Raw genomic sequence first — 288,358 nt, forward strand, 5'->3', positions numbered from 1 at the left:
GACTTAATCAACACACTCACCTGTCCAGGGTGCCCGCGATGTCGGCCGCCCGAGGCCGACCCGTCCCTCGGCTCTCGGGTCCCGGTGCTGCCATTCCTTGTAAGGGAAACAGGCAGTGGAGTCTTACGGCTTCACTGCCCGTTTCCTACTGCGCATGCGCGAGTCCCGCAGCTACTGCGCATGCGCGAGTCCCGCAGCGCTTTCTGAATGGGACGCGCTGTGTTCTGGAACACACAGTTCCCAGAACACAGCGCGACTCATTACCCAGAAGACGCCGCGACGAAGACAGAAGACAGAAGATCTCCGCGGAGGAGGAAGAGGAAGATTAGGAGAAAGTGCCTAGTAACAGGCATTTCTGGTAAGTAAAAAAAAAAAATTTTTTTTCATTTTTTTTTTTTTTATATTTTTTTGTAATTTTTTATATTTTTTTTGTTTTCAGGGTGGCCCTCCACTTTAAGGGCTGTGACAATTGTTATATATATCAGGCCTCCTGGATCTATAGGAAATCAATCGTTTTATTTAAAAACATTATTTAACCCAAGGGTTGCAAAGTCGAATTGTTGAACTGGTGTACTTGTATTGTTGGCTGCTTTATTAGGCAGATTTATGTCTCTGTAAAGCTATCCGGCTATGTTATGTGATTTTTGTTTGTTTGTAAAACCGAATAAACATTTAAAAAAAAAAAAAAAAAAAATACATTATTTAGTTTATGGGATCAGTGTAGCCATACTCTTAAATTAAAATAGATTCCTACAGTATGCATACTAAGAGAGCTATGCTATTTCCTGTAAAAAGACCTGCAACTTGAAATGTAAAGATACCATTTTGATTTACAAAGTTGGTAAGCAGGTGAAAGCTCACAAGGTTGCTGTTTAGCACAGACAACCTTGAATCCTAATGTTTTTTGCAGAAATAGACAAATGTACTATTTTAGACTATACCACTATAGTGTAGTAAATATGTTTAAAGCCCAAATCTGGGTTGAAAGAAAAAAACCTTTGCAGTGCACTTAAAGTGGTAATACACCATTTATTTTTACGTACAGGTAAGCCTTTTTAATAAAGCTTATCTGGGTCAAACACCTCCCTGTGTGTAAACACACAGATCCTGGCTCTTTCAGGGGAGAGGAGACAGATTGTGTGTTCATACTATGTATGAACACGGATCTCTCTCTCTCTCTCTCTCTCTCTCTCTCTCTCTCTCTCTCTCTCTCTCTCTCTCTCTCTCTCTCTCTCTCTCTCTCTCTCTCTCTCTCTCTCTCTCTTCCCACAGTTAGAAACACACATAGGGAACACATTTAACCCCTTGATCGCCCCCTAGTGTTAACCCCTTCCCTGCCAGTGACATTTACACAGTAATCAGTGCATTTTTAAAGCACTGATTGCTGTATATTTGTCAATGGTTTCAAAAATGTGTCAAAAGTATCCGATGTGTCCCCCATAATGTCACAGCCCCGATAAAAATTGCAGATCATTGCCATTACTAGTAAAAAAAAAAAATGCCATAAATCTATCCCCTATTTAGCAGACGCTATACCTTTTGCAAAAACCAATCAATATATGCTTATTGTGATTTTTTTATTTATTTTTTACCAAAAATATGTAGACAAATACATATCTGCCTAAACTGAGGGAAACATGAGTTTTTTTTATAACAAATGTGGGATATTTATTATAGCAAAAAGTAAAAGATATTGTGTCTTTTTCAAAAGTGTCGCTCTTCTTTTGTTTATAGAGCAAAAAATAAAAACCACATGCAATCAAATGCCACCAAAAGAAAGCTCTATTTGTGGGAAAAAAATGGACGTCAATTTTGTTTGGGTACAACGTCGAACAACCACACAATTGGCAGTTAAAGTGATGCAGTGCCAAATCACAAAAAATGGCCTGATCATTGAGCAACCAAATCTTCCGGGGCTGAAGCAGTTAATGATGCCTAACCACTTCAGCCTCGGAGGGCTTTACCCCCTTCATGACCAGGCCATTTTTTGCGATTCGCCACTGGGTTACTTTAATTGACAAATGTGTGGTCATGCGATGCTGTACCTAAATAAAATGCTGGTCCTTTTTTCCCACAAATAGAGCTTTCTTTTTGTGGTATTTTTTTTTTTTTAATTGAATTTCTTCATCAATTTAGGCCAATATGTATTCTGCTACATATTTTTGGTAAAATCCTAAGAAATGTAAACTGATTGGTTTGCGCAAAAAGTTATAGCGTCTACAAACTAGAGGCAATTCAGTTCGCATTGTGCGCTATACAAGTATTTCATTCATTCATTCAACTATGAGATATTTTTATGGAATATTTTAAAATTTGTTTTATTTACTAGTAATGGCGGCAATCAGCGATTTTTAGCAGGACTTCGGCGGACACATTGGACACCTAACTGACATTTGATACTTTTTTGGGGCCCAGTGACATTTTTACAATGATTGGTGTTAAAAATATGCACTGTTACTGTACTAATGACACCGGCAAGGAAAGGGTTAACATCAGGGGGCGATCAAAGAGTTAAGTGTGTCCCTAGCTGGTGCTTACTAACTGTGGGGATTGCTCTGACTGGGAGAACACAGAGATCCTTGTTCCTACAAGATCTCTATGTTCTTCCCTGTCAGAATGACGATCTGCCTTGTTTACATAGGCAGATTGCAATTCTGCCTCTCTGGGGAATGATTGCGGGTGGCTGGCGGACATCGCAATCACAAGTCCCCAGAGGCTATTGCAGGAAGCGACATACAGGTACATCGTTAAGCGCAGCTGGGCCACCTTGCCGCAGTAAAAGTGCGGAAGGCGTTCCGGAAGTAGTGAAACCTAAGGGGTCTGGTATGGATTTTGAGGGGGAACCCCATGCTGTTTTTCCCCTCCAATTTTTATTTTTTTGCCGGCAATTTCTTTTACAATCCTTACCATTACCTATTGACTGCAATAAGCGGGTGAACATCCTGCCAAGCCTACAGAAAATTTTAAGGTAAGTCTTTCATAATGTGCTTGTATGCGGTTCACAGATCACTCTCGAGATCCAAGCCCCGTGGCTCATCTGCACCCAGGCCAGGTCAATTGCTAAGAGAAGGAGGAGTGAGGAGGTGAAGAAAGACCATTTCACAGTTAGGGTAAAAGTCTGCTTTTAATTCAATAACTATTGCTACTGCCATTAGCTAACAACACTAAAGGTTTGCCATACATGTTTAAGTTCCTCACCTGTGACTAACTACCCAAACAGTGACTGGAGTCCATTTTTAAATCAAAGTTTGCTGAGCTGGGTGGTTCTGGTACTTTAATCACTTGACCACCGTAAGGTTTTACCTCCTTCATGATCAGGTAATTTTGTGATATTTAGCGGTAATCTATTTTACTGGTAATTGCTTGGTCATGCAACACTGTACCCAAATTAAATTTATATCATTTTTTTCCACACAAATAGAGCTTTCTTTTGGTGGTATTTGATCACCAGTGTTTTTTTTATTTTTTGCTATATAAACATAATACCAAAAAGTACATTTTTTTTTTTTTTTTACTTTGTCAAGTTGTATCCAATAAAAAATACATTTAAAAAATGTAATGTGTTCATAAATTTAAGCCAAAATGTATTCTGCTACTTGTCTGTTAAAAAAAATCCCAATACGTGTGTATTAATTGGTTTGTGTTAAAGGTATAGCGTCTACAAACTATGGTGTATATATACTGGAATTGTTATATATTTTTTTAATACTGGTTATGGCGGCGATCAATGACTTATAGTGCGACTCTGCGGTGGAAAATCTGACACTAACTGATGCTGGCTGGGAGGTACAATAGCCGACACTAAAATCACCAGTGACACTAACACAGTGATCAGTGATTATACTATACATTGTCACTGTATTAATGACACTGGCTGGGAAGAGGTTAAGTGTGTGCCTAACAACTGTTAATATGTGTAACTTGCTGCTTTTTACAAAATATCTGTTTGTTTATTCTCGCTGCAAAGCAGGAAGGAGGAGCAAACAGATTGTTCCCTCTGTACAGAGTCCTGGGCAGTGATTGGACACAGCCAATCATCAGGTCTCAGCCATGGTTCATTGCCTGAAACCTGTTGCCAAAACCCGCTGTGTCCAATTACAGCGATAGTTGGCCAGGGCGGGGTCGCCTGCATGCCCTGAACCCAGAAGACTTTGCTAATGTACGGGTATGTGACGGTGCTTGCATGAGCCAGTGACATTTTTTGACAGGTACCCTTCCTCACTTCCCGGAGACAGCGCCGCTCCTTAGAAGTTTTGGGTCCCCTCCTGCTTCCTCCTGTGCCGGGCCAGTTAGGAAGCACATCGCTTTTCGCCGATGAGAAGTAGGGAAACGGCTGTGAAGCCGCAAAAGCTTCACTGCCAGCCTCCCTTATGAGGAATGGCGACGGCATCTGAAAATCGGCTGGAGTGATGACATCGTGGGCTCCCTGGACAGGTAAGCCTCAATATATTCATAGTCAGCAGATGCAGTATTTGTAGCTGCTGACTTTTTTAATAGTTTTTTTCCCCAGACAGAACACCACTTTATAGTGGTACTTTGGCCAATTCAGTAGGAATTGGCCAAAATTTGAGCCGCGTTTGGCCAGCTTAAGCAACTGATTTTCTGAGGCTGACAATGGTGCTGCTAACCGAGTGTCCTAGTGTTGTTTGTTGTCAGCCTGCAACAGAAAGTGGCAGATCTCAAATAAGAAACTCTGCAATAGGTTCACAATAAACAGTATACAGTGAGGCATGATGCCAAACATACTAAAAACGGATGTAGGATTTGCATACACTGTAAGTTTAAAGTATAAATGACTTTACCAAACAATATTGTTATGATATCTTTACACTTTCAATGAGTAGGTAGGTTTATTCAATGTAGTTCTTATCAGACACAGCTTTAAAATGTGAATTTAGCAGTAGTAAATGATCAGTCAGAATACATATTTAAAGTTCTATAGATATTTTCTTTACACCAATCTGAGTCACTTCTTTCACTTTCTGCTTGGCATGTAGAAAATGAGCAGCCTGTAGACTCCACAATACCTGCGCTGGATGCACAAAGACGCGGCCTTTTTCAGAAGTGTACCATGCACGATTTGATTACAGAGAAACTTTTCTCTATTTTCTAAAGACCATTTATGCATAATCCCGGCCCTTCCTTCACGCTGCTCCTCATACCCAGAGACTAATTGATTTTTATTTTCATTGAATATAGATCTGGAGGTGTTTCCCCACTCAACTTCTGAGACTAAACGTTTCTCTTTTATTTAACCAAGTATAGAAAAAGCTCTCATTGAAATGTCTGCACAAAGCTTCTCTCTTGCAGGGAAAGTAACTGTTCTTTGAAGTCTGTCCCCCTGCCAGCCAAAGGTCAAAATAATAAATGTATACCCAAATTGAAGCCTTCATGGGGGACAATGGTTGCAAAACGTTACATTCTGGCAAACGGTGATTAACTCATTTGAAAAAGCTGAAGCAAAGACAGATCAGCATGGGTCCTGCTGGGAGAAAAGCGTATTCAGAGGAGCAGACCTAGCTGGCTTCTCTTAACCATTTCACCCCTTCCCCACCCCCTCTTCCATTCTTTTCTCTACTTCCCCCTCTTCATATCTGCTCCCCCCCCACCCCAAGTTTTACAGCTGCACTGACTCCACACTTACATTTGCAGAATAAGAGAAGATTCCATCAAATTATATTCTTATCAATATGATGGTTTGGTAGTGGAGAAAGGGGATGGTACAGAAGAAAAGGGGGACACAGAGGGCTTTTTTTTTTTTTTGCATTTGCAGCTGCTGCACGTCCTGGCCTTTTCCACTCTAATGTTGGTGTCATTAGTTATATGCTGTCCTGTAAGGTTTTGTTATTCCCCAGTCTCAGACCAGAGCTGCATTTAAATGCTTCTACATGAAGATTATTGTTCTCGGAAGGCTTGCGTTGTCCAAAGCAGATGTAACAATTCTGCTGCAACAACCTGGATCTTGAAAGATGCAAATAAATGTTTTTCATATATATATTAAATACTATGGAAGGGCAACAAAGCTAATAAAGGGTCTGGAGGATATAAGTTATGATGAAAAGCTGCGAGCACTGAACTTATTCTCTATGGAGAAGAGACGCTTGAGAAGGGGATATGATTTTAATTTACAAATGCCATACCGGTGACCCCACAATAGGGATAAAACTTTTTCGTGAAAGGGAGTTTAACAAGACTCATGGCCACCCATTAAAATTAGAAGAAAAGAGGTTTAACCTTAAACTATGTAGAGGGCTCCTTACTGTAAGAGCGGCATGGATGTGGAATTCCCTTCCACAGGCGGTGGTCTCAGCGAGCGCATCGATAGTTTCTAGAAACTATTAGATAAGCACCTGAACGACTGCAACATACAGGGATATACAATGTAATACTAACATATAATCACACACACACAGGTTGGAGTTTTGTGTCTTTTTTTCAAACTCACCTACTATGTAACAAGAGTGTGTGTATGTGTATATATATATATATATATATATATATATAATATAATATAATATAAAAATATTGTGTGTGTGTGTGTGTATATTTTGTCTTCTGCAGGATTTTCTACTTATCTTTTGGGCTTCTGGCGAACCTTGCTACAGCTTAATCTGGCTCATAGCATATTAAGATAATAAAGACTTGTATGTTTTTATTTCTGAAATTAAATTAAACTATGGGCAAAATAGAAAAATTACATATGTCATAATTTTATTACCTGTTGATTTTGCATGTAGATTTATTATTTGTTTACTTCTTTGAACAGACCAAGTTGTCAAGCAAAATTTTCAATTCAGTTGCAGTACCAGTGTTGCTATAACTGCTTAAAAACTGCTTAAAAGTGTTACGTGTAGTCTCCTACTTAAAGTACATTTAAAACTACAAGTACATCTAAAACTATGACAATGCTACTGTGGGATTTCACTGCAGAATAAACAGCATCTCCATTTTAGAGCAAGTGAAAATGTATGACTCTATTGGCAGGATCAACAGGTCATAAGACTATAATCACAAGGGGAATTTAGTAACAAACAAAAACATCTGTCTTAGGCTGGGTTCACATTGCAGCGATGCAGGAACGCCGCAAATCTGCGGCGGGTTCCCGCATCGCATACCTCCCGGCGGAAATGTTCACATTGCCCTATGCGAACTGCTGGGAGTGTCAGGGAAACGTTACTGACACCCCCAGATCAGTTCTCATATCGCAGTGCGATCTGCAAACTCGGACAGGAATCGGATCGCATGGTGTGAACACCCATGCGATCCGATTCTGCTGCGGACCAAAAAAAGGGTCCTGTGCGAGTTTGGGCCCTGTGCAATGCGAATTCAGCCATACTATCTGTATGGCTGAACTCGCATCGCACAGAGATCGGAAGTGATTTGCACTGCACATCCAGTTCTCGTAACCGCTGCAGTGTGAACCCAGCCTCAATGCTAGTGGCAAATCAGTATGATATGTGTATTTTTTTATTTTTGCCTATAGGTACATTTTTTCTTTTCACAGTTGCCCATCTGTCAAGTCTTCAGTTAGATATAACCGGAAATCCTATTTGTGGATTTCAGTCTAACATGAGAAATTATATGAAGTGGATATGTATACGTAAGGACATGAGTTTTAAAGAGAAGTAGAGCGAAAGCTTTTTTGGCCCTAATTCTTTTGTTGGTCACAGAAGTGCACTTATTTGTGCTCTATAGCCCAAAATCAGCCAAAGCCCACTGTCGGCTGATGCCACAAAGTTCTTCCAGGCTCTGGAAGGATCCCAACTATATTGTCAAGATCCCCCTAGATGCCTGATCGGCAACTTGCTTGGCCTCTTAGTGTGGAGCTGAGAGCATGAGCTAGCTGCTTCCACCCCCTCTCTAACCCAGCGCATCAGTTAGTGGTGGCAGGGCAGAACAGAGACTGAAAATCAGAGCGGACCAAGAACTGAGCGATCAGTGATTATGTGATCACCTAGTTCTCAGGCTTAGAGCCAGTGGGGGACAGCTTGCAGTATCAGACCAATGCTGCAGCATGGAGGTTAGTATAGATAAATATACGCTGCCCTGGAATGGCTATGCACTAAATAATCTGTATCATAATCTATAGTTATAGATCCACAAGAATATAATAGTGTGCATAAAATATTAAACATACAACTAGTGTAAAGTGCAAGTGGAAAATATAGCTAAACAAATAATGTGCACAAAATCTGTAAATGCACAACTAAATATAAAGTGCACAAGTGGCAATTGTGCCAAAAAACTCTGTGAGGTTATATTTGTGATAGCAAGCATGTATAAATAAATAAAACACATGTAAGAAAAAGTGCAAGTGCATAAACCATACAGTTGTCTCTATATTATGAAAAAGCAGTTCTTTGTGGCAGCCTGTCTTGGGCTGTCATAAAAAAAAAACATACAAAATGTTGATTGATGTGAGACTAGATGCAGGTGACGTGATCTCCAGTGATCATACTATTGACATGCTTGTTACATCCAACCGTGGCTCTGAATCACGCATAGGTGAAATCCGGGAACCCCTTATGGTAATAAGCTCACCTCAGAGCATGTGACCAGATTTTAAATTGAGTCAAAACACGCGTATGAACCACTATAAGGTTCTCAGCTGTTACACTCGATCTGTGTTATCCTCAATGCAATGATCTCAGAGGCGCATGGAAAAAGACTAATAGTGCAATACCGTTTTTCAAAATTTAATAGACAAGTTAAAAAACATTCCCCCGCCGGGGTACTCGCATGTAAAAGGTGCGTCAGTGCACCGTACTTCATAAGGCTCAATAAAATACTGTAATCAGTATAGATATGGTTTGTATCTCCTCTAGGTGTATCTCCTCTGATGATCACTGATAGGCAGAACTGATTGGTGGCACTGATGAGGCATTGATTGGCAGCCTTGGGGGTATTGATAGGTGGCACTGTTAGGCAAAGGTAGGTGGCACTCTGGGCACTAGTAGGTGGCACTGGTGGGTACTGATAGGTGGTACTGGTGGGCACAGATGAGGCAGCGGCTGCTCTCTGTGTGAGGGACCGATGTTCCTCTGACAGAAGCCTGTGGTCGGCTTTTTTTTTCCCCCACATTAAAAGTGTGAGAAAAAAAAAAAGATTACCGATCTTCTGTTTAAATAATGTGATCATCTGTCATTTGCTGACAGCTGATCATATGATAAGGGGCTGGGATCGGCCCCTTACTCTGATCTGTGATCAGCCGAGTCTCATAGACTCGGTGATCTCAGAGCGTGCCATGCGCTCCTCCTTATGCCCGGGAGGACGTCATGTGATGGCCTCCTGGCAATTAAAGCTTGTGCTGTAGCCGTTGGCTATAGCGCAGGAGGAGGTTAATCATTTATAAAATTATTAGGCCACTTTCACACTGGGGAGGAGGGCGTTAGTGGTAAAGTGCCGCAAATTTTAGTGGTGCTTTACTGCTGTAATAGCCTTTTGGTACTTTAAACCCCCGCTAACAGCCGAATAAAGGGTTAAAAGCCCCCTTCAAGCACCGCTGTTGAAGTGCCTTGCATGAGCTTTGGCAGTGGTGCCCATTGATTCCAATAGCAGGGGTAGTGGAGAAGCGATGAAGACACCGCTCCTGCACCACCTGAAAGATGCTGCTTGCAGAACTTTTTCTAACGTCCTGCTGGGGCTGCAGGGGAGGCGTTTTTCAGTGGCTTGAAATCTAGAGGATTTATTTATTATATTAGGGTTATAGAACCATTAATGTTCATTTTTTTATTTTTTTAATCAGATTGTTAATTGAGTGTTGGAAGTCCCTGCGTGACAGAGTACACAGGGATTTTACAGAGGAGGAAAAGGCTTCTCACAGTGGTGCATCAGCTCCTAAACCATATGTATTCAGTAGCCAGCTGGCATTTTTGAGACAATCGATCAACAACAGTAGAGAGTAAGTATTTTTTTTAACGTTATTTCACTTTTTGGATTGTGATTGTTTGTTTTTGTGTAATTTTTTCATTTTAAATTTGATTGACATTTCTAAATAGTTTTTTTCTTTACAAATGCAAAAATGTAAATAAATAATTTTAAGGTACATTTTTTAGTAACCATTAAAAATATTTTATTTTGTGCATTTTTACATTCATTGTTTATTTGTAAATTCATTTAAAATATCTTTTTTTTCATAATAGGATTTTTTCATCATATTTACCTGTAAAATCCTTTTCTTGGAGGACATCACGGGACACAGAGCAACCATAATAACTATATGGGTTGTACGCCACCTATGGATGGATGGACACTGGCAGGTAGTTAAACAGGAAGTCATCCCTTATATAACCCCTCCTACACAGGAAGGACCTCAGTTTTGTAGCAAAGCAATGAATATCCCAAAAAAGATGGGAGGGACCTCTGTGTCCCATGATGTACTCCAAGAAAAGGATTTTACAGTCAAGTATGTATTATTCATATATCACGGGATACAGAACAACCATAATAATGACTAAATGGAATGTCCTAAAGCAATGCCCTTGAGGGGAGGGAGACATAATCACAGAAACTGCAACCTGAAAAGTACTCCTTATGCTGCCCAAAACATACTGCGGCCAAAGCAGTATCCTCCGCGGCTTTGATATCTATCTGGTAAAATTCTGTGAATGTATGCCCAAAAGACCATGTAATGTTTCTACATCATGAGCCACTGACACTTGATGGCGGATGGCCCAAGATACCCCCACACACCTGGTAATGAGCGTTTTTACCCCAAAAAAAGGGGGGGGACCTTGCCCTTTAACGCTATAGGCGCAAATAATTAATTGGCAAATCCAATGAAAATAGTTAACTTGGATACCTCCCTACCATTCTGGACTCTACTGGAAGCACAAACTAAAATTCCTGACCTGTACCGACAAATCAAATAATTCTGACCGCCAGAACTACCTCCAGAGTATGCAGTGATCTAATTCCTGCCAACTGAGGATCAGAAAGAAGGCAAGACACTGTTTTGATTTCAGTGAAAACTAGACACCATTCTAGGCAAAAAATGGATGAGGACACAATATCACCTTATGATGTGAGACCAAGAACGGCTCCTTGCATGAGAGAGTCAGAAACTCCGACACTCCACTTAGTGAAGTGATAGCCAAAGAAGACACTTTCCGAGATAAAGGACCAACAGAATCTCCCGATTGGTTAAAAAAATGGCCTGTGCAAGGACAGTCAAGATCAAATTCAAATCCCCAAGGACACAAGAATGGCCTGACAGGCGGGACTGTCTGTTACACGCTGTATGAAGTATGAATCAAGGAGTGAGATGCAACAGCCTCTGGAACAAAATGTATAGGGACGAAACCTGACCCATAATGTTACTTAAGGCCAATCTCCTTTCCTGTACCGATTGGAGAAAGAAAAAGAAAATCTCCCCCTCACATATTTCTGTGGGTGCCACTTCCTGACTTCACCCCAGGCAAAAAAATATTTACAAGTCCTGTAATTGAAGTTCCCCAAAGCTGGCTTCCAGGGGCTCAACAGTGCTGAGATACAGGACTCAAGACAATTAGGTCCCGCTGGACTGGGAGTGTCCCAGGAGTGACCCCCACAAGACTCACTATATCAGTGTACCAAGCCCCCCTGGGCTAATTCGGCTAACATTAACAGTGTTCTTCCCAACATGTGCTTATGCCACATATATGTATGTATGTATGCAACATCTATGCAAAACATGTTTATTCAAGTTTGCAAGCATTTATACTATGCTGCACCTACCCAACTGCACTTCGCCCTATACTAGGTTTTACTACTTTAGCACATATGCATGTCATGCAGCCTTTTCCTGCTTCAGCCTAAATGTAAGCTCCTGCAGACCAAATGCACATTATTCTGAAGTATGCACCTGTTAAACTGCACCAGGCCTCATACTATTTTTGTGCCAAATGCACAGTATTCTGGCGACCCAACACTTTAAAGTGCACTGCTAGGGGTGTATCAACTTACAGTTGTACAGGACCCCTGGATTAAGCAGTATATAATCATGACTTGTCCAGCCACACAGATCTCCCATAGTAAGTACTCACAGTTCACTAGTATCCATGGGCTGGTGTTATGTCTCAAGATGCCCTGCTGAAGCTGTGGACCTCATGGCAACATGGCCGCCCTTCCACTTCTTGCCTATATAAAAATAGGCCATACTGAGCAAGCCTGCATGATTAAACAGCACACTCCCCCAGTGGCCACTAGGAGAACAGACAGATGTCTTTTTTTTTTTTTCTTTAAAACTGCAAAAATGCAGACTTACCATTCCTGCTGCAGGACTCTGAACATAACAGGAGTCCAATCTTCACCCATCATGGCGAGCTTTGTCATAAAAGACCTTCAGTGACTGGGTCCCCCTTAATGTAGGGACCACTCCCCTGGACCTGTATAGCACCCTGCAGTAAAGCACCTTGGTCAGAACTAGGGATGAGCTTCGTGTTCGAGTCGAACATACGTTCGACTCGAACATCGGCTGTTCGCCCGTTCGGCGAATTCCGAACGTTATGGGCCGTTCGCGCCAAATTCGTGTGGCGCTCACGGCCCACAATGCACTGCGATGGCGCAGTGCATTGCTGGCTCATGATTGGCCAAGCATGCACTGTGACCCTGCATGCTTGGCAATCACAGCGCTGGCAGCGAGGAGAGCCATGATTGGCCACAGGCAGGATCTATATAGACGATCTATATGGACATGTTAGTTCAACTTTTTTTTTTTTTCAGTAATTCGAGATGGAGACAGAGAGCAGCAGTATGTCTCCCAGAGGTCGTGGACAGGGCATGAACCAGCGTCAGAGGGGAGGAAGACTAAATGTGCAAACAGAGCAGGACATTTTGGCACTGCTGCATGAAGTACGGCAGGAGTGGCAGAGCATGGATCCGTTTTTAGATCCTAAAAATGCATGTTCCACCTATCTAAGGAACCTGTATCATGTTCTGGAGGGGACCTAGAAACCCAATGCATGGACAGCATGTATGCTGTGGCCATGATGTATCATGCAGCCAAGGTGGCAGACCAACACCGGCAATACCAAGCATTGCTTTTCCAGGTCAACCCATGTACCCAGGGTCCTCAGGTGCCAGATACTGTACCTTTTTACTACCCCCTCCTCCTCATCGCCTGCCCCCGCCTACCCATGTACAGGAATCATTGTGCCACCACCCACAACCTACATATAATCTACCCCCAGCTAGGCCAGACCCAACATCATATTCATATGAGTAGCCATCTTATGTTTACCCACCCACACATTCTTCTCAGGAGTTATCTGCTCCCTCATTACCCGGGCCCCAATCCTCTGTTTATGTGCCTCCTCCATGCCCACAAGCAGGCATGCGTACATAAGGAAAACTGTTGCTCCATCAAATTCAGTCTCCCCAAGCATCACAAGGGGAGAGTTCTTCTCTCCATCATCAGCAGTTGTAAGGGGAAAAAATATTTCTCTTATATTCACCGACACAGCTCCTCTCTTAGCCATTGGATTGTATACCTTACCTCTAGGAGAATTAGGAGAATACTAGGCAAAGTTGTAATACAACACTCAGAACTCTCAGTTCCGCCCATGGGGGCAGTCCCTTAGGTATCAACCCTCCTGCCTGCTAGCAGAACTCAGTTGTATTTTGCCTAGTGAAGGAGAAAGACCTAGGAACTCTGCGTGCCCATAGGTCCGTGTTTTTTTTTAGGCAGAAACTTGGCTTTTTGCGCAAGATGAATGATCCTGTGATCTTCTATCAACAGCCGGCTGGGTGACAGGCTGGTTCACTTATCCTTGTAGTCTCCCCAGTCCGGCCATCGAGCGTGTGCAGGTCGCAGCTACGGCTCGGCAGGCCACGACATACCTCAGCTCCAGAGGTGGTCGGTGAGCTTTTATGCTCCGGGGCATACATATGACCGGGCTACTGATGTCTGCATCACACTATGCCAAGGCCAGTAGCTACCCTGTACTGATCAGGAGTAGATCTACAATGGAATGTCTCCCAGCTCTTCAGGACTGGTAAGTACGGTTCTGACGGGGCTGAGCAGCTGGGCATTCCCTGGGAGGTCGATTCAGGGTTCCCCTCACCTCCCTATCTTCTCTCCCCTGTCCCGATCTTCCATCCCTCCCCCTTCGGGGGGGAATGCTGCATGTGGCTGCTGAGCGGTGTGTGTGCCTATATAGGGGCTCTCTGTGGGCTCTCGCCTGACATGGGGGGGGCTGGCTGAATGGTGGTGGTCCTGGGACCTGTATGGTATGCCCCTGGAAGGTGCCTGTGAGGGTCTGCTGGGAATGGTGCAGCGCTGTGGCTTTGCAGGTTTATTTATCTCTACCTCATTGCGATGTTTGTTGGCCATTTTAGGTGTGGGCAGAGCAGGCTGACTGTCTGGGCTTCAGCGGCCATTTTCTATGTGATTCCTATTCAAGGCACTGGCAGCCATTTTCTGGAAGCCTGAACATATTTCAGTGTTCCTTGACGGCAGTATGGCTCATGTGCTCTCAAAGCCTTTTTTCCCTGTGTTTCCCGTCTGTGTACTGGACGCTGAGCGGCCAATTTATGGAAGCCTGAGCATTTTTTCTGATCGGTTTAGCGATCGTTCCAGCGGTTATCACCAACTCTGTTTTTGATTTTGTCTGCACCTGGGCGCACTCGGGGATTACAGGCACCACTTGTGGACAGCGCAGAACTCCCCAGGGTGGTGAGTCTGGTGGGAATGAGCCCCTCAGTCAGCGGCAGCAGGGAGGGTGGGACTGTCACTGTCCGCTGACTGTCCGCAAGTCCCCTTCAGGTGGCAGACAGGATGGGGTCAGCATGGCTAAGAAACTAGTGTTTCTTCGCCCAAAGTCCAGGCAATGGCAACCGGGTCACCTGCAGACTGCGCAGTGCCCATGGAGAACCTGATGGCGGTCCTCAATACGTTCATTGCTAGATGGAGGCGGTGCGTGGGGAGATGGGTGCAATAAGGTGGCCCCTGTTCCCCCGTCCTCTGGGGAGAGCTCTGGCACAGACTCGGGCCCCGATGAGGCTGGTGACCCCTGCTCTGTCTTGTCAGATAACGCTGACCAGGACTGTTCGGACAGTAAGGATGAGTCCCCGTCCCGGTGCAAAAAATCGCTTGTTGGAGCACTTATCACAGCTGTGCGTGATACCCTGAAGATTCAGGAGCCAGCAGGTTCCCTTGCTGAGGTACCGGTCCCCTTTGGGTCCCGCAAGCCAGCATGTTCACCTATGGTGTTCCCATATCTGACTTATTTGACAAATTCACCTACAGGGAATAGGGTCGCACGCAACGGACCTTTTTGGTCCCCAGACACAGGGCGGTGTGTTACCCCTTTGAGGAATGCCTTACCACAAAGTGGTCGGCTCCTCCGGCTGTGGACACTCCAGTATCCAGGTTAAATAAGTAACCAGGATCCCAGTAGTGGGAACTCCTGCATTTGAGGATCCTGTGGACAGGAAGGCCGAGGCAGTGGTTCATTCCTTGTTTATGGTTGTGGGGTTCGCTGTGCGACCAGTACTGGCATTCGCACTGGTGTCGCAGACACGGTCTGAGTGAGAAAAACTTTTGCACCGTGAATTGGGAGAGCGTCAGGCTTTTCCTGTCTGCGTGAAACTGGCAGGCCAACTAGTGCAAGGCCTTATAGTACGTTTGTGCCGTGCCCCTGGATACCTCTCTCTGGTTCTAGGGCTTCAGTGTCAGCTGTGGTGCTGAGGCGCCTGATTGGCTGACATGCTGGTCTGTTGACCAGGCATCTAAAAAAGCCCTGACGGATTTTCCCTTCCTTGGCGAACAGCTCTTGGGAGCCTCTTTGGATGACATTAATAAGCATGCCACCGGTGGTAACAGTGTATTACTCCCACAGGCCAGGAAGGCTAAAGGGCCACGCTGTAGGTAAGGGCCCTCTTGTTTCTGTTCACTAACGGCTTTTCCGTCCGCCTGGAGCCTGCGAATATAAGGCTACTGCATTGAAGGTTTGTCCCCACCCATGTCTCGGGTGGGGAGTCTCCTTCTGGAGTTTGCAGCCCGGTGGTCCCCTCGGTTTTCGACCAATGTACCTGCTACCTGATTTCCTCAGGCTACAAGATAGAGTTGCTCTCTTGGCCGCCAAACAGATTCTTCCCTTCCAGCATACCCGGCTCGCCGGGAGGACCTCTTGGGGGCAGTAAGGGACCTGCTGAGTAGCAGGGTGGTTGTACCGGTTCCCAGAATCGGAAAGTTTCCAAGGATTCTACTCAAATATGTTTTTTAGTTTCCAAGAAGGAAGGGGCAAGTCCAATCTTGGACCCAAAAGCCCTCTATCACTTTGTTAAGGTGTAGAGGTTCAGAATGGAATCGGTCACCCAGTAGTTGCTGCACTCCATCAAGGGTACTCTCTGGCGCCCTTGGACATCCAGGATGCGTACTTGCACATACCCACATGTCTGTGGCAGCAGAAGTTTCTGCGATTTGCAGTCGGGAAAGCCTACCAGTTTGTGGTTCTCCCTTTGGTCTGACATCAGCCCCCGAGTCTTTACCAAGGTTTTGGCTCTGGTTTTGACGTGGCAGCGGCAACATGGGATCGCGATCGTGGGATATCTAGACAATCTCCTCCTGAGAGCATCTTCCGCCTCAGTTAGAGGAGGATGTAGCGATCACTATGCAAGAATTTGAGTGGCAGTTGAACCTAAAGAACTCAGTGATGGTACCGACTCAGAGTTTGGAGTACCTAGGCTTGCTGCTAGACTCCATGGAAGCGAGAGTTTTCTCCCTTCAGACAAGCTGCAGACTTTCAGATCTGTGGTACGACTGCTGATGTACCGCAGGTGGTCGTCGCTTCGCTTTTGCATGCGAGTCATGGGGCTCATGGTGGCCTCCTTTGAGGCTGTACAGTTTGCCCAGTTCTACACCAGAGTCCTGCAGTAGAACATCTTGTCTAAATGGGACAAATCTAAGTTGTCCCTGGATCGTCAGATTCAGGTGAGCCAATCAGTCAGAGAATCGCTGATCTGGTGGCTGAGGTCCCCGGTGATTCAGGCCGGAAAGTCGTTCCTACCTCTAAAGTGGACAGTGATCACAACGGACACCAGTCCTTTCGGCTGGGGTGGAATAATGGGGGTTAAGCCAGCTCAGGGCCTCTGATTGACGAAAGAATCTGAGTTGCCGATCAATCTGCTTGAACTGAGAGCGATCAGGCCATGCCTCTCCACATGGTCAATGAGACTGCAAGCACGTCCCTTCAGGGTCCAGTCAGATAACGCCACTGCAGTGGCATATGTCAATCACCAAGGGGGAACAAGAAGCTCAGCTGCGGCACGGGAGGTCGCTCACATACTTCGGTGGTTAGAGCGACATGTATCGGTTTTGTCGTTTACATTTTACATTTATATTCTCGGAGTGGAGAACTGGCGGACTATCTGAGTCGCCAGATGCTGGACCCAGGAGAATGGGCATTGCATCCGGAGGTATTCAGGTTACTGTGCCTGAGGTGGGGCACACCAGACGGGGATCTTCTGGCCTCCTGTCTCAATCAGAGGGGGCCAAGATTCGGGTACAGGACAAGGGATCCATGGACAGATGCGTCAGATTGTAGTACAAGCCTACGCCTTAAAGGGGCAGGTGCCCCTCTTTCTGGTTACGGCCCACTCCACAAGGGCAATCGGAATGTCTTGGGCATCTATCGCTCAGGTGTGTAGGGTGGCGACCTGGTCGTCTGTCTACATGTTTACCAAGTTCTACAAGGTAGACGTCAGTGCACTGGCTGATGCCTGTTTTTGGCCGCAAAGCTTGCTGGCGGCTGTATAGTTGCAATTGAATATGCAATATTTTACTTTTTTTTTTTTTTTGATTAAAAACACAGTACCTTTTAAGTTAATGCACTGTTGCATTACATTCCGCAGTTTTTTTGTGCGGTTGTGGCTAGTCACTCCTGTTGAGGGTACCCTGATTTTGTTGTAGATTTCTCCACGCACTGTTCTTTTTTGTGGGTAAAGTTTCACTTGTTCCCACTTGCCACGGTGGATGAAGTGTTTATGCTATTTTTCCCACCCCTCGTTTTGGCACTGCTTGGAGACGTCCCAATGGCTAAGAGAGGAGCTGTGTTGGTCGGTGAATATAAGAGAAAATAGGATTTTTTTGTACTCGCCGTAAAATCCTTTTCTCTGTAATTCACCGACCGACACAGCACCCGCCCCTCCTTTTTTTCTTTACGTTATACTGCTTGTTGATGTACTGAGTTCTGCTAGCAGGCAGGAGGGTTGATGCCTAAGGGACCACCCCCATGGGAAGAACTGAGAGTTCTGAGTGTTGTATTACAACTTTGCCTAGTATTCTCCTAAAGGTAAGGTATACAACCCAATGGCTAAGAGAGGAGCTGTGTCGGTCGGTGAATTAAAGAAAAAAGGATTTTACGGTGAGTACAAAAAATCCTATTCTTCATATTGTTGAACCTTTTTTTGAAATAAAAAGTGTACATACAATTATTTTTTTTTTTTTATCAATTAACTTTTTATTCTTTTAAACAGTGCATTACACTTCATGCTGTACTGCGTCACATTAGCTCAACAAGAAAGTAAATGAGCAGTCACTAGGGGCCTCCCGCCCATTGACCCACCACAGGGAGCCTCCTGGAGTAGGTACAGACCAGGCCAGGGAGGCTCCTCCGCGAACATCCGGGCCATCACTGGAGTTAGATATATAGCGCTGCCCATCATAGGGTCCAGTGAGGTAGCCCAATAAATAGGTATAAACATCTACAAATGATATTAACTGCTCACTCCAGTTGTTATCTTCAAAGCAGCATTCTAGAGGAGCAATGAAACACATGGAAACGAGAGCCAAAGAGAATAGAGAAAAGAGAAGAAAAAGGAAAAGAGAAACTGAGCGAAAAGGAGAAGAAAAAAGAGAGAGCAAAGGCGGGGAGGATAGGAGATAAGAGGGGTAAGAAAAGGGAGAGAGATCATAACGAAAAAGAAAAGGAGTGAGGGGGGGGGAGGAAGGGGAAGGGAAGAGGGGGTGATCACCGTGCGTGGTCCCCGCGCCTGGTCACATCCGGTCCTTCCCGGAGATTCCATGGGCTCCAGACCACATCATGAGCCTCAAGCCGGTCCTGTATCCTGGTGGTCATCTTCTCCATCAACTCCACGTTCCTGATTCTAGTATGGAGAGCACCGAGGGTGGGGGGCTGTACTTTTTTCCAATGTAGGGCTATCAGACACCTCGCCGCTGTTAAAATATGTCGTGACAATTTCTTACGGGACTTCGTCAACTTAGGGAAGGGGGTGCCCAACAAGAAGGTCTTGGGGTCCAGGACCACTCGCTGATTCAAGATATTAGTCAAGAGGTGCTGGACCTCTTCCCAAAAGGGAACTATAATGGGACACTGCCAAAAAATGTGGAGCAGCGTACCCCTGTGTTCCAAGCATCGCCAGCATCTGTCTGAGGTGGTGGGGTAGATGGCGTGAAGAACGTCCGGGGTCATGTACCAGAAAAATTAAATTTTATGCGCGTTCTCCCTGTAGAGCGTGCATAGGGAGCTTTTTGAGGCCTGGGACCATATCGTCTGCCACTGCTCCTCCGTAATCTCCTCACCCAACGCCTCCTCCCACTTGAGCATATAATTCTAATTGCCCGAGCTCCCGTTCCGTTCGCAGTTTAGTGGCCTCTGCGTCTTTCTTCAAAGCTGAAGATAGGACCATGCACTTACCGCGCATGACCGCTTTGTGGGCCTCCCACAATGTAGGCAGGGTAACGTCTGGGGTTGCATTTTCAGCAAAGTAATATTTCAAAGTTGAGACTAGTTCCGCCTGGAATGGGAGATGTTGCAGGAGAAAAGTGTTAAGCTTCCAATTATAGGGCCTAACTGCAGGGACACCTAGGTCCAGCGTTCGTAGGATGGGGGCATGATCTGACCACGAGATCGGTAGAATAAGGGCACTCCGGACCGCTCTGTGTAGTATTGGTGAAAAAATAGTCTATGCGGGAGTGCAGCTGGTGTGGGGCCGAGTAGTACGTATACTGCCGATCTACCGGGTGGAGGGCACACCAGGTATCAAAGAGAGCGTGTCTACGGGTCAGTTGGCGAAAAAGTTTAGAGTCCCTAATCGCTTTAGCTGAGGGCGGCTGGGGCGTCGCCGCCAGGCCGTCCGCCGTAGCTGAGTGGACCAGGTTAAAATCACCCCCCACCACTAAATAACCGTGGTCCGATTTAAACAAGCGCGACAAGAGTTTAGAGAGAAAGCTGTGCTGGCGGACATTCGGGGCGTATAGGGTACACAGGGTGATCGGCTGAGACCGCCACATGCCCTTGAGTATCAGGAAGCCTCCCCCGGGATCACTGTAATGATCGAGGTAGGTGAATGGGGCTCCGTGACGGATAAGGATGGCCACGCCTGCTCTCTTATGAGACCCCGAGGATAGGTAAGTGAGAGGAAAGTATCTAGAGGCAAAATGCGTCAAAATGCGTCTCCTGAACAAGGACAATGTCCGCTCCTGACTGCCTAAATTCCCTCAGCGCCAGATGCCGTTTCTTGTTGGAGTTTAATCCGTGGACATTTAGGGATAAAATTTTAGCCATCAGTCATGTCGGGGGGGGGAGAGTGTAAGCAAATTCTTACCCGGTTTCCACCTCTCAGGATGACCACCAGGAGCTTGCTTGTTCCGGTGGAGGGACCCGACAGGATGCTCCTCGATATCTACGGACCCCAACACGGTGGGATGGTAGGGAAGGGAGGGGGGGGGGGGACAGACAGAGAAAGAGAAAAGAGGATGTTAGAGCAGCAAACAAAAGAACTCATATCAAACAGGCAACTGTTGTATAACAAAACATATAACCACATGAGACCATGAACAGGCAAGTCGCTCAGGTCTGGACGGATTCCCAGGGGACCACCAGATCCCGAACCCGAGGGCCGGGCCTGGCGGCCGCATGGGAGTCCAGCTCCCCCTGTCGGACACTGCAAGTAGGGTGGGCGGTTATAGACGGGGGGGGGGGAGCTGAGGAAATGCAATTGCGATGATAGTCGCCAGACATTTCCTAGGGTCCTGGATACAACGCCAATGCATCCAGGAAGGAGGGAGGGGTAACACAAAAACAGGGGGAAACCCACTTTCTCGGATCTCCCACTTGTACCAGCCTAAAAACAAAATGTCAGTAAGAAGGCACTTAGAGGGGGAAGAGGGGGACTTGGGGGGCAGTATATGAGGGCAGGATCGTAATGTCCAGACAACGGTCCACCGGCCAACCAACAAACAAAACGGGCCGTGTTCCCTTTCGCCACAAGGACAAATGGAATAAGTAAAGGGAAAAAAGTATGCAAAAATAGCCATGATGCGATGTTTCAGCCATGTCCTTGTCGGGCCGATTTTTTTAGGTGCTTCCCGGTTTCAAAGGACGTTGTCGGGAGGGGACCTTCTGCCACAGTGTTGGAGTGGTAAGCTGGGTAGCCACGAGATCCCAATCCGGCAGCTGGGGAGGGTGAACGCCCAATTCTTCACAGAAGGCGCGTAGGTCTTCAGGATACCGTAAGGATGCTGTCGTGCCTTGATGCTTAGCTGTAAGGCTGAACGGAAATCCCCAGCGGTAAGGAATGTTAGCGTCCTGTAAGGTGCGGAGCAGCGGCTGAAGAAGTCTGCGTTTCTGCAGCGTAAACCAGGATAGATCTGGAAAGAGTTGCACTTGGGTGTTTCGAAAGGTCACCACCCGGGCCAGGCGGGCCTGTCTCATAATGTCCTCTTTGAAGTGGAACGAAGTAATTCTACAGATGACATCCCTGGGGTTCGAAGTTGCATTTTTGGGGAGCAAGGCCCTGTGCGCTCTGTCCATTTCAATAAACTTGGGGGGGGGGGGGGTTCCCGAAGAAGGTCATTAAATATTTCCTGTAGGATAATTTGAAGGTCTTCTGGCCCGTCCGCCTCTGGGATCCCCCTCACCCTTATGTTATGCCTACGCCCCCTGTTATCCAAGTCCTCCACATGGCGCTGCATATCCCTCAGAAGCATGCGATGATCGGCCCCTTGTGCTTGGGTCCTGTGGATCGCTATTTTGGTCTCCTGGATCTCCTCCTCGGCCATCTCCACCCGGTCCGCTAAGTGCTTTAGGCCGGAGTGTAACATTTGTATTTCTGATCTACATGTTGATTTAACATCTTCGATCAATTGCTTAAAGTCCTCTTTAGTGGGAATTGCTTGTAGGTATTGCTGCCACTGCGGGTGCAAGGGCGGTGGGGGGGGGGGGCCCTTCAGGGTCACCTCCAGCTGAGTGCAAGTGAAATGGCGGCGTAGGTCCGAAGCTCCCCCACCCGTTCGCCCGTGTAACTAGGGCAGGCTCGGGTACGTCCCACACCCCTTTCCAGGCAGGCGTAGGAGCCAGGGGGGTTTGACGGCTCTGTCTCTCCCCTCGTCGCGGGGTTAGTCCCGCCATAGATGCGGTGGGAGCTGGGGAGCCACTCCGGTGTCGTCGTGGGCTGGGAGCCCATGATGAGGCTAGCCTCTGGGTCTTGGGTGGAGGAGACCGGACCCCCGGGCTCAGTCGGGGGCCCCCCTCCCCCATGTCCCTGATGTGACCAGGACAGCGGTTCCCCTGGGGGGGGAGGGCAGGAAAGTCATTATCATCTAGGGAGGGGGGGACCCCAACGAACTGGCGGGGAGAAGGGGGTCCGACGCCGCTCAGGGCAGCCTGAGGAGTGCCAGCGTGCACTGTGTATCCGTTGGGGGGGGGGGGGGGAGGAGAGCTGCTCCTCAAGTACTCCGGGCGCCGGCCAGGCGCCATGCGGCCTCCAGCCTCCCCCCAGCCATCCCTTCTGCCAGGCTCCCACTCCACTTCGGTGCATGGGGGGGGGCTGCCGGCCCCACTGCTGTGGTCGCTGGCCCCAGGAGTCAGTGCTCTGCCCCGATGCCTGTGGGGGGCTAAGTTCACGGGTGTCAGGCACAGAGGGCATCATAGTAGGCCTCGGGCCTAAGTGGGCGGCCTGGTGCGGGGCCGGGAGCGGGGATTCACTCACCCCACCAGAGGTCCGAGCGGCTGTGCTGGAAGATGGAGGTGTCTCGTCCTCCTCGGAGCCCATGCGGCGGCTGTGCTGCAGACTGGAGACCGGGGATGAGGCCCGGGACGTCTCCTCAGCTGCGGCCGGCGCCATCTTGGGAGGCCCGTCGGCGAAAAAAAAGCACGGAGTCCGGTCACAGGTCCCGGGGGGACAGCGGAGGGTCCCTTGGTGGTAGCGGAGCGGGTGGCCCTCGATCTGCCCATTGGATGGCGGTGGATGGTCCCCCAAAGTGCTGCTGGAGCTTGGCTGGTGGGAGAGCGAGGCGTTTAGGCATCCATGCGACTCGACTTCCGGTCACGCCCCCATACAATTATTTTTATTGATATTTTGAAAAGAATTGCTTATAAAGTTTATAAGTGATGTTATTTTTTTTATTTAGTTAAGGTACTATATACACTACTGGCATTTTTATAATTTCCAGTGTGCATGAGGGCAAATAAGTTATTCATAAGCAACTAGTCTTTTTTGGATTTTCAATTATTTTTTTTTTAATTACACTTCAGCGCACTACAAATATGTTTTTCCTCTGTGTGGCCCAAACACATGCAGTACCTGAAGCTGACAGCATTTTTGTGGCCCCTGCAGAGGAAAAAGTAAAATGTTCCTATCTGTGTGTAGTTTAGCTATGTAGTTATCATGGGCAACTGCATATCTGTACCACCCACAGAAGGGCAGTCAAAATGTTTTCATCTGTGTGTGGCTCAGGTAAGCATTTAGCATGGCATGGTGAAACTGAGATATATATATATATATATATATATATATATATATATATATATATATATATATATATATATATATACTTACTGTAGAAGAGCAAAGTGACAAAAGTAATATTTGTAAATTTTTTTATTGAAGGAAAAAGGTTTGTTGTTTAATTCTGATGCAAAACAAAAAGATAACATCACACATACTGATCCTGCAATGGCAATTCACCGTCCGGTGAAACAAAAAAAATCTGCAAACTGGTTGCGAATGGTCATAACCCATCTACTAGATCTTAAGCCCATGAACTGTAGACACTGATTTGGATTAGCTGGAGCTGGTTCTCTCTCAGCAGGCATGTACCACTTTAGTCGATTGCCAACCGCTGCATGAACATTTACATCGGCAGAATGGAGTGGAGAGGCAAACGGACATACAGGTACGTCCCTTTACATTTTCTGCTGTGTGGTTGGCATGCGCGCTACCCTGCCGTGAGCTCTCCGTCAGTGTGATCGCGGTTCCCATGGACCCGATGTCCTCAGGGATACCCGCGATTGTCTCACGGAGAGGAAGAACGGGTAAATGCTGATGTAAACGAGTATTTCCCCATTCTGCCTAGTGACACTGACACTGATCACAGCTCCCTATGATCGGGAGCAGTGATCAGTGTCATGTCACACATAGCCCATCCCCCCCCCACAGTTAGAATCACTTCCTAGGACACACTTAACCCATGCAGCGCCCCCTATCGGTTAACCTCTAAATGGCAGTCACATTTAGACAGTAATCAGTGGATTTTTAATCTCACTGATCACTGTATAAATGTGAATGCTCCCAAAATAGCGCCAAAAGTGTCCGATGTGTCTGCCATGATAAAAACCGCAGATCGCCGCCATTACTTTTAAAAATATATATATAAAAATGCCATGAAAAATATCCCCTATTTTGTGGATGCTATAACTTTTGTGCAAACCAATCAATAAACTCTTATTGCGTTTTTTTTTTTTTTAACAAAAATATGTAGAAGAATACGTATCAGTCTAAACTGAGGAATAAAAATGTTTATATATTTTTTGGGGATATTATAGTAAAAAATAGTGTGTTTTTTTTCAAAATTGAAATTTATGCAAGGTGGAGGCCAATTGTCTGAAGATGCGTGCATCTCCTTGGCTCCCGTATGCATCAACATTTACACACACAAAGCATAGATTTGCATCAGCCAGTGTGAGAAGAACAACAGAAAAATATATCTTGTATTTAAAATACAAAGAGCCAAAATGCAGAGGCTTTTTTACCCTCACATGCATCCCATCGAAGGCTCCGATGTAATTTGGGAAGTCTGTCTTTTCCCAGAATTCATCTGCAATTTCCGCGCAAATGTCTTCATTTGGAACAGGCATCACGCCTTCATGCAGCTCCTCCCACATTGACAAACCGGTTTCCCAGATAACTTTAGCCACTGTAGAGACACCCATGAGAAAATAATGGTTCAGTGAAACAAACGTTTGTCCTGTTGCCGGAAACCTAGAATTAAATGTATAATGAACAAAACTTTATACTATTACAACATAAATACTCTAAAAATAGAAGGCAATGATATAAAAAAAATGTATAAAATATTTAAACATTCCATTTCCAAAAATATAATTTTGTTCTCTAGTTCCCTTGGGGTGCCCATTTTTGCACGCTCTGTGATAGCTGTATCCTTCGGACACAGCCAATCACAGATCATAACTGGTAATCCTAACGGTGTAATGCACACAGATAATCAGGGCACTGATTAGCAGTGCAGCCCTATCAGTAAGCACAGAGCTGCCCATCTGTGCCATCAATGCTGCCCATCAGTGCCCAACAGTGCTGCGCCATCAGTACAGCCTTGTTAGTGCCTATAGGTGCAGCCTCATCAGCACACATCAGTGAAGGAGAAAAATTACTTATTTGCAAAAATTTAGAACACAAAGAAAAAGCAATTTGTTTTCAAATGTTTCTGCCTTTTTTATTTTGTTTAGCAAAAAGTAAAAAACTCAGTGGTGATGAAATACCACCAAAAGAAAGCTCTGTTTATCAGGAACAAAAACTGATACAAATGTTATATGGAAAAAGGATGGGTCCAGAATCATCGTCGACAGCTGCTTCTCTCCTCCAGCTGTGTCTGTCTGCACACCATCCTTAATAGAATCAGTAGCCTGGCCTCATCAATTTTCTGCATCACAGGATTCATAACACAGCTAGAAAAATCAAAATAGCTCCTGAACAATGCAGTGCTTCCTCTCTCCTCTAGTACCCTATCTGCTCTCAAAATGGCCACTAAACAATACACAAAGGCTTTGCAGAGATGCATTGTGTGAGTTACTAATAGCAGAGAGGTGGTTTCTTGCAAAAAAAAATGCTAACGCTCAAAAAGGTCAAAAACGCCATTGCAATAACTCGCTCAAAAGCATTGAAAAACACACTGCAAAGCTACTGGCATTTTTATAACGTCCAGTGTGCATGAGACCATAATAATATGTATAGATTTGGGTTATTTTCACCAAAGAAATGCAGCAGAATACATTTTGACCTAAATTTCTGAAGAAAGGTTACTTATTTGCAAAATTTTATAACAGTAAGAAAAACATTTTTTTTCCAAAACTGCGTTTTTTTTTGGTTTATTATAGCAAAGAATAAAAAACACAGTGGAGTTTAACCACTTAAGCCCCAGACCAATTTGCAGCCAAAGGACCAGGCCCCTTTTTGCGATTTGGCACTGCGTCGCTTTAACTGACAATTGCGTGGTCGTGCGACATGGCTCCCAAACAAAATCGGCGTCCTTTTTTTCCCACAAATAGAGCTTTCTTTTGGTGGTATTTGATCACCTCTGCGGTTTTTATTTTTTGCGCTATAAACAAAAATAGAGTGACAATTTTGAAAACAATGCAATATTTTTTACTTTTTGCTATAATATCCCCAAAAAATTTATAAAAAAAACTTTTTTTTTCCTCAGTTTAGGCCGATACATATTCTTCTACATATTTTTGGTAAAAAAAATCGCAATTAGCAATTATTGATTGGTTTGCGCAAAAGTTATAGCGTTTACAAAATAGGGGATAGTTTTATGGCATTTTTATTAATATATATTTTTTTACTAGTAATGGCGGCCATCAGCTATTTTTATTGTGACTGCGACATTATGGTGGACACATCGGACATTTTTGACACATTTTTGGGACCATTGTCATTTTATACAGCAATTCGTGCTATTTAAATGCACTGATTCCTGTGTAAATGGCACTGGCAGTGAAGGAGTTAACCCCTCCCCACCCCCTAGTGGTTATGTGTGACGTTGTGTTTTATTTTTTTTATTGTAGGAGTGTGGCTTGGCATGTGACATCACTGATCATCTTTCCCTATGACAGGGAACAGACGATTGGTGACAGCCACAGTAGGAAGCATGGGGAGAGGTTTGTTTACACAGACCTCTCCTCATTCTTCAGCTCTGTGACCCGTTCGCGGGACACCAGTGGCGATCGGGTCCGCGGGTCCCACAGTCACAGAGCTCAGGACCAGGTCGCGAGCACGCCGGCAGCGGCACGCTCGTGACCCACGGCTGGGCACTTAAAGAGCAACATACCTGTATGTGCTTGTGCCCAGCCGTGCCATTCTGCCGACGTAAATGTGCAGGAGGCGTTCCTTAAGCGGTTAAATACCACCGAAAGAAAGCTCTATTTGTGTGAAAGAAATGATCATTTCTTATGGGTACAGTGTTACATACATATAGTTGGTGAGGCTGAAAAAAGACCTAAATCCATGAAGTCCACCTTTGTGTGTGCGCTTTTATGTCAATATTACATTGTATATCCCTGTATGTTATGATTGTTTAGGTGCCTATCTAATAGTTTTTTTAAAAAAAATTTATTATCTATGATCCTGCTGAAACCACTGCTTGTGGAAGAGAATTCCATATTCTTACCGTAAAGAACCCTTTACGTAGTGTCTGGTTAAAACACTTTTCTTCTAATTTTAGTGAATGGCCGCAAGTCTCTTTAAATGCCCTTTCGCTGAAAAGTTTTATCCCTATTGGGGACTCGCCAGTACAGTATTTGTACATTTAAATCATATCTCCTCTCAAATGTCTCTTCTCCAGAGGGTAAGTTCAGTGCTTGTAATCTTTCCTCATAACTTAGATTCTCCAGCCCCTTTCTTAGCTTTGTTCTTCTCTGGACACTCTCCAGTTCCAGCACATCCTTCCTGAGGACTGGAGCCCAGAACTGGATGGCATACTCCAGGTGCGGCCCGACCAAAGTCTTGTAGAGTGGGAAAATTATCGTTATTATCTCTGGAGTCAATTCCCTTTTTAATGCATGCCAATATTCTATTGACTTTGCTTGCAGCAACTTGGCATTGCATGCCGTTGCTAAGCCTATCACCTACTAGGACCCCCAGGTGCTTTTCCATCCTAGATTCTCCCAGAGGTTCTCCCCCTAGTGACTAGATTGCATTCATGTTTTTGCCACCTAAATCCATTATTTTTATATTTTTCTACACTAAACCTCACTTGCCATGTAATTGCCCATCCCATTAAATTGTTCAGATTTTCTTACAAGGTTTCCACATCCTGCAGTTAAGCTATTGCCCTGCTTAGCTTAGTATCATCTGCAAATACTGAGATTGAGCCGTTTATCCCATCTGCCAGATCATTTATGAATAAATTAAATAGGATTGGTCCCAGGACAGAACTCTGAGGGACACCACTTTCCACACTGGACCATTCAGACTACTCCTTATTTAACACTACACTCTGAAATGGCCCTTGTAGCCAGTTTTTAATCCAGGTACTCACCCTTTGGTCCATGCCGACAGACCTTAACTTGTAAAGTAAATGTTTGTGGGGAACTGTATCAAATGCCTTTGCAAAATATGGATACAAATTACGTCTATGGGCCTTCCTTCATCTTGATAACCGCTCATCTCCTCATAGAAGGTTAATAGATTTGTTTTGCAAGAACAATTTTTAACGAATCCATGCTGATTACTGCAAATTTTTATTTTTTATTTTATTATATCATTTACCATACAATCCATCTTTAAAACAATCTACTTTGTCACGCATCTCTTATTCATTTCCCAATATCCCCCCCCGCCCCGCCCCTCCCCAGCTCGCCCCCCTATGTTCTGTTGATCCACCTTATGATGTTTCCATTATTGCCTGTATGTAGGTTTCCGTCATTCTAAATAATCTATACTTTTTCCATGTTGCCCAATATCTGTTCAATCGATCTTTCTCCATATTGCTTAAATATTCCATGTTGTTACTATACTCTACTCTCTGTATCCATTCTCTAATAGAAGGTTTTTTAATCTCTAGCCATCTTTTAGGCCCCTTTCACACGGGCGGCTGTTCTGCCGCAGTTTATCATGTTTATTTTTTTCTGCAAAATTCAAGGCTCCAGGCACAGCGATCAGCTGCGTTTGCACAGTGCGCTTACGTGCGTTTTTATGCGGTTGCGTTTAACTGCAGTTTTTATTCCCATAGCAACCCTTTTATTTATTTATGTTTTTGTTCCCTGGAATGTACCCATGATGCATTGCGGTCCTCTGTATTTAAACCTGTTTCTTTGTTCTCTGGCTGAGTGTGTGTTGGAGTTTTGCAGGGAGAGGAGTGCTTAGTTTTGTGCCAGAGTTTTTTGAAAAAATGAATGCAAATATGGGTAGTTTGCTTGCAATGCTCATTTTGCTGATGATGAGGATGAAGACAAGAAGAGCGATCCAGAGTAGGCAACGTCCTCGTCGTCACTGGGTCCATCCCTTAACGTCCCAGCGCCTATCGATCGGCTACTTTGCCCTCATGTTCGGTGAGCTGAGGACTCATGGGGACAAGTTCCATAATTACACAAGGATGTCGGTGGCGTGCTTCGATGAGCTGTTGGTACTGGTTAGAGGACACCTGACCAGAACCACGACCAATATGCGAAGAAGCATTAGTCCAGAAGAACGGCTGTTACTTACTTTAAGGTAGGTTTTCCATATGTTGAACAAATGCTTAAATTCATGTACATGCAGGCTTAGGCAATATTGGCAATAGTGTGTATGTATGTATATATGTGTATATATATATATATATATATATATATATATATATATATATAATATATAGATGAATCTATGACCTAATCTATATCACAACAGCGGTTTTTCGCACATTACTACCATTACCATTATTTTTTATCCTTGAAAACTATCTATCGTGCCTTGCACAGTCAGTTTTATTTTTTGCAAATAGGAAACGTCATCAAATTTCAGTAGTTTCTCATTATGTAGGTGAGCTCTGAACACAAAGGCAGAATTTTGCATTAACAAGCAAGGTACCACCAAATAATATTTTGTACTAGACCAACCCACCACCAGGCTTCCTGTTTGGATGCCAGCACCTACTACCAGAGCCGAGGGATGTTTCATCTTTGGGCTGCAATGTGTTAAAAGTCATCAGCTTATATAGATGCTGATGTTTATTTGTTACCATGTAGAACTTCATATGTATATTGATTTTTTTTTTTTTTTAATTTTATTTATTTTTATTTTACTATATTTTATATTTTCTGAATTGTTATCAATTTTGTATTGCAGATACCTTGCCACTGGTGCCAGTTTCACCTCCCTCCATCATCAATTTCTGATGGGAATTTCCACCGTATCCACCATTGTGCACGATACCTGTCATATTATATGGGAAGAACTGAAAACATCAGTCATGCCGGAGCCAACATCCAGTCTGTGGGAGGAATTTTGGGAGAAGACCAACTTCCTAAACTGCATTGGGGCATTAGATGGGAAACACATCCGGCTCATCAAGCCTCCAAAAACCGGTTCCCGCTTTTTCAACTATAAGAAATACATTTCCATTGTGCTTCTGGGACTCAGCGATGCAAATATGAAGTTCATCGCTGTGGATGTTAGAGCGTATGGGAGTTCTGGAGATTCTAGAATTTTCAGAAATTCCGTAATGGGGCGGCGGTTTCAATATGGCGAATTTCAGGTGCCACAGTCAAGGCCTCTCCCTGGTACTACTGGACCCGATCTTCCATTTGTAGTGCTGGGAGATGAGGCATTTGCCTTATCTACTCACCTGCTAAGGCCCTATACCAGGCATGGTCTCACTGCCAGGAGGCGAATTTTTAACTATCGACTCAGCAGAGCTAGAAGAATGGTTGAGTGCGCATTTGGCATTTGCACTGCCAAATGGCGTGTTTTGATGACAGCCATGCATCTAGAAGTTGATCATGCCGTCAATGTGGTTCTAGCATGTTGTGTTCTCCACAATTTTTTGAGGGGTAAGGAGATCGTGGCCACCGAAACCCCTGTTTCTGAGGAACCCATAGGTCATGTTACTGGCACTCGTCCAAGTAATCAGGCCCTACAAGTCCGTGAACATTTCACTGATTACTTTTTGAGTGAAGATGGACAGCTGCCATGGCAATTGGACTATGTGTAAATTTTTAACCGGTGTTGCATGGACCTTACATGTCAAAGTTTTTTCATCACAGTTTTCAAGTTTTTGTGTCAGTTTTCACGTTTGCCTTAAATAAAGTAGTCGACAATTTTCAACAATTTAAATTGTTTTTATTTCTATCTTTTGCTATGCACAGGGTGTATAAAAAATAGACAAACCTTACAAAAACATTGAATGCTTGCAAGTATAGAAAACTGTTTTTTAATTCCTTTGGAATATATATATATATAAAATCTCCTTTTAGTTTCAAGTATTGAATTTCAAGTGCAACAGATAACGAGTCCACAAAATATCCCCCACTACACCCCCTAAAAAAAAAAAAAAAAAGGTTACAGTATTCCTGAAGTGCTGTAAGGCCCCTTTCACACAGGGCAGATCAGTAATGATCCGTCCCGTGATGATCCGCTCGGTCGGCAGGGATCGTTCCATTGTCCCCACTGAGCCGGTGGCAGACAGGGCTGTCCCGGCACACTGTGCAGGGACCACCCTGTGAGCTCTCTGTTCTCCTCTATGGGGATCGGAAGAGCACGGACCATCTGTCCATGTTCATCCAATCCGCTCTGCAGGCGGCTAGAAAAATTGGATTTCCCTCCGTCTACAGAATCGGACAATTGCGGTGGCGGACAATAGTGGGTGTCTACGGATGCACATCCGCAGACACCCGATATCGTCCGCCTCCGCAACAGTCCGATTCTGCAGACGGAGGAAAATCCTATTCTATCTGTCTGCAGAGCGGATCGGATGGACACAGACAGACGGTCCGTGCTCGTCCGATCCCCATAGAGGAGAGCGGAGAGCTGACAGGGCGGTCCCTGCACAGTGTGCGGAGACCGCCCTGTCCGCAGCTGGCTCAGCGGGGACAACGGAGCGATCCCCGCTGAGCGAGCGGATCATCACGGGGCAGATCATTATTGATCCGCCCCATGTGAAAGGGGCCAAAGATGGGCACTGAGTGCGGTAAACAGTTCTGAAATATTTGGCTAGATGGAGAAAGTGCAAAAGATGTCTCCATGTACACTCCACTGTGTAGATGGGGTAATCTCCCACTGGGCCAAGGCTCTCAACCTAAACAATGCTAGCACCAAATCAGAAAGTTAAGGTATTGTGAGAGCAAGTGGGGCCAAGTAGCAACATGTATAAGCTTGGGACAGTGGGAGATTCTTCTGTGCGTACAGTTCAGTGTACATGGAGGAATCTGGGGTTGGTTGTAAACATTAGTTCGTGTAGGTAAAACATTAAGTAGTGTAGGTAAAACATTACGTAACATTAACACAACAAGAAAAATAAAACTGTCATATCACTGCCATAGGAATAACAAAGGACAAAACTATAAGTTTTCCCCAATCGTCTTTCAGGACAGCCACCTTAGAGAGACACCGGCTCCTCCCCTCTGAGGAAACACCGCCTTCAATTTCATAATTTAAGCCTCCTCCTCCCTTCGTTCCTCAGTTATGGTGTTTCCTCCGGCGGGGAGACACCGCCAAGGAACCTTAAGGCTAAATTCGGTTGGTGAAACTGAAGCCATCCGAGCGGAGCCCTGGCCCCGTTCGGCTATCCGACCGTTCATCGGTCGGTCCAGGACAGTCCTATCAGCGGGGAGCTGAAGTGTTCGTACTGTCCATATACCCTAAACTCCGCTTGGGGAAAGCAGGAAGTTTATGGGGTCGTCCGTTCGTTCACCCGCGGGGGGTTTCAACGGAACAAACAGTCCAGTCGGCTGGGGAAGCTGAATACTCGACTGACCTTTACACGCACTCCAATCTTCGCTTGGGGAAAGCAGGAAGTCTTTGGAGAGGTTCATCCCTGCGTTTCGCCCAGTGGGGTGCTGAACGAAGGCGTCCAGGGCCCCCCTGTGTACGCAGCCGGCTGGGAGCTGGAAGCCGGACCGGTAGGCGGGCGACGTCAGTTCCGGTGGGGGCGGACCCCTTCGTTCGATCCGCGTCTTCCGGTTCCGGACGCGGCACGTGAAGGGGAACCTAGCGTTCGGCTGGTGCAGCCTCTCTTTTCACAGTTGCACAGGTAGCTGTTAGAGGCGCGTTCGTACCACGCTTCCTCAACGGGAGAATGTCCGAGGCAGAGGCTTCAAAAACTCCTGGAGATAACAGCACCAGCCACTCGAAGGTAAGAGGAAACCTGGGGAGGTGTTCCCTTACTTGTATCCAGTAGCTCCACTGGTGTTCCTCCTTGGTGGTCGGGGGGAAGGGTAGTGTGTCTGGGATCCTGGTGATGGTTGATCCTAGGGGGGGCACTCCCGGTGGTCCTCTATGTAGCGCTGGTGTTGCTGTTTTTTAGGCTCATGCTGCCCCTTCCTGTGTTTTGTGTCTTTCAGAAAGCCACGAGCAAGTCCCCCCATGGTTCTAAGAAGAAGTGCCCTTCATGTAGAACGTCTATGGGAGACTCTTGGTCTAAAGCTATTTGCAAACAATGTATTGAGGATTTACTTAAGGAACAGGCAGTAGAGCAGGGTGCAGATCTGGTAGCTTCTATGAAGGAACTCTCTGGTACCTTTCAGTCCTTCCAAAACTTTTTTTCCAGTTTTCAGTGGCCCCAGCCTCCGAGCACTCCTACACCAGCGCAGCAGAGTGTACCATCCAGCCCTGTGGATGTTCCTCCTGCAAGGGGAGAGAATTCAGAGGGTCCCAGGGAGGAAGCTGAGGAGGAAATTGACAGTGTCGTTTCAGACTCCCAGGGGGAGTCTGACGCCGAGGTGTTGGATGGGGAATCCAGCAGAATCTCGCGGTATAAGCTTTCCCTGGAGGATGTGGATGAGCTCTTGGGAGCGATTCATACCACTTTAGGCATTCAAGAAGAAACTAAGACATTGTCACTCCATGATCGGATGTACAAGGGCATGGGGGAACAAAAGAAGCGGGTGTTCCCAGTGCATAACGTCTTGATCGATACCATCAAGAAGGAATGGCGGGATCCCGAAAGGAAACCTTTCTTTTCTGGGGCATTAAGACGTAGGTTTCCTTTTTCGGAGGAAGAGACTCTCGTCTGGAATAAATCTCCCAGACTAGACGCTGCTTTTTCCCAGGTGTCCAGACACACTGATCTATCCTTTGAGGATATGGGGGTACTGTCTAACCCTATGGATCGAAGGATGGATTACCTTCTTAAGAAGGCCTGGGATTCATCACAGGGAAATCTTAAGCCAGCCATGGCAACCACGGTGGTGGCCCGCAACATGGAGTATTGGCTCACCCAGATTAGCGCACACATTGAAGCAGGGACAGCAAAGGAGACTATTCTATCCTCCTTTCCCATGCTTCTTAAAGGGATAGCCTACATAGCGGACGCTTCGGCGGAATCCGTGAGAATGTCGGCAAGGTCCTTGGCCCTGACCAACTCTGCCAGGAGAGCCTTATGGTTGAAGACCTGGCCTGGAGACAATGCATCCAAACTTAAACTTTGTGGAATCCCCTTTACAGGAGATCTACTGTTTGGACCAGGTCTTGAAACAGTGCTAGATCGCACAGCAGACAAAAGAAAGGCCTTTCCTGTTAAAAGGAAATTTGGTGAACAAGCCAAAAGAAAGACTCGTCCCCAGAAAAGGGTTGTACCACCCCGTACGGTTCAGCAGAAGAAAAGTTGGGGACTCAAAAGCAAGGGCCCCGGGGGAGCAATTTTTCGCCCTCCTGAACAGCCCAAAAAATCTCAGTGACAGGGTCACGGTGGGAGGAAGATTGGGGGCCTTCCTCCCACAGTGGGAAATGATTTCCTCCAATCAGTTTGTCTTGGGGATCGTCAGAGGAGGTTACCATTTGGAGTTTTCGGAACTCCCTCCTCTGAGGTTCCTTGTCACCGAGCTGCCAAAATGCGCAGAAAAATCATCTGCCCTTCTTTCCTCTCTTCAGGAGTTGGAAGAACAGGAGGTGGTAGTACGGGTTCCAGTAGGAGAGACAAGCAGAGGCTTCTACTCTCACGTCTTCGTGATTCGCAAGCCTTCGGGAAAGTTCAGGCTCATCCTGAACCTGAAGCCCCTGAATGTCTCAGTTACCTACAGAAGGTTTCGGATGGATTCGGTTTACTCAGTAAAAGCACTCCTACCTCCGAACTGCTTCATGGCATCAATAGATCTGAAAGATGCATACCTGCATATTCCAATCGCAGAGTCCCACCAGCGTTTTCTCAGACTGGCAGTGAGAACTCCAATGGAAGTACTACACCTTCAGTTCAGAGCGCTTCCTTTCGGACTATCCTCTTCCCCCCGAATCTTCACCAAAGTGATGGCAGAAGTTCTGGCATTTCTGCGTCTCAGGGGAATCTCGGTGATCGCATATCTCGACGATCTCCTTCTGTTTGCCCCTTCCCCAGCACAATTAATTCAGGATTTACAGGTCACAAGAAACCTGTCAGTAAGCCTGGGTTGGCTCCTGAACCTGGAGAAATCCAACTTAATCCCTTCCCAGAGGGTCACTTTCCTAGGGTACGAGTTGGACTCAACAGTACAAAGGGTCTTTCTTCCTTTGGAAAAAATTCAAAAGATAGACAGGGCTCTGTTGTTTCTTCAGGGCAACCACCAGATCTCCATAAGGAAGATCATGTCAGCGCTAGGGTTGCTGACATCCGCTCTTCCAGCGGTTCAGTGGGCAGGGTTACATTACCGCCCTCTACAATTATTTGTGCTGAAGGTTTGGGATCACAGCCAGGAATCTTTGGATTCTCTGGTTTCGATTCCAGATCAGGTAAAGAGGTCCCTCTGGTGGTGGAGGAAGGGAGCAAATTTGTCCCAAGGTCTAGAGTGGGTCATGCCAACCTCCAGGGTGGTCACGACCGATGCAAGCAGCTCAGGTTGGGGGGCACACCTAGACTCCCGATTAATACAGGGTATTTGGGAAAAGAGGGACTCGAGGAGATCCTCGAATTGGAGGGAGCTGAGGGCAGTAGATCTAGCTCTCAGAACCTTTCAGAAGGAGCTCCGGGGGAATCACGTAAGGGTAAGGTCGGACAACTCCTCGGTGGTAGCTTACATCAACAGACAGGGGGGCACCAGGAGCAAGTCCTTATGGGCCCTAGCGGAAGCCATCCTCAGATGGGCCGAAGCAAATATCCTGTCCCTTTCAGCAATCCACTTGAAGGGAGAACAAAATCAGGTGGCAGATTTTCTCAGCAGGAGAACTCTGAGAGAAGGCAATTGGGTTCTCAAGCAGGAAATATTCGAAATGATCACCCGGAGATGGGGGATTCCTGCAATAGATCTCTTTGCCGCAAGGGAAAACGCGAAGGTAGCAACGTTCTTCTCCATAAACAGGGGGGACGGGGCATTGGCGGTGGACGCACTAGCACAGAGTTGGGGTTTCTCCAGGTGCTATGCTTTCCCCCCTCCAGTGCTCATTCCAGCAGTATTAAGGAAATTTCAAGTGGAGAACACTACCCTCATTCTAATTGCACCTCACTGGCCCAGGAGGCCGTGGTTCTCGATCCTGAAGGGCCTGTCTGTAGAACCCCCCTGGATTCTCCCAGTGCAGGAGGATCTCCTGTCTCAAGGTCCGGTGTTCTGCCCTCAGGTAGGACGATGGAACCTGGCAGCGTGGCTTCTGAGGAAGAATTGCTGAAAGCCAAGGGCTTCTCAGACCGGTTGGTAGCCACTCTTCTAAACTGTAGGAAAAAGGAAACCCAGTCCATTTACTTAAAGGTATGGAAACGGTTTAACAGCTGGTGTTCAGAGGGTTCCTTCAACGTGCATAGCCCTGTAGCCGTTCTAGAGTTCCTACAGGCAGGGGCGGATAAGGGGTTAGCGCTTGGAACACTAAAAGCTCAGGTTTCCGCTTTGAGCGTGTTTTTAGAGAAACATCTAGCGTCAGATCCTTGGGTCGTAAGGTTCTTCAGGGCCCTAGGTAGGCAAAGACCGGCTTCAAGCTCCCCCTTCCCAGTTTGGGATCTTTCTTTAGTTTTACAGGTTCTCACAGGGGAACCTTTTGAGCCGTTAGAATCTTGCTCATTAAAGCTGATCACTCTCAAAACGGTGTTTTTGGTGGCGATCACTACAGCAAGAAGAGTAAGTGAACTCGAAGCCCTTTCTGTCAGGGCTCCCTTTTTTCAGGTTTTTCCGGATCGTCTGGTTTTGAAGATAGATCCGGCCTTTTTGCCTAAGGTAGCCTCTAGTTTCCACAGGATGCAGGAGATTGTGCTACCTACATTTTGTTCAAATCCAGTTAGAGAACAGGAACACATGTTTCACAGACTAGATGTTAGAAGATGTGTTCTTTATTATTTAGACTGCATAAGTCAGTTCAGAAAGACAGATTCACTTTTTGTTTTATTTTCAGGGGCCAGGAAGGGTTCCAAAGCCTCTAGACGTACCATAGCTAGATGGTTAAGGTTAGCCATTGGGCAGGCATACGTGGCAGGGGGATTAGATCCTCCAGCTGGCATTAGAGCACACTCAACCAGGGCCGTGGCAACTTCTCAGGCAGAGTGGGCTGGTGCATCTCCGGAACAGATCTGTAGAGCTGCAACGTGGTCCAGTTTTTCTACGTTTGTGAGACACTATAGACTGGATCTTCTGTCAGCCAAAGACCAAGCCTTTGGTCGTAAGGTGCTACAGGCAGTAGTCCCACCCTAAGGTAATATACTCGCTTATCCTCTCTAAGGTGGCTGTCCTGAAAGACGATTGGGGAAAAATGGAATTACGTACCGGTAATGTCCTTTTCCAGGAGTCTTTCAGGACAGCACCGGTTCCCACCCAAATTGTTGCAGATCATCGGGAACTCATTACATGAGATCGTCAGGTAAGACTTAAAAAGTTTATTTGTTTGACGTGTTCTTGTGTCTCCCCAGTTTGGCCGGAGGTACTCTGGAAGAACTGAGGAACGAAGGGAGGAGGAGGCTTAAATTATGAAATTGAAGGCGGTGTTTCCTCAGAGGGGAGGAGCCGGTGTCTCTCTAAGGTGGCTGTCCTGAAAGACTCCTGGAAAAGGACATTACCGGTACGTAATTCCATTTTTCATAAATTGGATAATTAGGGTTACGCAGGGAAGAATGGCTTGGTTCACTGCCAACATCTACGGGTGATCCTGAATGGGAAGATGAGGGTGAAGACACTGGGTGTGGCTGCACATGCATCCTTTGGTAACCAGGATTAGATGGGTAAGGTGTATACAGTGGTGGGGGTCCTGCATAAGGGTTAATGGCAGATGTTGTGTCATGGCACTGCTGACTGGGCATTGGTCTACTGAAAGAGCCACTAGGTGAATTAAAACCCATAGCCCATGGCTGAAATTTAGGATATGGGCGTTGCTCTTTGCAAGCGGACACGATATACGTTAAATAGGCATGTATATCACCCCTGACCTCAGTGCGCTTATCTGCAGGAATCTCCCTGATTACACAAAGCAACATTCTCAAGAACATAACATCTGGGTCTGAGATGTTGAGGAATTCATCATCTTTGGCCTGGTTTTGTGATTGTTTTCTCATTTCTTCAATTATACGGTTGAAATATTCCTCAAAAGGTGTCTCTTGTTGAGTACGTGTTCGACGGGTGGTGGAAGTAGACCGGACTCTCCTATCTGGATTTGCCTGCAATAGTTAGAATATATAGATTATGCATCTGATACTGAGGTCACACTTTAGTGAACAGCATATGATGATGATGCTTGTACAAATATTGCAGCACCTGTTTAGAATAGATCACACACAGGTACTTGTTTTGCCGCAAAAACCTGATCTCACTGAAGACCTCCAAAGCCAGAAGAACAAGTCACACTTTGCCCAAAAATAAGCTGTTGTTGTTTCTCCAACATTTGTGCCAACACCAGCTGCCTTTTCAAAATGTAAGTAATACGTTTTTTTGTGGACAGAAATTGTGAAATTTTTAAAATACATACCGCAGGTTCTTGAGTGGATGGATGATATTCTTGGGATGACACTGTCTCTGTGGTTTCTTTACTGGTGTCAGCGTCTCCTGATGGTGATGGTGACGAACTTTCGCGCCTTGCGCTTGCTCTCACAGGGACACTTGACACAGTTCTAGGTAACAATAAAGATTACACGTTTAAAAAAAAAAGTGAACATGAATACGCCTTTACTGGTCACAAAACGCTAAGTAAAATAAATGGATATACTTAAGCGCGCATCTCAGTGGTGCTCCTCAAAAATGACAAAGCCTCTGCACGGGGGTTAGGCCTGCGACGAGTTGAGGGTGCTCCGCTTCTCTCCGTAGCCTTCTCTTCGTTGACTTATTTTTTGTAACGGTCGCGCAGGGACCTCCAACGTGTATAAACCTCCTTTCCTGCAATATATAAAAAACATAGAATGCACTTTTTGGTTAAGTTCTATTGGCAGATAGCATGTCTAATTTTGTGGAATTTGCAGCATTGTCAGTGACGCAGTGCTGTATTGCTATAAAATGGCCTGGTCATTAGGGGGTAAAATCTTTATTACTATGCATGTGTACCCTGCTGCATAGACACAACAAACCTTGCACTCACCTCGGTTATCCTGTTCAGTTGCAGACATCTCGTCCCAGTTCGGTGTGACATATTTGTAGACTTCCTCCCACTTTGCTCTCTTCAGCACTCGGTCTGCATATCCTGGGCATTCTGAGTCCCATAACTCTGGTCGGGCATGCACCAGTGCGATGATGGCCTCGTGCGAGATATCTCTTGCCACCATGCTGTCTTCTCCCCTTTCATCCCTCTCAACTTCCTGTGTCATTTCCCAGGTACACCTGCTGATTAGGATGTGCTTCCGGGTGTTTTTTTTCTTCTTTCATGCTGCTGGCCGCAATTGACACAAAAGACTGCGATTACCTGCGGTTATGTGCTTATAGCTGCGCTACATCGCACCTGGACGCATACAATTCTATTTTTTCTATTCGCACCGAACCGCACGTAACGAAAAGTTAAACGCTGTGTGTGAACAGGGCCATAGGAAAGCATTGTGTGCCTTTGGCTGCGGTGGAAAACTAGAAAATCCGCAGCTAAAAGCACCATTCTATCCGCCCGTGTGAAAGGGGCCTTAGGGATGAGGGCGTTTGCCGCATTGAGTAAAAATGGTATTAGTGTTTTTTTATATATTGGTTCGTCGTTTTCTCTGAGTCATTAAATAGGCAAACCCAGGGGCAATATGGTATCCTGTCTCCAGTTATTATCTCTATATAGTCTAATATACTATGCCAGTATTGTTTTATTTCTGGGCATTTCCACCATATATGGAATGTTGTTCTGGGCAGTTTACATTCTCTCCAACGCAGTGAAGGTTTGGAGGGATATATTCTATGCAGCTTTTCTGGTGTCAAATGCCATCTAATCAAGCACTTGTAATTTACTTCTATGGACCTTACGTCTGATGCGTAATTATATACTGCATTTATCATTTGTGTCTCATCTAGGTTAATACCCATATCCTTTTCCCATTCTACTATAGCAAGTATAGCCCTCTGCCCCTCTATTTCTGTGAGAATTTCATATACCCGGGTTACAGTATGTTTTTCTATCTTTTTTGAGTTGCATAGCTTTTCCATTGGCATTAATGTATTCTCATCTCTTATTGGACCTGGGATTGATTTAAAAAAGTGTTCAATCTGTAAATACTCCCTTTCCTTTAGATTTTATCACCCAAATTTCTTTAATATTTCCTGTTTTGACATTAATTCACCTCCTAAAGTGATATCCTTTAGTTGTATATTTATCATTTGTTTCCCTAATTGTGTACCCATTCCTGGGATAAAAAAATGTGTGCCCCCAAGTGGAATTAATGGAGAATTATATATCCATTTATTACTGCAATATAATGCATCCCATATTTTAAGTGTTGTTAAAGTTATTTCATGTGCCCTATTTCTTCCTATTCCATATTTTGACGGGATCCAAATACTTTATAGTACACATTTACAAAAAATTATCTCCTCCATTTTTACCCATTTCTTATTAGTGCCTGAGTTGGTCCATTCCACCAATCTTGCTAAAGTGATTGCTATATAATACCTATATGTGTCCAGAAGTGCCATCCCACCTTTTTTCTTTTTCCTAGTTAATAAGTTATGTTTTACCCTTGGTTTTTTATTTTGCCATATAAAATTTAAGAAAAGTGTTTTTATTACCTTAAAAAAAAACTTTTTGGTATAGTAATCGAGAGCATTTGAAATTTGTATGTAATTTTTGGCAAAATCACCATCTTCAATATATTAATTCTACCAGTCCATGTAATTGATCCCGTTTTTATATTTCTTAGCTCTGCTTTAACCACTTACAGACCGGACCATTTTGCTGGTCAAAGACCAGACCACTTTTTGCGATTCGGCACTGCGTCGCTTTAACTGACAATTGCGCGGTCGTGCGACGTGGCTCCCAAACAAAATTGACGTCCTTTTTTTCCCACAAATAGAGCTTTCTTTTGGTGGTATTTGATCACCCCTGCGGTTTTTATTTTTTGCGCTATAAACAAAAAGAGAGCGTCAATTTTGAAAAAAACGCATTATTTTTTACTTTTTGTTATAATAAATATCCCCCAAAAATATATAAAAAAACATTTTTTTCCCTCAGTTTAGGCCGATACGTATTCTTCTACATATTTTTGGTAAAAAAATCGCAATAAGCGATTATTGATTGGTTTGCGCAAAAGTTATAGCGTTTACAAAATAGGGATAGTTTTATAGCATTTTTATTAATAATTTTTTATTATTTTTTTTTTTACTAGTAATGGCGGCGATCAGCAATTTTTATTGTGACTGCGACATTGTGGGGGACCCATCGGACATTTTTGACACATTTTTGGGACCATTGTCATTTATACAGTAATCACTGCTATATAAATGCAGTGATTCCTGTGTAAATGACACTGGCAGTGAAGGGGTTAACCAGTGGGTGGCAGTGTAGGGGTTAAGTGTTCCTAGGGGTGTGTTACTAACTGTGGGGGGGTTGGGCTTTCATTTAGTGAACACTGATCTCTGCTCCAATCACATGGAGCAGAGATCAGCGTCACTAGTTGCTAGGCAGAATGGAGAAATGCTTTTTACACGGCATTTCCTCCATTCAGCTGTCCCGTGAGACGATCGCAGGGATGCCCGCGGCGATCGAGTCCGCGGGTCCCGCGACCGGACTCACGGGGGTCCCGACCAGTGCGGGAGCGCAGCGCCGCCGGCGCGCTCCCGATGGCAGGGCGGCATTGAATATTGGACGTAGCTGTACGCCAATATGCCTGCCCTTGCCATTCTGTCGAAGTACATCGTCATGCGCTGGTCGGGAACCGGTTAATTTCATTTAATAATGGAATGTTGTTAGCTTGGTATAGATCTTGGGCCGAGTTTGTAATTTTTATACCTAAATATGTTATTTATTTTTTCTCCCATGTAAAGGGAAATTCTTGCTGCAGTAATTTCTCTTCCTTCTTGTCTAATCCTATATTCAATATAACTGTTTTTATAGGGTTTATTTTAAAGTTTGAGAGGGCTCCATAATCCCTTATTTTTTTTATTAAGCAAGGAAGGGACAATCTCGGGTTAGTCATATATAGGAGTATGTCATCCGCATATGCCGCCACTTTATGTTCCTCGTTCCCCAATTTTACCCCCCCTATGTTAGCGTTGTTTAGAATTTTTGTAAGTAATGGTTCCTGGGCGATCACATACAGGAGGGGCGATAACGGACATCCCTGTCTTGTCCCATACTGCTAATGATACCATTTTCATTACTAAAATCTTATATATAGTCCCTTATTATCCCTTCCAAGAGCTTGCATACTATTGATGTTAAGCTAACTGGTCTGTAGTTCTCAGGGATATATCTTGGTCCTTTTTTAAATATTGGTGCTACATTGGCTTTTCTTCAATCAGCTGGTACCATACCAGTCAGTAGATGTTTTTTTAAAAATTAGGAACAAAGGTCTTGACTGAGTTCTTTAAGGACCCTCAGGTGCAAGCCATCTGGTCCCGGTGACTTTTTTTATGTTACGTTTTTCAAGTCTGTTTCTAATTTTATTCTCTGATAACCATGAGAGTGCTTCCCATGTTGTGTCATGGGGATAAGCCTTCCAGTGAAGACTAAGGAGATCACATTCAAAACATTTTCCACGTCACCATCCTTTGTAACCAGATTCCCTTCATCATTCTTTATGGGGCCAATGTGATTTTGTTTACTCTCCTCCGTTATGTGCCTTTTGTGTTCTATTTTAACCACTCTGATTACACCCTTTCATTTCTTATTGCATTCTTTGTACATTTGGAATGCTGATAATGACCCTTCAGCCTTGTATTTTTTGAAGGCCTTCTCCTTTGCTTCTTTATGAATTTTTACGTTGGCGTTAAGCCACTCTGTTTTTTTTAGCTCTTTTTAAATGTATTACTCTTTGGAAATGCACTGACTAATACTCTTTTTTTCCTCAAAACCACTGACTAACACCCATTTTTCCTCAATGTTCTTTGTTCCTAGGATTTTATCCCCTTTAGTATCTTCTAGCAAGGAGCGTAGTTTATGGAAACTGGCTCTTTTGAAATTCAGTGTCTTTGTATTCCCCTTATGTTTCCTATTGGTGTGATTTATGCTGAAAGTAATTGACCTGCAATCACTGTTTCCTAAGTTGCTCCGTATTTCTACATCCGTGATCAAGTCTGTATTGTTAGTAATCAGTAGGTCTAGTAATGCATTGTTTCTTGTTGGTGCATTTACCATCTGACCCATGAAATTGTCCTCTTAGACATTTAGGAAATGACAAGCCTTCGACGAATGAGCTGTTCCTTCTGCCCAGTCTATTTTTGGATAATTAAAATCCCCCATTATAATGACACTTCCCATACTTGCCACCATTCCAAACTGTGATAGGAGGTCCCTCTCCCCCTCCTCCCTCAGGTTAGGGGGCCTATAGCATACTCCCAGTATTACCTTCTCCTCGGTTTCCTCCCTTTGTAACTCTGCCTATAAGGATTCCACCTCTTCCCTTGCTCCATTAGTGATGTCATCCTTCACATTCATCTATATATCATTTTTGATATACAGGCATACCCCTCCCCCTTCTTTACCCTCCCTGTCCCTGCGATATAGGGAAAACCCTTGAATGGTTGCCAGCCAATAATGAGAACTATTGCAACAGGTCTCTGAAATTCCCACTAAATCAAATTCCTCCTCATACAGTAGCAGCTCTAGTTCTCCCATCTTGTCCACCAGACTCCTGGCATTAGTGAACATGCCGCATAGTTTTGTCTGAACGCATACTATCTCCTTATTGGGTGTTCTGAGGTTGCAAATAGGACTTAATACTATGCTTACCATGGGTTTAGGTGCTTTAGTCAACCTACCACTAATGCCCCAATACTATCCACTGAAATGCGTTCCATACTGGCTATCTATGTTTAGTTTAAAAGCCTCTCTACCTTTTTGGCCATCTTCACTCCCAGCAGATCTGCACCCTATTCATTTAGGTGCAGTCCGTCCCTTCTATAGAGCTGGTAACCCACTGAAAAGTCAGCCTAGTTCACCAGGAACACAAACCCCTCCTTATTTTCTACACCAGCTCTTCAGCCACTTGTTTACTTCTCTAATCTCCTGCTGCCATACTGATGTAGCTCAAGGTACTGGTAGTATTTCTGAAAATACTACCTTGGAGGTCCTATTCCTCAATTTGGCTCCTATATACCTAAAATAATTTTTTAGGACACTCCATCTTCCTCTGGCTTTGTCATTGTTGCCAACATGCACCATGACAGCTGGGTCTTCCCCAGCTCCCCCAAGTAATTTGTCCACCAGATCTGTGATGTCCTGAACCCAAGCGCCTGGTAGACAACATACAGTTTGGCGCTTCAGGTCCTTGGGACAGATTGCCCTCTCTGTCCTTCTGGTCCTTCTGAGAATTGAGTCCCCTACCACCAAAATCTTCCTTTCCTACCACTTGGCTTCCCCCCACTCTTTCTGGAGGAGTTCTTCCCCTGGCAGCTAGGGGCGTCACTCTGCTCCAGCAATGCTAGACCACATAATTTTGTAACAGTGCTTAAAACTGAAAATTGGCCTGGTCAGTAAGGGGGTAAAAGTACTCAGAATTGAAGTGGATATACACTATGCTATACCCACAGTTGATTCAGGGAAAGGCAAAAAGCCCCAATAAATCATGATCCAATTTGCTGGGTGACTCTGCGGCAGGGGGAGGAGCGGGGAAGCTGCCAGCTAGAAAGGGTGGGTGGGTGGCCAATCAGTGGGTGGCGGAGCAGAGAGATGACATCATCTCTCACTGCCTAGGTGCCCGCCCTGCAAACTGCCAGTTCCACCCTCACACACTTACATCATCTCTCTGCTGCCTGACTCAGACTGGGAAACAGAGGTGACAATCCCCATTTCCCACCTTAGCAGGAAAGTGACAATCCGCAACTTGAGGCAGGTGACATGGCAAATGGACAATCCGCAATGTGTGGCAAGTGGACAATCCGCAATGGGTGGCAGGTGACATGGCAAGTGGACAATCCGCAATGGGTGGCAGGTGACATGGGAAGTGGACAATCGCAATGGGTGGCAGGAGATGTGACAAGTGGACAATTTGCAATGTGTAGCAAGTGCCAATCTGTAATTTGTGGCAGGTGACGTGGCAAGTGGACAATCTGCAATGGGTGGCAGGTGATGTGGCAAGTGGACAATTTGCAACTTGTGGCAAGTGGACAATCCGCAATGGGTGGCAGGTGACGTGGCAAGTGGACAATCCGCAATGGGTGGCAGGTGACATGGCAAGTGGACAATCCGCAATGGGTGGCAGGTGACGTGGCAAGTGGACAATCTGCAACTTGTGGCAGGTGACGTGGCAAGTGGACAATCCGCAATGTGTGGCAAGTGGACAATCCGCAACGGGTGGCAGGTGATGTGGCAAGTGGACAATCCGCAACGGGTGGCAGGTGACGTGGCAAATGGACAATCCGCAATGGGTGGCAAGTGGACAATCCGCAATGGGTGGCAAGTGGACAATCCGCAATGGGTGGCAGGTGACGTGACAAGTGGACAATCTGCAATTTGTGGCAGGTGATGTGGCAAGTGGACAATCTGCAATGGGTGGCAGGTGATGTGGCAAGTGGACAATTTGCAACTTGTGGTAAGTGGACAATCCGCAATGGGTGGCAGGTGATGTGGCAAGTGGACAATTTGCAACGTGTGGCAAGTGACAATCTGCATCTTGTGGCTGGTGACATGGCAAGTGGACAATTCGCAATGTGTGGCAGGTGACATGGCAAGTAGAAAATCTGCAATGGGTGGCAGGTGTTGTGGCAAGTGGACAATCCGTAACTTGTGGCAGGTGACGTGGCAAGTGGACAATCCGCAATGGGTGGCAGCTGACGTGGTAAGTGGACAATCTGCAATGGGTGGCAAGTGACGTGGCAAGTGGACAATCCGCAATGTGTGGCAGGTGACGTGGCAAGTGGACAATCTGCAATGGGTGGCAGGTGGCGTGGCAAGTGGACAATCTGCAATGGGTGGCAGGTGGTGTGGCAAGTGGAAAATCTGCAATGGGTGGCAGGTGACGTGGCAAGTGGACAATCTGCAATGGGTGGCAGGTGACGTGGCAAGTGGACAATCTGCAATGGGTGGCAGGTGACGTGGCAAGTGGACAATCTGCAATGGGTGGCAGGTGACGTGGCAAGTGGACAATCTGCAATGGGTGGCAGGTGACGTGGCAAGTGGACAATCTGCAATGGGTGGCAGGTGACGTGGCAAGTGGACAATCTGAAATGGGTGGCAGGTGACGTGGCAAGTGGACAATCTGCAATGGGTGGCAGGTGACGTGGCAAGTGGACAATCTGCAATGGGTGGCAGGTGAAGTGGCAAGTGGACAATCCGCAATGTGTGGCAGGTGATGTGGCCAGTGGACAATCCGCAACGTGTGGCAAGTGGACAATCTGCAACTTGTGGCAGGTGATGTGGCAAGTGGACAATTTGCAACGTGTGGCAAGAGGGCAATCTACAGTGTGTGACAGGTGACATGGCAAGTGACAATCTGCATCTGATGGTAGGTGACACACTCGGGGCTCCCACTGATTCTGCATTATGGTGAGTTGAACTATTTCATTTTCTATAACAAAGTAATAATAGAAATAATGTGTTTCAATCAGCCTGACACCATAACACAAATGGTGCCATGATGATTGAAGTCCCAACATCAGCCATTTCCCCAATAAAGTGCACCCAAAAAAGTATTTTCTGTCAGTGCCCCTCCTGAGACTAGACTCTGGATCCGCCCTTGGGTGAGGGTAAGGGGGGGCCCATACAACATTTTGCTATGGGGCCCCCGTGATTTCTTGTTACGCCCCTGATGCTATTATTAAGCTTATGATCTAACAGAACACCCAGATTCTTCTCCAGCATTGATTGCCCCAGTTGTACTCCCCTTAGTATGTATGATGCTTGCATATTCTTAGCCCCCCGCCCCCAAAGTGCATAACTTTACATTTATTAACATTAAACCTCATACTGTATGCCACATTGTTTCCCAATTATACAGTGCATTGAGGTTAGCTTGTTAGTTGGAGACTCCTGTAAGGATGTTATTCCTCTGCATAGCTTGGTGTCATCTGCAAACACTAAAATTTTACTTTTAATCCCAGACCCTATATAATTTATGAATATATTAAAAAGTAAGGATCCCAAAACTGAACCTTGGGATACACCACTGATCACCAGAGACTAGGGTCAGCAACCAGTAGATCTCTGCCAGGTGACTGGTAGATCAGTCTGGGCTTGCTGACCCACCATTCCAGAGCATCAAACAGAGTGCAATTCAGAGAAACTGCTTGTAAAGTTGGAGCTGTAGTAGGGAGCAAGAGCCACATTTGCTGATGCCTCCTATGTAGAGCATGCTAGTTCAAGTATCAAGCGTCATAAAGCAGTGCGAATGCCGGGACATTCGCAGTTAGTAAGCACGTTGCATGCCAATGACATCATCAGCCCCCATGCCGCTCTCCACCTGCGCCTCAAGCCTCACTTTGGAACCAACTCCATCTTACGACTGACTTTCTACTAGCAGGGAATATCATACATGGTGGTAGCCGGTGGACGGTGTTATGTTCTACTGATGATAACCCATCAGGATATCTGCCTCTACTGATGTGCCTGATAATCTCACACCTTTGTGAGTTGCCATTTGTTTTAATTTCATTAAATTGTATCCATACTCCTACACAAAAGCCTTGTACACATGATCAGATTGTTGGCCCAAACTTGTCTTGCATACACATGGCCACACAATTGTTGGCCAACAATTACGAACGTAGTTATGTACTTTGTTGTTTTCCAGCTATTTAGCACCACCCTTTGGGCTCCTTCTGATAATTTCGTGTTAGTAGAAATTGATTCACGCTTTTCATTTTGCGCTTTTCCGTTTGTTTCTGAACAGCCGTTCGTCAGCCAGCCATGTTGCGGAATCGGAGGAGATAACGTGTTATTTATTATTGGCCTTGGAGTTATTACTTTGACATTATTTTTTGGGTTGAATAATGATTTGATTTGGTATATTTTTTCTATATTTTTTGATGCATAGAATACACTTTTTAGTTAAGTTCTATTGACAGATAGCATGTCTAATTTTATTTGTTTTCTTTTTTTAACCACTTAAGCCCCTGACCATATGGCTGGTCAAAAACCAGAGGACTTTTTACAATTTGGCACTGCGCTGCTTTAACTAGTAATTGCGCGGTCATGCAATGTTGTACCCAAACTAAATTTGTGACCTTTTTTTCCCACAAATAGAGCTTTCTTTTAAAGGTATTTGATTACCTCTACGATTTTTTATTTTTTGCAATATAAACGTAAAAAGTCAAAAAAATTTGAAAAAAATATATGTATTTTCTACTTTTTGTTCTAAGAAAAATCCAATAAACTAAATTTTAGTCATACATTTAGGCCAAAATATATTCAGCCACATGTCTCTGGTAAAAAAAAAATGTCAATAAGAGTACCGTATATACTCGAGTATAGGTCGACTCGAATATAAGCCGAGGCCCCTAATTTACCACAAAAAAACTGGGAAAACGTATTGACTCGTGTATAAGCCGAGGGTGAGACATGCAGCAGCTACTGTTACAGCTTAAAAGAGTGGAAAAGAGGGTCAACAATGCCCATCTGCAGCTGTATACCTCCCTGTGTCCGTCCCTGTGTCCATCCCTGTGTCCATCACTGCCTACCTGTGTCCTGTGCATGCCTCCGTGTGCCAATCTGCAGCCTCTTTGTCCTTCTGCAGCCTCTGTGTCCTTCTGCAGCCTCTGTGTACCATTTTGCACTGATCTGCATGTATAAAAAACATACGGCGGCCATGCCAGGATTCAAAAGCCGCACCTCTCCTCCTCGTCTGTGACAGACGGCGGCCATTCCACTGTTCAAAAGCCGCGCCTCTGTCTGTGATAGGCGGAACACTCAATTTCCCAGCAGTCAGTGTTCCGCCTATCACGGACATCCTCTCATCCTCGTCCGTAGTATGAGGATGAGCGGATGTCCGTGATAGGCGGACCACTGACTGCTGGGAAATTGAGTGTTCCGCCTATCGCAGACAGGGAGGCGCGGCTTTTGAATAGTGGAATGGCCGCCGTCTGTCTGCACGACACGCTGATCGGGTAGGCAGACATTTGAAAATGAAGAAAGAAAAGGAAAATTTATTTTTGTTCTTTTTTAAATTTTCAAAACTTTGTGACAAAAAGTAAGGTCTGCAAAATACTCACCATACCTCTCAGCAAATATCTTGGGTTGTCTACTTTCCAAAATGGGGTCATTTGGGGGGATTTTGTGCAATCTGGGCATTCCATGGCCTCCGAAACTGTGATAGGCAGTGAGGAGTGAAATCAAAAATCGCGGGTGCGTGTTATATGCCGATCCCCCACAGTTCCGAGCCTCTGGGCGGCTTTCGGCCGCCTTCGGCTCTTCTTGGAGGCTTCCGGCCATCTTCGGCCTTTCTTGGCGGCCGAAAGCTGCCGAGAACCGGCGAAGGCAGCCAAAAGCTGCCGTGAACGGCCAAAGTCTGCCGAGAAGGGCCGAAGGCGGCCAGAGGCCCGCGAGAACTACCACACACCGCCGAGATACACAGGACATCCGACTCTGTATCTCAGCGGCGGCATTTAAAAAAAAAAAGTGGCAAATAAATCAAGGCTGCAATTGTGGACAAGGCAAATAAAACAAGGCTGCAATGGTGGACAAGGCAAATAAAGCAAGGCTGCAATGGTGGGCAAGGCAAATAAAGCAAGGCTGCAATGGTGGTGGACAAGGCAAATAAAACAAGGCTGCAATGTTGGACAAGGCAAATAAAACAAGGCTGCAATGGTGGAAAAGGCTGCATGACAAAGCTGAAAATGACACTGACAAGGCTGCAATGGTGGACAAGGCTGCAATGGTGGACAAGGCTGCAGATGTACAATGATAAGACTGCATTGATGGGCATTTAAATGTAAGTTTTTTTTTTCCTTAAACTTCCCTCCTAAAAAAAAAATTTTTCCTTAAAATTCCCTCCTAAACTTGGGGTGCGTGTTATACCTCGATGTGTGTTATACACCGATAAATACGGTACTTTGAACCCCCAAAAAGTATATACTTTTTTTTAAAGCAAAGGCCCTACAGATTATAATTGTGGGTGTTTCATTTTTTTTTCCCACGCAGTATTTGTGCAGCGATTTTTCAAATGCATTTTTTTGGGGAAAAACACACTTTTTTAAATTTGAATGCATTAAAATTTAATGCATTAAACACACTATATTGCCCAAATGTTTGATGAAATAAAATAGATGATCTTAGGCAGAGCACATGGATACCAAACACGACATGCTTTAAAATGACGCACAAACATGCATCGGTGACAAACTACATACATTTTTAAAAGCCTTTACAGGTTACCACTTTAGATTTACAGAGGAGGTCTACTGCTAAAATGACTGCCCTCGATCTGACCTTCGAGGGTGATACCTCACATGCATGGTGCAATTGCTGTGTACATATGACGCCATACAGATGCTTGCATTCGCCTTTGCGTGAGAGCGGGGGGGGGGGGGGGGGTGATTTTTATCTTATTTTTAAACTGTTCCTTTCATTTTTGTTTTTTATCATTTTTATTGTTATCTTAGGGAATGTAAATATCCCCTATGATAGCAATAGGTAGTGACAGGTACTCTTTAAAAAAAAAATCTCTCCTCTGCCCTCAAAGATCGGTGTGATAAAATGCTTTCCCAGTGTTTACATCCTGGACCTGGTAATCTCAAACCATGCAGAACGTATTACTAACATGATTTCATTTGATGTTAGCTGTAAGCAAAAATCACATACGGGAAAGATAAAAACCCTTAATTTCAAGAGAGCAAATTTTCCAAGGACCTAGCCTGGGAGAGAATATTGGCATCAATGGGCACAGAACAGAAATGGGAATTCTTCAAAAAAGACTGTGATCTCACGGCAAAGTATATTCCCATGGGCAATAAGTTTATAAGTTTAAAAGGCTAAAAATAAAACCAATGTGGCTTACGGCCAAAGTTAAAAAAGCTATAATCTATAAAAAAAAAGCTGAAGGAACGCTAGTGTCATTTAAATGTTACAAAGAATATAACAGAATATGTAAAAAAGGAGACACAGATTGCAAAAGATAGTAGGACAAACCCCAAAAAATTCTTCAAATATATTAATAGTAAAAAGGTTAAAGCGGGAGTAAACCCAGTTTAAAAAAACACTTCAATTCCCGGCATGCCGGAAATGCTAACTTTCACATTGGTTGTGCTCTCAACCAGACTTTCAAACCATCCAATGGCTGGTTTCATAACTGATCACATGTGCAGCATCATGGCAGTTGAAGAATAATTAGAGGCCAAGATGGCAGCTTCCTTGACTGAAAATTATAGAAGGGTTTACTTCCACTTTAAGTCTGAGCATGTAGGCTCTTTACAAAATAATCTGGAGTGGGTGACTGGGGACAAAGAGAAGGCTAACTTATTAAATACTTTCTTCAGCTCTGTGTATACAAAGGAGCATGGGGGAGCTCATGTCCATAATGGGGGTTGTACTGACGCAGCCCCAAATCCACAATGGCTCAAAAGTGATATGGTCCAGAAATATTTGGACAGAATAAAGGTGGATAAAGCACCTGGACCTGATGGCATCCACTCATGGATCTGTAATTTCAAAGCCATTGTATCTAATTTTTAGGGACTCATAAATGACAGGAATAGTACCACTAGATTGGCGCAGGGCCAATGTGGTGCCTATATTTAAAAAGGGAACAAAGTAACTGTAGACCTGTTAGTTTAACTTCTATAGTTGGGAAGATACTGGAGGGATTAATAAAAGACCACATAGACGAGTTCTTGCAGGAAAAAAATATTTTAAGCAACAGACAGCATGGATTCATGAAAGACAGAAGTTGTCAGACAAACCTTATTTCTTTTTATGAGGTGGTTGGTAAAACCTTGGACAGAGGGGTCGCGGTGGACGTGGTATACTTGGATTTTGCAAAAGCGTTGGATACAGTTCCGCACACATGGCTCATGTGCAAGATAAAGTTTACAGGTTTGGAAATATCAGTTTGTAAATGGATAGAAAACTGGCTAAAAGACAGAATTCAGAAAGTAGTGGTTAATGATTCTTACTCTGAATGGTCTAAGGTTATCAGTGGTGTACCCCAAGGTTCTGTGCTGGGACCCTTACTTTTTAATATCTTTATAAATTATATTGCGTCTGGGATCAAAAGTAAAATTTCCATCTTTGCAGATGACACCAAGCTATGCAGTGGAATAACGTCCTTACAGGATGTCTCCAATTTACAAGCCGACCTCCATGCTCTGTCTAATTGGGCGACTATGTGGCAGATGAGGTTTAATGTTGATAAATGTAAAGTTATGCACTTGGGGGCTAAGAATATACATGCATCATACATTTTAGCAGGAGTACAACTGGGGCAATCCATAGTGGAGAAGGATCTGGGGGTTTTGGTAGATCATAAGCTCAATAAGTATTAAGAGAGGTATGGACTCCAGAGAGGGAGAGATCATTTTGCCCCTGTTCAAATCATTAGTAAGACCTCATCTGCAATATGCAGTTCAGTTTTGGGCACCAGTTCTCAAAAAGCATATCGGGGAACTGGAGAAAGTGCAGAGAAGGGCAACCAAACTGATAAGAGGCATGGAGGAACTTGGCTATGAGGAAAGATTAGAGGAACTGAATTTATTCACTCTTGATAAGAGGAGATTAAGATATGATATGATCAACATGTACAAATATATAAGGGGTCCTTATAGTGAACTTGGTGTCGAGTTATTCACTTTACAGTCAACAAAGAGGACAAGGGGGCACTCTTTACATCTAGAGGAAAAGAGATTTCATCTCCAAATATGGAAAGGTTTCTTCACAGTAGGAGCTGTGAAAATGTGGAATAGACTCCCTGCAGAGGTGGTTCTGGCCAGCACAGTGGATTGCTTTAAGAAGGGCCTGGATTATTTCCTAAGTGTACATAATATAACTGGGTACTAACGTTTATAGGTAAAGTTGATCTGGGGAAAATCCGATTGCCTCTCGGGGGATCAGGAAGGAATTTTTTCCCCTGCTTTAGCAAATTGGATCATGCTCTGCTGCGGTTTTTTGCCTTCCTTTGGATCAACTGTGGGTATAGAATTGGGTATATGGGATTGTATGATAATATATATATATATATATATATATATAATATATATATATATATATAATTTTTTTTTTTTGTGGTTGAACTGGATGGACTTGTCTTTTTTCAACCTGATGTAACTATGTAACATCCGGCAAAATCTAAGTCATGAAATGCTGGTAGCTTCTGGTTTCTTAGGCCATAGAGATGACGACTGGAGCTCTTCTGGTTTCTGATCAGCTCTATGGTCAGTGAAACCACCGGCTGCATTCTCAGGTTCCCTGTTGGGACAGGAGAGCCAGAGAAAACTATGGAAGACAGTGTGGGGGGGGGGGGGGGGGGCATTCCATCCCACTGCTTGTAAAAGCATTCTTGAGGATAATTTGCTGCTAGGATTGCTTTTACATGAAAGCCGACCGCTGGCTGAAAAGAATGATACCAAGATGATACCTAAACCCACAGGCATCATTCTGGTATAACCACTCAAAGTCCAGCAACATACCAGTACGTTGCTGGTCCTTGTTGGGCATGTATTGTAATCTTTTTTTTTTTTTTTCATGCAGCCTGTGGGCTGAATGAAAAAAAGAGATTGATCGGTGGATATGCCCCCATTAGAATACCTCCCTTCATCCACCCACTTCTAATTATGGGCATACATGCACCATTTATATATGCTGAAGCATGGGGGCATCCGCCCCAAAAGGTAGGAGCAAATCGCTCCTCCACCCCTGCTGCCCCCCATGCTTCAGCATATATGCTCCTTTTTCTTTTTTTTTTTTTTTTTAACTGTGGTGGTGAAATCCCCTCCTACAGCTCTGGAGTCATGGCTTTATGTATCGTGGGAGCAAACGCTGTTGCTGTCAAGATAAATAAATCCGCGCTGCAACTGAATGGCGTACCTGCTAAGCAAATGATGGTTAACAATAAAACAAACTAACATTACAGTATAACAGTAATGTCCTGTACACACGGTCGGACATTCCGACCACAAAATCCATTTTTTGGCCGAAACTTATGATGCATACGCACGGTCGGACAAAGTTGTCGGGAAATCCGACCGTTTGGAACGAGGTGACATTTGTTGCGCACGTACCCGGTAGGCAGAGAGCATCTAAATGTACCTGACAGCCTTCCTGCCTGCTGCTGATCTTATATTACATACCGTATATACTCGAGTATAGGCCGACCCGAGTATAAGCCGAGGCCCCCAATTTACCCCCAAAAAACTGGGAAACTTATTGACTCGTGTATAAGCCGAGGGTGAGACATCCCTGTGTCCCGTCCATCCCTGTGTCCATTCCTGTGTCCCGTCCGTCCCTGTGTCCCGTCCGTCCCTGTGTCCATCCCTGTGTCCCTGTGTCCATCCCTGTGTCCCGTCCGTCGCTGTGTCCCTGTGTCCCGTCCGTCGCTGTGTCCCTGTGTCCCGTCCGTCGCTGTGTCCCTGTGTCCCGTCCGTCGCTGTGTCCCTGTGTCCCGTCTGTCGCTGTGTCCCGTCCGTCGCTGTGTCCCGTCCGTCGCTGTGTCCCGTCCGTCGCTGTGTCCCGTCCGTCGCTGTGCTGTCCGTCCATCCCTGCCTACCTGTGCCAATCTGCAGCCTCTCTGTGTGCCACGCTCTCCTCCTTGCAGACGGCGGCCATTCCTCTGTTCAAAAGCCACGCCTCCCTCTCTCACTCAATTTCCCAGCAGTCAGTGTTCCGCCTATCACGGACATCCTAACATCCTCGTCCATAGTATGAGAATGAGCGGATGTCCGTGATAGGTGGAACACTGACTGCTGGGAAATTGAGTGTTCCGCCTATCACAGAGAGGGAGGCACGGCTTTTGAATAGTAGAATGGCCGCCATCTGTCTGCTCGATACGCTGATCGGGCAGGCAGACGGTGATGACTCGAGTATAAGCCGAGGGGGGCACTTTCAGCCTCAAAAAAGAGGCTGAAAATCTCGGCTTATACTCGAGTATATACGGTATGTGGATTGCCTGCTGCTGATTTTTTGTGGAGAGGAAAAGCCACTGACGGTTTTACAACCATCCGGACCCCAGGGATATCCAGACAAGAGGGATAATAGCCTTGGGATAAGGAGCTTGTACGCCTGTTATCCCAGCAGGAGTGAGGCGCTCTGGTAAGTGCACATACAAGAGGGGGAAGTGGAAGAAGGAGGGGAGCATTGAAAAGTTGCCTTTTTTCCCTGTTGTGTTCGCACAGCTTTTCACTTATGGACTATGGTTGTTGTGGCTCGTGATTTTAAATCAATTTTTCTGGATTATTATTGCACTTTGGATATTTATATTTGGGACATTTTATTCATATTTTGGACATTATATTTATCAATTAATTTATCAAATTTTTTATGCTTTATCCACTTAATTTTTTTGCACCTTACTATTATATACAATTCAGTTTATATATAATACATTTTTGTGAGAATTTACTGCTGAATTTTTTCCTTGTAATTTTACACAGGAGTATTTTGCACTTTTTCACCTTATATGCTCATGCACTTTTTATATTTGATGCACTTTATTATTTTGATGCACTTTTCACTTTATATTTAGTGTTGTTTACACATATACACTTTTATTTAGAGGTTTGGATAGGACACACATACTTCCTAGTGCATATGTAGTGCACCTACTATCCTTAGAACAGTGCCACCATCCCTTTGTAGATTTTTACGCTTCACTTTGGTGTAGTTTCATAGGGAGGCTGCAGTTCACTATTCCAAGCGCGGATATTTTTGATTAAAAGGGGAAAAAATGTAGCGCTACATTTTTCCCCCCTTTTTTCCCCTTTTTTGTCACATGAATTTTTGTATCAAATTCATATGTAGCTGCTTTATGCCATTTTTCTTTCACTTTTTTATAGCGCAGTCATTTTCTTCCTTTCTGGATATTTTTGATTACCTAGTTATGTGTTTAGTGTTTTGTAAGTGACAGTGATCGATCGATACTGCACTTGGGTAGGCTGGGCTGGATGGAGGGGCTAAATGCAGGTATCTGGGTTGATCCCGTTAACACTGCGTTTTTGGAAACCCTAAACTGTTGGGGACGCTAGTATAGATCTAATCAGATCAGATATCGATCCGTTCAGGTACTATACCACTAAGGGAGGTGCATGCTGCGTGCATGGGTGTTGGCGGTACTGGCACTAACCTGACGCTGCCTGGGGCGACGCAGACCCTATCTGACCCTAAAACTTAAATACGGTGGGTGCCCTGACGCAATAAAAAAATAACTAGCTAAACTGTGTCACCCGTGACACTTATACTGTGATTACAGGTGACACAGGGTAATCAGGGGGTTAAACCTTTATTGGAGGGGTCCCTAGTCCTATCTGAGCCTAATACTAGTTACCCTAACACTGATTAGTATCACTAATGACATTAGTACAGCAATCAAAAAAAACTCTGATTGCTGTACTGGGTGACACAGTGACAGGTGGTGATCGGGGGTGAATTGTGTGCCTACGTGACCTGGTGTCGGTGTGCTGTTGGTGCAACTCACTTGTGATGTTCTCTCCTCTCGGTCTGGAACACAAAAGACCAACACGAGGGAGATGACATCACTTCTCCTCCCCTGTCTGTGTTTACACTTACACAGACAGGGGAAGGATATCATTCGTCAGGAGCAATCACCAGGTCCAGGCCAGAAATCATTGGCCTGGGCCTGGGGATTGATGTGTCCCTGATCAAATCCCATCGTTGCGGCCGGCGGGAGGGGCACGAGCGCGCCTCCGCGCCGACTGCTCGTCCGACGTAGGGTAACGACGTCTAGCTTGCCTGTACCATTCTGCCACAGTTGTACAACTGCGGCGGCTGGTCAGGAACAGGTTAATGCACAATAAAAATAATACTTGGCTATGTGTTTTACGTCAAATGAGTTTGGGAGTAGGCAATTACATTTAAAAAAAATACAATGTAAAATTGACAAGGGACACCGACATAGTTGTATCTTTGATCTTAAAAACTATAGGATAATGGTGTTATGATAACTTGCCCAAATAATAAAAAAAAAGCATTACAATATTATTCTTTATATCACTAGAAAAAAAAGGCTTTGAAAATTATTTTGCAATAACTCCATCAGTATCACCAGCAAAGCAGCTTCATTGTTACCATCAAAGAAGAAGAGAATGTGTGCTGCATTTTGAGATTTCGTAATTTGCCACGTCACAAATGTTAATTCTCCACTATGAGCGCTAGTTTACAAGACCGACTTCTGGCTCGTCCTTGCTTCCGAGCATGCGTGTTTGTACTTTGGACTTGTGTACTCACGCTCGGAAAATCCGTCAACACACATTTGCCCAGGGAAAATCCCAATATGTACATATATGTATATATATATTAATTTTGTTCTTAACAGGTATATGTTTTCTTGGAATAGTTTTCTGTACTTTTAGCTTGTGTTTTATTTCATGAATCCATGCTAACTTTTGCTTAAAGTGGATGTAAACCCCCAAAAAATGTTTTTAACCACTTCAGCCACGGAAGGATTTAACCCCTACCTGACCAGAGCACTTTTTGCGATTCTGCACTGCGTCGCTTTAACTGACAATTGCGCAGTCATGGGACATTGCACGCAAACAAAATTTACGTCCTTTTTTTCCCCACAAATAGAGCTTTCTTTTGGTGGTATTTGATAACCCCTGCGGTTTTTATTTTTTGCACTATAAACAAAAAAAGAGCATCAATTTTGAAAAAAGCTATATTTTTTTAAATTTTTGCTATAATATCCCCCAAAAATATACAAAAAAACAAATGTCATTCTCAGTTTAGGCCGATATGTATTCTTCTACATATTTTTGGTAAAAAAAAAATCGCAGTAAGCGTATACTGATTAGTTTACGCAAAGTTATTGCTTCTACAAGTTATTGCTTAGACTTATGGCATTTTTATTAATTTTTTTATTAGCAATGGTCGGTGATCTGCGATTTTTATCTTGACTGCGACATTATGGCGGACACTTTTGACACTATTTTGGGACCATTGCCATCTATACAGCGATCAGTGCTATAAAAATGCACTGATTATTGTGAATGAATGAATGAAATACTTGTATAGCGCACAATGCGAACTGAATCGCCTCTAGGCGCTGTGGCGAGCTTTGATCATCTGCTAAAAGAGGAAGGTCTTGAGTTTTTTCCTAAAAGACAGGTGATTTTCTTCCAGGTGGATGTTGATTGGTAGAGCATTCCATAGCCGAGGCCCTTGGACAGCGAATCTCCGATCCCCCTTGGATTTATACCGGGCTTTGGGCACGAGGAGAGGTTTTTGTTGGCTGATCGAAGACTGCGGTTTGGTGTGTAATGATTTATTTTCTCCATTAGGTATTGCGGAGCTTCTCTATGCACGCATTTGTGGGTGAGACAAAGGGTCTTGAACGTGATTTGATTTTTTACAGTTAGCCAATGTAAGCTCCTCAGCCTGTATAAATGACACTGGCAAGGAAGGGGTTAAACACTAGGGGGTGATCAAGGGGTTAAGTGTGTCCTAGGGAGTGATTCTAACTGGGGGGACGGGTGGGCTACCACTCACATGACAGAGATCACTACTCCCGATCACAGGGAGCAGTGGATCTCTGTCTTGTCACTAGGCAGTACGTGGAAATGCCTTGTTTACAAAGCGATCTCCCCGTTCTTCTACTCCGTAACACGATCAAGGGCAACCGGCGGACATTGAGTATGTGGCACCCGCGGGCACATAGCTTGTAGCGCACCCACAATGCCGCGTCCTAAAGGGGATGTAGTTGTACGCCCATTTGCCCAGCCATGCCATTGTGCCGATGTATATTGTCTTGCGCTGGTCGCCATGTGGTTAATGAAGGCTTGTATCTGGTACAGCATATGATTACTTGTCTGTGCCCAGTCTTGCAAAGAAGAGTTAATCCAGCTCTGAGAAATCCTCTTAGCTTCTTTCAGTGAGATAAAAACGGACAGACCAAGACATACCAGTGCGTTCTTCCCCCTTGCTGTGAGTGACAGCTCATTTCCTTATCTCATGCACTAACATGAGAGAGACATTCAGTGTACTTTTCCAGCGTCATCACCCCCCTCTCTTAGCGTCTCACAGCTATTACTACAGCCTGTGTTGTGTAGCGCATGCGCAGGAGTCAGGGGGCCACGAGCGCGCTCTGCTTCCATTGCGCCACTACCTAGACTCAGGAGAGTATAGAGGTGGGCAGGGAGTCTGGTGACGTCATGACTCCGCCCATTTAGCTCCAGAGCATAGACCTGCCCATGGATTTTGGAGATTTGCCAGGCTTGGTGTGCAGAAGGGGGTGGTTTTTAAAAGGTAGGGGATACATGCAGGAGACATGTATGTAGTGCCTTGCAAAAGTATTCACCCCCTTGGCTTTTCACCTAATTTGTTACCCTCCAGCCTTTAGTTCAATGTTTTCTTAATATGAATTATACGTGATGGATCAGAACGCAATAGTCTAAGTTGGTGAAGTAAAATTCGAAAAATATATACATAAAACTATTTTTCAGAAATAAAAAACTGATAATTGGCATGTGCGTGTATATTCAGCCCCTTTGTTATGAAGCCCAGAAAAAGCTCTGGTGCAACCAATTACCTTCAGAAGTCACATAATTAGTGAAATGATGTCCACCTGTGTGCAATTTAAGTGCCACATGATCTGTCATTACATATACACACCTTTTTGAAAGGCCATAGAGGTGGCAACACCTAAGCAAGAGGCACCACAAGTAAGCGACAATGTTGTTGAAAAGTACAAGTCAAGGTTAGGTTATAAAAAAAATATCCAAATCTTTGACGATCCCTAGGAGCACCATCAAATCTATCATAACCAAATAGAAAGAACATGGCACAGCAGCAAACCTGCCAAGAGACGGCCACATACAAAACCCACGGACCGGGCAAGGAGGGCATCAATCAAAGAGGCAGCACAGAGACCTATGGTAACCCTGGTGGAGCTGCAGAGTTCCACAGCAGAGACTAGAGTATCTGTACATAGGACAACAATAAGCCGTATACTCCATAGAGTTGGGCTTTATTACTTTCAGCAAAAAACAAAATGGCATGTTTTGAGTTTGCAAAAAGGCATGTGGGAGACTCCCAAAATATATAGAAGAAGGTGCTCTGGTCTGATGAGACTAAAATTGAACTTGTTGGCCATGAAAGAAAACGCTATGTGTGGCACAAACCCAATACATCACATCACCCAAAGAACACCATCCCCACAGTGAAACATGGTGGTGGCAGCAGCATGCTGTGAGGATGTTTTTCAGCAGTCGGGACTGGGAAACTGGTCAGAGTTGAGTAAAAGATGGATGGTGCTAAATACAGGGATATTCTTGATCAAAACCTGTACCACTCTGTGATTTGAGGCTAGGACAGAGGTTCACCTTCCAGCAGGGTAATGACCCCAAACACACTCCTAAAGCAACACTTGAGTGGTTTAAGGGGAAATATGTATATGTGTTGGAATGGCCTAGTCAAAGCCCAGACCTCAATCCAATAGGAAATCTGTGGTCAGACTTAAAGATTGCTGTTCAAAAGCACAATTATACATCCATCCAATTTGAAGGAACAGCAGCAGTTTTGCAAGGAGGAATGGGCAAAAATCCCAGCGGTAAGATGTGGCAAGCTCATAGAGACTTATCCAAAGCGACTTGGAGCCGCAAAAGGTGGCCCTACACAGTATTGACTTTAGGGGGTGAATAGTTATGTACATTGACTTTTTCTGTTATTTTGTCCTATTTGTTTGCTTCACAATAAAAAAAAAAAATCTTTAAAGTTGTGGGCATCTGCTGTAAATTAAATTATGCAAATCCTCAAACAATCCATGTTAATTCCAGGTTGTGAGTGTCATAAGATGCACATGGGTAAGGCGATCTGGCGCACAGTTGTGGGCAATAGGAATGCGCTAAAGCACACGAGCACACACACACAGGGTGTGACCCCTCACTGACCTATAAAGGAAGTGAGGTCATCCAAACACACTGCTGGTTCGTCTTCAGCTTCCTGTGATTCCCACGTCTACTCTTGTGATCTCTATTACTCGTTGTGACCCTGATTGCCTCATCAACCTCGCTGATCTTCTCCTGACCCAACCTCTGGCTTGACCTTGGACTCACACTTTCTGAACGTGTTTGACCCTCAGCCTGCATCTGGACTTACCTGCTATCTCCTGTGTTCGACCCCTGGCTTGTCTTTGGATTACCCTTCTATGTCAGCATTCCTGGTACTTGTTTCTTCTGATCTGGATTGTGTTTGACCCCTGGCCTGCCTCCTGGATTCTGCCTTTGCCTTACGGACTTGCTACCATTGCTTCTGGACCTTCCCACGGGACATCACCTTTCAGCTCTGTTCAAGCTACCTGCTGATCTCCTAGCAAGTGACTGTCCTACTGGTAGCTTGTGCCTCTCTTGGTGCAACCACCCTCTGTGCCCCTCTTCAGGGGTGGTCTGCGCCGTGTCGCAACAGCGACCGCTTTCGGCATCTTGGCCTCGATGAGTACATTTATATGATAGTACGAACCAGCCATGACAGAGGCCAACAGAGCAGGTTCTCCATTAGAAGTCAGCAAGTCTCTGCACTCACAGAAGCAGTACAGAAACTACAGGATGCTATGCACAGATCGACAGCAGGCTTCACAACTAGCCACAGCTCCGGCACCCACAAATCCTACGCAAGCCTCCGCAAGCGGTGCCTCCACACCTCAAGTCCAGCTTCTACCCACTATGATGATGGCGGTACCCGAACCACGAGTACCCACACCTGAGCGATTTTCAGGCGACCGAAAGAAATTCAGAGCCTTTAAAAATGCATGTTCCTTGTACTTGGCCTTGCAACCCAGGACCTTTTCTTCAGAGATCGTCAAGGTTGGGTTTATTATTTCACTTTTGGCTGAGGAACCCCAGGCCTGGGCCCATAGCCTTATGGAACAGAGAAGTCCCTTGTTAAACTCCATGGACACCTTCTTTGAGGCCATGGGACAATTATATGATGACCCTCAGCGTACTGCCACGGCTGAGGCTACCCTGCATGCCCTCTCACAGGGGAGGAGACCGGTGGAGGATTACACTGTTGAGTTTCACAAGTGGTCAGCTGACACCGGCTGGGACGAGGTGGCCCTGCGTTATCAATACCGGTTAGAGTTCTTCGAGAACCTAAAGGACGAGTTGGCCTGAGTAGAGACTCCTGCGTCCCTGGAGGAATTAATCCAGCTGGCCACAAAACTGGACAGGTGGATGCGCAAGCGGTGCTCCGAACGCCTCCAGGCCCTTCGGCCTAGTTGGATGCTTCCTAAGGCCACTGTCCCGTATCCGCCAATCCCGGTTCCTTCAAGTCCCTTGGCTTTGGAGGGGGAGCCCATGCAGCTGGGTTTGGTCCGTCCTTGTCTCACCCCAGAAGAGCGACAATGGAGACGCCAAGCCAATCTATGCTTATACTGTGGGGGGCTTGGGCATTTTATTCGCAGCTGCCCCGTGGGACCCTGTAAGCTGCCCCCATGGTGTATAATGAACTACCAGAGTATTGGTCCTGCTCAAACTTATGTGACTCTGTTTCCCTACAGCTGGCGGAAGAGAAGATCCCACTCCCAGCCGTGATTGGCTCAGGGGCATGTAGTTGCTTTTTGGACAAATCCCTTGCACAACAACTACTCATTCCATGCCAGAATAAAGGAGCACACCTTCTAGTCCATTTAGCAGATGGATCTCTGCCACACTCGGGTCCGGTAACACAGGAGACACTACCCCTACTTACTATTACAGATTCTGGCCATAGAGAACTCCTACGCTTTGATCTAATATCTCCCATGTTCCCTATCATCCTGGGACTTCCCTGGTTGCAGGCTCACGATCCCCAGATCAGTTGAAACAAGAAGGAAGCGTCCTTTACATCCGCCTATTGTATGCAGCACTGTTTTGATTCCGTTCCAGCTCCTTGTATGACCGTGGCCCCCACCACTAATCACCTTTAGCACATTCCTCGGGCTTATTCCGAGTTTAAGGACGTCTCCGATAAAAAGAAGGCTGACTGTCTACCACCACACCGACCATATGACTGCCCCATTGAACTGTTACCCGGCTCTGAGATCCCTTTTGGACGAATATTCCCCTTATCTGGGACTGAACTAAAGGCTCTCAAAGCCTACATTGATGAAAATCTTGAAAAGGGGTTCATTCGCCCATCTTCTTCGCCAGCAGGGGTGGGTGTTTTCTTCGTGGGGAAAAAGGGACGGATCCCTTAGGCCATGTGTTGACTACAGGGAACTTAATAAAGTCACAATCAAAAATTGCTATCCACTTCCACTCATCCCTGAGTTATTCCAGCGCCAAAATATTTTCCAAATTGGACTTGCGGGGGGCCTACAATCTCATTAGAATCAGTGCTGGGGATGAATGCAAGACAGCCTTCAGATCGAAAATTGGCCACTATGAATATCTTGTCATGCCCTTTGGCCTGTGCAATGCCCCGGCCACATTTCAGCATTTAGTAAATGATATCTTCAGAGATTATCTTGATGGTTTTATAGTGGTATATTTGGATGATATCCTTATTTTCTCTGTTTCTCTTGAACTCCACAGGGTCCACGTGTGGAAAGTCCTCATCATCCTCCGACAACATCGGCTGTACCTTATTGCGGAGAAATGTGAATTTGAAATCACTACCGTTCAATTCTTAGGATTGGTCATTTCTACCGAAGGCATCTCCATGGACCTCCAAAAGATCAAGGAAATTTTGGAATGGCCTGCTTCAAGGGATAAGAAAGCCGTGCAAAGGTTTATAGGCTTTGCTAATTTCTATAGCAGATTTATCGCCAGGTTCTCTTCAATAGTCGCCCCCATTACTCAGCTAACCCGCCAACACACCCGATTTCAGTGGTCTCAAGAAGCCCAAGAAGCCTTTACCAAACTAAAGACTTTGTTCACCTCAGCTCCCATTTTACAGCATCCCGATCCAGTACTACCCTTTGTACTGGAAGTAGATGCCTCTGAGACAGCCACAGGAGCCATCCTCTCGCAACGACATCTTTTCAAGATTTCAGTTCCATATTTCGTACCAGCCCGGATCCAAGAACAACAAAGCGTATGCGCTCTCGCGCATGTTCCCTGAGTCCTCCCAGGTAACGGAGCCTAGTACGATCTTGTCGCCTCAAAACTTCCTTCTACTTCCACAGCCTGACTTAATTACGGCCATCAAAATGGCTTCAGTCCATTGAAATGACCCAGTCCTATCTACCTTGGAAAAACGTGACAATCTGTTTTGGGCCCCAAAACAAGGTCTTCATTCCCCTTGAGATTAGGACTCAAGTTCTAAGGACTTGTCATGATCACAGATTGGCCGGCCACTTTGGGACACAGAAAACAGTGGAACTGATCTCTCCTTCCTTCTGGTGGCCAGGTCGGAGACAGGACTGCCAGACTTACATTGCCTCTTGTGTACTTTGCCAGCGTAACAAGGGTCCCAAGACCAAGCCCTGGGGCCTGTTAAGGCCCTTGCCCATTCCTGACTGGCCTTGGGCAGATGTGTCAATGGATTTTATTGTGGAGCTATCACCCTCGGAAGGTTTCACCACAATCCTGGTAGTAGTCGACCGTCTTTCAAAGATGGCCCATTTCCTACCTATGGTCTGAACCCCCTCTGCTCTGGAAACTGCCAATCTCTTTATTAAGGAGGTTGTCAGGCTCCATGGGGTTCCCACCAGTATCACTTCAGATAGAGGTCCTCAGTTCACCTCTAGATTCTCGAGAGAACTCTGCAAGACACTGGAAATCAAGATCTGTTTGTCATCGGCATATCATCCCCAAAGTACCGGGCAAACTGAACGGACAAACCAAACCCTTGAGCAGTATCTTCGCTGCTTTTGTTCAGGATCTCAAAATGATTGGTCGGCCTTGTTGCCATATGCAAAATTCGCCCACAACAATTCAATACATATAACTACCAACCAGACTCCCTTTTGGATCATCTCTGGGTTTCACCCTTCTTTTCTCCCCAACTCCATCCCAGAATCTACTGTTCCTGCGGTCCAAGTTCGGATAACCGCCATCCAATGTAATTTCCAAAGGATCCAGGAGACCATACAGAAGGCCCAGGACGATTACAAGAAATACCACGATAGGGGAAGGAAGGAGAACCCTACCTTTTAAAATTGGCAAGAAAGTCTGGCTCTGCCGCTAATCTTAAACTTCCTTGTCCCACACGCAAGCTGGGTCCCAGATTCATAGGACAAGATTCAAAATCAAGAGAGTAATAAATCCTGTAGCCTTTGAACTAGCTCTCCCTGGATCGTACAGGATACACTGTTTTCCATGCCTCCCTTTTGAAGCCATTGGTTCCTAGTCCTTTTCCTGGAAGAGAAGTGCCTCCTCCACCCATCAAGATCGATGCAGAAGATGAGTTTGAAGTGGAAGCTTTACTAGGATGCAGTAAAGTCGGTAGGCAAATACAATACCTGGTAAAATGGAAGGGGTATCCTTCAGAAGATAACTCCTGGGAACCATCCAAGAATCTTCATGCTCACAGATTAATGAAGACATTCCATCAGCAACATCCGGAATTGATGGCTAGCGTGGGTGTACGGAGGCCGCCTCTCTGGGGGAGGGGCACTGTCATAAGATGCGCATGGGTAAAGCGCTCTGGTGCACAGTTGTGCGCAATAGGAATGCGCTAAAGCGCACAAGCGCACACACACAGGGTGTGACCCCTCGCTGACATATAAAGGAAGTGAGGTCATCCAAACACACTGCTGGTTCGTCTTCAGCTTCCTGTGATTCCCATGTCTGCTCTTGTGATATGTATTACCCGTTGTGACCCGGATTGCCTCATCGACCTCGCTGATCTTCTCCTGACCCGACCTCTGGCTTGACCTTGGACTCCCGCTTTCTGAACGTGTTTGACCCTCAGCCTGCATCTGGACTTACCTGCTATCTCCTGTGTTCAACCCCTGGCTTGTATTTGGATTACCCTTCTGTCTCAGTGTTCCTGGTACTTGTTGTCTTCTGATCTGGACTGTGTTTGACCCCTGGCCTGCCTCCTGGATTCTGCCTTTGCTACCATCCCTCTTGCTACCATTGCTTCTGGACCTTCCCACGGGACATCACCGTTCAGCTCTGCTCAAGCTATCTGCTGATCTCCTAGCAAGTGACTGTCCTACTGGTAGCTTGTGCCTCTTGGTGCAACCACCCTCTGTGCCACCTTCAGGGGTGGTCTGCGCCGAGTCACAACAGCGACAGCTTTCGGCATCTTGGCCTCGAGTACATGTATATGATAGTGAGGTAACAAAACATGACAAATGCCAAGGGGGTGAATACTTTTGCAATGCACTGTTCATATATACATAAAAAAGATGGCAATAGTAGAGAATTATGAGTGGTGATTTAAATTCTTTAAATTTAAATTCTCCAGTATCTTCCCAACTATATAAGTTAAACTAACAGGTTTATAGTTACTTGTTAAAGACTTTGAACCCTTTTTAACCACTTCACGCAAAATCACGTTCCTTTACATCATTTTGTTGAAGTTACATAGTAAGGTTGAATAAAGACACCAGTCCATCCAGTTCAATCTGAGTGTGTGTCTAAAATTGTCCCTGTACATTGCACACTCACATCGGTCCCTACCCTCAAGGAGCCCACAATCCAAGGTCCCCATTCATATACTAGGGCCAATTTTGGACAGAAGCCAATTAACCTATCTGCATGTCTTTGGCGTGTGGGAGGAAACCGGAGTACCTGGAGGAAACCCACGCAGGCACAGGGAGAACATGCAAACTCCAGGCAGATAGTGTCATGGTTGGGATTTGAACCAGCGACCCTTTTTACTGCTAGGTGAGAGTGCTAACCACTACACCACTGTCCTGCCCAAGTGGTTGTACCAGGGTTATGCCTGCAGCATAAGGGCAGTTATAAAGCTTTAAAAACACTGCTTAAATGCAGGATATCAATGTATGTGTGAATGAGCACTAACACTGACAGACTGCTGAGTACTTTATTGGCACATGCGCTTGCTTGCATTTTGCATGTCCAGCCAGTGATATACTGTTCAGGAGGGGGCACTACCTATAACACATCCCTTAAAATGCCAGGCTTAATGGCATTAAAAGTATGACACAAATCCTCATAGTACCATCACTGCATTTTAAATCGCCTCTCTATTCTGGGGGTGTTGAATACGGATCTGAAAGCAAACCTTTCAAAACCTGTGTAATTCAACCAAAGCATCTGAAAACATGCACAAGTGGAGGTTACATTCCATGAAAATCTGATGTAAAAACAGGCAGTAGCTGCAGAGATAACAGGCATCTACATTTATATGCAAATCTGTATTTCTCCTGTAAAATCAGAGCTTAGTCCTACCCCCTACTGTCTTCTGATCCTCCCTATTTGGCAGAAGCAAGATTAACATTTACAGGAGAAGTGGAGCTGAAAGCCTGCAAAATGTTGGCAGCATATGTTGCTTTTTCAACCCAGAATTTACAAATAAAACATTAAAACATAACAGAGGTTTTGTATATACTGTATATTGTTCTTTAATCAGATCAGGACTATAAAAATAGAAAAAAAAAACATTTGTAGTCATGAAAATATAAACTATTGTGTGTGAATACAGTAAAACCGTGGATTAAGAGCGTTTTGCAATAAAAGCAACATTTTTAAATGCATACTTAGAGGTGCCTCTAAGTGTTGCAATATGGTTACATTTAATGAAGGTACAACATTTAGCAACTCACATGCTTGATGATTAAAACAGGCACATCTAAGTATACAGGCATCTGGGGTAAAGCTGTCCACATAGACCATCTTCCATACCGCCATCAACGTCATCCCTTCCACTCTGTGCTCCACGAGCGCTTCAAGCCTTGCTTTCAGGGTAGTCTTTCTGGTCACGATTGCAACTGACAGCGGTGAGGAGGATGGTCTATGTGACACACCGCGTGCAACTCTGATCGTGGTATGAAGCCTTTGACAGAGGCTTCTTACCACGTGATCAGCTGTGACCAATCACAGCTGATCCGATCACATAGTGAACCAGGAAGTGCCGGTAAACGGCTTTCCTCGGTTCACGCTGACAGGGAGAGCTGATTGGTGGCTTTCCTTTGGCTTTGATTATCGGCACAGCCCCCATCAAAAGGTGCCAATCAGTGCTCAACACCTGCCAGTGCCCACAACAGTGCCAATCAGTGCCCCATCACTCATGCCTGTCAGTGCCCCATCAAAGTGACAATCAGTGCCACTCAGTAATGCCTGTCAGTAGCTCCTCATCAGTGCTGCCTATCCAGTGCCACCTATCAGTGCCCATCAGTTTTTTTTTTTTTAATTGACGGTCTTTTTTAGTTTATAGCGCAAAAATTAAAAACCACAGAAGTGATCAAATACCACCAAAAGAAAGCTCTATTTGTGGGAAGAAAATTATAAAAATTGAGTTTGAGTACAGTGTTGCATGACCGCAATTGTCATTCAAAGTGCGACAGGGCTTTTATTATCCTGGGCAGGGAGGGGGGAAAGTGCCTGGTATGGAAGTGGTTAAATGTAACCGTATTGCTACACTTAGAGGCACCCCTCTTCTCTTTTATACTCTGTAGCGCCTTCTGGATTTTGCTTCTAATCCCCTGGTGGAGGCTTCCATTTGTAAATGGATATTTTATGGTTGCACAACCTATCACATTGCTGTAATCTTTTTATTTTGACTTTAAAGCGGAGGTCCACCCTAAAGTGGACCTCCGCTCATCGGAACCCTCCCCCCCTCCGGCGCCACAATTGGCACCTTTCAGGGGGGAGGGGGGTGCAGATACCTGTACAGTACAGGTATTCTGCACCCACTTCCGGGATAGCTCTCTGCGGAAAGGGGCGTATATTACACCCCTTTCCGCAAGTGCCCGCCCCTTTCCGCAAGTGCCCCGCTGCCTGCTGGGAAACACACAGATCCCAGAGGCAGTGGGGACCGTCCTTATTGCGCAGCGTGATTCGCGCATGCGCAGTAGGGAACCGGGAAATGAAGCCGAAAGGCTCCATTTCCTGATTCCCATACCCAAGATGGCGGCGGCAGCACCCGACATACGATCTACAGATCGGCTTCGGGTGCCGACATAGCGGGCGCGCTGGACAGGTAAGTGTCACTATTTTAAAAGTCAGCAGCTGCAGTATTTGTAGCTGCTGGCTTTTAAAAAAAAAAAAAAACGCGGAGTCCCGATGGACTCCCGCTTTAAAATGAAAGACCTATGAGCAAATGGTTGTGGAACGAATCACCTGAGTTTCCATTATTTCTTATGGGGAAATTTGCTTTGGATTACAAGCACGTTTGCTGAACAAATTATGCTCGCAAGCCAAGCTTTTACTGTATATGATTTTTCATGCCTGCAGGAGAGAAAGAAAGGCAGAAAAAGAAATAAACAGTTGTACAGAAAATGAAGCGGATATAACCTCAAGTGAACTTACAAAATATGAAGGCCTTTAATACATAAATGGATATGTTTCAAAACCAGGGGCACGTTCAACAGCTAATTTTCAGATAGACTGCCTTTATTATCGCTACTGATCCTATTACTGTTCCACTAACTACAAGGTGAATTCAGCTTTAATATAATTTTCAGAGATGAGCGATGAGCTTGGGCGTTCATTTCTGTGTGCTGTGGGGCTGTGAATGACCCGGCCCATAGATGATTAGACCAAAAAGAGTACGTTTGGACAGAGGTGAGCTCAGGGAACACCTGAACTCAAACAGTAATGTCAAAAGAAATACTGAGGTGCCAAATTAAACCATACTTTTTTTACAAAATCCCCAGCTCCCCTTCCCTAGCCTCCTGACTGAATATGACCAAAAACCATACAAATTCCCCAGCACACTAACCAGCAAGTCAGCTAAAAAAGGATGTCTAAACGGTTTCAACAATTTGTGTTAAAACAAATCACACTGCCATGCCAAGGCACCTCTGCAAAGTGTGGTTCCCAACTCTGGTCTAACATAGCGTACATCCAGGGACATACATAACAATGAATAAACTGAGAGTAGGTATGCCTTGAAGGGAGCCCCTCCTTCACAAAGGTCGTGTAATACATCAAAAGTCCAGACTTAAAGCGATAATAAATTCTCTTTTACATTTAAAATAATTTGCCCCCCCCCTGCAGGTTTAAGCCATAATGTGTTAGTATGCACCGCATACTAGTATATTATGACACACTTGCCTCAAAAACTGAGCCCTCCAGCAAAGCACTGTCAGGGCTCTCCCCAGTTCCCGGGGCTTCCATTTTCACCCGATCTTTGTTCCAAATGTTGCATCTCCGGGCATTTGATTGGCCGGGCCGATGTGACGTCACTGCGGCACGCAAAAGCCTGTGCAGCTCAGATCACATTACCCGCTGACATGCAGGGGGGACATGTATGACAGAAGAGACCTCTAGAGTCCGTTCTGTTATAAAAAGCCTGCGTGTCTGCAGATTTTTACAATTATGAGTTTACTACCACTTTAATGGCAGCTGACAACCTCCAATGTGCATCTGCACTACATCCCACAAAAAAGTAAAATGGCAACCACTCAGATCCATAACTAGGGCATTAAACAGAAACATTAAAATAAATTCCCAGGGCACTTACTAGTCAGCACAAAATGGAAGTCCAAACTGTTTAACCACTTTCAGACCGGACCAATTTGCTGGTCAAAGACCAGACCACTTTTTGCGATTCGGCACTGCGTCGCTTTAACTGACAATTGCGCGGCCGTGCGACGTGGCTCCCAAACAAAATTGACGTCCTTTTTTTCCCACAAATAGAGCTTTCTTTTGGTGGTATTTGATCACCCCTGCGGTTTTTATTTTTTGCGCTATAAACAAAAATAGAGCGACAATTTTGAAAAAAACGCATTATTTTTTACTTTTTGTTATAATAAATATCTCCCAAAAATATATAAAAAAACATTTTTTCCCTCAATTTAGGCCGATACGTATTCTTCTACATATTTTTGGTAAAAAAAATCGCAATAAGCGATTATTGATTGGTTTGCGCAAAAGTTATAGCGTTTACAAAATAGGGATAGTTTTATAGCATTTTTATTAATAATTTTTTATTATTTTTTTTTTTACTAGTAATGGCGGCGATCTGCGATTTTTATTGTGACTGCGACATTGTCGGGGACCCATCGGACATTTTTGACACATTTTTGGGACCATTGTCATTTATACAGTAATCACTGCTATATAAATGCAGTGATTCCTGTGTAAATGACACTGGCAGTGAAAGGGTTAACCAATGGGTGGCAGTGTAGGGGTTAAGTGTTCCTAGGGGTGTGTTACTAACTGTGGGGGGGTTGGGCTTTCATTTAGTGTACACTGATCTCTGCTCCAATCACATGGAGCAGAGATCAGCGTCACTAGTTGCTAGGCAGAATGGAAAAATGTTGTTTATACGGCATTTCCTCCATTCGGCCGCTCCGTGAGACGATCGCGGGGATGCCCGCGGCGATCGAGTCCGCGGGTCCCGCGACCGGACTCACGGGGGCCCCGACCAGCGCGGCAGCGCGCCGCCGGCGGCGCGCTCCCGATGGCAGGGCGGCATCGAATATTGGACGTACATGTACGCCAATATGCCTGCCCGTGCCATTCTGTCGACGTACATCGTCGTGCGCTGGTCGGGAAGTGGTTAAAGAGGAGCTGCACCTAAAAAAAAAATATTAAAAGCCAGCAGCTACTAATATTGCAGCTGCTGACTTTTAATAATATCACACTTACCTGTCCCAGGTTCCAGCGATGTCGGCGGCAGATAACGAGCGATCAGGGAATCGGGAAGTGAAGCATGAGGGCTTCACTGCCCGGTTCCCTACTGCGCATGCGCGAGTTGCGCTGCGCTTCTCTTATGGTCCCCCGCTGTGTCTCTGGGAACTGTGTGTTTCCCAGAACACAACGGGGGGGGGGGGACGGAGCCATGCGGGGGTGGGCGGAGCCATGCGGCGGTCTGGCCGGAAGTGGGTGCAGATACCTGGATTATCCAGGTAACTGCACCCCCCTCCCCCCCGAAAGGTGCCGATTGTGGCACCGGAGGGGGGGAGGGATAATACTAGCGGAACTTCCCCTTTAGGGTGAAGAACCGCTTTAAGTCCACACTAACCCGCATTGTACTTTGCAGGTGCGGGAATTGTACCAATTTCCGCAACCAAATCGCACTGCTCTAGTGAGACACGCAGGGCTCCCATTCATTCTGACTGACCCCCTCATGCATCTCAGGCCGCAGAGCGATCCCTGCAGCTGTGTTTTTAAAAAGGTGCATGCACCTTTTTTGTGCATTTCACATGGCACAGCAGCCCATTCAAATGAATGGGCTGCCGTGCCCAAGCCAACATTGGCCACGTGGCCTGCATTAGTGTGATTTGAGTTTAAAGCCCAACTTAAAATGTAAAATGTGGGGACTGCATCTGCACTGCAAGGGTTAACAAATTACTTAGGCTAGGGGTGCAGTAAAAGCACTTTTACTCACCCTACCTCCGCTCCCCCAGCAATTGACTCCTCCCTATGCGCCAGCAGTGAACTGTCCTTCATGTCCTTGTCCAGTGCAGGACTGTGAACCCTTTATTGATCTTGATGATGTCAGTCGACCTTAGAAAGTCAGAGCGCAAGAGAAGAAGCTGCAGGGACCAGTCTGCAGGAGTGGAGGATCAGAGAAGCAAATCTGTTTTTCCAAATCCCCCAGACTTAAACACGCAATTAACCCTAGCAGTGTGGGCATAGCCCCACCGCCAGGGATAATTTTTATGTTTCCTTGAGTTCTGCTTTAAAAACAAGTGAAGCTTCTGTGAAGCCTCCCTGCCACGCCAAGCACCGCAGAGGTGCTTTAAAGTATCTTAAAAGTCATATGCAGCACATACTATATATGTGTTAATTAAAAGTCAATATCCAACGGTGAGTAGACACACAGCAGAAAGGTATCCTTGACAATATCCCAGGCCTGGAAAACCAATATGAGCACACCAGACTCCCAGTGAGAAAAGATCCACCACCCAACCCTAGTAGTGCTTCGCTCACCTAAATAGGTTGACCAATGATGTCACAGAAAGGTCCCCTTGTGAGGTTTACACTCACAAGGGGAAAAAAGGAGGCAGATGGTAACCAGTCTGAGCCCTTTCAGAAGATCATCATCCCGAAAACTCTGTCATAATGCGTAGATACGCCATTTATTGAATAAAACTTACAAGCTCGTTCATCTTGTGTATAAACTTTTCAAAATTGCTGCCCAGCAGCTCTCTGTGATTCACGATCCGGTCAGATGGCAGCGGGTGACGTCAGCAGAACGTGGCTCCTCCCTACGCGTTATGTCCTACGGGACTTTGTCAGCGGGGAGGAGGAGCCATGTTCTGCTGACATCACCTGTCAAAAAAAAAAAATTATTTAATTTGGAAATAACTTTGTACCATTGGTGACAGCTGAAGTGTAAACAAAACAGATGCGGTAGGTATCGGTAATTGGTATCGGCGAGTACTAAAAGTATTGTTGTTAAAAGAAATGGTATCGGTGCATCCCTAGACCAGAGCAATTTTTGCATATCTGCCGTGGACCTGTTTATTTGGCAATAAGTTTGTCATTACTAAACATAACAAGGTAATATATATATTGTTTTTTTTTTTTGTTTTTTTTTTTGTTTTTTTTTTTGTTTTTTTTTGTTTGTTTTTTAGGGCAAACAAGGCTTGATATTATCTTGCAAATTTCTTTTTGGGCAATCCATTAACAATAAAATGCAACAAAACACACTTTTTCTTTTTTGAGCAGTGTTTGTTTAAAAATAAACAGTGTTACTGCAGATAAAAAGCACACAATTTATTCTGTAATGTGTCCTGTTTAAAATGGAACTATAATTATGATTCTGGTAAAAAAAGCATTGCAAAGATATTTACAAATTAAATAAAGTGTTTTTTTTTCAATTTTGCGCTTTTTTAAATGGGAATAAGTAAATATATCTTAAATGTGTAAAAATATTAAAATAAAATGTTTTTAAATATGAATAGTTATTAACATAGAAATAAACTAAAAAATCAGCAGGACAAGCAGGGGTGGGGCCCAGTCATTGCTCTGTGTCATATGGACGCATGGAATGGGGCTCGGCAGCGAGCACTCATCAGTGCCCCCATGGCAAGTGGCTTCCTATTAAAAACTGACCACAATGAACCTTTAAAATTACTTTAAAAACTTCAGCTCTGGGAAGGTTTACAACCTTTAATGACCAGCCCATTTTTTGCGATATGACACTGTGTTACTTTAACTAAAAATTGCGCGGTTGTTCAACACGCTACCCAAATAAAATGTTAGTCCTTTTTTGCCATAAACAGAGCTTTCTTTGTGGTATTTCATCACCTCTGTGGTTTTTAATCTTTTGTGCTATAAACAAAAGAAGACTGACAATTTTGAAAAAAAAAAAAAAAAAAAAAAAAAAACAATATTTTTTAATTTGGTATAAAACCCATCAAATAATAAAATTTTAAAAATCTAATTTCTTTATCACTTTAAGCCAAAATGTATTCTGCTACATATTTTTGGTAAAAAAAATAAATCCCAATCAGCATATATTGATTGGTTTGCACAAAAGTTATAGAGGGTTATTTATGAAAGGCAAATCCACTTTGCACTGCAAGTACACTTAAGGTGCACTTGGAAGTGCAGTCGCTCTAAATCTAAGGGGTAGATCTGAAATTAGTGGAAGCTCTGCTGATTTTATCATCCAATCATGTGCAAGCTAAAATGCTGTTTTTTTAATTTTCCTTACACCCCCCCCCCCTTTACTTCCAAGTGCACTTTCAGTGCAAAGTGGATTTTCCATTAGTAAATAACCCCCATAGTGTCTACTAACTGTGGGATATATTTATGGAATTTTTATTTATTTTTTACTAGTAATGGCGGCAGTCTGCTATTTTGCGGTGGACAAATCAGACACCTGACACTTTTTTGGGAACCAGTGACAACAGGACAGTGATCAGTGCTAAAAATATGCGCAATGTCACTGTACTAATTACACTAGGAAGGGGTTACAATCTAGGGCGATTAAGGGGTTAAATGTGTGTCTAACAAGTGTTAATGTGTGTGCTGTTTTTACTAAGCATGTGAAGTTTTTTACTTGGTGCTTTGCAGAAAGAAAAAAACAGCACATTGCCGCTCTCAGAAGAGAGCCCTGTGTTAGTTTACCTACACAGGGCTCTCTTCGTTTTTGTCCGGAACCGATCATCGGGTGCTGGCAACCAATCGGCAGTCGGAAGCTAATCGCTGCACGGCAGGGGCGTGCGGATCACATATTGGGTACGTGATCTGGCGCAGTGCCCTGCCGCAGTATATCTGCAGTGATCAGTCGTTAAACGGTTAATTAGAGCTGATTAAAGTAAACAAAGGGTTAATAAGGGGTTAAATAGAGGAACCTTTTATTAAAAGAAAGGTAAACTTTTTTTTTCTTTTTTCTTTTTCTTTTTTTACTTCTCAGGTTGCTAAAACTAATTTTATCTGCAGATTATCCTATTGATGTTTCAGATTAATGAACAGAAAGATACAAATGTAACAATATGATAATTTGTATACTTGTAATCTGGAACAGTGTTGTCTATAAACACAGACATCTAGAGTTTCTGACTCTCAGTTTATTGTATTGTATTGCCAGCTTTGATTAATCACAGCTGACAATTACGGTATATTTGGAGAGGGAAGGGGGGGGGGGGTCTCAGAAGCAATGCAGAGACTGGAAATGCTACACACGTTCTGTGTACAATAATGACTTTGTTTTGGGTGTGTGTGTAGCATGCAAAAGTCTGCAAATAATTAAAGTGCTACTAACGTCAAGGTTTTTTTTTCTATTAAAATAACAAACGTGTTATACCTACCTGCTCTGTGCAGTGGTGTTGCACAGAGCAGCCCTGTTCCTCCTCTTCTTGGGTCCCTCCCACCTGGTGAGTGTCCCCACAGCAAGCAGCATGCTATGGGAGCACACAAGCCGAGCTGCAGCTCCGTGTGTCCATTCAGACATGGAGCCGCGGATGGCCCCACCCCCTCTCTCTCATTAGCTAACTGACATTCATTGCCATTGGCCCCGCTGCTGTGTCACAGCCAATCAGGGGGGAGAGTCCCAGGTGGCTGAGGCACTCGTGAACATCGCTGGATCGAGAGGAGGCTCAGGTATTTGGGGGGCTGCTCCACACAGTAGTCATGTCACTAGGCAGAACGGGGAAATGTGTGGTTTACATAGGCATCTCCCCGTTCTGCCTAGTGACACGATCGTGGGGGCCCGCAGGCACGGCCACTTTGTACACGGTGGGCTGTACAGGTACGCCCATTTGCCCACCTCTTTTGTGCCATTGTATATCGGCGTGCAGCACTCAAAGTGATTGTAAATGATTTCACTTTGTAAAACAACCCATTTAGTTTGAAATAGAAATGAAAGGCAAAATATTTGTGTATAAATAAAAAAAAAGATAAATACCTTTTTTTGCTTTTTTTACGTGATCACATTCCCTCTGTTCTTAGATGCCTAAGAGCTGGGGGAGAAGAAGCCGCAGTACACTGAGCTTCCCAGTAAATGGCTGTGCAACAGAGGCGTGTCGGGACAAGTCTAATCATTGGAGGAGAGCATACAAAGTTCCCAGCATAGCTAGAGAACTGACCACACTGTGCGCTATTGCTTAGTGCAGTCAGTTTTTAATAGGAAAGAAGGGGGACTGGCAGGAACACCAAGGATTTCACACAAAGGAAGCAATACAAAGAGAACAGGAGACTTTCTCATACAAGTACATAGTACAGTAGGCACATATCAGGAATATGAAGTGTTGGGGTAACAAAGGCTTTAAGCTTCAACATGTTGAATTAATTTAATTTTTTTTTCCAAACTACAGCTCTCATTAACCCCTTGCTCGCCATTGCCACCTGGCACCCCATTAGGTAGGTGTTAAATGGCAGGCAGTGATTTCCTGATCACGTGGTTTCTGTGGTTGGGGGCTACGGTGTGATGGGGAGCCTGTTCCTGCTAGCTCCCTACTGCAGTGACCTGGATCTGTGGGTGCGAGTGCACAATGAGAGCGCTCTCTGCACATAAGCACACATATGTCCAATGGCTGACCGCTAATACTGTAGAAAATAGGGGACGATAACACTCGGTGATCCTGCCATTGGAGTACACAACATGAACTTCCTAGTATAGGATGACACCTGATTGTTCCCATCTGTCACCCTGCCACATGCTCTCCCAATGGAGGGGCTACAGGTATATCCTACATAAGGAGACTTCCCCTAAGAAATAATATGCACATGTGGCTGCTGTACAATTACATAGGAAGTGGTTGTGAAGAGCCTGCAGAGGGTCAGCAGTGCTGAGATGCTTTAAAGAAAAAACACTTATTTTAAACAGAAACATTGGCGAATGTTCCTGATCCAAACTATGACGTCACCCAGCAGGGATTTGCAAGTAAATATGCAGCTAACATCGTGTGTCAGCAGACCGGTGCAAAGCATGCTGGGAATAGGCCGGCTTTCCGGGTTCCTGTAGTCGGTGACAGCACAGCGATCATCAGATATGGTTGTTCTGAAGGGCATACCGTCCGTGCTTTCCCCGGAGCTGCTGTACACACTGGCCCGCATGGGGCACGGGGATGAGATCGGTGAGACTCCAGGGGAAGGGAATTGTCGGTTGGTAAATGCTGAACGTGACAGCACAAAGCTGCAGAGCCAGGTGCGGCCAGCAGGGGGAGCTCTAGGCTCGGAGTCTTCATTGAAAGTCCAGCAGAGCACAGACAGAGGAAGGGAAGAGATTTCTGAGCAGAAATGTCACCTCTTCCTCAGTGATTGTACGAACTTTCTCGGGTTTTGAATATGTGTCCCTGGGAAATTAGATATATACATATTGCATAAAGGAAATCGTTCTATAACAGTATGGGGAATGTAATGCACTTCCTATCCTTGGTTGACAACGCTCACTGTACTTTATCTATGGAGGAGCAGCGTTGTCACCCTTGGAAGGTGTGCTAAAAACATACCTACTTCCATGTTTCTGGCTGGATGAACAAGATGCCTTGCTCATCCATTAGAAAAGGGAATGTAGGGAGTATTTCACCTCTGTATACTGAGTAAGGATGAGCTCAGGTGTGTTCCCATGCTCCACGTGCAGAGCCCGCCAGGAAGCCGGCGCAGCTTTATCACAGGCAGTGAGACATTGCCCCGATGTGCGGCTGCAGAGATTGGGAAATGTCTCACTGCCTGTGATTAGCGCAGAGCTGCTCCGACTTACTGGTGGGCTCTGCACTTGGAGCATGCAAACACGCCTGAGCTAATCCTTACTAATGAGTTTGCCAAGCTATTCCTAGTAACAGAATTGTTAGTACAACGTGTGTAGGACAAGACTACAGAACACCTCCCACTCGCCTCATCTCCAGAATATAACGGGAGACCTTTTTGGGCTCCTTCACATTTACAGTCCTGCTTACAGAGCAATCCACATTCAGATTGCTCTTCAGAGAGCATTTGCAAACACCGCCTTACTTCCTGCTTTAACCCCTTGATCACCACACTAGCGCTCCGCAATCATGTACATTTAATGCAGTTGCAGGACACTTGCAAAGCGGTTCCATTCACTTGAACGGGGTTGCATTTGGTGGGCATTAAGCCCACTGAAAGTCACAGGGGGTATAATTCCTGCTGTGGCAAAAAAAAAAACACTCTTGACTGCTGCTTTTGCTGCTAAGGCCAGGTTCACACTAGATGCGGCTGTGGCTTGCAGCAGGGGGTCTGGTGCGTTCCCTGATCTCTGTTTCAAGTCAGAATTTTTGCCTGAATTCAGACCTGAAATGGAGCCAAAGAGGCACAGGACCCTTTTCCAGCTGTGTGAACCATCTCCATTGAGAGGCGGCACACTCTTCTGTTATATGAACTTTATGCCGGGAGATCCGCATAAGTGTGAACCCGGTCTTGGGCCCCTTTCACACTGTGGCCGCTTTAGCGCTGTTTACCCCCTTCCTGACCGGAGCACTTTTTGCGATTTGGCATTGCGTCGATTTAACTGACAATTGCGCGGTTGTGCAACATGGCTCCCAAACAAAATTGACCTCCTTTTTTTTCCCACAAATAGTTTTCTTTTGGTGGTATTTGATCACCATCAATTAAAAAAAAAAACGCTCTATGTTTTACTTTTTGCTATAATAAATATCCCCCAAAAATATCTAACAAAACATTTTTTTACTCAGTTTAGGCAGATACTTATTCTTCTACATATTTTTGGTAAAAAAATCGCAATAAGCGATTGTTGATTGGTTTGCGCAAAAGTTATAGCGTTTACAAAATAGGGGATAGTTTTATGGCATTTTTATTAATAATTTTTTCTTTTTTAAATGGCAGAGATTTTTATCGTTACTGCGACATTATGCCGGACACATTAGAAATTTTTGACACATTTTTGGGACTATTGTCATTTATACATCAATCAGTGCAATACAAATGCATGGATTCCTGTGTAAATGACACTGGCAGTGAAGGGGTTAACCACTAGGTGGCAGTGTAGGGGTTAATTGTGTCCTAGGGGTGTGTTTCTAACTGTGGGGGGGCGTGACTGTGTGTGACACGTCACTGATCTCTGCTCCGATCACAGGGAGCACAGATCAGTGACACTGTCAGTAGGCAGAACGGAGAGATGCTTGTTTACATTAGCATCTCTTCGTTCTTCCTCCCTGTGAAGCGATCGCATGTATCCTGGCCACGAGTCTGCGGGACCCGACTCACGGAGCACACGCCGCCGGCTGCCTCTTAAAGGGCAACATACAGGTATGTGATTCTGCCTGTACGAGCCCTTCTGCCGACGTATATCGGCGTGATGCTGTCGGCAAGCGGGTAAGCGTCACTTTTCAGCCACTAGTGGGTAGAGCTGCACAATTAATCGTCAAGAATCGTTATCGCGATCTTGACTAAAGTGTTTCACAATTCTTTCTATGCAAAGATTTATCTCTGCTCTTCTGAAGCCACAGCCCTCAAAAGAAAGGAAGAGAAAATCTGGGCAGTCTACCAGGAATCAAAACATTCTTTATCAGTTGAACTCAAGTATAAACATTGTAGCAATTTGTCAAAGGAATAGACTGTGTGTAAAGCCCCATACACACTATCCGATTATCTGCTGAGTTTTTCCTTCAGATTTACCAAAACCATGTAGTAGAAGGGCCTGCCTGATTGCATACACATTGAAACTCTTAAGGTTTGTCCTCATATTATATGGTTTTGGTAAATCTGAAGGAAAAACTCAGCAGATAATCTGATAGTGTGTATGGGGCTTAAGGCTTCCATCACATGGTCGTGTCCGTGTATGGGGCCTGCTCTGCTCAGCAGGGGATCGCTCCGTCGATCCCCGCTGAGCAGGAAGATGACAGGTCTGGACCTGTTAGAGCGCAGCTCTCCCCTATGGGGGATCGGATGAGGACGGACCGTAGAGTCCGTTATCACCCGATCCGCAGACAGATGGAAAAGTGGGTTTTTCCTCCGTCGCACTTTTTCGGAGTGGGTCGGATGTCAGTAGACATGTCACTGCTGACATCCGACGCTCCATAATGGTCTATGGAGCGTCTGTTCAGATCCGCCTAAAAAACTGACAGGTGGACCTGAACGGACAGTCTGTGTGAAAGAGGCCTAAGTGAAAAAGTTTAACCACTTAACCACTTAATAACCGCCCTATAGCCAAATGACGGCTACAGGGCGGTTTCTTAACGTCATATGACGGCCTCCCAGAATTCCGCTCTCGCGCGCCCCCTGGGGCACTCATAGCGGCCGTTTACCACGTGATCGCTCCGTCAAATGACGGATTGATCACTTGTAAACAAACCGGCGTCATGTTATGACGCCGGTTCCTCCCTCCCCCTCTCTGTACCGATCGGAACAGCGGAGGGGGAAGAGATCGGTGTCAGCAGCGATGTGGGCTGCATCTGCAGTGCCCACATAGCTGCTCACCGAAAATTAACCCCTGAATTCCCTGCAAATACTCTGCAATACCCTGCCATTACTCTGCATTACTCTGCAATACCCTGAAATACTCTGCAATACTCTGCAATACCCTGCATTACTCTGCATTACTCTGCATTACTCTGCAATACCCTGCAATACCCTGCATTACTCTGCATTACTCTGCATTACTCTGCAATACTCTGCAACACTCTGCATTACTCTGCATTACTCTGCATTACCCTGCAATACCCTGCATTACCCTGCAATACCCTGCATTACTCTGCATTACTCTGCAATACCCTGCATTACCCTGCAATACCCTGCATTACTCTGCATTACTCTGCAATACCCTGCAACGCTCTGCAACACCCGCCAATACCCTGCAACACTCTGCAATGCTCTGCAACACCCTCCAATATCCTGCAATGCTCTGCAACGCCATACTCTGAGATACCCAGCCATACTCTGAGATACCCAGCCATAGTCGGTGATACCCTGCAATACCCAGCCATAGACACCCCCCCTCCCGCCGCCCTCCGGTGCTTCTACCGACTCGCCAATACGATCAAATCCAGAATCTTTTTTTTTTTTTTTTTCAGGCTTCCCAGCTTAGAGGTGAGATGCGGGGTCTTATTGACCCCATATCTCACTGTAAAGAGGACCTGTCATGCCATATTCCTATTACAAGGGATGTTTACATTCCTTGTAATAGGAATAAAAGTGATCAAAAAATTTATTTTTGGGGAAAAAAATGTCAAACTAAAATAAATAAAGTAAAATGAACAATAAATTTTTTTTTTTTTAAAGCGCCCCTGTCCCCATGTGCTCGCATGCAGAAGCGAACGCATACGTAAGTCCCGCCCACATATGAAAACGGTGTTCAAACCACACATGTGAGGTATCGCTGCGAACGTTAGAGCGAGAGCAATAATTCTAGCCCTAGACCTCCTCTGTAACTCAAAACATATAACCAGTAAAAAAAAAAATTAAATCGTCGCCTATGGGGATTTTTAAGTAGCGACGTTTGGCGCCATTCCACGAGCGTGTGCAATTTTGAAGAGTGACATGTTAGGTATCGATTTACTCGGTGTAACTTCATCTTTCACATTATGCAAAAATTGGGCTAACTTTACTGTGTTTTTTTTTTTTTTAAGCACAAAACAGTTTTTTTTCCAAAAAAAAAGCATTCGAAAAATAGTTGCGCAAATACCGTGCGAGATAAAAAGTTGCAACGACCACCATTGTATTCTCCAGGGTGTTTGCTAAAAAAACATATATAATGTTTTGGGATTCTATGTAATTTTCTAGCAAATAAATGATGATTTTTACATGTAGGAGAGAAATGTCAGAATTGTCCTGGGTGCTCCAGAATGCCTGATGGCGCTGCCTGCATGTTGGGCCTCTGTATGTGGCCACACTGTGTAAAAGTCTCACACATGTGGTATCACCGTACTCGGGAGTAATAGCAGAATGTGTTTTAGGGTGTAATTTGTGGTATGCATATGTTGTGTGAGAAATAAACTGATAATATGACAATTTTGTGAAAAAAAAAAAAAAAGTAAAAAAAATCTTGATTTTGCAAAGAATTGTGGGAAAAAATGACAACTTCAAAAAACTCATCATGCCTCTTACTAAATACCTTGGAATTTCTTCTTTCCAAAAAGGGGTCATTTGGGGGGTAGTTGTACTTTTCTGGCATGTTAGGGTCTCAAGAATTGAAATAGGCCATCAGTACTTCAGGTGTGATCAATTTTCAGATATTGGCACCATAGCTTGTGGACTCTATAACTTTCACAAAGACCAAATAATATCCACCAATTTGTACTTATTTTTACCAAAGATATGTAGTAGTATAAATTTTGGCCAAAATTTATGAAGAAAAAATTACTAATCTGCTAAATTTTATAACAGAAACGAAGAAAAATTCATTTTTTTACAGAATTTTCTGTATTTTTTCTTTTATAGCACAAAAAATAAAAAACCCAGCGGTGATTAAATACCACCAAAAGAAAGCTCTATTTGTGTGAAAAAAAGGGCAAAAATTTCATATAGGTCCAGTGTTGCATGACTGAGTAATTGTCATTCAAAATGTGAGAGCACCGAAAGCTGAAAATTGGTCTGGTTATTAAGGGTGTTTAAGTGCCCAGTGGTCAAGTGGTTAAAGTGGTTGTAAACCCTTACAAACCACTTTGACCTACAGGTAAGCCTAGATTAAGGCTTACCTGTAGATCCAAGAAATATCTCCTAAACCTACACGGTTTAGGAGCTATTTGCCGAAAGAAAGGCACCGCTGTCTATGGCGCATGCACCGTAGACAGTGGCGCGCAGGAGCACTGAGTGCGCAGCTGTCAATGGCGATATGCTGCGAGTGGCGGCTCCCGTGCGCATACGCATGAGTGACGTCATCGCAGCTTAGTCGAACGACAGCGGCGGAGCAGCAAGACCCACCGAGAAGATGGATGCTCCGGACTGCAGGGGACAGCGGTGACTTTGCTGGCTCCTGTGTCAGGTAAGTGACACATAATGGACTACTATGCGATGCATAGTAGTATATTATGCTTTACCTTTGCAGGGAATCAAAGAGGAAGTAAACCCATTAGGGTTTACTTCCTCTTTAAACACTAATCCTTTTTCTGACATTTGTTGGTTTCAAGTTAAAATCATTTTTGTTAGCTAGAAAATTACTTAGAACCCCCAAACATTATATATATTGTTTTAGTAGACACCCTAGAGAATAAAATGGTGGTTGTTGCAATATTTTATGTCACACTGTATTTGCGCAGCCATCTTTCAAATGCAATTTTTTTTAGAAAAAAATTACTTTAGTGAATTAAAAAAAAAAAAAAACTATCCAGTAAAGTTAGCCCATTTTTTTGTATAATGTTGAAGATTTTATGTTGTGAGAATCATGATCTTTTTATTCTAAGCAAAAAAAATCGTGATTCTCATTTTGGCCAGAATCGTGCCGCTCTACTAGTGGGGTATTTTAACCCCAAAGAAGGGGTTAAAAACTCCTGTTTTGTGGCACATTCAAAGTGCTTTTCATGCACATTTTGGAAGCGCTGCCTATTCATTCAAATGCCCAGGGGGTTTTGGGTGTGAAAGGGGCAGTGGTTGGGGGGGGGGGGTGTTATACTGCCCCCAGCCACTAGTGTGAAGGAGCCCTTCTAGTTCACAGAGAGAGCTGAGAACAATGATCATTGATAAGGGTGCAGCAGAGGAAAGATCTCAACCTGGAGCAATGGGTCATTTTGCACTTATAGAACAGGTATAAAAAGCACTTTCTATGGTATATTTAAGGTGTAAAAACACTTTGGCCTCCCAGAAGCTTTTGCTGTAATGTGTACATATGCACCGTGCATTTGCATTTTGTGGCACACTATGGGGTTGATTTTCGAAAGGCAAATCCGCTGTGTACTACAAGTGCACTTAGAAGTGCAGTCGATGTAGGTCTGAGGTGAGGATCTGAAATGAGGGGAAGCTCTGCTGATTTCTATCATCCAGTCATGTGCAAGCAAAAAGGTTGTTTTTTATTTTTCTTGCTTGTCCCCATCGGATCTACAGCAACTGCACTTCCAAGTGCACTAGCATTGCACTTGTAGAGCACAGTAGATTTGCCTTTAGTTAATAACCCCCTTTTGTCTTTTAAGGTGCCCCCCTCCAACACTGCTCCCTTATTGATCTGTTGGTGACAATGAGGATGAGCTCAAGCATGTTCAGACAGGAGTCCAAACCCATCTGAGCTATACCCCCAGAAAGCAGACAAACTCGACAGCCAATCATGGGCAGTGGGGGCATCCACCCACCTCCCCTCCACCCATCCTTGCAGCCACACGGATACACTTCCCTTGTATATCTACAGCAGTGTTGCAGAGCATGCCTCCGCTGCCTGTGATTGGTCAGCTTTGGCAGCTTCTTGGGGATGGTGATGGACTTGTGTCTGAACATGCCTGAGCTCATCCCTATTAGTGACACTTCCATCTTCTCCCTGGCCTCTTGTGGGTTCATGAGTCTTTGGCCTTCTTGATTAGCTGGGCACTGTTTATGTCTATACATGTGCAAACAGTGATATATATCTCCTATGCCTTATAATCCTGTACCAAAAAGCTGCTAGCAGGCAGGAGGCGACATTATATGGCATAGGAGACATACTGTACATAGAGGAATTTATAAAGAGTGTGGTAGATAGTCAGACCTTAATGCCACAATTGTTGGTGCTTACAGCATACGTATTCGTATACCTTCCGGTAACAGGTACATGAATCCATCTCAGTAGGCACTGAGGCACAGAGTTACTGAGCTCTCTGCTTGGCCACATACAGTGCTTTGAAAAAGTATCCATAGCCCTTGAAATTTTGTCATGTTACAACCAAAAACGTTAATGTATTTTATTGAGATTTTATGTGATAGACACAAAGTGGCCCATAATTGTGAAGTAGAAGGAAAATGATAAATGTTTTTTTTTTTTTTTTTACAAATATGTGAAAAGTGTGGCATACATTTGTATTCAGCCCCCCTGAGTCAATACCTTGTAGAACCACCTTTCGCTGCAATTACAGCTGTAAGTCTTTTTGGACATCCAGAGAGTGACTTTTTTGCCCATTCTTCTTTGAAAAAAACTGTAGCTCAAGCTTTGTCAGATTAGACGGAGAGCATCTGTGAACAACAACTTTCAAGTCTTTCCACATAGTCTTAATTGGATTTAGGCCTTTACTTTGACTGGGCCATTCTAACTCATGAATATGCTTTGATCTAAACCATTCCAATATTGCTCTGGCTGTATGTTTAGGGTTGTTGTCTTGCTGGAAGGTGAACCTCTGTCCCAGTCTCAAGTCTTTTGAAGGTTTTCTTCTAAGAATGCGCAGAATTTGGCTCCTTCCATCTTCCTATCAACTCTGACCAGCTTCTCTGTCCCTGCTGAAGAAAAGCATCCCTCCAACATGATGCTGCCACCATGTTTCACGGTGGGGATGGTGTGTTAGTTTTCCACCACACATAGCGTTTTTCTTTTAGGCCAAACAGTTTAATTTTGACCAGAGCACCTTCTTCTCAACTTTTGCTGTGTCCCTCACATGGCTTTTCGCAAAATGAAAACGGGACTTCTTATGGCTTTCTTTCAACAATGGCTTTCTTCTTGCCACTTTTCCATAAAGGCCAAATTTGTGGCGTGCACGAATAATAGTGGTCTTGTGGACAGATTCTCCCACCTGATCTGTGGATCTCTGCAGCTCCTCCAGAGTTACCATGGGCCTCTTGGCTGCTTCTCTGATTAATGTTCCCCTTGCCCGGCCTGTCATTTTAGATGGATGGCCAAGTCTTTGTAGGTTTGCAGTTGTGCCACACTCTTTCCATTTTCAGATGTTGGATTGAACCGTGCTCCATGAGATGTTCAAAGCTTGGGATATTTTTTTATATTCTAACATGGCTTGCTTTAAACTTCTACACAACTTTATCCCTGACCTGTTTTGTATGTTCCTTGGCCTTCATGATGCTGTTTGTTCACTTAGGTTATCTAACAAACCTCTGAGGGCTTCACAGAACAGCTGTGTTTTTATTGAGATGAAATTACTCACAGGTGAACTCTATTTACTAATTAGGTGACTTCTGAAGGCAATTGGTTCCACTAGATTTTAGTTAGGAGTATCAGAGTAAAAGGGGCTGAATACAAATGTATGCCACACTTTTCACATATTTAATTGTAAAAAAAAAAATCAAAACCATTTATCATTTTCTTCCCACTTTACAATTATTGTCCCACTTTGTGTTGGTCTATCACATAAAATCCCAATAAAATACATTTAAGTTTTTTGGTTGTAACATGACAAAATGTGGAAAACGTCAAGGGATATGAATACTTTTTCAAGGCACTGCAGGTGGGTGCATCAACTCAGGAGTTTTGTTGTGGGATGGGGGGATACTGATGGGGAATTCTGAAAGACTAGTGCCCCATCAGGTCAGCCTCTCCTGTGATTGACCAGTGAAGAGCAGTGGGTGGGTTCCATGGTCGTTAGACAGTCCAACAGCGGATATGAAATTTGCACACTGTCAATCACAAGGCAGTTGGAGCTGATGGGGAACTGGTCTCCCAGCTTCCCTATTAGTCCACTGTCCAAGTTTAGCCCCATACTTCCTAGTTACAATGAAGAAAATACAAAACATCCCCTCCTTACAACTCTGACTTGTACACATGGATCGAAATTTGCCTAGTTCAGCAGGGACCAGCCGAATTTCTGTGTGTGGCCCTCCCTGTTTGACCAAAGTCAGTCGGGACTGTTGGAAAACCTTCATTGGTTCAGACCACTGGCTACATAGTTAGGTTGAATAAAGACACCAGTCCAACCTGAGTACACACTCACATTGGTCCCTACCCTCAAGGAGCCCACAATCCAAGGTCCCCAACTCACATTCATGTACTAGGGCCATTTTTTTAGGACAGAAGCCAATTAGCGTACCAGCATGTCTTTTTGGAGTGAGGGGGGAAGCTGGAGTACCCAGAGAAAACCCACGCAGGCACAGGGAGAACATGCAAACTCCAGGCAGGTAGTGTCGTGGTTGGGATTCAAACCAGCGACCCTTTTTACTGATAGGCAAGAGTGCTACCCAGTACACCACTGTGCCGCCCTAACAGCTACAACATTGATCAGTGTATTCTGACATCAGAGAAGTCCCTGCTGTCAGAATGCAATGGCAAAGCTATTCCTCCATTCACTTTATTGGTGTGGATGGGGAAATGCGTTTGTTCTTCAACCAAAATAAAGTGTGTATACCCAACTTAAGGCCCCCTTCACATCTGGGTGATTTCGGGATTGTGGCAGAATTATTGCGATTCTGCCCTTGATCACAAAACACAGGTTCGTGTACCATTATTTTCAGTGACACCTAAAATGCAGTGGGTTTTTGCTTGAATTGTCACACAATTTGAACCTGTGTTTTGCAATTGTAGTACATTTTGAGATCGCGGGCAAAATCGCTGTGATTCTGCTGCAATCCAAAAACGCCCAGTTGTCAACGGGGCCTAAAACTAAAATAAACCCATCGATTTAGCGGTTTCAAAAAACAGGTAAAAGTTACATTCATGACATGCTGGAAATGCTAACTGTCACATTTGTTTGTGCTCTCAACCAAACTGTCAAATCATCAAATGGCTAGCGCCATAACTGATCACATGTGCATTACCTTGGCAGTTGCAGATCAAACAGAGGCTAAGATTGGCAGCTTTCTTGGCTGAAAAGGATAGAAGTGTTTAGTTGCGCTTTAGGCCAACTTAGAATTGATCCTAATTACTTTTTGTTATCAATGTACCGACAGTAATTCTTTATAAATTGAATGCGGTTATAGAGTCACAAAGTGAAAATGGCACAAATTAAAACTACCTAAATCTGTGGCATGTATCAAAACTGTTAATGAGCCCTTCTCAAGGCCTTCATGAATTTGGTGCAGGAATCTCTAATGGGCCAATAAAGCCAGAAAAGTGTCACAAATGCTTTATTAAATTACCCCAATGTGCAAGGGAATACATAATGAAGGCCCCTTGAATCGCTTTAGAGCCCTTTTCACACCAAGGGTGTTTTGCAGGCGCTATAGCGTTAGAAATAGCGCCTGCGATCCACACTTAAACTGCTGCACCATTCATTCCAGTGTGAAAGCCCCGAGGGCTTTCACACCGGAGCGGTGCGCTAGCAGGACATCAGAAAAAGTCCTGCCAGCAGCTTCTTTGGAGCGGTGAAGGAGCGGTGTGTTTACCGTTCCTCCACCGCTGCTCCCCATTGAAATCAATGGGGCAGCAAGGCTATACCACTGGCAAAACACCGCTATTGCGGCGTATTGCAGGCTGTTTTAGCCCTTTCTCGGGCGGTAAAAGAACCCCGCTAGTGGCCGATGGTAAAACGCTGCTAAAAATAGCTGCGTTTTACCGCCAACGCTATAGGCTCTGGTGTGTGAAAGGGGTCTTGGGGAAAGGGAGCCATGACTGCTGGAAGCATGGCATCACTGTGGGTGTGAACCTAAAAGGGGAGTTAAGAAGCTCTCTTAGGATTGGCTACAAGACCTGAGGTGACTGGGTGGAGCCTGAACTCTAGGAAAAGGCTATGCTGAGGCACATTCAACTATTCTGAGGAGTTTCGGCTGTCATAAGAGTTGCTCATTCTCCCAGCCGTTGTGATGTTTTGTCACAGCTTTATTGGCGGGTTTGACCTTGCCAGCAATTGATGTTGCTTTATGGGCTATGCCCTCAAGTTAAATTCTGGTGTCAGTCTAATGCCTGTCTGGCATTGATGGTAAGGACAGGCCTCTTAGACTATGTGAGTTTATATTTATGGGTGCTCATGGTATACTGTGAATGGCATTGTTTGGTAACATTTGGAAAGTTGTCCTTTTGAAAAGTTCAATAAAGCTGTGGCCTTGCCCTATTTCCAACTTAATCAACTTCTGTGTCTTTTTTTTTGGGGGGGGGGGGGGGGTAAGGTATTGGTTTATTAGTTGGTCAATAATGAGCCTATGCTTCTTAGCAGTCAAGGGTATATACAACACTGTTTAGAATTCCATTATGGCTTCACTCCACAAATGTCAGTGTAGGTGACAGATTTTTGTACCTGTTGAACACAGGTACATGAATTTGGGGCAAGCACTGCGTGTGAAGATGCACTGAGACTGGACTGTCCATATTATGGACATCCCTTTCTCAGTTCAGACGAGGTCCCTCCCTCTGAAGCAGCTGTTGCACAGAAAACATGGCAGCCAAGTAGTTTGGAAACTGGGTGGACGTAGGTGGACTCGGGATAAAGAGAGACAAGTTCCTCATCAAGTCTGCTCCCTAATGTCCCTAACAGCATTACTTGGTTTACTAATATAACACCAGCAAGACAATGATGGTCTCTATGTTGCATAAAAGAGTGTGTGTATGTGTGTGTATATGTTAGAGGTCGACCGATATGGGTTTTTCTCTGGCCGATGCCGATATTTAGAAATCATTGTGGCCGATGGCCGATATATGATGCCGATTTTTTTTTTTTTTCGGCCAATATGTTAGGACGGTTTTTTTTTTATCCCCCTTCATCTCATAAAACCCAACAGACACCTTTCCCACTGGGGCGTTTTTTTAGGTGCTTTTGGGCTAAAAATAGCGCCTGTAAAGTGCCTGCAAAACAGCTCCCCTGCAGTCTGTGTGAAAGACAGAGTGCTTTCACACTGAGGCGAGGCGCTGGCAGGATGTTAAAAAAAAAAAAAAAAAAAAAAAAAAAAGTCCTGCAAGCAGCACGTTTGGAGTGGTGTATACCACTCCTCCACCACTCCTGCCCATTGATATTAAGGGGCACCACTGCCGACGCGCATGCAATGTGATTTGGCAGTGGTGCTTCACGGGCGCATTTAACCTCTTCTTCGGCCGCTAGCTGGGTTATATGCGTGCCACTAGCAGCCGAATAGCACCGCTAAAATGATGGTAAAGTGCTGCTAAAACTAGCAGCATTTTACCATCAACTCCTGCCCGCTCCAGTGTGAAAGCAGCCTATAAAATAAAAACAGGTAGTCAAAACTTTTGGTCGAAAAACAAAATGGGCTAACTTTACTGTTAGTTTTTTTTTTTTTAATCATTTAGTGTATTTTTTTCCCCCAAAAAAAATGCATTTGAAAGACCTCTGCGCAAATGCCGTGTGACATAAAATGTTGCAACAACCGCTATTTTATTCCCTAGGATCTCTGCTAAAAAATATATATAATTTTTTGGGGGTCTAAGTGATTTTCTGGCAGAAAATACAGGACTTTTACTTATAAGCAACAAGTGTCAGAAAAGATTTAGTCTTTAAATGGTTAAACTGAGAACTCTACACACAGAGTTGAGTTAAGTGTAAACATTGTATCTTTTTGCTCTTTTCTTGGCAGACTGCCCAGAGAGGAAACCAGTGCTTCTATGAAGACTCAGGCAACTTGCACTGACTTCTATTACAGAAGTCATTTCCAAGTCGTGCTGTTCTAAATCGGCCTTTTTATCAGCTCAATCGGCCGATGCCGATTAATCAAAAAACTGCAAATATCGGCCGATATATCGGTCGACCTCTAGTATGTGTGTGTGTGTGTGTATATATATATATATATATATATATATAAAATACACACACATAGAGGCCATCTTTATGTATAGCAACAATAAATTTTTTTCAGATCCTCAGAGTTCTTTGCCATCAGGTGCCATTTTGAACTTCCAGTGATCAGTATGAGATTGAGATCAATAACACCAAATTTAACACACCTGCTCCCCATTAACACCTGGGACCTTGCAACACTAACAAGTCACATGACATCGGGGAGGGAAATTGCTAATTGGTCCCGATTTGGACATTTTTCACTTAGTGGTATACTCAGTGGTGTATTTAGGGTTTGTGCTGCCTTAGGCCTGACTTAACTCGTGCACCCCCTATTTTAAATATGAACCACCCCTTCCTTTCAAGGCCACATCCCTTCCTTTTTAAGACCCGCCCTGTCAAGGAGCACAGAGAGGGACGCCACGGGAGGAGGAAAGACGGACATTGCGAGAAGAGGACAGAGAGGGATGTTGTAGCGGTCAATAAGCCTTACAGAATAGCAGGTTAGGCATGGCTCAGTCCGTAGGAACAGTAGTGGATAATGGCCAACAGGCCCACTTACCAGCCACAGCAAAACCGCATCAGTAATCCCTCTGGCTGGATGTTTGCTCACTCTGGGTTGCCCAGGCTGACTCTAGTCAGTAGTGTAGCATGGCTACCCTGGCAGTGGCTCTTTCTCCCTTTTTGGTGGTGCGGGTACAGTGTGGCCCCCCCTCTGGTGGTGCGGGTACAGCGTGGTTCTCTCTCTGCTAGTGTGGTTACAGCGTGGCTTCTCTTGTGGTGTGCGTACAGCGTGGCTCCCTCTCTGGTGGTGCGGGTACAGCGTGGCTCTCTCTTTGGTGGTGCGGGTACAGCGTGGCTCTCTCTTTGGTGGTGCGGTTACAGCGTGGCTCCCTCTTTGGTGTGTGTACAGCATGGCTCTATCTGCCCTCCCCCAGCACAGTCCTCCTTTTTCTCTTCTCCTGTAGCAATCTGCAGTTTGCCGGTTTCCAGGTCCCCCCCCCCCCAAGAGTGCATGCATGCTGGGGGACCGTAGCCTGCTGTTTGTGGACACACTGGGGCCACCAATCTTCTGGGACTACATTTCCCATGATGCCCACCCCCGTGTGTTCTTATTGACCCTCTGCCGTGGCCAATGGGGAGGGAATCGGAGTGGGCAGAAAGCAGGGCAGCGCTTCTCCTGTTCAATTTCTGCTGACAGGAGAAGTGAGGGGGGCGAGCGGGGGAACTACAAACCAGGTTTACAGAAGTGTGAGGGGTGTACTCACTTTTGTGAGATACTGTACATACATACACACACTCACAAAAGTGAGTACACCCCTCACATTTTTGTAAATATTTTATTATATCTTTTCATGTGACAACACTGAAAACACTTTGCTACAATGTAAAGTAGTGAGTGCACAGCTTGTATAACGGTGTAAATTTGCCGGCCCCTCAAAATAACTGAACACACAGCCATTAATGTCTAAACCGTTGTCAACAAAAGTGAGTACACCCCTAAGTGAAAATGTCCAAATTGGCCATTTTCCCTCCCTGGATTCATGTGACTCGTTAGTGTTACAAGGTCTCGGGTGTGAATGGGGAGCAGGTGTATTAAATTTGGTGTTATTGCTCTCACTCTCTCATACTTGTCACTGGAAGTTCAACATGGCACCTCATGGCAAAGAACTCTGAGGATCTGAAAAAAAGTTGCTCTACATAAAGATGGCCTAGGCTATAAGAAGATTGCCAAGATCCCGAAGCTGAGCTGGTGGCCAAGACCATACAGTTGTTTAACAGGACAGGTTCCACTCAGAACAGGCCTCGCCAAGTTGAGTGCACATGCTCAGCGTCATATCCAGAGGTTGTCTTTGGGAAATAGACGTATGAGTGCTGTCAGCATTTCTGCAGAGGTTGAAGGTGTGTGTGTGTGGGGGGGGGGGGGGGGGGTCAGCCTGTCAGTGCTCAGACCATATGTCACACAGTGCATAAAATTGGGCTGCATGGCTGTCATCCCAGAAGCAAGCCACTTAAGTGCACAAGAAAGCCTGCAAACAGTTTGCTGAAGACAAGCAGACTAAGGACATGGGTTACTGGAACCATCTCATGTGGTCTGATGCGATCAAGATAAACATATTTGGTTCAGATGGTGACAAGCGTGTGTGGTGGCAACCAGGTGAAGAGTACAAAGACAAGTGTGTCTTGCCTACAGTCAAGCATGGTGGTGGGAGTGTCATGGTCTGGGGCTGCATGAGTGCTTCCGGCACTGGGGAGCTACAGTTCATTGAGGGAACCATGAATTCCAAGATGTACTGTGAGATACTGAAGCATAGCATGATCCCCCTGCCTTCAGAGACTGGGCCGTATTCCAACATAACAACCCCAAACATATGTCCAAGACAACCACTGCCTTGTTAAAAAAGCTGAGGGTAAAGTTGATGGACTGACCAAGCATGTCTCCAGACCTAAACCCTATTGAGCATCTGTAGGGCATTTTCAAATGGAAGGTGGAGGAGCGCAAGGTCTCTAACATCCACCAGCTACACAATGTCATCATGAATGAGGACTCAAGTGGCAACCTGTGAAGCTCTGGTGAACTCCATGCCTAAGAGGGTTAAGGCAGTGCTGGAAAATAATGGTGGCCACACAAAACATTGACATTTTCACTTAGTGGTGTACTCACTTTTGTTCCCAGCGGTTTAGACATGAATGGCTGTGGGTTGAGTTATTTTGAGGGGACAGACAATTGACACTGTTATACAAGCTGTACACTTACTACTTTACATTATAGCAAAGTGTCATTTCTTCAGCGTTGTCACATAAAAAGATAGAATAAAATATTTACATAAATGTGAGGGGTGTACTCACTTTTGTGAGATACTGTAAATATATTAGATAGACACCAATCATTTTCAATGCTTTTGTGATCCTTACATTTCTTTCTCAGTTCTTGCAGATGCCAATTTCCCAGTGTCCTCAATAAGCCGTTCTGGACCAGAACTTATTCGAGCAGATGGTAAATTTTAAGTTTACCCATTTCTTGGTGATTTATATTTACTTAATATGCACATCTGTTTGGTGTTGAGCATATTATGTTAAGAGTCTGTGATTTTTTTTTAAATGTAAGCTTTAGCTTTTTTTATTAAACTCTTCCACCATTCTTAAGGTGAATGCAGCCATATGAAAGCGCTTGAAACAACATAGATGAGTACAGTCCATAAAACTTTTTTTTTTTTTTTTTTGGACAAGCATTTAGAGTGTATCCGGTTCTTATATGGTCCAAGCAGTACTGCTACACAAAGCTTTAGCAGAATGTTTAAAAAAAGCAATCTCTGGAAAAAAAAAAAAAGCATACTAGGGAATTCATTAAGAGATTATCACTCTTTAGAATACGTTGAGCCTACACATGACAAACATTGGTGCATGCCCAAAATTCATGTACCTGTTGGAAACAGGTACATTAATTTGGGACAGGAAAAGGTATTTGTCATGCAGAGGTGCATGGAGCCTGGAGTATCCATATGGACACTGAGGAGTCAGATCACCTTCTATTGAAATCTTATCCAAGCTTTAAACCCTTACATATACCCAGCGAAGTGAACAGCCTCACATGATACACAGAGATGAAACAAATCTCCCTACATAAGTTTTACATGTATATCTGCTGTCTTCAGCTTTCTATATTCTTTAGAAAGTGCATTTGTTAGAAATGTTTCTTTTTGTTTCAGCAGCCAGTGATAGGGCAGTCTTGGCATACACTGTGTGTAAGCTGTTTGGAGGAAAGGCACACACCCCCTCTCTACCTTGGCAGAAGAATGAAGAAACCTGCAGAGCTGTGCTGTGAATAGACAAGCTTTCTGCTAATTTATTTATAGCACCCTACCTGACACAAAATTTCAGCTGCTTTTATCTCCTGTGTTGGAGAACTTGTCAGAAGTTATCATGCTGATAACAGAGGACATGGGATTTATTGCTTTGGAGAGAGATAAGTAAACACTACAGATATATGTGCCCAGGTTAGATTTCATGAATGGGGTTTATATCCACTTTAAGGATACCATTGCTACCCTTTTTGATGCTGTACGCTCTTCTTTAGCATTACAGCAGCCTTAATCTGCTCAACTCAGGGTCTCCTACAATGGGGTTCCTACAGTTGCTCAAGCCTGCTAATACCCTCCAAGTCCACTTTGTTTTAGAGCCCATCTTATATGATGACTAGCTTCACCTTGGAAAGCTGTTTGCTGCTCCAAATTTTTTGCTTCATGCAAAAATACAGTCTCTGTCGTGGATCCTGCCATCTCTCATATTACCCACATGCTAATGATTCCTATGGAGTATAATCCTGTGTTCAAGGACCAAGTAAACAAAAGGTCCTCTTTAACACCTCTTTAACCACTTGCCTACAGGGCACTTTCATCCCCTTCCTGCTCAAGCCATTTTTCAGCTTTCAGCGTTGTCACATTTTGATTGACAATTGCCATGCTACACTAAACCCAAACAAAATTTTTATCATTTTCGTCACTCAAATGGAGCTTTCTTTTGGTAATATTTAATCATTGCTGTTTTTTTTTATTTTTTACAAATAAAATTTTGAAAAAAAAAATGTTTTTCACTTTTTTTTCTGTCAGTACATTTTGTAACTAAGTAATTTTTTGCCTTCACTGATGTGCGCTGATGAGGCGGCACTGATGGGCACTGATAGGCTGAACTGGTGGGCATTGATGAGGTGGCACTGATGAGGCGGCTCTTACTGGCACTGATTAGGTGGCACTGATGAGGAGGCACTAATATGCTGCACTTATGGGCACTGATGAGCACTGTTAGGCAGCACTGATGAGCACTGTTAGGTGGCACTGATGGGCACTGTTAGGCAGCACTGCTGGGCACTAATACATGACATTAGTGGGCACTAATAGGCAGCACTGGTGGGCACTGATAGGTGGCACTGTTGGCGGTACTGATGGACACTGTGCATTGATGGGTGGCACTGATGGGCGACACTGATGGGCATTGATGGGCAGCACTGATAGGCGGCATTGACTGGCATCACTAATGGCCACTGATTGGCACTTTTGGGCAGTGGGGGGCACTGATCGTTGGCATTGGTAGGCACTTTTTTACACTTTTTTTTTAGGGCTGCAACTAACGATTATTTTCATGATCGATTAGTTGGCCGATTATTGTTCAGATTAATCGATAAATCGGTTAATAACCTTTAAAGAAAAAAAAAGTGGTTCAAATTGACGTTCATTTTCAACCACAGTGATGGGAAAATTTGGAAATAATAGAAAACTTCTGAGTCAAAGGAATTTTCAGACAGTGTATGTGGTTTTCGTTCAGAAATTACATTCATTTTAAAAACAAGTGAAAATTTCAAACAAAATTCTTTCATTCAGCGAATGTACAAAGATTTTTCGTCTGAATATTCTCATCTGAAAATTGATCCATATGGTCAGCATAAGGCTCGTTACACACCTATGCAGTTTGCTTTTGATCTGTTTCTGCAGTGCTTTTTTGCTGTACATTTTGATTTTTGCGCACGTGATTTTACTGCAATTTGCATTTTTGCTTTTTTTTGGGCAGATTAAAAAACACATTGCTGCATAAACGCATTACATGCTTTTCTGCAGCTTCTCCATTGAAGTATATTGATCCAATAAAGCACCATTTTGCGTTAAATGTCCCTGACCCTTTCAGATGTGAACGTGTCCCATAGGAAACCATGTAAATGAACTGTAGTGCATTTCTGAAAAAAGCACCAATGAACACATAGGTGTGAACCAGGTCTAAGCCCTTGTACATGCAGTCGGACATTCCGACGGAAAATGTCTGATCAGGCCATGTTGTCGGATAATCCGACCTTGTGTGGGCTCCATCGGACTGTTTCCGTCGGAATATCTGACAAAGTTTTAGAGCTGGGCTGTAAAATTTTCCGACAACATGATCCGAACGGACTTTGCCCGATCGTTTGTAGAGAATTTCGATCGGACAAAGTGCCGCGCATGCTCAGATCAAATTCCTAGACCAAAGCTATTGGCTACTAGCCTGAACATAGTCCTGTCGTAACTAAATAACATCGTCACGTTACGTATGATCGGATTTTCCGACAACTTCGTCCGACCGTGTGTATGCAACACCAGTTTCGAACAAAATCCAAGGGATTTTGTTGTCGGAATGCCCGACCGTGTGTACAAGGGCTAAGATGTTTAGTAACATAATCGGGTTAAAAAAACAAAAACCAATTAGCCCTTTATAGTAGGAAAAAGGGGTTCATTTTTTTTACTGTAGAACTGTGACAGTAATATTTACAGTAGTGATTATTCATTTTAGTTTTTTTAACCCCATTATGTTACTGGCCGATTAATCGATTATGAAAATAGTAATCGATGAATTTCATAGTCGATTAGTTGTCGATTTAATCAATTAGTTGTTTCAGCCCTACTTTTTTTTACTATTGTAATCAGGGCACTGATGATCAGTGCCCTGATTACATTCCTAAATGTTCCCCTGTGAGGAGATGCCTCTGATTGGTTCTCCTCGCCACACACTCTCTTTATAGCTGTTTAAAAACACTGCTTGATTACTTCTGCCACAGGTTATGGTTATGACACAGGAAGGAGTTGACCAGCTGATCTTATTAGCACACCCCCCTGCATTTTACCCTCAGCTGGTCAACCCCTTCTTGTGTCATGACCTAAAGTCTGTCCAAGAAATAAGGCAGACATAATGGAGCAGGGTTTTTAAACAGTGAGGTAAGCGTTTGTAGAATAAATGGAAAGCTGTTTTCTTTTTGCAAAATAAGTACATTAATGCTATATTGGCACATAGGGGCGCTGTAATTCAGAAAAAAAAAAAGTGAACAAAGTTGAACTTAGCCTTTAAGGAATTTCTCCCTCTGCAGTCCTGCCACTTTGCAAGGTCTTTGCTCATTACCACCATTTTAATAGATCCCTCTGGTCACCACCAACTTTTACCCGTGGTCATATGCTGCTGTATGGGACGCTTGGTGGGTACTCTTTGCCATGTCTCCAGGACGAGCCTGTTCTATGTCCATATGCAGAGGTTTCTTTGGCCTCTATTTCCAACAATATCCTGAAACTCAGAGAAATACAGTTTTCATTTCAACAGTAGACCCCTCATTTGTGAGTTCACCTGACAAGAATCTGGTCGGAGATTGCCAAGGCTGCTCAAATGACTTGATCCTCTCTTGGGCAGAACTACATGTTCTAGCCCCATCTGTCTTTCCTATCACAGGTGTGAAAAATTGTCAGGTGTACTTTCTCAGTTTGGATCCAGGGGGGTGTTCTCTATATAGAGGTGTTCCAAACCCTTTACACCAGACGTGGATCTTTGGGCCTTTGCAGTTGATGCTCTGGTGAGCATCTCCTTCATGTGCTCTGCAGGATTGAGATGCAGGGCATTCCAGTGATTCTCGTTGCACTGAACTGGTCCAGGAGGATGTGGTACTCAGACTTCCTGGCAGACACTCTGGGGGTCCTTCTGAATCATCTGTACCAACTGTTTCAAGGAAAAAGTCCTCCATCCTGCTTCATGGTCCCTAGGTTTTAACGTTGTTGAAGCCTGGGTCCTAAGAAGGCCTAATGAATGCGGTTATCCCTACCCTCTTGAGGGCTAGGACATTGAATTTACACTAAGTCTACTATTGAAACTGAAAACCCTATTTGGCCTGGTGTGCCATAGGACACATCTTGTCCTTTTCTTCAGTCTGGTTTAAATTAGCATTTGCCATTCAGTGTCATCAAAGGGCAATCTCAACCTTGGCCATTCTGTTTAATACACTTCTTATTGCACACATCTCCTGTAATGCTGTAGGAGCTTAACATGCTTCTTTGGGATCTCTTCCAACCTATTATGGATTTTCTTTTATTTGACAAGTTTGCAGGGTGGCCTCTCTCATTGCTGTCACTTCTGTGCAGAGGGTTTCTGAGTTAGCTGCCTTATCCAGCAAAGAGCCTTTCTTAGTGTTACACAAGGACAAGGTTGTTTTGAGAGCTCCCCTCCCTATGTATTGCTCTGAAACATCCCAAGGAATTTTTCTCTCTACTGTCTGGACATGGTACAAACCTAGCTCTCGGCTATAGCCTCCTTTTAGGCAATACAATTCCTTTTTATACTTCTTGAAGTTACCCGCAGGAGGCTCTCTGCTTTTTGCTCTGCCTTTGCTAGGAGGATTAGACAGCCCATCATTTAAGCCTATGGCCTAAAGAAGGGACATTGAATTAAAATTCACAGTGGGTCCAGTAAATAAAATTTTCTTCCAGTAGTAGTCTGCATCACATGTTTGTGTGATGACTCGGATCCTTCACATCACAGTCCCCCTCTCCTCTTAGGCTAGATTCCCATCTGTGCATCTGGAGAAACCACTCAAAATTATTATTTATTATTATTATTCAGGATTTATATAGCGCCAGCAATTTACGCAGCGCTTTACAATATAAAAGGGAGACAATACAGTTACAATACAATTAAATACAAGAGGATTAAGAGGGCCCTGCTCAGAAGAGCTTACAATCTAAAAGATCCCACATATTTCCGACCCACGGGGGAGCGTGCTGTACTTTAGCAGACATGCAGTGGAGCTATTTATTCTTAATGACATCGGCACCCGTGACTAATTTTCGTGAGCGCCAAACTGTATGCTGCTGCAGCATGTGGTGGTTGTAGGGGAGAGAGGGGAGCTGATGACTTATTTGCCACATTTCTTGTAGGTAGTGGAGCCTAATAAATTAATGGGCTTACCTACCCACAAATGCACATGTACAGATCTGCTAATACAGTCCCATTCTTACATCTCGCATGTCCTCAGTCCTGGCCAGTTCAGTTGGTTTACAAACCTAGAGCTACACCTTACTTAGAGGACTTTTGTTAGATCACAGCGGGGTTGATTTACTAAAAGAGTACTTACTGGAGTACTTTACTGGAGAGTGAAAAATCTGGTGCAACTGGGCATGGTAGTCAATCAGCTTTTAACTTCAGCTTGTTCAATTAAGCTTTGACAAAATAAAACTGCTGCACCAGATATTGCACGCTCCAGTTTTAGTAAATCCACCCCTATGAAATTTAGGCATATTATCTGAAGTAAGCTGCAGTAAAAGATGATCAAATGAATGCCATTAAAATAGGGCCGAATTACATATTTATTGTGTACCCAGGCAATGTTTGGTCATTAAACAACTATAAGTATAACAAACCACATGATCTCTGTATATTTTCTAGGTTTAGGAATCCCTAGACTTTTGGAGGCCATTTTGCAACTTTTCCCAATGGATACATATGTCCCTGAACCTGTAAGTGCTAGTCTGCAACCTTTAAACTATTTTGGTAAATTATTTTTATTAAAGTTTTGCAGATGTATACAAAAACAGCAAAAAATACTATAATAAAGTAAAACTTTTCATGCCTGTTGCACAACAAAGTGACATGGGGTATAATTTTTGAAACAAAGGAAACATACTGTGTAAATATGACTGTAAGTTTACCATTATATTTAGGGGCAAGTGCTTTGATTAGCATTCGGAGTGCTTTAAAAAGTGTGTCCATTGCCACATTTTAAAGCAAGTGTAAATGATCCCTAATGGTGTTGTACTGAAGTTTGTATGCCACCTTTGGAATCCAGTATGCCAGCACATACAATTGTAAAGGATAACACGGCTAACCTTTTTAATAAAAAGTGCAGAATTTTTAATAGTATTGAAAACAAAACACACAAACCTGTGGATAGAGGAATATATAGAGACTGCACTGGTTATATATGGTCATGCAAAAAAAAAAATAGCTACAGTGGAACCTTGGATTACAAACATAATACATTCCAGGAGAATGCTTGTAATCCAAGGCAATAGCATATCAAAGAGAGTTTCCCCATAGAAGTCAATGGAATATCTAGTAAATAGATAATTTGTTCTGCATTGACTTTTATTACATGCAATACCGCATGTGGCCAGAGGTGGGGGTGCCGGAGAACCTCAGAAATACTCAGGGACAGCTCGACTGAACTCGGAAAGGCTCGGGAACGGAGTATTTCTGAGTGATTCCGAGTATTTCCGAACGGCTCCGACCCATTCCGAGTATCTCCGACCAACAATTCTAATTGGATATACTTTATCACATTTCTAATGTTTGAAAACATTTCCAGAGTTCTAAAAATAGTGAAAAATGGTTGGTTAAGGTGAAGTTGATAAAAGACAGGCTGCTGTATTCCCTTGGTGAACATAGCATGGTTTTATAAAAGGGTCAAAACTTTACTGCAGTGTACAAAGCTATTCGACCCATTCAGATAGTTTTGTCCCCTCTCTCTTAATGCATCAGTATGATTGGAGTTATACTTCCCATTGCCCAAATCCTGAAATGTTACCTAACTTCTCAAATTAAGTGAAAGTTGTCTGCTTTGAAAAAATATTTACTCTCTAGGTGAACTATTTAGTTTAAAAAATATGCACCATTATAGCACTACAAGACTGTCCTATTTTCTTTGTCAGTTCCTATTCAGCCAACATGCTCTCATTCTTTATAGTCCTGCAACAGCAGTATTTATGTACAGGACACCAGGAGAGTTTTTGGAGGAAAGAACCTCCAAACCCTGATTACAGGGACTCTGGTCATGAAGGAGTTAAACCACATGCAATCGCGGCCTTGGAAAGCAGCAGGAAGGAAACGGTGGAGAGTGGAGTGGTTCACATGCTGTTAACAAGTGTGAACTCTCTGGCAACTAAAAAGCTTATTGGTGAATCCCTGTGAACTTTGTGGCACCCTAAACCCCAGTGTGGGACTAAGAGTCTGGAAATGACGTTGTCAATGGGGCATTGACAACGTCATTTGTGACGAAACGCGTCTGGGAAGGCACGCAGTGACGCCATCACGTTGTACAAGGGGAGGACGGGCTCCCCAATGCCGGCCGGCTTTCTATTTTTTGTGCTTTATTGGAATGGATGTTAATGTAAGTGTAATATTCACGTTTTAAATAAATTATCCAAGCAGTGTTATACTATGAGGGTTTCCTCTTCTCTTTGGAGCCACTCTTAGCACTATTTGAAATCGCTGAACGAGTGATAAGTTTATGTGAACGCTGCCATTCATTGGGGTTAGCTGATCTATGAGCGCAAGCCGTCACCGTGGTGTCCTGGAAAGAATTGCGATAGAGGACTTTTTATGAACTTTGTTTGCTCCTTCCTTTTAGGTTGATGAATTATAATTTGTTATTTCATTCATTTATTTTGTATGTAACGTGATCTATAATAATCCATTTACATTTATTCATTTTTTATTATTTGTGAAGGTAGTATATAGGGGTTACGGCGCAGATTTTAGAATTTTTTCTAGTAGATTTGAGTGTGTGTATCCCACTTAGAGCTGTGGCCTTTATTTTAAATTATTTTATGTTTTGTTCTCATCTGAGCGCAGTTTATTTTTCCATTCATTATCACCTGTGTGCAAATTTTTGGGAAAAACAATTAGCCAATCACAGAAGCAGGACAGGTTTCTGTATACAAATGGTGTACCGAAAGTTTTTAGAAAAATTTGTCTAAATTTTCTCAAATCGCCTTTCAGAACAACCTTGGAAAGAGCGCAGCTCCACCCATTTTCCAGGAAACACATACAGCCTTTAAATCCCTCCTCTTCCACCATGGCCTCAGTTATTGTGTTTCCTCCACCATGGTGGAAGTGTATGCTGGAACCAGGGGGCTGCTCTTTCTCCAGGGTGGAGGGGAAAGGGTTTACCTCTAGTGTTTTTTCTGCCTGGGGTGCAGGGACCATCCCAGCGCCCTTCTGGTACATGCGGGGGATGTTCCGGAGTCTCCAGCATCTCCAAGCTCAATGGAGCAGCGGCCAGCAGGAGGTTCTCAGCGTCTGAGCTTATGTTGTGACTGTTCTTTTTTTTTTTTTTTTGTGTTCCTCCCTGTAGGGAGTCTGTTTCTGCAGGGTCAGAGATTACTTTTCTTGGACCCTGCAGTTTGATGGTGGGGGTTTTGCTGTGGATTGGTTTCAACACTGAGGGGCATCTCTCTCTCTCTCTCTCTTACCTGTGCTGGTGGTGGTCTGTGTTCTTTGCACTAAAAGGTCAGGAAGGTGTTTAGCACATTTAGTGAAATGTCTTCGCTCACCTTTCAGGATTTTTTTTTTTAGGGAAAACTAAAAACCCACCAAGTCAGAGGAAATGCCCTTCATGCAAGAACCCTCTCAGAGACTCTTGGCAAAAAGCAATGTGCAGATCTTGTCGAAGAGGAAACATCCCAGCAATATAGAGACTTGTTTTCCTCAGTACGTGAACTCACAAACTCACTGAGTTCAGTCAAATTGTTGCTGGTCCAAGGTCTGACAGCCTGTGTTGAAACCATCATCTAGTCCCAGGGCATCTACTTCTAGGCCCGTAGAAGTCATAGACTCAGAGGACGAGGGGGCAAGTACTCTTCCTTCCCTCAGGGATTCAGACGATGAGGAAGAGGAAGGCAATAGCCGAGGCTCTAGGTACAAACTGTTTTTAGAAGAAGTGGACGACCTTTTGAAAGCGATTTACATGACCCTCGACTTTCAGGAGGAGAAGGTACAACTGTCGGTCCACGATAAAATGTACCAGGGTCTTTATGACCCCAAACACAGTGTGTTTCCGGTCCATAGAGTTCTATTGGATATAGTCAAGAAGGAATGGAAAGACCCTGAAAGAGGCCCCTTCCTTTCCAAAACCCTCAAGAGGCGGTTTCCATATGAAGATAAGGAGTCTGAAGTGTGGAATAAAAAAACACTGGGGGATGCCGCTTTTTCGCAAGTGTCCTGTGGCACAGATCTACCATTCAAGGACATGGGGGGGGGGGGGGGTGCTAAAGGATGCAGTGGATAAAAGGGCAGACTCCTTTTTGAATAAGGAGTGGGATTCCACTTTAGCCAGCCTCAAACCAGCTATGGTTTCCACAGTTGTTGCAAGGAACCTGGAATTCTGGGTGAATAAGCTGAAGAACCACGTAGACACCACGAAAAGATTCTTTGGAATCCTTTCCGTTAATTCTGAAGGCAGTGAAATACATGGCCAATGCATTAGCTGAATCAAATAAGATGGCAGCTAGGTCATCCGCTCTGGTGAATTCAGCCAGACGCGCTGTCTGGCTAAAAACTTGGTTTGGTGACACAGCCTCCAAAATTAAGTGTGGCTTACCCTTCCCGGGGATCTTCTTTTTGGTACAGACCTGGGAACAATCTTAGATCGGACAGCCGACAAGAAAAAGGCTTTCCCTGCCAAAAAGAAACAAACAGCTAAAAATAATTTTCGTGCTGTTCAACAGCTCCATAAGAATAGGGAAGACAACAAGAACCATTGGGCCTCCCAAAAGGGTAAGGGTAGAGGAGGGGTTCTCTTCAGATCTCCCCCAGACCAGCTCCCCAAAAACAAGTGACAATCTTGTCCCAGTAGGGGGAAGATTGTCTGCCTTTCTCCTACAATGGAACAGAACATCTTCAAGCCTGTTCGTAAGGAATGTTATCTCTCAGGGATACAGTCTGGAGTTTTCAAAGGCCCCCCCCAGATTTTACGTTTCAGCTCTTCCAAAGGATCAAAACAAAGCTGCAACAATGATGAACCTATTACAGGATCTGATTCAACAAGAAGTGATAGTCCAGGTCCCGAAACTTCAGGAGGGCCGAGGCTTCTATTCCCACATTTTTCTGGTGAAGAAGCCATCGGGAAAGTATTGATTGATTTTGAACCTAAAGATCCTAAATAGATCAGTTTGTTACAAACATTTCCGCATGGACAAAATCCATTGAATAACAAAACTGTTGACTCCAGACTGATTCATGGCATCCCTAGATCTGAGGGATGCTTACCTACACGTCCTGATTGCTCAGGCTTCCCAACGCTTCATTCGATTGGCCATCAACCTGTGGTCATCGGTTTGGCATTTTCAGTTCAAAGCTCTGTCTTTCGGACTCTCATCTTTCCCCTAGGATTTTCATAAAAATAATGGAGGAAGCCCTGGGGCCTCTGAAGTTAGGAGGAATTTCCGTTGTTCCATATCTGGACAACCTCTTGTTTTTTGCGGACTCCAGGGAACAGGTTGTGGCAAATCTTCAGGTATCACAAACACCTCAAGAACTAGAGAAATCAAATCTACAACCACGTCAAGAAGTTTTTGAGCTATACCATAAACTCGGTGCTCCAAAAAGTTTTTCTACCACAAGCGAAGTTGGAGAAGATCTTCTCTGCAGCAAAACAGATTCAGATGAATATCTCAATTTCAGGTCGATCGGCCATGGCAGTATTATGACTTCTCACGGCATTGATTCCAGCTGTACAGTGGGCCAGATTTCATCCCAGACCACTCCAGTTGAACATCTTACAGACATGGTCACATCAAGTTTCGTTGGAAAAACAGATCAGACTTGCCTCAAAAGTAAAACGAGCACTCTGGTGGTGGAGGGACCAACGAAAGGTCTCTTCTGGGTCTTTCCACTAGACAAGCATCTAACAACAGACTCACATTCTTGGGGTTGGGGAGCCCACTTGGATGGCCTAACTTCTCAGGGGGTTTGGTCCAAGACAGAAGCCCGAAAGTCTTCAAACTGGCAAGAACTAAAGGCTATCTCTCACGGTCTCCTAGCTTTTCAACAAGCAGTGTCCTTTCAGATAATATTACCGCTGTAGCATACATGCTCAAGCAAGGAGGAACCAGGAGCAGAACACTAATGGAACTAACCAGTCAACTACTTTCCTGAGCAGAACAGAATGTGGCATCTCTTTCGGCAGTTCACCTAAAGGGTTCTCAGAATTTGCTAGCAGGCCTACTCAGCAGGAGGAGGGTGGTAGAAGCAGAGTGGAGCCTGAATCAACAAGTCTTGATGATCTCCAAAACATGGGGGCGACCTTTTGCCAGTCAACAGAATTCAAAGGTTCAGAAATTCTTTTCTCTTCACCAAGAAGACCAAACCATAGGCATAGATGCTCTAGCGCATCCATGGCATTATCAACTGTGCTATGCTTTCCCCCTTTCCTCTAATACCAATGGCTCTAAGGAAATTCAGAGAAGAAAAAAACATGATCCTAGTCTCCCTTTTGGCCAAAAAGACCTTGGTTTGCAACACTACAAAATTTGGCCACAGAACCTCCTTGGAGGCTGCCGCTCAGGAAGGACCTTCTAACACAGGGCTCTGTGATTCATCCGGAAGTAGACCGGTTACACCTGACCGCATGGCTTCTGAGGAAGACCTCCTAAAATCCAAGGGGTTATCTGATAAACTAGTAAAGACCCTACTCTGCAGTAGAAAGTAGGTAACTCAGACCATATACCTGAAGGTCTGGAAGAAGTTTAATTCCTGGTGTACCTCTAAAAGCTTTCAGGTCCTTGAATTTCTCCATGATGGAATGGAAACTGTGCAGCCAGCACTCTAAAAACCCAGGTGGTGGCTCTTTCAGTTTATTTTGAAAAAACTCTATCCAGAGAAGTTTTAGTTTACGTGGAGGGCCACCCTAAAAAAAAATAGCATTAATATTCTTAAAAAAAATGTAAAAAACAATTTGAAAAAATATATTTTTTTTAACTTGCCAGAAACCCCCTATTGCTAGGCAGTCTTCCTAATCTGCCTCTTCCCTTCTACTCCACTGTGATCTTGCGGGTGTGTTCCAGAACACAGTGCGCCCCATTCACAAAGCACCGTGCGACTTGCGCATGCGTAGTAGAAAACGGGCAGTGAAGCCGCAAGTCTCCACTGCCTTTTTCCCTAGTGAGCAGCGCCGGGACATGATATGAGGGACGTATCGGCCTTGGCAGGGCTGACATCGGTGGCGTCCTGGGCAGGTAAGTGTCCTTATTAAAAGTCAGCAGCTACAGTGTTTGTATCTGCTGACTTTTAAAAAGAACATTTTACGCTGGAACACCCAATAGGCCCGTGGCCGTCAAAATTTTTCCCAGCTGGGACTTATCTATTGTTTGGCAGGGTCTCATGGGGGCTCCGTTCGAACCCTTAAGCCCCATACACACTATCAGTTTTTCAGAACTACATTTTTTAAGGATGCTTCCTGTAAAGCCCCATCCACACAATTTTTTTTTTTTGTTTAAACTTTATATCTTTTATTAATTTCTTTTTCATTACAAACATCACAAACAACCTTTCCATAAAAAAGGTAAGGACACAATACCATTTTTACATATCCCTATCCCACCCTTCCATTTCCTACATTCGTCACCTCCCCACTCATACATACCCACTCCTCATACTTCCTTCTTATTAAAAAGTACCATCATTCATTTTCTCCCACCATACCTTCCATATCCTGTCAAATTTTTTAATACCTCCTTGTCTTATATATGCTACTCTTTCTTTAAGGATAACTCTGTTCATATTTTGCACCCACTCTCCACTCGGAGGTGTAGAGGATTGCCATTTCTGAGCTATAAGTTTTCTAGCTTGAAAAAAGCACCTTCATTTTGCTAGGTTGCCATCTTTAGGTTCACTACTCCCCTTGATCCATCCCAGTACACATCCCACCGGTTCTATTTCTATTACCGTCTCAAAGACATGACTAACTATCCTCACCACCTCCCTCCAGTACCGATGTAACTTAGGACATCTCCAGAACATGTGGATCATGTCTCCTTCTATCCTTCCACATCTAGGACAAGCTGCATCACTCCTTCTACCAAACTGGGCCATCCTCTTGGGGGTATAATATGCTCTATACAATAAGAGTAAATGTGAGAACTTTTGAGATGGGGAAATGGACACCCAAGGTGCCACCTCAAGAATTCTCTCCCATTGATCTTCCAAAATGTTAGCCACATACGTCTCCCATTTTTTCCTATTTATTTGACCCTGTTTTTTCCCCTGGGATTCCTTACACAACTCTGCATACACTTTAGATATGAATCCTTTCCCTGATTCTGCTCGGAGTAGGTCCTTAATTACTGGCATCTCGCTCCATACTATTGCTGCCCCCTCAAACTGCTTTTCCAGTGCATGCCTGATCTGCAAATATCTAAAAAAGGACTTTTTCGGGATTAGAAACTGATTCCTTAATTCTTGGAATTGCTTCATTTTGCCATTCTGATAAATTTGGTGAACAAAATTTATACCCCTTCTTTCCCATTCCCTTACTTGTCCTATTTTTAGAACCTCGTCTAACTTATTATTTGCCCATAGGGGGGAGTATTCTGTAAATCCCCTATATCCCTGTATTCTTTTAGTTATCTCCCACACCTTAGTCATTAACCCTAGAGTAGGGACCTCTCGTACAACAATCCCTGCCTCTAATGCCACTACCAGTGGTCTTCTGAGCAGTTGTTCAAGGGGAGTTCCCTTTTTCCAACCCCCCCCCCCCCACCTCCTCTCCTGCCAAATGCTGTAACTGAGCTGCTAGGAAGTAGTTAAATGGGTGTGGGAGTGCGACCCCCCCCCCTTTACTTGGAAGTTGCAGAGTCTTTAACCCTATGCGTGCCTGTCCCCCCTTCCACATCAGTTCTCTAAATATGGAGTCCATCTTATAGAACCAGTCCTTGTATATCCATACTGGCGAATTGTGTAAAACATACAAAAGTTGCGGCAGAAGTATCATTTTAATAAGGTTACATCGACCTGCTGCTGATAAAGGTAGTTTCTTCCATATATTAGTTTTTTGTTTAAATTTAAATAGCAATAGGGTCAAGTTGTTTACCACATATTGTTTAAGATCTTTAGTAATACAAATACCCAGATATTTCATCTCACTCACTATCTGGATATGTGCAGCTTCACACGGTAGGGGGCTATCCAATGGGTCTATAGGCAGTATGCAGGATTTGTCCCAATTTATTTTTAGGCCCGCAAGATGTCCAAAATTAGTTATTCTGTACATCACTTCCCCTATTGAATGCTGGACATCTCCAAGAAGCAGAAGGAGGTCATCCGCAAATAATAATACTTTTTCTTCTTCCTCCCCTCTCTTAAAGCCTTTTATCCTCATATTTGATCTCAGGGATATAGCCAGGGGTTCGATCTCCATAGCAAACAAGAGGGGAGACGGGGCAACCCTGCCTTGTGCCTCTCTTCAGTCGGATCCCGGCCCAGCTCTCATTATTTATTCTAATCCTTGCCTCCGGGGATCTATATAACATTTTAACCCATTTTATAAATACCGGACCCACCCTATATTCCCTCAAAACTCTCCACAAATAGCTCCACTCTAACGAGTCGAAAGCCTTAGCAGCGTCTAAGGATAAGACAGCTCTCTGGCCATCACCGTCCACTGGTATCTGGAGATTCCAAAAGACCCGTCTTATATTTATACTCGTGGATCTCCCAGGAATAAATCCTGATTGATCAGGATGAATAATTTTTCCTATCACTCCGTTCAATCTCCTTGCCAAAACCTTGGCTAGGATCTTTACATCCAGGTTCAACAGAGAGATAGGTCTATATGATGAGGGAGCCAGGGGGTCCCTGTTTTCCTTTGGTAGCACTATTATATTTGATTCTCTCATTGAGGCCGGGAGTTCTCCTACTTCTATCGCCCAGTTAAGAGTTTTTAGGAGCTCCGGGATTAGCACCTCGCCAAAATGGCGATACACCTCCACCGGGAGGCCGTCTGGGCCTGGAGCCTTCTGACCTGCCATTTCCCTCACTATACATTGAATCTCTTCCACCGTTATAGGGCCATCTAGTATTTCCCCGTCTTCTTTAGAGAGATGAGGTATTGCCAGTGGACCAAAAAATGTGTCCATTTCCTCCCTCATCTCGGCCTGGCTGGATTGATATAGATCCTCATAATAAGCTCTGAATCTCTCTAAAATATCAGTTTTATTTGTAGATATCCTACCATCTGCCATACTAATCCTTGATACCATGGACGGGGTTGAATTTGTTTTCACCAAGCTTGCTAGCATCCGACCTACCCTTTCTCCTTCCCCAAATGCTAGTTTCTGAAATATGAATTTATTTTCCGCCTTCTCTAGCATTATATGGCGATATTCCTGCTGCGCTTTTAGCAATTGTCCCTGGTTCTCTGGTGTTGGGTTTTTTATATACTGGATTTCTGAGTTTACCACTCTCTCTGAAGCAGCATCTTCCCTTTCCCCAAACTGTTTTTTAATTTTAGCCATCTGTTGTATCAAAAGACCTCGAAGATAGGCTTTTAATGCATCCCATACTATCCCCGGCGAAGCCGAACCTGTATTCAAATTTACATATTCTTTAAGTAAGCTTAACACTTCCTTTGGATCTCTCATAAGCTCTAACCATACAGGGCTAAATCTCCATCCTCTTTGCTGGTTTCTCTCCCCTATATCTAAGAGGGCCTTCATTGCTGAGTGATCCGATAAGCTTCTTGGCATATAGTTTATTTTGTTTACTAGTGCCGCTGCTTCATCATTCCCCATAATCATGTCTATCCTTGACAAGGTTGAATATGTGGCGGAAAAGCACGAGAAAGAGCGAGACTTTGGGTTCTGCATTCTCCAAAGGTCCTTCAGACCCATTTCTCCCATGAACTGCGATAAGCAGCTCTCCCTTATGCCTCCTTGCTGAATCCTCCCACTGGGGAATCTATCCATTATTTTGTCAATAACCATATTAAAATCCCCCATTAATATCAATGGGACTTCCGGCTTGTCCAGCACAAACTCAACCAAGTCATACAGAATATCCATAGTGGAAGGTGGTGGTATGTAAACATTGGCCAAGATCAGGGACTTTCCCTCTAATTTACCATATAAAAAAATATACCTCCCTTGCTCATCAATCTTCACCTGAAAGCAATTAAATGAACCCCCCCTTTTAATAAGAATACTAACCCCCCTGGAAAAGGAGGTATAACACGAGTGATATTGAATATGATATTCCTCCCACCCCAGCTGTGTAGTGGTAGCTTTTGTAAAATGTGTCTCCTGGAGAAAAAGAAGCATTGCTCCATGAGACCTAGCGGTCAACTTGACTGCAGTCCTCTTCTTCGGGTCACCCATCCCTCTAACATTCCAGGAATATAGGGTAAGACTTCTCCCCCTAAACACTGTGCGTTCACTCATTAATAATTATAATACCCATATCTGAAAACTAATTTGTGTAACTCATCTTTATTATTCCTTTTTATGTGATAGACTTTTACCCTTTGTTTCCTCATAAATATTTGTGCTTGCAACCCATCCTTGTTGATCCTTTTTATGTGATAAACTTTTACCCATTGTTTCATTATAAATAAATGTGCTCTATATAGTGCTCTTCTCACTCGGATATGCTTCTTCCACACTTCTCCCACCTGCCAACCATACCTTAAACACCCTAGTCCCCTTTCTCTCCCACCATACCCCTCCCCCTTCTCACACACTTCTCCCATCGCCTCTTTAGGCTTCTCCTGGGGCCTCCTTCTGTGACCTTCCCATACACACCTTGCCTGTAAATCACTCTGCATCTTTTCCTTATACACTACTCCCTTCCCACACCCCTTCCCCCCTACTCCCCTCCCCCCCAAACACTTCCAAACGAAAAAATTACCCCAAGCAGCTGATGTAGGAGGGGAGCACCCCGCCCACTCCTCCAACCCAAGGGGTAACATGCGTGGAGCTCTCCTCCCTCAGCTCGCCCTCCCCTCCCCCCTCCCCCCCATACTCCAAATAGCCTCTCACCAATTATCGCCCTCTTCCCACCTCCACCACAACAAAAACTCTAGAAAAAAACTTATAAACAGACAAAGAAAAAAATACTTATGAACCTATATTCCTCTCCCCCCCCCTCCAAAACAAGGAGGAGGGGGGGGGAGCAGAAGACAAATCGGACCCGAGAGACCATCACTACTAAGATCTCCGGGGGTGGGTCTCCAACCACTCCTCCACACCCCCAGGGTTGTCAAATATTATAGTCCCTTCAGGAGCGTTTATCCGTAATCTTGCTGGATATAATAACGCATAAGTCATGTTTATTTGGCGGAGTTTCCTTTTGACTTCCCCAAATTTGGCTCTTTTTCTTTGAAGGTCGGGAGAGAAGTCCGGAAAAATCGATACTCGAGAGCCATTATATACAATCTTACCCCTCTCCCTAGCTTTACGGGTGATAGGCTCTTTATCTTTAGAAAACAGTAACTTGGCCAAAAATGGTCTTGGGGGGGCGCCCATCTGTGGGGGTCTTGAGGGAACCCTGTGTGCCCTTTCAATGGTAAACAGTGATGAAAAAATATCCTGGCCAAACATATCCCTAAACCATTTCTCCAGGAAAGCTATAGGGTCTGAACCCTCGCACAGTTCTGGCAAACCTACGATCCGGATGTTCTTCCTCCTCATCCTATTTTCCATTTCATCTAATTTGTTTTCCTGTTTAGTTAACTGTTCTTGCATTAACCTGAGTTCCCGTATCAAAGGGGCCAAGTCATCTTCAACCCGGCCCACCCGATCCTCTAGGGCTGTGGTCCTTTCCTGGATCCCTTGGATATCCTGTCTGGCGTACGATAATTCCTCTTGGATGGAGATAAGTTGAGTACTCATTCCTCCCAGGGACTCTCTACAAAGGTTGACTGCCACCAGAACCTCTTTCAATGTTGGCTCGGGCTCTGAATCTGGTTCAAGACTTCCCTGTAGTCCCTCCTCTAGTGGCCCATTTGCCCCTTCTAAACTCATATCTTTGACCTGGCCCTGGGAGTTTACTCTTTCGTCGTTTTCCTCCACAGCCGTTGGGGGGAGGCTTGACCCATGACTTTTCCTGGTGCCTTTAACGCCTGATAGCCTATTAGTTTGGGCTTGCTGTCCTTGTTGTGGACCCTTTGGGGAGGTCTGACTAGACTCCTGACCCGGATTATGAGCATACTTTTCTAGTTTTGCAGCTGCGGCTGCTTGACTTGCTTTAGTCGCACGATGCGATGGCATGATAGCTTTACTTTTGCTCCAAGATAATATTCCCAAACTATATATGTATACTTGGTTTCTCTCTCACAAAAAGGTGGAAAAAAAAGCAAGGGCCAAAAAATAAAGGAACACACACAACGTAATTTGGACTTTATAAGGCACGTTCTGGGCTATACCAAGACCTCTCTAGTTCCAAATGGATCCAAATAGCTCCGACTCCAATCAGTATGTTTAGGTAAACAAGCACTTTAAAACAGGTTACAGTCCCTTTAAAGAAACGATTTACAGTTCTCAATACACTTATGTGCAGAGGGTTCTTTAGTTTCAAAATTAAGGCAATGGAAGAACATTACCCAGGCTTTCACGCCAGGGGGCAGGAAAAAAAACACAGACCAAGGGGTGGGAAAGCGCACACAACTTGATTTGCACTCTATACGGTACACTCTAAGCTATACCGGGACCTCTATAGTTCCAAATAGATCCAGGTAGCTCCTGCTTCAACCGATATGTCCGAGCATACAAACAGGCGCTTCAAATCAAATTAGAATCCCTCCAAAGAAAGAATTTACAGTTCTCAATACTCCAGTGAGCGGAGAGTTCTTAAGTTACAGGATATATACTGTGGAAATTAATAGATCTTATCCATATTCCTTCTCCTGTATGTAATCTTAATCACAGTTCACATAGATGATTCACACTCACCACCCTGCTTGACAGTTCACTCTCACCAGTTCCTTGGGATTGCCTGTGTGCTTCTCCCCTTGTACCTCTCCACTGCATATACCAGGAGTTGCTCTCCACCTCCCCTTGCTAGTCTCGTTCCTCCGGGACCCAATCCAGCGTTTCCATGGCAGTCAGAGAGGGAGCCATCCCCTTCATTATACCACCCACCACCGTCAGCGCTTTTACGAATCCCAATTACTGCAGCACGGCGTGGTGATAAACAGGGGGAAGTGTCCGATCGTCCGGTCGGCTAAACGCAGTTTTTCCTGGCCATCCTCTGTCCGGGTAGAGGCATGTAGACCGGCAGGTTAGCGGGGTGAGACGCTGCACGTTGCGGTATACTGCAGGCATGGAGGGGAGAGCGAGACACCCACTCACTCACATGTTCGCAGCCTCCTCCTTCTCCATCCGGTCACGCCCCACAGATGTGTTCTTTCGTGGTATCCCCATCCACACTATTAGTTTTTCTGCTGAGTTTTTCCTTCAGATTTACCAAAACCATGTAGTGCAAGGTCCTGCCTGATTTGCATACAAATTGAAACTCCTAAGGTTTTACCTCATATTATATGGTTTTGGTAAATCTGAAGGAAAAACTCAGCAGAAAAACTGATAGTGTGTATGGGGCTTTACAGGAAGCATCCTTAAAAAATGTAGTTCTGAAAACAATCTTCCTAGTTGCCATCACGTCCGCAAGAAAAGTCGGCGAGCTTCAGGCCCTGTCAGTCACAGAACCTTTTCTTAAAGTTTTTCCAGACCGGGTAATCCTTCAGACAGATTCGGCTTTCCTGCCCAAAGTTTCTTCAACCTTTCATTGTTCGCAGGAAATAGTTTTGGCCACTTTATCCTCAGCTCCTGCCAATACAGGAGAAGAAGCTTTCCACACTCTGGATGTAAGGAGATGCCTGTTTCACGTTTTGTTAATCACCAAGGAGTTCAGAAAATCAAATGCCCTTTTTGTCATTTTCTCAGGCACACGTAAAGGGGAGAAAGCTTCTAAGAGCACACTGGCTTAGATGGGCAATTACGGAGGCCTATGAAGCTAAAGAAGAAATACCCCCCTCAGGTATTGCTGCTCATTCCACAAGATCAACGGCAGTTTCCTGGGCCGAGAGGGCCGGTGCTATGCCTGATCAAATTTGCAAGGCTTCAACATTTCTCTGACATAGGTTGGACTAACTGTCCGTCGCAGATCAAACCTTGGGCAGGAAAGTACTGCAGGCAGTAGTCCCACCTTGGGTAAGTTTCTCGGTTATCCTCTTCAAGGTTGTCCTGAAAGGCGATTTGAGAAAGGCCTAGTTAGACTAACTGGTGATGGTATTTCTAAGAGCCTTTCAGGACAATTTCCCTCCCTTTGTATCTTAGAAGTGGTTTAAGTGTCTATCATGGTTGTTTGTGGTTTTCTGTGCTTTGTTTTCCAGTATGTCGGAGTGTTTCCTGGAAAATGGGTGGCGCTGCACTTTCTCCAAGGTTGTCCTGAAAGGCTCTTAGAAATACCGTCACCGGTAAGTCTAACTAGGCCTTGTTGACAGAGTTGGAAAAAGCAAAGTGACCACACATTAAGACTTAAAGTGGATGTTAACCCTCATATAGTGAAGTGAAGTGAACAGCCTCAGATGATACACAGATATTAAAAAAATCTACCCTACATGCGTTTTACATGTATATCTGCTGTCTTCAGCTTTATATACTTTTTAGAAAGTGCATGTCCTGTTAGAATTTTCTCTTCCCGGTTCCCCTGTAGTTGTGGATACTTGCTATACACTGTGAGACAGCTGATTGGAGGAAAGGCGCACACACCCCCCTCCACATAGGCAGAGACTTGCAGAGTTGTGCTGCGAATAGACCAGCTATCTGCTAATCTATAGCACCCACCTTGACACAAAATTCAGGCTGATTTTATCTCAGTTGTCAGATGTTATCTGTCAGAGCAGTACAGTCCATTGTTGACTCCTGTAGGTTCCGTGGGTAAATACAGTACCTGGTGCATTGGAAGGGGTATGGTCCGATGGAATGCTCTTGGGTCTCATTCTCGGACTTACAGGGTCTCATGTGAATTCCATAGATGTTTTCCCCTCAAACCTGGTTGTCCTGGGGGGGGGGGGGGGATGTTGAGGAGGGTGTACTGTCAAGACTGGGCTCAGCCCTTTCTTCTCAGAGCTGGCCCGCTCACCTGTCGGATAATTGCCAGCTCCTATCTCTCCACAGTTACTCAGGTGTTGATATCCTGCTGGTCAGTCCTGGTTACTTAATCCATTCAGCCCAAATGATCTCTGCCTTTGCCTTGGTCAACATTACAGAATCTCCTGCGATCCTGGTGAAGACTTGCTTTGCTGACATCCCTTCTGGCTCCAGATTCTGCTTGCTGTTCCACTACATTGATCCCTGGCTTCTGGCTTGGCTGACTATCCGTTCTGTTTACTAAACGTTGGCTATGCTTTGACTACATTTGTTCTTTTTACCTTTATTATTGACCACTGGGCACTTACCGTAAACACCCTTAATAACCAGACCAATTTTCAGCTTTCGGTGCTCTCACATTTTGAATGACAATTACTCAGTCATGCAACACTGGACCTATATTAAATTTTTGTCCTTTTTTTCACACAAATGGAGCTTTCTTTTGGTGGTATTTAATCACTGCTCGGTTTTTTATTTTTTGTGCTATAAAAGAAAAAATACAGAAAATTCTGGAAAAAAATGAATTTTTCTTTTGTTTCTGTTATAAAATTTAGCAGATTAGTAATTTTTTCTTCATAAATTTTAGCCAAAATTTATACTACTACATATCTTTGGTAAAAATAAGTACAAATTGGTGGATATTATTTGGTCTTTGTGAAAGTTATAGAGTCCACAAGCTATGGTGCCAATATCTGAAAATTGATCACACCTGAAGTACTGATGGCCTATTTCAATTCTTGAGACCCTAACATGCCAGGAAAGTACAAATACCCCCCAAATGACCCCTTTTTGGAAAGAAGACATTCCAAGGTATTTAGTAAGAGGCATGATGAGTTTTTTTAAGTTGTCATTATTTCCCACAATTCTTTGCAAAATCAAGATTTTTTTTACTTTTTTTTTTTCCACAAAATTGTCATATTATCAGTTTATTTCTCACACACAGCATATGCATACCACAAATTACACCCCAAAACACATTTTGCTATTACTCCCGGGTATGGCGATACCACATGTGTGAGACTTTTACAGTGTGGTCACATACAGAGGCCCAACATGCAGGGAGTGCCATCAGACGTTCTGGAGCACCCAGGACAATTCTGGTGTTGCAGAGCATTGCAGGGTATTGGCGGGTGTTGCAGAGCATCGCAGAGTGTTGCAGGGTATTGGTGGGTGTTGCAGGGTATTGGTGGGTGTTGCAGGGTATTGGTGGGTGTTGCAGGGTATTGGCGGGTGTTGCAGGGTATTGGCGAGGGTTGCAGGGTATTGCAGGGTGTTGCAGAGCGTTGCAGGGTATTGGCGGGTGTTGCAGAGCGTTGCAGGGTGTTGCAGGGTGTTGCAGGGTGTTGCAGAGTGTTGCAGGGTGTTGCAGAGTGTTGCAGGGTGTTGCAGAGCATTGCAGAGCGTTGCAGGGTATTGGCGGGTGTTGCAGAGCATTGCAGAGTGTTGCAGGGTATTGGCGGGTGTTGCAGGGTGTTGCAGGGCATTGGCGGGTGTTGCAGAGCGTTGCAGGGTATTGGTGGGTGTTGCAGAGCATTGCAGAGCGTTGCAGGGTATTGGCGGGTGTTGCAGAGCATTGCAGAGCATTGCATGGTATTGGCGGGTGTTGCAGGGTATTGCAGAGTATTGCAGAGTGTTGCAGGGTATTGCAGAGTATTGCAGAGTAATGGCAGGGAATTGAGGGGTTAATTTTCGGTGAGCAGCGATGTGGGCACTGCAGATGCAGCCGATCTCTTCCCCCTCTGCTGTACCGATCGGTACAGAGAGGGGGAGGGAGGAACCGGCGTCATAACATGACGCTGGTTTGTTTACAAGTGATCACTCCGTCATTTGACGTCATGTGACGTGTCATGTGATGGAATGATCACGTGGTAAACGGCCGCGATGAGCGGCTGTTTACCGTGATCCGGCGGTCACGGATGCTCTAGAGTGCGTGCCCCAGGGGGCGCGCGAGAGCGGAATTCTGGGAGGATGTCATATGACGGCCTCCCAGAGTTAAACAACCGCCCTGTAGCCGTCATTCGGCTATGGGCCGGTTGTTAAGTAGTTAAACAAGTGTGCTTCAGAGACTAAGAGAGAACAATCTCTATTGTAAACTGGAGAAGGGTGAGTTCCTTTGTGAACAGGTTAAATTCCCGGGCTATTTCATTTCCACTGCTGTTTTTTTCGATGGATCCAGAGAAACTTTCAGCTGTCCTACAGTTGCCCCGACGCGTGGGTTTACATCCTCTGCAGCGTTTCCTGGGCTTTGCCAACTATTATAGGAAGTTTATTCGTAACTTCCTGTCTCTGGTCAAGCCCCTGACCGATATGACCAGAAAGGACGGTAACCCACAGAGTTGGTCTCCAGAGTCCATTAAGGCCTTTGAGAGTCTCAAGGCTGCCTTTGTTTCTGCTCCTGCACATCCTGATTCTACGTTACCTTTTATCCTTGAGGTTGATGCTTCTGAGACTGGTGTTGGTGCCCTTCTGTCTCAGCGTCCTACCTCACAAGGAGTGCTATGCATCCTTGTGGCTACTTTTTACAATAAATTGTCACCTGTGGAGTACAATTACGAGATTGGTGACAGAGAGCTGTTGGCGATCATTTTAGCTCTAAAAGAATGGAGAATTCTCCAAAGGTACCACTGTGCCTCTCTCCCAGAAGGACGCAATGGTCTCTTTTCTTGTCAAGTTTCAATTACATTGTCTCATTCTTACCTGGTACTAAAAATTTTTACAATAAATTGTCACCTGTGGAGTACAATTACAAGATTGGTGACAGAGAGCTGTTAGCGATCATTTTAGCCCTGAAAGAATGGAGAAATCTCCAAAGGTACCACTGTGCCTCTCTCCCAGAAGGGCGCAATGGTCTCTTTTCTTGTCAAGTTTCAATTGCATTGTCTCATTCTTACCTGGTACTAAAAATGTAAAGGCTGACGCTTTGTCACGACAATTTTCCTCCATTTCCAAGATTGTCAGTTTTGGTTCCTGTGATCCCTCCTAATCATATTCTGGCTATGGTTCGCACCAGTCTCACTTCTCCTTTGGGTGACAAAATTCTTTCTGCCAAGTTCCATGCTTCTCCTGAGAAACCTTGTGACCACTGCTTTGTCCCAGAGAATCTTCGTACTGCTGTGCTCCAGACATACCATTGTCCCAAGGCTGCTGGCCACCCTGGGAAGAATCAACTCTTTTAGGTCATTTCCCAACAATTCTGGTGGCCTAGTCTACGTGCTGATATAACCGCCTTCATAGCTGCCTGTCCTGTGTGTGCTCAGAGTAAGACTCCACAACATCTTCCAGTGGGCCTCCTACAACCCATACCCAATGGAGAGAGGCCCTGGACCCACCTGTCTATGGATTTAATTGTGGAGTTACCCAACTCCCAGGGCAACAAAGTTATCCTTTGTATTCCACTTAAGAAGTTGCCCACTTCTAAGGAACTGGCTTCCATTTTTGCTTGGGAGATCTTTCGCTTACATTGGGCTACCCAAGGTGATTGTCTCGGACAGGGTTAGCCAGTTTGTGTCCCGATTCTGATGAGCCTTTTGTGCACAGTTGGTAATTCAGCTTGCTTTTTTCTCTTTCACCTGCAGTCTAATGGGGCCGCAGAACAAACTGATCAGTCCTTGGCGCAACTCCTACGTTTGCTATATTTCTGACCATCATAATAACTGGTCAAACCTATTACCGTGGGCAGAGTTTGCTCACAATAGTGTCTTGAATTCTGCTTCCCGACTGTCCCCATTTTATGGCTGTTGATGATATCTTGCTCGTCAGCTCTGCCTACTTAAGCTGTCCAGCTTAAAGGATCTCTGCCTTCCACTTGGTCAACATCACAGAAACTATCTCCTGCGATCCTGGTCAATATTTGCTTTGCTGACATCCCTTCTGGCTCCAGATCCTGCTTGCTATTCCACTACATTGATCCCTGACTTCTGGCTTGGCTGATTATCTGTTCCAGTTACTGAACTTTGGCTATTTTTTTAACTACGTTTGTTCTTTTTACTTTTATTATTAAACAAGTGTGATTTAACTGTACTTCTGTCTCGGCCTGATTTCATGGTTTCTGACATTATCATGCTGATAACAGAGGAACACTGCAGGAGAAACCCATGGGACTTAGAGCTTTGAAGAGAGATATAAAAAGCACTCCAGATATATTTGCCCAGCTCATATTTCATAAATCGGGTTTAAAGGTAAATTTAATAACTTACAATATTGCTTATATTTTTGTTAACATTTAACGAACCTCCGAATCTTAGTGCCCGTTCACACTACCGCGACTTGGATGCGACTTGTCAGACCGCAAGTGGCCCCAAGTCGCTTGACATTAGAAATGACATTAAAGTGAATGAGAGCCGTCTTAATGAACGCTACTCAAGTCGGAGCGACTTCACAAAAGGTTCCTGTACTACTTCAAGGCGACTTATAGGCGACTTGTACCCATAGATTTCCATAGAAGTCGGATCATCGTGTATAAGCAAGCGACTTAACAGGAAGAAGAACACAATTTTGGCAGCCCTCCCCCTTCCCACACACAGATCAATTCCTGGCTAACCTTATCTCTAGGGAAGTGTGAAGGGAAGTGTGAAGTAGGTAGGTGTGAAGTAGGTGTCAGTGAAAGTGAGAAGTGAGATAAAGCCTGTGTGTGTGTGCATCATGTCATCCAGAGGAGTCACCTGCCACGTCACCTGCCACGTCACTTGCCACAAGTTGTGGATTATCCATCTGCCACGTCACCTGCCACGTCACTTGCTACAAGTTGTGGATTGTCCACTTGCCACCTGCCACTAGTTGTGGATTGTCCACTTGCCACCTGCCATGTCACTTGCCACTAGTTGTGGATTGTCCACTTGCAATTGTTTAAAATATTTATGTAATGGTTTTTCATAATTTGCCATCATTACCGAACACCGAAACCGAACCCGAACATACAGTCAATTGTTAAGGTTCGGGACCCAAAAACCCAAAAGTTTGTTACGAACCCGAACTTTACAGTTCAGGTTCACTCAACACTAGTTCTAGAACAACTGGAGGACCAGAATACGGTGAACCTTTGTGCATTCTTTCACTGATGTTAACTGCTAGTGTTAATAAATGTAGATAATGAATGATCAATATCCGTAAAAATAGTGATTGCTTTTATTATCACAGTCTAGGAAAAATTTAACCAAAATATGATTTTTATTGCATGAAGGACAGATTACATAGCATGAAAACATAACCTTAATAACGTCAGGCTTTATAGAACTTTAAAGAAAAAGAAACATTAGCAATTTTTAGATGTAAAGAAGTGAGCAATGCAGTTAGGAAATGGCATCCAATTGCCATTCTAATTCACCTTTTCTCGAACAGTGGCACCATTCAAGGATCCCCTTGCAGCAGTGAGGTGTGCACTTTCCAAGTCATGCATAAGGGAATCCTCAAAACGGTACCCATCATGTAGCCGGACAAGGGTTTGCGTGACTGTTTTAACCGCTACCTATGCAAAACTAATGAGGCCAAGAGTGGGTCTGGAGGCAAACGAGTGGTACCCTATGTGCATGCAGCTGAACTGGAGTTTCTGCGGCCTTTCCTGGATCTGAGAGAGTAAGATAACATCATTCATATTTGTAAAGTGATACTATACAATTCTACAAAGAAGGGGGTGCCTAACTGTCCTAACATTGATTGTGTTCTCCTATATTTATTGCAGAACACAATCCAGTTGGGAAGTTGGTGATGAAGGGCAGGATGCATCACAGGAGGCAGCATCACAAGAAGTATGAGGCTCGCTGTCCTTGGATCATCCTTTTCTGCTGGAAGAACAGCAAGAAGAAGAACAAGACAGCAACCAGGGAGAGGCTTCCAATATTCAGCAGCCGGCTGAGCCTATCCAACTCAGAAGTCAAAGAAGGAGTAGACCACCAAGGGGAAGTAACACCCAAAACATTGACAGATTTGCCGAACTGGTCGATCGGATGAATCAGAAATTAGATGAACTACATTCCGAAGACCATGGGTTTGGACTCATGGTCACCGGAATACTTCAAAGCATTTCGCAGGAGCGGAAACATGAAGTCAAAAAGGCAGTGAGGGATCTCATTAAAGCTAGTATCAGGAATGATCCAATTCCATCCTCTTCCATGTTTGGACCACCACCACCATCCGGTCCCTACTACAACTACCCAAACCCTCCACCACCCAGAACCCACCCCTACTATCCCCCTCGCTTCCGTCCCTACTCTGATGAGTATGGAAATGCCCTGAATCCTGCCCATCCACCAATACCCTATCCGTCTCCATTTCCAATCCCATCAGCAACTACCGCACCAGGGAACCAACCATACAGTCCTCATTTCTCTAATGTACCACCAACACAGTCCCCAAGGCCTTCCACCAGCTCTACATATCACTGTATGAGCCAGTATACCAAAATTTGTAAGAATAAAAAAAAATAAAAAATCTGTTTTGTAGATATATTGCTATATCCTGTTAAAAATAATTAAAGTTTTTTCAAAAATTAATGGATGTTTGTGTGCTAAATTTTGAAATATTTCTTCAACGGTTTGTTTATTTGGAAGAATCCTACGTACCTAGGTGGATGCAACATCGCAGCAATGATACATCTGTCCACTGCGGTTTCTTCACACAGAACTCAGTCAACATACATAGTCTATGTCTCTGTTCTCTCCTCTCCCCAAGATGAGAGCTGCTGTCTGTCAGTCAGCTGCTCTGCTCCCCCACGCTCAATGTGGAGGGGCAGATAGCAGCTTGCTGAGAGGCTGCCACTGTCATCAGTCCAGCCAGTTGCTGGCAAATGAGCTTTGGAAGTTAGGATGATGCGCTGCCTCAACTAATCTTTGTGACGTCTGCACAAAGTGGACTTCTGCTCACTCTGCAATGAAAAGGGGGCACAGGAGTGCAAAATAATTGCACTCATGTGACCCGTAGGAGAAGCCAAGACAAATGAGCTCAGGCTGGACTTTACTAGAATGTTGCAAATATAACTGTAATGTGATAATAGTAATGTGCATCAAAAATATAGATAATTTACCTTAGCGTAATAATCAGTCTTTCAGTAGGTGAGATGCTCCTCCTATATGAGGTGTTCTGTCGCTCGACAAAGTAAGACAAAGTAGACAAAGTAAACAATCAAAACTGTAAAATGAATAAAAAATTTAATTTACTATATTCTACATAAGAAATATCTGCCATTTGTAGCTACACTATTACCGCTGTAATAATGCAAATATGATGCCTCTAATTGAAGGATTTCTGTTGGGGTGATGCATGCAAACTTGCCGATCACCCCACACTAAACTGTTGATGTTTAGCATAGGTAGATGACAAACAATTCTGCCAAATAGCAATCTTCGCCATTTTATTCTCTAGGTTAAATGCTACAAAATATATATATAAAAAAAAATTGGGACAAATAGTCTAGTTGATATGTGTAGCTCCACATATAGCATATGTACTTGCCTTGCAATCGACATCCTGGTATAGTTGTGAAACTTGTCCTCAAAAACACGCAAATTTTCATAGGTGGCCCAAAATTGTCCTCTGTTATCTCTATTAGCAATAATTGGATGGATCCAGTAGCAGCATCTTCTTCTCATCCTCATCCTTCGCTTCCTCTCTTCCTCCTCTTCCATTAATACTGCCACACCAGCTGTTACTACAGCTGTCATTAAATAATGCACAGGTAACATTGTGGTGACAGGACACAGACACACAACAGGGAAGCAGGAAGAGAACAGGAACAACAATGATGTCACAAGAGCTGATTGGCCATAGGCAAAGTCACCTGTGCTTGAGGCGACTTGTCGCCTTGTAAGTCGCGTTAATAAGTCACGCGCAAGTCGTGTCACGGTAGTGTGAACGGGCACTTACTCTAAAACTTAACGCTTACATTCTCTAATATGTTTGCTGCTATAAGGTTAGGTAAATATTTAAAGGAACAAGCCATGAACAACCCATAGCCTTCTATTTTTTGTCAGTTTTGATATTTAAACCACTTTTAGTTTTTTATGCATGTGGGAGGAAATGTAGGAACGTATTAGTCTTTTATGTACAGTATCCATTTTTATTCCGTGAAAATAAAAAATAAAAAGAAGCAAATGTTAAAGGTAAGATCATTTTTTTTTTTCTGTCAAAAATAAAATGGAAAAAAGGAACTGAAAGTTAGAAAATGTAAAAGTGAACCTGTAATGGTTTTAAATCTTTTAAATGCTTCAACAAATCATGCTGTGCCTGCTGTATTCTGATTTCCTTTTATTCAGGTATTGATATGTTAGACTGGTCGTAATATAGAATAATGTATAGAAATGAAAGGTGAAGTTACCAATTTTGTAATAATGAAATAATAATTAATAAAAAGAGATATGTGCCTGCTGTATCATGTACTTGTTTGAAAAGGTATCCTATTCTCTTTGTATTGCTTCCTTTATGTGAAATCCCTGGTGTTCTTGCCAGTCCCTCCTGCTTTCCTATTAAAAACTTTTTTACACAAATCTGTCCATTTGTTTTATTGGTTATCTGAGGGCAGATTTGGGCTGTTTATGGCCACCCTGTTGTTTCTTTATTCAGACTCTTAGTGAATTGTGTTTTAGATGTGGTGTTTCTTTGATTTGTTGTTCATTATTTTTATTTTTTGGCAGGCAGCTGTAATGGACCTTGTGGACAGTGATAAAGAGAGAGGCCTAAAAGTACCAGTGTGGGATGAGTACAAGAGACTGCTGTGCAAAGCTGGATGTGAGGTAAGGTACCCACTGTAACCAAATGTTTTGTCACCCTTAAGTAAAGATAACTTTGTTGGTACATGCTTCTTGAGATTGGAGCTGCCTGGATCTTTAATCCTCATTTTTCAGTACATGAATAATGTTCCCTTTTAACAAATCAAAGTACCATTAGTTGACTTCTGTATTCCTTACAAAAATTATTTTCAAATTCAGCTGGTTACCTTGACTTGTACTTCTACTGAACCTGATGTGACTACACAGTGTTACCATCTCATTCCCTTATCTCTGAGAGTTTATGCACTACATCTTGTTAGATAATTTGGTATCTAGCTTTGTTTACTCATCTGCCACCAATGTGGCAAAACCTATGACTGTACATGCCACAAATATATCCCAACTGCCTCTGGGGGATCTTGGGCAAAGACTGGGAAAAGTTTTGACTCTACACCTAAGGAGAACCTATGTCAGCGACAGCACAGAAACCTATTTCCTCAAGTTGTCTTCCAGGGAAATATTTGAGAGATAAGGCTCCTGCAAACAGGAAACACATTTGTCCACCATTATAAAATGTTCACTCCTACCTGCATGCCTCAGTTCTGGTGTTTCCTCCGGACCAACAGGAGCTACAAGTAGTTTGTTATTTTCTTCTAGGCTCTCTGCTAGTTGCAAGGGCCTCCCTGTCCGACTGCCTCTACAAGCCTCTAGGGAGGTTAGGCAGCTTCAGGGTAGGGGCAATTGGAGGCCCTGCATGGGGTTTCTCCATCCTTTTTGCCTGAGGTTTCACTCCCACTGGGGGTTAAGCAACCATCTCCCCATCTACAAGCATCGGCCCAACAGCTCCCTGAGTTTCTCTCCCTCATTGCTGCAGGACCAGGAGGCAGAAGAGAATCTACTCTCCTTTTTCCCCCAGGCACTGGCTCCCAGCTGCTGTGTTCAGTCTATAGCACAGGGTTGACCAAGATAGCAGTGTCTTACTCCTGGGTCACGGTGACATCACTTCCAGACGCACTTCTGACTGGCGCCATCTTGGTGGACGTATGAACAGATGTGTGCATCCTGATTGGTTGCAGTGGGTAACATCGCTTCTGCTTTTGGCAAAGGTTTTTGAAACCGGGAACATGCATCTTTACATTTTTTTGGAGCCAGACACCACCTGCAGCAGGGGGGACAGAGCACACTATCAGAAGGTATGTGTCCACCCATACTAGTGACGGGGCAATTGGGGGTGGGGCTGGAGCAGTGGCAAAAAAGCTTTATGGAGCATGTGTTGGATGTTCACTTGAAGCTGACCATGTCTGATGCTGCACCATCCTGCCCTGCAGATCCTGCAAGCCAGGCAGCTCCAAGGGTAAGCCAGAGCATGCTGAGGCCACCTCTGTTCTTACCAAACCACTATGCAAATTATGCTATTTAATGGTAGCAGCGATGATGTATCATATTGTTTTTTAAAGGGTTAAGACCAGCAGCTTACATTCCCTCCCTAAGCATTTGCTTCTTGTGAGGGCAAAATGACAGCCAGCTCGGCCAAAAATCTTTGCCAAAAGATTTCTAAAAGGATTAGGCTGGGTTCACACTGATACTACACGACAGTCATGTGACTGTCATCCTACTTTGCTCTGCAACATCAGTCCTACATCCATCCGAATTGAATAAACAGGATACTACTACTACTACTTTGATCCAACTTTGTGATAGTCTGACTTGTCCTTTGACCAATCAAAACAATCCCAGTGTGACATAAATTCCCTTTACTGCTGCTGCAATCACCATGTCGGATGTTACAAGTCGGATGGTTAGGACAAGGCTCCTACTTTAATCCAACTTCAATGATAGTCAATGGGCTCAAATAGGACCAAAGTTGAACCAAAGTAGAGCAGGGAGCATTTTCGGACCGACTTGTGTCAAACCAGTTAAGACAGCTCTCATAGGAAACCATTGATTTAAACACGTCATGCGACATATGCTTCCAAAGTTGGAGCGTATGTCATACCAGTGTGAATCCAGCCTTAGTCTCCCCTGTAAAAGATGTTAGACACCTTTCTTTCCCTTCAGTCTGGGGCTCGATTTTGTGCTTGATTTTGATATGGATCCGGCAACATATAATTGACTGGCTCTTGGACTAGTACTCTATGCAAGTGCTGCATAGACAAACTTGTGCTTAATGACTGTTCATTATCACAGACAGGTGCTGTGCTTCTGATTTTCTCTGGCTACATTTCCAGGTGCAGGGTGTCAGCAGCTTTAATTTACTACCAGGTCTGGAACTAGTTAAGACCTCGAACTAAGAGGCTTTAGTTGCTTCTCACTTGAGTGAGATATTCAGGTTTACTTTTCTCTGTATGGGAAACTCCTACTTGTTTCCATTCCAACCAAACATTTTGGTTATGGTCAGGTCTAGGAGTGGAAGCTGTATCTATTCTGGGTTACCAGTGTCCACTATACACACCAGTTGGTGTGCTCAACCTTCCGCTTCTTTTACCTGAAACTCCCCAGGTACTTTTACTTGATAGATATATAATGCATTTATTTTACACAGAGCGAGTTATGTCTAGGTCCAGTGACTCTGCTAACTGTCTGCTTGATGGCATAACCATCAAATGCATATGTATTGCGGATAAGACGGTATCTCTTAGAGGAATACATCATGACTCTGACCTCATTGTTCTCCAGTATGCTAGGATTCTGTTTCTGTGTTTTATCTATCATGAACATACACATTAGGGATGAGCCGAACACCCCCTGGTTCGGTTCGCACCAGAACCTTCGAATGGACCGCAAATTTGTGCGAACTTTAGAACCCCATTGAAGTCTATGGGACTCGAACGTTCGAAATAAAAAGTGCTAATTTTAATGGCTAATATGCAAGATGTTGTCCTAAAAAGGGTTTGGGGACCTGGCTCCTGCCCCAGGGGACATGGGTGAATTCCTAAAATGTTTTTAAAAACAGGCATTTTTTCGGGAGCACTGATTTTAATGACTATTAAAGTGAAAAAAAAGTGAAATATTCCTTTAAATATTGTGCCTGGGGGGTGTCTATAGTATGCCTGTGAAGTGCCATGTGTTACCTGTGTTTAGAACAGTCCCTGCACAAAATGACATCTAACGGAAAAAAAGTTATTTAAAACTGCTTGCGGTTTTAACCACTTCCCGACCAGCGCACGACGATGTACGTCGACAGAATGGCACGGGCAGGCATATTGGCGTACAGGTACGTCCAATATTCAATGCCGCCCTGCCATCGGGAGCGCGCCGCCGGCGGCGCGGTCCCGCGCTAGCCGGGACCCCCGTGAGTCCGGTTGCGGGACCCGCGGACTCGATCGCCGCGGGCATCCCCGCGATCGTCTCACGGAGCGGCCGAATGGAGGAAATGCTGTGTATACAACATTTCTACATTCTGCCTAGCAACTAGTGACGCTGATCTCTGCTCCATGTGATTGGAGCAGAGATCAGTGTTCACTAAATGAAAGCCCACCCCCCCCACAGTTAGTAACACACCCCTAGGAACACTTAACCCCTACACTGCCACCCACTGGTTAACCCTTTCACTGCCAGTGTCATTTACACAGGAATCACTGCATTTATATAGCAGTGATTACTGTATAAATGACTGGTCCCAAAAATGTGTCAAAAATGTCCGATGGGTCCCCCACAATGTCGCAGTCACAATAAAAATCGCTGATCGCCGCCATTACTAGTAAAAAAAAAAAATAATAAAAAATTATTAATAAAAATGCTATAAAACTATCCCTATTTTGTAAACGCTATAACTTTTGCACAAACCAATCAATAATCGCTTATTGCGATTTTTTTTTACCAAAAATATGTAGAAGAATACGTATCGGCCTAAACTGAGGGAAAAAAATGTTTTTTTTAGATATTTTTGGGGGATATTTATTATAACAAAAAGTAAAAAATAATGTGTTTTTTTCAAAATTGTCGCTCTATTTTTAGTTATAGCGCAAAAATTAAAAACCGCAGGGGTGATCAAATACCACCAAAAGAAAGCTCTATTTGTGGGAAAAAAAGGACATCAATTTTGTTTGGGAGCCACGTCGCACGACCGCGCAATTGTCAGTTAAAGCGACGCAGTGCCGAATCGCAAAAAGGGGTCTGGTCTTTGACCAGCAAATTGGTCCGGTCTGCAAGTGGTTAATGTGATATCTGGTTCCGGCAATATGGATGAAAACCATTGAGAAAAATATTTTAGTCACAATAATGATATATAATATATATAATAATGATAATTTCGTCACATTATAGTAAAATAATATTTTAAACACTGTAACCCATGATAGTAACATTCAGCACTCCACCCAACATGTATCATGTGTTACAGTGTTTAACATATTATTATTTTACTATAATGTGACTAAATTATCATGTTTTATCTACTCTGTACAATATTTATTGATTCTATGCCTGTATCATTTATTGCATTGTGCTCTCATGTGGTACCAGCAAATAAACATACTACTTTAATTACATTTGATGACTTATTCTGCCCAGTGATGTGTTCCATATAACGTCCCAATTGCCCCAATTGTCCCCAATTTTTCCCCTTTATTTTTCATATAAATAGAGATGGAGACCTGTGTACTGGATGGTCATGTTCTCATATAAAGTCCCAACATTTCTTTCTTCTTTTTTTAATTGCATACTGTGCAAGCTCTGGCCAGTGATCCATCCTCAAGACCCAGTAAGCCAGAGGATTTTTGGTGGGAAAGGTGTCCAAGTCTGACCTTGCCCCTAGGTATTCCTGCACCATGTAAATCAGACGCTGGCGATGCTTGCTGGAACCGATCATACCTAAGGGCTGCGGACTAAAAAATTGTCTGAACGCATCGGTCAGACGGCCACCTTCTCCACCGTTCCTTCTGACCGATGCAACACGTTGTCCAGGACCAGGAGTTTGTAACCTCCCAGTCTCTGGGAACGCATTGCACAGACCTTTCTGCACGGCCTCCCGGAGATGTCTCATCCTTTGCTCCCTCTGCGACGGCAAGATAAGCTCCGCAACCTTACCCTTGTACCGTGGATCAAGGAGAGTGGCCAGCCAGTAATGGTCCCTCTCCTTGATCTGAAGAATACGAGGATCCTTCCGCAGGCTTTGCAGGATCAGGGAGGCCATGCAGCGTAGGTTAGCTGAGACATTCGGTCCGGAGTCCTCTGGGTCATTAAGGACAACGTGATCTGCAGCTACCTCCTCCCAGCCACGTACAAGTCCATGGGTTTCTTGGGACTGTAAATCATCCCTACAAGACTGCTGCTGCTGATGCTGAGTGCCAGCCTCCACCTCCATGCTGACACAATCATCCTCCTCCTCATCCTCTTCCTGTGTGATGGGTGGGATAGTAGGAACACTGTCTGGATAAAGGGGGCCTTGAGAGGCAAGGAAATCCTCCTCTTCCTGCCTCTGTTCTGCCTCAAGTGCCCTGTCTATTATTCCACACAGCATGTGCTCCAACAGGTGGACAAGAGGTACAGTGTCACTAATGCATGCACTGTCACTGCTCACCATCCTTGTGGCCGCCTCAAACGGTGACAGGACAGTGCATGCATCCCTGGTCATGCCCCACTGGCGTGATGAGAAAAAAATCGAGCTCCCCTGACCCTGTCCTGGTGCCGTAGTCGCACAGGTACTCATTGATGGCCCTCTGCTGCGTGTGCAGCCGCTGCAGCATGGCCAACGTTGAGTTCCACCTGGTGGGCATGTCACATATAAGGCGGTTCTTGGGCAGGTTCAACTCCTTTTGGAGCTCAGCCAGCCTAGCACAGGCATTAAATGATAGGCGGAAATGCACACAGACTTTCCTAGCTCGCTTCAGGACATCCTGTAAGCCGGGGTACCTGCACAAGAACTGCTGCACCACCAGGTTAATGACTTGAGCTACACAGGGAACATGGGTCAGTTGTCCTGTCGGAGGGCGGAGAGGAGGTTGGTGCCATTGTCGCAAACCACCAATCCTGGCTTAAGCTGGTGTGGCACCAACCACCTCTCAGCCTGCCCCTGCAGAGCTGACAAAATATCTGCCCCAGTGTGGCTCCTGTCCCCCAAACAAACCAGCGCAAGCACGGCATGGCATCGTTTTGCCTGCGTACTTGTGTAGCCCCTTGAACGCCTATGGAGCACCGCTGGTTCCGAGGACAGAGCACTGGAAGAGGCCATGGAGGAAGAAGAATAGGAGGGGGTGGAGGAGAGAGGTGTGTCACAACCAGTAGTAGCATTTTGGAGGCGTGGTGGCGGAACAACCTCCAACACTACTGCACCTTGTCCTGCATCCTTCCCAGCTGCCAGAAGAGTGACCCAATGGGCCGTGAAAGACAGGTAACGTCCCTGTCCATGCCTGCTGGACCATGAGTCAGCGGTAATATGCACTTTACCACTGACCACCCTGTCCAGCGAGGCAAGGACATTGCCTTCCACATGCCGGTAGAGAGCCAGAATCGCCTTCCGTGAGAAAAAGTGGCGTTTGGGGACCTGCCACTGAGGAACCACACATTGCACAAACTCACGGAAGGGGGCTGAGTCTACCAACTGCAAAGGCAGCAGTTGAAGGGCTAGCAATTTAGCCAAGCTAGCATTCAACCGCTGGGCATGTGGATGGCTGGGAGTGAACTTCTTTCTATGATCCAGCAGCTGCTATAATCGGACGTGGGTGTACTGCTAGCAGAGTGCCTACAAGCACTTGGCTGTGACACACCTAATTCTACACCTTCATTCCTCTCAGCGCCGGTTTCAGAGAGGACTGAAGATCTAGTGGGGTTGGAGATCCCAGCTGATGAGGAGCAAGGAGAGGTCCGCTTTGTTCTTTGGTGTGGGTCTTTGAGGTACGCTTGCCAACAAGCTGCATGGCAAGTCAACATATTTCTGGTCAAGCATGTGGTGCCCAAGCGGCTGACATTTTGGCTACGCGAGATACGCCTGAGACATATGTTGCAAATAACAGCAGTGTGATCTGATGCACTCGTCTCAAAAAAAGTCCCACACCAAAGAACTTTTAGAATAACGTGCAGAGGCAGCGCCCTGCACAGGCGGAGCTCTGCGGTGTGATTCAGTCAGTGTGCTACCCTTAAGCTGGCCCCCGGAGGGCATCCTGCCTCGTTGGAGATGTGCCACCTCCTCTCTCCTACCGGGCACCCACGTGGAGTCAGTGTCCTCATCATCCCATCCCTCTTCATCGCTGAAGCAAACCTGGCAGTATGCTGCAGCTTGTGGAACATGACTGCTAGATTGCTGTCCTTCTTGAGCATTCCCTCTCTCTGCGCTCACACTACTGCCTTCCTCTAGCTGAATATCATCATCAGAGCCTACAAAATACTGGGTATCCTCCTGGAGCATGTACCCAACACTGTGCTCAAAGAGTTCAGGGGACTCCTCAGGAGGACGTGGTGGGTCTAGGGAAGGAGTCACTGATGATGACATTGAGACGAGGGAAGAGGATGCGTTGGCAGCTGCTTTGCTAGTACCCTGAGCCTGGGTGAGAGAGGATGTGGTTGATGAAGAGGGCTTGGTCATCCACTCTACCAAGTCATCAGCATGATGCGGCTCAACACGTCCAGCTGCCGAAAATATGGACAAGCGTGTCCCATGGCCACGTGCTGATGACGATGCACCGCGTCCACGACCAGCACTGTTGTCTCTAGACACAGAGCCTGCTTGCTCTCTTTTGTCGGCTCATGCCTGTCTGCCTCTCCTTGTTGGCCTTCCAGACATGGTAATGGCCTGAAGGGAGATGGCATAACCAGCATTTGGGTAGTGTATTTTGTGCTGGAGGCACACAACACCCCTGCAGATGCCTTTATTATAGAACAACAGGAATTAAAGGGTAGATAACGGTGTATACTGTGCTGTGCTGGAGGCACACAGCACCAACTAACTCCTGCAGATGACTCAATTAATGAAGAACAAAATAGGTGAATAATGGTGTATACTGCACTAAGGTCACACAGACAACACCTAGAAACTCCTGCAGATGGCTGAAAGCTCAATTACAGAAGAGCAATATAATTAGCTATATAGGTGGATAATGGTGTATACTGCACTCAGGTCAAACAGACAAAACCCACAAACTCCTGCAGCTGGCTGAAAGCTCAATTACAGAAGAGCAATATAGCTATATAGGTGGATAATTGTGTATACTGCGCTTAGGGCACACAGACAACACCCACAAACGCCTGCAGCTGGCTGAAAGCTCAATTACAGAAGAGCAATATAGCTATATAGGTGGATAATGGTGTATACTGCGCTCAGGGCACACAGACAACACCCACAAACTCCTGCAGCTGGCTGAAAGCTCATTTACAATAGACCAATATAGCTATATTGGTGGATAATGGTGTATACTCCGCTCAGGGCACACAGACAACACCCACAAACTCCTGCAGCTGGCTGAAAGCTCAATTACAGAAGAACAATATAGATATAGGTGGATAATGGTGTATACTGCGCTCAGGGCACACAGACAACACCCACAAACTCCTGCTGTTGGCTGAAAGCTCAATTACAGAGGCGCAATATAGCTATATAGGTGGATAATGGTGTATACTGCGCATCCTGCCTGTGGCCAATCATGGCTCTCCTCGCTGCCGCCGCTGTGATTGACCAAGCATGCGGGGTCACAGTGCATGCTTGGCCAATCATGAGCCAGCAATGCACTGGGATGACGCAGTGCATTGTGGGCCGTGAGCGCCACGCAAATTTGGTGTGAACGGCCCACTGAGTTGTGGCTTCGCCGAACATGCGTTCGACTCGAACACCAGGCTCATCCCTACATGAAATTGATAAATTGGGGGAAGGATCTCTAGTGGCTGTAGTTCTACTAGGTTTCCTTTATTTGCAAATGAACATTTATATGTGAAATTCGCTATCTGTGTGTCTGTGCACAAACAAACTTTTACTCTATATGATGTTTCTAATGGCCTTCTTGTGGTAGCAGCCTTTGCTCCAGAAGTTTCTGTATGACGGTGCGTTTTACAAAACACTTTATCCTTATGTGTTTTTTTATAATGAATTTGGGGTTCAGTTCTTTCTACTGCATACATTTCGAATATATTCAGATGGTAGTTGTACATGGAGGGCCCAGGAGGCTTGGGTGCTGATGCTTCTCTGATGGTTCAGCAGTATGCTATTTCTCAATGTGCTATTTTGTCTATATTTATGATATTGTTTGGGCATGAACATGAACATACACATGAAGTAGACTAATGGGTACTGGACATCTAGTTGTGGATGTTCAACCAGGTTCTGTTTGTTGCAGATCAAGGCTTTTTGTCATTTACTATCTGTGACTGTTTTATTTGATACCTCTAATCTACTTTTGTGAATGGGCCTCAGCTACACAAGCAGCCCCATGATTTGGGAGGTTTTTTTATTTTATGTGTACTGCTTTAACTCCCACTATATGCATTTGGCTGTCTTTATACACAGACAACAGGTGTGTGTGCGCATGGTTTAAGGATCAGTCCTCTGGCAGTAGCTGGACCAGGGTACCTTTTTCAGGGATGTCCCATTCCTTTTTATATATGAAGTTCACAGATGGTTACTCTTTATTGGTGATATTTCTAAATACCTTCTGTAGGGAATAGGCTTTGTTGCAGAAGGTTCTACATGATTGGCCAAAGCACTAGCATCTCTTTGATTATACTCAAGTTGTATCTGCATCTGTCCTTATATATGGATTGCCCAGGAGACCTTGCTCTAGAGCAGGGGTGTCAAACGCAAATTCATCAGGGGCCGCATTAGCAGTATGGTTTCCCTCAAAGGGCCGGTTGTATCTGTAGGACTATGTATCCACTCTAGGGGCGTGCTACGTACAGAGTGGCGGGTTCAGGAGCATGCTACATACAGAGTAGCGGGTTCAGGAACGTGCTACGTATAGAGTGGTGGGTTAGGAGCATGCTATGTATAGAGTGGCGGGTTCAGAAGCACGCTACGTATAGAGTGCTGGGTTCAGGAGCGCGCTACGCACAGAGTGGCGGGTAAAGGAGCGCACTACGTACAGAGTGGCGGGTTCAGGAGTATGCTATGTACAGAGTGACGGGTTCAGGAGTATGCTTTGCACAGTTTTCAACATCTCATTTCCACTCCTCCTCCTGGTTTCTGTCTGTCCCTATATGTCTTATTTCACCATCACTTCAAAATTGTCAGCACAACGTGAATTGCAATTTTGCTTTTGAACGCCTACTAGCTATAAACACATTAAAATGTGCTACCTTCTCTAAATCTTGAGCAATTTGGATGGACAAACGCAAGTCCTTCCTAAGTGTAACTAAGTAATGATGATTGTGGTGCCCTCACTGATAGTAAATGTAATAGATTCCTTACCTGTATTCAAGAATTGTCTCAGATGGATATTTGGAACCAGCACTGTATTTTGAGTTCAGTTTGTACTTTGTAAAATCAATAAAAATTAATGGCGCAAAAAAAAAAAAATCAGCACAGCACTGCATCTCTTTATCAAGTCCGCAAAAAGTCCGCCCTCAGCTGGATGAGAGAAAAAAAAAACACATACACAACAGCTATGCGGGGGCGATTGCGCATGCGCTCAGCTCACAAAAAAAGCAGGCGCCGCTGAAGAGACTGAGGGGAGAGAGTGCGGGAGTTGTTTATCCTTATCTACTTGGAGACCGATGGGCAGCGCATTCGCTGTCACAAGCCGGCGCCACTCGCGGGATTGAGGGAGGATGTTTAGGTATCAGCCGGAGGCCACTGTGTGGGCCACTTAGCAAGGCCTGGAGGGCCTGATTCGGCCCACGGGCCTGGTGTTTGACACCTGTGCTCTAGAGGCTTCACCCAGCAGAAAATCAAAGCCTGCGCATTCAGGAATTACTAGATACACTCTCTGGGCCTGACACTGGTAACTTTATAGCAGGGCTCGACAAAACCCAGGAGCCAGGTCACATTTGCGACTAGAATTAGGGACCTGGCACCTGGGGCAGCACTGCTGGGGGGGTATCCTGTCTCCGTGGACACCTCCCTTCCCCCCGGCGTGATCGCGTTGGGCCGTGCCGCCGCTGGCCGGTAATTGAGGCCGCGGCTTTGAGGCCTTCTGCAGTCCTATGTTTCCTTCTGGAATCTGTCGCCCTCTTGTGGTGGCCGTTGGTATGAATTCTAATGGAGCTTCCCCTGCCTGTTTTCACTGCCCGCCTATCTCCTTCCCTTTACTTAGAACCCCTAAACATTATATATATATATATATATATATATATATATATATATATATATATATATATATATATATATAATTTTTTTTTTTCATTCTAACATCCTAGAAAATAAAATGGCGGTCATTGCAATACTGTCTGTCACACTGTATTTGCGCAGCGGTCTTACAAGCGCACTTTTTGGGGAAAAATTATTTAATGAAAAAAATAAAACAGTAAAGTTAGCCCAATTTTTTTTATATTGTGAAAGATAATGTTACGCCAAGTAAATTGATACCCACGCTTCAAAATTGCGACAAACATTTACACTTTAAAATCTCCATAGGCAAAGTTTTAAAAATTCTACAGGTTGCATGTTTTGAGTTAGAGGAGGGCTAGAATTATTGCTCTCGCTCTATTAATCACAGCAATATCTCATATGTGTGGTTTGAACACCGCTTTCATATGAGGGCGCTACTCACGTATATGTTCGCTTCTGCATGCGAGCTTGGCGGGACAGGACGCGTTTAAATATTATTTATTTTCTTATTTATTTTAACTTTTATTTTAAATTTTTTCACTGTTCTTTAAAAAAAAAAAAATGCTGTCACTTTTATTCCTATAACAAGGAATGTAAAAATCCCTTGTAATAGAAAAAAGCATGACAGGGCCTCTTAAATATGAGATCTGGGGTCAGAGAGACCACAGATCTCATATATACACTAAAATGCAAGTAAAAAAAATGTCATTTGAAAAAAAAATAAAAAATATGTCCCCCTAAGAGCTATGGCAATGACTTGGAGGAGGGCACCATCTTCCCCTCACTCGTCTCCATGTCAGGCCAGGGACAGGTCCAGATCGCCGTTACCGACATGGCTCCTAACTTTTTTTAGCTGGCTCCTAGATTCCAAGCAAATTTGTCAAGCCCTGCTCTATAGGACATGGTTCTAGTCCTCTATCACAAGGAAATCCGGTATATCACTTATCTCCTCAATAGCAATTGTTATTGTGTTTATGCAGACATCCCTAAAGTACAGGGAGTCTTCATTTTATGGCACTATAAAGTAGGCCGTACCTACACTAAAGACAGGGTGTCACTTCATTATATCATAGTGTTTATTTCTATACCAGTGATGGCAAACCTTTGCAGTCCAGATGTTTTGGAACAACATTTCCCATGATGCTCGTGCACTATGCAGTGTAGTTGAGCATCATGGGAAATGTAGTTCCAAAACATCTGGGGTTCCAAAGTTCACTATCACTGTTCTATACAATAGTAGATCCCAGGCCAAGGCTGCAGAGGCATTTACATGATACTCTGCAGCACATTTTATGTTCAGGGGTATGGCCAATGTTTCAGCCTATCATTGCTTGATATCACTTGGTACCTTATACCTGGCTTGTTTTCTATGGCACTATATTCAAATACTGTATAGTCTATATGCATCTTTTTATATGACCTTAAAGCGGAACTTTTACCATTAACAACGCAGGGGACAAAAACTTCACAAATTCAGCGGAAACCCTGGTGAGCAACCTTCAGACAAGCATCCGCTTGACATACTAGAATACAAAACTTGGTTACAAAACATTCACAAATCACAATAAACATGATACATGACATTCCTCAGGTATATAAATCATACAGTAATGCCATCTCCTATAAGTGAACATACAATTCTGAGATTCCCACTTCCATACGGAACTTTTGAGAGGAGATGAGATAAAAAAAAAAAAAGTGAAACGAAATAAGAAAAAAAAGAAAACATACCCACATCCCACTTACCTTGATCCTTTTAACCATGTGAACCTAAAGTGTTATAGAATATTTAATTTGATTAGGCGGTGGGTCTAGAGATGGTCCCACAAAGGGCCCCCACCCTAGTTCCACCCTAATTCCATGCACTCCCCCCCCCCCTTCCTTCCTCAATTCTATTTATAACCCCCTTTAAACTCCACTCCCCCAGTGCAGCAAGAACAGAGAAAACAACTCCCCTCTAACAATACTTGAATTCCTCATATAGCTTAACCACTTAGGGACCGAGCCTCTTTCTGAGATTTGTTGTTTACAAGTTAAAAACAGTTTCTTTTGCTAGAAAATAACTTAGAACCCCTAAACATTATACATTTTTTTCTAACACCCTAGAGAATAAAATGGCGGTTGATGCAATACTTTGTCACACCGTATTTGTGCAGCGGTCTTACAAGCGCACTTTTTTTGGAAAAAAAAAACACTTTTTTAAAAAATAAGTCAACAGTAAAGTTAGCCCAATTTTTTTTATATTGTGAAAGATAATGTTACGTTGAGTAAATTGATACCCAACATGTCACGCTTCAAAATTGCGACCGCTCGTGGAATGGCGACAAACTTTTAACCTTAAAAATCTCCATAGGCAACGTTTAAAAAATTCTACGGGTTGCATGTTACAGAGGAGTTCTAGGGCTAGAATTATTTATCTTGCTCTACCGTTCGCGGTGATACCTCACATGTGTGGATTGAACGCCGTTTTCGTATGCAGGCCTACTCATATATGCATTCGCTTCTGCACGCGAGCTCGTCGCGACGGCGCACGTTTAAAAAAAAAAAAATCTTATTTATTTTACCTTTTCATATTTTTATTTTTACACTATTTAAAATTTTTTTTTTTTAAATGTCACTTTTATTCCTATTACAAGGAATGTAAACATCCCTTGTAATAGAAGAAAGCATGACAGGACCTCTATGAAAAAGTCAAAAAGACCTCAGATCTCATATTAAGACTAAAATGCAATTAAAAAAAAATTGTCATTTAAAAAAATTGTCATTTAAAAAAAAGATCCTTTAAGAGCTGTGGGCGGAAGTGATGTTTTGACGTCGCTTCCACCCAGCAATTGTATGGAGACGGGTGGGAGCCATCTTCCCCTCACTCGTCTCCATACCTGACAGGAGACAGGACATGATCGCATCCGCCGCTGCCGACAGCTCCGGTAAGCGGTGGAGGGCACCGGATCGCGGTGGGAGGGGGGACCCTCTCCCACCACCGATTAAAAGTGATCTTGCGGTGAATCTGCTGCAGAGACCACTTTTATCTTGTAGCGAACCATCCGCTGAAGAAGAGGATACTGGGGTTATGTCAGCTAGCTGCTGCCATAACAACGATATCCTCCTTCAAACCGCCAGCGTAAAACCTGCGGCTAGCGGTCTGTAAGTGGTTAAGTAAGTCACAGATTGTTTGAACTCAAGCCAACCTCTCTAAGTTCCATAGAATTTTTGTCTGGAATCATTAGTAGATATTAGTTATTCCATTAATCTAGTCCATCTAGTTTTATCTACTTCCCTAAACCAATCCTTTTATTAACAGGATTTTCTTTAGTTTCCATTGTCTCAGAATTAGGGCTTTTGCTGCATTGACCACTGGGCACTTAAACACCCTTAATAACCAGACTAATTTTCAGCTTTCGGTGCTCTCACATTTTGAATGACAATTACTCAGTCATGCAACACTGGACCTATATGAAATTTTTGTCCTTTTTTTCACACAAATAGAGCTTTCTTTTGGTGGTATTTAATCACCACTCTGTTTTTTATTTTTTGTGCTATAAAAGAAAAAAGACCGAATATTCTGTAAAAAAAAATGAATTTTTCTTCGTTTCTGTTATAAAATTTAGCAGATTAGTAATTTTTCTTCATAAATTTTGGCCAAAATTTATACTACTTTGGTAAAAATAAGTACAAATTGGTGGATATTATTTGGTCTTTGTGAAAGTTATAGAGTCCACAAGCTATGGTGCCAATATCTGAAAATTGATCACACCTGAAGTACTGACGGCCTATTTCAATTCTTGAGACCCTAACATGCCAGAAAAGTACAAATACCCCCCAAATGACCCCTTTTTGGAAAGAAGACATTCCAAGGTATTTAGTAAGAGGCATGATGAGTTTTTTGAAGTTGTCATTTTTTCCCACAATTCTGCAAAATCAAGATTTTTTTTACTTTTTTTTTTTTTCTCACAAAATTGTCATATTATCCATTTATTTCTAACACAGCATATGCATACCACAAATTACACCCCAAAACACATTCTGCTATTACTCCTGAGTATGGCGATACCACATGTGTCAGACTTTTACACAGTGTGGCCACATAGAGAGGCCCAACATGCAGGGAGCGCCATCAGGCGTTCTGGAGCACCCAGGACAATTCTGACATTTCTCTCCTACATGTAAAAATCATAATTTATTTGCTAGAAAATTACATAAAATCCCAAAACATTATATATGTTTTTTTAGCAAACACCCTGGAGAATACAATGGTGGTCGTTGCAATTTTTTATCTCGCACGGTATTTGCGTTTAAGTTACAGAGGTGGTCTAGGGCTAGAATTATTGCTCTCGCTCTAACGTTCGCAGCAGTACCTCACGTGTGGTTTGAACACCGTTTTCATATGTGGGCGGGACTTAAGTATGCGTTCGCTTCTGCATGCGAGCACATGGGGACAGGGGCGCTTTAAAAAAATTATTTTTTCTTATTTTTCATTTTACTTTATTTTAGTTTGACATTTTTTCCCCCCCCAAAAATTTTTTTGATCACTTTTATTTCTATTACAAGGAATGTAAACATCCCTTGTAATAGGAATATGGGATGACTGGTCCTCTTTACAGTGAGATATGGGGTCAATAAGACCCCACACCTCACCTCTAGGCTTGGAAGCCTGAAATAAAAAAAAAAAAAAAAAAAAAAAAGATTCTGGCTTTGATCGTATTGGCGAGTCGGTAGAAGCACCCCCGGAAGGCGGCGGGAGGGGGGGGGGTGTCTATGGCTGGGTATTGCAGAGTATCTCTGAGTATGGCTGGGTATCTCTGGGTATGGAAATTTATGGCAGGGCATTGCAGAGTATTGGCGGGCATTGCAGAGTATTGGCGGGCATTGCAGAGTATTGGCAGGGAATTGAGGGGTTAAATATCGGTGAGCAGCGATGTGGGCATTGCAGATGCAGCCCACAGCGCTGCTGACACCAATCACTTCCCCCTCTGCTGTACCGATCGGTACAGAGAGGAGAGGGAGGAACCGGCGTCATAACATGACGCTGGTTTGTTTACAAGTGATCACTCCGTTGTTTGACGGAGCGATCACGGTGTAAACGGCCGCGATGAGCGGCCGTTTACCGTGATCCGTGAAGGTCACGGATGCTCTCGAGTGCGCGCCCGAGCGGAATTCTGGGAGGACGTCATATGACGGCCTCCCAGAGTTAAACAACCGCCCTGTAGCCATCATTCAGCTATGGGCCGGTTGTTAAGTGGTTAAACAAAAAAAGAACCACTGCTGCTCTATATTTTTCCTTGTCTTGCCTGTGGAATGGAACAGACACTGCCAGGGATCCTTCCTGATCTTCTTAATCATTTTCAATATTTCTGTCAAAAATGGTTGAATCATATATGGGCATGTGTTCCCTCAAGCCCGCACTCCCTCCAACACACCGATGATACCTCTGGGATTAGAGATGGCCTTGCGGTTCACCCGGCGGTCGGTTCGTGTTGAATTTTGCTCGTTCGCGGTTCGCCAAACTTTTGGCGCTGTTCGCGGCGGCCATATTTGTTTACATTGTGAAGAACTTTGACCCATGACACATCCATCATGGGGTACAGGACAGCCAATTGAGACATTTCAGCACATGGACAATTGGACATTCCCCCTACCTTATAAATAGACCTGATCTGGCAGCCATTTTACATTCTGTCTTTTGTCAGTGTAGGGAGAGGTTGTTGTGTGGAGCAGGGACAGACTGTAGTGACACAAATCGCTAGCTATTAGGTCCACAAAGGTCCTTTTAAGGACTGGTATAGGTGTACAGTATATAGGGGTCTGGTGCACTGCTGCCGACTGCTGTGCTGGTGATTGCTGAGTGCACTGCTGATGGATTCTGCAGCTGTCTTTTGTCAGTGTAGGGAGAGGACGCTGTGTGGAGCAGGGACAGTCAGTTTAATCACTAGCTATTACTACTAGGTCCACAAAGGTCCTTTTAAGTACTGGTATAGGTGTACAGTATATAGGGTTGTACACATATAATGAGTGCTGCCCAATTCTGCAGCTGTCTTTTATCAGTGTAGGGACTGAGGGACAGTTTGGTGTTCTGAGCAGGGACAGTCTGCAAATCACTTGCTACTAGGTCCACAAAGGTCCTTTTATAGGTGTACAGTATATAGGGTTGTACATGTATAATATACTTTCTTTCAAATATACAATGTATATTATGGTGCACTGCTGACTGCTGTGCTGCTGAGTGCTGCCCAATTCTGCAGCTGTCTTTTATCAGTGTAGGGACTGAGCAACAGTTTGGTGTTCTGAGCAGGGACAGTCTGCAAATCACTTGCTACTAGGTCCACAAAGGTCCTTTTATAGGTGTAGAGTATATAGGCTTATACACGTATAATATACTTTCCACATACATACTGCACTTCTCTAGAGACTTTTGTCACCGGGTCATTTAAAAAATGATAGGCAGAGGAAGAGGCAGGCCCTTCCGCAGGGGTGGTAAGGGTAGGGCAGGAGCAACAGACTTGAGCCAAAGTGGCAAATTGCAGAAGGCGCATGCGATTAAGTCAAAGGACGCACCAGACTTGGTTGAGTGGCTCACTCAGCCTTACTCTTCTGCACCCTCCTCATCCTCTCGATCTGCACCCTCTTCTTCACTCTCTGCTGTGTGCACCCCCAAAGACACTACCACCAACACCACCAAAGTCACAGGAATTATTTTCCAATCCATAACAAGATATTGCCGATGCGCAGCCACTCTTGGCATTGGATCAGGAAGAGGAGGTAGCAACAACCGCCACTCAGGAGTCTGACGACAGTACCCAGATCAGCCCAAGGAGGAGGTTGGTCCCCGGTGTTCCTGCCTACTCCGAGATCTTTAATTATAGTGGTAGGGAAGGTGACGTCGATGATGACGTGTCTAGGGAGATCACATGGGTGCCCACAAGAGAGGAAGAGGAGGGGAGTTGAGAGGGAGATATGGACCAGCAGATTGGGAGGAGAAGCAGGCGGAACTTAGATTGCACAGCAGGGACAAAGCAGACTGCTAATGTATCAAGAGCGAGGCATCGCCCATGAACGGTCACATCTGGCGCTCCCTGGACGCCGGCACATGGCTCCGCAGTGTGTGCTTTTTTTTAATGTGTCCGCTGCTGACAATAGTGTTGCCATCTGCAGCCTTTGCAGTCAACGCATAAGTCGCGGTAAGCCTAACACTCACCTAGGGACGACTGCCTTAAGAAGGCACATGAGCTGCCATCACCGAGCCCAGTGGGAGCAACGGAACACACAAAGCCACACTCCAGGCTCTCACCATCCAGCCTCGTCTTCTACTTCTCCTTCTCCTCTCTCCTCACAATTGTCCTCCACTCCACCTTCCATCATGCCATCCTCACGGTTTTTTGCAAAAAGGCAGGCTTCCGTGGGCCAAATGTTCAAGCGTAAAAAAATGACGCTGGATAACCCTCTTGCCCAACGGTTGACGGCTGGGTTGTCAGAACTGATAGCCCGCCAACTACTGCCATATAAACTGGTAGACTCGGAGGCCTTGCGAAAATTTGTGGCCATTGGAACACCACAATGGAAGGTTCCAGGAAGGAAGTATTTCTCACAGAAGGGCATCCCAGAGCTATATGGCGATGTTCAGCGGAAAGTGAATGTATCTCTGGCACACAGTGTTGGTGCCAAGATACATCTGACCACAGAAACGTGGTCTAGCAAACACGGGCAGGGAAGGTATATAACTTTTACTGCCCACTGGGTGAACCTTATGACGGCCGTCAAGCATGTAACCCGTGACACCCGTGTAGATTTGGTTTTACCGCCACGGATTGCATGCAGGCCTGGCTCTTCTTCTCCTCCTCCTACTCCATCCTCCCTCTCTTCCTCGGCTGACTTCTCCTTTTCTGCTGCTAGCGTCTCTTCCGCTGTGCTGCCCAAGATCCCTAGAATCTATTCGACATGCCAGGTGAGACGTTGCCATGCTGTGCTGCATCTGTTCTGCCTGGAAGCCAAGAGCTACACTGGCCATGCACTCCTTTCAGCTTTGCGTTCACAGGCCAATCAGTGCCTAACACCGCTCAATTTGACAGTTGGTAAAGTGGTGTGTGACAACGGTGCCAATCTGCTTAGGCATTGAAATAGGGCAAAATTACGCACGTGCCATGCATGGCACACGTCTTAAACTTGGTCATGCAGCGATTCATTGTCACATACCCTGGGGTCCAGGACATCTTGCGGCAGGCAAGGAAAATCTCGGCCCATTTCAGAAGATCTTACACGACCATGGCTCACCTTGCTGACATTCAGCGGCGACGCAATCTGCCGGTCAGATGTCTTATTTGCGATTGCCCGATGTGATGGAACTCAACCTTCTATATGCTTGATAGGCTGCTCCATCAGAAACGTGCAGTTAACGACTACCTGTACGAACTCTGCGGCAGAACAGGTTCTGGGAAACTTGTTTTTTTTTCACCGCGCCAGTGGCTGCTCATGCGCGGCGCATGCAGACTAATGCAACCATTTGATGGGATCACCAAACTGGTCAGTCGCAGCCATGGTGCCATAAGTGGCATCGTACTTTGTGCCTTGTTTATGGAGTGTGCATTGCTTCGTGTCATTGATCAAGCCGTGGAAGAGTAGGAGCATGAAGACGAAGTCGTAATGCTGGATGAATTCCCAGGGGGGCTACTCTATTTGAGACAAGTCAACAACAGGAGTCTGAAGAGGAGTCAGAGGAAGATGGTGCCGGGGCGGATGAGGAGAAGCAACAAGAGCATGCTTTAAACCTTTCTGGGATCCCTGTTGTTGTGCGTGGATGGGGAGAGGAGAACAAGGAGGACGACATTATTCTGGATGATGAGCAGGAGCCAGGCCACCACACCGCTTTCAGTTCAGTGCAAATGGGGGCCTTCATGCTCCAGTGTTTTAACAGGGACCCCCCATATAAAAAGCATAAGTGTCAAGGACCAGTACTGGGTGGCAACGTACTTAAACCCCCGGTACAAACACAAAATGGCGGAAATGTTACCACCATCACCGAGGGCTGTCAAAATGGAGCACTTACAGACCTCACTTTGACAACTGCTGCATTCTGCTTTTGCGTGTGCTGGCAAAGGAGGAAGTCCCACTCCCAGAGAAAGAGTTGCGGGTACCAATCCAACAGTGCCTGCAAGAAGAGGGCGGTTTGAAGATGTGTTGGTGACTTCTGATATGAGGTTATTATTTCAGCTGACCCATCGACAGGTCTCATCCGGATCCAGCTGGAACTGTTTGCTTGCCCCTTGTCCAGTGTCCTGTCCGAAAGGACGTTCAGAGCAGCAGGGGGGATCGTGACCGATAAGCGCACTCGCCTAGCTCACGACAGTGTTGACTACCTGACATTTATAAAACTGAATGAGGCATGGATCTCAGAGGAATTCAACACATGTGACCAGTAGACCATATATATACATAACTCTATAAACAATTTATTTAATCGAGCACACAGACCTTTTTTCTACCTCTGGCTCAATACCTTGTACAAAAAAAGCACACCGTACTATATGCCTGTACCCTCCTGTTTGAAGAGGTTGAGCGATGTCATATTTTTGGGTCCTGCAGCGAGTTGCTGGTATCAGTGCTGCTGTCAGTGCTCTCTCTCTATCTCAGTGCTGGTGTCAGTGCTCTCTATCTCAGTGCTGGTGTGGTCTCAGTGCCCTCTATCCCAGTGCTGGTGTGGTCTCAGTGCTCTCTATCTCGGTGCTGGTGTGGTCTCAGTGCTCTCTATCTCGGTGCTGGTGTGGTCTCAGTGCTCTCTATCTTGGTGCTGGTGTGGTGTCAGTGCTCTCTATCACGGTGCTAGTGTGGTCTCAGTGCTCTCTATCACGGTGCTGGTGTCAGTGCTCTCTATCACGGTGCTGGTGTCAGTGCTCTCTATCACGGTGCTGGTGTCAGTGCTCTCTATCACGGTGCTGGTTTCAGTGCTCTCTATCACGGTGATGGTGTGGGCTCAGTGCTCTTCATCTCGGTGCTGGTGTCATTGCTCTCTATCTCGGTGCTGGTGTCAGTGCTCTCTATATCGGTGCTGGCGTGGTGTCAGTGCTCTCCATCACAGTGCTGGGGTCAGTGCTCTCTATCACGGTGCTGGTGTCAGTGCTCTCTATCACAGTTTTGGTGTCAGTGCTTTCTATCACGGTGCTGGTGTGGTGTCAGTGCTCTCTATCACGGTGCTGGTGTCAGTGCTCTCTATCACGGTGCTGGTGTCAGTGCTCTCTATCACGGTGCTGGTGTCAGTGCTCTCTATCACGGTGCTGGTGTCAGTGCTCTCTATCACGGTGCTGGTGTCAGTGCTCGCTATCACGGTGCTGGTGTCAGTGCTCGCTATCACGGTGCTGGTGGCAGTGCTCTCTATCATGGTGCTGGTTTCAGTGCTCTCTATCTCTGTGCTGGTGTGGTGTCAGTGCTCTCTATCTCTGTGCTGGTGTGGTGTCAGTGCTCTCTATCTTGGTGCTTGGTGCTGGCGTCAGTGCTCTCTATCTTGGTGCTGGCGTCAGTGCTCTCTATCTTGGTGCTGGCGTCAGTGCTCTCTATCTTGGTGCTGGTGTCAGTGCTCTCTATCTTGGTGCTGGTGTGGTGTCAGTGCTCTCTATCTCGGTGCTGGTGTCAGTGCTCTCTATCTCGGTGCTGGTGTCAGTGCTCTCTATCACGGTGCTGGTGTCAGTGCTCTCTATCACGGTGCTGGGGTCAGTGCTCTCTATCTCAGTGCTGGTGTCAGTGCTCTCTATCACGGTGCTGGTGTGGTGTCAGTGCTCTCTATCACACTTCGGTTCGCAAACTTTTGGCAGCGTTCGCAAAATGTCCTGTCGGAAGTTCATCCATCACTACCCAGATTATTTGACCCAGGCATATTCCACTTAGATTTTCTTCCAATGATACCCATTTTTTTAGAGGTACCATGAATCCAGTCAATTTTCCTTTGTAGCACTGCTGCCTCATGATACCTCTCAAAATCTGGAAGATATAGTCCCTCCCGGACCTTGGTCTAACCAATATCCCAGTGGAGATGCAAGGGTTCCTGTTTTTCCATATAAATCTCCTAATCCATATTCTAAGACTTTTAACCACTTCAATACAGGGCACGTTCGCACCTTCTTGCCAAGGCCAATTATCAGCTTTCAGAGCTGTCACTTTTTAAATGACAATTCCATGGTCATGCTACACTGTACCCAAACTACATTTTTATAATTTTGTTCCCACAAATAGAGCTTTCTTTGGTATTTGATCACCTAAAATTTTGGAAAAAATACGTTTTTCTTTTGTTTTTGTTATAACATTTTGTAAATAATTACGCTTTCTCCTTCACTGATGGGCACTGATAAGCTGCACTGATGGGAATAGATAAGGCAGCACCGATGAGGTGGCACTGATGGGCACTGATAGGTGGCACTGATGGGCATTGATGGGTGGCACTGATGGGCACTCATAGGTGGCACTGATAGGCGACACTAATGGGCACTGAAAGACTGCACTGATGGGTACTTATGGGTGGCACTGATGCCACTGAAAGGTGGCATTGATGGGCATTGATGGCTGGCACTGATAAATTTAACTGATAGGCATCACTGGTGGCATTTACACTGCCAGGCATTTTCTTTGGCACTGATTGGCAGCTGCCTGGGCACTGGCATTTCCCTGGTGGTCTAGGGTGACATACCTGGTGGTCCAGTGTGGCGGCCATCTCTGGTGGTCCTGGTGGCATCCCGGTGGTCCTGTGCAGGCATCTGAGGGGGGGGGGCTGCACTGATAAACAATCAGCACAGACCCCCTCCGTCAGGAGAGCAGCCAATCGGCTCTCCTCGCATCTGTCAGACGCGCGTGAGGAAAAGCAGATCAATGGCTCTTCCTGTTTACATCACAATCAGCCGTGAATGGACATGGCTGATCATGTGGTAAAGAGTCTCTGTCGGAGACTCTTTACCTAGATCGGAGTTGCGGTGTGACTAACACGCCTCAACAACGATCGCCACTATGCGCACCCCCGGGGGCACGCACCGGTTTGATATCCTGAAAGACGTCAGGATATCGCGACCACTTTGCTGACGCCATTTTGTTGGCGAGCAGCAAGTGTTTAAAGTAGGCTTTTGGGATGTTTATCGGGAGGGTTTGAAAAACATATAGGCCTTTTGGAATAATTTTGATGGTTCAACCTCAAGCAACACCTAACAAAGATGGCACCTCATCCCTGAAAGTTTGAAACATGAATCAAAGGACAGGAAGGGAAATTAGGGATTTTTGCGGTGCTAGTTAACAAAATACAATTAATTGAAGTACAAAGTTAGTAGTACAAAAATTTATTAAGTTTGAGCTTAAAATCAGTAGCAATATATGCTTAAAAGATTCAGAATAATGCAATACAGTGGTTGTTCTCGTCAAGCACACATAGTCCCGACATGTTTCGCATTAGATTGCTTCTTCAGGGGATGTGTGAAAGTTTGAACAAGATCTAAACCGAAAATACAAAGTACAAAATAGTAATGAAGTATGTCACAACATTCGTAAATGCAGAAATAGAGGGGAAGGGGAAAGGGGGAGGGGAAACAACAGACACACACACATCAAACCCACCTTTAACCACTACGTTGGTGGTAAAGTAGTGGGATTGTCCACCTCGGGGGTTAGCTAACCCCCGAGGTGGACAATCCCACTACTTTACCACCAACGTAGTGGTTAAAGGTGGGTTTGATGTGTGTGTGTCTGTTGTTTCCCCTCCCCCTTTCCCCTTCCCCTCTATTTCTGCATTTACGAATGTTGTGACATACTTCATTACTATTTTGTACTTTGTATTTTCGGTTTAGATCTTGTTCAAACTTTCACACATCCCCTGAAGAAGCAATCTAATGCGAAACATGTCGGGACTATGTGTGCTTGACGAGAACAACCACTGTATTGCATTATTCTGAATCTTTTAAGCATATATTGCTACTGATTTTAAGCTCAAACTTAATAAATTTTTGTACTACTAACTTTGTACTTCAATTAATTGTATTTTGTTAACTAGCACCGCAAAAATCCCTAATTTCCCTTCCTGTCCTTTGATTCATATAGGCCTTTTGGTAGAGTCACCATCTTAATCACATTTATTCTGCCAAACCAAGGCAGCTTATCCGCCGGATATCTCCTCAAATCTTGCTTAATTTTATTTAACAAAGGCAAGTCAATATCCTGGTATAGATCTGCTTCTGAAGTAGACAGAAAAATACCAAGATATTTTAAGCTCTTCTGCTTCTAAATAAAAGGATATAAAGATCTAAGGTCTCTACATTCTGCCAGAGGAACAGAAATGTTCAATATCTCCATCTCCTCTTGGTTAATCTTTAGATTTGAAATTCCTCCATACTTTTCAAATTTTGCAAAAATATGTGTGTTTGTCTAGGGTTGGAGACAAATAACATAATGTCATCTGCAAATGCAGAAACCCTATGTTCTTGTCCGGCCACCTCCACACCCCTAATTTCCTGATTTGCCCGTATAGTTGCTAGCAAGGGTTCTAAAGAAAGAACAAAAAAGTAAAGGCGAAAGTGAGCATCCCTGACGTGTATCATTATGGAGTGCAAAGATACCTGAGAGGGTCCCGTTAACCCGTACCTGAGCCGTTGGTCTGGAGTACAGTGCCTCTATTCATTTATACATACATGGACCTATTCCAGCATATCTCAATGTCGCAATCATATACTCCCAGTCCAATATGTCAAAGACCTTTTTCGGCATCTACTGACAGAAATAATAATGGTTTCTTTCCCCTTTTGGCTCCATGAATTAAAAGTAATGCTCTTATTACATTATCCCTCGCTTCCATCCCAGGGACAAAACCCACTTGATCTTTATCCGTTTTGACATAAAGGGCTCAGCCTCTTGGCCAATATCCTGGCATAGATCTTTATATCTTCATTGATCAAGAATATTGGCCTATAGCTGGCAAACAGTATTGGATCTTTCCTTTCTTTAGCTAGGAGAGTTATATGGGCCCCTAGGGCTTCTTATTGTATCTTCACACCTCCCCGTATGGAGTTCATATATAGCTGAAAGTAGGGAGCTAAAGTTCCTAAAAATGTTTCTTAGTATAGTGAGGTATACCCATCCGGACCTGGGCTTTTACCTGCTTTGGTTCTTTTAATCGTCTGTTGTATTTCCTCTTTTGAGATCTTTATGTCCAACTTAATAGATCCTTCTTCTAATATAGCCAGTAACTTAGCCTTTTCTAAATATTGCTCTATTTTATTTCTTCTAAGTTGTATATCATCAGGATTTTGTATGTTATTTACTTTATACAGCAATTAATAATATTCTTGAAAAATCTTTGTAACATCTTTTGTAGAATGTTTTAGTTCTCTCTTCTTATCTTTAATTTTTGCTATATAATTCAGATTACTACTAGGTTTAATTACCCCTGCCAACAATTTCCCAGGCTTGTTGCCCATTTCATAATACTTTTTACTTGTCCTATTGAATACCCATTTAGTATCTTGCTTCGAGTCCCTCGATGTCTCTAGCTTTTCTGTTAATGTAGCCATTATTTGATCTTGGTGTAGTCCTTTATGTAACTGTTCCAAAGCCTGGATTTCTTGTAGAAGGGTTTGTTTCTGGGCATGCCATATTTTTTTCCTCTTAGCCCTCTTTGCTATAAGCCTCCCCCTCATAAACTTTATGCGTTTTCCCGAGTACAGTCAGAGCAATATTTTCTCTATTTCCTCTAAAAATAAGTTGATTTCCTTCTCTAGATCCCCAATTATCCTAGAAACGTGTTGGAGAGATTCATCTATTTTCCAAGACCTCTGTCCAGTCGGGATGTCCTTTAACTCCAAGACTGCCTCCACTGGAGTACGGTCTGAGAGGGTTATTGATTTTATTTCTGTCTTTCGTAACCCTTCTAAGAGCTGATGATCTAATAAGATATAGTCAATTCTAGAATATGACGAGTGTACTAAAGAATAATATGTAAAATCTTTGTGTCTGAGATGTAAAATTCTCCATGCCTCTACTAACTGCGGTTGATGAGGTTTATGTTTAATTGCCTTTAAATATTTTCTCTCTGACCTCAGAGAGGTAGGTTGAGTATCCAGAACTGGGTCAAAGACAAAGTTAAAATCTCCCACCAATATCAATCTTCCCTCTCTAAAATTTATTTAAGACCTTTTTCAGGAAGGTAGAGGGACTTGTATTGGGACAGTATACATTCACCAAGGTATAGTTGGTATTAAGGACCCCTTGATGAAAAAATACCACCATTCGCGGTCTGACTCCATTGGTTTCAATGTGAATTGTGTGTTCTTATCAAACCCTATTGCTGCCCCCCTAGATCTTTTATTAGGCTAGTAACTGCATCCATGTGGGGAAATTTTTAGATCCCAATCTAATTTTTGATGTCCATTTTAGATGGGTTTCTTGTAAAAAAAAAAAAAAACGATGGTCCCAATTTGAACCAAACTAGCTGGTGTACCTGGGCTATTGTGATAGATGCCAAGGAAATAAAAATCTAACTAACCCAAGACCAGGAACACCTAATGCAAGGCAAATGGAATTCTCGGTGGAACAGGCCTTGAAGTTATTCCAATCATTAATACAGGGCAAAGACGTTCAAATACAGTCTGACAATGCCACCACTGTAGCATATGTCAACAGACAGGGAGGAACAAAGCCCCCTCATCTGACCTTGGCGGATACAATCCTGACTTGGGCAGGAGCAAACATAAAGTTCATTTCGGCAGTACACCTGAGGGGTGTAGTAATAGTAGTAACCTCTGTGGATTATCTGAGCCAGAGTGACTCTCATCTGGATCACCCAAACATGGGGGACACCCGAGGTGGACCTGTTTGTGTCAATTGTCAAGGAAGACTGGTCATACCATCTATGCTATGCCTTCCCTCCGACCATCCTAATTCCCAGAGTCATCCTGATTGCCCCACACTGGCCCCAAAGAGTTTGGTTCAGCCACCTCAACATACTGAATCTCCTAACACAGGGACCATTCAGCCACCCTAACATCACGTTGATGAAAATTTCCACCTGGTTTGCGAAAAAGGGGAATGTTGCAGGAAAAGGTGGCAAACACAGACCAGCAGGAAAAGGTCACCAGGGCTATATATATATATATATATATATATATATATATATATATATATAAAGAAAAAGTCTGCAAAACGTTTATTGCCTGAGGCAAAGACAAAAGGGGGGTGGAGCGAGGAGTTGTTCCCACAGTCTTAGACTGCCTCTCGCTTAAAACCCTAAAGGTCCGAGTAGCGGCCCATTCCTCCTTCAACATAAAGTTAGCAGATAATCCACACATAAAAGGGTTCCTTTATTCCATTGGGAAATCAAAACCAATAAGGAACAAAAAGTGTCCAGTATGGGAGCTATCTATGGTCCTGAAAGGGTTCTTAAGGGTGCTTAACCACTTAAGCCCCGGACCATTTCGCTGGCCAAAGACCAGAGCACTTTTTGAGATTCAGCACTGTGTTGCTTTAACTAACAATTGCGCGGTGGTGCGACGTGGCTCCCAAACAAAATTGATGTCCTTTTTTCTCCACAAATAGAGCTTTCTTTTGGTGGTATTTGATCACCCCTGCAGTTTTTATTTTTTATACTATACACAAAAAAAGAGAGACAATTTTGAAAAAAACACATTATTTTTTACATTTTGCTATAATATCCTGCAAAAATATATAAAAAAAATTTTTTTTTCCTCAGTTTAGGCCAAAACCTATTCTTCTACATATTTTTGGTAAAAAAAACGCAATAAGCGATTATTGATTGATTTGTGCAAAAGTTATAGCATTTACAAAAAAGGGAATAGTTTTATGGCATTTTTATGAATAATTTTTTTTTTTTACTAGTAATGGCAACGATCAACGATTTTTATCATGACTGCGACATTATGGTGGACACATCGGACATTTTTGACACATTTTTGGGACCATTGTCATACAGAAATCAGTGCTATATAAATGCACTGATTCCTGTGTAAATGACACTGGCAGTAAAGGGGTTAACCACTAGGCAGTGTAGGGGTTAAGTGTGTCTTGGGGCATGTTTCTAACTGTGGGGGGGGGCGTGACTGTGAAACGCCACTGATCTCTGCTCCCGATGACAGGGAGCAGAGATCAGTGACACTGTCACTAGGCAGAACGGGAAGATGCTTGTTTACATTAGCATCTCTCCATTCTTCCTCCTTGTGAGACGATCGCGGGTATCCCCACAGTGATCGAGTCTGCGGGACCTGCAATCCGACTCACGGAGGTCCTGACTGGGGCACGCACGCGGTTGCATGGCGGCACATTTAAAGTAACGTACAGGTACGCCCATTTGCTTGTCTCTGCCATTCTGCTGATGTACATCAGCGTGCGCCGGTCAGGAAATGGTTAAGACGGTACTGTTGGTGTCCTTGGTATCAGCTAGGAGAGTGAGCGAGATCCAGGCACTATCTACGATGGAGCCATATTGCTCAATTCAGATAGACGGGCTCTGATACCTAAAGGCCCTCTGGCTTTTCATAGGTCACAAAATATTATCAACCAGCCTCGGGGGACAGAAGGAAAGGGGAAACATACTCCAAACTGGATGTCGAGAAGATTCTCATAGCATTCTTAGAGAGAACCAAGGAGTGGTGGAGATCAACGACCCTATTTGTTTCACGTTCAGGGGCTAATAAAAGGAAACGGGCTTCAAAAAGCACAATAGCAAGATGGATCAAGCTGGCCATAACCTTGGCCTATCAAGTCCAAAACCTTGCCTCCCCCCCCCCCCAAGCAGGATCAAAGCTCATTATATCAGGGCCTGGGCTTCCATGGTTGCAGAAAGAGCAGGGGCAACACCAAGGCAGGTCTGCAGGGCAGCGACATGGACGAGCTTCAAAACCTTTGTAAGATACTATCGTATTGACTACCTGTCCAGTCAGGATGACGTTTTTGATAAGAAAGTGCTCCAGGCTTTTACCCCTTCCTAGTATTTCTTGCTACATAATCTCAGATGCTCCCCTGGAAGACGCATTGAGAAATCAGAGTTAGGTACCTGGTAACTCTTTTTTTCTTGGAGTCCCCCAGGGCAGCACTTGTTCCTGCCCTAAGTGTCAATTTAAATCAGAATCTAGGTATTTAGATTACCTGTTGTTCTGTCAGTACTTTGATATCACTGAGGCATGCAGGTAGGAGTGAACTTTTTATAATGGTGGACAAATGTTTCCTGTTTGCAGGTGGGAGGAGCCCTATCTCTCAGATGCTACCCTTGAAGACTCCTAGAAAAAGAGTTAACAGGTACCTAACTGTCATCACTTGGCACACTTACAGTGGATGTTCTCACTCTGCAACATTATAGCTTTGAAGGGATTTCATATTTTTAGGATAGGCACCCATGAGTGTGTGCTAGGATGACAGCCACTAGAGGGGAATTTTCAGTCATATGGTATATGTCACCCATTACTCTCTCTAGGCTAAACTAAAGTTACAGGAACTTCCTGCCATTGCCCCTTTCTGTGGGGGCCCCCCAAGGCTCTGTTCTTGGGCTCCTTCTCTTCTCTATCTACACCTCCTCCCTTGGTCACTTGATCACCTCCCATGGCTTCCAATACCACTTATATGCCGATGACACCCAAATCTATCTGTCTACTCCTCACCTCACTCCTTCAGTCTCCTCTCCCATTACTGACATCTCAGCATGGATGTTGCACCACTTCCTTAAACTAAATCTCCCTAAAACTGAGTTACTAATATTCCCCCCTGCCCATGCCCCTCTCCATGACTTTTCCATCAAAATCAACAATGCAACCATCAGTTTGTAGAATTCACCTCCGTAACATCGCTAAAATTCGTCCCTTATTAACAAATGAAACCACCAAGCTCCTCATTCACTCCCTTGTTATCTCTCCCCTTGACTATTGAAACTCCCTTCTCATTGGCCTGCCTCTCCATAGGCTATCCCCTCTTCAGTCTTTCATGAATGCTGTTGCCAGACTTTTCCACCTTACCAACCGCTCAATGCCTGCCAACCCTCTCCTCCAATCCCTACACTGGCTCCCGATCACCCAGCGAATCAAAACAAAAACAAAAAAAGTATTTTAAGTTCTTAATCAGATGATACAGGCAATTAAAAACATGGGACAAATATGTCCCTTGGTCCTCAAAGGGTTAATGATTCTTACTCTGAATGGTCTAAGGTTATCAGTGGTGTACCCCAAGGTTCAGTGCTGGGACCCTTACTTTTTAATATCTTTATAAATGATATTGGGTCTGGGATCAAAAGTACCATTTCCATCTTTGTGGCAGATGAGGTTTAATGTTGAGAAATGCAAAGTTATGCACTTGGGGGCTAAAAATATGCATGCATTATATATTCTAGGGGGAGTACAACTGGGGGGGTCCATAGTGGAGAAGGATCTGGGGATTTTGGTAGATCATAAGCTCAATAATAGCATGCAATGCCAAGCTGCGGTTTCCAAAGCGAGCAAAGTCCTTTCTTGTATTAAGAGAGGTATGGACTCCAGAGAGAGAGATATAATTTGGCCCCTGTTCAAATCATTAGTAAGACCTCATCTGGAATATGCAGTTCAGTTTTGGGCACCAGTTCTCAAAAAGGATATTGGGGAACTGGAGAAAGTGCAGAGAAGGGCAACCAAACTGATAAGAGGCATGGAGGAGCTCAGCTATGAGGAAACATTAGAGGAACTGAATTTATTCACTCTTGATAAGAGGAGATTAAGGGGGGATATGATCAACATGAATAAATATATAAGCGGTCCATATAGTGAACTTGGTGATGAGTTATTCACTTCACAGTCAACAAAGAGGACAAGGGGGCACGCTTTACATCTAGAGGAAAAGAGATTTAATCTCCAAATACGGAAAGGCTTCTTCACAGTAAGTGCTGTAAATGTGGAATAGACCTGCAGAGGTGGTCGTGGCCAGCTGAGTAGATTGCTTTAAGAAAGGCCTGGATTATTTCCTAAGTGTACATAATATAACAGGTAAAGTTGATCCGGGGAAAATCCAATTGCCTCTTGGGGGATCAGGAAGGAATTTTTTCCCCTGCTTTAGCAAATTGTATCATGCTCTGCTGGGGTTGTTTGCCTTCCTCTGGATCAACTGTGGGTATAGAATTGGGTATATGGGATTGTATGAGATTATTTATTTATTTTTTGGTTGAACTGGATGGATTTGTGTCTTTTTTCAACCTGACTAACCATGTAATCTTTTACCACTTCCATCAGCTCATTCCCCACAGTTACAACCTTTTGTACCACCTGCCCCACCCTCTTAAATTGTACATTCTTCTGAGCAGAGCCCTCTTAATCCTCTTGTATTTTATTGTATTATAACTGTATTGTCTCCCTTTTATGTTGTAAAAGAACTGCGTAAACTGTTGGCGCTATATAAATCCTGTATAATAATAATAATAATACCTTCAAATTAGACACTTTAATGCTTTTCGTTATGTCCTTACGCCTACAACTCCTAAAACATTTTATGATCGTATATGTGGTTCCTGCCCAAGGGAAAGGGTTTAATTTCTGACATTGACAGTTCCCTAGCTAGTGCTTTAACACCTGAGACCCTTCCTTATAAGCGCAAATGGAAGAGGATTGAAACCAACAATGCACCAAACTATTAATATTGCCCCCTTCCATGACTTTTCCATCAAAATCAACAATGCAACCATCAGTCCCTCCCCTCACGCCAGGGTACTAGGTGTAATCCTAGACTCTGACTTGTCATTTCAGCTTCAAGTCTTATCGTTGTCAAAAGTTTGTAGAATTCACCTCCATAACATCGCTAAAATTCGTCCCTTATTAACAAATTAAACCACTAAGCTCCTTATTCACTCCCTTGTTATCTCTCCCCTTGACTATTGCAACTCCCTTCTCATTGGCCTGCCTCTCCATAGGCTATCCCCTCTTCAGTCTTTCATGAATGCTGCTGCCAGACTTTTCCACCTTACCAACCGCTCAATGCCTGCCAACCCTCTCCTCCAATCCCTACACTGGCTCCCGATCACTCAGCGAATCAAAACAAAAAAAGTATTTTAAGTTCTTAATCAGATGATACAGGCAATTAAAAACATGGGACAAATACGTCCCTTGGTCCTCAAAGGGTTAATGATTCTTACTCTGAATGGTCTAAGGTTATCAGGGGGGGAAACCCCAAGGTTCAGTGCTGGGACCCTTACTTTTAATATCTTTATAAATGATATTGGGTCAGGGATCAAAAGTACCATTTCCGATCTTGCAGATGACATCAATATTTTATGATCATAAATGTGGTTCCTGTCCCAATGGAAAGGGTTTAGTTTCTGACATTGACAGTTCCCTAGCTAGTGCTTTAACACCTGAGTCCCCTCCTTATAAGCGCAAATGGAAGAGGATTGAAACCAATAATGCACTCCACAGGATTGGGATGAATCTCTCTGAGCATGCACTAGATCCCTCACCGTTAGGGAGATGGCAATTAAAGTGCAAGTAAAGACAAAGCCTAACTAAACCTAGTCTCAGACACATGCTAAGCCTAATCTATCTAGCCCTGTAAAGAAAAAAACACTGTAATTGACTGTTCTGCAGCCGCTCTGGTCCTGTCCCAGGCAGAGCTGTCAAAGGTCGGCTTCAGTGTGTAGGACAGGGGTCTCAAACTGGCGGCCCTCCAGCTGTTGTAAAACTACAAGTCCCATGAGGCATTGCAAGGCTGACAGTTACAAGCATGACTCCAACAGGCAGAGGCAGGATGGGACTTTTGCAACAGCTGGAGGGCCGCCAGTTTGAGACCCCTGGTGTAGGAGAAGCAGACGATAACAGAAGCCCCATAATGGGTGACGTCACCTCCCATGGCTTTCCTAACTAACTCCTGCACACAGAGGGTGCTGCGTGAGACTGGATCAGAGTGGCTGCAGAACAGGTAAATATAGTAATTTTTTTTTTTACAGGGCCTAGATTGATTAGGCTTAGAATGTGGCTAAGAGTAGGTTTACAGTTAGTTAAGTTTTGCCTTTACTTCCACTTTAACATTTTAACTAGATGGTATTTTACTCTTGTCCATATTAATGCTATTTTCCCTAATTCATCACCTCTATGCTTTTGGGTTTGCCCCTCTGGGGGTACACTACATCATATGTTTTGGTCATGTGATGTATTACAACCTCTGTGATGGAATATCACTAAGATGGCTGCTAAGATTTTGGGCCATGCACCTCAACTGACCTCTTCTATGTGCTGAATGTTTAATTCTATTCCTGGGGCCACAAACCAGGAGGAACGACTTATACATACTGTGTGCATTGCAACAATTTGCCCTTGCTCTTCAATGGAAGTTAACTGTTGTACCATTTACTCGTATTATTGATAGAGTGGATTATGTTATGTTTATGTAATGAATACATCACATGTTATTTGAAACAATGCACCTCTTTGATGCCAAATGGAATCCTTGGAAGGCCTTCTGATAGCTTTTTTTGTCATAACTTCTGTTGGATAAATATAACCATATATTTGGCTATTTATTTCATGCATTTTTTTATTTTTTTGTTCTTTGCTATATTACATGCTTTGTCTCTGTCTCATACTGTACTGTGATGCTATAGCTATATGGCTTATATTTGTATATTAAATTAGTTGTTTTTCTTAAAAGCTTGTTCTCTTTAGTAATAGCTTGTATATTTACGACCCTCTGGGTCACTTATACTGTTTTTTTATTCACTAATGAAAATAGTTTGTAAACAAAATAAATCGGTATTACTAAGAAACAGCACTGTGATAACAATGTAATCCTGGTATATCATTTCCTCGTACCCTAGTGGGTAGTAACCCCGAAGCATAGGATCTGCTCTACGTGTTTCATCATAACATCCATCTTCTATGTTTCTATCATCTGTTTTAAACAAGTGGTCCATAAATCTGGTAATATTATGTCTTACAGGCTCCCCTTGAAAAAGTGGAAAGATTTTCTTTTTACGAGAGAGCAAAACATGCTTTTGCTGTTGTGGCCACTGGGTAAGTATTCATGGACATTCTCCAGGAAGCAGTTTTTTTAAACTACCTCTTGTCTTTGTGTCTGAGATGCAAACCATCTTCAATCATGCTGGGTTGTTGTGTGAATCAGTGGCATCGCTAGGGGGGAATGGGGGCGGTGGATGCCTCACCTGTGTGACACCCCCGACATGGCACTGGATTTAGAGAAGCGCTGCAGCTCTCTGCTCTTTTTCCTGGAATCTCTGCTGTTGTTGCTGTGTCTCCTTAGCTCCCCGAAATGTTCGGGGACGGAGGAGGAGAAAGAATTGTGAGGCAGAGGCAATCAGCTCTGGAATCCCAGTGCTCAGCGCCCACATGTTCTCTGGAAACCGGCACTGCAATTGCCCATTATTGTGACAGACAGCGGGGAGAGGTGCCGGCTGCCTGTCAAAATTACACTTGACAGAGCCTAGGCTCCACTTCTACACTGACAGTATATCCACAACTGGAGGAGGAGCCTAGATGGAGGGACATTTGTGTTGAAAGAGCCACGCTGATCTGAGGTCTGTAAATGTAGGGAGGGGAGATATACAGGGGGGTGGGGTAGGTTACATTGGGGGGATTGCATGGGGGGGTTACATTAGAGGGATTGCATGGGGGTGTTATATTAGGGGTATTGCACGAGGGGGGGTTGCATTTGATGGATTACACAGGGGGGGTTACGTTAAGTGGATTACATGGGGGGTTACATTAGGGGATTACACAGGGAGGGTTACATTAGGGGGGTTACACGGGGGTTACATTAGGGGGATTACACAGGGAGTGTTACATTAGGGGGGTTACACGGGGGGTTATATTAGGGGGATTACATGGGGGGAGGATTATATTAGGGGTTTACATGGGGGAGAGGGTTATTTAAGGGGGATTACACGGGGGGAGGGTTGCATTAGAGGGATTACACAGGGGGTTACATTAGGGGGAATACACAGGGAGGGTTACATTAGGGGGATTACACGGGGGGTTATATTAGGGAGATTACACAGGGGACGGTTACATTAGGGGGATTACATGGGGGGGTTACATTAGGGGGATTACACGGGGGTGTTACATTAGGGGGGTTAAACGGGGAGGAGGGTTACATTAGTGAAATTACAGAGGAGGGGCTACATTAGTGGGATTACACAAGGGTAGGTTACATTAGGGGGATTACACAGGGGGGAGGGCTGTACTGATGCGCTAGCCTGCTCAGTGCCCCGAATTGCTCAGTGACCCCAGAGGGAGGGGGTGACACAAAACTTTACTGCACCAGGTGACATTAACCCTAGTGACGCCACTGGTGTGAATCTCCCTCTTCTGCATGACTACAGGAAACTGTTGGTCATACAAAGGTGGATGAAAATTGATATCTCTTTGTTTACCTAAAATTGTGAATCTCCTCTTAGCCATTATATATGTGTATAGTAAGACCCCATTACACATTGCCAGCAGGCCGTTTTAGCAGTAAAGCGCCGCTATTTTAGCAGCGCTTTACGCTTGTTTTGGTGGCACTTTTCGGCCACTAGCAGGGTGCTTTTAACCTGCCGAAGGAAGGGTTAAATGAGCTCGAAAATTGCCGCTGCCGGAGCACCTGCTAAGCGATTAATTTCAATGGGCAGGTGCTGTGGAGGAGCGGTGTATACACCACTCTAAACTGGTCAGAAACATGCTGCTTGCAGAACTTTTTTTAATATCCTGCAAGCCCACCGCTCCAGTGTGAAAGGACTTGGGTTTTCACACTGGGGCTGCAGGGGAGGCATTTTACAGGTGCTATTTTTAGCCCTTTAGCGCCTAAAAAATGTCTCCAGTGTAAAAGGGGTCTTAGTATGTGATCAGCAGCATGTCAGTGGGATGTTGGAACTCTCAAAATCACATAATTCCTTTATTTCATCTTCCCAGATAGAAGCCATGACTTATATGCGGACAAAATGTGTAAAAGGATACTCCTGCACCTAATCAGGGTGCAAAACAAGGGCGTACTGCTGCACGCACTGGGGGGAAATGTCTGAACCCAATAAAGTATAGTCAAAGAAAGTAGTGGTGCGCTGTACTGGGACAGGTTCAGTCTGCCCCATAGGACAGTATATTGGAAATGGAGAAGATTGAACTGTGTGTGCCGTGACTTATGTGATTATTAGGGTAAATAAATACAGAATCGAGAAGATTTGGCAGAAACTGCGATCAGCTACTCAAAAGGGTATAAAGCCTATATGCATATAGGTCTAACACACAGTCTATTAAAAATTGTGGTTCCTATCTATAATTGAACAATGGTGACATTCATTGTAGGTGCGTCAATCCACATATAAAATAAATAAAGCAATGCAACAAAAATAAAATAATATAAAGATAAATCAAGATATCTTTCAGTAGTGCAAAATATAGTGATTAGCTGCAGAAATCGCATAAAGTGCCCGTGCTTAAATGCGATAAAAATACGTGAATTACAAAGATATATAAGTCAAAATCTCAAGTGTCCATTACATCGTGCCTAGTGTGGACATTTGTTCCAAGAAATCGCATAAAGTGCTAATGCTTGAATGACATGGCGCAAATAATCGTGAAGAAAATTGCAATAAATGGTGATGGTGGCGATATTTCCCGTGATCCTATGTAATCTGATTATGGGTGTCCCCTTACCTTACTGCTGTAAGGTAACAGCATGTGACAAATGTGTCTTTGGGATCCTTGATGGTCTTTCCCTTTAAGGTCCCGCAGTGGTGTCCCCAAATCCTGGCGTTTTCTGTCCTGCCTAGTTGCGCTGTATGGCCCCTTTAAATGGTGGCTCTGAGATGTTCAGCAATGGGGGTCCCTCAGCGGATGGCGTATATGTAGGATCAGAAGGGTATAGAGGAAGAATGCCCCATAGTGTAGTAAATTTGATTATAGAATTTTTATTCAGGTTTAAAAAAAGGATACTCACAAACATAAATTCAGAATGAATGATATACAAACGAGCAGCGAGCTTGGTGTGCGTCACTTCCGGTAGGGTCCCAACGCGTGTTCCTCACGTGACTTCATCAGGGGATGTATGGCGCTATGGGAAGTGTTTTTAAATAGTAACGAATGGTAAGTAATATGGCGGCCATTAATGTGTAGACCCGAAAGTGTCCCGACGGCCATTTTCGTATCGCCCCGTTCGCCGGAAGTGTAGTGTTTTTGGTTAGCCACCTTACAACATCCGGTTTCGCAATGGCCAGAAATGTAGCGATGGCCATTTTTTTTTTTATGTTATTGGTACCAGTGGTCAACATCCGGTTTTAATTACCGGAAATGTCGCAGCCGCCTTTTTTTGGTTTGTTGACATCCGAACTCCGTGACGGGCAATCTGCTGGTTGTGAAGCCCTTTATTATATTCTGTACGAGTACGTGTGAAAGAACACGTACAGAATATAATAAAGGGCTTCGATAAACACAAGGTATCAAAACACTTGATCTATCACAATAAAGATCCATTTCAGTTGAAATTTTGGGGGATAGAGCCCTACGTGAAACACTGGCGAGGTGGGCACAAAGTAAGAACTCTGAGCCAACTTGAGTCCAAATGGATTTTTACCTTGGACACAATCGCACCAAAGGGCCTGAACATCGAGTTTGACCTCAACTGCTTCATTAGCGACTTTTAACCCCCTCCTCAACACATCAAACTACCTATGCGAAAATTACCGAAACACCTATAGTACCATTTTTCCTGCGAAGACTTATACCTTGTCACCCATATCAGACTATACCCTATTATATATATTTTCATGTTTGTTTATATTCATAAACGGTCGCTGTACACTAGCCCCCTAGAAAATATAAAAATTTTTTGCGGTATCCAGTCCTCCAAAATATTACCTTTCTTCTTTCCCTATATCCATCTCCCTTCACATTATTGAGTATCACACTATAAGGGTAAAATATACATATATTTTTCACCCCTCGCTAGTATACATCAGCAACATTTTTTTGCCGTTTTCCACTTTACATCCATTGCTCTATCATAAGTTTACTCCATTGTCTCTCCTAAATATATATTCGCTCCTATTTTTTATATTTACATATTTCATGAGCAATTTTGATTCAAATATGTCATTTCTGGCAGCAACAGTTGATTCCCCCATTTACAATTTTTGGATATTTTTTTTCTTTTTTTTCCCCCTTTTTTTCGTACGATGTTACATACATGTATAAATTTTTATAACATATATATATATATATATATATATATATATAGGTATATTTTATTCTTTTACTTTCCTTAGATTGTTTTCCATTTTTAGAGTTAGATCCACTCTCATGAAACGCCTATATTGCGTTTTTGGTTCTCCTCTTTTTAGCAACAAACAACCCCGAGTGACCAGCAGATTGGATTTCAGAGTTCGGATGTGAAGAAACCCAAAAAATGGCGGCTGCGACATTTCCAGTAATTAAAACCGGATATTGACCACTGGTACTAATAACATAAAAAAAAAAAAAAAAAAAAAAAAAAAAGCCCATCGCTACATTTACGGCCACTGCGAAACCGGATGTTGTAAGGTGGCTAACCAAAAACATGGCCGCCACTACACATCCGGCGACTGGGGCGATATGAGAATGGCCGTCGGGACACTTCCGGGTCCACACATTAATGGCCTCCATATTACTTACCATTCGTTCCTATTTAAAGACACTTCCCATAGCGCCATACATCCCCTGATGAAGTCACGTGACTCACACCGAGCTCGCTGCTCGTTTGTATATCATTCATTCTGAATTTATGTTTGTGAGTATCCTTTTTTTTTAAACCTGAATAAAAATTCTATAATCAAATTTACTACACTATAGGGCATTCTTCCTCTATACCCTTCTGATCCTACATATCCGCTATCCGCTGAGGGACCCCCATTGCTGAACATCTCAGAGCCACCATTTAAAGGGGCCACACAGCGCAACTAGGCAGGACAGAAAGCGCCAGGATTTGGGTACACCACAGCGGGACCTTAAAGGGAAAGACCATCAAGGATCCCAAAGACACATTTGTCACATGCTGTTACCTTACAGCAGTAAGGTAAGGGGACACCTATAATCAGATTACTCAGGATCACAGGAAATATCGCCACCATCACCAGTATCACCATTTATTGCAATTTTCGTCACGATTATTTGCACCATGTCATTCAAGCATTAGCACTTTATGCGATTTCTTGGAACAAATGGCCACACTAGGCACGATGTAATGGACACTTGAGATTTTGACTTGTATATCTTTGTAATTCACGTATTTTTATCGCATTTAAGCATGGGCACTTTATGCGATTTCTGCAGATAATCGCTATATTTTGCACTACTGAAAGATATCTTGATTTATCTTTATATTATTTTATTTTTGTTGCATTGCTTTATTTATTTTATAAGTGGATTGACGCACCTACAATGAATGTCACCATTGTTCAATTATAGATAGGAACCACAATTTTTAATAGACTGTGTGTTAGACCTATACGCATATAGGCTTTATACCCTTTTGAGTAGCTGATCGCAGTTTCTGCCAAATCTTCTCGATTCTGTATTTATTTACCCTAATAATCACATAAGTCACGGCACACACAGTTCAATCTTCTCCATTTCCAATATACTGTCCTATGGGGCAGACTGAACCTGTCCCAGTACAGCGCACCACTACTTTCTTTGTTTATATGCGGACAAACTATTATTCAGGTTTTTGGGTTTGCTAGAGGCTAAAAACAAAACTTTTATTTTGGTTTTGGATAGAGTGGAGATGGATTAGAACACCTATTGGGATTTTTTAACTGTCTGTGACCCCATTGGATAGATTCACCCTCTCTATTTATCTTGTTTACCATTCTCATTGGAAGTGAAGGTAAAAGAAAATCCCAAATTTTGGGAAAAAGTATAATAGAGGGGATATCTGGCATGTATATATTAGTTCTGGCGACCTGGGGGGCCCCAAGGGATTCTCTTAATTTGCAAGGATTTCCCTTCACTTCCTGTTTTGCCTATGGGACAGAAAGCAAAGGTAAATATCCCAAATGGAAAACAGATGGCAAAGAAAAAATCTGACAGGGGTTATAACTCCATCCAGATTAGGAAAAAAAAAGTTTTGCCTATAGTTCTACCAGGCACTTTTACCCCCTGTCTGACCAGGCCAATTTTCAGCTTTCAGTGCTGTCACACTTTCAGTGACAATTGCGTGGTCATGCAATACTGTACCCAAATAACATTTTTATCATTTTTTTCACACAAATAGAGCTGTCTTTTGATGGTATTTAAGCACCATTGTTTTTTTTTTTTTTTTTGCTAAATAAATAAAGACTGACATTTTTTTTCCCGTAATTTGTTATAACATTTTGCAAACAGGTAATTTTTCTCCTTCACTGATGGTTACTGATGAGGCGGCACTAATGTGCACTAATAGGCGGCAGAGATGGGCACTGATAGGTGACACTGTTGAGGAGGCACTGGTGGACACTTATTGGCAGCACTGGTGGGCACTGTAGGGGCTGCACTGATAATCAGGACACTGATAATCAGTGTACATGTCCCTTTAAGAGAAGCCAGTTATCGGCTCCCTTCTCAGCTATGAGCCTGAGGAAAAGTGTGCCGATTTCTAATTACATCTTTGATCAGCAGTGATTGGACACAGCTGATCACATGGTAAAGGGGTGCTGATTGGCTCTTTACCCCGATCTATGATCATCAGTTTCCTCTGGACACTGCGATCACAGAGAAGCCACCCACTCTGCGCAGGGGGCACGATTATGGGATGCTGTTATAAGGCGGCTGTCATTCGGCTATAGCACGATCGGTAAGTGACAGACGAAAAACAAGCTCTGGACTGCCGCACTCTTCAGAAAACCACTTTCTTTTATTGGAAAATCACATCACAGCTCAACAAACACAGCGAACAAGGAAAAATTGCTGATGTTTCGCACTAGCTATAGTGCTTAATCTCAGCATAAATTTTTCCTTGTTCGCTGTGTTTGTTGAGATGTGATTTTCCAATAAAAGAAAGTGGTTTTCTGAAGAGTGCGGCAGTCCAGAGCTTGTTTTTGTCTGTTGCTAATTAATGTTAATAGCTAGCACCTGTGGCTTCCCAGCCGAAGAGAACAGTTCACAGCCTGCATGTGTGCTCCTGGAGCGGTGATATCCCTTTGTGATCGGTAAGTGGTTAGGCAGGCCAGACACTGGTCGCTTTTCAAAGAAAATGTTCGTACAGATATTATCATTGGTACTTTTAATGACATGACAAATTTTGTTCAAAAGTACTTTTAAAAACATTTTCTTTTAGCATTCAATATTGGAGTTAATGAACTTTTAGAAAAAAAAGCCACATTCACTGTTTAACAATGTGTTTGTTCCTGAAAAATTTTCTGTTCTGCTCCTTCAATTTTCTTGTCACTCCGGTCGAAAACAAATGTCGTTTTGACCCCCATTAATGATTGGAAAATTGAATGAATGTTCTTAAAATTAAAAATTTCAAACAAAATTCTACTTGAAAATAGTGACCGAAATTCATAAGCGGTTCCTCTCAATATGACATATGGTAAAAAGAGGAAAATTGGGTCACCCCAGAGGATGCCTTATTAGGACAAAACATCGGGACAGGGCTCTGCTGATGCCACTGTGTTACTTGGTATTATCCATATGCTTTTAATGTCTTCTCAAATGTGAGTGACCATTTTATCATTTTTTTCAATAAATGTTTTACATTTAAAATGGAATCACACTATGTGACCCCATTTTTCTCCTTTTGCCATATGTCATATTGAGAGGAACCGCTTATGAATTTCGGTCATTATGCCTATGGTGGATACCTATTGATGTTACTATTTTAACGGATCCCTACCAGATTGGTCTATATTGGAATTCGTGGTTTCTGTACCTTTCCTTGGGTGTGTTACACCAAAAGATTGGTTGACCCATCAGGCAGGCATACGTCTAGCTGGGTTCAACCTGTCTGGTAAGCCTCTTTCCTTACGGTGGTGGATTATCTACAGACAACCAGTTCATCCAGATTCACAGATCTGATGTGCTGGCAGCTATCGCTATTTGTATAAGACAGTGCGGTTTTTACCACATATTTTTTTTATTAACTTCGTAGATCTTGGTGCAGGGCTTTTCTCCTTAAAATTCTTGTGTTTCTGTTTATGCAGTAATGCTTAATGATTTCTAGTTTATGAAAAGGTTAATCACATTTGGTTTGTATTTAACCCTTTACTGTTCCCTCCCAGCGGCCCATTAAGTCAATCTTAACACTGGGAGGTGGGACAGACTTCACAATTATGTGATCACTGTAATTGGCAGTGAAAAAAGAATCCTTGCTCATGACATTCTTTACTGCAGGCTTACTATGTGAAACTGACTTGCCTCACTTTCTAAAAATATAAATGACTGAAGTTAAAAAGAGAGAGAGAAAAAAAACAAAAAACAGCATGGTTGTATAAGAGTTGTGCTTGAATGGACTTCATGCCACATTGAAAAATAAAGGAATCCAATAGCGACATGTAATTCTGAATCAAAAATCAAACCTAGTCAAGTTCACTTCAGTGCTAAAAAAGCTTTCTATTAAACATTCTATGCGTGTAAAATAGCCACACAATGTAATTCATTTTTTTATTCTCATACTCAGAATAGCTACAGCCGTCCTTTTCAAGGAAACGGCTAGTTCGTTGCATAGAAAGCAGAACTCTCAAGGTCCATTTACATTTTTGAGCCCTAATAGTGCACACGCATTAACGCGTATTGCATTAAGGTGGTCATATCTTTTGAATGGGCAGCTTAAGACATCAAAAAGTTGCATGTAGCATTTCTGGCAGCACACCGCAGCACACATCATTGTCCTGCCTTGTGTTGAGCTGCAACACATCCATCAGAAGGGTGTGCTGGGGTACCATTCAGAGTAAATTGAACCGCATCATGTTATCTCCTGTAATATGCATTGCTGCACGCCCTAGCACAATACAATAGAGTGAATAAGCCCTTGGAAATTCCCTCCCTGTTCCTGTGTATACGGCCAAGAGATGCAAAACCATATTCATCTTATGTTAATATTCAGTCAATATTCAGCATAGTGGCAGGTCAGTTACCTTACCATCACAAGAATCATAATTAACTCAAGTTCACTTGAAATCATGTCAAAACAAAATTGGCTCCAGATGCAGAATAGTCAACCAACAATGGACCTATTGTTACTTTTACTTGTAGCGCAAGAAGAGAGCTGTTTATTTTATAGGGCTGCACATGACAAACATGACAAACAGTCTTTTTCTTCTATTTCACCCACCACTTGGCCCCTGACTGAAAAACAGTGAACTGGCATTAAGGCTCCATGCACACTGAAGCTCTAAAAAGCTTTTTCTGGACAACGGATTGCTGGCAGAAAACGCTGGTTGAAAAACTTTTAACAGCGTTTTGTACTAGCGTTTATGAGCGTTTTCAATAAAAATACACAGAGGACACTCCAAAAATCCCACAGTGCATTCCAAACTCCCACAATGCATTGAAAAAATATAATGCTGAACACTAATTAACGCATGTTTATGAGCGTTTATAATCGTTTATGCGCGTTTATCGGCGTTTGATGTTTTTTGGCAGTGAAAAACGGCACTTTGAACACAAATTTCTGGCATTCAGAAAAAAGCCCATAAACTCCACTGCTCATTAAAGCTAAAAAACGTCCATGTGTGCATGGACACGTAAGCTAACATAGAGTGGAGTTTATGGACTTTTAAAAAATAAACGCCCAAACTCCAATAAACTGCAGTTTATGAGCTCCAGTGTGCATGGAGAATAAATGGTTTGAGGACCCACTCTAGCCTAACTTTTAAAACTTCAGCTAATCAAACACTTAACTGTTTGTCCATCTTACTCTGACTCCCAAACTAAAGCTGGCCATAGATGGACTAAACCAATTTAGATCCATCTATTGCTGTTCCCATTCGAAAGAAGTCCAGCGACTGACTTCTGTCTAACACGAATGCTGGAAAAGTTTTCTCGATCGGCAGGCTGCAACCAATTAGCTGCAATGTGAAGGCGTCTCCACTGTCAGAATGTAATACCACAGTGGGGAAGTTTCCTCCATCCACCTTGCTTGTGTGGATGGGGAAGTCTGTCCATTTTTTTTTTTCAGTCAGCCAGCTGTCTGATTAAAAAAACTGTCCCATCTATGAACAGCCTAATGCTCAAAATGAACTCCTTAACTCTACCTTTACTTGACCCTCAACCTATTGGCTAATGAATCAGTTCCTCAAAACGATATGCTTACCTTTAAGGGGTTGTAAAGGTACATGCTTTTTCACCTTAATGGCTCCCTAGCCCCCCCCCCTTAACTTATCTGAACCTCTTCATTCAGTCAGCGGGGAAGCACTGGCTCCTTCGCCACTGACTCCTGGGTCAAGATTGGATAGATTGATAGCAGCGCAGCCATTGGCTCATGCTGCTCTCAACCAATCCAATGATGCAGGCGCCAGGGGGCGGGCCGAGTCAGGCATTCTGTGTCTATAGGAGCAAATGCTGGACTCATGCCCGCAAGATAACCCCCTCGGGGAAGTCCCCAGGAGACCCCAGAAGAGCAGGTTCTGTGTCTATAGAAGCAAATTCAGGCATTCTGTGTCTATAGAAGCAAATGCTGAACTCGTGCCCGCAAGATAACCCCCTCGGGGAAGCCCCCGGGCAACCCCAGAAGAGCAGGTTCGGGGGCCACTCTGTGCAAAACCATCTGCACAGTAGAGGCAAGTATGACCTGTTTATTATTTAAAAAATAAATAAAAGAAAATCACCCTTACGATCACTTTAACTGCCACAGAAAATATTAGAATAGAACAAAAATAACCATTTGCCGACTGCCTCGTGTAGAAGTACGGCAGCAAAGCGGCTATCTTGTTCTGGATCATATATCTAGTACATGATCCAGCCCTCCTGGGTAGAGGGTGGCACATGCATGCTGCTAGTGCACTGGCTGTGCTGTGATTAGTCACAACACAAGCCAATCAGCAGGTGCCAGCAAATTATTGACCACTGGCACCTGCTGATCGGCATGGAGGAAGACAGGACAGAGCTCTGTCAATTTAATCAGGGATGTGCCCATTTTCATTTCCCTGCAAAGCAGGGAATAAAATCTGGCACATCCCTTAGTAAAAGCCACTCACAGTACACGCATAAACACTGGTTAGGCACACATTTAACCCTTTGATTGCCCTAGATGTTAACTCCTTCCCACCCAGTGCCATCAGCACAATGGCGGTGTATGTTTTTAGCACTGATCACTATATGTTTCACTGGTTCTTACAAAGTGTCAAAAGTGTTAATGTCAGATTGGCCGTCACACTATTGCAGTCCCACTATAAGTCGCTAAGCGCTGCTATTTCTAGTATAAAAAAAAAAAAAAATTCCACTTATCCGCCAATGACCCCCAAATCTGTCTACTCCTCACCTCACTCCTTCAATCTCCTCTTGCATTGCTAACTTACTGACATATTAGCATGGATGTTGCACCACTTCATTAAACTACATTTCTCTAAAACCAAACTATTAATATGGTAAAAAGAGAAAAATTGGGTCACCCCAGAGGATGCCTTATTAGGACGAAACGGATCCCTACCAGATTGGTCTATATTGCAAGTCGTGACTTCTGTACCTTTCCTTGGGTGTGTTACACCAAAAGCTTGGTTGACCCATCAGGCAGGCATACGCCTAGCTGGGTTCAACCTGTCTGGTAAGCCTCTTTCCTTACGGTGGTGGATTATCTACAGACAACCAGTTCATCCAGATTCACAGATCTGATGTGCTGGCAGCTATCGCTATTTGTATAAGACAGTGCGGTTTTTACATATTTTTTTATTAACTTCGTAGATCTTGGTGCAGGGCTTTTCTCCTTAAAATTCTTGTGTTTGTTTATCCAGTAATGTTTGATGATTTCTAGTTTATGAAAAGGTTAATCACATTTGGTTTGTATTTAACCCTTTACTGCTCCTTCTCAGCAGCCCTTTAAGTCAGTCTTAACACTGGGAGGTGGGACAGACTTCACAATTATGTGATCACTGTGATTGGCCGTGAAAAAAGAATCCTTGCTCATGACATTCTTTACTGCAGACTTACTATGTGAAACTAACTTTTCTCGCTTTCTAAAAATAACTTAAGTTAAAAAGAGAGAAAAAAAAATAACAGAATGGTTGTATAAGAGAGTTGTCCTTGAATGGACTTCATGGCACTTTGAAAAATAAAGCAATCCAATAGCGACATGTAATTCTGAATCAAAAATCAAACCTAGTCAAGTTCACTTCAGTGCTAAAAAAATCTTTCTATTAAACATTCTTTGTGTGTAAAATAGCCACACAATGTAATTCATTTTTTTATTCTCATACTCAGAATAGCTACAGCCATCCTTTTCAAGGAAACGGCTAGTTCGTTGCATAGAAAGCAGAACTCTCGAGGTCCATTTACATTTTTGAGCTCTAATAGTGCACACGCATTAACGCGTATTGCATTAAGGTGGTCATATCATTTTAATGGGCAGCTTAAGATCTCAAAAAGTTGCATGTAGCATTTCTGGCAGCACACCGCAGCACACATCATTGTCCTGCCTTGCGTTGAGCTGCAACACATCCATCAGAAGGGTGTGCTGGGGTACCATTCAGAGTAAATTGAACCGCATCATGTTATCTCATGTAATATGCATTGCTGCACGCCCTAGCACAATACAGTAGAGTGAATAAGCCCTTGGGCCTTTGAGGAAACTCCCTTTAAATTCCCTCCCTCTTCCTGTGTATACAGCCAAGAGATGCAAAACCATATTCATCTTATGTTAATATTCAGTCAATATTCAGCATAGTGGCAGGTCAGTTACCTTACCATCACAAGAATCATAATTAACTCAAGTTCACTTGAAATCATGTCAAAGAAAACAAAATTGGCTCCAAGTGCAGAATAGTCAACCAACAATGGACCTATTGTTACTTTTACTTGTAGCGCAAGAAGAGAGCTGTTTATTTTGTAGGGTTGCACATGACAAACAGTTTTTCTTTTTCTTCTATTTCACTCACCACTTGGCCCCTGACTGAAAAACAGTGAACTGGCCTTAAATTAAATGGTGTGAGGACCCACTCTAGCCTAACTTTTAACCACTTCAATACCGGGCACTTAAACACCTTCCTGCCCAGACCAATTTTGAGCTTTCAGCGCTGTCGCACTTTGACAATTGCGCGGTCATGCTACACTGTATCCAAATGAAATTTTTATCATTTTTTTCCCACAAATAGAGCTTTATTTTGGTGGCATTTGATCACCTCTACGGTTTTTATTTTTTGCGCTACAAATAAAAAAGTACCAGTTTCAAAGCTTTGTAAATAAGTACGTTTTCTCCTTCACTGATGGGGCTACACTGATGGGCACTGATAAGGCCGCACTGATGGGCACCAATGATGTGGCATTGATGGACACTGATATGTGGCACTGATAGGTGGCACTGATGGGCGACACGGATGGGCACTGATAGGTGGCACAAATTGGCACTGATAGCTGGCACAGATTGGCATGGATGGGCGGCACAGATGGGCATGGATAGACGGCACAGATGGGCATGGGTGGGCACTGATAGGTGGCATGGATGGGCACTGAGAGGCGGCACAGGTGGGCACTGATAGGCTGCACAGGGGGGCACTCATAGGCAGCATTGTATTATGTTATACTGTACTAATGGATGCCAATCAGTGCCAAACAATAATGTATGCCAATCAGTGATGCCCATTGTGGGCACTGATTGGCATCCATTATGGGCACTGGCATCCATTGTGGCACTGACTGGCATCCCTGGTGGTCTGGTGGTGTCCCTGGTGGTCCAGTGTGGGCATCCTTGGGGGGGGGGGGGGATCGATCAGCACAGACCCCCCCCTGTCAGAGGAGCAGCCAATCGGCTCTCCTCTACTCGCGTCTGACAGACGCGAGTGAGGAAAAGCCGATCACCGGCTCTTCCTATTTACACTGTGATTAGCCGTGATTGGACACGGCTGTTCACGTGGTAAAGAGTCTCCGTCGGAGACTCTTTACCGAGATCGCAGTTGCCGGGTGTCAGACTGACACCCCGCAACAACGATCGCCACGTTGCGCGCCCCCGGGGGCGCGCAGTGGCTCATAATCCTGATCACGTCATATGACGTCCGATCAGGATTATGCAACCACTTTGCCACCATCAATTGCCTATAGGGCGGGCGGCAAGTGGTTAAAACTTCAGCTAATCAAACACCTAACTGTTTGTCCATCTTACACTGACTCCCAAACTAAATCTGGCCATAGATGGACTAGACCAATTTAGATCCATCTATTGCTGTTCCCACTCGAAAGAAGTCTATCCAACGACTGACTTCTGTCTAACACGAATGCTGGAAGCGTTTTCTTGATTGGCAGGCTACAACCAATTAGCTGCAATGTGGAGGAGTCCCCACTGTCAGAATCTAATACCACAGTGGGGAAGTTTCCTCCATCCACCTTGCTTGTGTGGATGGGGAAGTCTGTCCATTTTCTTTTTCCAGTCAGCCAGCTGTCTGATTAAAAAAACTGTCCCATCTATGAACAGCCTAATGCTCAAAATGAACTCCTTAACTCTACCTTTACTTGACCCTTAACCTATTGGCTAATGGATTAATGCCTCAAAATTATATGTTTACCTTTAAGGGGTTGTAAAGGTACGTGTTTTTTCACCTTAATGCATTAAGGTGAAAAAACACCTCGGCGTCACTGGCTCCCTAGCCCCCCCCCCCCTTTTACTTACCTGAAACTCTTCATTCAGTCGGCGGGGACGCACTGGCTCCTTCTCCGCTGGCTCCCGGGTCTTGATTGGATAGATTGATAGCAGCGCAGCCATTGGCTCCTGCTGCTCTCAACCAATCCAATGATGCGGGCACCAGGGGGTGGGCCGAGTCAGGCATTCTGTGTCTATAGGAGCAAATGCTGGACTCATGCCCGCAAGATAACCCCCTTGGGGAAGTCGCCAGGAGACCCCAGAAGAGCAGGTTCTGTGTCTATAGAAGCAAATTCAGGCATTATGTGTCTATAGAAGCAAATGCTGGACTCGTGCCCGCAAGATAACCCCCTCGGGGAAGCCACCGGCAGACTCCAGAAGAGTAGGTTCGGGGGCCACTCTGTGCAAAACCATCTGCACAGTAGAAGCAAGTATGACCTGTTTATTATTTAAAAAAATAAATAAAAGAAAATCACCTTTACGATCACTTTAACTGCCACAGAAAATATTATAATAGAACAAAAATAACCATTTACCGACTGCCTCGTGTAGGAGTACGGCAGCAAAGCAGCTCTCCTGTTCTGGATCACATATCTAGTACATGATCCAGCCCTCCCGGATAGGGGGTGGCACATGCACGCTGCTGGTGCACTGGCTGTGCTGTGATTAGTCACAACACAAGCCGATCAGCAGGTGCCAGCAAATTATTGACCACTGGCACCTGCTGATCGGCATGGAGGAAGACAGGACAGAGCTCTGTCAATTTAATCAGGGATGTGCCCATTTCCATTTCCCTGCAAAGCAGGGAATAAAAACTGGCACATCCCTTAGTAAAAGCCACTCACAGTACACACATAAACACTGGTTAGGCACACATTTAACCCTTTGATTGCCCTAGATGTTAACTCCTTCCCACCCAGTGCCATCAGCACAATGGCAGTGTATGTTTTTAGCACTGATCACTGTATGTGTCACTGGTTCTCACAAAGTGTGAAAAGTGTTAGTGTCAGATTGGCCGTCACACTATTGCAGTCCCACTATAAGTCGCTAAGCACTGCTATTTCTAGTATAAAAAAACAAAATTCCACTTATCCGCCAATGACACCCAAATCTGTCTACTCCTCACCTCACTCCTTCAATCTCCTCTTGCATTGCCAACTTACTAACTGACATATCAGCATGGATGTCACACCACTTCCTTAAACTAAATTTCTCTAAAACCGAACTATTAATATTCCCCCTGCCCATGCCCCCTTCCATGACTTTTCCATCAAAATCAACAATGCAACCATCAGTCCCTCCCCTCATGCCAGGGTACTAGGTGTAATCCTAGACTCTGACTTGTCCTTTTGTCCTCAGATCCAATCGTTGTTAAAAGTTTGTAGAATTCACCTCCGTAACATCTCTAAAATTCGTAACTTTTTACCAAAGGAAACCACCAAGCTCCTCATTCACTCCCTTCTTATCTCTCGCCTTGACTATTGCAACTCCCTTCTCACTGGCCTGCCTCTCCATAGGCTATCCCCTCTTCAGTCTATCATGAATGCTGCTGACAGACTTATCCACCTTACCAACTGCTCAGTGTCTGCCAACCCTCTCCTCTAATCACTACACTGGCTTCCAACCACCCAGCGAATTAAATTCAAAATACTAACCACAACATACAAAGCCATTCACAGCCCCTAGCTACATCACCAATCTTGTCTCCAAATATCATCCAAGCCATCCTCTCCACTCTTCTGAAGACCCTCTACTCTCAAGCTACCTCAACTCCTCCTCCCATGCTCGTCTCCAGGATTTCTCCAGAGCCTCTCCCATTCTTTGGAACTCACTACCTCAACCTGTCTGACTATCCTCTACTCTTGCTACCTTCAGGCGATCCCTGAAAACTCATCTCTTTTTTTTATTTTTTTTGTTTATAGCTCAAAGATTAAAAACCTGGTAGTGATCAAATACCATCAAAAAAGCTTTATTTGTGTGAAAAAAATTCTATAAATTTAATTTGGGTAAAGCATTGCATGACCACACAATTGTTAAATAAGGCACTGCCAAACAGCAAAAAACTAGCCTGGTCAGAAAGGGGTTGGGTGTAAAACTTCCAGAGCTGGAGTGGATAATCCAGTATTGAGATTTTGATGCTGATGCTAATTCCATACTTTGTTTCAAGAAAATAGTGGCCCACAAACTTTTGTTCTATATGGTAAACCTCATTCTTTGTTTTCTAACCTACAGTATGTATTTATTATGCCTTCGTTTGATCCAAAGCCATCTATGTCTGTTGTACCCTAGAGACCAGCTATTCTCAACCATGGTTCAGTGGAACCCTAAGGTTCCTCCAGAGGGTTCTACGGGTTCCTTGAGCTGTGGATGATTGACTTTGTTTCAAGAAAATAGTGGCCCACAAACTTTTGTTCTATATGGTAAACCTCATTCTTTGTTTTCTAACCTACAGTATGTATTTATTATGCCTTCGTTTGATCCAAAGCCATCTATGTCTGTTGTACCCTAGAGACCAGCTATTCTCAACCATGGTTCAGTGGAACCCTAAGTTTCCTCCAGAGGGTTCTACGGGTTCCTTGAGCTGTGGATGATTGACCCTCTATTGGTGCCTATTATAGTTTTGCATCTATCAACACTTGGCAGAGCCAGCACCAATAAGCAAATCTTTTTTTAGCATTCTGATCACCACTGTAATGGGGCATCCTAACCACTGACCACCAATGTAAGGAGTGTTCTTCCCACTGACTCCCAATTAATTGTTTTAGCAGGACTTCCTTGAGACTTTTTGAAAAATTATTTCAAGGGATCCCCAGAGGTAAAGCTTCTATAGATGATTAATGTCAGATCCAGGAAATAAAACCTGTTGTCTATGGGCCCCTAAATGAGTAAAAAGATCACCAAAAATACATACTTTAAGAAAAAAAAAGGAGAACAAATTGCGCACGCTACTAATGTTTTATTTAGATTATGCTAGACTCTGTCTCATCTTACATTCTTATTCTTTTGTCTGTTGCAGAGAAACTGCTCTCTATGGAAACCTTATCTTAAAGAAAGGTGTTCTAAGCCCCAGCGATCTGGTTTGATGATAATCATAGACGACATTGTTCTTATGTCTGAAATATCTATATGTGTAACCTTGATTAAATATATACTATACAAATATGAAGAAATGTTTTTTGTTTTGTTTTTGTGCTTGTGTTTTTAGTTGTTGTTATTTATATCTATTAGGACATTAAATGTAAAAAAACATTTTAATACCACTATTAACCATTTAGAATCCATCTTGGCCTGGATTTGCTTTTGCAAAGAGAAGTCTGGTTGGTTGCTGTGGGTTACTGCACTTTTTCCTAGTGCACTGTGCCTTGATTTGGAGAGTAGTAATGAGTTATTCTTACTCTGTGTCTGGTTTGATGGAAAATAGGGTTACATTTATCTTCATCTGTAGGTATAATCGGTGTTGATGTTTTAGTGGTATATTGGCTATACATTTTTGCTACAGAAGTAATCAAATGCAGCATATTGTATGTCACACATACACTTATATGACCTATATTTTTTTTATATACTTGAAATGTATTGTTTAAATCAGTGTATTCTGTGCTACTGTATGTGGGTTAACATCCTGCTAGCTATTATGTAATATGAAAACATGTGGCAGTGTATCCAGACACTAGACATTAGGCCAACCAATGACAAACATTCCTTCCCAGTGAGCTGGTGTGTTCAGGTCAGCATTGGCTGGATTTGCTGTCACTCAGAAGAAAGCTGTTGCCATAGCAACCCTTTCACCTTACTTCAAAGGTATCAGACTAGAAGCACCATGGGATGGGATGCAGATTATCCCAATGGGAGCAGTAACTACGTTATTGCGGCACTTGCCTGCAGTGCATGAAAAATACCGAAAGCTCAGAACCAAATTGTATGAACTAGACACAATGTTCTAATGCTTGCAGCATATGGAAATAAATAAAGTGTATTTTATGTAGACATTGAAGAAAATATACGTTTATTAGAAAGTGCCTGCTTTATTCTGCTATTTGCTAAATCACTAAAACAGGTTTGCAGAGAAATAGAATGTATCCCAAAAAATAAAATAATTTTATTGCAATATATCTCAGTTTGATGCTTTACGCGGATTAACGTGTGCAAAACATATGCTTAATTATAACCCCTTATAATATTGAGACAGATACATTTGCAGATAAAGCATGTGTCTCTTCATGGCTTTCTCCTGCCATGGTGCAGATGATCACGATCTTCTTCAGGACCATCAAGGACTTGACGAGCTTGCATTCTCAAAGGTTCTCTTTGAAACTGTTGCTGGAACCTCTGATGGGAATGATGCAGATGGTCTCTGTCCTCTTCAGCTGTAAGAAATGATACACAATAATATGATTTATTGTTGTATGATATATATATATATATAATTTTTTTTTAAGTAAAATCGCATGGAACTACGGAATTTTACATCTTACTGCCATTGAAGGTTTTTCTTTTTATAGCAGGTAAGATGGGAGGTTATGGATAGAGGAGGTTTTCTAATAATAGAATCCCAAGGAACACATCCTACTGATTGTATGGATCCTGTGACAGAACCCACTGTCACTGTGTGTTTTGGAAGGGGCTGTGGGCTTGCCTCCTACCCACAGACTATGGCCCAGCAGAGAACGTGAGATTTGGAGGGCTATTTGCCGTCTCCCACTACCTGGAGAAGATGCCACCTCCAGACATTTGTTTCCGCGGTCGCCGGTTCATTGGAACCAGGTGAACATGATGTCTGTGGCTGGGCTTGTGGAGTCGTTCCTGGCTACCTAAACCTATTGGCCCGGCTGGGCTAAATATATACTTTTATTCCACAAACAATACTTTTAGCTGATAAAGACATATACAAAATGGCACTGAGGTAATGTAATGCTGCATCCCTTCTCCCCCCACCCCCCCCCCCCCCCCCCTTGTTGCTGTGTTTAATTGTGTTGGGTCTGGCATGTAGACAAAGGTCTGGTCTGGAGACACATCCCAGCAGGGGATGTATAAGGAGGGGCTGCCTGCTTATAATCCCTTTATGTGTTTCAACTGTAGTTGTTTGAATATACAAGTGTTGAGTTTCTATTGGTTCTTCCTTGTCCCCTACCCCCTCTATGTCAAGGCTAAGAGGAGTGCCCCTAATTGTGTTTAAAGTGTATGTTTGAAACCTAATAAACAGTTTTATGCTCTGGATGTTTAACCCTCAACACCTGTATGGCTTGTCTTGTGATTGAGGGGTTAAGGGCTGGTTATGGCGAATCTGGAGGCTGCGGGTGCATTTGGAGCACAGGAGACACGGGTCTAGCGGAGATGCTCAGCAGGGGTATCCGAGATCTGTCACAGATCCTGTTCCTTTAAAGTATGAATAACAGCACAGTGCTTGTGCTTTGTAATTTGACCCATTCTATCTGAAATACCTGGCTGATCCTGCCTGGTTCTGCCCTCCTGTAAACTGACCATGATTTATCATGGCTGCTGGGCCCTAACATCATGGTTGGTTTACATGCCCCTGTCATCTGCAGCTATCTGCAGCTCTCCTTTGTCCCCCCCCCCCCCCCCCACTTATACCAGTAGCCGCCCCTCCCCTCCTGCTGAAATAACATGTTCATGTTTTAGGCAATCCCCTGTCTTCCATAATGCAATGTCTCAACTGTATATGCTTTATTTAAAAAATGCCATTCTATACCTTATTTCATAGTGGTGCTCATGTGACCGGCTGCCTCTCTCCACCTCAGCAGGGAATTCTCGGCCCCTCCATCTGTAGCTGTCAGATCCAGAGAGGAGAGGTGGCTGGTCACATGAGCGCCAAGTAGCAATATAAAATAAGGTATAGACTGGAATTTTTTTAATAAAGCATATACAGTTAAGACATTGCATTATGGAAGACAGGGGATTGCCTGAAAATGAATAAGTACCACTTTAAGCTAGCCATAGATGAATTGAAATTCAGCTGAATTTGGACCAATCTATAGGCAAGCTGATTGTACTGAAGTCGATCTGTAGATCAACTTCAGTACAATCAGTCTGTCAGATTATTTTGGTGTGGTTGCTCCCAACAACTATAGCCGCCATCAATGATCATTGTGTTTTGCAGGTGGGAAAGGTATCCCACCTGCAAAATACAAAAGCTCCGCAGGAGAGATCCATCAACGTTGATGTGGGAATCAAGTAATTTTCTTTCCTACTACAAAGAAGATTGTATAATGTATGGCCTCCCTTAGGCTTTAAAACAAGAAAATGTATCTGTTTTATCTGATTAGCATTTGCTGATTTCTTTGTAAGCAAGGGTGAAGATGTAGGACATACAATATTCTTGATATTGTCAACAAAGCTTTGTAATTTAATCCCTGCTGCATAGTAGGTGGTGGGCAAATTTATGTAAAAAAGGTGTTCCCAACACTATTAGAGGAGGTTTTCATAAGCCAAAGACTAATGATCTGATCTTTTCGATATATAATGTTTGTAGTCTTGTACTGTGATTCCCTCTTTTGTAATCTGTTTAAGTTTAAGTAAGGCTGATATTCTTACCTTGCTGTATTATGGGTGAATCCATGGCCACAGCAATATCATCTATTACTGGAGGTTCAATAGCCAACAAGCCTAGTTCACTGAAAATAGAGAAGATTCTTTCTTCAAGACCCGGTGTATACATACATGAAAAAACATTGTATGAACTGACCTTTTACTTTGAAAAAAACTTTGCTTTGAAGCAAAGAGACATTCCAGTTTTGGGTAGACCTAAGACAGTTAACAGAGATATATGAAGCTTGACAATGTCTTATTTTTAAGACATGTATCTCCCTGTTGGTGTCTGTTATTTTGTAGAATGCAACAGCAAGTGCTGAAGCATGCAAAAGTGGTGGGAGTTTCACCAAATTAAACCTTGTGAACAGTAAATACATCCTCTACAATGCTTTCTCTGGTAGATCAAACAAAACATAAATGTGGCAATTAGGCATCCAATAATATTATTACAGATTAGTTCCCTTATTAATCAAGTGTGCACTGCCTCCTCATTGCTGAGTCATTCATCCAGCAATGACCAACGACCACCAGCAGAAGTTACAAAGAAGTGACAAAGCCTATTTTTGGCTCTGTATTGAAGTCTGAATTACAGCTTGCTATATGTATGCACTGCACATATTTTCAACTTCTGTACATTTGTAGTGTTGGTAATGTACTGTAATTATAAGAAAAACAACTCTACAAACTTGACTTGGAATGGAACTGTAAAGCCGCGTACACACGATCAAACAATCCAGTGGAAAAGTCCGGTGGACTCAAGTCCGCCGGACATTCCGCCCATGTCTGGGCTCCGGCGGACATTTTTTTACCCAAAAGTCCGGCGGACTAAGAAAGTAGTTTTGCACATCAATCTGTCCACCGGACTCGCATTTCGGCGGACAATATGGCAGTGTGTGTGCTAGTCCGGCGGACAATACGGATGTGTGTGTGCTAGTCCACCGTACTTTTGAAATGAACAGACTCTTCCCGCCCGGAGAAAAGTCCGCTCATTTTGAGCGCGGCTCCAGGTAGCCGGGACCAGCGAAGGAGGCGTCGCTGGCCCCGTCACCTGGTATGGAGTTAAAGGGGAATCCCTATGCCGAAAAAAACGGCGTCGGGGTCCCCCCCAGGTCCATATCACACCCTTATCCGAGCACGCTACCCGGCCGGTCAGGAAAGGGGGTGGGGACGAGCAAGCGCCCCCCCCCCCCCCACCCCAAAGCACCTTGTCCCCATGTTGATGAGGACAAGGGCCTCTTCCCGACAACCCTGGCCGTTGGTTGTTGTGGTCTGCGGGCGGGGGGCTTATCGGAATCCGGGACCCCCCCCCCATGTTGAGGGCACGCGGCCTGGTACGGCTCGCTCGTCCCCACCCCCTTTCCTCACCGGCCGGGTAGTGTGCTCGGATAAGGGTCTGATATGGACCTAGGGGGGACCCCCACACCATTTTTTCGGCGTAGGGATTACCCTTTCACTCCATACCAGGTGACGGGGCCAGAGACGCTTCCTTTGCTGGTCCCGGCTACCTGGAGCCGCACTCAAAATGAACGGACTTTCCTCCGTGTGTGTGGGCGAGTCCGTTCATTTCAAAAGTACGGCGGATAGTCCGGCGGACTTAGTCCACCGCAAAAGTACCGTGTGTGGGCAGGTAGCTCGTTTGGAAAGTCCGGCAGACAGTCCGGCGGTTTGTCCGCCAGACTAAGTCCGCCGGATAGTCTTATACGTGTGTACGTGGCATTAGATGCCCTAGAGCAGGGATCTGCGATTAGCGGACCTCCAGCTGTTGCAGAACTTCAAGTCCCATGAGGCATAGCAAGACCCTGACAGCAGGATGGGACTTGTAGTTTCTCAAGAGCTGGAAGTCCGCTAACTGCAGATCCCTGCCCTAGAGGAAACCAGAAATCTTCTGAAACTTGGGATATGGGAGACCAAGCACAGGAGGCAATTGCACAGTTGGTCAGGTAGCTTGAGTACTAGTAGAGGTGTGGTGAACATTGGTGAATTACTTTTTTTTTTTTTTTTTAAATAAGCAGGTGCAATATATATATATATATATATATATATATATATATATATATATATATATAATGTCAATCTCATTATTAGACTTTATATATATTTTTGTTTCTGCCATCTTTCCAAACATTTGTACCATTTTCTTACTATCTTTGATATCAATTTAAGATTGATACTTTTGGAATGTGACTGTAAGGCCGCGTACACACGCGCGGACTGTTTGCCCAACCTTGTCCGTCAAACAGTTTCGGCAAACAGTCCGCTCAAAATTTGCATGAGCGGACTTGCCCACACACGAGCGGACTGTTTCAGCGAACTGTTTGCCAAACAGTTCGCTCAACTTTTGAAATGAACGGACTCGCCCACGTAAGGAGGAGGCAAATCCGCCCATTTCGAGCGCGTGTACAGGTAGGCGGGGCCCGTGAAGGAGACGTCGCGGGCTCCGCCGCCTGGAATGGGCTTAAAGGGGAACCCCAACGCCGAAAAAAATCGGCGTGGGGGTCCCCCCAAAGTCAACACCAGACCCTTGTCCGAGCACGCTACCCGGCCGGCCAGGAAAGGGGGGCGAGCGAGCGCGCCCCCCCTCCTGAGCCGTACCAGGCCGCGTGCCCTCCACATGGGGGGGTGCCTTGGGGAAGGGGGGGCCGCGCGGTGCCCCCACCCCAAAGCACCTTGTCCCCATGTTGATGAGGACAAGGGCCTCTTCCCGACAACCCTGACCGTTGGTTGTCAGGGTCTGCGGGCGGGGGGCTTATCGGAATCCGGGAGCCCCCTTTAAGAAGGGGGCCCCCGGATACCGGCCCCCCACCCTATGTGAATTAGTATGGGGTACAATGTACCCCTACCCATTCACCTGTGAAATAAAGTACAAAAAAAAACACAACACAGGGAAAAAATATTTTATTGCACAGCTCCGGGGGTCTTCCGTCTTCGGGGGTCTTCTCGCCGGACTCCTCCGCTATCTGTGTGTAGCTCTTTTACTAGCGGAGGAGTCCGGCTTTCTTCCTCCCCGCCGCCGGCCTCTTCTCCCGACTTCGGGGGTCTTGTCCCCCTCTTCGGTTCTTCTGCCGGGCCACCGCGCCTTCTTGTAGCTCTTTTACAGGCGGTGGCCCGGTCTTCTGTCGCCGCTGTCGTCGCCGCCGCCGCCGCCTTCCGTTCTTGTTCTTCTTCTTGTTCTTCTTCTTCTTCTCCTGGAGATGTTGACTCGACGAGCTCTCCGGCCGGAATGCCAGAGCCGCGCTGTGCGGTCACTTATATAGTGACAATGGGGCGGTGTCACATGGTATATGTCACATGGGTTGGTCACATGGGTTGATGTCACATGGGGACGATGACATCGTAAGGGGCGGGGTCACCATGTGACCAACCCATGTGACATATACCATGTGACACCGCCCCATTGTCACTATATAAGTGACCGCACAGCGCGGCTCTGGCATTCCGGCCGGAGAGCTCGTCGAGTCAACATCTCCAGGAGAAGAAGAAGAAGAACAAGAAGAAGAACAAGAACGGAAGGCGGCGGCGGCGGCGACGACAGCGGCGACAGAAGACCGGGCCACCGCCTGTAAAAGAGCTACAAGAAGGCGCGGTGGCCCGGCAGAAGAACCGAAGGCGGCGACAGAAGAACGGAAGGCAGCGGCGACAGAAGACCGGGCCACCGCCTGCAAAAGAGCTACAAGAAGGCGCGGTGGCCCGGCAGAAGAACCGAAGAGGGGGACAAGACCCCCGAAGTCGGGAGAAGAGGCCGGCGGCGGGGAGGAAGAAAGCCGGACTCCTCCGCTAGTAAAAGAGCTACACACAGATAGCGGAGGAGTCCGGCGAGAAGACCCCCGAAGACGGAAGACCCCCGGAGCTGTGCAATAAAATATTTTTTCCCTGTGTTGTGTTTTTTTTTGTACTTTATTTCACAGGTGAATGGGTAGGGGTACATTGTACCCCATACTCATTCACATAGGGTGGGGGGCCGGTATCCGGGGGCTCCCTTCTTAAAGGGGGCTCCCGGATTCCGATAAGCCCCCCGCCCGCAGACCCCGACAACCAACGGCCAGGGTTGTCGGGAAGAGGCCCTTGTCCTCATCAACATGGGGACAAGGTGCTTTGGGGTGGGGGGGCCGCGCGGCCCCCCCTTCCCCAAGGCACCCCCCATGTTGAGGGCACACGGCCTGGTACGGCTCAGGAGGGGGGGCGCGCTCGCTCGCCCCCCTTTCCTGGCCGGCCGGGTAGCGTGCTCGGACAAGGGTCTGGTGTGGACTTTGGGGGGACCCCCACGCCGATTTTTTTCGGCGTTGGGGTTCCCCTTTAAGCCCATTCCAGGCGGCGGAGCCCGCGACGTCTCCCTCGCGGGCCCCGCCTACCTGTACACGCGCTCGAAATGGGCGGACTTTCCGAGCGGGAACAGTTTGCTCATTTCGAAAGTAGCCTACACACGGGCGGACTGTTCGCTCAAACACAGTTTCAGCGGACAGTTTTTCGGAATTTCCGAAAGACTTTGTCCGTCCAACTGTCCGCTGAAACTGTCCGCTGAAAGCCCACACACGGGCGGACTGTCCGCCCAAACACTGTTCAGCGGACAAGGTTGGGCGAACAGTCCGCCCGTGTGTACGCGGCCTAAGTCTGAGTTTCGTAGGAATGGTGCATTGTTCTTGAAAATATATTGGGGGTTTTAAAATGTTTGGGTTCTCAAATCTTTTAGCTAAAAATGCTGGCTCCCAAGTTGGGCCCTAGCTGTTATCAGTTTGAGGAGTCTCTCCGGGCCTAGAATAAGAGGTATTAACCACTTGCTTACTGGGCACTTAAACCCCCCTCCTGCCCAGACCAATTTTCAGCTTTCAGCGCTGATGCACTTTGAATGACAATTGCGCGGGCATACAACACTGTACCCAAATTAAATTTTTATCATTTTTTTCCCACAAATAGAGCTTTCTTTTGGTGGTATTTAATTACAGCTGGGAGTTTTATTTTTTGCTAAACAAACAAAAAAAGATGCAAAAAACAAAAAAAATCATGTTTAATAGTTTGTTATAAAATTTTGCAAACAGGTAATTTTTCTCCTTCATTGAAGTGCGCTGATGAGGCGGCACTGATAGGCTGCACTGGTGGGCACTGATAGGCTGCACTGGTGGGCACTGATAGGCTGCACTGGTGGGCACTGATAGGCTGCATTGGTGGGCACTGATAGGCTGCACTGGTGGGCACTAATAGGCATAGTTAAGGCGGCACTGATGGGCAAAGATGGGCACAGATAAGATGGCACGGATGGGTGGCACTAAGGGGCACTGATAGGTACCACTGATAGATGGGACTGATGGGCACTGATAGGTGGCACTGATGGGCGGCACTGCTGGGCACTGGTAGATGACACTAATGGGCACGATTGTGGGCACTGCTGGGTGGCACTGTGGGCACTGCTGGGTGGCACTGTGGGCACTGCTATGTGGCACTGACGGGGGGCACTTATTTTTTAATGAGGTGGCACTGGCAGGGGGCAGGTGGGCACTGGCAGGGCTGGCTGTGATCGGGACTGATGTCCCGATCACGGCCACCGGTGATCGGCTCTTTTTTTTTCTCTTCGCGCTGTCAGCACGAGGAGGAATAATAGCCGATTACCGGCTCCGTTGTATCACATGATCAGCTGTCATTGGCTGACAGCTGATCACGTGATAAGGGGTCGGGATCGACCCCTTGCTCGGATCAGTGATCAGGCGAGTCTCATAGACTCGCCGATCACAGAGCGCACCGCGTGCGCCCCTTAGGAGTCGCGCAGGCCGCTCGTGCACGGGACAACGTCAATAGATGTAGTCCCGGCAAAGGAGGTCCGCGCTGTAGCCATCATTCGGCTATAGCGCGGGTCTCAAGTGGTTAATAACTGTGGCAATTGTAGGCCCTTATTTATAAGGTAGCCAAAGGCCAACAATCAGCAATTTTCTTTTGCATTGCTTTAATTTAATGAAGCTCTACATATGTGTACATATAATGACACTTGCAATATTCCTCTGTTCATTCTAGTGTAGTTGAATTGACTTTTGGAGTGTTAGACAGCCCTTGTATTAAGGCTGCCACACTGCATATTTGTGGCTAACAAGAGTCTCTTAAAGTGATACTAAACAGAGACATGTCAATTGCCATAGTCAGTATCGATATTCCCATCTAGGGATGAGCCGAACACCCCCCTGTTCGGTTCGCACCAGAACCTGCGAACAGACCTAAACTTCGTGTGAACTTTAGAACCCTATTAAAGTCTATGGGACTCGAACGTTCACAATCTAAAGTGCTCATTTTAAAGGGTAATATGCAAGTTACTGTCCTAAAAAGTGTTTGGGGACCCGGGTCCTGCCCCAAGGGACATGGATCAATGCAAAAAAAGTTTTAAAAACGAACGTTTTTTCAGGAGCAGTGATTTTAATAATGATTAAAGTGAAACAATAAAAGTGTAATATTCCTTTAAATTTCGTAGCTGTGGGGTATCTATAGTATGCCTGTGAAGGGGCGCATGTTTCTGGTGCTTAGAACTGTCCCTGTACAAAGTGTCATTTGTGCAGGAAAAAAAGTCTTTTAAAATCACTTGCGGCTAAATTGTCAGCTCCCTGTAATACAGAGAACACTCAATGAGTGTTCTCTGTATTAGCCGACCATTCATTCATTCATTGATAAAAAAAAAAAAAAAAAAAGCGTGGGGGTTCCCCTAAATTCAATTACCAGGCCCTTCAGGTCTGACATGGATATTAAGGGGAACCCCGTGTCAAATGTAAAAAAAAATTGACGTGGGGGTCCCCCTAAATATCCATACCAGACCCTTCAGGTCTGATATGGATATTAAGGGGAACCCCGCATCAAATTAAAAAAAAATTGACGTGGGGGTCCCCCTAAAAATCCATACCAGACCCTTTATCCGAGCACGCAACCTGGCAGGCCACAGGAAAAGAGGGGGGACGAGAGAGCGGCCCCCCCTCCCTCCTGAACCTTACCAGGCCACATACCCTCAACATTGGGAGGATGCTTTGGGGGTCTGTGACCCCTCAAAGCACCTTGTCCCCATGTTGATGAAGACAAGGGCCTCATCCTCACAACCCTAGCCGGTGGTTGTGAGGGTCTGCGGGCGGGGGGCTTATCAGAATCTGGAAGCCCCCTTTAACAAGGGGACCCCCAGATCCCACCCCCCCTGTTTGAAATGGTAAGGGGGTACAAAAGTACCCCTACCATTTCACAAAGAAAGTGTCAAAATGGTTAAATAAGACAAACACACTTTTGAAAAATTCCTTTATTAAAAATAAAAAAAATAAAAAAAAGATTCCAGCGGTGCTAATCCACTCTTGCTATCCAGCGATGGATCTCCGGGGTCCAGCGATGGATGATCATATCCAGTGATGGGGGATCTCTCAGTCCAACGCTGTCCATACATCATTCTTCTGTCTCCACTGCGGAGACTGCGGAGATCCCAGCGCTGATGTTTCTTATATTAGGAGGGCGGGGCCACTCGTCATCTGACCCCGTCCCTCTGACGCTGGAGAGGGAAGCCAGGGGTTCCCCAGTGACGCGTGGGTGACCCCGCCCCCTCTGATGTAACGCAGGTTTCCGTTACATCAGAGGGGGTGGGGTCACCCACACGTCACTGGAGAACACCTGGCTCCCTTCACCATTGCGGAGACACTGCGGAGATCCCAGCGCTGACGTTTCTTATATTAGGAGGGCGGGGCCACTCGTCGCCTGACCCCGCCCCCTCTGATGCTGGTGAAGGGAGCCAGGGGTTCTCCAGTGACCTGTGGGTGACCCCACCCCCTCTGATGTAACGGAAACCTGCGTTACATCAGAGGGGGCGGGGTCACCCACGCGTCACTGGGGAACCCCTGGCTTCCCTCTCCAGCGTCAGAGGGGCGGGGTCAGATGACGAGTGGCCCCGCCCTCCTAATATAAGAAACGTCAGCGCTGGGATCTCCGCAGTCTCCGCAGTGGAGACAGAAGAAGGATGTATGGACAGCGTTGGACTGAGAGATCCCCCATCACTGGATATGATCATCCATCGCTGGACCCCGGAGATCCGTCGCTGGATAGCAAGAGGGGATTAGCACCGCTGGAATCTTTTTTTATTTTTAATAAAGGAATTTTTCAAAAGTGTGTTTGTCTTATTTAACCATTTTGACACTTTCTTTGTGAAATGGTAGGGGTACTTTTGTACCCCCTTACCATTTCAAACAGGGGGGGCGGGATCTGGGGGTCCCCTTGTTAAAGGGGGCTTCCAGATTCTGATAAGCCCCCCGCCCGCAGACCCTCACAACCGCCGGCCAGGGTTGTGAGGATGAGGCCCTTGTCCTCATCAACATGGGGACAAGGTGCTTTGAGGGGTCACAGACCCCCAAAGCATCCTCCCAATGTTGAGGGTATGTGGCCTGGTACGGTTCAGGAGGGAGGGGGGGCCGCTCTCTCGTCCCCCCCTCTTTTCCTGCGGCCTGCCAGGTTGCGTGCTTGGATAAAGGGTCTGGTATGGATTTTTAGGGGGACCCCCACGTCAATCTTTTTTAAATTTGATGCGGGGTTCCCCTTAATATCCATATCAGACCTGAAGGGCCTGGTAATTGAATTTAGGGGAACCCCGACGCTTTTTTTTTTAAATCAACGAATGAATGAATTGTTGGCTAATACAGAGAACACTCATTGAGTGTTCTCTGTATTACAGGAGCCGACAATTTAGCCGCAAGTGATTTTAAAATACTTTTTTTCCTGCACAAATGACACTTTGTGCAGGGACAGTTCTAAGCACCAGAAACATGCGCCCCTTCACAGGCATACTATAGATACCCCCCAGCTACGAAATTTAAAGGAATATTACACTTTTATTGTTTCACATTAATCATTATTAAAATCACTGCTCCTGAAAAAACTGCCGTTTTTAAAACTTTTTTTTGCATTGATCCATGTCCCCTGGGGCAGGACCCGGGTCCCCAAACACTTTTTAGGACAGTAACCTGCATATTACCCTTTAAAATGAGCACTTTAGATTTCTCCCATAGACTTGTATAGGGTGTTCTGGCTTTTCGAATTTGCTGTGAACAGCCCAAATTGTTCACTGTTCGCTCAACAGGCGAACAGGCAATGTTCGAGTAGAACATGAGTCCGACTCGAAGCTCATCCCTATTCCCATCACACACTTTCCTGGATAAGGCTTTAGGAGTGGCCGGTGCTACAGCAACAACCAGCTGAAACTGGAGGCATTACAGATTAAATGAACATGTAATCGTGCCTGATGAAGGGGTCCTGCGTGACTCCGAAACATTGTACCCTGTTTTTTTGTGATGTGATCATTTTTCAATGAAAGATTTGGATGTAATTGGCGTTTGGTGTGCTGGCGAATATGTGCATTTGAATTGCCATAGTCATTCACCTAAATCATGTATATCATGCCACTGTGTGTTTTCTTTCCTAAGTACCTTATTTCTGCAGTGCTGTTGTGTGGTCACATGATCTTTCCCTGTTCTTTGGCATCTGCAGGGAAGGATCCCTGGGGGGGGGGCTTCTATTACTACAGTATGAGTCTGTCTGCACAGCCCTGATTGGTACTGTGCCATTCACATGGCTAACAAAACCGTTTCAGAAGACCAAATTAAAGTAAAAATATAAAAAAAAAAAAACTTTTTTATAGCTCCCTATAAATCTTTATTGAACATCAAATGTGTGTTTTTTGTCTGATTCTGTCTACATGCTGTAGGCAGAATCAGAGATGACTTGACACTAGCTTTCATTTTGTTTAAACAGCATCCGCATCCAGGGCTCTTTTTTTGCTTTACAGGTATTAACAATTAGATTTGATATACTGTATTTAATACTTCTTTATATAAAAAACAAGATTTTTGTTACATAGTTATGTTGAAAAAAAGGGTCGAAAGTCCATCCAGTTCAACCAATAAAAGGGAGAAAAAGAAGAAAAAAAACATACAATCCCAATATACCCCAGCAAAGCATAATACAATTTTCTACAGCAGGGGAAAAAAATCCTTCCTGATCCCCTGAGAGGCAATCGGATATTCCCTGGATCAAATTTACCTATAAATGTTAATACCAAGTTATATTATGTACATTTTGGAAATAATCCAGGCCTTTTTTAAAACAATCTACTAAGCTGGCCAGAACCAGCTCCTGAGGGAGTCTATTCCACATTTTCACAGCTCTTACTGTGAAGAAACCTTTCCGTATTTGGAGATGAAATCTCTTTTCTTCCAGATGTAAAGAGTGCCCCCTTGTCCTCTGTGATGACCTTAAAGTGAATAACTCAACACCATGTTCACTATATGGACCCCTTATGTATTTGTACATGTTGCTCATATCCCCCCTTAATCTTCTTAAGAGATAATAAATGTAGTTCCTGTAATCTTTCCTCATGGCTGTGCTCCTCCGTGCCTCTTATCAGCTTGGTTGCCCTTCTCTGCACTTTTTCCAGTTTCCAGATATCCTTTTTGAGAACTGGTGCCCAAAACTGAATAGCATATTCCAGATGAGGTCTTACTAATGATTTGTACAGGGGCAAAATGATATATCTCTCTCTATCTGGAGTCCATACCTTTCTTAATGCAAGAAAGAACTTTCTGAGATTTGTTGTTTACAAGAAATGCCACGTACACACGATCAAACAATCGGGTGGAAAAGTCCGGCAAACTCAAGTCCGCCGGACAATCCCCCCGTGTGTAGCCTCCGGCGAACTTTTTTGACCCGAAAGTACGGCGGACTTAGAAGTTTTGCACTCCAATCTTCCAGCCGGACTTGCATTTCGGCGGACAATCCGGCCGTGCGTATGCCAGTCCGCCGTACTTTTGATATGAGCGGACTTTTCCCGCCCGGAGAAAAGTCTGCTAATTTTGAGCGGGTCTCCAGGTAGGCGGGGGCCGCAAAGGAGACGTCGCTGACACCGCCACCTGGTATGGACTTAAAGGGGAAACCCAACGCCGAAAAAAAATCGCCGTGGGGCTCCCCCCAGGTCCACATCAGACCCTTGTCCGAGCACGCTATCCGGCCGGCCAGGAAAGGGGGGGACAAGCGAGCGGCCTCCCCTCCTGAGCCGTACCAGGCCGCGTGCCCTCAACATGGGGGGTGCCTTGGGGAAGGGGGGCCGCGCGGCCCCCCACCCTAAAGCACCTTGTCCCCATGTTGATGGGGACAAGGGCCTCTTCCCGACAACCCTGGCTGTTGGTTGTCGGGGTCTGCGGGTGGGGGGCTTATCGGAATCCGGGAGCCCCCTTTAATAAGGGGGGCCCCCGGATACCGGCCCCCCACCCTATGTGAATGAGTATGGGGTACAATGTACCCCTACCCATTCACCTGTGAAAAAAAGTTAAAAAAAAACACAACACAGGGTAAAAATAGTTTATTGCACAGCTCCGGGGGTCTTCCGTCTTTGGGGGTCTTCTCGCCGGACTCCTCCGCTATCTTCTTCTAGCTCTTTTGCTAGCGGAGGAGCCCGGCTTTCTTCCTCGCCGCCGCCCTCTTCCTCATCAACATGGGGACAAGGTGCTTTGGGGTGGAGGGGGGCGCGCGGCCCCCCCTTCCCCAAGGCACCCCCCATGTTGAGGGCACGTGGCCTGGTACAGCTCAGGGGGGGAGGGGCGCTCGCTCGCCCCCCCCTTTCCTGGCCGGCCGGGTAGCGTGCTCGTACAAGGGTCTGATGTGGACCTGGGGGGACTCCCACGCCGATTTTTTTCGGCGTTGGGGTTCCCCTTTAAGTCCATACCAGGTGGCGGGGCCAGCGACGTCTCTTTCGCATGCCACGCCTACCTGGAGACGCGCTCGAAATGAGCGGACTTTCTTCCGCGTGTGTGGGCGAGTCCGTTCATTTCAAAAGTACGGCGGACTTAGTACGCCGTATTAGTCCACTGAAAAAGTGCCATGTGTGGGCAAGTATCCCGTTCGGAAAGTCCGACGGACAGTCTGGTGGGAAGTCCGCTGGACTAAGTCCGCCGGATAGTCGGCTACGTGTGTACGCGGCAAAACTGTTTTTTTTTTGCTAGAAATTTACTTAGAACCCCCAAACATACATTTTTTTTCTAACACCCTAGAGAATAAAATGGCGGTTGTTACAGTACTTTCTGCCACACCCTATTTGCGCATCGGTCTTACAAGCGCAATTTTTTGGGGAAAAAATACACTTTTTGAATTAAAAAATAAGACAACAATAAACGTACCCCCAATTTTAGTTTTTTATAATGTAAAAGATAATGTTATGCTCAGTAATTTGATACCCAACATGTCACTCTTCAAAATTGCACCCGCTCGTGGAATAGCGACAAACTTTTACCCTTAAAAATCTCCATAGGCGACATTTAAATACAGGTTGCATGTTTTAAGTTACAGAGGAGATCTAGGGCTAGAATTATTGCTCTCGCTCTACCGATTGTGGCGATACCTCACATGTGTGGTTTGAACACCGTTTTCATATGCAGGCACTAGTCACGTATGCGTTCGCTTCTGCACATGAGCTCGTCAGGATGGGACGCGTTTACATTTTTTTTTTCTTATTTATCTATTTTACGGGGTTTTTTTTTCATTTTCACACTGTTTTTTTTTTTTTTTTTTATTGTGTCACTTTTTTCATATTACAAAGAATGTAGACATCCCTTGTAATAGAAAAAAGCGTGACAGGACCTCTTAAATATGAGATCTGGGGTCAAAAAGACCTCAGATCTCATATTTCCATTAAAATACAATAAATTTTTTTTTTAAATGGCCCTTTAAGAGTTATGGGCGGAAGTAAGGTTTTGACGTTGCTTCCACCCTGCAATGATATGGAGATGGGTGGGGGCCTTCTTCCCCTCACTCGTCTCCATGTCAGGCCACGAGAAGAACCAGATCACCTTCACCGCTGCCGACGGCTCCGGTAAGCGGCGGAGGGCACCAGAGCGTGGCAAGAGGGGAGGCCCCTCTCCCGCCACGATAAAGGTTATCTGCGGCGAATCCGCCACAGAGACCACTTTTATCTTAAACCGGACCGCTCACTGAAGAAGAGGATATCGGGGTTATGCCAACTAGCTGCTGCCATAACAACGATATATCCTCCTTTAAAGTACCAACGTATAATGACGGTGGGCGGTCCGGAAGTGGATAAGCTTATGATCTACGAAAACCCAAAGATCCGTCTCCATCATTGATTTCCCCAGTTGTACCCCCACCCTAGTATGTAGGATGCATGTATATTCTTCGCCCTCAAGTTAATAACTTTACATTTATCACAGCATTAAACCTAATTTGCCACATAGTTGCCAATTAAACAGTGCATTGAGGTTGGCTTGTAAGTTGGAGACATCCTGTAAGGACGTTATTCCACTGCATAGCTTGGTGTCACCTGCAAAGACTGAAATGGTCACTTTTGTGCGTTTCTTGAATGCAATCAATCAGCATACTATATCCCACCCCCCGTGTTTAGCAATAGAAAGACATGAGGGAGGGGAGTGGCATTTACCACAAGTGTATACGCCCACATGTGTGACTCTATAGTCATATGGGCTGCACAGATCAAAATAAAGGAAGAAATTAGAAGGGAGCTGAAAATGGGAGCATGCTCAGTAGAGGACACCAGCTGGTCTACACAATCTCTGGCTGCAGTGGGTACACAGAAAATATAAGAGGGACAGCTGATGGCAGGATGATCCAGGTATATTTCACGCTACATGAAACAAATGCTTTAGTGGCTTTGTGAGTATGCACACTCTGTTATATAGCATATTGTATAATGAGAGTTTGTCATAGTTTAGGTTTAATGACACTTTAAGAAAAAAATATTATGGGGTATATAATATGTAAGAACTGTCTCAGGTGTTATTCAGGGTTAATATGCCACTTACATGTCACGCTTCATTGCTCTTTGTCTCTTTTCCTCTTCTGTCATAGCCTAGAATTGAAGAACATTACTTTTATGAATGATTTACTGCTAATTAACAAAATTGTGTTAAGATTTTGCATGATATTTTTCCGCTAGGTTACCAAGAATTAATTTATTTTGATGCTTTTGTGCTGATGGACTAGCTTGAGCATATTGGGAGTGTAAAATTAAACAATGAGCAAATAAACCTATATTAAGGATTTTATTTTATTTTTTTATGCATCATTAATTAGGGAGATATGATCCTTATGTTTGTATAAGTCTTACCTTCGTTTTTCCTGGTGTTATTGCCATAATGAATATTACGCCAACACAGCAAATCAATAAAATCCTAAAACAGAGGTAACAAAAGTTATAACACTCATCTACATAGACAAGGGTTTCTTTTTTTATTTTTATTTTTATTAAGGTATAGCTGTGGTGCTGCATTCCACCCAGTGCTTGCAATCATTGTGGTGTTGTCACACTAGTCCCTGAAGCTGTGAATTTCCAGGCCAGGCATTTGCATCAACTATTGAAGACTACATACTGTCTTCCAGAGAGAGAGAGGGAGGTTGCACAATGCAAACAGAAGCAGCATAACCATACAGAAACCATGGAAAATGTTGTTAAATCTGATTCCAGCGGGGGGGGGGGGGGGGGGGGCGGCGGGTTACATAAAACTGATGTCAGCTAAATAGCCTTTATAACCTTGGCACATTGGTATTTTATAATAGTATAATTGGCAGTAAGCTGGCTATTTTTTATTTTGTTTGCTAAAGCAGTGATGGATTATTTTCTCCTATCCTTTTACTGCCACCAATATGACAATTATCGTTACTAGGAGGATGCAAACATTGCCCATGGCTGGAACAGCAGCCATACACTTGTTTACAACTCTGGCAGCTGGCTTTCCATTTCGCAAGAGAAGTTTTGAATCATTTATATGCATTGGACATTCTGCCCCCTTCTGATTCACCAGTCATTGGGTGTTATTTACTAAAATGGGAGAGTGCAAAAATAGGTGCAGTTTTACATCAAAACCAATCAGCTTCCAGCTTTTATTGCCAAAGCTTAATGGAACAAGCTGAGGTTAGAAGCTCATCGGCTATCATGCACGGCTGAACCCGATTCTGAGTGCTCCAGTTTTAGTAATTACCACATTGTGATAAACAAATCCAGGAATGCAAAACTCTGAGCATTCTCTAGTTCACAGGCTTAACATATTAACAGAGGCCAAAGTCTATATAAGGGGAGCTTCTAACTGACTGAATATTAACTTATCAGTTTGCTAGTGATAGTATTATGCCCTGTACACACAATCCGATTTTCCAACGACAAAACCGTGGATTTTTTTCCTGAAGGATGTTGGCTCAAACTTGTGTGACCGTGTGTATGCAAGACAAATTTTGTCAGAAATTCCAAACACCAAGAACGTACAACACTTATAACGAGCCGAGATGAAGTTCAATAGTCAGTTCAATAGCCTTCTGCATGATTCAGAGCATGCGTGAACTTTTGTGCAGCAGACTTGTGTACACACAATCGGACTTTCCAACAACAAGTTTTGTTGTCGGAAAATTTGAGAACCTGCTCTCAAACATTTGTGTGTGGAAATTCCGACAGCAAATGTTTGATGGAACATACACATGGTCGGACTTTCCGACAACAAGCTCACATCGAACATTTCCCGTCGGAAATTCCGATCGTGTGTACCTGGCGTAATAATTATGTTTTAGAAAAAAAATAATGCAATATAGAGAAAAATATTTTACGGACCTCCCACAAACATGCACACATACAAGCAGTATGTCTTTTATATTTTATGCTGAAATAAGAGATTATATTGTGTATGTACACTGAAAGTTTTTATATTCTACTGTAAATAAATATTGTGAAAAAATGGGACTACCATATTTGTATTCTGTAGGTCTCTCGTAAAGCTTTTTTGCAATTTTTTAAGTCAATAATGTGCATTTTATCATGTGTGGGAAATCTAAAAATTGATCTGACAGCACGTATAGCCACAAGCCACCATCCCTGCCACCCTGCAGGAGGAGTCCTAGTAGGTTTTTTTACATTATAGTGCAAGATATCTATTTCCTTCTGCCCTGTGACAATTTATAAGGCTCTATAAAGTCTTGCAATGGGGTCTGCAAGATACCCTACGTCATTTCCTGATGAAGTAGTATGCCCTTCAGTGCCATATTTTACGAACCCCTTGTCCAGCAGAGAACTCCCCTGTCATTACTGAGAAACTCACTGGATGTATTATTGTGATATTAAAGTGAAATACAAGCTCCTGCCCCCTCTTCCCTTTCTCTACAGATACAGAGCAATATCCTGCAGCATCTGTTAACATGGCATTGCAGTCACAATTATGGCATAACAATTACTACATACTTTCTTGCTCATGTTCCTGCTGAGTGCAGCAGATTCTTTGGGTAATCGGGATGTAAGTTGTTTTGGGTTTTAAAAGACTGTACACTAATCTTGCCATAAATTCTTACTTTTATGTGAAAGTAATTAAGGGAAAAAAGGAATTCCATGGCCCTGCCATGTTTGCTTAGTTGCATGGAAAGTTAATAAAGGGGTACTGTTTTCCCCTTATAATGTTATGTTGATGAGATTTTTTTTATTATTGAAACTTTGAGAACATTTGAAAAGTACCTTGCCAACCATGACCAGCATTTGTTCTATGGGATATTAAATGTTAGTTGCAAAAGGTGAAGCCACACCTCCTAGCAAACCTCAAATCCAGCTTGCAGGATTTTACTCCTCTGAGGTCCTTTCTTTCCACACATTTCAGAAAAGTTGTCATGGTCAGGGGTCCAGCTCAGAGACCAGTAGCTATAGCAGTAAAGAGGCTCCCACTAATCAGCTGGATAAGTACAGAATTGGGTCACCTTGGGGGATGATACGGGCTCACCGAGTTGCAAGGCAGGAGCCAGGGTTCACCAGACCCCCCGATGGTGGAGATGAGTTTTACTGCATGTTAGTACCAGGTTGTGGTTTTCAGGATTGCCCCACCAGGAGGTGTGCGAGCCAGGGTCCAGCAGCAAATATAGCAGGTAGAGGTCAAGCAGAAGCATAGTCAGTAACAAGCCAAAGGTCAGTAACAAGTGCTTCCAGGTTGGGATCAAGCAGAAGCGTAGCCGAGGAACAAGCCAAAGGTCAGTAGCGAGGTGTAGCAAAGACTTGAAAGGGCAGCAGGAGTGACCAGAGTGGCATATCGGCTGGAGAGAGCACATAAATCTGCTAAAAAGGAATTGCAAAGGCATGGCTGAAATAGAAAGTTCATGGGCGGAGCAAAGGATTTAAGGCAAGATTGTTCAAGGAATTGTCCAGGCTGCTGTCCAGCACCTCAGGTGACTCAGGAAGAAGAGAGACTACCAGAAACAGCAGAGGTTGCAGGTTCAGACCCGGGTCCTGACAAAAGTTCTGGAGCTTCACACCACTTCCAAAGGGTAAAATCAATGTTATTGTTCCACACAGAAACACTACCCAGGATCCTCCCTCTAACATGTTTTCCCCCCTTACTGGGGCTTAATCATAAAGACATGCTAGAGCTCTGTGATTAAGGCTATATGATTAGGTTCCAGTAGGGGTCAAACATGTCAGAGGGAGGAACCTGGAAGGAATGTCCATGCTTGTGCAAAACATTAAAGTGGATTTTACCCTTTAACCACTTTCAGACCGGACCAATTTGCTGGTCAAAGACCAGACCACTTTTTGCGATTCGGCACTGCGTCGCTTTAACTGACAATTGCGCGGTCGTGCGACGTGGCTCCCAAACAAAATTAACGTCCTTTTTTTCCCACAAATAGAGCTTTCTTTTGGTGGTATTTGATCACCCCTGCGGTTTTTATTTTTTGCGCTATAAACAAAAATAGAGCGATAATTTTGAAAAAAACGCATTATTTTTTACTTTTTGTAATAATAAATATCCCCCAAAAATATATAAAAAAACATTTTTTTCCCTCAGTTTAGGCCGATACGTATTCTTCTACATATTTTTGGTAAAAAAAATCGCAATAAGCGATTATTGATTGGTTTGCGCAAAAGTTATAGCGTTTACAAAATAGGGATAGTTTTATAGCATTTTTATTAATAATTTTTTATTATTTTTTTTTTTACTAGTAATGGCGGCGATCTGCGATTTTTATTGTGACTGCGACATTGTCGGGGACCCATCGGACATTTTTGACACATTTTTGGGACCATTGTCATTTATACAGTAATCACTGCTATATAAATGCAGTGATTCCTGTGTAAATGACACTGGCAGTGAAAGGGTTAACCAGTGGGTGGCAGTGTAGGGGTTAAGTGTTCCTAGGGGTGTGTTACTAACTGTGGGGGGGTTGGGCTTTCATTTAGTGTACACTGATCTCTGCTCCAATCACATGGAGCAGAGATCAGCGTCACTAGTTGCTAGGCAGAATGGAAAAATGTTGTTTATACAGCATTTCCTCCATTCGGCCGCTCCGTGAGACGATCGCGGGGATGCCCGCGGCGATCGAGTCCGCGGGTCCCGCGACCGGACTCACGGGGGTCCCGACCAGCGCGGGAGCGCGCCGCCGGCGGCGCGCTCCCGATGGCACGGCGGCAACGAATATTGGACGTACATGTACGCCAATATGCCTGCCCGTGCCATTCTGTCGACGTACATCGTCGTGCGCTGGTCGGGAAGTGGTTAAAAGTGGTGTGCGGCTCCAGAATTTTATTAAAAGTTAGTGTTGATGATTTTCTTATTTCGGTTAGAATTCTGGCCACTGCATTGTGAGCTAACTGTAGACATGTACAGTAGTTTCCAATATTTATTAGGATTTTTTTAGTTTTTTTTTTTTTCTGTGAAAGTATATTATTTGGTAAAGCCTAAAAAAGCTATGGATTCAAAAAACAGCACAAAAATCAGAAAACATCTACCGTATATACTCGAGTATAGGCCGACCCGAATATAAGCCGAGGCCCCCAATTTACCCCCAAAAAACTGGAAAACTTATTGACTCGTGTATAAGCCGAGGGTGAGACATGGCTGTCCATCCCTGTGTGTGTGTCCGTCCATCCCTGTGTGTCCATCCATCCCTGTGTGTGTATCCATCCATCCATCCATCCATCCCTGTGTGTGTGTGTGTGTGTGTGTGTATTCATCCATCCATCCATCCCTGTGTGTGTGTGTGTGTGTGTGTGTGTATCCATCCATCCATCCATCCCTGTGTGTGTGTGTGTGTGTATCCATCCATCCATCCATCCCTGTGTGTGTGTGTGTGTGTGTGTGTGTGTGTGTGTCCGTGCAGCCTTGTGTGTGTGTGTGTGTCCGTGCAGCCTTGTGTGTGTGTCCAGCCTACCTGTGTCCCAAGCCTCCGTCCCGAGCCGCCGTCGTCCCGAGCCTCCTCCGACCCGTGCCGTGCCTCCTCCGTCCCGTGCCTCCTCCTTCCCGTGCCTCCTCCGTCCCGTGCCGTGCCTCCTCCTTCCCGTGCCTCCTCCGTCCCGTGCCGTGCCGATGGATCGCCGCTCTTCTCGGCGGCCATTCTACAATTCAAAATTCCGCCTCCGCCTGTGATAGGCGGAACACTCAATTTCCCAGCAGCCTGTGTTCCGCCTATCACGGACATCCTCTCATACTCGTCCGTAGTATGAGAATGAGCGGATGTCCGTGATAGGTGGAACACTGACTGCTGGGAAATTCAGTGTTCCGCCTATCACAGGCGGAGGCGGAGAAGGAGGCGCGGCTTTTAAATTTTAATGTCCGCCGTCTGTCTGCTCGATACGCTGATCGAGCAGTCAGACAGCGGTGACTCGAGTATAAGCCGAGGGGGCACTTTCAGCCTCAAAAAAGAGGCTGAAAATCTCGGCTTATACTCGAGTATATACGGTAACTATATTTTTGTGATATACTATATAAAGGGTGAACACCTATAGATCAATTAATTGTGATATTTTCCATTGGTTTCAGCATTGCTACAATTGCATTGCAATTGTGTAGGTATTTGTGTAAGATCAGCACATTGTAGTTTATTAATAAATCTTGCCATGCACAGGGAGACAGTTCAGACAAATAGTATGGGGCCTTGTCCATTCTTTAAATTATCATGAAAGCCGCAAGCTCTAATCCCAGCAGGAACCCTTGTTCCTATTGATTTTTTTCTCTGAAAAGCTTACTTATGATATGTAACTTTACATGTCATATAGCATGCTGATACAGACCATGTAGAGTATAAATATGCTGCATGATGTGATGAACTTTCTGGCCTAGAAATGCTACTAAGCATGAGTCATCTGTAATAAGTCAACTGCAATTCTGTTTGGCAGAGAGGTCGCAAAGAAGATACAATAATTAATAAATATCCTTACAGAATCAATATACTGTATTTTCTAACACTAAGGTAATAATAGATATACCATATTCATGCGATGCCAGCCATCAAAGTAGTTTAAAAATGAATATGTTTTAGTATTTATACCTTATACTTTATATATTTTTGTCTGATTGATTTTAAAGATAAAAATATGGACACAGAAACGTTGTATACTGTTGAGGTTTGATGTGTAAAGCAGACACCCCTTCCAACCTTGACTGAAAGAGGAATATTGTTTTCTTACACTGCTCTGGAGCATTAAAAATCTATAGACTGTAGATAATTGCTTTATGTTAGGGGGACTGGTGGTGATATATTAAGAGTAATGCCCTGTACACACGGTCAAACATTCCAACGTCAAAATCCGTCAGATTTTTTCCAACAGATTTTGGCCCAAACATGTCTTGCATACACACAGTCACACAAAGTTGTCGGAAAATCCAGTCGTTCAGAAAGAGGTGATGTACAACACGTATGACGGGACTATAAAGAGGCCAGTAGTCAATAGCTTTCGGCTCGCAATTTATTCCGAGCATGCGTTGCACTTTGTCTGTCGGAATTGTCTACACACGAGCGGAATTTAAATGATCGGATTTTGTTGTCGGAAAATTTTAGATCCAGCTCTCAAACTTTGTGTGTCGGAAATTCCGACGAAAAAGTCAGATGGAGCCCACACACGATCGGATTTTCTGACGATCGCACATTTTCCGTCGGAGAGTCCGACCGTGTGTACAGGGCATAAGGGCATATTTTTCTTTTCCAGTGCCAGGAACCGCACCTATATTACAGTTTATAGTTTCTAGTATTATTATCCTTATATTTTAAACATATATCATTCTGCAATGTTTTCTTTATTTATGCATCTCTTTTTAAATGTTACATATAAAAAATTTATGTATTTGAGCTTGGAGCACTCAATAAAGTGAACTTTTACACTTTTAAAAATGTCTCTTTTAAAAAAAAAAAAAGTCCTGGACAAGTTTCCCACTTTTACCTTTATTGGCAAGAAAAGACTGTTCTGTGCCACTGTCAATTAGTTTTACTTAGCTATCGGTGCTTACTCCTTTTCCAATGAGTGTGCCTTTGCTGTCCACTGTGGTACTTGCACTCTGAAGTGGGTTGAAACTATGGCTTTGCTGTATAGTCACAGCAACCCAATTCTAATTAGCATACTAAAACTAAACCTTAGCACACACTATAAGAAAATTGGAAGAAAAAATTCAGTATGAGGAACGCCTAGTTGTATAGTGCTTCCGACAATCAATTACGACTGTTCGGATGGCAAAAAAACAAAGGTGCAAGCTAGAAAATTTTTGTCGTACATGAACACAACCTCCGATTTTTGCTCAATGTGTGTGTCATATGAATATAATCGAATAGATCAGAAGCAAAGAATGACCCAAGAAAAAGGTGGCACCAACATAGAAATCATACACAAGAAATAATAGTTACCCCTTCATGGCTGCTCCTTGATGAGATCTCTGAAGCTGTAAATGAAGATATATAGCTTGTCTGGGACAAAGTCCAAAGCCCTACCCATTCTGAGAACTTTGGTCTCATCTGACAAGATTAGTGTACATTATTTCTTACAGTGATTTTGTTTGGATTTTCAGAATGTAAAGTAATATCACATGTATAATCTCATTACACCAAATAAATTTAAAAAAACTTCTATTACATTAAATTGTTTTATTGGATGGAAGAAAGTTTTTCATCCAAAGACATGCTGTTAGGTTAATTGGATCCTTTTTAAATTGGCCCTGTATGTATGAATGTTAATTAGGGACTTTAGATTGTAAGCTCTTTGAAGGGTAGGGACTGATGTGAATGTACAACGTATATTTTAAAGCGCTGCATAAGAAATTGATGGCACTATATAAGCAACTGTAATAAATAAAATAATATGCAAAAATATGAATGCAATCTATACGATGGGGGGAGAACCTCTGAGGGAATCAAGGATGGAAAAAGGACCTGGGGGTCCTAGTAGATGATAGATTGCATGCAATGCCAAGCTGCTGCTAACAAAGCAAAGAGAATATTGGCATGCATTAACAAGGGCATTCATTTCCAAAGATAAAACAATAATTCTCCTGCTCTACAAGACTCTGGTCCGGCCACACCTAGAGTATGCTGTTCAGTTATGGGCACCAGTCTTCAGGAAGGATGTACTGGAAATAGAGCGAGTACAAAGAAGGGCAACAAAGCTACTATAGGGTCGGGAGGATATTGGTTACGAGGAAAGGTTGTGAGTACTGAACTTACTCTCTCTGCTGAAGAGACACTTGAGAGGGTTTATGGTGACTCCACAATAGGGATAAAACTTTTTCGCAAAATGGAGTTTAACAAGACTCATGGCCACTCATTAAAATTAGAAGAAAAGAGGTTTAACCTTAAACTACGTAGAGGGTTCTTTACTGTAAGAGCGGCAAGGATGTGGAATTGCCTTCCACAGGCGGTGGTCTCAGCGGGGAGCATCAATAGTTTCAAGAAACTATTAGATAACCACCTGACTGACTGTAACATACAGGGATATACAATGTAATACTGACATATAATCACACACATACGTTAGACTTTATGGACTTGTGTCTTTTTTCAACCTCACCTATTATGTAACTATATGTCACTAAGTAAATGTGTGATCAGTAATGCTGTATTATACCAGGTCAGCACATGCCATGTTATACCAGCAAAGTTTACTGCAACTGGATGTTTTAACTTCTACTTTATTAACAGACACAGCACCCAAAACTGATACTACAGTGTTGTTCTTATATCTGAGAGAATCCAGCAGAGCAATTTAACCACAGTATTTTGTTTCTTCACCTTAGCCCAGGTTCCTGGTTTGGTTAATCCATCTGGCGTATGTAACTCCATGTTGGGTAGAGCTGAAATTTTTTTTTTTGAGGGTAATCCATAAAATATTATTTACTGATAACATGCCTCTGCATTGATATCCAACATGTTTTACAAATATTCGAACTTGGGCATTAGTAGTGTTTGTCTACTTTCTCATTGAAAGACAGAAAATACTATAACTCTACTAACCCCTGACACATGCCCCTCTTATTTTAACATTAACAATGGTCGTGTCCAGATGAAAAGTTTATAAAAGAAAGGTGTGTTGCCTGTTTTTAAAGCTTGACCTAGCCATTTGTTTTGTTACCTGGTCCCACCAATGGGGCGCATTGCCAATGCCTTCTTATACCTGCTGTTTTATGTCCACAATGGCATGCATGTACTGGGCTGCACAAAGACAAGACTAGAGTGTACTACAGTTGTAATTATGTCACAAAGTCATGCAGGGAGAACAGAAAATAGTGATCGCTTGGATCTTGGGCTGCATAGTTCTTCTAAGATGGATGCTTAATCCTTCATTGTCCATTGAGCAGTCTGAAGGCTAGAAGATAATTAAGACAGAACTTTAACAGTCTTTTTTCTACTGTCAGCAAGGAAGGATTAAAACACGTTTTTTTTGTGTCCTATTGGGTAGTTTCCCTTACATTCCTGCCCCATAGAAATTTACAGGAAAATAAAGTAAATCTTTCTAAAGTGAGAGAATCTCTCTTAGATCTCTTTCACACTGCTAGCGCCTGGGCGTCAGGGGTAAATCGCCACTATTTTTAGCAGGGCTTTAGGCTACTTTCACACTGAAGCGCTTTACAGGTGCTACATCGCTAAAAATAGCGCCTGTAAAGAGCCTCTCCAGTGTGAAAGCCCAAGGGCTTTCACACTGGAGCGGTGCACTTGCAGGAAGGTCAAAAAAGTCTAGCAAGCCACATCTTTTCAGTGCTGTAGGAGCGGTGTATTCATCGCTCCTAAAGTGCCCCTTCCCATTGAAAACAATGGGGCAGCGCTGCTATGTGGGCGGTTTTAACCCTTTTTCGGACGCTCTGGGGGGGGTTAAAATCACCCCACTAGTGGCCGAATAGGGCAGCTAAAACGACAGTAAAACACCGCTAAAAATAGCGTCACTTTACCACCGGCGCCCGCCCCAGTGTGAAACTAGCCTTATCGTAGTTTTTGCAGAGCTTTTTCGTGCGTTAACGGGGCACTTTTAAACTAGCGTCTGAATAAGGGGTAAAGGCGTCTGCACTGCCAAGGTGCTTTGCAGGCGCTTCGGCTGCGCTGCCCTGCCCATTGATTTTAATGGGCAGGGGCGCTTTAGAGCAGTGTATTCAGCGCTCCTAAAGTGCTGCAAAGAAGCTGCTTGCAGGACTTTTTCTACGTCCTTCCAGCGCAGCGCCCCAGTGTGAAAGCACTCGGGCTTTCACACTGGGATTGCAGATTAAGCATATTAAAGACCCCTTTCACACTAGAGGTGTTTTTCAGGTGCTTTAGCACTAAAAATCGCTCATGTAAAGCACCTGAAAAACACCTCTAGTGTGAAAGGGGTTTTAAACATTTAACCCTGGGACAAGTGTCTATACTGGATGATTTATGCTGTATATATGCTCTGATGATGACTCAAAATGTTGAATTTTTCCATCACTTTCTGTACATGAGTCCCCTGAACAAATAGAGAGGGTGGATCTCCCTGACAGGGGTATAGACCGCAACAAAAATCTGACATGGGTCCTGACACATCCATACTGTATCCAAAACAAAAAAAAATAAGTTTTAATCTCATTGCAGTGTTACATTTGGTCACAGTTGAAGGGTAACTTCACTTGCATGGGGAAAAAATAGCAAAAAATACCATTCCTTTTCAATCTGCAGTACTGTAATCTTCAATGCAATATGGCAACCTGGAGGCATTCTGTACACATATGGTATACAAAATGCCCCCCAGAAATGTAGTTTCCTCCTTATGTGATTGGCTTTAATGATGTTCCCAGAAGTCTGCACTAAGATACAAGCCAGATTTTGGGCATCTCCTGCAACAAATAATTAAATTTTTGGTGAGAAACTCCCTAAGGAAAATCACATCTAAAGGGATGCAGACCCTGAAATATTCCTCATTAGTTCCCTGCAAGTGCAGCAGCTGATTGATAGTTATAAAATGGAGTCCATACAGATTCACTCTGCACACAGACAATCAAACCGTTATTTCTTCAGAATAACAAAGGTAGGTAATTGCAACACAGTTTTTTTTTGTTTTTTTAATCCTTGCAATGTACGTAGATCACCTGGATTAAAAAAAAAAAATTCTCAACAAAGTGTAGTTGCTCTTGAACCACTTCCTGCTGCTGCCTTCCAGCCCGTTAAAAGGCTCTAAATATTGGGAGGCGGAGGCGGGCATTCCAATCGTGATCACTGTGATTGACTGTCACAGCGGTCATATGATCAGAAAGCTCCTGATCACAAGTAGGCATTGGGAGCTTTCTGGTAACTGTGCTGAGAGAGTGCAGGGCGAGCATTCTCAGCACATAAATATTTACATTTGGGATGCATATAGCCATACGGTTAGGGGGAAGAGATTAAACAATGACAGTTTCCAATTGTCTGATATGCTTCATATTATTGTAATGTTGAAAGAGCTGATGTTTTCCTCAGCTCTCTGGAAATCAAAAAGTAGCAGCTTTTATAACAAAATAACTGGATATTTGAAGGGTCAGTTCACCTTTCCAATAAACATTATAGTGCACCATCTGGGCCCAAGTGGATTATAAGTCATTGTCCTGTTGATATATACAATGCCATGCAATAAAAGTTGCATTCAGCTGCTGTCCTGAAATTAAACCAGGATGGATGGATGGAACATTGAGATAAAATATACAATGTAATCCAGGCACACGTTTACTCACCTCCCTCCAAACCTTCCTGGCCAGGCTTACGTTTGGATGCATTGAGTTTTGAGACATATAGTTTAATCACTGGGCACTGAACTACAGGGCCAGATGAGGTGTATAAACCCTGAAATACAGTTCTGGGGATGCATCATTTGAAAGGAAGCCTGAAACACAATACTTTAGAATAGAGCGGTAAGCCAATGTTTATGATAATAAGGTTTCCACATGCTGACTAGCCTCTAACGTAGGTATAATTGCTGCAGAGAAAAAAAAAATCAATGACAAAGGTGAACTAACCCTTTAAGGCTTTTTTCCCCCCTTATCTATATATTTTTCAGTGTAGGGAATGTAATAAGCCATAATTTCATGGCATCCTGCTGCACTCAAATTTTTACCCAGCAATTAACTGATGATAACTGACACGTTCCTACAGAAATCAAAGCACATGAGGCACCCTAAGAAATAAAATGTAATGAAGCACTGTTAAATATCAATAGAGTTAATATTCTACTTGTATTAAATGGAGGTTGTCCGCCTGTCAGAACACAATAGCTCAGTGGGGAAATCGCTGTACTGGCATCACATACTATAGCAAGCCCCTCACAGTGGTACACTGTGTGTGCCAGGCTTAACTGGCTCCTTGGCCTGACCCTTCCTTTCCTGATCCTAGGCCTTTACAGGGATTAAGGCATCATGTACACTACAGCTCCTAAACTTGAGTTTAGAAGCTCTTTTTTTTTTTTTCCCCAAAGCTCCTAAACTCTGTAGAAGCCTTTATGTCAATGTACACATAGGCTTTTAGGATTGTTAAGAAGCTGCTGTGGTTAGGGGAGGTTCAACCTCCCTCTCCTGAATGCGTAAGAATCAAGTTCAGGATAGGAAAGTTTTGACTGCCGGCTGCAAAACCCGGTAAAATCGATGTGCGATTTTGGCACATTTTCCGTTTTTTTCACAGCCGGTGGTCATAATAGGCTATGTGTACATGAAGCCTTAATGATGCTGACACAAATTCAGTACACTATTTGCATTTCAATTAAATGAACTGTTTTATAAAAATATGCACTGCGTTAACTGGTTGCATTTGCAACACACTTGGACATTCTATCTACATTCTATCAATTGGAAAGTTCTTCCCATCACTGTTGCCGAAGTTCCCACAAATGTGTTGCTCTGCGTTTAAGTCTGGAGACTGTGCTGGCCATTCCATGATTTGAAGCTTATCATGTTCTTTTCTTCTCTTTTTGTACTGTGCAAACGTTTTAAGCAGGTGTGAAAAAACGGTGTAAAGTAGGAATGCTTTCAAAATATATATTTGAATTGTTTATTTTTATCAATTTACAAAATGCAAAGTGCGTGGACAGAAGAAAAATCTAAATCAAATAGATATTTGGTGTAACTACCATTTGGCTTCAAAACAGCATCAATTCTTTTAAGTTGCCAGGAGCATTTAGTGCTCCTGTTCCTCATTCCAGCATCCAGTGCTTTGGCCTTGTCTGTCTGTCTATCTGCAGGCTGATTAATGTGATCAGTCTCTGGATGGAAACCAAGCCTGTTATAAGCCAGCTGAAACCTCATTTGGGTGCTTGTGATAGAGAGTGATATGCATGTTGTTCCTGATCAAGCTCCCTGTCTGTTTGCCCTGCTCCACTGGATTTCCCTGTGTATGACTTTGGACCAGATTTTGGACTATTCCTTGAACTCAGCATTCCTTTTACCTAGACTGTCAAGGAACCATGCTATCTGTCTGCTAACCACAAGTATCTATTTGCTTTGCTCAGTTTGCATCTGCCCTGGCGTGGTGGCCAGGCACTATAGCATTGTATTTAAGTCCTGGGGCCAACCAAGTACCGGTAGACCTGCTTGCCTTATGGGAAAGTTGGTTGCTATAGGTGAAGAACACAGTTAACAGCTATAGTGTCTGACCACCTGCGTTGGGGTAGACGTGACACAGTGTTTGAAGGAACTCAGCAGATAGGTTGTTCCGGACATCTTGGAGAACTAACCACAGATCTTCTGTGGATGTAGGCTGCCTCAAATCCTTCTGTCTCTTCATGTAATCCCAGACAGATTCAATGATGTTGAGATAGTCTATGGGGGGGGGGGGGGGGGGGGGGGCAAACCATCACTTTCAAGATCTGCCACTATTTCTTAGAATCAAGGAGACCATTGATCCTGACCAAATCTCCAACTCCATTTGCAGAAATGCAGCCCCAAACCAAGCTACCATGCTTCACTGCTGCCTGCAGACACTCATTATTGCACCACTCTCCATCCATTCAGTGAACAAGCTGGTCTGAAGCTGCTTCTAAGACTGAGAACTGAGCTATCAAAGACCACTGATCGTTTGGCTCTCAGTCTTCAGTGAGCAGCAAGATGTCAGTCACTGGCTCACTGCTCTGCCCCTCCAGCTCTCACTAGAGCGCCAGACTGTGAAGGGGGTGGGAGCAGCTAGCTCAGGCTCTCAGTGCCATGTGGAGAGACTGAGCCAGCTGCTGGTCCATGCATCTGGGTGGATCCCAATTGATCCAGAGCCTGAACCAGCTGAGTGATGCTGTCGGCTGAAAACAGGTCACAGGAGTGCAGAACAGACTCCTCCGGAACCATAGGAAAAGTAGGGCCAAAAAAGTTTTGGCCATACTTCTCCTTTAGGCTGTGTTCACACTGGTATAACATGACTGTGGGTGTGAATTTGCCCTGTGACTTGAAGTCCGACTTCAATGAACGGGTTTCCGACTTTGATCCCAACAATACCAGGCCCTTTGTGTCTGTTATGAATCTTTAGAGGGAACTCCATGCCAAATTAAAAACGGCATAGGGTACCCCCTCCAAGGCTATACCAAACCCTTTGGTCTGGTATGGATTTTAAGAGGAGCCCCCATGCCAAAAAGAAAAAAACGGCATGGGCCCCCCCAAAATCCCTACCAGACCTTTTTCCAAGCATGCATCCTGGCAGGTCAGGAAAGGGGATGGGGACGAGGGGAGAAGAACCAGGGGAAGATGTCATCAGCAGAGGGAGAAGAACCGGAGGATGAAGATGGCACCGGAGGGAGAATTAACGCCGGAGTTGCTTTAATAAATTACTTTGTCAAAAACGTATGTACTGTTTTTATTTTTGACACTTTTTTTTTTTTAGGTGAATGGGTAGGGGTTCAAAGTACCCCATGCTCATTGAGATAGGGTGGGGTCCAGGATCTTCCAGATCCCGATAAGCCCCCCACCCCCAGACTCTGACAACTGGCCAGGGTTATCGGGAAGAGGCCCCTGTCCCCATCAACATGCTGAGGGCATGTGGCCTGGTATAGTTCAGGAGGGGGCGCTTGCTTGTCCCCGCCCCCTTTGCTGACCTGCCAGGCTGCGTGCTCAGATAAGGGTACATTTTTTTTGCCCTGGGGGTTCCCCTTAAAACTTTTTCTTTCCACCTCTGGCTGTTTACTGCTTACCTTTGTATCATTTTGGGGTATTCACTTGACTTAAACTGTTAAAAGTTCAATACAAACCAGAAAAATGGGGCGTTCTAAAAATCTGATTGGTAGGGTATACTATTTCTTTATACTCAGTTTAAAATAGAAATGAAAAGCAAAACATTTGTGTATAGATGTAAAAAACATAAATACCTTTTTTTTTACTTTTTATAAGTGATCACATTCCCTCTGTTCTTAGCTCCTTAAGAGCTGGGGGGAGGATAAGCAACAGCACACTGAACTTCCCTGCAAAAGGCTTTGTGTCAGGACAAGTCTGATCTTTGAAGGAGAGTTCCTTCCCAGCATAGCTAGAAAACTGACCAATGTGTGCTCTCATACTTAGTGTTGCCAGTTTTAATAGCAAAGCAAAGGGACTGGCAGGATTTCACACAAAGGAAGCAATACGAATAGAAAGGATACTTTTTTACACAAGTACATGGCACAGCAGGCACTTATCAGGAATATGAAATGTGTTTACATACTCTTTAAATCTTGAAACACTTTTTCTGTTTGACTAAGGTTATCTTGAAGACAAAGACAATTGAGATGGTCGGAGTCTGTGCACATGGTATATAAGATGGTCAGAGACTGCAGACATGATACAAGAGATGGTCAGGACTGAGGAAATTGCATTGTAAACACAACACAAATTCCTATCGGTTTAAAGTAATAATATTAGGCGATTAAACTACATACAACACTGGTATGATGACACATGTATATGTGTATATATATATATATATATATATATGTGCAATTGGGGCATGTATTTTTAGTTAGCTCATAAAAAAATTAGGGAATATAAATATAAAAGCAGATATGCTAAATGACTGTTTAGGTACATTTATTTGCATATAATATATGATAAAAAAAACTTTCGATTTTTACGTAAGAATTATGGTAAGTGCCCCATAAGGGTCAGTAGGACAACGGAAGCCTCCATTACGTAGTTCTAACATAATGTGGGGGTTTTACTAGGTAATATCTGGTAAATTACCATAAACCTCTCTCCTGTCTCCGTTCTGTCAATTCTCTATTGGCTGAAAAAAGGGGGTGTGAACTGTGTACAAGGTTCTCCTCTTTAAAATACGTAGTGTGTAGTGGCATGGCACCGCCGCTGAAGACGTCTATGACGAAACATGGACGACGGAGCCACGCACACTACGTCACTTCTGGTCTGCAGATCATGTGGAGCGCAGCTGGAATGCACACCGCTCCTCCACAGATCTAGCGGTTCTAGCCGGGATTTTTGCAATAGGATTTTGCTCAAGTTTTTACCCACTGCATGAGGACTGTACATTTTAGCACACAGGCCAGTAGTAGGTGTATTTATGCTGGGGAATGGTGCTACCAGTGTTCACTATTGGGACCCGACAGGTGCTTTTTTCCATTTCATGTCCTCATGTAATGATTTGGTTTTGTTTTTGTGCCTGCAGGCCATCATATATATATTTTTAATTATTTTTTAATTTTGTAAAATAATTTTTTGATTTGTAAGAATTTTTTAATAAATAAATTTTTGGTGACTAAAATACTGCACCATGGGAGCTGCCTTTTTCCTCTCTGAGGATCTATTATATTTCCACAAGCCTTCATTAAAGGGGATTACCCTGGATGTGAAGAGTGCGGGCAGGTGAAAGGAGGTGGACATACCGAATGAAAATAGCCGGATACTGAGAGATCACATGCAATTATCCCCTCTCGGGGACAAAGATCTGGTGAGTGGGGACCCGAGTGGGCGAGCACCGAAGTCACTGGATTTTCTGAACAAGCACTAAAGTCTCTTTCTAACCTGATTTCGCTATCCACTTCATACTTTCTGAGACCTGTTATACACTGACTGAGCATAGATTTTTTTTAAGCTATTTTGGGACACAGTAATAGCTGAAGATGCATTATTTTGCACATGATTTTGCACTTGCCTGCACATTGCACTTTATGAGCCCTGGAGAACTGTCTTTTTGCACATAATTTGGACTATTGGCACATGGACTAATTAATGATGCTCCTCTGTCTTTGCACATGGAGATACATACTGTAGTGTGGAATAATTGAATGACATAGAAGTATTGTGTTTGAGCACTTCACATTTATATTTATGGTTTTATTTATATAGAGCTTTATTCTATGAATTGATACACATAATTATTATTTTTATAATTTTTTACAATCTTTCCCATCTCTCAATCCATTTAATCCATCCCAATACTCTTTATTGCCTTATATAATAGGTTTGGGGGTGTGTATGCAGAGAACGGGGTGACCCCCTTCTTTTCCCATTCCAAGTGTATGGTGGTACATGCACTTGGCATAGGGAAATACTTTATACATATTAGCCTCATTGCATATTATAGTCTGATATAACATACGGGTGTGTTCTCATCATCATTAGAGAAGACACAGCTAGCCTGGTCTTCCTTTTTGCTCAGGTGGGTCTGTACCAGAGAAATTTCTTTGGAGACCCTCCCTAAATATTGTTTTAGTTCATATAATTCTTGGGGTAGCTCCTTGGGCCCTATACTTCTTATATAAATCAGGACTGAGGACATGTTTCAGGGGCCAGTCATAGACTGGAGTCATCTTCAATGAGACTGCTACAAATCACTGCTATAAGACTACATTTGCATGGGTTACTAGTCCCAGTGAAAATGACAGTGGCAAGAATTACTGCTGATTTCGCCACTTCTGAGCAGCTTGCTGTGGGCGCCGAACCCTGCACACTTCAATGGCAGGTCTCTGCCAGCCAAAGCTTTCTGTGGCTGTATGCATAACCAGCAATTAGCTTTGTCGGCAGCTAGCTGCTCGTAGGTGGCAAAGACAGCAACTGCTGTCATTCACATTGTGGCTAGTCACCAACGCAAGTGTAGCCTAACAGGGCAATAAGGAAACGCAGATAAGGGTCCTTAGGGCTCCTGAGGGCCACACAAAAAGTGCTGAATGGCCACAGGTTGGACACCAGTAATCTATAGGGTTTATGTTTTCTATGCTTTTTCAGTTATCAGTCAGGTCTGAAAATGTCTTTCCTTGTCAAAAATACTTTATTAAGTTCAATGAAATTGAGTACAATAAAATTTATATTGAGTATTGTACAATTCAGAATACTTATGTAGTAATCATATGTGCTTACAATTATAGAATTGATCGTGAGGTAAAGCATAGTGAACAATTTAAGGAATTAGTTAACAATTATGAACTAAACCAATATTGATGAAGACATTCAAATATTAATGTAATACTTAAGAGTATGAAAACAACTAAGTAAAGATTTCCTGAATAATCTTGATATAATGAAATATGTTACATTACTAATGATTTCTTTGTAACCGAAGGTATAACTAAATCATAAGGTGTAAAGAGAGACAGAGTAGAGAAAGGAATAATAAGGTAAAGAGTGAAGAGTGAAAAAGGTAAAATAAATGGAAAGTGGGGTCCACCGGGTCGATCCAGAAGTCCAGTCCAACCAGTATTGTTTGCATGAGTTTAAATCATCTACCATGGCCATAAAACAATATCATTGAATGATAATGGTAAGAAATGTTCTAACCAAGACTGCCATTGTTTACGAAATTTGGGTATTTGGTTTTGTTCAATAGCAGCCATTTTAGCGTGTATCATAAAATTATTAATTCTTTGGTGAAAATATGTCTTTCATTTGTTTGTTGGACATGGGTCAAATATCCTTCGTCCCCTTATTTTAGGTAGCCCTGTTGGACAAGTGATATCACCAACACAAGTGTTTTGGTACTTGTGTCTCGAATATTATCACCATTTGTAACATGTAGCACTTCTTAGTCAGTTTTCAGAAGTTCCATGTAGCACACGAAGTTGTTACAGCACAAAAGAAACATCCTGGCCTAGCCACCTGAAAGAAATCCAACAGTGGAGCTTCATAACTACACTTTTATCACTACATCAAACATTCCTTGAGTTATTGTATGCTATTTTATTCCACTGAAATGGTGTAAATTGTTTCTCCATATCTTAGAAGCTATTGCAAATGAATAATTTCTAAAGGATGCCTGTAAACTGATCAAAGCATACATCACTATACCTCCTGAATATTCATGATGTTTCAGTACTTGGTCTGATAGAAAATGTGTGAAGATGTCTGCATGATAACTTCACATCCTTCTCCTGTTGATATCACTGTTTAATTAGAACTTCTAAACATTAACCCCCACTTGTGATAAACTTATACCTACTTCTGTGGAAATGCAGTAAAGAAATTATGGCCTTCTGTTACCATTTAATGTGCCAGCTAGTTTCCAGTATTTCATGTACAAAGCTGTGAATTGCAGGTATTTTTATATCTGTCCTCATTGTGTTTGAAGTAGGGAGAAGGATTATTTCTGCTAAAGTAAATCTGTCATATGAGAGGCCATTGCTCGGTGTCAAAGAGATACAGGAACACTAGACAATTTGCTTTACTTTTTAAAATCACACCGCTGTTGTTAAATCATCAGAAATCAGCAGTTTTGGCACCTTCTATTTTAATCTGACACTAGCAGAAACTTGTATAGAGTGGGGAGTTCTGCGCATAGATATATATATATATATATATTAAAAATGGGTGCATTGAGAATGCATTTTGTATTACAATGAAATCTCAATCCAGTACTGATTGATTTTGTGGAAACATGCTTTCTCTGGCTTTCTTAATAATGCATTTCCCTTAATGCCAGTCTAAAGCCAGGTACACATGGCCGAATGTCGGGCAGTTAAAAAAAAAAAAAAACTCGGCCCATGTGTATGTCAGTCTGTCTGACAGAAGCTGGCCAGCCACTGGCAGAGAGTGCTGATCGAAGTGTTCTGGCAGGGAGCTGTCCCCCTGTCAGAACACAACAGCTCAGTGGGGGAGATTGCTGAACTAAATTTGCATGGATAGTACAGCGGCTCCGACCAGAGCTGACAGTTTTTTTTTTCAACCCGCGGGGTTGGACGAAAATAAAATAAAAAAATAGTGCGTACCCGGCTTTAAAGTTCACATTTACCAAAAACTTTACGGATAAAGGATGCCTGTAGGTAACATAAACTGTGCTGCTTTGACCAAAGAGGAATAATGATGCCCTTGCTATAAGTGTAGACTATTTATTACCTCATGAAGCCTGAAAACTCCTAGGACAGTGATGGCAAACCTTGGCACCCCAGATGTTTTGGAACTACATTTTCCATGATGCTCATGCACTCTGCAGTGTAGTTGAGCATCATGGGAAATGTATTTCCAAAACATCTAGGGTGCCAAGGTTCATCATCACTGTCCTAGGACATTGCTAAGAGACTCCTAGCTGTTACTAGTCACTGTCACAGGAGTGAGCTCTTTCTCTGATTCAAACCCCCTCATCTGCACTTTCTCTCCCCTGATGTAATATCTTTGAGCTCAGCATTTGAGAGCTCGGTCCTGTGATAGTGAAGGTTAACAGTAACGGCTAGACGTCTCTTAGCAACATCCCAGGAATTTTCCAGTCAATGGTGCGGTGGCAATAATTCACAAAGGCGGGAGCAATAAAAAACTTGTATTGAAGTATGCAGAAACAGTTCAGAACAGAACCCGAGGGGGGGAAGACCTCCCAACTGGGAGTACTCATGGTTTTCAGCAAAGTAAATGGAGCTGGACTGACAGCACCTGTAAAGAGGGCAGAATGCAGCCTGTCTGTCTTATGCCCAATTGGGAAGATGTTTAGAAGAGTCGCAGACCTTATGCTTTTCCTCATCAGGAACCTTTTCCTACTACTAACACTGTCCCTAAAAGACAGGGTACCTTTCTCCACACTGCCCACACATGTGCCAAACTTGGGAGCCAGGGCCTTAAATAGGCTCTGCCTGACCCAAGATGGCCACCAGAGTCACACGGGGCAGCAGCTTCCAATACAATACTTTCCCAGTGGCCCAGGAGTGCCACTGTGGAGAAAGTAGACTGTGCCTGCCTACACTCCCCCCCCCCCCCTTTTAACAGATGCTGTCCTCTGCATTGTAATACAGTAAGAGCAGCAACAGCAATCAAAGGACAAAGGTTAAAGTAGAACAATTAAACAATTTTAAACATCTTATATTGCAATATCATGCAGAAAGTTAGTCTGCTTTCAGCCGAGTCACTGGACAAAGGTCCATCTTCAGGTAGTGGTTCAGGGACCTCATGTGGCAAGGGACCAGGGGTGTCTTTTGCATCCTCTCCCAATGCTCTTGTACCCAAGAGCTGGGTGTTCCGTGTTCCCAAAAGGAGGTCCATGGGCATTCGGTCATATCGTCTGAACATTAGGAAAAAGGGCTGGTGACTTGTGGACAGTGTTGTTATAGGTCCATACCACAGCCTCTCTGTGGTGGCGCCACCAATCCCAGCAACCCAACTCTAGAGTACCCCGCATTCCCAGAAGGGTGCGGTTGAACTGCTCACAGGTGCCACTGCCTTAGGAATGATGGGGAGTGGTATGGGACTTCCTTTTGCCACTTAAGCAACATAGCTCAGTCATTATCACTGACTCAAAGTTTGGGCCTTGGTCTCACGTACCTGGGTGGAGACTGAAATGATGAGATCGGCCTCTCTTGTATCTCCAGCCCTGGTCCTGCTGGAAGTGGAAAAGATGGAACCAAAGGCCAGGAGGAACACAAGTGCCTGTAGATGTGGACCCGAAGGCTTGCAGCAGAGGGTGCGATCATGGAAGGACAGGAGAAGCGTCACATCAGGATAGGTAGTCATGCACCAAGGATCAGCTGGAATGAGAGAGGTACTCGCAGGAACAGTGGTACTGGAACGTTAGGTGATGTAATGTTCCTGGTAGACTTGCAGCAAGAAGTCGCAGCGGGTCGCAGGACCATGGATGCAGACACTCGAAGATTAGGAGGAAAACAGAAGGTAAGAGCACAGTCTCAAGGATAGCCAGGTCCGGTAACAGGCAGGCAGCGAGATACAAGGCAGCAGGCAGAAGCAAGGTCACAAGGATAGCTGGATCTGGTAACAGGCGGACAGCATGGTACAAGGCAGCAGGCAGAAGCAGAGTCAGATGGGAAGCCAGGATCAGAAACCGGTAATCAGAACAAGATCAGGGAACAGCTGAAGACCAGTCAGCAACGGTCTGGGATCAGAGCACTTCCTTAAATAGGCCGACTGGTGCCAGTTGGCATTATGGGTGCGCTCCTGCATGTGCAGGCAGTCCGCCACGCATGTGCATTGATCCGCCCAGGCATCTGCAGATGACGCATGCATGTGTGTATGCACACAAGTGCGCACTGGATGGGAACTAATAGTTTTCTTACACTTGGTCCATTTTGGGTAGCTGTACAGTTGGAAAAGGTGCTCCCAGAAGAGATTTGCAGTGATGGTGGTTGTGTGGTCCTCAGTAGACACTGCCGCGTATGTGGTGAAGTGGTCAATGGTAGGCACCACCACTGCAAATTTAATGAAGTGGTCAGTGAAGACCAGCACGTACTGAAACCTGGAAGGAGCACTGGTGATCATTAGAAAGTCCATAGTCAGCAACTCAAAAGGTTTAAATGTGGTGATCGTTATGGGTGTCGTCCTCTCTGGAGGAGCCTTGTGGACATTTCAACTCTTACACTCCTGGCAGGCCTGGTGCACCCAGTTTGAGAAATAGGGGCAGAAGAAATGTCTCCGAACTAGCGACTCTGTCAGATCTACCGCAAAATGAAAAACAGCAGCATGAAGTACCTGACAGACTTGCAAGATGTGCGACTGTGGGATCAAAACTTGAAGGATATTTTGCTTGGTGGGGGTGTGTGCCTGATGGTAAAATATCTGGTCCTGAAGGTCCAGCTTATCCCATTCCCTTAGGACAGCTTAGGCCATAGGGGATAACTTTTGGCACTCTCAAAAAGCGAGCTTTGATGGTATGGAGAATGACTGGCGCACTCAGGACAGGGGCAACTTCTTTGTCTTCCCAGTTGGAGTCCACATCCTCCCCTGGGTTTTCCACCAGTAAATGGGGCAAAGCGCCAGCGTTCCGATGAAGCTTTCCCGGCCGATAGTAGATTTTGAGCTTAAACCATGTCAGGCGAGCCACTCACCTTTGTTCCACTGCACCCAGTTTTGCAGATTCTAGGTAGGCCAGGGAGGAGTTGTCTGTGAAAAAGTTCAAGTTTGTCCCTTGGAAAGTATCCTGCAAACTTTTTGGTGATAGCCCAGACCAGGGCGAGCAACTCTAGCTTGAAATAACTGTAGTTGTAAGGGTTATTTTAGTTGGGCTGTAAGTTCCTGCTGGCATAGACAATCGCCCCCTCATGGTCATCTTACACTTGAGCAAGGACAGCCTCCAGAACCTGGATGTTCCGATCCGTGTATATCCGGAATAACAGGATGTAGTCAACGTAGGCCAACAACGTGCCCGTGGCCAGTCTCTGCTTAAGTGTTTCAAAAACCTGCTGTTGTGGTTCATGCCATTGGGCTTGAATGGAAGGTGTCTGCCCTTACATTGGGTACTGTGCCCGCACAACTGGGTAAGTGGGATGGCTATCTGGACAAACTTCATGATGAACTGTCTGTAATATCCCGCTAGACCCAGGAAGGAGAGTAATTCTGTAATGTTTTTTGGGGGTTTGCACTTAGCACAGGTCTGTGGAAATGCCTCCAGCTTTGTCCACATGTCCCACATCCTGGATCTTTTGCCTTATCAGGTGGCACTTGCTGGGCTCGGGTTTTAAGCCATATTGTGCCAAACAGGAGAACACCCAGTCCAGATGTTCCTTGAATGTCTTGGAGAAGATGATAAAATCATTGAGGTAAATGAACACAGTCTTGAAATTACAATCCCCAAGACATCTCTCCATTAGGCGCTGGCAGGTGCTGGGGGTCCTACTGAGGTTAAAGGCCATGCGGTTAAGCTCAAACAGTCCCAGGGGTGTAAAAAAAAGTCCGTCTTCTCTTGGTCTTGGTCCTGTACTGGAATTGGCCAGTAGCCACTGGCCAGGTTCAAGGTGGAGAAGAACAAGAGCCTCAATGCAAGGAAGAGAGTAAGTGTCTCTGTGGGTGCATGCATTAAGTTTGAAATAGTCCACACAGAACCGTCTTAATTGCGCACCACTATGACAGGAGTGGCCCATGAACTGTGGCTTTCCTGGATCATCCCACTTTATAGCATATTGCGAAATAACTCCTTGACCTTTTGACACAGCACGATGAAAATGTGAGGGTACCAGATGGTGTTGTTTCTAGGTTGATAAGCTGCACCAACATTCTTCCACAGTGGACCCTAAATAGCCTACAGCAAACCAACCATTCCCTTGGATCATGGGGTGCTTGCAGGGTTTTACCATAACAGTGGCTCCTTGTAGTTTCCTGTGGGCTCCTACTGAGAGGGACCAGACCACCTCTTGCAGGGATGCCAAGATTAGCTTTTGTTTTGGGGGTGTGCGGACCACCCCTACTTGTTCTGGTTGTCTCTTTGTTGCTCTATGTTGTGCCTCAAAAGTCTGAAATACTCTGAGCCATACGGCTGCAAATGCTCATATTTGGCTAGCAGGAGAGGTAAATTCAGGTCCTTCAGGATTTTCTTGCCCAACACCACAGGCACCGCAGGGTTAACTGGGTCACCACTACTCTGACCCACTCCACCACCTGGCCCTCGATTTGAATCCTTGCCCAAGTGATGCCTTCGACCAGAATAAGCAGATTATTGGCCACTCTGAGGCACATCCAACAGGGGTCCAGCCATTTCCAAGCTCCAAATCTTTGCACATAGAAATCATATTTCATGACAGTGACCTATGACCCAGTGTCAAATAATCATGACTAGGGTGGATACCACTGGGCTTGGAACGACCATAATATTTAAAAGAACCTCGCTCCAATAACAAAGTGAAAAGGATTTGAAAATAAAATATACTAGTGAAGCTGCTCCCCTTAAAGTGTAGACGTGAGCTTGCAAAGTGGTAATCAGGAGTAATGCAATGAGGCAATAAATACAACAATGATATATTGTACAATTATCAATTTCATATGCAAAAATAAATCGCAATATGCTTAATATATGTTGTGGATAAATTTATAAGATAATCCAGTCCTTTGTGAAGTCCATATATTGTTTATTGATAATTTTCCAAAGTGACATAAAATAATGATGATACCTTCACCATATGGCAGTGAATCTGCAAAATACACCCAATGTGCTGGATAAAGATTGCCTACTCACCAGACGGATATGACCTCTTTAAGTAAAAAGAAGGTCAAACAGTGCATGAGTAGGTAGTGTCTTTAGACTTGCATCAATAAAGATATCAGGAGACTATATGTTTAAACCCACCTCTCCTCCATAGAAGCCATCAAAAATAAGGAAAAAAGGGAGCCATAGCGTAAAATTGTTTAATACGTTTAAAAGCAAATAACAAAATGCCCACTTACATTCCTAAGTGCCTTCTCCGGCACTGAGGTTATTCCGCATAAACCACTAAACAGGAACCATCCCCATCCAGCTCACGCGTGTATAGGGATGAGCTTCGTGTTCGAGTCGAACGTACGTTCGACTCGAACATTGGCTGTTCGTCCGTTCGGCGAAATCCGAACATTTTGGTCCGTTCGTGTCAAATTCATGTGGCGCTCACGGCCCACAATGCACTGCAATGGCGCAGTGCATTGCTGGCTCAAGCATGCGGGGTCACAGTGCATGCTTGGCCAATCGCAGCGCCAGCAGCGAGGAGAGCCATGATTGGCCACAGGCAGGATGCCTGTGGCCAATCATAGCTCAGGCTGTGTAGTGCACGCCCCACACTATATAAGGCCGCCATCGCGGCGGCCTCGTGTAGTGTGTTGGCGTCTGAAGCAGTGGGTGTTCTGTGTACCTTCAACACAGTACACACCGATCGTTTTCGGCCGATTTTCTATCTTGCTGTTGTGTAGTGGTTATTGTCTGCGTGCCCTGACCGCAGTATACACCGCTATATTCACCTCACCTATATAGCTAGTGATCTATCTTTAATAATAGAGCTTGCAGTCAGTAGTGTTAGGAGATAGTGCGTGCTGTCTGCGTGCTCTGTACCCAATACATACCGCTATATCCACCTACATAGCTGTTCTCTATTTGAGCCCACTTGCCATCTGCAGGAGTTATTGGAAGTTGTGTGTGCCTCCAGCACAGCACAGTATACATCTGTATATACCCCTTTATCTCTGGTGTTTTCTGGTTATTGTCTGCGTGCCCTGACCGCAGTATACACCGCTATATTCACCTCACCTATATAGCTAGTGATCTATCTTTAATAATAGAGCTTGCAGTCAGTAGTGTTAGGAGATAGTGCGTGCTGTCTGCGTGCTCTGTACCCAGTACATACCGCTATATCCACCTACAAAGCTGTTCTCTATTTGAGCCCACTTGCCATCTGCAGGAGTTATTGGAAGTTGTGTGTGCCTCCAGCACAGCACAGTATACATCTGTATATACCCCTTTATCTCTGGTGTTCTATAATAAAGGCATCTGCAGGAGTTAGTGGGTGTTGTGTGCCTCCAGCACAATATAAACTACCCAACTGCTGTTTTACCCAACTCCCTTCAGGCCATTACCATGTCTGGAAGGCCAGCAAGGAGAGGCAGACAGGCGCAAGCCGATAAAAGAGGGCAAGCAGGCTCTGTGTCTAGAGACAACAGTGCTGGTCGTGGACGCGGTGCATTGTCATCAGCACGTGGCCATGGGACATGCTTGTCCTTCTTTTCGGCAGCTGGACATGTTGAACCGCAACATGCCAACGACTTGGTAGAGTGGATGACCAAGCCCTCTTCATCCTCCTCATCCTCTCTCACCCAGTCTCAGGGTAGTAGCAAAGCAGCTGCCAACGCATCGTCTTCCCTCCTCTCAATGTCATCATCAGTGACTCCTTCCCTAGACCCACCACGTCCTCCTGAGGAGTCTCCTGAACTCTTTGAGCACAGTGTTGGGTACATGCTCCAGGAGGATGCCCAGTGTTTTGTGGGCTCTGATGATGACACTTAGCTAGAGGAAGGCAGTAGCGTGAGCGCAGAGAGAGGGGATGCTCAAGAAGGACAGCAATCTGGCAGTCATGTTCCACAAGCTGCAGCATACTGCCAGGTTTGCTACAGCGATGAAGAGGGAGGGGATGATGAGGGCACTGTCTCCACGTGGGTGCCTGGAAGGAGGGAGGAGGAGGAGGAGGAGGAGGCACATGTCCAACGAGGCAGGATGCCCTCCGGGGGCCAGCTTAGGGGCAGCACACCGACTGAATCACACCGCAGAGCTCCGCCTGTGCAGGGCGCTGCCTCTGCACGTTATTCTAAAAGTTCTTTGGTGTGGGCCTTTGAGACGAGTGCATCAGATCGCACCGCTGCTATTTGCAGCTCGTTGGCAAGCGTACCTCAAAGACCCACACCAAAGAACAAAGCGGACCTCTCCTTGCTCCTCATCAGCTGGCATCTCCAACCCCACTAGACCTTCAGTCCTCTCTGAAACCTGCTCTGAGAGGAATGAAGGTGTAGAATTAGGTGTGTCACAGTCAAGTGCTTCCGGAAACTCTGCTAGCGGTACACCCATGTCCGATTATAGCAGGCAAATGTCCCTGCCCCAGCTGCTGGACCGGCGGAAGAAGTTCACTCCCAGCCATCCACATGCCCAGCGGTTGAATGCTAGCTTGGCTAAATTGCTAGCACTTCAACTGCTGCCTTTTCAGTTGGTAGACTCGGCCCCCTTCCGTGAGTTTGTACAATGTGCGGTTCCTCAGTGGCAGGTCCCCAAACGCCACTTTTTCTCACGGAAGGCGATTCCGGCTCTCTACCGGCATGTGGAAGGCAATGTCCTTGCCTCGCTGGACAGGGCGGTCAGCGGTAAGGTGCATATTACCGCTGACTCATGGTCCAGCAGGCATGGACAGGGACGTTACCTGTCTTTCACGGCCCATTGGGTCACTCTTCTGGCAGCTGGGAAGGATGCAGGACAAGGTGCAGTAGTGTTGGAGGTTGTTCCGCCACCACGCCTCCAAAATGCTACTATTGGTTGTGACACACCTCTCTCCTCCACCCCCTCCTCTTCTTCTTCCTCCATGGCCTCTTCCAGTGCTCTGTCCTCAGAACCAGCGGTGCTCCGTAGGCGTTCCAGGGGCTACGCAAGTACGCAGGCAAAACGATGCCGTGCTTGCGCTGGTTTGTTTGGGGGACAGGAGCCACACTGGGGCGGATGTTTTGTCAGCTCTGCAGGGGCAGGCCGAGAGGTGGTTGACGCCACGCCAGCTTAAGCCAGGAATGGTGGTTTGCGACAATGGCACCAACCTCCTCTCCGCCCTCCGACAGGGACAACTGACCCATGTGCCCTGTGTAGCTCACGTCCTTAACCTGGTGGTGCAGCGGTTCTTGGGCAGGTACCCCGGCTTACAGGATGTCCTGAAGCAGGCCAGGAAAGTCTGTGTGCATTTCCGCCGATCATTTAATGCCTGTGCTCGGCTGGCTGAGCTCCAAAAGGAGTTGAACCTGCCCAAGAACCGCCTTATATGTGACATGCCCACCAGGTGGAACTCAACGTTGGCCATGCTGCAGCGGCTGCACACGCAGCAGAGGGCCATCAATGAGTACCTGTGCGACTACGGCACCAGGACAGGGTCAGGGGAGCTTGGTTTTTTCTCACCACGCCAGTGGGGCATGATCAGGGATGCATGCACTGTCCTGTCACCGTTTGAGGAGGCCACAAGGATGGTGAGCAGTGACAGTGCATGCATCAGTGACACTGTACCTCTTGTCCACCTCTTGGAGCATACGCTGCGTGGAATAATGGACAGGGCACTTGAGGCAGAACAGAGGCAGGAAGAGGAGGACTTCCTTGCCTCTCAAGGCCCCCTTTATCCAGACAGTGTTCCTGCTGTGCCACCCATCACACAGGAAGAGGATGAGGAGGAGGATTGTGTCAGCATGGAGGTGGAGGCTGGCACTCAGCATCAGCAGCAGCAGCAGCAGTCTTGTAGGGATGATTTACAGTCCCAAGAAACACGTGGACTTGTACGTGGCTGGGAGGAGGTAGCTGCGGATCATGTTGTCCTTAGTGACCCAGAGGACTCCGGACCGAATGCCTCAGCTAACCTACGCTGCATGGCCTCCCTGATCCTGCAAAGCCTGCGGAAGGATCCTCGTATTCTTCGGATCAAGGAGAGGGACCATTACTGGCTGGCCACTCTCCTTGATCCACGGTACAAGGGTAAGGTTGCCGACCTTATCTTGCCATCGCAGAGGGAGCAGAGGATGAGACATCTCCGGGAGGCCTTGCAGAAAGGTCTGAGCAACGCGTTCCCAGAGACTGGGAGGTTTCAAACTCCTGGTCCTGGACAACGTGTTGCTGAGGCATCGGTCAGAAGGAGCGGTGGAGAAGATGGCCGTCTGACTGATGCTTTCAGACAATTTTTTAGTCCGCAGCCCCAAGGTATGATCGGTTCCAGCACCCATCGCCAGCGTCTGATTTACATGGTGCAGGAATACCTAGGGGCAAGGTCAGACTTGGACACCTTTCCCACCGAAAATCCTCTGGCTTACTGGGTCTTGAGGATGGATCACTGGCCAGAGCTTGCACAGTATGCAATTGAGCTACTGGCCTGTCCTGCATCCAGCGTTCTTTCGGAACGCACCTTCAGTGCTGCTGGTGGCTTTGTTACCGATCACAGGGTGCGCCTGTCCACCGAATCAGTTGATCGACTGACCTTCATCAAGATGAATCAGTCTTGGATCACCCACAGCTACCAAGCACCTGAAGCTGATGTAACTGAATAATTTTTTTTTAAATACCACATCCCTTCAAGACTGCCTATGCTGATGCTGAGTGACTGTCCTGTTATGTTGATTGTCTATCCTCTTCCTCCTCCGCTGATATGTTGGAAGAACATTTCTGGTTCTGGTTGATGCCATCAGCCCAATTTTTCTGCCCCTGTTTAACAGGGGCGTTTAAGTACAATTTTTGATGCAATGCTTTGCAGCAGGGCTAATTCCTGCATTAAAACTAGAGTATATGGCAGAGGTTGCAGTGTGGTGGCACCAGCACCAATGCCTAAGGCCCAATTTTTCTGCCCCTGTTTAACAGGGGCGTTTAATTACAATTTTTGATGCAATGCTTTGCAGCAGGGCTAATTCCTGCATTAAAACTAGAGTATATGGCAGAGGTTGCAGTGTGGTGGCACCAGCACCAGTGCCTAAGGCCCAATTTTTCTGCCCCTGTTTAACAGGGGCGTTTAAGTACAATTTTTGATGCAATGCTTTGCAGCAGGGCTAATTCCTGCAATAAAACTAGAGTATATGGAAGAGGTTGCAGTGTGGTGGCACCAGCAGCAGTGCCTAAGGCCAAATTTTTCTGCCCCTGTTTAACAGGGACATGTAATTACAATTCTTGATATAATATTTCACAGGAGGGCCCCTTCCTGTGCCCACCCAGAGTAACGGTGAGGACTTATAGTGTTGTGGCACCAGCACCACAACCACCAAAGGTCAATTTTTCTACCACTGTTCAACAATGGCATGTAATTACAATTCTTGATATAATCGTTCACAGCAGGGCGCTCCAGCGCCCACCAAGAGTCACTTTGAGGGCTTACAATGTTGTGGCAAAAGCAACACCTTGTTCCGCCATTTCTGCAGAGCATATAGGGCAGGCCCCTACTTTCAAACATCCAACTTACAAACATCTCCTACTTGCAAACGGAAGGAGACAACAGCAAGTGAGATGAAAAAAGATGGACGACAAAACAAATTATACAGGGGTGATAACCCTTCCCTATGTTTTCCAAAAAGCTTAAAAATAGTTTTTTTGACTGGAGCTACACTTTAAAAATGTACCAGTTGAAAATTACAAACAGATTCAACTTAACACAACAAACCTACACAGTCCCTGTCTTGTTTGCACCGCCTGTATACTGCTGTTCTGAGTATATAGGGCCTGGGGCCACACGCATTTCCTTTTTTTAATATGGGTACAGGGTTCCCCTTAATATGCGTACAAGACCCAAATAGGCTGGAAATGGGCAGGGAGGGCTACCCATGCCATTTTTCTCAATGGTTTTCAACCATATTGCAGGAACCAGATATAACATTAAAACCGTAAGCAGTTTTAAATGGTGTTATTTCCGTTTAATGTCATTTTGTGCAGGGACTGTTCTAAACACGGGAAAGACGTGGCACTTCACAGGCATACTACAGACACCCCCCAGGCACCATATTTAAAGGAATATTTCACTTTTTTTTTCACTTTAATCGTCATTAAAATCAGTGCTCCCGCCAAAACGGCCATTTTTTAAAACATTTTAGGCATTGACCCATGTCCCCTGGGGCAGGAGCCAGGTCCCCAAACCCTTTTTAGGACAGTATCTTGCATATTAGCCGTTAAAATTAGCACTTTTCATTTCGAACGTTCGAGTCCCATAGACTTCAATGGGGTTCTAACGTTCGTTCGAATTTGGGGTCCGTTCGAAAGTTCTGGTGCGAACCGAACCGGGGGGTGTTCGGCTCATCCCTACGCGTGTAGGTCGGCGTGCGTTCCCCTGCCATGGCTTGAATGAAACCAGAAGTTCGGGACCTGGAAGTGATATGACCGGAATGCGCCTCGACGTACGTCTTAGAAACATTAATGTTCCGGTCACTAGGCAATGGCTATTAAATGAGATGAAAGTAAAATGTGATTGGTGGGTTGGTTAGTCTCAGCCTGTCCCATTCCCTCTTGTTCACAAAGCATTTCCCAGGGATAGGCAAACTGGGCCCAGCTGTTGTGGAACTACATTTCCTATGAGACATTGCAAGGCTAGCAGTTCCAATTACTTCCAGTGGCATGATGTTTCAGAACTACAAAGTTCTGCAACAGCTGGAGGGCCCCAGATTGCCTACTCCTGCCACAAAAGGAACAAACAATTGGTGACTGTCATGGTTATGCAATAGTTTGTCTGCTTACCTGTTTCCATGTGTTCATCTAGAGACCAGCCGACCCTCACCTGTCTGCTTTTGTAATCCATCCTCTGACATGGCTCCACCCTAGCTCCTATCAGGGAGCTCTATATTAACCTGTGCACTGCAGGCCAACCCGGCTGATCAACCTTTGTGTGTTAGCTTCCTGTTACCTGCCGTGTGCTCTTCTGTTGTTCCGTTACCGACTTTGGCGTGTCCTTGACTATCCCTGTTTTCCTGTGATCCTGACCTTTTGGCGTGTCCCTGACTATTCCTGTCTGCTTGTGGCCCCCGACCTTGGCTTTGTCCCTCACTATCCCTATCCTCCTGTTTCCTACTGTGGGTGTGAGCTGGGGGACCCTGGGGGTCGCGACCTGGAGCCAGTTGCAGCCAAGTCCATCCTCACCACTAGAGGCGCTGGTGAACACCTGCTGGCTCTTAGACTCCGCACCCAAGGGAATCTTACGCTCTAACCCCAGTAGGATCTGTCTCCCGTCCGCAGAAGTCAGCCGTAAGGTCCACAACCTTGCGGTGCACTCCTGATCCATACGGTGTGCATCTGTCACCTCACCTCAAGGTGACCTGACAGTGACTATGATTAATCATATTTGGATCTGGAAGGACAAATTTCATTACTCCTATATAACAGTTGAGTATTGGACTAACATAGTCAGATATAAGAGATAAGGAAATAAATAATTATGCAATAACTAAATAATGAATATATTATGATAGGGAATTTATGAAAATAAAAGGAAAAAAAGAGAAGAAAATACGAAAAAAATAAGAAAAATAATACGAAAAATAAATAAAAGTGAAAATAGATGTATAAAAACAACAATAAAATTAAAATAAATGAAAAATAATAAAACTTACAAAAAAAGAAAAAAATGAAAAAATATATATACGAAAAAATATAAAAACAAAAAAAATAATGAAAGAAAATTAAATAGTCATAAAGAAGAATAAATAAAGTAAATATGAAAATAAATATGAAAATAAATGAAAAATAGGGCTAGTAAATTATTTTGACAATATGTATCCCTAAAGGTATAACGTGCACTATCCTTAACAATTGAGGCACATGGTTAACTAATCAGTTTATAAACTATTCATTTAAATGTGCAATACCCCCGCAAATATATTTATTATAATGAATAAGACTTTAACATTTTATAAGGTTTGACCCATTGTTGTTGGTTTGAAACAACCAAGAGATAATGGGCAGGATTTTCCCTAAGGTGGATACTAATCAATGGTCAGAAAACTATTTAGATCCAGATCTATATTCATACCAGCAGGCTGTAAGGTATCCAACCTATACAGCCAATTGGTTTCATTTTGTGATACTGCTCTTTTGAGATGAGTTCCTCTCCAATGTTTGGAGATTTTATCTATACCATAAAAAGTGAGCAGTGTGGGGGTCTCTATTATGGTACTGTCTGAAGTGTTTTGACACACTGTACTTGACAAACCCATTTTTGATGTTGGTGTTGTGATTATTATCGTCGATTCTTGCACGCAACCTACATGTGGCCCTGCCCACATATTGTTTTGGGCACAGACATTCTATGTGACATACTCATAATCACACAAAATTAATGGTCTTACCTTAGATTGTTGTTGAGTAACTACGAACGGAAACTGTCAATTTTCCTCTTATTGTTTTTTAGTGGTTTTACTCGCCTTGCATCTAGTCCAATAGTGAAAACCTTCCCTATCCAGAAAAATACTGACTCTTTTTGCGGGGGGTCTGGAATGTTGGGTGTAATTTTGTTTCTGGGTCCTGGGGCCCTCCTATATATAAACTTGGGGTCTGTTGGGTAGAACTTTTTTAAAGTCCCTATCTTTCAAAAGGATGGGCAAAATGTTTTTCTTTATTCTTTTGACTTTCCTAGATTGTTGATGGAAGCCTGTAATGAAAGCTTTGTCTCCCTTAAGGCCGGGTTCACACCGCTGCGATGCGGGAACGCCGCGAATCCGCGGCGTTTTCCCGCATCGCACACCTCCGGCCGGCAGTTCACACTGCCCTATGCGGACGGCTGGGAGTGTCAATGTTATGTTAATGACACCCCCAGATCCGTCCGCATATCGCAGTGCGATCTGCCGACTCGCACAGGAATCGGATCGCATGGTGTGAACCACCATGCGATCCGATTCTGTTGCGGACCAAAAAAAGGGTCCCATGCGAGTTTGCTGCGGGAGCGCTGCGAATTCAGCCATACTATCTGTATGGCTGAACTCGCATCGCTACGGAGATCGGATGTGATTTGCGGTGCGAATCACATCCGGATCTCCCCCGCAGCAGTGTGAACCCAGCCTAAATGTTGTTTTTTTACTAGTGGCCAAAAGGGATTCCCTATTCACATCACAAACTTTGTTTCATCAATCATTCAATTCTCTAGATGAATATCTATTTTCTATAAACCTAGTAGTAAGTATAGCTTAAAATCTTCTAGACTATCACAATTTCTCCTAATCTGCATATATTAGCCTTTGCGAATGGCTTTAAGCCATTTTGGATGGTGACAGCTTTGAATGTCAGTATCTTTAGAATATGTCTTGGTGGTTATTTTATTGTGTTTTTTGTTAGTACTAGATCCAGGTAACTGATAGTAACCGGATCCCAATTTGCTGAAAATATTACACCATATGCGGTGGTATTTAATTTCCTTAGGTAAATTTCTAAACTGGCTTGAGAACCTTCCCACAACAAGACAATGTCATCAATATGTAGCGCCGACTCCTGAATGTGTTTTTTTCAATTTAATGTTCCTAAAGCCACAGTTGGATTTTAGGGTTAATTATGCCAAATTATGGTTTCAGTACCACTCTAGCTGGATTGCACTGGGTTCTCCTTGGCCATAGGTGTCGCTATCACTGCTGGCAGGTGTGAGAACGCAGTTTAGCTAGGCACATTGAGTGCCATTCTTTCTCTGAACCAGCCCAGTGGGAGTGTCATCCTGCTGTGCATTCTGGGAAGGGCTATTTAAGGTACTGACATCAGGTGCTTCTGGGTTCCGGTCCAGAAGATCTTTCTGACTGCTTTGTCCTTGTCCTCCTGACCAGCCCCCAAGGCCCTCATGGCCTGGGGTGCAGATCCATCCAGTTTCGAGCCTCGGGGCTGGCTAACCCGAGACAAAGTAACTGGGAGGAGGATTCAAAGGTGGTCCAGTGCCATCTCATCTGAGGAGAGGCCCAGCAACTGGATAAGCAGCCAGGGGAGGACTCTTCAGGAGAAGGCCATGCATAAGGCTGGCTTCTCAGAAGAAGCCTGGAGGCTCAGTTGAAGGACACTAATGGATCTACACTCATACGGTATACTGGATAGCTCTCTAAATTTATATACGTCCCTCAGTTACATCCAAGTCTGTGGCAGAGACTGTGTTCAAGTGTTCTACATCCAAGTCCATGGCAGGGACTTTGCTTTGCGTAAACACTCTATCGGCTGCTAGGCCTAGTGAGAGGAGGTCTATCCGGTAGCTGTGAGAATCCAGTTGTGAACGGTAATTCTCTGGATTTCTATAGGGTGAGACTTCCTATCTTTTTCAGTTCCAAAAGTACCTGAACTTCCTATCTAAACCCTCTACCCTTCTACCCTAGCTCAAAAAATAAAAACCACAGGGGTGATCAAATACCACCAAAAGAAAGCTATATTTGTGGGGAAAAAAGGACGTGAATTTTGTTTGAGAGCCACGTTGCAAGACCACGCAATTGTCAGTTAAAGCGACGCAGTGCCGAATAGCAAAAAGTGGTCAGGTCATTGGCCTGCAAAATGGTCCGGTCTGAAAGTGGATAAAAGACGTGACTGAGCATGTGCATGTCAGCTACCCTGCATGTGTTAGCTGGCCTTCCCCAGATAGACAGTGCAGGAGGGGGAGGATCTCTGCATACAGGATAAAACAGCCTTTTTACACAGTGCAGAGGATTAACCCCTTAAGTTCCATAGTGCGAATAACAACCATGCTATGCTGCTAATACAGACTGATTTTACTGTTGTGGTTAAATTGTAGGATCTTTTCTTCATTTTTTATATGTAGTTGTTATCAGCGAGTAATCTGTTCACCTCATTGTTATACCTTTTTTAGTGAGTGCAACTCCCCCCCCCCCCCCCCCTTTTGTCAGCTGGTCTATTTACTACTTACTTTGTTTTGTTCTAATTTTTTTTTTTTTATTCCTTCCCATACATGTGTATTACCGTATATACTCGAGTATAGGTCGACTCGAATATAAGCCGAGGCCCCTAATTTACCACAAAAAACTGGGAAAACTTATTGACTCGTGTATAAGCCGAGGGTGAGACATGCAGCAGCTACTGTTACAGCTTAAACTAGTGGAAAAGAGGGTCTCAATGCCCATCTGCAGCTGTATACCTCCCTGTGTCCATCACTGTGTCCATCCCTGTGTCCATCCCTGTGTCCATCACTGTGTCCATCACTGTGTCCATCCCTGTGTCCATTACTGTGACCATCCCTGTGTCCATTGCAGCCTACCTGTGTCCTTTGCATGCCTCCGTGTGCCAATCTGCAGCCTCTGTGTCCTTCTGCAGCCTCTGTGTGCCATTTTGCACCGATCTGCATGTATAAAAAACATACGGCGGCCATGCCATTCAAAAGCCGCACCTCTCCTCCTCGTCTGTGAGGGACGGCAGCCATTCCACTGTTCAAAAGCCGCGCCTCTGTCTGTGATAGGCGGAACACTCAATTTCCCAGCAGTCAGTGGTCCGCCTATCACGGACATCCTCTCATCCTCGTCCGTAGTATGAGGATGAGCGGATGTCCGTGATAGGCGGACCACTGACTGCTGGGAAATTGAGTGTTCTGCCTATCACAGACCGGGAGGCGCGGCTTTTGAATAGTGGAATGGCTGCCGTCTGTCTGCACGACACGCTGATCGGGTAGACAGACGGCGATGACTCGAGTATAAGCCGAGGGGGGCACTTTCAGCCTAAAAAAAGGGGCTGCAAATCTCGGCTTATACTCGAGTATATACGGTATGTGTTTTTATTTTTAGGTGTTTGACTTCATCTTGGATCATATTTTTAAATACTTCAATAAAATGATGTGTCCCCTTTCTGGGACTGAATACTGAATTATTTTTAAGCCCACTGTGGGTATATTCATCTACTCCTTGGTCCGATGGAATGGATGGTTGTCCAACAAAATGTTTTTTTATATTAAGTTTCCTTGCATATTTCTCAATGTCAATGAATGTCTCAAATTTATCAAAATATTTATCTGGCGGAACTTTTAATCCTTGAGCTAGGATCTCCATCTCCCCATCCGAGAATTGGACTCCTGACAAATTGAATAGTCCTTCATTTAATTGTCTTGCTTTCTTTTTTTTCTCTTCTTCCTTTGTTTCCTTTCTTTCTATGTGATCTCTTGGGTACTGTTGGGGTGGTAGGGGTGGGATCCTGTAAGGCTCCTTCTAGTCCCTCAATTCCCAAATTTCCCCTAAATCCACCTCTAGTTAGCCTGGGTGGATAATGGTTTCTATCATAGTCATAGTAGTCATGATAGTTGGGTGTCCTGTTTCCTAATGGTGCAAATCTATTTTTAGTGGGCACTTAGTATTGTAGTCATTTAAGCTACAATTTCTTGTATCTCAATTTCCCTCTCCACTGAGGATTCCTTTGAGCTTGGGTGAATTAAATCTTCTTGCCATTTATAAACGTTTTTGTCATTAAAATCTTTTAGGTCCCTTTGTTTTTTTTTTGTTTTTTTCTGTTTTATCTATCCATCATATTTCGATAGATAGGTCTGTAATTTGTGGGCTTCTTCTTGGTATTCATTAGTTCCCATGAATGGTACCATTTTCTCTTTAAGCTCAGATATTTTGGATTCCAGCAATATATTTTTAGTTTTTCTCCTTTTAATCATAAGTTGCATAAGCTTTTTTTTCACATGAGTTAAAGAAATAGTACCATTCATCTAATAAATTAAAATCTTCTATACCATCATTATGAATCAAGTCCCATCTTAGTCTCCTGGGGGTGAGGTTTTTCCCTAAATATATCTCCAATGATGCAATATCCCACCATGACCTAATTTGCTTTTCCATGTCATGTTGGAGTTGTTTAAAACCCACGTCTAGATCAACATTTGAGTTGGGGTTCTGCTGGAAACATGCTTCTTAGGCTGGCCATACATTATACAATTCCCTTGTACAACTTTCCTTTAGATTTATCAAAATCATATAATATGAGGTCATACCTAAACACTTTCAAAAAATTGTATGGTGTATGGCCAGCTTAAGTCAATGCTCCTCTCTTCCTCTGTTTTCATGAAATCAAAAACATCCGTGGCTGCTTAGGTATACTGTTCAGAAAAACTTTTCCTAAAACTAGTAATCCAAAATATTTAAAAGAACCTTGAGCCTATAACAAAGTGAATAGGATCTGAAAATAATATATACTAGTGAAGCTGCTCCCCTTAAAGTGTAGACGTGCTAACTTGCAAAGTGGTAATCAGGAGTGAGGCGGTGCTAATGATGCAATAATGTGAACACAATAAATACAACAATGATATATTGCACAATTATCAATTTCATATGCAAAAATAAAGTGCAACACGCTCAATATAAGTTGTGGATAAAATTATAAGGTATTCTAGTCATTTGTGAAGTCCATATATTGTTTAGTGATCATTTTCCAAAGTGACATAAAATAATGATGACACCTTCACCAAAAGGCAGTGAATCTTCAAAATACACCCAATGTGCTGAATAAAGCACCATGCCATCCGACTTGTTGGGACACTGTCCCGGGGGTTGTCCCTCTGCCCTGGGTGTCAGTAGTTTAATGACTGCCTGGATGGGTTCCTGGATCCAGACTGCCCATAGTTCTTAGGTATGTGTCTATAACAACCACACTGCCAACATTTCCAGTCTTTTTCATGGTCCATGCACAACGGAGTCACGGGGTGAGTCCTGTTTAGAGGAGGCTACTTCCTGTTTCAAGGTGGCCACATCCTGAGCCAGCTTTGTCAGCACTGTTTACTTATCCCGCTCATGTTCTAGAAGTGCCATCACCGCGTGGTGGGCATTGACCTCTAATGCCGCATACGCACGAGAGGACTTATGTCCGACAGACCTCCAAAGGAGTTCCGCCGGAGTTCCGACGGAGTTCTGGCGGAGTTCTGGCGGACTTTTCGACCGAACGGACTTGGACACACACCATCACACCAAACTCCGACGGAGTCGAACGTGATGACGTACGACTGGATTCGAATAAGGAAGTTCATAGCCAGTAGCCAATAGCTGCCCTAGCGTCGGTTTTAGTCCGTCGGAGTAGCATACACACGAGCGGATTTTTCGAAGGGGACCGGGTCCGGCGGAGTTCCGTCGGGAAAATTTGAAGCATGCTTCATTTCTAAAGTCCGTCAGACTTTGGCGAATCAAAAGTCCGTTGCAGCCCACACACGATCGAATAGTCTGACGGACTCAGTCCGTCGGAGTTTGGATGTTGAAAAGTCCGCTCGTGTGTACGGGGCATAAGGCATTAATAGCCAGCTATGCCATCAACTGGGCCAGAACCTGGTAAAGGCGCTCAGCACTCTCCAGTCTCTCCTACTACTTTGCCAGAAGAACGATAGAGCCATTGAACCTTGGTATTAGGGCTAAAGCTGATTCTAGCGGAGCTATGCTGGATCTCCCAATCCTCCTTCCGCATCCACTGTATTGGATATATCCTGCTGACTTTCACCAAGTGTAGGTGGAAGTCAGCAGGCATTTTAAGTGTGGTGGCAATAATTCATACAGGTGGGTTAAATAAAGAACTTATATTGAAGTAGGCAGAAACAGTTCACAACAGAACCTGGGGGAGAAAACCACCCAACCGGGAGTATTCACGGTTTTCAGTAAAGTGAATTAAGCAATGAGGGCAGAATGTAGCCTGACCGTTTTGTACCCAATCAGGAAAAGGTCCATAGGAGTTGTAGACCACACGCTTTCCCTCCTCGATAGGAACCCTTTCCTACCGCTAACACTGTCCCTAACAGACCTTTCTCTACACTGCCCACATGTAAAATGCGCACCAAAACCGGAAGCCAGGGAATATGCTCTGCCTTACCCAAGATGGCCACCAGATTCACATGGGGTGGCAGCATCCAATAGGATAGTTTCCCCAGTGACCCAGGAAGCCATAGAGGAACCCTGTTCCTCTTGACTTCCTCTCCAGTGACAGTGCCGCTGCAGAGAGTGTCACCTGCAGTTGAGAAAGTAGACTGCACCTTCCTACAGGCTTAATGAGATATTTAAATGGACTACACCTATGTAAGGGCATTATTCAAATTTGGTCAAAGCTGCACAGTTTGTTTTTATCTACAGGTGCCTCTTATCTGTACAGGGCCATCTTTAATATTGATTGGACCCTGGGGAAAAGTTTTCTTGGCCCCCCATTTACAGGCTGAATGTTCTGTAACGCTGACTATAATGGAATGTAGGAAAGTAAGTAGATTGAAATATCATTATTGGCAAAAGACTTTAGTGCAAGTGAGGGTTGGTGCAGACTATTAACCCCGAGTCTGGCTCAGGGTGGAGATTTTGTAGCAAAAGTGGTAACCCCGAGCCAGACTCGGGACCGCATCGCTGAATGCAGGGAGAGTTTACTTACCTTGTCCCCTGGATCCAGCGATGTCCCCCTGCTGTACGCGCGGCTCCTCGTCCGCTCAATGTATCACGGAGCCGATCTCCATTCCCTGCGAGTGTTGCGACGCACGGGGACGGAGAATGGCACCAAATTCAAAGTGAAACACACATTACATACAGTATAATGTAATCTTACAGATTACATTGCTGTATGTAATTATTTCACATCCCCTTTGTCCCTAGTGGTCTGCCCAGTGTCCTGCATGCAGTTTTATATTATAAAAACTGTTCTTTATGCCTGGAAACTGGAGATTGTCCATAGCAACCAAAACTGCCCCTTTACATCAAAAATGATTTTAGACCAGCTAGAAAACAGCGACAATAAATTAGAATCACTCGCAGAATTGAGCGATAGTGATTTGTGGGGAGATCCATCATCAAATACTGAAAAGTAATGACAGTGACAATTCTGCAACTGAGCACATTTCAGTGTTTTTGATTTGATTACATTATTGAATATTTTTTATTATTGTTATATTATTATTTGGTATAATTATAGTTATTTATTATGTTATAATTTATGATTTAATTTTTCAAACTTTATCATACCCGGGATGTCTGCTAGACTCTGGTTTGGACAGATTTAAGTGAGTTATTCCTAAGAATTACAGGACTACAATATAAAACGCCATATTATCATGCAAAATAATTGTACCGCTTTTAGCACTTAAAATCTGACATAATCATACCGCCAGGGAGGTTAAAGGCAGCAGTGTGTCACCAGATGAAGTCTGAAGAAACAAACTATTTTGCGAGCATCAAACCCCTGTCTCCCAGGGCAGAGTTCACGGATTCCTCCAGTGTACTGTACTGATATGGAGTCAGTTGGCAGAACCGCTGAGCTCTGCAGAAAACACAGAAGATCAACACTTTCAAAAGTATCGATTTCAGAAGAAACGTCACCTGGCTGTTTCTATTGATCAGAGAATTCTGAAAAGTAAGTGGCAGGAGAAGTAAATATTCACATTCCTTTTTTTTTTTACAGGGGACAAAATAATTTGAGATAAAAAAAATCACTGACAGGGTTACTTTGACATGAGGTATCAGTATACTAAATTAAATTGCAGAATTTGGTTTACTTAAAAAAAAAAAAAACACGGAAAATTTTATATGGGGTTATCACAAGTTTTTTAGGCCTGGTAATACAACTATGCCAGTCCAAACCTGTGTCTTTCAACTTAGCACTGCTATAATTAAAGGGTAATTCCACTTTTGTGGGAAATAGCATATATAATATTGACACAGATCATGTTGTAATTTTATGTTATTAAAAATTACCTTTCTTTTTCAATCTGCAGCGCTATAATTCTCTGTAAAATTCAATGCAATATGGCAACCTGGAGGCATTCTGTTCACAGCTAGTGCATGCAGAAATGTCATTTCCTGCTCTTGTTATTAGCTGACTGATTTTCCCAGAATTGTGCACTAGGGTCAGATTTTAGGCCTCCTCTGCAACAAAAATGTCATTTTTGGTGAGATGCTTCTAAGGGGTCAATCACTTCTAAAGGCATGCAGACCTTGCAGATTTCCTCATTAGAGCACTGCAAGTACATCCGCTGATGAGTAATGAAAAAGTCACTCCCAATCAGAATCCAAAAGATATAGAAGAACAAACAGCTTTTTCTTCAGAGCAGAAACAGGTAGAAATCTCCAACAAAGTTTGTTAAAGTGGTTGTAAACCCTTACAACCAACTTTGACCTACAGGTAAGCCTAGATTAAGGCTTACCTGTAGGTCCAAGAAATATCTCCTAAACCTATACTGTTTAGGAGATATTTACCTGAAGACAGCCACCGCTGTCTACGGCGCATGCGCCGTAGACAGCGGCGCGCAGGCACACTGGGGCAGGCCGCAGGTCAGGGCGAAATGCCGTGAGTGTCGGCTCCCGTGCGCATGCGCGGGAGTGACATCATCGCGGCTCCGACGAATCACAGCACCGGAGCAGCGAGACCGGGAAGTCACTCCGGGATAAATGGCAGCGGCGAAGAGGAAGATGGAGGACCGCTTCGGGGGCTTTGTTCTCAGGTAAGTTATTCATAATGAGCTAGTATGCTATGCATACTAGCTCATTATGCCTTTGCCTTACAGGGTGTGCTTTTTAAAAAAAAAAAATTTTTGCCTTTACTTCCTCTTTAAAAGCCCTACAATATATTGATCACCCAGGGGGATTGTTTTCTCTTTTTTTCACAACAGAAGTGGAGATATTTTTTAATTCAGCAACCTCAAACTCTTGGAACTTTTCATGTAGGTGTTCCAGGCCACAGGGAAATAAATAAAGGGGCATTTTGCCCATTACACATTATCAAAACCCCAAAACACATTGACAATGACTGCAACATTCAAATGAAGCCTCTTTGAAAAACGATTTTATAAGAACCATTCAATCACCTATCTCTATATAAGGCTTTGCCCCTCTATATTGGGGTAGACCGCCCACCATTTACTGTACCATAGCTTCTTTATTATTTATTGAGGCAGATAGGGCTATAGCAATTCATAGACTTAGGGTAGCTGCCTTCAAGAGAGGGACACTGACAAAAAAAGGCCCCAACCATCATGCCTTAGCTTTGTTGCTAGTGTCCTAGTAGGTGAGATGCTTTCTCTTCAGCTTTGCTGAGGAAAACTGTATCCGGGCACAGCCTCCCAGGCAGCAGCAAGGATTAGCCTGCATGGAAAGCTGCTGGTTAGAGACCATCTTAAGCAGCCTAACTTGATTTAATTCAGTTAATTGAGTGTTCAGCCCTGTCCAGCCACAGCCTGCCATAGACTTTGAAAGACTGCAGGCAGCAGGGCTGGATGCTGCACCTATCCCATCCAGTTACAATGTCTGTGTGTGAAAGGAGCTTGATAGGCTTCATAAATAAATTGCAATATAATCTAGCAGAATACACATGGATAAATCTCTTCTAATCTGAAATTAAAGAATGTCTGCCTCCTTGAAGAGCACTACTATATATTAAACTCTGTTACTTTCCTGTCTAGTTGACAATGAGTGTCACAGACATTTCCTAAGAGTTTAAATTAATACAAGAGATGCTGCGAATGGTGCATGATTCTGTTAAAACACATAGTGGCAGCTAGTGTTTGTGTGTGTGTGTAAAGGGTTGACTGCAGAGTTAACCAACTCCCAGTGATGATCACTGCTGACACTAAGGCCTGGTTCACACCTGTGCATTTTTTAGTACATTTTCAGTTATGCAGAAACACACTACAGTCCATTTAACATGGTTTCCTATGGATGTAGTTCACATCTATGCATTTTATGGAAAGGGCCAGGGACTTTTTTCTGGTTTTTGGTTCCATAGACTTCAATGGATCAAAAGCATGTATTGAAAAACCCTAAATGCACCTGCAATATGCAAACGGCCACCTGCATAGGTGTGAATCAAGCATCAGGCTACATTGACACCTAAGCATTCCAGGAACATGAACAGAAATACAGGAAAAATGTGGCAAAGTGCACAATGATAAGAAAATTTGAAGGAAGAAAATGGAAATTTTTTCTCAAACACATTTTTCTAACTGTGAATGTGGTATTCATTCAAGAAATAATGTACATATCATTATGAAACCTGTTTCATATATTTGGGATCCCATTCAAATAGCAGGTCTGGACAAACTTTAAGGGCTTCCAAATGAAATTGTTGACTCAATATGGCAAGGAAGAATATTCTGACAAAATATTTTTTGGGATGGAAATCTAACCATGTATTCCTACTTTATGTGATAAAGTGCAGCGCTACAAATGCGTATATACCCCAGGTGTAAACTGAGTGATGGGTGGCACAACAGATATTGTGCTGTAATGTTTTAGATAAAAACGTGCACTAATTGGTAAATGCAATAATGGTTAATTCAATGACACCTGAGGTTCAAGTGACTCCAAATAAGTAAATGACGCAAAAAAAAAAAAAATGGATATATATATCTATATAGATACTATACCAAAATAACGTGTTATATCAATGAATTATTAAATCAACCTTAATACATATTAACACAATATAAAGTCCATCAATGATGAGTGTTATGATGTACTCCTCAGGAATGGCCCATGATGACATGAGTATAAAATGAATCTCAAAAACATAGGTGGTAATGTGCCAGTATTCCTAAAACACCCAGGACTGTGCTTCCACCACCCAAGGAAGAGGTAGGTACTCTTACCATAAGATGTGGACACACGCCAGCGGCAGTGGGTCAAACAAGCATGTATGGAAACCCGGATCTCAGGCCACCATCTCCGATGGTTGAAAAGGTGCGAACACACACTCTCAGCGATTGGATGAGCAGGCAAAACTGGAAGCAGGAAGGCAACCACAATCTCCTGATCTGTGCAATATTTTAAGGATTTCCTCCTGCAGTGCATAAAAGGTGATCTTAAGAGAAAAAAGGAAGGCTTCCACATGGCATAGATCAAACAACGTATGGATTTAATGATATAAAAAAAGTGCAAACATCGTTCAGGATATGTACATTAAAATGTGATCACAAAAGATTTGTAAAACAGGAGCAGTGTGCAGAGCCTAGCAGGCAAGAATCCGACGCGTTTTGTCCTATGGGACTTCAACTGGGGTATGAGCCTGCTCATCCACACTGCGCTTTATATAATAAACTAAATAAAAAGGAATTAGACCATAATTACAGGCTAAATAAGGGACCATTATGGTGGATAGCATGCGTGTATCCCTTTGATGGGAGCGTAGTCTAATGTATCCCTAATGATGGGAGCGTAGCGTCAGGATCACGCCATCACGATGTCTGGTGTGCACTTCTCACCTCGCCTCCGCTAACCAATCCTCCGCTAACCAATTGCTGATGCGTAGCGTGAAAATCACATCACCGCCACCGTGGGATCACAGGGTATGCATCGTTACCTCAGCGACATTGTGGTGAATGTCCAAGCCTTGTTGTGGCTGTGATCACATGACCCCCGACACTTCAGAGGACACACAACAAGGCGCAGCACGACAATGCCCGCAGCATCGTAACACACTACATCAACCCCTGCCAATATATGTCAAAACAGATTGACGGCTCAGAAAAGCAGATCACACAGTCACAAATGATCAACACACACCACTGTGGTGAAATCAAGTGTGGTTATGTTAAACATCACTAACCGTGCAAATGATCATACACCACAAAGTCCAAAACCCAATAATGTATATAAATAATATCTAATATTATTATCAGCAATCACCTAGAGTCTATGCTTTATTGATAAAGGCATTTATGTCCCAATCAATATTCATCCCAAAAGGTGAATATGATTTAAGCTGGTAAATCAAGAATGTTTCCAGACGTGATGCCCCCCCGTAAGGAAGAATCTCCTCTCCAATGAGGGACAAATTTGTCTATAATCTGAAATGGGGTACCTAATGGATTCTTGTTGTGATGATAAAGATAGTGCCTAGGTACACTGTGATTGATGCAGCCTGTTTTAATGCTGGCAATGTGTTCATTCCCCCTCACAGAGAAAGATCTGTCCAACGTTCTGCTTCCTGCTGTCACAGATAATGAAAAAACGAAGCTCTTATCAGGGCATCAATGATATTTGGGGGGAAATATGTCCACTCAGAGGCTCCTCTATAAATTACCCCAGCACGATCTGGAAGTGTGGGACCCAGCATTCGATCATTTCTGAGCACCTTTCAATGACGGTTAAAAATATATTTAATTTATTTATGTTGTACAGAAAACTCAGTCACAAAGGACCACCTAAACTTTGTGTCCTGTTTGCATTTTGGTTGTTCTGTTATCAATGTACTCCTATCCAACAAAGACACTTTACTAATTTCCTCATATATATTCCAGTCGGTAGGTTTTAAAAAAAGTCCTAGTGACCAGTTGGTGATCTATAATAGATATTTCTAGATCTAAAAAAATGTATAGTAGTAAAACTAGCCTCATAACTCAATACAATGCCTCTTTCATTATCATTCAGGATGGTCCTGAAGTCCCGAAGGGAGTCTTCATCACCCTTCCACAGGAGGAGGATATCGTCTATATATCTAGCCCAAAGTACCAATTCGGGTTTATTAAAGGCATAGGTGACATCTTCCTCCCATTGGGCCAAACTGGGGGCAAATGTGGCCCCCATGGCCACTCCCTTTTGTTGTAAGTAAAACTGGTTGTTAAACCAGAAATAATTGTGTTTTTGTTGCATATTTAAGAAGTTTCATAATATACCTATAGGGAACTATAGGGATCTTATCACTTTTGGCTAGATAGTAGACTACAACAGAGAGCCCAAATTTGTGTTGTATACAAGTGTACAGGGCTGCAACATCTGCTGTCACTAACAGTTATCACAGTAATCTACTTGTTCCAAAAAGCTGATGGTATCTCTAGTGTCCTTGAGATAAGAGGGAATGCATACTTGCATATGCAGGTATACGGGGAGCCATGGGTACCAGATACTCTTTTTCCTTCTTAGCTAGAATTCCCAATTGTACACCCATATCAACAAGTGCAACCAAAATCTTTTCGAAGTTTGAGGTGGAATCCTTAGGCAATGATCTATAAGTGTCTAAATCGTTGAGGATTCTAGACATTTCTTCCTAATAGTCGCTTTTATCTAAAACGACAATGCCCCCTCCTTTTTCGGCCGGGCGTATAGTCAGGTCTTTATGTTCACATAATTGTTTAAACCCAACTCTGATATTGGGATTATCATATATTCTTTTTTGGGCAATACTTCTAGATCCTTCAATACCACATCTCAAAAGACATTAATTGAAGGTGCAATGGGACCTGGAAGGTTATAGAGGAAGGGGTTTGAAAGACCCGAATTAACAGTGCTTCCCACGCTCTCCTGAATTGCTGGTCTTGAAGGGTTAATAATAAAGTGTCTTTGTATATTCAGTTTGCGTATACATTTCTGTACATCTACAAATGTGGAAAATGTATTACTTTTTTTGGGCAGGACATATTTAAAGCGGAGTTCCACCCTAAAGTGGAATTTCCACTCATCGGAAACCCTCCTCCCTTCCGGTGTCACAGTTGGCACCTTTCAGGGGGAGGGGGATGCAGATACCTGTCTAAGACATGTATTTGCACCCACTTCCGGGCACAGACTCCCACGGGAGTCTTTGCTTCTTCCTGTCCCAGCGCGCTGTCTGCCGGAGACACACGGGTCCCAGAGACAGTGTGGACCATTCACATTGCGCTGCGTGACTCGCGCATGCGCAGTAGGGAGGTTGAGTGTCCATTTATTAAAAGTCAGCAGCTGTAGTATTCATAGCTGCTGGCTTTTAATAATTTTTTTCCAGTGGACTCCCTCTTTAAGCCCCTTATCTAAAATGAGCTTTTCAGCATCAGAAAATGTAGCTAGACTGAGGTTAAAAATGCCTTTTATCATTTATGTTCTTTTTCTTTTCTGGCACACCGCCCCCCTCTGGAACCTCCTTTTGTTCTTGTCCTTGTTTGTGACCTGGTATTTCCCAAGGAAAACCCCCAGCATGGGAGGGCCAGGATAGGACTGATTGCAACTATATGGTGATTTGTTGTATTGGTCATGTTCCCTTTCAATATAGAAGTAATGAGTATTGTATGGTATGTCACTTGGATAATCGTCTCTAAGAGGTGAGAAACGATTGTAAGTGTGTATAGGTTTTCTCTGAGTATGATATTGATCTCGATGGTAGTCTCCTTGGTTACCATACCAGCCATGTGGTGATCGTTCATTTCTCTGATGATCAAAGTGTTGTGAGCCTTCCTGTTTACCATGCTGTTGGCCTCTACCTCTATTCCTACTGCCTCTCCCCCTCCCATCCTCTGTAGTAGTGACTGGGAATATGGACACTAGGATGTCTATTCCTAGGCCCACCCAGGATAGTTGGGTGATCTATCCTACACAATTTGAAAGTCTAAGTGGGATATGGTACTGGCCTAGATTAATTTGTCGATGTAGAGGGAATGGATGTCTGTTCCCTTTCTTCCTTCACCAAATTATTTTTTAGATTGGTTAAAAGGGAAATATATTCAGATGTTGTTTTATGTGGGAGAAGTTTCTCTCTGAGATCTTTAATTTCTTTGTCAATAATCGTTAGTCTAATCCTTTTCTTTTCAGTCAGAAAACTAAGAAATTTGATCCCCACTTCATTGAAGTAGCGAAACCATGGTTCTGTTTCAGAGTCTCCTTGTTGAGGGTGTATATCCCATCGTAGGCCTCTAGGGACCATGCGTTCCTTAGAATATAGTTCAAGGAATGCTATGTCCCATTACAAATGTAGTTCGGTTACCATAAGATTTTTTAATCTCATAAAAAGGCCACTTAATTCCATATCTACATTTAGAGTGACAAATACACCGTCTGTGTTAAAGGAATGCATTGTTCAGTACTCAAAAACATCCATTCTATTTCTAAGATGGAGAAAAGATATGTGTATCAAGAAGCTGCAATAATGAGTGTCACAATGTGTAAATAGTTATAAAGAAAAATGACTGCTCTACTAGTGAAAAAAATAAGCTGCCAGCACCAACAATAAGACCAAAGCCTCGTACACACGATTGGATTTTCCAATGGGAATTGTATGATGACAGTGTTGATGGAAAATCCAACCATTTGTACGCTCCATTGGACAATTGTTGTCAGATTTTCCGTGGACAAATGTTGGATGGCAGGCTTATAAATTTTCTGCGGACAAATTTCTGCTGTCGGATTTTCCGATCGTGTGTACACAAGTCCGTCAGACAAAAATCCAAAGTATAAACATGCATGCTCGGAAGCAAGGACGAGCCAGAAGCGGTCAGTCTTGTAAACTAGCATTCGTAATGTGTTGTGGCAAATTATGAAATCTCAAAATGCAGCGCACATTTTCTTCTTCTTTAATGGGATAATAATGAAGCTGTTTGCTGGTGATACTGATGGAGTTATTGCAAAAACTTTTTTCAAAGGCTTTTTTTTCTAGTGATATCAAGAATAATATTATTATGCTTGTTTTTTTTTGTTTTTTGTTTTTTTGGTGCAAGCTACCACAACACCAATAGTCCTGTAGTTTTTAAGATACAACTACGTTGGTGTCCCTTGTTAATTTTACATTGTATTTTTTAAAATGTAACTGCCTACTCCCAAACTGTAATTTGAAGTAAAACACATAGTCAAGTATTATTCGCCACAATTTTTTTATTGTGCATTAAAAAAATAAAAAAATAAAATTAGACATGCTATCTACCAATAGAACTTAACCAAATAGTGCCTTCTATGTTTCTAAAAATATAGAAAATATCCCAAATCAAAATATTTTTCAACCACAAAATAAAATAAAAGCCTCATGCATGTGTCCTACTTCTTAATATAGGGGGTCAACAATGCCAAGAGTTGGTGAAAGCAGCGGTCCGTCATCCGGAGATAATTCCGAAAATTAACTGGATTATTCTCCTAGAGCTCCAGCAGCAAATGCATATGACATAATTGGTCACAATTAATAAAGCAACTGATTTTTAGCCCAAGAAATTCTCCTTCTCCTGTTCCTGGACTGGACTTGGGTCAAAGCAATAACTCCAATGCCAATAATAAATAACACGTTATCTCCTCCGATTCCGCAACATGGCTGGTTGACGAATGGCCGTTCTGAAACTAACTGAAAAACGTGAAATGAAAAGCGAAAATCAACACTGACCAAACTTCTACTAACATGAAATTAGCAGAAGGAGCCCAAAGGTTGGTAAAAAAAAACATGTAGTACGCCACTACATTCATGTTTGTTGGCCAACAATTCCTTACTGTTTGTATGCAAGACAAGTTCCTGGCCAACACCCTTCGGACAAAAGTCAGAGGTTTTGTCTGCGGAAAATCCGATCGTGTGTACGGGGCTTAATTGTAAATAGAAATATAATTTAAAAAGGGCAGCGGTACAAATGCGTATACACCCCAGGTGTAAACTGAGTGATGGGTGGCCATGCACAACAGCAATTGTGCTGTAAAGTATTAGATAGAAACGTGCACTAATCGGTAAATCCAGTGCTAATAATGGTAACCTTAATTCAATGACACCTGAGGGTCAAGTGACTCCATGTAAGCAAAGTGACAAAATAAAATATATATAGACAATATATCAAAATAAATTGTTATATCAGTGAATAATTAAATCAACCTTAATACATATTAACACAATACAATTTCCGTCAATGATGAGTGTCTTGATGAACTCCTCAGGAATTGCTCATGATGACATGAGTATCAAATGAATCACAAAAACATAGGTAGTAATGTTCCAGTATTCCTAAAACACCTAGGACTAGGGATGGCCTTGCGGTTCGACCGGCGGTCGGCTCGCGGCGAACTTTGCTCGTTCTCGTTTTCGCCAAACTGGTGGACTTCTAGCGCTGTTCGTGCGGTGGACATATACACAATATACACAATATACACATACAATATACATTTACATTGTGATAGAACTTTGACCCATGATGATACATCCATCATGGGATACAGGACAGCCAATTGAGACATTTCAGCACATGGACCATTGGACATTCCCCCTATCTTATAAATAGACCTGATCTGGCAGCCATTTTACATTCTGTCTTTTGCCAGTGTAGGGACAGGACGCTGTGTGGAGAAGGGACTGTCAGTTTAAACACTAGCTATTCCATTTAGGTCCACAAAAGTCTTTTTAAGGACTAGTATAGGTGTACAGTATATAGGGTTCTGGTGCACTGCTGCTGACTGCTGTGCTGCTGATTGCTGAGTGTACTGCTGACCGATTCTGCAGCTGTCTTGTGTCAGTGTAGGGACAGGATGCTGTGTGGAGCAAGGACAGTCAGTTTAATCACTAGCTATTACTATTAGGTCCACAAAAGTCCTTTTAAGGACTGGTATAGGTGTACAGTATATAGGGTTGTACACGTATAATATACTTTCTTTCAAATATAGAAAGCCTATTATACTTGACTGCTGAGCTGAGTGCTGACCGATTCTGCAGCTGTATTTTATTAGTGTAGGGACTGAGTGACAGTCTGCAAATCACTAGCTACTAGGTCCACAAAGGTCCTTTTAAGGACTGGTATAGGTGTACAAGTATATAGGGTTGTACACGTGTAATATACTTTCTTTCAAATATAGAAAGCCTATTATACTTGACTGCTGAGCTGAGTGCTGACCGATTCTGCAGCTGTCTTTTATCAGTGTAGGGACTGAGTGACAGTCTGCAAATCACTAGCTACTAGGTCCACAAAGGTTCTTTTAAGGACTAGTATAGGTGTACAGTATATAGGGTTGTACACGTATAATATACTTTCTTTCAAATATAGAAAGCATATTATACTTGACTGCTGTGCTGCTGAGCTGATTGCTGCCCGATTCGGCAGCTGTCTTTTATCGGTGTAGGGACTGAGGGACAGTTTGGTGTTTGGAGCAGGGACAGTCTGCAAATCACTAGCTACTAGGTCCACAAAGGTCCTTTTATAGGTGTACAGTATATAGGGTTGTACACGTATAATATACTTTCTTTCAAATATAGAAAGCATATATAGTGCACTGCACTGCTGTGCTGCTGACTGATTCTGCAGCTGTCGTTGCTCAATGTAGGGAGGGACAGTTGGGTTTTTGGAACAGGGACAGTCTGCAATTCACTAGCTACTAGTTTGCTACTATTAGGTCCACAATGGTCCTTTTAAGGACTGGTGTAGGTGTACTATTTGGTGTGCAGTATATAGGTGTGTAATACACGTATAAAATACTTGCACATATAGAAAGCATAGTATAGTGCATTTCCACTGTGCAGCATTGTGACTGCTGAGCTGTTCTGCCGCTATACTACAAAGAGTGACAAACGCAATTTAAAAAAAAGGATTATAACTGGTGTGATAGACCAGTGGCCTACAAAAACTACAGATTGAAGCGGGGTGTTATATACCTTCTTCCACATACATACTGCACTTCTCTAGAAACTTTTGTCACAGGGCCATTTAAAAAATTACAGGCAGAGGAAGAGGCAGGCCCTTCCGCAGGGGTGGTAGGGGTAGGGCAGGAGCAACAGGCTTGAGCCAAAGTGGCAAATTGCAGAAGGTGCGTGCGATTGCGTCAAAGGACGCACCAGACTTGGCTGAGTGGCTCACTCAGCCTTAGCCCTTGTATACACGATCGGAGCGTTTTGTCGGATATTCTGACTGTGTGTGGTCTGCATCGGACTGTTTCCGTCGGAATATCCGTCGGACCAACTTTTCCAACTTGCCGGAAATATTTTCCGACAAAATGCTCCGATGTGTAGCCTACTCCGACAGAGAAGGTGCCACGCATGCTCACATTCAAATTCCGACACGGAAGCGTTCATTCTGCAAGACACAACACAAGACAAACCCTAAAATACTAATAATGCCATGAAAAACCCTCCTAATCTTGTCCCAACATCGGCCTAGATAGAAGTAGTCTAGTTTAGTGATGCACCAAGTTAAAATTTTTACCTTCGTTTGCACGATTGTCGCGCCCGCGCTTCACTCTGTTCCAGATCGTACCGCGACACACGTGTGTTGCATTTTATATACAGTGGGCATGTGTGAAACACCGCCCACCCCGATGTTCTTTCTAGACTATTTCCCGCCCCTTCGCTTTCGGCGCAGTGGGGAGAACACATGGCGGAGAGAACGCAGGTGCGCAATCACAGTTCCACTAACGAGGAGGAGGGTGAGGAAAGCCCGGAGCCTGAAATGTCCCGATCCAGGAAGAGAAGATTTAAGGCCTCAAATATGTCTTTTGGAGAGATGTTGGAGATGAACAGGACCGACTATGATGGAAAGTATGGACCTTACCCAAACCCAAATATCAGAAAGGCCAAGATCATGACTAAAGTTGTGAAGAGTCTTCATAAGAATTTTGGGGTATGCCGCTCCAAGGATCAACTGAGAAAACGCTGGTCAGACCTGAAACTGAGGGAGCACGGTCAGTACAGAAGGATCAAGCGTGTTCTTAAAAAAAGTAAGTAGTTGTCGTGTGTTCATATCGTTATTCTTGCTTGCATACTGCTCCATGTGCTTTGATTTCATGTTGTGCATTTTAAAATGGCCACTTTCAAGTTCATGGTTTCATTCGTTTGTAAGAAACATCGTTCTACAGGGAAGTATTCCAGCTGAACAAAGTGTCCCCAATAATGTTCTCACCTTGGAGCTCGGCCAAAAAAAAACAATTGTACAACACTTCCAAGCAATGTTTCATATTCCTAATTCTGCCCTCTGTGTGCTAATATTCTTTTTTTACATTCTCATAGGGGAGAGAAGACTCCGCAAGTATGAGGACACCAGGGACCACACCCCTCCCAAAGAAGGCCAAATACCAAAACCAGAAGCAGAGGAGCAGGAGGAGGAGGAGGAGGAGGAGGAAGGAGAGATCGTTGAAGTTGGACAAATTGTCACCACAAAAGGTGAGTGTCGGAGAACACAGCTTCCAGTAAGCTCATCAATGTATATCACCATATTTTTAATACATGGTGTGTTTTTTTAATTTGTTTTGTAGGTGATGTGGAAGAAGAATCCCGTTTTACCAGTGAAAGTGCCCAAATCCTGATTGGGGAGATAATGTGGTGCAATTGCAATTTGGAAAATATACAGCAAAACATCAATGATGTTAAAAATAAAATGAAGAACATCATTGATGTTTTAGGGATAGTGTGAAACAGCCCAAACTAGCTAGGGTTTTAGTTTTTGTATTTTAAACCACAACTTTTGTATTTTTAGAAAATCCAAATTTGGAAGATGCACAGAGGGTGTAAACATGCGCTATCTCCCATCATGGGGGATCAATGTACGTGTTTTGTGTAAAGTGGCTGAGATGAAGGGGTTGCAGCCCCAAAACATGTACATTGATCCCCCATGATGGGAGATAGCACATGTTGAAACACTCTGTGCATCTTCCAAATTTGGATTTTCCAGGGGTGACACCCCATGTGATGAAGGCAATGGCAATATCAGCCCAGTTTGTACATACTCATGTCTGATATTGTCTTCACTTTTCAAAGTTGAACTTTGTAAGTTCCTGTGTTCTGTATGTTAGGCTTTGATATATGCCTGTTTACACAAAAACACAAAAAAAAAAAAAAAAAAAAAAAAATTGCTGGAAGACTGTTTTTGATACACACAATTTGTTGGTTTGTTGTAAAACCCTTTTCTAAACGCACATGTGAATGTGCTTGGATTAAAAGTTAACTTATCATCAATGTGTGGCTTCCTTATTCATTGCGCCAAAGATGTATTTGGAGTAAAATTTTTGATTACGGTGAGAATGGGTGTTATTTACTAAAGGAAACTCCACTTTGCACTACAAGTGCAGTTTCAGGTGTACTTTTGCAGTGCACTTGTAGTGCATAGTGGATGTGCCTTTAGTAAAAAATACCCACAGTGATGTGTTAATTTGGACAATCATGTCATTTTCCTGCCATGGTGCTGAAAATGAGCACGATTTTGGTCAGTAATCCACTACATACATTAGTTACCAAAAACAAGGTGTGTGTGTAGCAGACCCACAACATAATAACATTATCTGAAGAAGAGACTGTCCCCTCATCTCGCTCTGAAATTGGGTTTGCACTGTTGGTGAAAAAGGCACAATAAGAAAAAACATAAATTTACCTAGGAGACACCTAAAACCAAGTCAAACAGTAAATGAAAGAGTTTCAAAGAATAATTTATTGTGAAAATGCCTCTCAGACATTGTCTGGCATATCAATGCCCCCCCTACCCACAAAGTAGTCCAGGATGAGCAGGTTCAAGGCCCGTGAGGTTATCATTTTCCAGCAAGTCTGCTTCTTGTTGGCCAACTGAGACCGCATAGTTCGCAGAAAGTCTTTTTAGAAAATTGTGCAGAACACAGCAGGCCAGCACTATGTGATTGAGTTTGTATTCCGCCATGTGAATAGGCGTTAGAAAAAGTCAGAACCGGCTGGCCAGTATACCAAAAGTGTTCTCCACCACTCTTCGGGTTTTGGACAGGCAGAAATTAAAAATCCTCTGGTCTGGGGTGAGGGTCCTCATCGGGAAAGGCCGCATCAGATGGTTCGCCAGGGCAAACGCCTCATCCGTGATGAAGACGAACGGGAGTCCTTCCTGATTCTCCTCTGGGGGTGGCAAGCCCAGACTGCCACTCTGGAGATGCCAGTAGAACACTCCACCATCCGACATCCGTCCATTTTGCCCCACGTCCACATACAAAAACGAATATGTCGCAGACACCACCGCCAACATCACAATACTATAAAACCCCTTATACTTATAATAGTACGACCCGAGTTGGGTGGTGGGACGATGCGGACGTGCTTCCCATCAATTGCTCCTCCACAATTGGGAAAGTCCCAACGACTGGCAAAGTGGGAGGCCACAGTCTGCCATTCCTGTGGCGTTGAAGGACACTGTGGAGTGTAACAAGAAAAAAAATGAGTAATTTAAATAATCAACATTGCAAGCAGATTCAGCACAAACATTTTTGGCCAAGACTAGTATAACATTTTGGGAACTGAGTATTTAAAGCCTAAAGTCTAAGGTCCCCTTATGAGAGTCATCACCCCCCCCCCCCCCCCATCTGATGGGCCCTTGCTAAAAAATGAGGGGGGATGTTTTGGACAGGTAACCCTCTCCACTTGATTGAGAGCTGAATGCCTAAATAATGTGTGATACTTTGGGAAGCCCCTCCTTAGTTACACTATTGGCAGCCCACCGGACAGGTAAGAAGTGTCATAATACCAAAAAGAAACCAAAATGGAAGCACATTTTGACATTCTGCTATCATATATCAATAATTAATAGGGGAAAAAAACAAAAAAAAATAGCATTTGAAAGTATTGAGGCAGGCCCTTGCACTACATGCTTAGGTGAATTCATCCATAAATGTGAGCATCAAAAAGGTAGGTATAGTGTGTATTGAGTTTGGTAAAGTCAGCAGATAGAGGATTGCTATCAGCTGAGCTAGCAGTTGGGGGGAGGGGGTTCCTAATGAGTTTGGCACAACCAAAAAAAAAAAAAAAGTCACTCTGCATGAATTGAAACACACACATAACATTTGTAGACATTATAGGGGGGGGGGTATATGGGCCAAGAAGAGCATGGTGGGGAAGTTAGTGAGGCAAATATGCATGAGGACAAAGGGGCAGAGCATATGAATTAGAGCATATTGCAATGATGGTAATTAGGGAATGAGGAAAGAAATGCAAGACATTAGCAATCATGAAATACATAGAATGTGATGTTAAAGGATAAAACTTACCTTCATATATTCCTTCTGCAGGACCTGAATGATGGCAGAACAGGTCTCTGGAATAATGATCCCCAGAGCCTGGGAGGAGATGCCTGTAGACAACTTGAGGTCCTGAAGGCTTCTCCCTGTCGCCAAGTAGCGCAACGTCGTGATGAGCCTCTTCTCCGGAGTGATGGCTTGCCGCATGCAGGTATCCTGCCTGGTGACATAAGGGGTCAGCAAAGCCAGCAGACGGTGAAAATCGGGTCCCGTCATCTGGAGATAATTCCTGAAATCATCAGGATTATTCTCCCGGATCTCACAGAGCAAAGGCATGTGCGAGAACTAGCGCAACCAATTCTTGGTCCACAAACGCCTCCCATCCCTGTTCATGGACCGGGCTTGTGTCAAAGTAAGAACGCCAACACAAAGCCCCTGCACAGAACAAACTCTACGACGAGTACGTAGACGAAACATGGTTTCAAAATGGTCAGCTGGTCAGAACGGACAACAGAAAGCACCGATAAACAGCAAGGCCTGAAAGAATGACCTGAATAGCAGAAGCAAGCAGACAATAAGAAATGCAAATCAAAGTGTACTATACTAAGATATAGTCCACAATGAGAAACAAATACTGACTGCACGCACTGATTATCAGATACGCAAAGACAAGCAGAAACTGAAGAGCAGTAGCGATCTGAATCACTAATCTGAAAAGCACGAATCGTCTCTCACCAAACTTCTACTAACACGCGATAGACACGAGATCAGCAGAAGGAGCCCAACGGGTGCCGGACTTGGTGCTGAACTTCCCTTTTGTAGGCTTACGTCACTGCGTTCTTGGCAACCGGAAATTCTGACAACTTGGTCTGACTGTGTGTATGCAACAACACTTCCGAACCCCGTCCAGAATTAATCCGTCGGAATAACTCCGACGGATTTGGTCGTCGGAATCTCCGATTGTGTGTACAAGGGCTTACTCTTCTGCACCCTTCTCATCCTCTCGATCTGCACCCTCTTCTTCACTCTCTGCTGTGTGCACCCCCAAAGACACTGCCACCAACACCACCACCACCATATACCTTCCGCTTGAGTCACAGGAATTATTTTCCGATCCATCACAAGACATTGCCAATGCACAGCCACTCTTGGTATTGGATCAGGAAGAGGAGGTAGCAACAACCGCCACTCAGCAGTCTGACGACAGTACCCAGATCAGCCCAAGGAGGAAGTTGGACCCTGATGTTGCTGCCTACTCCGAGATCTCTAATTATATCGGTGGGGAAGGTGACGTCGATGATGACGTGTCTAGTGATGTCACGTGGGTGCCCACAAGAGAGGAAGAGGAGGGGAGTTCAGAGGGAGATATGGACCAGCAGATAGGGAGGAGAAGCAGGCGGAACTTACATTGCACAGGAGGGACAAAGCAGACTGCTAATGTATCAGGAGCGAGGCATCAACCATGTACGATCACATCTGGCGCTCCCAGGACGCCGGCACATGGCTCAGCAGTGTGGGCTTTTTTTAACGTGTCTGCTGCTGACAAAAAAAGGCAGGCTTCCGTGGGCCAAATGTTCAAGCGTAAAAAAATGATGACGCTGGATAACCCTCTTGCCCAACGGTTGACAGCTGGCTTGTCAGAACTGATAACCCGCAAACTACTGCCTTATAAACTGGTGGACTTGGAAGCCTTTCGAAAATTTGTGGCCATTGGAACACCACAATGGAAGGTCCCAGGAAGGAAGTATTTCTCATAGAAGGGCATCTCAGAGCTATATGGCCATGTTCAGCGGCAAGTGAATGTATCTCTGGCACAGTGTCGGCGCCAAGATACATCTGACCACAGACATGGGCAGGGAAGGTATATAACTTTTACTGCCCACTGGGTGAACCTTCTAACAGCCGTCAAGCATGTAAATGTGGCACCCGTGTAGATTTGGTTTTACTGCCACGGATTGCATGCAGGCCTGCCTCTTCTTTTCCTCCTCCTACTCCATCCTCCTCCCTCTCCTCCTCGTCTGACTCCTCCTTTTCCGCTGCTTGCGTCTCTTCCGCTGCGCCACCCAAGATCCCCAGAACCTATTCGACATGCCAGGTGAGACGTTGCAATGCTGTGTTGCGCCTGCTGTGCCTGGAAGCCAAGAGCCACACTGGCCCTGCACTCCTTTCAGCTTTGCGTTCACAGGCAGATTAGTGGCTAACACCGCTCAATTTGACAGTTGGTAAAGTGGTGTGTGACAACAGTGCCAATCTGCTTAGTGCATTGAAACAGGGCAACATTACACAGGTGCCATTCATGGCACATGTCTTAAACTTGGTCGTGCAGCGATTCGTTGTCAAATACCCTGGGGTCCAGGACATCTTGCGGCAGGCAAGGAAAATCTCGGCCCATTTCAGAAGATCTTACATGGCTATGGCTCGCCTTGCTGACATTCAGCGGCGGCACAATCTGCCGGTCAGACGTCTTATTTGCGATTGCCTGACGCGATGGAACTCAACCTTCTATATGCTTGATAAGCTGCTCCAGCAGAAACGTTCAGCTAACGACTACCTGTACGAACTCTGTGGCAGAACAGGTGCTGGGGAGCTTGGGTTTTTTCACCGTGCCAGTGGCTGCTCATGCGCGATGCATGCAGACTTCTGCGGCCATTTGATGTGATCACCAAACTGGTCAGTCGCAGCTTATGCCTTCTTTATATAGCGTGCATTGCGTTGTGTCATTGATCAAGCCGTGGAGGAGCAGAAGCAGGAAGATGAGGAAGTCGCAATGCTGGATGAATTCCCAGGGGGCTACTCTATCTGAGACAAGTCAACAACAGGAGTCTGAAGAGGAGTCAGAGGAGGATGGTGCCGGGGCTGATGAGGAGGACCAAGAAGAGCATGCTTTAAACCTTTCTGGGATCCCTGTTGTTGTGCGTGGATGGGGAGAGGAGAACGAGGAGGACGACATTATCCTGGATAATGAGCAGGAGCCAGGCCACCACACTGCTTCCAGTTTAGTGCAAATGGGGGCCTTCATGCTTCAGTGTTTTAACAGGGACCCCGGTATAAAAAGCATAAAGGTTAAGGACCACCATCACAGAGGGGTGTCAGAATGGAGCACTTCCAGGCCTTGCTTCGAGAAATGCTGCATTCTGCTTTTGCGTGCGCTGGCAGAGGAGGAATTCCCACTCCCAGAGAAAGAGTTGCGGGTACCAATCCAACAGTGCCTGCAAGAAGAGGGTGGTTTGAAGATGTGTTGGTGACTTCTGATATGAGGTCATTCTTTCAGCCAATCCATCGACAGGTCTCATCCGGATCCAGCATCAGGGAATGCCTAGACCAGTGATGGCGAACCTTGGCACCCCAGATGTTTTGGAACTACGTTTCCCATGATGCTCAAATACACTGCAGAGTGCCTAAGCATCATGGGAAATGTAGTTCCAAAACATCTGGGGTGCCAAGGTTCGCCATCACTGGCCTAGACTGTTAGGTGTCCGACTACATCGGGTTAACGGCTGATGTGGAGGCTGTGAGTGATGAACCCCTGGACTACTGGGTGGGCAGGCTTTACCTCTGGCCAGAGCTTGCCCAATTTGCAATGGAACTGTTGGCTTGTCCCTCGTCCAGTGTCCTGTCCGAAAGGACGTTTAGTGCAGCAGGGGGAATCGTGACCAATAAAAGCACTTGCCTAGCTCATGACAGTGTTGACTACCTCACATTTATAAAAATGAATGAGGCATGGATCTCGGAGGAATTGAACACATGTGACCAGTAGACCATGTATATGCATAACTCTATAAACAATTTATTTAATCGAGCACACAGACCTTTTTTCTACCTTTGGCTCACTTCCTTGTACAAAAAAAGCACACTGTACTATATGCCCTTACCCTCCTGTTTGAAGAGGTTGAGCCGTGTCATATTTTTGGGTCCCGCAGCGAGTTGCTGCTATCAGTGCTGCTGTCAGTGCTCTCTATCTCGTGCTGGTGTCAGTGCTCTCTCTCTATCTCAGTGCTGGTGTGGTGTCAGTGCTCTCTATCTCGGTGCTGGTATGGTCTCAGTGCTCTCTATCTCGGTGCTGGTGTAGTCTCAGTGCTCTCTATCACAGTGCTGGTGTCAGTGCTCTCTATCATGGTGCTGGTGTGGTGTCAGTGATCTCTATCTCGCTGCTGGTGTCAGTGCTCTCTCTCTATCTCAGTGCTGGTGTCAGTGCTCTCTATCTCGCTGCTGGTGTCAGTGCTCTCTCTCTCTATCTCGCTGCTGGTGTCAGTGCTCTCTCTCTATCTCGCTGCTGGTGTGGTGTCAATGTCTCTATCTCGGTGCTGGTGTGGTCTCAGTGCGCTCTATCACAGTGCTGGTGTCAGTGCTCTCTATCACCGTGCTGGTGTGGTGTCAGTGCTCTCTATCACAGTGCTGGTGTGGTGTCAGTGCTCTCTATCTAGTTGCTGGTGTCAGTGCTCTCTATCTCGATGCTGGTGTCAGTGCTCTCTATCTCGGTGCTGGTGTCAGTGCTCTCTATCTCGGTGCTGGTGTCAGTGCTCTCTATCTCGGTACTGGTGTCAGTGCTCTCTATCTCGGTGCTGGTGTCGGTGTTCTCTATCACGGTGCTGGTGTCAGTGCTCAGTCTCTATCGCAGTGCTGGTTTCAGACAGTGAGGGAGATAGCAGTGGAGAAGCCAATCAGCAGGCAGTGCCAGCACCATGGCTGAGGATCAGCACTGGACTGGCACCTCGGGACCACCGCAGTAGAGCCCTGCATAGGTGGGGGTAAGGGCCGGGCAGAGGGAGGGGCTCAAGCACAGGTTGGCACACTGGGACACTGGCACAGGACTGCGCTGCCCTGACTGTGGCACTGATCATCTCCTGCACCCCCTTCATAGCCTGCCCTGACCTTGCCTCTCCTCCTTGGCCTTCATGCGCTCCTGAATTGTCAAAATTTCACAGATAAAAAAAGAATGCTTGTTGTTGTCGATCCCAGATTCACTTAATACTTTTGTTATGTCAGTGTCCATGTTGTGGGACTATTTGTGCACAGCTAGTAAGTATTTTGTGGCGGAAGATATGACCTGGAGGTTTTTAAAGTGGTTCTGCACCTAAAAAAAAAATATTAAAAGCCAGCAGCTACTAATATTGCAGCTGCTGACTTTTAATAAAATCACACTTACCTGTCCTAGGGTCCAGCGATGTTGGTGGCAGATGACGAGCGACCGCTCTTCTCGCTGCTGCCCCCGCCGCCATCCACTGTCAGGGAATCGGGAAGTGAAACATTGCGGCTTCACTGCCCGGTTCCCTACTGCGCATGCGCGAGTCACGCTGCGCGTCTCTTCTGGTCCCCCGCTGTGTCCTGGGAACTGTGTGTTTCCCAGAACACAATGGGGGGTCTGCAGCGGTCTGCCCGGAAGTGGGTGCAGATACCTGGATTATCCAGGTAACTGCACCCCCCTCCCCCCTGAAAGGTGCCGATTTTGGCACCGGAGGGGGGGAGGGATCAGATTAGCGGAACTTCCCCTTTAGGGTGAAGAACCGCTTTAAGGTTCACCTGCCATTAAAGTCAACTTTTGGCCGCGTTTGCGAAACGTCCCGTAGGAATTTCGTCCATCACTACCTAGGACTGTGTTTCCACCACCCAAGGAAGGGGTAGGTACTCTTACCATAAGATGTCTACACACACTCCAGCGGTGGTGGGTCAAATAAGCATGTATGGAACTCCAGATCTCAGGCCACGATCTACGATGGTTGAAAAGGTACAGACACACACTCTCAACGATGGAATTAGCAGGCAAAACCGGAAGCAGGAAGGCAACTACAATCTCCTGATCTGAGCCATATCTTTAAGGATTTCCTCCAGCAGTGGGTAAAAGGTGATCTTAAGAGAAAAAAGGAAGGCTTCCACATGGCATAGATCAAACAACGTATGGATTTAATGATATAAAAAAAGTGCGCACTGTGTAGAGCTTAGCAGGCAAGAACTGATGCGTTTCGTCCTATGGGACTTCAACTGTTTTAGGAATACTGGAACATTACCACCTATGTTTTTGAGATTCATTTGATACTCATGTCATCATGGGTCATTCCTGAGCAGTACATCATGAAACTTATCATTGATGGACTTTATATTGTGTTAATATGTATTAAGGTTGATTTAATTGTTCACTAATTGGGATGAGCTTTGTGTTCGAGTCGTACATATGTTCGACTCGAACATCGGCTGTTCGCCCGTTCGGCGAATTCCGAACGTTATGGGCCGTTCACGCCAAATTCGTGTGGCACACACGTCCCACAATGCACTGCGATGGCGCAGTGCATTGCTGGCTCATGATTGGCCAAGCATGCACTGTGACCCCGCATGCTTGGCCAATCACAGAGCTGGCAGCGAGGAGAGCCATGATTGGCCACAGCCAATCATAGCTCAGGCTGTGTAGTACACGCCCCACACTATATAAGGCCACCAGCGCGGCGGCCTTGTGTAGTGTGTTGGCGTCTGTAGCAGTTAGTGGGTGTTCTGTGTACCTTCCACACAGTATACAATCGTTATCGTTACCGATCGTTATCGGCCGATTTTTCGTTCTTGCTCTTCTGTAGTGGTTGTTGTCTGCGTGCCCTGACCGCAGTATACACCGCTATATTCACCTATATAACTAGCGATATATCTATCTTTTATAATAGGGCTTGCAGTCAGTGTTTCATAGTTTCATAGTTTCATAGTTAGTAAGGTTGAATAAAGACACCAGTCCATCCAGTTCAACCCGAGTGAGTGTCTACCCCTATCCCTGTATTGCACACTCACATTGGTCCCTACACTAGTGTTAGGAGATTGTGCGTGCTGTCTGCGTGCTCTGAACGCAGTATACACCGCTATATCCACCTATATAGCTAACTATCTTGCTCGTTTTAAATAGAGCTTGCAGTCAGCGGTAGGAGATTGTGCGTGCTGTCTGTGTGCTCTGAACGCAGTATACACCGCTATGTCCACCTATATAGCAAACTATCTTGCTCGTTTTAAATAGAGCTTGCAGTCAGCGGTAGGAGATTGTGCGTGCTGTCTGCGTGCTCTGAATTACAAACAGATTCTACTTAACACAACAAACCTACACAGTCCCTGTCTTGTTTGCACCGCCTGTATCCTGCTGTTGTGAGTATATAGGGCCTGGGGGCCACACGTATTTCCTCTTTTCAATATGGGTACGGGGTTCCCCTTAATATCCGTACAAGACCCAAAGGGGCTGGTAATGGGCAGGGAGGGCTACCCATGCCATTTTTCTCAATGATTTTCAACCATATTGCCGGAACCAGATATAACATTAAAACCGCAATCAGTTTTAAATGACGTTATTTCCGTTAAATGTCATTTTGTGCAGGGACTGTTCTAAACACGGGAAACACGTGGCACTTCACAGGCATACTACAGACACCCTCCAGGCACGATATTTAAAGGAATATTTCACTTTTTTTTCACTTTATTCGTCATTAAAATCAGTGCTCCCGTCAAAACAGCCGTTTTTAAAACTTTTTTTTGCATTGACCCATGTCCCCTGGGGCAGGAGCCAGGTCCCCAAACCCTTTTTAGGACAGTATCTTGCATATTAGCCGTTAAAATTAGCACTTTTAATTTCGAACGTTCGAGTTCCATAGACTTCAATGGGGTTCTAACGTTCGTACGAATTTGGGGTCCGTTCGAAAGTTCTGGTGCGAACCGAACCGAGGGGTGTTCGGCTCATCCCTATTCACTAATATAACACTGTATTTTGGTATATTGTCTATATATATATATATATATATATATATATATATATATATAATTTTTTAAAATTTTTTTATCATCTTGCTTTTATTGTGTCACTTGGCCCTCAGGTGTCATTGAATTAAGGTTACCAGCCTTCAACTTGTAGTCAGAGTCTTCAAGCGGGAAATGCAATACTCCTAAGAACCAAGGCCTGAGGTGTGCCTTGGCCTAGCTGGTCAGTATGCCTGAGAAGAGGGCAAAAGACAAAACAATTTAGGTGAAGAAGGGAAGGTAAAGAACCATCAAGTATAAAGGTGTGCTCCCGGACGGCAGCAGTACGTATCCAGCAAGTAACTGGAAAGTGTTTGCCATGGCAAAAGAACACACCGACTCCTGACTTGGCGATGAGAAGGAAACCCCTATCGAACCTGTGACACTACCCTAACCCAACTGAAAGATTGAATTGAGCCGGATGCCCGCGACACCCAGACCCGAGAAAGAACTGCTTGTGAAATGAGAGGATACGAGAGGGGAATGGAACAAGGCCTGGCCCTAGGAAACCCCTGCAAAAGATCGCGAAATACCCCAATGAACACCAGTGAAATAGCCCAGAGGCATACCCCCCCCCCCAAGAGGGTGAGTGGCAAAAAGACCACTAGCAGGAGTGCGAAAAGCTGGAAACCTGATGAATGTGATGGAGTAGCGGATAAGGCCCATGCACCATGGCAATAATACTGTCAACCTGGAGAAACCATACCGGACGCAGGACCCAAGTCCCACCGGATACGATCGGGTCATGCTACAGCCTGAACCCAAAAGCTGGGACAGAATCCTGAACCAAGGAGGGCCAAGCTCCCTCCCAGGGAATTAGTCCCCATGGCATGATACAGACATACCCAAGCCCCCCCTACTTGGAACAAGCTGGGGATCGGAAAAGACGACTGGACTGATGTCCCTAAGTGGAACTCCAGGCAATAAGTTCAAACAAGATCAGAGCCAAGAGTGGAATCCAAAACCATTGTGACATCTGCCCAACCTACCCCCCAAGGACCGTCACGTGGACGTGGCTTAACAAACACCCTGAGAGAGACTATACATCCCTGGGCCGTAACCAGGGCCTCAACACAACAGGACATCAACTTGAAGGAAAATTTTTCGACTGCTTCTGACCCAAGGGTGAGCCCAGTGGTGAAATGACATCAGCACTAATCAACTAGCCCCTAACAACGGCCGGGCTGAAGGAAGTGATAGCAAGCGTGGATGATATCGGTATGGATGCCAAGATGGCCCAACCTGAAACACAAACTAGAGAAATGACAGACAACCAGACATGAGAACAATACCCCCTGCCTAACTAAGAATGAAACATGAGCAGAAAAGTCAAGACCACTGCGTGTAAAAGAACCTGACGCATGGACCCCCCCCACCCCAACCCACCCAACATGTAAAGTGGTAAGTGAGCCCGAGTAACCTGCAGTGCAGAGGCAGGTAATTAACTGAAAACTCAGGGCTAGTGTACCCACAGACCGTGGTGGGTAGTCGTATAGATGTGGTGAATGAACATGCAACGTATGACGTATGATATACAGGCGAGAAGATTGAGGACAACAATCAATTAACAAACGAAAACCTCAGCCCATATGGATCTATAGACGTGACAGATCCTGACGTGTGAGCCCTAGCTACCTGACCCAGGTACAAACATGACACAGACACGATGGGACATGACAATCAACAAGGACGAACGACTACCAGAGTATGCCATGAGTGAACAACGCCCCTCTGAGAAACGCTGAGACTGAACACCAAGTCTGAAATACCAAGACAGGCATGCTGGCAGCAACACAAAAACAGAAAACGCTGAGACAGAAAACGCTGAGGACAGAAAACGCTGAGGACAGAAAACGCTGAGGACAGAAACACAACATGCCATGATGAAAAACACCATGACAGAAAACGCTGAGGACAGAAAACGCTGAGGACAGAAAACGCTGAGGACAGAAAACGCTGAGACAGAAAACGCTGAGACAGAAACACAACATGCCATGATGAAAAATACCATGACAGAAAACGCTGAAACTTAACGCTGATGCAGAAACGTAGTGACAGAAACAGAGGCAAAACGCAATGACAGCAACAACCAAGACTGAAACGCTGAGGCATAAATGAAATGCCAGAAATCCTGGGCCAGAAATGCTAGAACAGAAAAACTGCGACAGTGACGCAACAGCAGAATCCTGGCCAAAAATGCAAAGCCCGAAAATACGCTGAGACTGAATGCAAAGACAGAAATCCTGGTTCAGAACGCCATGACAGAAATCCTGGTTCCAAATGCCACAGCAGTCCAGGGGTACAACGCTATGACAGCAGTCCAGGGGCAGACAGAAGTCCAAGGGCAGAACGCTATGACAGAAGTCCTGGGGCAGAAAGCTACGACGGACATGCCGGGGCAGAACGCTATCACAGGCATCCAGGGCAGAAACGCTATGCCAGACATGCTCGACAGAATGCTATGACTGAAAAGCTGGACAGACAGCTGTGACAGTAATGCTGGACAGACCGCTATGACAATAATGCCGGACAGACCGCTAACAGGAGATGCTGCACAGAACACTGTGACGGAAATGCAGCGCAGAATGCTGTGACGGAAAAGCCGCACAGAACGCTGAGACAGAAACGCTGAAACAGAAACGCTGGACATGTCACACCGTGACAGAAATGCTAGACTGAGCGCTGTGACAGAAATGTCACCTGGAGCTAAGGCGGGGGGGGGGGGGGGAGACCCGCCACGTGGAGCTTAGGCGGGTGGGGAGACCCGCCACGTGGAGCTCAGGCGGGTGGGGAGACCCACCACGAGGAGCTCAGGCGGGTGGGGAGACCCGCCACGTGGAGCTCAGGCGGGTGGGGAGAAGGAAATCCGCCACGTGGAGCACAGGCGGGGGGGGGGACCAACCACGTGGAGCTCAGGAGGCCCACCACGTGGAGCTCAGGAGGGGGGTCCCACCATGTGGAGCTCAGGAGGCCCACCAGGAGGAGCTCAGGTGGGTGGGGAGGAGGAAACCCACCATGTAGAGCACAGGCGGGGGGGGGACCCACCACATGGAGCTCAGGAGGCCCACCACGTGGAGCTCAGGAGGGGGGTCCCACCATGTGGAGCTCAGGAGGCCCACCAGGAGGAGCTCAGGTGGGTGGGGAGGAGGAAACCCACCATGTAGAGCACAGGCGGGGGGGACCCACCACGTGGAGCTCAGGAGGCCCACCACGTGGAGCTCAGGGGGGGGGGAGACCCAACACCAGGGGCGGATCCAGGGGGGGCAACGGGTCAATTGCCCCCCCCCGAGAATACTGGCAGGCTGGTTCCGCGGGTCCAATCGCGGCCGGTTCCGCGGGTCCAATCGCGGCCGATTCCGCGGGTCCAATCGCGGCCCGTTCCGCTGGTACCCGCACTGAGTGGACGGTGAGGGGGGGCAGCTGGGCGGCTTAGGAGGGCTGCTGGCCAATCAGGAAGCCAGCAGGCAGGGGAGCAGGGAGATAACATCATCTCTCACTGCCCTGCATCCCTCCAGTTCCGCCCTCACTGTGTAGGAAGCTGTGTGCAGCAGAGAGATTGCATCATCTCTCTGCTGCCTATCTTCACTCTGGGACCCAAGAAAAGACCACCTTAGCAGAAAAGTGACACAGTAGGTGACAATCCGCAATGTGTGGCAGGCTACGTGGCAATCTGCAATGTGTGGCAGACTACGTGGCAAGTGGCAATCCGCAATGTGTGGCAGGTGACGTGGCAAGTGACAATCCGCAATGTGTGGCAGACTACGTGGCAAGTGGCAATCCGCAATGTGTGGCAGGCTACGTGGCAAGTGGCAATCCGCAATGTGTGGCAGACTACGTGGCAAGTGGCAATCCACAATGTGTGGCAGACTACGTGGCAAGTGGCAATCCGCAATGTGTGGCAGGCAACGTGGCAAGTGACAATCCGCAATGTGTGGCAGGTGACGTGACAAGTGACAATCCGCAATGTGTGGCAGGCTACGTGGCAAGTGGCAATCCGCAATGTGTGGCAGGCAACGTGGCAAGTGACAATCCGCAATGTGTGGCAGGTGACGTGGCAAGTGGCAATCCGCAATGTGTGGCAGGCTACATGGCAAGTGGCAATCCGCAATGTGTGGCAGGCAACGTGGCAAGTGGCAATCCGCAATGTGTGGCAGGCTACGTGGCAAGTGGCAATCCGCAATGTGTGGCAGGCAACGTGGCAAGTGACAATCCGCAATGTGTGGCAGGTGACGTGGCAATCCGCAATGTGTGGCAGGCAATGTGGCAAGTGACAATCCGCAATGTGTGGCAGGTGACGTGGCAAGTGACAATCCCCAATGTGTGGCAGGTGACGTGGCAAGTGGCAATCCGCAATGTGTGTCAGGCAACATGGCAAGTGACAATCCGCAATGTGTGGCAGGTGACGTGGCAAGTGGCAATCCGCAATGTGTGGCAGGCTACGTGGCAATCCGCAGCTGGTAGGAGGCGACGTGGCAAGTGACAATCCCCAATGTGTGGCAGGTGACGTGGCAAGTGACAATCCGCAATGTGTGGCAGGTGACGTGGCAAGTAACAATCCGCATTTGGTGACAAGTGACGTGGCAAGTGACAATCCACATTTGGTGGCAGGCGACATGGCAAGTGACATCCTCAGGGCTCCCACTGATTCTGCATTATAGTGAGTTGAACCATTTAATTTTATATTACAATGTATTAATAGAAATAATACGCTTCAATCATCCTGACACCATAACAACCATGGTGCCGTAATGATTGAAGCGCAAATACCAGCCATTTCCCATATAAATTGCCCCCAAAAAAACATATTTTATAGCAGTGCCCCTCCCGAGATTAGACTCTGGATCCGCCCCTGCCCAACACGTGGAGATCAGGAGGCCCACCACGAGGAGCTCAGAGTGGGGGGGAAGACAGTAAGGGCTCGTTTTTACATTTGGAAGGCAGTAAAACTTGGTTGAGATGTGTTTTACTACACCCCTCCAACCAGTGATGTAGTGTCTGTTCATTTCAATTGTCCCAGTGCATCAAAAAGTACAAAAAAATAAAAAATAAAAAAAGGGGTGAATGCAGCAATTGGCAGAGCATAGCATGGCAAAGCTGAGGTGCATGGTACTGCATGGTCAAGGACCCTGAGCATTTCTCGTGTATGCTCACTCGCACCTGCATTGTGTGAATTGATCCTAAACCTATACATCTGTTGAAAGAAAAAACATTCCCCTTGAAATTCTTGTGTGAAAGCATAGCAGGTACAAGGAATGCCTAGGAGTGCCAGCGGGGGAACCCAGAAGGGGAGAATCAGGACTGGTAATTATGCCTCGTATGGCCGGGATATCGCAGCTCTCCATTTACATATAAAGAAACTCTCTTGAAGTAGCCACATTACAAATAGACAATCTATTCTAAACTTGTTTGTCATCTTCATCTATCAGTAATGGAGGTGACCTCTGGCCCTGTGCAGCAGATACAGAAGAGGTCACATATACCAGTACCGATGTATCTTCTGCCATTGTTTTCCAACGTCTTCCCGTTGTAGAACCAATTTGATTTCCTGAGAATGACTGAGCAAATACCTAACAAGAGTTGTTGTTTTTTTTCTATTAGGCAAGTCATCATTCAAAAGAATCCAGACCCTGGGAGTGTGGGTCAGACAGGGTTGTATGGTAGAAGGTCATAAACTGGGGGGTAGCCAGGTTAGGGAGGAGACCAAAATCAGATCACAGTTGAACATGTCCAAACGAACCCAGAAAGAGGTATCTTGTTTGACATGTGAAAGTGTCAAGGGCCAATGGCTACTGCCTACTAGTAACGGGACAGCATGGGGACACCAAAGCCACCATTAAATCTGTGGCAGTAAAGTGTCCCTATATTGATTCTTGGGCCGACTGAACCCAGATAAATGTAAGTAAAGATTTTTGACCAGGCACTCTTCTATAGCTTATACATCAGCTAACGGGCGGTTACCCTGCACACGTGAGGGGGGAGGGGGAGCCGGCGCGGCCGAATACCTCCCCCTCCCCCCGCCAGGAGAACCGACGGGCACCCTGCATATGTGAGGGGGGGGAGGGGGAGCCGGCGCGGCTGATCACCTCCCCCTCCCCCCTACGAGCAGAAACGGCGGGCGCTCCGCACCCCCGAGGGGAGAAGGGGAGCCGGCGGCAGCCGACTACCTCCACCCTCCCTCACCAGGAGAATCGGCAGTCGCCCTGCAACGTGAGGGGGGAGGGGGAGCCGGCACGGCCGAACACCCCCCCCCAACGAGGAGAAACAGCAGGCGCTCAGTACCTGCGAGGGGAGAGGGGGAGCCGCCAGCGGCGGCCTACTACCACCACCTCCCCTCACCAGGAGACCATGTACATGGGGAGAGGGCGGGAAGGGAGAGAAAGGAGCAAACAATACCGCCCACGGAGCGATACACATGGGGAGAGAGAGAGGAGCTGGAGGTAGCCGAACACACCCTCCCCTCCTCCCCAACCGGAAGAAATGCCAAGCGGGATCACCCCCCCCATCCTGTAAGCCGGCATGGATGAGGAGAAAAGTGGAGGATAGATTGATCAGCCTCTCCCCCCCCCTAAGCGCCAGCTGCCTCCACCCAGAAAACCTACCGACACTGGCCCTGACAGAGGAGGAGGTTTAAATACCCCTCTCAGGCTCCTCCTACAAATGCAGGCTGGCCTGCGGCCAGCCTTCAACATATTATACTAGATTGTTTGGTCAAAGTAAATCAAAACTCAAACACAAAACTGTAAATTACAGCTTATGTGGATAATGACAGAACTCTGGACGGCCACACTCCAATGCTAAAACAATGCTTTATTCAAATAATATTTAGGACACAGCAAATGACATCACAGCGAAAGATGCTAGCAGCTGACACGTTTCGCACTAAGGCTAGTGCTTACTCATAGTTGAACCAGCTATGAGTAAGCACTAGCCTTAGAACAAAACGCGTCAGTGTTAGCATCTTTCGCTGTGATGTCATTTGCTGTGTCCTAAATATTATTTTAATAAAGCATCATTTTAGCATTGGAGTGCGGCTGTCCAGAGTTCTGTCATTATCCACATTATCTGCATGCTGTGGCTCGCACCTGGATCCAATTATTTCTGAGTTCCCAGGACCTGCCTTTGAGTGGTGGTGTATATCTCTCTGTAAATTACAGCTTACCGGTCCTTGGATGGATGTGGTAGCTGCACAGATTTGTCTCCTCTATTTCCTTTGATGATCCTAACATTAACACACTTCTTGTCCTATGGGGGTTGATTTACTAAAACTGGAGAGTGCAAAATCGAGTGCAGCACTGCATAGAAACCAATCAGCTTCTAGGTTTTTTTGTCAAAGTTTAATTAAACAAGCTGAAGTTAGGTCTGGTTCACACTACTTACAGTGCGACTGCCTCAGGCGACCTCGACGCGACCCCTGCGGCGACTTGCAAAACGACTTCTGTATAGAAGTCAATGCAAGTCGCCTCAAGTCACCCCCAAAGTCATACAGGAACCTTTTTCTAAGTCAGAGCGACTTGTGATATAATCAGAGAGTAAATAAGTTATATTTTGGTGTTGTTAGTTAAGAAGGGGTGAATTCTGGAAATGTTGCAGAAGTTAAGGCAGCAAGGTTTAGCCAGTGATTGGATGTGGGGCCAATGCAAGTCACCTCAAGTCACCTCCAAAGACGTACAGGAACCTTTTTCTAAGTTGGAGCGACTTGTGTTGTTTCGATTAGAACGGTTCCATTGTACAGAACGGGACGCTACTTGTCAAGTGGCTAAGTCGCCTGACAAGTCGTCCTATTGTGAACCGACCCTAAGAAGCTGATTGGCTATCATGCACAGCTGCACCAGTTTTTTCACCCTCCAGTTTTGGCAACATGGTACTGTATTTATGGAGGAGCAGTGTTACAACGCTAAGCTGCACTTCTATTTTTTTCTCTTATACACTCCTCCCCATCTCCTCATCTCTATAACATAGTGGGAGGTGTTTTGTAGTTCACGGAATATAGCTGGAAAACGTAATAACTGTTTGAGATTTTAGTTCAGTACACATGAAGTTATAAGGACATAAGACTTTAAGCAGTCAGCATAAATCTTTCAAGTTTTACAAAAAATGTACTTGGCCTGAGAAAAAATGGAACGAATGCAGCCACCGTAATTAAGGATAGATAAGTTGCAATACATTTCATTTTTGTTCTGGGGTTTAGATACACAGTATCATAGAGTGTCAGCAGACAGAAAATGGAACTTTGCTGAATTTCCAAAAATGGAGATCATCAAACTCCATATTCGGCTTACCTCCAGGAAGTTACTCTGTAAAATAAGGATAACAAAATGCATTTAGCAGACATGTAGCCTGTAATGGATTTCACTCTTTACCTTGGTTAGGTAAAACCTGAGGACAGGGGTAGAGGCTTCTTCCCACCCAAATCTCTACGGAGCCTTCGAGTCTCCAGACCCTAATCCGAGAAAATGAAAAACCTGGAGAAAAATGTTTTCTCCACTCGGAAAACCTTTTCTGGAGCCCCTCACATGTGAGACCCATGTGCTGTACATTGGCAGGGCAAATGATCAGTTCAGGAGGCAGGCAAAAATCATGGTCATTTAACAGGCTGAGGTCAATTCACATTGAAGGCAGAAACATGTTTGGCAGAGGCATAGTCGTGTCATAGAGGCACAGTCCGGGTCATCCACAAAAATGGCAGAAAGTGGAAACTGGAAAGAAATCATCTTCAGTTTACTAATAGTGTAGTGAAGTATGATAGCTCCGATAGCACGTTCCAATACAGATGCCTGGCTAGGAGGGACAGTCTGGACAGTAGTATCAGGTGTCGCGGCAAATTCCTCTACTTGAACACACACAACATTTGTTGGGTAGGAGGAAGGATTTCGGGAAAGTGCCTTTCATGGAGTCTGGCTACTGCATCAGAGCGAATTAGTTGAGTGGGTTGGCCATGGGGATAGACAAGGGCCATCTTCTGTGATAACATCTTCTTGGAATTTTAGATCAGGGAACTTTGGGTGCTCTTAGAAAAAATAATATACGAATTGAACATGGCTAGTTGCATCAAATAAATGGCGACTTTCTTGTACCAAAACAGTGATCTCCTGGTGGCCAAGTAGGGCTGCATCATCTGGTCATTAATATCCACCCCCCCATGTATAGGTTATACTCATGGATACATTTTGGCTTCTGGATGGGGCCTTTTCTTCTCTGCAGTTCCACCAAGGTGTCATTGTGTATTGTGTATTGTGGAAAGGATGTAGACATCTCTTTTTTTATCTCTCCACTTCAGCGCTAGTACCTCTTTAGTCCGCATACTGGCCATTTCACCCTGTTTTAATTTCTTGGCGACCAATGTCTGTGGGAAGCCTTTGCAGTTGGTCCGTGCTGTCTCACAGGTCACAGTCTGCTTTAGGTACAGATGGCGGAAAAGTGGGAGACTTGTGTAGAAATTGTGTACATATAGGTGGTAACCTTTCCCAAGCAATGTTTGGATCAGCTGCCAGACAATTTTACCACTTGTTCCCATGTAGGTAGGGCATCCAGGGGGGTTTAGCTGTCGGTCTTTTCCCTCATAAATTATAAAGTCATATGTGTAACCCGTGGCCCTGTCACACGCCTTATAAAATTTTACCCTACGTCTGGCTCTTTTACTAGGGATGTATTGTATTCCAAGTAGTCCAGTGAAGTGTAATAGGGATTCATCTACACAAATATTTCTATCAGGGGTAAAAATCTGCTTGAAACTGGTGGAAAAAAATTGATTAGGGGCCGAATTTTGAATAATTTATCGTAACTGGGATGATTTCGAGGGAGGCATTGGGCATTGTTGTTGAAATGTAAAAATCTCATGATCATCTCATAACGGGTTCTGGCCATCATTGACGAATAGACCGGCATGTGGTGGATAGGTTGGGTAGACTAGTAGGAATGAACTTCATTTTTTTTTGTCAGCCCCATGTTGAGGGTTAGGCCAAGGCAAATTTAAAATTCTTCCACGGTGAGGGGTTTCCAAACAAAAGGATGGGCATATGAAAAACTTGGATTGTTCGCTATATGTTGTCTGGCGTATAGATTACATTGCTCCACAATATCGGTTAGGAGATCATTGGTAAAAAATTAATTAAAATAATAAAGTGGGGTTACATTTTCCGTCTGTATCTGAGGGCCTGGCTGGGCTGTAAAAAGGAGAATTACAGGTTCTACTGACGTATCGGGCAGCCATGTTGGATACAGTAGAACATCTGGAAGGCTAATATGGGCACTGCCTCGTTGAGGGATGCTCTGTTGCTAGCATCTGGCCTATCTTCAAGGAAGGTTGCAGAATTGCTGGTGGATGCCTGCCTATCCCAGAGTGCTGCGCTGCTGGTGGATGCCTGCATATCATCCTGGAGTGCTGCGCTGCTGGTGGATGTCTGCGCCTGCCCATTTCTCCCGCTTCTCCTTGTTAGGATTCTATCTTCCTCGGTTTCCATCTCGGAGCCACTGCTTTCCACTGGCTCATAGTCGCTATCCGAGTCTAACGGAGAGATCTCGCCGCTACTCTTGTCCGCGATACTCTGGAGTATCTGGAAAGCCTCCTCTGCGCTGTACGACCTTTTAGTCACATTGACGGGCAGATTGGTCAGATGGCGGGCGGCAATTTGGTCAGATGGCGGGCGGCAGATGTGCCTGATGGCGGGTGGCAGATGTGCCAGATGTTGGCGGGCGGCAAATGTGTCTGATGGCAGGCGTCAGATGTGCCTTATGATGGCGGACAGATGTGCCTTATGATGGCGGACAGATGTGCCTTATGATTGCGGGCAGACGTGCCTTATGATGGCGGGCAGACGTGCCTGATGGTGGCGGGCAGACGTGCCTGATGGTGGCGGGCAGACGTGCCTGATGGTGGCGAGCAGACGTGCCTGATGGTGGTGGGCACACGTGCCTGATGGTGGTGGGCACACGTGCCTGATGGTGGCGGGCAGACATGCCTGATGGTGGCGGACGGATGCGCCTGATGATGGCGGACGGATGCGCCTGATGATGGCAGGCAGATGCGCCTGATGATGGCGGGCAGATGCACCTGATGATGGCGGGCAGATGCGCCTGATGATGGCGGGCAGATGCGCCTGATGATGGTGTGCAGATGCGCCTGATGATGGTGTGCAGATGCGCCTGATGATGGCGGGCAGATGCGCCTGATGATGGTGGGCAGATGCGCCTGAGTATGGCAGGTGGCTGATGTGTCAGATGGCGGGCAGCTGATGTGCCCGCTGTTGATGGGCTGATGTCCCCACTGTTGGCGGACAGATGTGCCCGCTGTTGGCGGACAGATGTTCACTGTTCTGTATGACAGGTGTTTTTACTGTGTTTTGGGGACACTGTGTGGTTTGGGGGACACTAGCTGGGTGATCAGTGGGTAAACAGCGGACAAACGGCTATACACTCACTGATCTCCCAGCTGCAGCACAGATATGTCTTCCTCTCTTCACGGACAGGCTCTGTGTGAGGAGAGGAAGAGATGAGAGCAGTTACAACTGCTCTCTATTGACATTACATGACGACTGTGATTGGACAATCACATGGTCCTCCTGTCTTATACTGCTCTGCAGTCTCTGGGGGGTACAGGCAGATCGGGATCGTGCCACTGCGTGGGCACGCGGTGGCGTGATCACCTGTTATCTGCCACCCATTCCCCTTTGCTTACTTTACGATGGCTGTGATTAGACACAGCCATCATGCGGATCAGGAGGGCAATGTAATTACATTGCCCTCCTGCCGATCCGAGATGCGGCGTGTGCGGGGGACACGCTCGTGTGATCCAGCTACTTCTGTCAGGACGTTCAGGAATGTCCAGGTAGACGTAGAAAGCTCCCCCCCGGCCGTTTATATGCAGTGGCCGGGTGGGAAGTGGTTAAAGGCAGTGGAAAGGTCTAAGAGTATAAGTATGTAGTAATGGCTATTGGTTTTTAGCAGTTAGTACTGTAGGTTATTAGTGAGTTTTGTTAGAGCAGTTTCAGTGGAATGTTGAGGGCAGAAGTCAGACTGTAGGGGGTTGAGAAAGTTGTTATGAGTGAGGTAGCAATTCATATAGTTGAGGACAAAGCGTTCAAAAATTTTGGAGGCAAATAAGAGCAGAGAGATGGGTCTTATGTTGCTCAAACAGGTGGGGTCCAGTGAGGGTTATTTTAAGTATGGGGGTAACCAGGGCATGTGGGTTAGAGAGTGTAGGATAGAGCAGGAAGGGGACCGTAGTAGTTGTGAGGGGACAGGAAGGTCCCAGGGACAGGTGATGAGGTGGGCCTCAGATAGGAGTTTGGCAACTTCCTCAGTGATAACAGGGTTGAAGGAGGAAGTATTTTGTGTGGTTTTGGACCTGGCATGTTGATTCGAGGCGAAAGCTGGACACTGGAGATCTCACCACAAATTGTATCGATCTTGTTTTTTAAATGACTGGCAATCTCCTGGGCTGTAAGTAGTGTAATGGTTGGAGGCATTTTGGTAAATATGTTTAAAGCAGTAGTAAACTCAGTTTTTTCACTTCTACCTACAGGAAAACCTATAATAAGGCTTACCTGTAGGTACAGTGAATAGCTCCTAAACTTGCACCATTTAGGAGATATTCACACTGCATGCAGCCAGTGACGTCACCGGCGTATGTGCTCTGAAGGTCCGGTATACTACGCTGGACCTTCAGAGCTTGTGCCATAAATGGGATGTAGCTGTAAGCTCATGTAGACAGAGGCTGAAAACCCAGAAAGGAAGACCAGGTGAAGATGGAAGCCCCGCTAGCGGTGACAACGGGCCACTGGATGGCTTCGATTTAAGGTAAGTCTTGCATAATGTGCTAGTTTGCGATGCATACAAGCACATTATAGTTAATATAGTTACATAGTAAGTGAGGTTGAAAAAAGACCCAAGTCCAACCTATGTGATTTTTTTGTAAGATGTGGTTTATTACCGCTTTCCTGACAAACTCCATTGCAGTCCACGTGTGGGTTTAACCCCGCTTCCTCTCCAGTGCTATAGGACCCCATTCCCATAAATTTGAACTCACTGCTAGGGACTGTGTTCCTTTTTTATCCTCCTCAATGGACCTTCATTGCGTACGCTTATGTTGATGTCCTGTCGGGATGGTTCCTGTGTCCGGCTTACCAACTATGCGGTGCAAAGTCCATGGGCGGGTGAGTGGCTTTTTATGCACAGGCTACCCTAGTGCCTATGTATGCCCAAGATGGACGTCAGCAGAGCAACACGGCTGGCAAGGTCTGCTGTCCCGATCTGTTTTCCATGGCATCCGCTTATGTTTATGTGTATTGTATTACAAAATGTTTCCTTCCCTCCCGTTAAACCCTGTTGTGTCTTGTGTAGTTCAGCCTCTCTGGGCGCCTGGACGCTTCTGCGTTCCAGGTTGCTGCTTCTTTTCCGGGGACTCCCACTGGCGTCTGCGCATGCGCGGGACCTCTGTGATACCAGGGCTTGGTTCCTGCATGCATAGTCCGACGGAGCCCCCGGTGGCCGCACAGGCGCTGTTTAATTGTGCTCCATGCCACAGGTGTGAGGCGAGGGAGGGGGTGATGTCATCCGGGTGGGGGATTTAAAAGGCCGTCGGCCCCTGTCAGGTTGGGAATCCCTGTGGGCAGAGAGAGACAGCTTCCCTGAGCCTGGAATCGCACAGGACTAGGTAAGCCTTGCTGGGCTTCCCCCCTTAAAGTGATATGTGTTTTAAAAAAAAAAAACACACTTTTTGTTTAATCTCTCTTGTATTTTCCTAGACTCATGTCTTACCCTAGGATGTCCATGTATTGTTTACATACAAATGGGTGCAATTCCTCTCAATTCTCTTGACGTTCCGCCCAGAGGTCGTGGACAGGTCACCACCCTTATGTGGCCAGCCCTCACGCACAAGGTATGTGCAGTTGAGAGTGAGGGGCTGAGATTCTTCATATGTAATTAAAGAATGCATTAATATTCCCTCACCCTCTATTTTTCATTTTCAGCTGTTCCAGATCAGACCACCTAGTTGTGGTCTGAGATAACGGAGACCTTGCCAGGCCACAACAGCATCATTCATCATCCAGATCCAGACGTGACTCTCAGTCCAGGACCCAACAGAGGAGATGTTCCCATAACTCCTCCAAGCAGATAAGATATTTCCATTCCTCTTCCAGTCACCGCACCCACTGCCATGACAGCTGCTCTGATCGCAGAGCCTGCTGGGGATGTGGGACACGAGTCCTGGAGGGCAAGTCACTGTGTGACCCATGTTATGTCCGGGCAGTTGCGGAAAAGAGACAGACAGGAAACCAACAGATGGAGTCTCTTGTGAAACGTGTGGTGCAACAATCCCTGGGATACAACCCACAAGCGGAGCCAGTTCACCACCCTATCTGGCTCCCTGGCTAATGATGCCCAGGAGGATCCAGGCCCATCCCAGCCCTATGATGTTTCTCCCGGATCTTCAGACAGTGAATTGGAGAGAGATGAATTAGTTGGTGGTTTCGACTTCACTTTGGTTTCCCAACTAGTCAAAGCAGTCAAAGAGGCCCTTAAGTGGGAAGAGCAGCTATGTCCAAGGCTATGGAAGCCTGGACAGAGAATGTGGATTCCGTACTTAGGGGCGTTTCAGAAGAACTAGGCAGAAACTTGGCAGTTCACGAACTGAAGTTGGCAGCAGCCTTCCTGGGGGGGAGGCTTCTATTGTTATCTGCCTGTTGGCCCAGACTATGCTATCCTCGGTCATTGCTAAGCGGGCCTTATGGTTGTGTCTTTGCCTCGCTGATCCAGCAGCCAAACAAGCCTGGTCCAGGATTCCCTTTGAAGGGTCTTCGTTATTTGGCAACAGGCTAGATATTGCTATAGCCCGGGCAGGAGGGAAGTCAGGCTTCTAACCCCAGGATAGCAGCCTGTTCAGTCAGAAGCTACCCCAGCCCAGAAGACGCAGTAGTGAGCATTCAAGGGAAGTACGCTGTTACAGACCCGCCCGGGACTTCAAAAGAAATTGGAACAGAGGACAGGCACCCTTCTGATAGTCCACTAAGGGCCAGGTATCCAGTGGACAGGAGCTGGCCAAGTCGGTTTGAGATTGGGCTCGCCCAGGCGGTTTGGGTGGGGGCGCATCTGCTTCTCTTCTGACATGTTTGGGTGACCTCGATCTCAGACTATTGAACCATCAAGACGGTCTCACTAGGCCACACATGGTCCTTCACTAGTACTCCTCCCCCAGATTTATTTCTACCCTGCTACCATGGTTAGAAGAGAAGAAGCAGGTGTTGCTGTCCTACATGGATTCGCTGAAAACACAGGGAGTGGCAGTGTCCGTCCCATCCCCTTTTTTCTTGGTCACGGTTCATGGCATCCAGTGATAGACCTAACTTACCTAAGCAAGTTCATAAAATACGAGAGATTCAGAATGGAGTGCCCTTCAGTCCTTCATTCATCACCTGAAAAGGGAATCAGTATTATTAAGGATGGACAACACCACAGCGGTCTCCACATAGGAGACATTCCCTGCTCCATTAAGTCGAGTCCATCATGTCTTGTGCCCAGAAGAACCTGGCCAATATTTTAGTGGTCTTCATCCCCAGAGTCCAGAATGTCCAAGCAGACTTCCTGTCACACACTTGGCTAGACAATGAGTGGTCTCTTCATGTGCAGATGTTCGAGTGGATCCTGTCCCTGGGAGTCAATCCCAAAGTGAAGTATTACACTCTGGGCCATTGCAGCCAGACCTTCGGAATAGATGCCCTGACAGATCAATGGAGCTTCAACAGGGCATACGCCTTTCCACTGCTCCCAATCATCCTCAGGTTTTTACGGAAGCTGAATCGGTCAAGGTGGTGGTAATAGCACCTTACTTGCGAACAGGCCATGGTTGCCCCTCCTGATCCAACTCAGCTTCTGGGAGCCAGTGCCTCTTCCTCTCAGACCGGACCTTCTTTCTCAAGTGGCAGTCCTGCATCCTTGTCCGGCATTACTGAGACTGATGGTCTGGTTCTTGAGAGGGAGAGGCTGGAATCTCTCAGGTGCGCTTTAAGAGTGATTTCTACCTTCATGAGCTCAAGGAAGATGAGCACGAACAAAATTTATGGGAGAATATAGGCCAACTTTGTTGAATTGTCATCTTCTATGGGTAGATCATTCAGAAATCCAGAATTCCAGGATATACTCACCTTCCTTCAATCCGGCCTCTATCGGCTCTCTTAGTGTCCAAGTCTCAGCCTTGTCGGCCTTCTCTGGAACACTGTGGGCTGTTCACCCTTTAATCCGGCAGTTCTTCCATGGGGCATCAAGACTCAGGCCCCAAAGAAGGCCAAGATTCCCAAATGGGATCTTCCCCTGGTTCTGAACTCACGGTCTGGGCTCAGTACCACGGGGTCTTCCCTGCTTTCTATCAAAGACCTTTCTGCATAAATCGCTTTCCTAGTAGCCAAGAGGATAAGAGGGTTTCTGAGATTGGTTCCCTAGGTCATAAAGAACCTTTTCTGAAGTTTTTTACAATCCTGGTTGTCCTCAGCCCTATGCTCGGCTGAAATCCGAAAGTCGCTTTAGTGTTCCACGAGAATCAAGAAATCATTCTACCTACGTTCAGGACCCAAGGGTCCACTGAAGCTCATCCTCTGGACATAGGCAGAATTTTGAAGGAATACCTGCAAGTTAATTCCCCTTTTAGACGCTCTGACTACCTGTTTATCCTGCAGATAAAGGAGAAAAAAGAGAGAGAGGGGCGCCTCTGGGTGTAGATGTTTCAAAAAGTATTTATTTTCAATATAAAAGCATAAGATTTTGCACTCACATTTAGTAGGCAAAAAATAGGCATTAAACACAGAGGGTCGTCTGGTATATCTGATTATGGGACGTCAGCCAGTAATCCGGTCCACATCTGTCATCTTTAGTGTTCCTGTTCCTTTCACATGGGGTCCACTACAGGTGTTTTTGCCGGCTTATGGTGGACACAAGATGTGCGGTCTTTGGAACGAGGCTTGGGAGGCAGAGATGACCAGGGCGCGGAGCTGTGACGTCCGAGGGTATGCAACGCGTTTCTTGAGCGTGCGGGTCGGGGTTGTCGTACGACCGCGCTCTTTCATCAGGCAGAATCAGAGTAGAACGAAGGGAACACGGGATTTAAATAGGGGCAGGCGGTAGGCGTGGTTGGGAACGGACTAGGAACAGGTGAAGGGACGTGGTTACGGCCGAATGTGTGGGGAGGAGAAAGACGAACGAGTAGTGAGGAAAGGGAGGGGAGGAAGGAAGAAAAAGGAAAAGGGAGGAGAGAGGGCGGGGGCAGCAGCGGCTTGGCAAAACGAGGAAGAAGCATGTCTATGGGGGAATCTTATGTATACAACAATAAAAGGTTCTATGGGAGTTAAAATAAGAATAAAAATAATAATAAAAAAAGGAAAAATAAGAGTGAATATAAGAATAAAAATAAAATTAGATCAAGGGATAAAAGAGTTTAAACGAGGAGTGTAGATCTAATGGAATATAAAAATCTATAAAAATCTATATATGTAAAAAGAGAAGGTAAAATCAGGAACGTACACACACACACACATAAACCTACATGGACACGTGTGTATGTGTGTACTCACATACATGGGTGTTGGGCGCGGGGAGAGGAAAAAAAGGGGGGGGGGGATAGAGAAATAGGGGAATGATAAAATAAGGAAAAGAGGGGACGGGAACGGGGGGGGGGGGGTTTGGAAGAAAAGGGGGGGAGGGGGAAGTGGGGGGTTGTGCAGAGGGAGGGGGGGGTAGGAAGTATTACATTAATACAAAAAACATTTTTTAGATATGCGTGGGTACATATACAGGCCGATTTCAATCCATGATTTTTTACAACACATAATTTCTTTACAAAAAAAGAAGAGAATATCATCACTAGAGAAATGTGGTATTGGTAACACAGTATCCAGAATAATATATTTGCCTAAAACATTGGTAGCTAGAACGAGCAGATAAATTACAGAAGATATCTATATGGGTGAGGGGATGTTTTGTGTAGAGTAATGTTGTGTGATAAGACCGGCACCATGGACGAATGGGACATCAGAGGATGGTGGCAATTTCGATGCACTCGTTGATTCCCCCTGGGGAGAGTGCGTCGAGGGTATAGATCCAGGGGGAATCAACGAGTGCATCGAAATTGCCACCATCCTCTGATGTCCCATTCGTCCATGGTGCCGGTCTTATCACACAACATTACTCTACACAAAACATCCCCTCACCCATATAGATATCTTCTGTAATTTATCTGCTCGTTCTAGCTACCAATGTTTTAGGCAAATATATTATTCTGTATACTGTGTTACCAATACCACATTTTTCTAGTGATGATATTCTCTTCTTTTTTTGTAAAAAAATTAGGTGTTGTAAAAAATCATGGATTGAAATCGGCCTGTATATGTACCCACGCATATCTAAAAAATGTTTTTTGTATTCATGTAATACTTCCTACCCCCCCCTCCCTCTGCCCAACCCCCCACTTCCCCCCCCCCCCCTTTTCTTCCAAACCCCCCCCCCCCCCCCGTTCCCGTCCCCTCTTTTCCTTATTTTATCATTCCCCTATTTCTCTATTCCCCCCCCCCTTTTTTTTCCTCTCCCCGCGCCCAACACCCATGTATGTGAGTACACACATACACACGTGTCCATGTAGGTTTATGTGTGTGTGTGTACGTTCCTGATTTTACCTTCTCTTTTTACATATATAGATTTTTATAGATTTTTATATTCCATTAGATCTACACTCCTTGTTTAAACTCTTTTATCCCTTGATCTAATTTTATTTTTATTCTTATATTCACTCTTATTTTTACTTTTTTTATTATTATTTTTATTCTTATTTTCACTCCCATAGAACCTTTTATTGTTGTATACATAAGATTCCCCCATAGACCTGCTTCTTCCTCGTTTTGCCAAGCCGCTGCTGCCCCCGCCCTCTCTCCTCCCTTTTCCTTTTTCTTCCTTCCTCCCCTCCCTTTCCTCACTACTCGTTCGTCTTTCTCCTCCCCACACATTCGGCCGTAACCACGTCCCTTCACCTGTTCCTAGTCCGTTCCCAACCACGCCTACCGCCTGCCCCTATTTAAATCCCGTGTTCCCTTCGTTCTACTCTGATTCTGCCTGATGAAAGAGCGCGGTCGTACGACAACCCCGACCCGCACGCTCAAGAAACGCGTCGCATACCCTCGGACGTCACAGCTCCGCGCCCTGGTCATCTCTGCCTCCCAAGCCTCGTTCCAAAGACCGCACATCTTGTGTCCACCATAAGCCGGCAAAAACACCTGTAGTGGACCCCATGTGAAAGGAACAGGAACACTAAAGATGACAGATGTGGACCGGATTACTGGCTGACGTCCCATAATCAGATATACCAGACGACCCTCTGTGTTTAATGCCTATTTTTTGCCTACTAAATGTGAGTGCAAAATCTTATGCTTTTATATTGAAAATAAATACTTTTTGAAACATCTACACCCAGAGGCGCCCCTCTCTCTCTTTTTTCTCCTTTACCTACAGCATTCCAAGAGCCCAAGTTTCAGCTCTTTTAGGTGGCAGCCCTGCATGTGGATTCATCCCCCCCCCCCTTCCTCTATTTATGAACTAAAGAACGTTCTATTTTTATTTTTATTTTTATTGTTATCTATTCCTGGACTTGACAAAGTAGTGCATCCCCTGCACTCACTGCTACATGTAATCTCACAGACTCCTTCTTCTTCTCCCTAGTGGGAACCTAATATCTTTGACTTGCGCCAAATACTTGTCTTCTGTTTATCCTGCACTCTGGCAGCAACAGAGGGAAGCGAGCCTCAACCAGAACGATTGCTGCCTGGATCGTTGAGCCCATCCAGCAGGCTTATAGAGCTAAGGGCTTGGCTCCTCCGGAGGCGGTGACGGTACATTCCACCAGGGGTATGGCGGCATCGTGGGCAATAGCCTGGTATGTGGCTCCAGACATAATTTGCAAAGCGGTCTTGTGGGCCTCCATTAATACCTTTATGTCACACTACTGTATTGAGCCTGCTTCTCTATATTCTGTGAACTTTGGTTTAAAAATCCTGTCGGTTGACGGGTCAAATTCAATTTATTTTGTGTCCAGCATAACCCACCCATGTGGTCTGGCTAGTTATTTCCCACACATAGACTGCCATGGGGTCTGTCAGGAAAACAGAAAATGTATTATCAAATACTTACCGTAATTTTCTTTTCTTGATGGACTCCATGGCAGACAGAGTTCCCCCCCCCCCCTTTGGTCAAGAGTAGTCCAGTTACAGAACGTAGTCCCTAGCAGTGAGTTCAAATTTATGAGAATGGGGTCCTATAGCATTGGAGAGAAGGCGGAGTTAAACCCACACCTAGACTGCCATGGAGTCAGGAAAGGAAAATTACGGTAAGTATTTGATAATAAATTTTCAGTTTTTAGGCCTCATGCACACTGGAAGTTTTTGGATGTTTTTACAGCAGCTGTTTTTGGCTTCAGACTTTTTTTTTCTACAGCCAATAAACCCCCCATCATGTTATTCTATGTGTCCATGCACACATAGGCTGTTATCAGAGTTTTTTGGCTTTAGAAAAACCCAAAACTAATGGGTTCTGGGAGGAGTTTTTCAGCTGTTTTCAGCTGTACAAACACTCTAACGTCAAAAAACGATGATAAACGTAAACCGCCGATTAACACTCAAAAACGCCACTAACAAGCGTTTTTTGATGCTTTTGATCCATTGAAAAAAAAAATCCTGTCAGCTGAAACTTCATGCGTTGTATTCTTATTAGCTCCTGTTATCCCAAGGACTACAGGACCCCACACCTCTATGTAATGGAAAAGCGGGGGGGATTTCTATAGTCCTGTTCTGTTTCTGTTGACCTGATACAGTAGCGTGAGTGAGCGTTGGAAGTATGTTCCTGGCAGGATCACCAGATGAAAATAAAAAAACCTGTAAAAAGAACATTACGATAACCACCACATCTAGGTGCATGGATACAGGGTCGCTGTTTGAAATCACGGGGGCCCCCATACAGTCTACCTGACAGGGCCCCACAAAACCTCCCTCCTGAAAATAGGAAAACGATATTATGGCTAAAAATGCTTAGACCCCTTTCAGCAGTGCTATTTGGCTACTAGCAGGATGCTTTTAACCCCCACTAGTGGCCAAAGAAAGGGTTAATAGCGCCTGTGTTGTGGCGCTGCAGAATGTGGTGTTTTGGGAACAGTGTATACATAGCTCCCCCACCACCCCAAAGATGCTACTTGCAGGACTTTTTTTCCCATCCTTCAAGTGTACCACCCCAGTGTGAAAGCACTTGGGCTTTCACACAGGGGTGGCTTGAGAGGCGCTTTTCAGGCACATTACAGGTGCTATTTTTAGCACTAAAACACCTGAAAAGCACTCCAGTGAAAGGGGTCTATACACACGATCGGAATTCTCGTTGAAAAAGCTTCCGAGCATGCGTCAATTGTTTCTGAGCATGCGTAGGAATTTTGCGCGTTGGAATTGCTACAGACGATCAGAATTTCTGATTGAAACTTTTTCCGTCTGAAAAATTGAGAACATGCTCTGTCTTTTGCCGGTCGAAATTCCACCAGCAAAAGTCCGATGGAGCCTACACACGGTCACATTTTTCAATGAAAACTCTCATCTGTCTTTTGCTGGCCGAATTTCCGATCGTGTGTATCCTTATTATAACTATTATAATTTACAAAATTCCTGCTAATTGTAAAAGAATAAAACTGCATTGAGTTATTAAATAAAGCTTTGTGTGTGAATGAGGTCTTGCGGCTCATTCACACGGGCCCTATGGCCTGTACAGCTTTTTCTTTTATATGGCTGGAGCTGTGTGCAGGCAGCCTAAGCTGCGATATGGGGATGCAACAGCTGTACGAACAAAGCTGAGTGGGTGTAGGTCTATAGCTGGAACAAAGCTTCTGTGCATTCAGGGCCACTCCCCTGTACACCTGTCAAATTATGACCTGTAGCTTTGTTCACACATAGAGTAACAAGTGGCTCTAGCCACACAAACAAACCACTCATTCACACTGTATGTAACAGAGAATCCTGTGTGAATAAGCCCTTGAAGCATAAATTCAGTCATTTTTCTTCTGCCCTTGTTGTTTTAACTTTGGATAGTAAAACATTTTTTTCTGCCAGTAAATACCTTATACAGCCCACTTCCTCTTTCTTGTCTGGTAATAAGCCTAGGCTTATGACATCATGCACAGCTCTCTTTCTCACTCTCGTGAGTTTGCCAGGAAGGAAGGGGGTAGGGGGGGAGTCATAAGAGGGCCAATGAGACCTGCAGAGCTGGAGGTGTACCTCTGTGTGTCTGTGTAAATCCAGGAAGTAAACAGGCAGCAGCTTCAGCTGCCCACAGTTAAAATGGTTGCAGCCAGACTCAGTGGAGGACGCCTTCTGCAGCATATTTGGCAAGTACAGAATCACAGTACAAATCATGTGAGCAGACAGCAATTGCTCTTTAATTATGTTTTTCTAATTTGTATTATATTTGCATTTTTAAAATTATTTTACAATTTTATTTTTTGTTATTTTTTACATTTTATTTTGTATATTTTCTTTTTAATGAAAAATGTTGCATTATGTATTATGCCCCCTTGAGGACTGTTGAGAATCACCTCCTCATCTGCATGGCCATAACCAAGTGAACCTTCCAACCCACCTGACATTCTGGGTTCTGATACAGATTCCTCACAAAGATACAACAATTGGTAAACAAAGAATAATATTTTATACATGTGTGTACACTGTATTCAGATCCGAAGTCACCTCCTAGTGGATTTTTCAGTTAACTACTTATGTGGCCACACAGAGATAGTGGTAATATAGACAGCCTATGCTATTCTAATGAAAGAGCAAATATCCTGATGTTGATATATATATTATATATTGGATTCCCTATTAGTAATGGCAAAAGAGATCCATGTTGCAGATCTGTTGTTCTGCGCTAGCTAGTTGGAGCTCGTTAACTGTAATCCATTTGGTTGTAGATGAAACAATAGGTTCCTAGTGGTGAAAGCCTAAGGCATCTGAGCACAGTGTTCCAGCAATGCAGTAAAGTGTTCTTGGGTAGGAATGTGTATGAAAATTGTTCTGTAATGGTGGTAGTGAAGAGATAAAAGATCGAGCAGCTTACCCTCTCACCAACGACCCAAATCGATCTGAGGTCCTCCGGACAGGAATATGCATGGCGACACTCGGGCAATAGGTCCTCTGTCTTGGTCTTCCATAGTGACTTATCCCACCCACCCACACCAATGGGCAGGCAAACCAAATGATGTTAGTAACAGGATGTCTGACAGCGGATAACAGAACTAGGCCTCTTAGGCCACGGGGTGGAAGTAGTGATCCGCATGGTAGGCCGCGACCTCTCTTGGTTACACAGAGAGGTCCGTCTTACATCAGGCCAGGCCCAGGAGGTAGAGACTTCCGCGCGGGCTTCTAGCAGCTTTTATCATCATGCTTAGCAACCTTTGTGTCACCGTAAGGATCCCTGGAATGTGTAGTCTTAGGGTATCTGGATGCATAACAGTAGGCTCAAAGAGAACTATATGCCCCACAAGTCACTTTGTTGGGCACATAAATATGAGGTCACTGGCCACATGAATAACCATAGGGACAAGTAATGTCTAGAGACACTAAAAGGTACGATACTTTCTGGTAACATTCAATATTGCTACATCCTCACTCCACTTGAAAGTCTTTGGTCCCTAAAGACAGGATAGGAACCCAAATCCCTCTACTAAGCCAGAGGCTGTAACTGATAACAGCAACTGGCTTAATGAAGGATCCTCTGATAATAAATTATATATCAGCAGAAGAGGAAATCATGTTAGGTTTATGACAGGCCAAAAGTAGATCAGTGGTCAACCCAGCAGTGGCTCAGGGGGTGAATCAAGGACATCCTTCACGAAAAACTCAGTGAAGGAGGCAAGTGGTGGATTGGGTCAATGAGCAGTGTGTATGAGTTCATCAGAGCTTTCTCCAAGGGTATATTAGGTCAACCTCTTTGGGAGACATATCTTCCCTCTCAGCCAAAAGTGCATATCTCCCACAGGATCAGGTTCCTGTTCTGTTCCCAATTGGCTGCATCCAGCCTTCCGGTTAAGACCCTACTCCAGTCTCTGGCTCCATTCTAGGTTCTGGTTCAATTGCAGGTTCTGATTCTGGTCCCAGGGCATCAACTGGAGCAAACACTTTACTATGTTCCAGCTTGACCTCTTCAGCTTCCAAAAGAGGACAAGGAACCATGGCCTTAGTGTAAGGCATGTGAAGGCCTCTCCCTAAACAGTCTTCTTCTCTGGCTGCTGGGTCAAGGGGATCATCTCCCATGGAGTGGGCCCACAACCAATTCAGAGGTACTTCCTCATCATCGCTTTCTTACTCTAGAGTTGTGAGAGTGCAGGGTTTTCTGCCCGAGGCTTCAATGTTGGAGACTGCTCAGAATAAGGCTCAGAATAAGGGGCTGAAGGTACCCGTTCAGCCTCTGAGATAGGCAATAGGTGGTCCAGATGCCAAGTCTTTAGGGGTCCCGTCTTCCCTTCTGGCCTAATCTTAAACACAGGAAGTCCAGGCAGTCATTGGCAAACAATGTAAGGTTGGGAACGCCATCTATCTGCTAACTTGTGTTTCCCTGGCACCCCTAGATTGCGTAATGACACCCAATCCCCAGGTTGCAGATCTTGAACTCTTACTTTCTGATCAAAGTTCCTCTTATTCCTTTGTTCTCTGATGAGGCAGGCTTCTTTTGATTTTTCATACGCTACCTTTAGATTCTACCTTAGCGACTGCACTTCCAAATGCATTTTCAGTGCACTTTCAAGCGCACTTGCAATGCAAAGTGGATTTTCCTTTCGTAAATAACCCCCTATATCACCTCATACAGTACATTGTAGCTGGATGCCCAAGACCATCTGCTTTTTGTATGTAGAGTTCTGTTACCGACCGTACACACCAGATGGATTTCATGTTCCCCGCTGGTTTACTTGGGCATACCAAGATGCTGGATGCAGCAGGAAGAACTAACGAAAAGCAGTGGTCAGAGCAAATTCATTATCTTTAAAACTATGACTGCACTTCCAAGTGCAATTTCAGTGCAATTTCAAGTGCACTTTGCACTTGTAGTGCAAAGTGGAGATGCCTTTAATAAATAACCCCCTATATGCCTATAAAATATATATTATGTTATTATGTCAGTGTGCATTATACAGTGGAGGAGGAGTGTGGCGTACTAGGGTTGCACTGATCATATATGGTGGTAGTAGTAGTATTAAGAAGATTGAATCGCCCCCTTTTTTTAAAAAAATATTTTTTTTTTTAGCCTGTAATGAAGACTGACACAGGTTGATTTAATAAAGGCAAATCCACTCTGCACTACAAGTGCACTTGGAAGTGCAGTTGCTATAGATCTGAGGGGGAGATCTGAAATGAGGGGAGGCTCTGCTGATTTTATCATCCAATCAATCATGTTTTTTATTTTCCTTGTATGTCCCCCTCAGATCTACAGCAGGTACACTTCCAAGTGCACTTGCAGTGCACTTGTAGTGCAAAGTGGATACTGCAGTAGTAAATAACCCCTACAGTGTTTGTTTTATGCTATCCAGCTATTTATTTACTCAGGCCGCGTACACACGGGCGGACTGTTCGCCCAACTTTGTCCGCTGAACAGTGTTTGGGTGGACAGTCCGCTCGTGTGTGGGCTTTCAGCGGACAGTTTCAGCGGACAGTTGGACGGACAAGGTTTTTCGGAAATTCCGAAAAACTGTCCGCTGAAACCTTGTTTGAGCGAACAGTCCGCCCGTGTGTAGGCTTGTTCGTCAAACAAAGTTGCGCGCATGCTCAGAAAGGATTTTCACGCCGAAAGCTATAATGCAGTGTATAGGACGTCGTATTTTTCGTCCCGTCGTACGCGCCGTTCACGTCATCGCGCACGGTTTCAGCAAACTGTTCGTCCGTCGTGTGTGGCCATGTCCGTCCATGCTAAGTTTGAGCGGACTGTTTGCCGAAACTGTTGGACAGACAAAGTTGGGCGAACAGTCCGCGCGTGTGTACGCGGCCTCAGTGCAACTAGTTAAATAGTAAAAGTAAATGATCATATAATGGCAACAGTGAAATGCAAAAAAAAACAATGCCTGAAAAGTTTAGACCAAAAAATAAAAAACACAATCTCTGAAGTAGTAAAAGGATCACCCCCCTCCAAATGACGTGTTGCAATTAATTTGTGAACTCAATTAAGGTAGATAATCACTTAAAGCGGAGGTCCACCCTAAAATGGACCTTCCGCTCATCGGATTCCTCCCCCCTCCGGCGCCACAATTGGCACCTTTCAGGGGGGAGGGGGGTGCAGTTACCTGGATAATCCAGGTAACTGCACCCACTTCCGGGCTAGCTCTCTGCGGAAAGGGGCGTACATTACGCCCCTTTCTGCAAGTGCCCGCCCTCTTCCGCAAGTGCCCCGCTGCCTGCTGGGAAACACACAGATCCCAGAGGCAGCGGGGACCGTCCTCATTGCGCAGCGCGGCTCGCGCATGCACAGTAGGGAACCGGGAAATGAAGCCGAAAGGCTCCATTTCCTGATTCCCATACCCAAGATGGCGGCGGCAGCACTCGAGTGTCGATCTAGAGATCGGCTTCGGGTGCCGACATCGCGGGCGCGCTGGACAGGTAAGTGTCACTATTTTAAAAGTCAGCAGCTGCAGTATTTGTAGCTGCTGACTTTAAAAAAAAAAAAAAAACGCGGTGTCCCGGTGGACTCCCGCTTTAAGCACACAAAGCCATTTGACTTCAAGTACAAGTTGCACCTGTAATTAGCAGCTGTGCCTGTGGTCGTTTGTGGGGGTATCCCTATACCCCCACTTTAATTTAAAAAGCTGTATAGAGTTCTTATGCACATGACCGGACTTTCCGTCAGAAAAGGTCAGACGGTCTTCCCGATGGAGTTCCGGCGGATTTTCGACGAAGTTACGACGGACTTCTGAACAAACAGACTTGCCCACATGCGAACGGACCAAAGTCTGTTAGTTTTGAATGTGATGATGTACGATGGGACTAGAAAAGGAAGTTCAATAGCCAGTAGCCAATAGCTGCCCTTGTGTCCTATTTGGTCCGTCGGACCAGCATACAGACGAATGGTTTTCCCGATAGAAATTCATTCCGTCAGACAGATTTGAAACATGTTCTATTTCTAGGTCTGTCGGAATTTTTGAAGAAAAAAGTCAGAAGTAGCCCACACACGATCGTAATATCCGGTGGAATGGTTCCTTCTGACCTTTTCTGCCGGAAAGTTTGGTCGCATGTACACGGCATTAGAAGTGTCACTTGTGAAACCATTTAAAGGCTCAAAAAAAAATTATCAATTCCATTTTCTTCTTTCCCCCCCCCCCCCTAAGGTGGAGAGACTTTTTTATTTCAGGCTTTCAGTGCAATGCAAAATGTCAGCAGTCTGGAAGTTTTTTTGAATCAATGAAACTAACCAACGCATTACAGCCTGCAAACTTATCAAAAGGAGGTTCAAAAGTTAGTTCTTATAATACCATTAATCTCATAAAACACCTTAAAATGAAAACAAGAGTGAGCACTGTCGCTAGCACTTGCACACAGCAGCTGTCACTGCAGCAAACCCTAGCCAGATGTGAAACATTTTCCATGGATAACCCAAGGGCTATAAAAATATCTGAGGCAGTTACCCAATTCATCGTTCTTGATGATCAGCCACTATTAATAGTTGACAATGTGGGTTTCCAGCGACTTATGAATGTTTTGGAGCCTAAGTATGAAATTCCCAGTCATGTCACAGATGTCATCTTGCCACAATTACACAACACAGTGAAAAAGCATATTACCAACATGCTACAGGAGGACATACAGGAGTTTCACCACTAGGGATGAGCTGAACACCCCCCCCCCCCCCCCCCCGGAACATTGAAGAGGAATAGGATAGTCACTCAGCATAACAGGATAGTCACTCAGCATCAGCATAGACAGTCTTGAAGTGATCTCGTGCTCCTAAAAAAATTATTTGGTTACATCAGCATCAGGTGCTTGGTAGCTGGTGATCCAAAACTGATTCATTTTTATGAAGGTGAGCCGATCAACCGAGTCGGTGGGCAAGCGCACTCTGTGATTGGTTACAAAGCCTCCAGCAGCACTGAATGTGTGTTCCGAAAGAACACTGGATGCAGGACAGGCCAGTAGCTCAGTTGCATACTGTGCAAGTTCTGGCCAGTGATCCATCCTCAAGACCCAGTAAGCCAGAGGATTTTCGGTGGGAAAGGTGTCCAAGTCTGACCTTGCCCCTAGGTATTCCTGTGCCATGTAAATCAGACACGGAATAAAATATTGTCTGACGGCAATCTGTCAGATGGCCACCTTCTCTACTGCTCCTTCTGTGACTGACTTAAGCCTCAGTAACACGCTGTCCAGGACCAGGAATTTGTAACCTCCCAGGCTCTGGAAACATGTTTCACAAACCTTTCTGCAAGGCCTCCTGAAGATGTTTCATTCTCTGCTCCCTCTGCTATGGCTGGGTAAGTTCCGCAACCTTACCCTTGTAACATAGATCAAGGAGGGTTGCCAGACAATAATGATCCCTCTCCTTGATACCATGAATCCGAGGGTCCTTTCGCAGGCTTTGCAGGATCAGGGAGGCCATGAAGCATAGGTTTGCTGAGGCATTTGATCCTCTGGGTCACCAAGGACCACCTGATCCACAGCCACCTCCTTCCAGCCATGTACAAGTCCATGGGTTTCTAGGGACTATAAACGATCCCTTGAAAGACTGCTGCTGATGCTGAGTGCTAGGCTCCAGCTCCACACTGACACAATCCTCCTCCTCCACCTCTCCCTGTGTGATTGGCGGGCCCGCACTGTCTGGATAAAAGGGGTCTTGACAGGTAAGGAAGTCCTCCTCTTCCTCCCTCTGTTCTGGCTCAAGTGCCCTGTCCATTATTCCACGCAGCGTGTGCTCCAACAGGTAGACAAAAGGGACAGTATCACTGATGCATGCACTGTCACTGCTCACCATCCTCGTGGCCTCCACAAATGGTGACAGGACAGTGCATGCATCCTTCATCATGAGCCACTGGCATGGCAAAAGAAAGCCAA

The 288,358-nt window shown here is 44.6% G+C and overlaps 2 protein-coding genes across 6 annotated transcripts; one reads left to right on the top strand and one right to left on the bottom strand.

Moving 5' to 3' along the window:
* The first annotated feature begins 78,097 nt into the window (after positions 1–78,097).
* FUOM (fucose mutarotase) lies at positions 78,098–177,095 on the top strand. 4 transcript variants are annotated; one of them, XM_077454848.1, is made up of 6 exons: positions 78,104–78,268; positions 94,593–94,661; positions 100,883–100,953; positions 124,977–125,075; positions 159,139–159,212; positions 176,942–177,095. In XM_077454848.1, the coding sequence occupies exons 1-6, from the start codon at positions 78,184–78,186 to the stop codon at positions 177,006–177,008; spliced, it is 465 nt and encodes a 154-aa protein (XP_077310974.1). In that variant the 5' UTR covers positions 78,104–78,183; the 3' UTR covers positions 177,009–177,095. The 4 variants fall into 4 exon arrangements, with proteins under 4 accessions (XP_077310978.1, XP_077310977.1, XP_077310974.1 ...); XM_077454851.1 differs by lacking the exon at positions 94,593–94,661 and having other exon boundaries at positions 78,102–78,268; XM_077454850.1 differs by lacking the exon at positions 176,942–177,095 and having other exon boundaries at positions 159,139–159,216.
* An 835-nt stretch (positions 177,096–177,930) lies between these two features.
* Positions 177,931–202,197, bottom strand: LOC143930498 (uncharacterized). Of its 2 annotated transcripts, none has more exons than XM_077454854.1 (5): positions 202,117–202,197; positions 194,594–194,657; positions 194,289–194,335; positions 180,478–180,557; positions 177,931–178,292 (listed from the first exon to the last, which is right to left on the bottom strand). In XM_077454854.1, the coding sequence occupies exons 1-5, from the start codon at positions 202,122–202,124 to the stop codon at positions 178,144–178,146; spliced, it is 348 nt and encodes a 115-aa protein (XP_077310980.1). In that variant the 5' UTR covers positions 202,125–202,197; the 3' UTR covers positions 177,931–178,143. The 2 variants fall into 2 exon arrangements, with proteins under 2 accessions (XP_077310980.1, XP_077310979.1); XM_077454853.1 differs by lacking the exon at positions 202,117–202,197 and adding an exon at positions 200,513–200,592.
* Positions 202,198–288,358: the final 86,161 nt, after the last annotated feature.

Source organism: Lithobates pipiens, unplaced genomic scaffold, assembly GCF_037356315.1.
Source record: "Lithobates pipiens isolate NorthernLeopardFrog02 unplaced genomic scaffold, aLitPip1_a1.2 Scaffold_25, whole genome shotgun sequence".
NCBI classification, from domain to species: Eukaryota; Metazoa; Chordata; class Amphibia; order Anura; family Ranidae; genus Lithobates; species Lithobates pipiens.

What these genes read in the sequence shown, in the direction of transcription:
- FUOM (XM_077454848.1), top strand. Translation starts at nt 78,184, where the DNA reads ATGGTTGTTCTGAAGGGCATACCGTCCGTGCTTTCCCCGGAGCTGCTG. An exon ending in AGAACTTATTCGAGCAGATG is followed by an intron (nt 94,662 to 100,882) that starts GTAAATTTTAAG and finishes TATATTTTCTAG; the next exon opens with GTTTAGGAATCCCTAGACTT. An exon ending in TTTGCTGTTGTGGCCACTGG is followed by an intron (nt 159,213 to 176,941) that starts GTAAGTATTCAT and finishes TGTCTGTTGCAG; the next exon opens with AGAAACTGCTCTCTATGGAA.
- LOC143930498 (XM_077454853.1), bottom strand. Translation starts at nt 200,577, where the DNA reads ATGCTTAGTAGCATTTCTAGGCCAGAAAGTTCATCACATCATGCAGCA. An exon ending in TAACACCAGGAAAAACGAAG is followed by an intron (nt 194,336 to 194,593) that starts GTAAGACTTATA and finishes CTTCAATTCTAG; the next exon opens with GCTATGACAGAAGAGGAAAA. An exon ending in AGAGCAATGAAGCGTGACAT is followed by an intron (nt 180,558 to 194,288) that starts GTAAGTGGCATA and finishes CTCTATTTTCAG; the next exon opens with TGAACTAGGCTTGTTGGCTA.